This window comes from Lepidochelys olivacea (assembly GCF_965140295.1).
Source record: "Lepidochelys olivacea isolate rLepOli2 genome assembly, chromosome: 6".
NCBI classification, from domain to species: Eukaryota; Metazoa; Chordata; order Testudines; family Cheloniidae; genus Lepidochelys; species Lepidochelys olivacea.
The window spans coordinates 105,095,972-105,335,160 of NC_140416.1; the positions used below are offsets into that span (position 1 = coordinate 105,095,972).

General features: G+C 41.0%; 1 protein-coding gene across 3 annotated transcripts; it reads left to right on the forward strand.

Annotated features, from left to right (window-relative positions):
* Window positions 1–3,526: 3,526 nt before the first annotated feature.
* Window positions 3,527–201,244, forward strand: EML1 (EMAP like 1). 3 transcript variants are annotated; one of them, XM_084630680.1, is made up of 22 exons: window positions 3,527–3,678; window positions 115,500–115,682; window positions 126,462–126,594; window positions 136,281–136,415; window positions 143,278–143,306; window positions 149,581–149,710; window positions 159,719–159,868; window positions 161,389–161,458; window positions 162,833–162,943; window positions 163,229–163,324; window positions 163,957–164,091; window positions 166,377–166,476; window positions 175,993–176,147; window positions 178,620–178,745; window positions 179,054–179,185; window positions 190,269–190,336; window positions 192,760–192,848; window positions 193,335–193,432; window positions 193,555–193,642; window positions 193,827–193,922; window positions 199,214–199,344; window positions 199,639–201,244. In XM_084630680.1, exons 1-22 carry the CDS (start codon window positions 3,648–3,650, stop codon window positions 199,762–199,764), a joined length of 2,412 nt encoding a protein of 803 aa, XP_084486806.1. In that variant the 5' UTR covers window positions 3,527–3,647; the 3' UTR covers window positions 199,765–201,244. The 3 variants fall into 3 exon arrangements, with proteins under 3 accessions (XP_084486806.1, XP_084486805.1, XP_084486807.1); XM_084630679.1 differs by lacking the exon at window positions 3,527–3,678 and adding an exon at window positions 63,750–63,985; XM_084630681.1 differs by lacking the exon at window positions 3,527–3,678 and adding an exon at window positions 105,289–105,309.
* Window positions 201,245–239,189: the final 37,945 nt, after the last annotated feature.

The window sequence follows — 239,189 nt, forward strand, 5'->3', positions numbered from 1 at the left end:
CTGTCCTCTTCAGGGACAATGAAGCGTACAAAGCCCAACTTGAAGTGTGTGAGGTCTCAGGACAGAGCATGCTCAATCAAGGGAGTCTGACTGTGGAACAAACTTCCTGAAGAGAGAGCTGAATCCAGAGCCCTGATCAATGACCATCTTTAGAAAACTCTGCAAACTTTCCTCTTCTAAAAAACCTGTCCACCATAAGAATAGCAGAACTGTCTCCATAAGGCTGTGGATAAAATTTTCATAAGCGCCTATGTGATTTAGGCACCAAGGGCCAGATTTTCAAAGGTATTTAGTTGCCTAAAGATGTGGATAAGCACCTAATGGAATTTTCAAACAGATTGGGTACCTCATTCCCATTTGAAAGCATTAGGAGTGAGGTGTCTAACTCACTTAAGCACTTTTGTAAATTCTGTTAGGTGACTATCTGCACCTTTAGGTGCCTAAATCTACAAATACCTTTGTAAATTTGGCCCTTTCTCATTGAAAGTCAATGGGACTTGGGATCCTAGGTCACTTAGGTGCTTAAATTTATTTTACCCTGTATGTTTTAATGACCATGACTTTGGAATAAGACCATGAGCCAGAAGCTTGCTCATGCTCAAGACTCCATGAATTCTTACAAATGTTCTGTGAATGTCCTTTCTGGCAGAGCATAGAAGAATGATCTGAGTTTTTTAAATAGCATTAAACCACATAATGTAAGAATAGATAACATATTCTAGGGCACATAAAACATGCTTTCTAGCACTTTATCATTTTTAACACATATTCTATATGGAGTTTGGTGCTTTGTTCTCTATCTGCTTTAAGGTTGGGCTGTTCCAAGGCAGTAGAGGGAGAACCAGCTCTGGAACAACCTTCCAGAGGAGATCAGGTGAATCCGGAGTCTGATCATCTTTAGGAAATGTTACAAAACCTTCCTCTCCGAGAAAGCCTTTCCATCATAAGTGACTCTCCCAATTTGAGCAGCCCTTTTATTTTCCCCAAATCCCACCAAGAAAACTCTGACCCCAAGCAGAGCTCCAACCCTGTAAATGGGGGGGTGGCCCAGGAACTCCATTAAGGGACTTTGCTATTGCTGTAGATTTTACGTGGGAGGTGCTTAGATAATACAGTGATGTGTGCTGTAAGATAGATAGACAGACACCCAACTCCCATTGAATTTTATGGAGCCTGACTCCCTTGCAGTCCTTTGGAAATCACAGCCTAGAGCCATTATTGACACCTATTTAATAACACTTTTCTCATATTATCTTAACAATTATTCAAATGTGTGTTGTGATTTCCACTCCCTTTTATTCTTTAACTCAAATTATGGCTCTTGCACTTTTTGCCATGGTGAACACCCAGCCTTACTCATAACTTCACCTTTGCTCTCTATCAAAAGGTGATTCCTCTCTCCCCCTAGAATCCCAGAGTAAATAAGGTTCTGCTCCTTTTTGAGTACGATGAGAGTGGAGAGAATTATAGTTTTCACATGAAAAAAAATTCTTATAACCACTAAAAAAACCAAAACACCTTTATGGCCCAAATGGCTAGGAGTAGAAAGTTTAAACCAGGGAGGGCAATAGCCCTCTTTGAGGATAAGTGTCATGAGTGTAAAAATGAAAATTTGTTTTTATGTGACCAAGCTATGACCTTTTGGATAATTGTATGTCCTGCATAAGCCTCTTGCACAGAGTTCTTCACAAAGTCCCTGATCCTGCAAACACTTACTCATGTTTAGCTTTACTCAGGGGAGCAGTTCCATTGACTTCAATGGGGCTATTCACATGCATAAAGTTAAGCTTGAGTGGAAGCACTTGCAAGATCGGGACCTAACTGTGCAAAGTGCCTTGCTAAGAAGGCTGTATATGCATGTGTGGCCAATACACTTAAGTAGTGAAAAGTGCACTGAAGTTTCACAAGAAGTTGGGGAGAGCAGCTGTGCCCTTTGTAAAGTGTGCAAGACAGAGCTCTGCTCTGATGCTCAACAGCTGGAGAAAAAGCAAAGCTCCAAAAGCAGGTCCAGACTGTCCCTCCCAGATCTGTGCCTGGAAGGTTTCTTCCATGTATGGATCTTCCCCTTATCCCTTGGTGCAGAAGTGGGGCTCAGTCACTTCTGTGGAGTCATCCTTCTCCCTCCAGATCTGACAGAGGGTGCTCTGAGTTTGGGGCTTATGTGGAGGAGGGAGTAGAAGAATGGACAGGGCCCAGAGGGGGCACATAGCCTCTCTCTCCAGCCCTGTAGAGCATCCCTGGAAAACAGAATGCAGGATGCAACTTTATTATCATGTCTGCACAGCTGCCATCCATGTGAGTGTCCCCTCACTGAATAACCGTCTTGTAGCTCCACCAGGAGACCTACAGGTTGCCACAGCCTGGGACACTGCCTGGTAGAGCATCTCCAATTAAGCTTCATGCCAGTGACCAGGAATGAGAAAAGACCATCAGGGCCAGAGCCTGTGCAGAGGCACAGGACCTCTCCACTTCCCCTTAGTCTCTCAAAGTTCCGGGGCAAGTCCCTTTTCCACCCACTCCAATGAAATAACAATGACCGAATGCAGAGCAGGAATTTCCTCACCTAGCTTCCCCTCTGTAGGGTGTTTTCAGGAGAGGACAATCCAGGACAATAACTGGAGAGAGGCCTGTCCTGGGCACTTTCTGAGGTGCATGGCAAAGGGCAATCTGGTGTGTCACTGTGCACCATACTCAAGAAAAGCAAGGGCTCCTGAATCATTGACGTCACACATTTGACATGCACCTGGGAAGAGTATATATATACGTACATATATGTACATATGTATATCTATACGCTCAGCATGCACCTGGGGAGAGTATATGTGGCTTTCTGCCTCGCCTTCCAGGCAACTCCCCTACACCAGGAGCTCCCCAGAAGTGCAAAGGGGATGGATCAGGAACAGCATCTGCTCCTCTGTAGTGTTTAGAATGTTGTGAAAAGAGGCAGGACTCCTGTGGAGTCTAAGAACAGGACTGTTCAGCTCTGAGGAGCTTTCCCTCTTTGTTCAGGCCCATAGCTAGTCCATAGATCTAGATATATACCAAGGCAAAAGCTACACAGTGTATCTCAGGAATGACACTAACTCAGCAGAGAACTAGGAATGCCCTAGGACAGTGGTTTTCAACCTGTGGTCCTTTGACCCTGGGGGTCAACAGACTATGTCTAAGATTTCCAAAGGGGTCCACGCCTCCATTTGACATTTTTTAGGGGTCCGCACATGGAGAAAGGTTGAAAACTACTGTCCTAGCACTGCAGCTCCCGCCACAAGCTTCACCTCACAGCAATTAGCCAGTTTGTTCGATACAGATTTTCAGCTTAGCGCTTAAAAGCAGTTTCATAAATATTCTATGGCCTTTCAAGCCGTGTAATTTGCCTCTGTGACATTAAAGAGGAAACTCTGTGGAGGGGAGGGATGACAACAAATTTATCCACCAATAGCATGCTCTTTTGGCACAAAAGCACATTCTTATCTTTACATCCCATAATGAGAAGGCAAAGACGGGATTGTTGCTACAACTCCCTGGGTGGGTAGATGTACATTATAGGAGAAGGGTTAGATATTTTTTCCTCTGCTTACCCTAACAGAAGAAACTGAGTTTGTATTTTCCTGTGGTTTTTCTACGTACGGTTGAAGAGAACTGTTCACATGATGTCAGACTGCGAGGGACTGGTTGTGGGTAAGTGCCAGATTTATATTTACCACAGTGTCCTGCCGACTACGTATATATTTACCACAGTGTCCTTCACGTTCTCAGATTGCAAAGTCACACACAAACCCGCTCGGTTTTGAAGGGAGTCTGAGCCATTGCAGGGGAAGAAATCTCATGCATCAGCAGAGTTCTGCAAGCTCTTAGTTACAAAATGTACTCGGGTAGCTGCTATTGGGTGGCTAGCCTATGAAGTTACATTTTCTTAATAAAGGCATGAAAAATAAATGAGACTGCCTTTAGCTAATCAGGGAAGCAGTCTGATTCTGTCAAAATGACAGGATCACAATTTGTGCTCTGGAGCCTCTAAGCAAGAATTTCTGGGAACAGTTTTTGAAACAACTGCCCTGTATATGCACTATGTTAACACATCGATTAACCTTTTCAAATGGCAAGGGGCTGCAGAAAAGACAGCTGAATGTAATAAAGATGGGTCCTTTACTGAGAGAAAATACATACTCTCTGCACTTTATTTTCAAAATCAGTGCCTTGTGTATGCTGCCTATAGCTGAAAAGGTGTCGTTCCCTGACACACATAGCTAGGTCAAACTTTGCTGCACAGGAGTCTGCGGCATGTGGTAGGAAGACATTTCTTAGCCTTTTTGTTTTCTGCCTTTGTATACATAATGTAAACATTTGCTAGATTTTCTGCATGAAAGGAAATTCTTGTGGGGACATTGGAGTGATTCTGTGCCAAGGCTTTTGTTCAATAAAAGTGTTCCATTTAAAAACACTACTTGTATTTTGTCATTGCAAGTATTTGTCTTCTCATATTTATAGTGGAATAATTTAGTTTGACTGGCTTGTGATGGCAGAGAGTCAGAGACCAGGTTCTTGCTTTAAAAGTGGAGGTGAAGAGGGGGGAAAGTGGATGAACCATTTCCCCCCTCTCTCATTGTTTCCACTTCAGGGAAGGGGCAATATTAAAAAAAAAAAGGGTAAAAATATGAATATTTTAGTTCAGCATAAGCCGTACCATGGGCAATTTCCTATGCCAGCAGAAGGTCGCTATCATTGTATGAAGGCAGAGCAGAAGTCTATGAAGATGAAAATGTCTTGCTTACCTTATCAATGGGCTGATACCATACCAGAATAGCTTCCTTTCTTCAGCAAAGCTGGCCTTGACTTTAACAGCTTGAGCTATATGTGCTTATTAAGGACTCAGAGTTGAACAGGGATATTTCAGGACAACACTGACAATATTTAGCTGGCATCTGATATTAATGATGAAACTGATATCCGGCATGCAAGGCATGATGGGTGTGAAAGTTGCTTATATCTGAATTATCTTTGCAATTGCAAGGGCCCAGGATGTTTCCTTTGCAGAAAGTTGTTGACAGTGTGTAGCTTTATGGGTTTGGGGTTGTTTTTTTGAGGGGAGGGAGGATGGGAGTTGTTGGATGAAGAAGGGAATAAATATCAGAGATGGGTCGAGCTGTAAAGTTTGGATCTTGATGCAGCTCTGAAACTTTCCTGCACTTGCAGGCTGTTCAGAGCAGGAGGTTTGGTTTCCTCACCATCGTTCTCATATTCTCCCCTCCTTCTCCAGTCATCTTGGCAACGTCTCCAGTCCACTCACTACCTCCTGTACCAGACATCATGGCTGACCCATGCTCTTTTCACTCTCCCTGATACGGGGCAGAGCTAGCTGGGTGGTAGCCAAACCTGTGGACACCACATGTGATTTCCTGGATTTAGTGCTGTGCATGTGTAGAGTCATAAGTATCACTATTGCACTGTATGTGGTTATTAAACTATTTTTAATATTCTAGTTGCTGACAGTTTGTCTCATGTTAATGGATTTGGGGAAGACCAAATAATTCCCTTGATGGTAACATTTTTTTCCACCACTATTTGGAAGATTAAAACTTTATCAATAAAATCTCTGTAAATAAGGGTATAAAACATGAATAGAAAAGTCTCTGTTACAATATGATTACAACATGATGGTCCAAATACCACCCTACTGATTCCGATGAGAATTGTATGGTGTAATTGAGGCCAACATTTGACCTCGTATTTTTAAGACTCATGTTGAATGGGCCTAGACAATAGACTTGCAAAAAAGTTACAGTAATATATTTAAGATTAACATTGTAAAGTGGCTAGACAATACAGATTTATTTATAGCACAGTGTGTGTGTGTGTGTGTGTGTATGTATTTACTCTGTACTATAAATAGGTCTGTATTGTCTAGCCACATTACAACGTTAATCTTATATAAAATAATTGTAACAACCTTTTGGAACGTATACGCCTAATAAACAATCTTACAAATTAAAGTTTATAGTTACAGTAAATGAATGCCAAAATTTCTACACGACTTTCAGCCTACACAAGAATGTAGTAGGAACAGTTGCATAATTGTTCAGGTCAGATAAGCGTTACAGAGAAAATTGTTGAATATGTCCTTTTGATTTTAAGTAGCAGGATATGAACTGGCCAATGTAACTTTTTAACAATAAACTTCATTTAATAGTAAAACTTATATTTCTGAATTAGAAAGAACTAGGCAGCTTTTCAGGGTCTAAACATTGAGTTTTTACTTCTGTAACACAGAGGCTTGTGACTTATGTTAGGTTCCCATATGCCTACAGTGTTTCATTGGTTCAGAATAGAATGTTAAATGGGCAGAAGACAACAGCCTGTAGAAAGAAGTTTCATTTTGTCTTTTCAATATAGCATATGAGACACAGAAACTGTCAGAGTTGCAGAAATGTTTAAAATAATTCACTGTCAGACTGGACTGAATTCCACCCAAAATGTGCTTGTGCACTTTAAAGTGCTGAGATCAAAATGAATCAATTAGTGAACAGAATTTTTAAATTTATTCCATTAATTTTCCGAGACTATTGTGACATGAGTATATAAAGACAAAAGAAGGATCAGTCACTTCAGGACAAGTGCACTGCCTTCAGTTTCTTTCATATTAGCAATTATTGATATACCGATGCTATCCATTAGTGCGAGGTACATAGATTTACTGTCATTGCTACATGCAGATAAAAGCAAAATACATCAATTATTTAAGTGCTTCCCTGGGTGTGTACTATTTTTCTCTTGTAAGAAGACACAGTTCAGTCTCTGTACAACTGAACCACCTTTCATGCTCCCAGCATTTTGATTAGGAACAAGTGAGTCATAATGGTTCTGGTTCTTACCATAACCTCCCAGACTTCAGATAAACCTCTGAAGTCAAGGAAAGGTCCTTAAAATGTCTGTTCACTTATTTTCCCCTCAGAAACTGTTCATGAGAGAGTAACAGTACAGACTAGTTGTGAATAGCATCATTCTTTTGCTATAGTCCTGGAGAATTCAGCTGTGCTGTGATATAGATTTTTATTGCCAAGAGTGGGCACTACAGTTCAAATATAGAGAATCTCACCGATACATCTGTTATCTTTTATTTAGTAAAATGTTGCTCACATATGGAAGAAAGAGAATTGATTTCTCTAGGTCTGCCGCAGGTGTCAGGGGGCCCAGTACTTTTCCTCCCAAACTCTTATATTTGTTTGTACAGAGGAAGGGAAAAAAAACCTATGAAGTGTGTTCTTGAACACCTCATTAAATATCACCCCACATCAGATGAGAATTGTACATTTCAACATGCCCTGGAGATGTTGTGGGCACCTGGCTAAAATGTGGTGTGCTTCTCGGGAAAGGGATATCCCAGGAACCTATAGGCAGTACAGGTGTCTTACTAGACACACCATCTAGTCAGGTTATACAGGGGTACATTTGGGCCTGCACTGAGAACTTGGTTAGCAGTGCTGTTGATAATGGGTGAAAGGAAATAGAATCCAGCTCACTCTCTCATAGTCACGTTGTCTCCGCAGGACTAATGGGAATCAGAAATTATAAAAATAGATTTTTGTCACTAAAAGCAGGAGGGATGGCACAGCAGACGCACAGGGAGCAGATCTGTCCAGGGAAATTGCCCCATTTTTATGTAGTCCCTTTTTAAATTAGAACAAGGCTTTGAAATGGTTTTTAAGGAGGCACAGTGGAAAGTATTTAGCTTTTTGCTCTTTATGGCAGGAGCAGACATTTTGCAGAACAAGAGCCCAATCCTACAAATGCTTAGGCACTTGATGAGTAGTCTCATTAAATTCATGCATTTGCAGGATTGGACCCTAACAATTGGCCCCATGCTCATGTTATGTCAGCAAGGGCTATGTGCAATATAAAATTAGTGCCCCCAATTTCCTGGGGTAAGGAGGAGGCTATGAGCCTTATTTCTTGTGTTTGCCCCAACTGCCCAATACAGATCAGAGCTATTGATTAACTGGAATCAGCCAGCCCTCTCAGGATTGTTGGTCCTCTCGGGCGTAAATGTTAGCTTCCCAACTCCACTCAAAATAGGCTGCGCTTTGTGCAACACTGCCTTATGTATTGAGGTCCCTCAGCAAGTTTGGATGCTTGAAGACCTGGGCCCTGCAAACGCCCCAGACAGTAATGCTAGAGCAACCTTGTAATCAATAAAAGGAAACCACCATAAACTTTTCAGCACTGGGGAAATATGCTCTGAGGACCAAATTCTCAGCTATTGTAAATGGGTGCAACTCTGTTGAAGTCAGTGGGGCTGTGCCCCTTTACACCAACAGAAAATTTGGCCCTGAATGTTAAGTCCAGAGGAGACAGATGCCTTTGCTGGTTATCTGGAGCTTGTGTAACCCACACACCACCTGGGTGTGGTGTTCTGTCCTATCTAGTGGCACCGAGACCACTTAAAAAGAGAGATTAAGGAGTTTGCTCTACAGCCTTAGCTAACAGCCAGTTGGCTTTTAGCTCATGTGGTAGAGACTCATGCACTAAGCTCTAGAGGTCCCAGGTTCAATCCTGCCCACTGACGACCAGGGTCTATTGGCATTACAAGTGGGGGCTCGTCCGGGATTTCAACTGGGAAGACTCTGAAGCATGGGACATGCTTCCTCAGCTAGGGGAAGTATGTAACCCCCACACCTTCTGGGTGTGGTGTTCTGTCCCATGTAGTGGCACCAAGACCACTTAGAGAGAGAAAGCAATTAATGAGTCTGCGCTACGGCCTTCGCTAACAGGCAGTTGGCTTTTGGCTCATGCACTAAGCTCCAGAGGTCACTGGTTCAATCCCACCCGCGGCGACCAGCATCTGTCAGTGTTACACTTGTACAATGCTACCCTGGAAGGCCTGCAAGTTCAGCATTGCAGTTGTCTAGTACATGGAAAACCATATTTCAAATCAGTCTACAAAAACAATGGCCACAGCTTAGAAATATTCCTAAAAGGGTAAAGTTAAAAATCAGCTAATATGTATCATGAAGAAAAATGCTGAGTCCACTGATGCAAAGTTGCTCACATCAAAAAGGAACACTATCGTGTGGCAGGTGGACCAGTGGGTTCTGTTCCTGGTTCTACTATGGACTTGCTGTGTGCCTTTGGAGAAGACATTTCACCTTTCTGCACATCAGTCTCTGTAAAAGTGGATTAATGGATCCTTGCCCAGCTTTGCAAAACACTTTGAAAACTGCAAATGAAAAGCACTGTGTGAGCACTTTAGCATGTGAGAGGTGTCCACTGAGACCATTGTAGAATTATGTATGTCAGAAGAAGCACTAATGGCTGTGTCCAGCAAATTGCTCTGCACCCTCAACACCTTTCATAATTCAGTGAGAGTTGTGGATGATGAATGCACCACAGAATCATTGGGCTAGGTGCAAGAATCGTTTGGCAAAATTCTATGGCCAGTGCTATCCAGGAAATCAGATGATCATTCAAAGATTTTCCAGTGGAATGTTGTTCCATCAGACAATGCCGGTTCAGTGAAACCTGCTGTACTGCTTGGATTGTAAGTTCTTTGATGGTGTCTTTTTGTCCTGTGTTTTGTACAGTGCCTAGCACAGTGGGGCCTGGTCCATGACTAAAGCTCCTAAATGCTCACACAATACAAATAATAAATAATAATAATGATCCCTTGTGGCCTTAAAAATCTATGAATCATCATAATCAGGCCCACAGATATTGAAACATAAATGTGAATCTAGAGCCCCCAGGAGTCTGTGTTTCACAGGAATAACATCAGAGGTAGATTTGTGGTAACAAGCTAGCCCTGCTGAGACACATGAAGGAAAACATGTCAAAAACAGGCCAGAAAAGCCCTCTCTGTGCATGAAGCATTTCAAGAGCACCCCATGATCCACAATACCAAAAGGAGCCAAAGGAACATAAAGAGTTAAAATATACTGTGTGAAGAATCCACCTGCTACAGAAGGACATTAGAATATAAACCTTGGTTAAAACAACTCTTGAGTGAGGCCTGATTGGAGATTTTAAAACACTGGTTTCAGAGAGATGTGGCTGCAGTAGCCTATTCATGACTTCACCGCACTCCCACCCTCAGATCTTTTGTTGGCTAGTCCTGAAACCTGAAAGCTTCCTAATCAATGTCAAAATTGACGCAATCTTGTTAAAAGGAGAGAGCCATGGGGCTAGAATCTGCTCCCAGTTACACTTGTGTAAATCCAGACTAACGCCAGTGAAAGCAGAATCTGATCCTTCATCATCAAAGCCAAAGAAAATGAGAATGGGGAAGTGAGACCTGTACCCAGTTATGCTCTTTACCTGGGCTTTGTCTACCCTGTGGGTTTGTCCTAGTTCCAGTAATCCGTGTAGCTGCACCAGTGCAAACCTCCAGTGCGTATAGACACTAAATCACTAACAGTCACGGTTCACACTATCTCAGAGGTAAGATCACTGACTCACTTTGTAACCTTGGGCAAGTCACTTATCCAAGTTATTTGCTAAGTGCTTCAGTTTGCTCATATGCAAAGCAGTGATGATACTTAACCACCAGGTTTGTGAGGAGCTTTTATATTTAAGGATTGAAAACTAAACAAACAAAGTGTGATTATTTCAACTCATTCACATAGTTGGTGTTATGAATGTAAATCCCTCCTCTATTAACAGAGGGCGAAGGGCTGTGTGAACCATTGCAATTTGTTTGCTTTTAAAACGTTTGTGATTTTCCAGTGTGCCTAAGTTTGCAGATGCTGCAGTTTGAAAGGTTTGGATCCAAATGAATCTATTCCTTTCCACATCTGAATCTCCTTTTAAATTCATGGGTTTGATTTGGCAAGCTCTGGATTGCCCTTGTTTGTGGGATTACTGTTTATGTCAGAATTTTCCCTTTAAACCTGTAACAGTCATCTAATGAGTCTAAAACACTTCCAACTAACTAATGGGATTAACAATAATACATTAAGCCACTGTCTATGACAGGCACAGAGGTAACTCCATGTCGCTCTGATACATTACATTTATTGGTCTGTTCACACAGAAGATGTCAAAAATATTTCAAAATCTATAGGAAGAGTGACTATTATCATCCTCAGCTCCCATAGAATAATGACCTCAGGATTTGGCTCCTAGATAGGAAAAGGTTCATCCCTTGGAGGTAATCTTACTGTAGCCTGGTATGGCAGAAGGTACCATGCAAAGAGTTTTCTAGCATTGCTGGGTCTGTGCCCCTAAAGTTCATTTTGCGGATACATCAGTCTTATATCAGAGGGGTAGCTGTGTTAGTCTGTAACCACAAAAACAATGAGGAGTGCGGTAGCACCTTAAAGACTAACAGATTTATTTGGGCAGAAGTGGTTTTTTACCCTGAAAGCTTATGCCCAAATAAATCTGTTAGTCTTTAAGGTGCCACCAGACTCCTCATTGTTTTTATCAGTCGGATAGCATCTGCAAACAGAAAGAATCTTGAGTTGCAGGGACTTGAAGGTGTCTTTGAAACCAGCTATTCATGACTGTGGATCCCAGTGAAGTCAGTGTCAAGCTCCCATTGACTTAAGGAGGAACAGAGTCAGGCCCAAGGAGTGAGTTGCTGAAAAGAATGTCCACTGAACTTTAGATTTCCTTGTGATGCCCTTATCAGCTGACCAACATCAGTAGGTTTCCACCATGAATGATGGCCAGCAGTGATCACTAGATGAAAATTAGCAAAATTGCCAAGCACTGTAGCTTCCACATTAGCTTCCGTCTTCTAAGGGATAGCTCACTGAATAGCAGAGAAGTAAAATAGTTACACCTTTGCTGTTGCAACAATTGCCAGGAGCGAGGTTGTAGGAGACACCACCACAGGGCAAAGTGGATGAAAAAAAATGAAGAATCACTAGCAACCTTCGCAGGCCAGAAGCGTCAGGACCCAGCAGCAATCCATGCAGCTCCTCACCACATGCTCTGATGAGAGAGAACAGCCCTGCAGATCCTCAGCTCCACACAAGTTATTTTAAAAAAATCTGCTTCAGAACCCAACACGAGCCGATTAAAAAGCAGGTTTGCTTGCAGAGCATTTGAGCTGCTGCCTGTAGAGTTTACTGAGCGGAGTAGGTTATCCCAGCAGGAGTCTCTCCTTCCCGTCCAGCAGAGATACAGATAGAGTCACTCAAATTATAGGTTTTACCCAAAAGTTAAGCCCTTGTTAATCACGGATATGACTGAGGAAAAAATGACACCCTAGCTAATCCCCTGTTAAGCCCAGGACATCTTATGTTATGAATTTATTTGAAAACTATTTTTAGTGACCATATGCTGTTGTTTAGAACACGTTTCTCAGAATGATTTCACACTTGGGTTTTTTTATGCTTTTTCATCTTTCCTAAATCATTGTAGTGAGGCCTCCATGACAGATATCTAGCTGTAAATAGATAGATGGACTCAGATCCCTAGATAGGTCAGCTCAGTCATTCCTCTCCAGGAGGATTCACTGAGTTCCATGCAGTTCTGTGTGTGGTCTTTCTGATGGTAGTTTAACAACCAAGATTCTTTCGTGTGTGGGAACTTTAAAGTGCTTGTGGCCATAGGCGCTGACTCCAGGGCTGGAGCACCCACAGAGAAAAATTGGTGAGTGCTCTGCACCCACCGGCAGCTCCCCACCCTGCCCCCGACTCCAGCTCACCTCTGCTCTGCCTCCACCTCCTCTGTGAGGGCGCTGTGTGCCTGCTTTCCCCCCCCATCTCCCAGTGCTTGTGCCGCGAAACAGCTGTTTCACGAGGTGGGGAGGAGGGGGAATGTGGCGGGAATGTGGCTGGGGGATGTGGCGGGGTCTGGGCAGGGATTTGGGGAGGGGTCCAATAGGGGCAGTGAGGGGGCGGAGTTGGGGCGGGGCTAGGAGGGTGCGAGCACCCATTGGCACCGGGGAAAGTTGGCGCCTGGGTTTGTGGCACTTAGCCTCAATGGTCAGAGCGTATTTTATTCACATTAAGAGTGCAGGGCACCTAATTCAAACTTGGTTAATTCATATGGGCTAAAGTTTCTAGTGTAGACCTGACCTTTGATCCAAAGACCATCACAGAACTCACAAAACCAGTGGGTGTGCCTGAAAGCACCCTCCTTCAGGCTGAACAGAAGGAGCAATCAACCCCCCTCCACTTGTATAGTAAAACAGCTAGGGGTTGTAGGGTCCACCCAAGGCAAATGGCTGCATATCAGAATAGAACTAAGCTTATGGACTCAGGGATTCCCTGTGGCACAAATGGATGGAATAGAATGTTGGTTGTAGGCTATGTGCGTTGGAAGCAGAAGGCCTGAAGAAACAGCTGTGAATGTGATCCTGAGGGGAAGCAGAGGGACAGAGTTTCTTGGGTCCAGAGCTCACTGGAGTGACAGTGTTGGAAATTTCTGAGCAGTTCTTTGTTTCTGCGGGTGTTCAGGGAAATAGGACTTTGTGTACATTTTTTGTAAAATAGGCAACACTTTTACAATTATAGACTGATTCTAGGAGCATACAGTTTTCTGTCCCAGCACTCATGGCTTCACCACACAGAAACAGTAACAGGAGCAGGAAATTTCAAAGTCCCTATCATTTGTTCCAATGAAATACATGTCTTTTGTGTAGTTGGTGTGACACTGCCAATCCTGCCAGACTATAGTAGAACCTCAGAGTTACAAACACCAGAGTTATGAACTGACCGGTCAACCACACACCTCATTTGCAATAGGAAATATGCAGTTAGGCAGTAGCAGAGACAAAAAAAGGAAACACAGTACTGTGTTAAATGTAAACTCTTTTTTTTAAAAAGGGAAAGTTTAAAAAAAAGCTTTGTCAAGGCAAAGAAACTGTTTCTGTGTTTAATTTAAATTAAGATGTTAAAAGCAGAATTTTTCTTCTGCATAGCTGCATTAAGTCAATGTTCAGTTGTAAACTTTTGAAAGAACAACCATAAAGTTTTGTTCGGAGTTACGAACATTTCAGAGTTACAAACAACCTCCATTTCCGAGGTGTCTGTAACTCTGAGGTCCTACTGTATCACTAAACAACTAGTGAAGTACCAAGTTATTATTACTACAGCAAGCTAAGGAAGTGTTGTTATCAGTGATCTGGGTATGAAATAAAAAAGCAGTTTATTTTTTTTTAAACTGAAGTGCTTCCAGTGATGATATGAATGAGATGGTGTGTTCCTGCAAGACTGATCTGTCATCTTCAACAGACTTTGGTGTCTCCCAACCCTCAAGGAATTGTTTCCTGCATTTACAATCAGTCCCAAAAGGGCAATTCAGGCATAACAGTTTGTGTGAGGGTATTGAACCCATGAGATGGCGGTAATTTTCTCCAGGGAACGGCTCCTGAAATGTTGATCCATCTCAGTGTTGCCAAGTCTCGTGATTTTTGGTGTGGGTTTTTTTAAGCTCAATAGCTGGTATCATGAGACTCTCAGCTTTCATTTAACCACTCCTCCAACATTTTAGTTTACATGGGAAAAGCTGTAAAATGTGAACTGAGTGCACCCTAAGGGTTCAAACCAGAAAGAGAACAAAAAGAACTCCAACTTAGAGCTGGGCAACCTTTTTCAGCTGAAACTCTTTTTAGATTAAAAAATGCAGCTTCAGGTCAATCCAAACATTTTGGGAATTCAGATTGAATTCACCAAGTTGTTTGGCCAAAAAAAAAAGAAGAAATCTGGAAAAAAATCTAAACATTTTGTTTCAATATTTTCAACATGAAATCTTTCAGTTCTTCAATTTGAAATGGTTTTTCATTGCGAACTTCACTTCAATTTAAAAACAAAAGTATGACAAGCCCCCAGAAGCAAAATGAAACGTCAGATTTTGGGTTGAATAAATGTTTAGGTGGACCTCAAATGATTTTTTCCCTACTTTTTCAGTTAATTCAAAAATGCAAAATAATTCATGTGATTTTTTTTTTTGAATGCTTGGGATTGGCAGTACTGCTATCAAGTTGTCTGGAGTGGCTCAGGAGAATGAATACCAACCTCAGATCAGACTGTTAAGAAGCAAGGCACAATCCCCAAACTGGTTGTGAATTCTATACTCAGATTTCACTTACCAAGTATCAAGCGTAAATGCTCAGGCACTTTAACAGCTTAACCATGGTGTCACAGACAGTCCTCTTGGGTGCTCCAATCTATCTCGTTACCCAGATAAGCTTGCCTTGTGACAGATAGTCCCTTACACCAAAAATCACATCATCATTCAGATTACACTGAGTCCCAAAGGACCAGTCACTTACCCCAGGTCAATTGCACCTTTGATCCTACACCAAAGACAACTCTCATAGCCAATCCAATAATAAACTAACTGAAGATTTATTAACTAAGAAAAAGAAATGAGAGTTGTTTACAAGACTAAAGCAGGTAAACATACACACACAAATGAGTTACAGTCTTAGATTCCAAAAAGTAATGGAGGCTGCTGTAGTATGCAAGCTCTATATGTCCGCTAGGACTAACCCAGGCTAAGCAGCTGGGGATCCTTTGCTTATGCTTAGAAATTTTGCCCTTCCAAAATCCAAGCAGCATAGAGATCCAGTGTCTGCCTGTCAGGGTTTTTATTCCCTTCCCCAGAGTTCAAGCTGCTAGGATGAGTCCTCATGCACGTCACCTCTTCATGGGTGTATGGCGGGGGCGGGGGGGGGCCAGGAAGGGCAAATCAGCAAAGTCTAATGTCCTCTGATATTCCACAATAGCTTGTCTGGTGTCTGTGGGCCTTCTTTTGTCGGGCAGGAAATACCTCTTGTGGCAAACTAGTATTCCACATGTGGTAATGCTTCTCTCCTGACTGTCGGGGTTTACAGTTTCAGAGCAAATACTTAACATGGAAAACAGATATTATAAGTCAGATTAATGTATGCAGCAACTTACAGGCATTTCATAAAGTCTAAACGCATTGTTATAAATCTAATACTTGCTTCACCAATACTAACACATAGGTGAGACAGGCTGTTTTCCAGCTGTGCATTTGTCAGTGTTCAGTTGAGGCCTTGGGGCTTTCACATGAGCTGGAACCTGGTCTGCCAGCATCACAACTGCTATCTACCTTCCACACCCATCACTCTAATATCACATTTTTCCCTAGTAGGGTTTGGGAGTGAGGCTTGTCAAGAGGGTTCAGTGAGGTTTTTCGATATTTTAGTCAAAATGAGAAGAGGTATGTGAGAAAGAGGGTGAATAAGAGGTTAGGCTGGGAAAAACACACAAAGCCCAGGACTGGAGGGCAGGTGGAGATTTTTTTATCTGATGAAAACTGCCTTTTTAAACACCCAACCACACTTTTGCAACAAAAAAAAGATTAAAATAAATAAAATCCATTTTGAATCATTTTGTCAAAAAATTGGAAATTTCCAAGGAAATGTCTAACAAAATGAAATTTTCTGTTCAAAAATTTTCACAGGAGAAACAATTCCCAATTTTTTCAACCAAACTCTCAAAAATATTTGTGGGATGGGAAAACCATTTCCTGCCCAGCTCTAGTTATGAGGCAGCACAGGTTGAACAGCTAAGAGTTTATTTATTCCAGCAACCACTACAAATACTGCCTTCCAAACATCAAAAAGGACAAGAGTACTTGTGGCACCTTAGAGACTAACAAATTTATTTGAGTATAAGCTTTTGTGGGCTAAAACCCACTTCATCAGATGCATGCAGTGGAAAAAACAGTAGGAAGATAGATATATATATACACACAGAACATGAAACAATGGGTTTTATCATACACACTATAATGAGCGTGATCAGTTAAGTTGAGCTATTACCAGCAGGAGAGAGAAAAAACCTTTTGTAGTGATAATCAAGATGGGCCATTTCCAGCAGTTGACAAGAACATGTGAGGAAGAGTAGCGAGGGGAAATAAACATGGGAAAATAGTTTTACTTTGTGTAATGACACATCCACTCCCAGTCCTTATTCAAGCCTAATTTAATGGTGTCCATTTTGAAGATTAATTCCAATTCAGCAGTCTCTCATTGGAATCTGTTTCTGAAGTTTTTTTGTTGTAATATTGCGACTTTTAGGCCTGTAATCAAGTGACCAGGGAGCTTGAAGTGTTCTCCAACTGGTTTTCGAATGTTGTAATTCTTGATGTCTGATTTGTGTCCATTTATTCTTTTACGTAGAGACTGTCTGGTTTGGTCAATGTACATGGCAGAGGGGCATTGCTGGCACATGATGGAATGTATCATATTGGTAAATGTGCAGGTGAATGAGCCTTGGATAGCGTGGCTGATGTGATTAGGCCCTATGATGGTGTCCCCTGAACAGATATGTGGACACAGTTGTCAACGGGCTTTGTTGCAAGGATAGGTTCCTGGGTTAGTGTTTTTGTTGTGTGATGTGTGGTTGCTGGTGAGTATTTGCTTCAGTTTGGGGGGCTGTCTGTAAGCAAGGACTGGCCTGTCTCCCAAGATCTGTGAGACTGATGGGTCATCCTTCAGGATAGGTTGTAGATCCTTGATGATGCGCTGGAGAGGTTTTAGTTGGGGGCTGAAGGTGATGGCTAGTGGTGTTCCGTTATTTTCTTTGTTGGGCCTGTCCTGTAGTAGGTAACTTCTGGGTACTCTTCTGGCTCTGTCAATCTGTTTCTTCACTTCAGCAGGTGGGTATTGTAGTTCTAAGAATGCTTGATAGAGATCTTGTAGGTGTTTGTCTCTGTCTGAGGGGTTGGAGCAAATGCGGTTGTATCGTAGAGCTTGGCTGTAGACAATGGATCGTGTGGTGTGGTCTGGATGAAAGCTGGAGGCATGTAGGTAAGTATAGCGGTCAGTAGGTTTCCAGTATAGGGTGGTGTTTATGTGACCATTGTTTATTAGCACTGTAGTGTCCAGGAAGTGGATCTCTTGTGTGGACTGGTCCAGGCTGAGGTTGATGGTGGGATGGAAATTGCTGAAATCATGCTGGAATTCCACAAGGGCTTCTTTTCCATGGGTCCAGATGATGAAGATGTCATCAATGTAGCTCAAGTAGAGTAGAGACATTAGGGGATGCGAGCTGAGGAAGCGTTGTTCTAAGTCAGCCATAAAAATGTTGGCATACTGTGGGGCCATGCAGGTAACCATAGCAGTGCCGCTGATTTGAAGGTATATGTTGTCCCCAAATGTGAAATAGTTTAATAGATTCATAGATTCATAGATATTTAGGTCAGAAGGGACCATTATGATCATCTAGTCTGACCTCCTGCACAATGCAGGCCACAGAATTTCACCTACCACTCCTGCAAAAAACCTCTCACCTATGTCTGAGCTATTGAAGTCCTCAAATCGTGGTTTAAAGACTTCAAGGAGCAGAGAATCCTCCAGCAAGTGACCCGTGCCCCATGCTACAGAGGAAGGCGAAAAACCTCCAGGGCCTCTTCCAATCTGCCCTGGAGGAAAATTCCCTCCCAACCCCAAATATGGCGATCAGCTAAACCCTGAGCATATGGGCACGATTCACTAGTCAGACACTACAGAAAATTCTTTCCTGGGTAACTCAGATCCCACCCCATCTAATATCCCATCACAGGCCATTGGGCCTATTTACCATGAATATTTAATTACCAAAACCATGTTATCCCATCATACCATCTCCTCCATAAACTGATAGAGTTTAATCTTAAAGCCAGATAGATCTTTTGTCCCCACTGCTTCCCTTGGAAGGCTATTCCAAAACTTCACTCCTCTGATGGTTAGAAACCTTCGTCTAATTTCAAGTCTAAACTTCCTGGTGGCCAGTTTATATCCATTTGTTCTTGTGTCCACATTGGTACTGAGCTTAAATAATTCCTCTCCCTCTCCGGTATTTATCCCTCTGATATATTTATAGAGAGAAATCATATCTCCCCTCAACCTTCTTTTAGTTAGGCTAAACAAGCCAAGCTCCTTGAGTCTCCTTTCATAAGACAAGTTTTCCATTCCTCGGATCATCCTAGTAGCCCTTCTCTGTACCTGTTCCAGTTTGAATTCATCCTTCTTAAACATGGGAGATCAGAACTGCACACAGTATTCCAGGTGAGGTCTCACCAGTGCCTTGTATAACGGTACTAAAACCTCCTTATCCCTACTGGAAATACCTCTCCTGATGCATCCCAAGACCACATTAGCTTTTTTTACAGCCATATCACATTGGCGGCTCATAGTCATCCTATGATCAACCAATACTCCAAGGTCCTTCTCCTCCTCTGTTACTTCTAATTGATGCGTCCCCAGTTTATAACTAAAATTCTTGTTATTAATCCCTAACTGCATCACCTTACACTTCTCACTATTAATTTTCATCCTATTACTATTACTCCAGTTTACAAGGTCATCCAGATCCTCCTGTAGGATATCCCTGTCCTTCTCTAAATTGGCAATACCTCCCAGCTTTGTATCATCGCAAACTTTATTAGCACACTTCCACTTTTTGTGCCGAGGTCAGTAATAAAAAGATTAAATAAGATTGGTCCCAAAACCAATCCTTGAGGAACTCCACTGGTAACCTCCCTCCAGCCTGACAGTTCACCTTTCAGTAGGACCCGCTGTAGTCTCCCCTTTAACCAATTCCTTATCCACCTTTCAATTTTCATATTGATCCCCATCTGTTCCAATTTAACTAATAATTCTCCATGTGGCACGGTATCAAACGCTTACTGAAATCTAGGTAAATTAGATCCACTGCGTTTCCTTTGTCTAAAAAATCTGTTACTTTCTCAAAGAAGGAGAGTTATGGGTGAGGACAAAGTCACAAAGTTCAGCCACCAGGTTTGCTGTGACATTATTGGAGATATTGTTCCTGATGGCTTGTAGTCCATCTTTGAGTGGAATGTTGGTGTAGAGGGCTTCTACATCCATAGTGGCTAAGATGGTGTTTTATTACCCTCTGATCCTACTGACTTCCTGAGGAAACTACAATCCATCACTGGTCTTCCTGAAAACACCATCTTAGCCACTATGGATGTAGAAGCCCCCTAATAATCTCTGTAATGATGTGTTTACTTGCAGAATATTATTGAACCACTAGATGTCTCTGTGGTTTCCAGACGGGGTGTGGTCCATGGTCAACAAGAGAGATAAAATAGGAACTCAAGTTGTGAGCAAGACTGTTTGTGTCTATAATTTGTACTTGCTTTATTTTATAAATGTCTCCTGTTTAAAAAGGAATATGATTCCATATATCATGCAATCACTATGCCCTCCAGGTCCTGCTAACAACTGGCAGGATGGACCATTACTTTCTATCTTTGCTTTGCAAATCTGATTAATTGCAGCAGTATTAATTTTATGTCCAAACTCAGTTGGGCTATGAGGACTAGCTAGCTGATCACCTCTTTTTAATACAATCTTTTAGGACGGACCATGTTTTGGCTGTACAAGGGGAAGATGAAATACTTTTGGACTACTCAACACATCACAAATTTTGACTTTTGCATATTACTAGTTGGCCACACATGTCAGAATTTGCTGTAGGTGAATGTTTGAGCATTCAGGCTTAAAATTTGCTTGTCACAAGTATTTGTGATAATAAAGTTTGTGTGTCTGTTCATGGAAAGCAAACACAAAAAGTAGTTTTCAACTTTGAGTGAAGATCTGGAGAAATTTTTTGTCTTCCAGTGTTTGCTCAGCTCTAATAAGGAATAATGTTTCCTTAATTGTATATAATAAATGTATAATTCTATCAAGGGGTCTGGTGACAACCCAAAACCAAAAAAGTGAAATGTGAGCAGCTTGTTCGTGTTACTAGAAGCCCAAACAGAATTACAGCCTTTAATTATGTGCATTTGAGGTATATTATTTAATGTAATTGGGATGGACCATCTCATTACACCAAAGTTCAACCCCACTCAAACATGGGTTCAAAAGTACAGCTGGAATTGTATTGGGTTTATCTTCCTCTTAGGAGAGAGGATCTGGAAAAAGGAGCAGAAAAAAAATGAAAGAAAAAAATAAATGTAGTACGTGGAGGTCACACATTTATGCCAGGTTAGCATGGGAGAAGGAGGAAGAAGGGTGGGGAAGAGGGCAATGGGGCAAGACTTCCATCCCAAATACATAGCATAGGGTTCCTGTCCACAACAAAAACATGTTCCTGTGCGTTTTTTTTAAAGAAAAACTGAATCACACTTGGAAAAAATCCATTGCTTCTCTTCATCACCGGTGTAACTTCACTGGGTTCATTGGAATTATTTCAGACATGAATTTGGCTCTATTCATTTAAATCACAGGAACCAGATTTTTTTTTAATTAACCTGTTTTGTAATCCCCAAAAATAGTCTGAGAAGTTTGCATAATCTCCAACTCTACTGAGTTTGTCCATCCCTAACTATAAGCCATGAATACATAATTCCTCTAACATTTTATGGGCTTGCTCCTGCTTCTATTGAAGTTAGTGGTCCAGATTGTGGGCTATGTTTTGGACCATTTACTCTGCTCTGTGGTGTAAAGGGGCTGGAAAGTAGCTAGGTCTCTCCACCTGAGAATTACTTCAGCACAGGAGAGTTCCCTACTACATGGTGTACTTTTAGGGCCAGCAAAACTTCTTGATGTTGCCCCTGGCATGCCTGGGAGTCAGAAGAGATACGTAGGGGAGAACAATAAACCACCGACTGACAGCATCATTGAATCTATGGATCAGTATAACACAGAGTGCTCTCGCTATTCTTAGCTACCAGGCAATTCTTTGGAAATCACAGCAGCTTGGTTGTAAATTAGGGCAGCCTCTGAACTGTGGAGATACAAAAGCAGCACCCTTGTCCCCTCCCATAGTTTCTGTGATGCTCCTTCTGGGAGGCATAGCTTGAAACTGGGGCCAACATCCATATTTCTATTCTCTCCAGGGTCTGCTACCACCTCTGTACCTCTAGTCCTCACTCACTTCTAATATCAATATTTCCTTCTTCCTTTTTAACAACATGCGTTTCTAGTTTTTAGCTCTTCCCTTGTTCTCCCACCACCCCAACTGGAAAGTATGCATATTAAAATGATCTTCATTTCAAAAAGTGTGTAAGATGGTTATTTTTTCTCTGCCATATACATGTGATTTTATTGGCACTTTGTTATTCTGCATAATGATGCTAAACTAATACCACCGTGTAGGTTACGGTCTAAAATTTGAATTTGTGACAGAAAAGTAATGAATAATAAAGAAAGAAAAAGGGAGTTGAGATTATCTATTTCTTTATCTATCTGCATTTTCTGAAGGGTTTATCACCATAATGTTCAGACAGTATTTACAAAACATATTTTTGATAATGTCTCCACAGAATTTTTCTTTTAATTTCAGTTAAAGCTAGACTTGTTGTTTTGGATTTAAAACCTTCCTGAAATATCTGCAATCTAAATATTATGCCATTTAGTTTGTGCATCAGAACTGGAAAATAAAACTGACTCTAAACCAATTAAATTGATTGGTCAGTTTTCATTGTTTAAAGCAGTGGTTCTCAACCTTTCCAGACTACTGTACTCCTTTCAGGAGTCTGATTTGTCTTGCGTACCCCAAATTTCACCTCAGTTAAAAACTACTTGCTGACAAAATCAGACATAAAAACACAAAAATGTCACAGCACACTATTGCTGAAAAATTGCTGACTTTCTCATTTTTAGCATACAATTAAAAAATAAATTGATTTGAATATAAATATTGTACTTACATTTCAGTGTGATACTTGAGCCTGTTTTTTACTTCTGAGCCTTGGTCTGAAGCCTGAGCCTCAGGCAGCAGGATCGAAACATATAACTTAGTTTCGCAGGACACCCTATGGCATGGCCCCCCCAGGCATTTGCCCTGCTTGCCGCCCCCGAATGCCAGCCCTGCACTTGTGACCCCACCAAACCTGTCCTGTGATGACCCCCACCCCCCCGCGAGGGCTGTAACCTGCAGGTTGAGAAGCACTGATCTAGATGAGTTGAGTACCCCCTGGAAGACCTGTGAGTATCGCCAGGGGTACACATTCCCTGGTTCAGAATCACTGGTTTAAACTGAGCGAAACACAGAAAGCTAACCACCAGCATACATCACGGGAAATTAATTAATGTTCAAATTTCTTTCAGTTTTAATGTGGAGTTATTAAGGAAATTTATTTTTGAACACAATTTTTAACCTGACCGTGTCCCTTTAAAATCCCCTATGTAAGCCTATTACAAGCTTCTGTGTATTATTAGACTGATTACAATTAGCAAATATTAGTGGAGCAGCACAGTTCTAAGATATTTATTCTGTTCCATTTATCCTTCCTTTCTCAATTTCTTTCCTAACATAAACCCAGCGCAGATCAGATCCTTTCACACATCAGCCTTCCTGCTAGACAAGTGATGAAAGGGGAGAAGGACAAAAAGAAATATAAAATTAACTGTCAGGAGCAGCTGATGAGTCAAGAGGCTCTTGGGTTAAGTCCCTCACCAGTGTCATTCCTCGCAGCAGTGCCAATGGCATTAGTGGCACTAAGTCACTTATCTCCAATATAAAAATGATTCAGAATCATTTTATAGCTGTAGGCTTTAGTGACTGTAAATCCTCTTCCTTCTCCATTTCCTCCCCTGCTCTTTTGTTTGCCATCCCTTGCCGTCGCGTGCCATGTATAAATTAGATTATAAATCATGTGGAGGAGGGGGATATTTTCGTTTGTAGATCAAGTTCCATGCACAGCAGTGCTACTGTAGAAATAATAATTCCTGAAGGCCTTACTTTGGTTGTGTATTTTATTGAGTCCTTATTCAGACAAAACCCAGTAAAATCAAAGAAAGTTTTACCTAAATAAGGACTGAGGCCTAGATTTTTAAAGGTGTTTAGGCATTGCTCTGCTCAGCATTTCAAGGCCTAAGTGGCATAGCTGGGGTATGAATCTCACCACACTAGCATGCTGCACACTAATGGGTCACATGGATCCTGTGACTGTACATTAATAGTGCCATAGTGAGCTACTGCTGACCAAAGCGCGCTACGGAACACTTACTGCAGGGTAGCAGAGTCCACGTGGCCTGGTAATGCACCGTTTGCTAGATCGCTCGAGATTTACACCCCGGCTTGCCACGTGCTAACTCTCTGTAGCGACCTGCCTTAGACGCCTAAGTCGCATTGATGAGCAGGGTATAACAACCTGAACAGAATAGAATAGAAATGAAAGTCAGTGGGCCTGAGGCTTCTAAGTCACTTGAAAGTGAGATTTTGGTGTCTAAGTCACTTAGGCCTCGCAACACTGAGCAGAGCAATGCCAGTACCTTTAAAAATCTGAGTGAAAACTGAGTAAGGAGCTCATGATTTAGGTCAGCAATACTAAGAAAAAACAGGGTGGTCTTTATGGGGCAAATCCTGCTATCTCCTGTGGTTGTAGAAGGATATAAGTGCTGCAGTTCCCCTAGCTAGTGTGGGGCAGGAATTGGGAAGCCCCTCTGCCACCTCTACAATTCATTTAGCACAGAGGTTTTCAAACTGGGGGTGTGAAAAAAGTCACCTGAATCCGGTGGAGACTAGGAGCCAGTGGATCGGAATCCAGTGGGAGCCGCCCGATCCGGTTGGGCCACTGGTTCTCTGCACTGTGGGAGCTAGGGTGCTGGCTGGCAGCTCAGCATCCCTCTATGCTGTGCTCCCCGAGCTGGGCCAGGCTCTTGTCTCTCCCCCGAAGGAGCCTGGCACAAGCTAGGGACCCCCCTTAGAGCCAGCCCTGGCCTGCAGAGCCCAGTTGCCCTGAGATGCTCCCGATGCGCTCGCTTGCTGCTGCCTTGGCGCTCCTGGCTCTGCTGCTGCTCGTCAGCCCAGAGGCCATGTATAGGGGAGTCACGTGGTTCCCCTTCTCCCCCCGAGCCTTTAATTGTGCCTCCCCACCATCAAGAGTTATGCATCGTTTCTGACCACCACCACTGTATGCTGCAGAGCCTGGCTGAGCCAGGCCTCCCCACCACACATTGGGGATTAAAGAACAGGGGAAGAGATGGTGACCGGATTGGCTGATCTATCATTCCATGGATCCATAGATTGTCCTCCTGCAGTGGGGGTGTAGGCCTCCTGCAGTGGGGGTGTAGGCCTACTTGGAGGCCAGAGCAGCAGATGTGTTTATGTCCTTGAGGGCTTCTCCACCCCAAGCCCTAGGCTAGGGCTTGGAGTGAGATGATGATTTCCTTCTCTGTGAAATGCAAAAATGCTGGAGTGCTTTGTGATTTCTTGTGAAACGATGGGTGAGAGTGGCATTGGGAAGCCATATAGGAATGTAACCTCTGGCAATCTATGGTAGCCCTCAGCTTGTTCCACAAGGGTGACCCCATGGTCACGCAGGAGAAAGAATGTTGATGGTCTGCCAAGCTTCAGCCTGCTTGACTTGCTTGAGGTGGTTAAGGTTTTTATGGTCTGAGTGCCATCCACAGAAGCTGGATGTTCTGAATGCATTTGCAAGGACAGATAATAAGAGGAAACCTGCATGATTTAAAGAAGGCACTGTTTTTCTTGGTCTGGAAAGAGGTAGCTCCAGGAGGTACAATCTTTCACCTAATTAAAGTGTTTTTAAGAAATATCCAGGAAGAATGTCACATAAAATTCAAAATCAAAGTCTGTAGGGATTGTTTCTGGAACTGAGGAATGAAGATCAATGTTTAACTGAGATCTAAAGCCAATAAACAAGAGTTAGGGGTCTGAATCACTGATGTTTTCTATTCATTTTACTAGACTGTATCTTTTCCCCTGTAGTACCCCTCCTTAAGAATGCGCACCACCTTACTACTCTCTGATATGAATCCCAGGGTATGTTTCCTCCAGGGATGTTGTCTGCTAGTGATTCAGCAGTCCTAGTGTTTCTTTCAAGAGCAACTAAAATAATGAAGTGAGCTGTAGCTCACGAAAGCTCATGCTCAAATAAATTGGTTAGTCTCTAAGGTGCCACAAGTACTCCTTTTCTTTTTGCGAATACAGACTAACACGGCTGTTACTCTGAAACCTAAAATAATACAGTAAAATAAATGGTACCAAATAGTGAAAGTACCTGATGTGATGCAAAGACAAGTGGGCACTTCATTTTCAGGAATTCTCAAATCGTGAGGGGGATTCCCAGGATATTGGTGTTAATTAAATTAATTAATTAATAAGTGATCTGGTGCTTGTGGTGGGTACCAGACTGGCAATAACAGGGACTGGGCTCTTCTGTTAAATCACAAACCCGTCACTGTGCAGTGGAGCTGCATTATTTACAGCCTTCTGCAGCCACAGGTCATACAAGCTTCTACACCACCACCCATCAGTGTGCCTCCAGCTGGATCTTGAGTTATCATGTGTAGAAGTGAGCACACTTCATTCTCCATGCCCTTCAGTCTGTCAACAAGGGTGCTGATTGGAGCTGATTCAGGAGGCAGTTTCTGTGCTGTGTTAAGTGAGCTGCCCAACAAAGACTGCAATGAGACCACCAATTTATTTCAGATCGATTACCAAACAGTCACTTCCAGTCACCTTCAGTCATCACTGGACTAGTCTGGATCTGGATTGCCGATTTAGAGTCAAGACCGTAAAACATTGTGACAGTCTCACACTCTGAGGTTAAACAACCACATAATTAACTGCACAATTTACATAATTAGCTTGGCAGAATTTAATTTTGTAATATACTTTTGATGGAGAATATCAATGCTTATTTTTAAGCATTTTGAAAAATTTTATCCAATTACATTTTCACAGTTTCAGGGGTGGTCAGATAATTATGTAGTGACGGTAGGTGTTGAGATAAAGTTTTATAACTCTTAAAGCACAAGGTTTCAACAACACATGTCAAAATATGAAGTAATTTTCCTTCAGTCAGTCTCCAATGTTCTCAAGCAGCATTTTTCTTGCGTTGCTGATCTGTAAATTTCAATGATTATGAATGGACATTTTTTCATCACTTTGTGTGTGTGTGTGTTTGGTGAAATCAACGTTTACTGACAGTTACAGATAAAAACCTGTTCTTTCCAAGCCTATATATAACTCACCCCTGGCCCCACCAGATTCACTGGGCAGAGGAAGGGGAAGGAGGCACCCTAGATCCTAAGAATCACCTTCCTACACACTGTTAGCTTTGTCCATTTTGCTTCTCTCAATCTGCTGGCTCAGCCACTCACTCAGGTCATTTTATTGGATATCCAGCCACGTTTTTCTTTCTTCCTTATGATAACATTTCCCTCCAATTTAATATGTAAATCTCACAGGTTATATGTATCCAAAGTGTTTAAAATGATTATGTATAGAGATTTAGTATGTATACATTATACATACAAAAGTTGGCTTCAATTTGAATAGCCCCTCGGTACCCTCTACCTTGAGCAGGGCATATAGTACCCCTGGATACCTCTTTGTGACATCTGCTTTCCCAACTCTCTACTCCCTGCTGTTCCCCCACATCTGTTGGTTCCAGCAGCTCCCCCCCACATCACTTCCTTACTGGTGTTCCCTGCTGCATAACTTGAGTTAAATGTGCTGTACAGGACATACAGTGGTAAGAGAGTGTGTAGCCTATTATCAGATATCTCAGATTTGCTGCAGTAACAGTAAGATGATCAAAAAATGCCATCATGGCCAAATAGCAAAGTAAAAGAGGTGGTTAGGCATCCTTTAAAATATGGAAGTCAATTCCTAGTGAGGAAAATAGAAAGGAGCATATATTCTGGCAAGTCAAATGTAAAAGTATAATAAGGCAAAAAAAGAAACTATGTTCAAGCCTCACAGAGTGGAGAAATGTTCCAAGAACAACTCATCACAGAAAAAAATATTAACCCAGTAATGTCACCAGTGGCAGTGCTATGGTGCCATTACTACCACTATGTATATCTGATCCTTGTGTTGCTTGAGCAAGTCAATCAGAGCTGACTAGGGGTAGCCCATGGTGTACACTGACCAGTCTGAAAATACTCACATCGAGCCTGACCCAATAGCCATTGAAGTCACCAGGAATCTTTCTATTGGGTCCATTGTGTAGAAAAGTGCGCTAGCTGTTCATCACATGACTTTCTTTTTTATGTTGTTGTTCCTAAAAACCTCAAATTATCACCCATTGTCTCTCACATTTTTGTGTGTGACCCAGTCTTGTGTGATCCATTTGTGAAGCGAATGTTGGGCTGTCAAGTCTTTCACAAAGACAATCTCCATGACCGATCTGAAAAACTGCATTGTTACCTATTTCCATCACCTTTTCTGGAATGTATTTCAGACATAATGTATGTCTACACTAGAAGAGGTATAGCAGCATATCTACAGCACTAGGCCACTGTAGCATTGTAATGTAGACACTTACTACAGAGACAGAAGGAGTTTTTTCATCACTGTAGTAAATCCACCCTGTCGAGAGGTGATAGCTTGGACTAGCTTAGGTTGACCAAGCTGTGTCTACAGTGAGAATTAGTTCAACCTAACACGTTGCACAGGACATGAATTTTTCACAGTCCCAAGAGATGCAACTAGGTCAACCTAAGTTAGTCCAAGTCATAGCCTAGAGATGGTGCCTTGGCTATAGAAGTGTTAGTAACAGCACCAAACTAGAGTCAGGCAATACGACCAGGAAGAAACATTTGTTGCAAAAAAATAAAAAAAAAATCTTAGATAGAAGAGAGCAAAAAATATATATATCACATGTAAATTTAGCAGCATTTCAAAAATGTGTCTTTTGAAATGAATCAGCTATAATACTTAAAAATCAAATATCTTTTGAGGGATATATTCCATTCCACCTTTCATGTGATCAGTGTTAGTGGTTCACAAAAGATTTGAAAAGGAGACTAAATATTTGATTTGTCCTCAGTTGCTAAAGAAATCTGTTATTTCCTTCTGCTTACTTAGTGTATGAGAGTCAAGGCTCATGATTCTTTTTGTGCTTGCTGACTGCTGGAAGCTTTTCTCTCTAAGCTTGGAACTGTGTATGCCCAGTTCTTGAGTGGCATAAATAAATCAAAAGTTAGCTGATGTTGCCTCATTAGTGTGAGATATGTAGTCTGAGCATGTACAGTATGGATAACAAATGTGCCGTGGATCAGAAAATATTTTTGGAAACTTTCACAAATGGAAAGACAAATATATCAGTTTCTATCACCTTCCTTCAATGAGTGCATTTAAGATTACACCATACACTCACTAATGAGATCACTGCCTCTCTCTTTAATATTCAGAGGTAAAGATGGCTTTTTTGGAAGACAGATCATATCTACAGGGAAAAATCGTAAACATAATGATAAAAATAGTATTTTGTTGCAAAGCAACAACAAAAACAATCTGGTTAAGTGACCTTTCTAAAATGAAAAGCCCTGGCTGGGATGATTTAACTGGGAATTGGTCCTGCTTCGAACAGGGGGTTGGACTAGATGACCTTCTGGGGTCCCTTCCAACCCTGATATTCTATGATTCTATGAAGACACTAAATATTCTAAAACAAAATATCCCCATCATAAAGGACTTTCATTACTATTCACAAATTATCTTATATATCTTGAAAAAAATGACTTGGCAGCAGCAAATGTTAAAGGCAGCCATATTTACAGTAGTTTCTAGAGAGTATCTGCATCAAAAGATAAAATATGTCAAACATGAGATCCTATTATAAGCGATGGAAAGAGTCATTAATCACAGTATTGCAGACACATTCCCTCTGGAGACTACATTAATAGACACAATGAGTCGCTACTGATGTTTAAAATCCTGTTACCAATGTACTCTTTAGTTTGAGATCAGTCCAGAGCTCTCAATTCCCTGCATGAAGATATCTCTCAGATTTCCGCATGAGCCTGCATAAGAATGCATGCTGTAGCCAAGGCGATTCTCTACACTTTCTTCATGTTTCTTAAAGATAATGGGCCAAATTCTGCTCTCAGCTAGGAGCTGTGCAATGCCATGCCAGCCAGTGGAGTTCCCCAATGTAAGGGCCTCACCCAATGGAATGCATTAGTGTAACAAGGTTTCAATTTTGGCCCACCTGTGTTTGTACTTCATTTAGCAAAAAGGAACTTGAATATATAGAAACTGCTCTGTTTTCTCAGTTAAACAAAGTAATATGTTTTGATTTCCCCCATTGCTTGAGTTGCAATCATTATACAGAACCATTTACACAAGGTAATCAAAGTACCACTATTACCCCTCACTCTATTCTAACCATTGATAATAAATCTACAGAAATCTCTTACCAAATATAAATATATACATCAATTATGATTTCAAAAAGATGCTAATAATATGAGAGCTAATGAAAACAATAAAAAAGAATCCATTTCAGTTTCAGTCTATCTCAATGTGCATCTGTAAGCTAACGCCATTTTTTCTTATAACAACCACTTGCATGACAAGAATGTCACAGATGGGTCCAATATCATTTTCTCCCACTGCACAGTCATTTACAGAGCTGTGATTTAAGCTTTGGTCATTGCCTCTGGTGACTATGTCCGGGGGAGGGGATACTGAATCGCACATGCAGTCCTTCTCTCTTCTGTAGAAATAGCTGTACATTGAGAAGCCATGCAACACAGCTGTTTGTTGCTTGCACAAATCAGAGCAGTGAGAAAACTTTCCCCACATATTCATATTTGTTATTGTTGTGCCATATCTGGTTGTGAAAGGGCTTTTATAAAATGTTATACAGTCTTGAGGAAATAAGAGACAGTGATTTATTTGTGAAATTCCTAGTGGAGGCGGAAGCCGTATTTACGTCTTGCTGCTGTAGAGGGCTGTAAATAGAGTGTCCTAATATATTCAGCAAATGATAACATTACACATAGAAAAATACTGAGAAAAGTGGAGAGACATACACTTGCTGGCTGGGAAATTAATGAGCCAGGGAACCGATAGTTTAGAAAGTGGAACTTCATGGGCACTCCCCCACCTACAGCTTAATCACTAATCCTTAGACTAATTTGATTGTTTTCAGCAGCTAAACCTACATTTCTTTAGCTAAAGAAATCTATGGGAAGTGCTAGATAAGTGTCACTAAATAGTCACAATAGGGTGAAGCCTAACTCCCTTACCTGGGCATGCAGTGCGTAAAATGCAGCAGAAAGGCCTTATTTTTGCTGTGCAATGGGACTACAAAATGAAATGCCTAAGGGGAGGTAGTCTACATCCCCACTGCACACCATATTGGCTCTGAGCACCTGCGTGGAGGGAGACGGTGGATGGTATGGGGGTGGAGAATGGGTGTGGTCAGCTAATCTATGCTTCCCCTGGCCCCAAGCCCTACATAGGAAGAAACTGCAAGTTACATTTGCTATACCTTCCCAGCCCCTCCTGATGCATAACAGAGAGATTTCATCCCCCTGATCTCTGCACTGTTCTACTGGCAAAACCCTTTTACTTGGGCCTTTGGGATCATGGTTGGGCACAATAACAGGAATCAGTACGTGTTTATTTTTTTCATTATAGCCAATAGTCTGGAATTAATGGCCTTTGAGCCTTACATGATTCATGGCAGGGCATCACATTCATATCTCTAAAATAAAGTGAAAATGTCCCCCTTGGCAGCACTTAACAACTTTCTCTATTACTTTGATGTCTGATCACTTTGAATAGGAAGTGCTTATACACACCAGTGAAGCTTGTGTATAGCCCTCCACCACTGAAAAATGCTGAGATGGTGCAAAAAGTAGAACTTAGAATTTGTCCTCTAGGGCAAATTCTGCCCGGATTCATGCTTAGTGCAGCTCCATTGACTGCAATGGGGTTGTACCAGGTACGAATCAGGACAGAGTTGGCCTCATTGTATGATATTTACAGGGAGCAGAACAGAGCCATTTCAAGTGCATTCTGCCTTTGCATGATTACCAAGTGGATTTCACAGTAAAATTCATGTATGAAATTGATGATAAAATATATACAGGTCTAAACCTGTCTTACAGGGATGGCGTACCAGGCAAAGTATGTACCCATTCTGCAGCAGAGGAAATACATGCTATAAACTGACATACTTGCATTTCAATCCAACAGATGAGCGTATAGCCCTTGGGATGTTGTTCTTACTGTGATTACAAGTAACAACCAGTAGGAGAATGGGGTGGGATGGGGAGTGGAAAGTGGGGAGACAGAAGGAGTCGCATGAAGTGAATAGACTTTTTTCTCTTAAGTCATACATATGATGACTACAGACATGGATAAATAGTTCTTACTGTAAAGATGTCAGTGGCAAATTGATTCCCATCTATAGCTCTGCTGGCTGCCTCTAGCTTTTCCATATGTTATACTGTGTGATCATTTTATGCATGGCAAGATAAATGTTTCTGCTCTAGAGCCTGGTTGTGCAACCATTGCTCACATGTGATACTCACACAAATAGTCCCACTGATGCCAACACTAATATGCAGATTGCAGAGACAATTTCACTCTGAGGATTGGAAACTGAAGATAGAGAAACAAAGATTATTTTCTTAAAGCTTTATAGCCACGTATCATGTTCTGACTCACTTCACCACATGTGGGACTGATGGTTAGAAAAACCCCCACTGCCATCTTTTTACCACATTTACACAATTCCAGCCTTAGGTTACACAAAGCAATACTCACTCCAGCTGATTCCATTAATGCTGAAGTCACAGGCTTATCCTTAGTCAGTACTGATGGTAGAAAATGCTGCTTTTTCAGAGGATTATGTCTACAGCTCAGATGTTCAGTGTTTACTGGTGGGAATATTTCACAGTGAAATGCTATTAACATGGGGCGTTTGCTTTATTTCTTATGCAAGATTCTCTCTTAAATCAGATCTTTTCATGGAAAGGGAATAGAAAATTTCAAAAGACAATTGCTTCTACTCCTGATTTTTATTGAATATATTAGGAACATGATACAAAGTATTATGCAAACTTAAAAACCCATAACTGGAATAACATATCAGCCTATGACATTTTGTGGCATCACTGTTATATAATTAATGATGACATAGTAATAAAGCATAAACAAACCACAAAAGAACTGAACTATAAGGCATAGCATGTTTGTGAGTTTTTTAATTCACTTACCCAAGACTGTTATAGTTTCTTTTTCCGTTCACCCATTCCAAGTCCTCTTGCTTTCCTGTTGGGTACTAGGAAATCTTCTATGTTTGTACTGCAGTATTTCGTGTGTTCTCCCAACACACTGACCATCATTAAGCAGTATAAAGGTATTTCAATCGTCAGTGTTTTCTCCAAAGCAAAATCATTCCAATTCATTTCTGGCCTAACTACACTGAAATTAATAGGGCGACCCCAAAGATGAATTTGGCCTAGTGTTCCTTGGTGATGGCCAAGTGACATCTTCACAAATAAAACTATTTCACAATGGTCCTGATCTTTCTTTTTTTTTTTTCTGCATGGACTGACTCTTTTGCCAGCATGGAAACCCATGGAAATCAATGGGACTCTGAGGTCCACCCATGTGGAACAAATTCCAAAATTGAGGCCAATATTTCCAGATTGACATATACACACAAATGAAAGCACTAGAGTTTTTAGCGGTAGATTACTGAATACAATGTGCCTGCTTCACCAGAGCATTGCTCCTATTTTATGTCAGTGTAACTATGAAATCAGTGGAGTTATACTGGCATAAAACTGGAGTTATGCAGTGGTGAATCAGGCCCACTATATTGTTTGGTCCCTTTATATATCTTTGAATGGGTGGATATAATAACTGAAGCAGGTGTATGAGTTGTATTTTGCAATGCTCACCATCCCTGCATGCCATTGATTTGGATATTTGTTAGTTTATTTCAGCTGATAGAAAAAAGCCCTCCTCCGGGTTATGCCAGGCTTGGCCATTTTAGTCTATGACAAATACATGCAAGACATCCAACAAAGGTCCTTTAAACTACAAATTGGTTTATTACTGGAATTGTATTCTCCCTTTCCAGTAACCTTGCTAGCCTAAGCCAGTTCTTATGACATCACCTTAATGCTGTGGCTTAAAGGCAGCTTAATTAATTTAGTGTCTTCGTATGTTTAGTCTGCTCATTGTAACCTTTACATAAATAAAAAGAAGATAAGGGACCCAGCAGTCTCTCTCATGCAAAGCTCTTTGAATACTGGACATATTTCACCAGAAGCTTCTGAAGCATCTCTGACAAATATGAAATCCATTCCTGAAGAACCAGTTCAGACGGATCACATTGGAGCTCCAGAATTCTGTGCAGGTCACTACTTCTTAGCATTATGTTATTCTGCATCACCACTGACATGACGATTGGTCTGTACTTTATAACTTTTGCCTAAATCTACCAAGTAACTCAAAATCTTTGGTTTTATTGTAATGAAGCCTCTTTGTAAGGTGAGAGCTTGTTAGGGTTATTTTAATGATGCTTTTTTATAGCCTGGATATTATATTATAAGACAGATTCTATTACCATATTGGCATGTTTGAAATATCATATATGGAGTGGATAGGAGAGATAGAGGGAAAAGGTTTAATGACTTTTTTAAAAAAATCTTTCGGTCATTATGTTGAGCTCTGAGGCCATAAACTCATTTCTCTTAAGTATTCTCATTTCATGGTGAGCATTTTAGCTTGAACTGAAGGCAGAAGACAGCTTTCCTCTTCCTTTAGTATAATTAGAAAAGCTAGACATGTGGCAATAAGTAAAGGGTTGTAAATCTAAACCAAGCTGTAATGGCATTAACAGTTTAATTCCATTTAATAAGAAGGGATTGGTTTGGTTATTAGCTCAGTATTGAGAACAAGCAAACTTTTGGGCAGTAAGAATAAAAGAAGTCAGTCAGTCAGTCAGTCACAATATTTGATGTCAAATGTATTTGATTTTCCTGTTTAGTCAATTTGTAAATCTTCTTTTTTATTTTATTCATTGGCTAACAAAAGAAATTCCCATCCATTGATCCTGGAAGCCCAGAAGGACTGGTATTCATGCTGAGACTAATCTATGTAGATTAAATAGCTTTATGGTCTTTTCCTGCAAATTATACTTTGAGAGTTATATCCAGACAACGCACTCCAGAAACAGCAGCAGATTTAAGAAAGGAGAATGTGCAGTGTGCTGCATTTCCACCCAGCTCCCTGTAGGTATCCTGGAAATACCAGATCTACCTTACCAGCAGGTACTAATGGTGTCCAAGGCAGCTAGTCTTATATGACATTAACTGTACTGTCTATGGGCCTAATCCTGTGAGGTGCTGAGTGCCCTCATTTAACTCAATGGGAGATGAAGGGGCTCATCATCACCTGACATGATTCAGTCCCATGAAAAGAGCTCTTGTGAGACAATTAGCATCACGGTGACAAATAGCATTACCTGAATTATGCATATACTGAGTGTAGTGAGAGTAAATGAGAACACCAACAACTTTATCACAACATTACACAGTATCTGACAGTTTAAGAAAATGCAGGTAGCTGAGACAATCCAAGAAGCCACAATCCAATCCAGGTGATAAAGGTAAAATCTGGAGCTGATGGTGAGGAATTAAGTTTGTTTACAGTGAGTTTTAAAAACCTGATGCTTAAGAGGAGTGATGTCAGCATTATCGGTGCTCAAGGTCAAAATGTGTGTGGTACTTTTAGGACAGGATCATATTGTTGAAGATGGAAAAGATCTATTAGGCAATCAAAGCTCTTCCCTGACATAGTTGCCCAACAGAGGGTCATATCACATATTACACTGATGTTAGAAAAGTTAACGGTGGCAGACACAACTCTGAAGATACCTGAAACCATGCCACCCCACTTGGAATTGACAGGATCTTCCAGGTGACAGCCACAGAGCTAAGAGGTATCCTGGAAGATTTTGTCTTTAATCTCAGAGGAGTCAGTCTCAGAAGGCCCATTTCTTGGGTAGCTGTTACAGGGCAGGAGTAGGTGGAGCTCATGAGATCGTGGGGAAGTACAGCCACCAGTTCATGGGACTAAAGCAATGTGAACGGTTTTGAAAAAGCAGCCATTTTTGCTGTTTCACAAAAATCAGTGAGAAGAAACATTTTGCATTAGTGAAAACCCAGGTCCATGGATTGCCTTCAATGTGCATCAGACACATACTGTATTGCAGAGCCATTGGCCATTATCTTTGAAAACTCGTGGCGAACCGGGGAAGTCCCGGATGACAGGAAAAAGGCTAATGTAGTGCCCATCTTTAAAAAAGGGAAGAAGGAGGATCCTGGGAACTACAGGCCAGTCAGCCTCACCTCAGTCCCTGGAAAAATCATGGAGCAGGTCCTCAAAGAATCAATTCTGAAGCACTTGCATGAGAGGAAAGTGATCAGGAACAGCCAGCATGGATTCACCAAGGGAAGGTCATGCCTGACTAATCTAATCGCCTTTTATGATGAGATTACTGGTTCTGTGGATGAAGGGAAAGCAGTGGATGTATTGTTTCTTGACTTTAGCAAAGCTTTTGACACGGTCTCCCACAGTATTCTTGTCAGCAAGTTAAGGAAGTATGGGCTGGATGAATGCACTATAAGGTGGGTAGAAAGCTGGCTAGATTGTCGGGCTCAACGGGTAGTGATCAATGGCTCCATGTCTAGTTGGCAGCCGGTATCAAGTGGAGTGCCCCAAGGGTTGGTCCTGGGGCCGGTTTTGTTCAATATCTTCATAAATGATCTGGAGGATGGTGTGGATTGCACTCTCAGCAAATTTGTGGATGATACTAAACTGGGAGGAGTGGTAGATATGCTGGAGGGGAGGGATAGGATACAGAAGGACCTAGACAAATTGGAGGATTGGGCCAAAAGAAATCTGATGAGGTTCAATAAGTATAAGTGCAGGGTCCTGCACTTAGGACGGAAGAACCCAATGCACAGCTACAGACTAGGGACCGAATGGCTAGGCAGCAGTTCTGCGGAAAAGGACCTAGGGGTGACAGTGGACGAGAAGCTGGATATGAGTCAGCAGTGTGCCCTTGTTGCCAAGAAGGCCAATGGCATTTTGGAATGTATAAGTAGGGGCATAGCAAGCAGATCGAGGGACGTGATCGTTCCCCTCTATTCGACATTGGTGAGGCCTCATGTGAAGTACTGTGTCCAGTTTTGGGCCCCACACTACAAGAAGGATGTGGATAAATTGGAGAGAGTCCAGTGAAGGGCAACAAAAATGATTAGGGGTCTGGAACACATGACTTATGAGGAGAGGCTGAGGGAGCTGGGATTGTTTAGCCTGCAGAAGAGAAGAATGAGGGGGGATTTGATAGCTGCTTTCAACTACCTGAAAGGGGGTTCCAAAGAGGATGGCTCTAGACTGTTCTCAATGGTAGCAGATGACAGAACGAGGAGTAATGGTCTCAAGTTGCAGTGGGGGAGGTTTAGATTGGATATTAGGAAAAACTTTTTCACTAAGAGGGTGGTGAAACACTGGAATGCGTTACCTAGGGAGGTGGTAGAATCTCCTTCCTTAGAGGTTTTTAAGGTCAGGCTTGACAAAGCCCTGGCTGGGATGATTTAACTGGGAATTGGTCCTGCTTCGAGCAGGGGGTTGGACTAGATGACCTTCTGGGGTCCCTTCCAACCCTGATATTCTATGATTCTATGATTCTATGATTCTATTCAACAAGAAATCTATTCACAGGTCTTGGGTAACATAGGGTCCTTCCTTTGTGAAGAGCAAAGAAAAAATCAGTCACAAGCCGGGGCAAATGAAGCACAGATCCACAATCTGTTCATGAAAATTCATGGCAACAGTTCTGCCTCTAATCAGACACAGCAGGGCTAGAAGGGTAGACTACGAGACCTGAGTTTCTCAAACTTTTTCATTGTGTTGACCACATTTTAAGATAGAGATTTTTCTGGTGAACAGCTGATTCCTCTCCTCTGTGACCGAACATCTTTGTGCCAACTATAGGAGCAACTGTCTACACAGAAAAGTGATGCTGGGGGCTTGTCTACACAGGAGGTTAGTGTGCAGCAAGTGTACTAAGCTGAACCACTCAAGGGCACATTTAGCATGCAGTAAGAGTGCCCACTCAGGAGTTAGTGTGGCATAGCAAGTGCACTGTAAATTCACACCCTAGTTTTCTGTGCATTAACATCCCCATGTAGAAAAGCCCTGGAGAAGTACATAATATATTTTTAGCTGACTTTTAATGCACTGTGGCATTTGGAAATAAGGAGAAGCAGTGACCAGCCAGCTCTCTGCGAAACACCAGCGCATACTCCCCACACCATAGAGTGGGTGTATTAGTGCTCTGTGAAATGCAGCAGTTTCGCTTTTCAGTGACAAGTGTGAAACATTTTCTTTGTCTTTGGCTCCCACATGTTGAAGCCCTCAGTTGAATTCTGACAGATCCAAAATCTCAATATGAATCTCACTAGAAACTACCCAGCTTTCACTGCTTTGGCGCTGAAATCATACAAAAGTCAATTTCACATACTTCTAACTCAAAGCCATACACTGACCCAGATTGACTTGTAAGTTTTGCTAGCTTTTTGGCACACTTGGTCTGGGTTTTGAGTTTGTAACAAAATGCCAAACCAGATGGGTTTTGCCTAGTTTTATTGCATCGCAAACATTCCACACATCTCTACAGATGACCCATGTTTATAATCAATGTGTAGGCAGCACTAATAATTGGAGGGTTGCTGGTATAGCATACCTCCCACGTCTCTTTCATTCCAAGCCTGCATTCTATGTGCATCCAAAAGGACCTATTGACATCAATTGGGTGTCCCATAGATTTTAACTTTATTGTGCAAGGAACAAAGAACGCAGCCCTTTACAGAAACTCTATAAAACACTTGGGAAGAAACTGTACCAATTATACTTTGCAAACAATAATTATGCTTTTCAATGGTGAGTTGGACATGTCAGTTTAATAAGTGTTTGATTTGCTGGTAACAAGTTTGCTAAGTGGCATTGAAACTGGGCCATGAGTTCCAGAGGTACTTCTATAGGGGAACCACAGAGGGAGATACTGAGCAAAAAGAGAGGGCCTTGAGAGGGTGGAAAGAATTAAATGTAGTATATTTTCCTCTTAAGGTACAAGTGAGTTTGAAATGATTTTGAAGAATGAATGCCTTGAAAAAACACCTACAGTACAAATAACACATAGACCTGTCTATGGAAACACAAGCATTCGCTTTAAAAACTCTTTTTAGGAGGGTGAAAATATGTTACTTGTGGTAAATAAAATGGTCTATTACGTAATAAAAGATAAATCTCTGTTTAGATGTAGTATTCCTGTGAGGAATGACTGTGGGCTTACTGAGTGAATCACTCTGTGACACGTTTCATTGCTGATATTCTAATTGCAACGATGACCAACAGTTCTTACAAATTGTATTGGCTTTCTCATTGCTTAGCATGTGGAAATGTTTACTAGCTAAAAGATCATGCCAAAACATGCAGAAAATGGTGAGTATTATCTGCACACTATCCAGTGTGGGGGTGGGAGGCAAACAAATCTGGGAAGGGAGAGAGAGGGGAAGAAGAAGATTGTAAATGTGGCTCTACATTGCTAGCCAAGTGGGAAAATGATTCAACAAGCAGGGTACCTGGTCGCAACGGTTATGTTATTGCAGGCACTACCTGTCAGATGTGTATGAAGAGCAATGCAGCAGACAACGTGGGAAAGGCATTAGTGTATGGGAAAGGCGAGTCATGTTGCAAAAGAAGGCACTGCAGAAATGGACAAGCATGTAAAGGGCAGTGACATACCACAGCCAAATGACTCAGGCAAAATGCCCTGTGAGTCAGATTGACAGCTGGAATGTTGGGAAGGAGAACACACACATACTGTTGGGAAGAACTGTATTAAGTTCACCGCATGCAAACACTGTGATATTGATGGCCAGTCACTCAGCATCTGCTGGGCCCCTGCACAGTTCTATGTCTGCCTAGTACGTGCTGAGCTTCCTCCTCCTACAGTGTCATCCTGGAGCTCTTTCTGTCTCTTTTTATCTTCATTAAACAGATTAACAGACTGCTTATGTGCTAGGGGGTCACTGACTTCCTGGGTTGTACTTTACAGCTTGAACTGACTCACCTTAATGTATACTTCTATTCCCTGACAGCTACATGTATGGAATGAGGCAGATTGTGACCAGCTGGACTTGATCTCATTGCCATCATCCACATATCCCATTATCTGACAATGGTCCCCTTAAGTGCACAATCCTCTTTGAGGCTGGGCCACACTGTGCTGTGCTTCTGAGCATCATAACAGAGGGCCTGTTCTGGTTCACCTGGGGTTGTACCAGGAGAAATGATATACTGTGTACCCTTCTGATCTGTTGCACAGCACATGAATTAGGGGACCATCGATTCCTACATATTTAAGCTCTACAAAAGTCACCTATTGATGTTATCTTCCAAAAGATTTTATGAGAAGCTCGCTGATAGAAACTGGATTTTTCTGGTCCCTTGTTTTGCCTACACACATTTACATACACACACTTTTAAAGTCACAGTAAAAGAGTTGGAAAGAATTACCATACAAGAGATTTGTTTTTTTTTTTCAGACACAGATTAGAACTCACTGGCTTGGAACTTTAATAGTCCTGGATTTTCATAGCCCAGGAACAGGCCAGTCTGAATCCAGGAAAGCCTTACCCATTTGAGGGCTATTTGCATGACTGAGAACTACTATTGCCAGTAAGAGTTTGCAGGATCAGGGCCTCCTGTAATACCTGGACCACAAAGAATAAGATGTTTCCTTATATCCACACACTGGATCAAATTCATACCCTGCTGTAACTCCGCTGATTTCAATGGAGATGAATTTAGTTGGTTATGTGCACTTAATCCCAAAGGTGGTGCATTCCTAAAGTGGATAACATGATCCCTCTGTATAATTTGTGATTCTGTTTGTAATGAATGAAAGATGTTTTGTGCATACAGTATGAGATGTTATACTCATTGTATATATTCACATAAACCTTGGTCAGGTGTGTCTCTGTACTTAGCTAAGTCTATATAGTGTGATAGGGTCGGGCCAGACGGCTATAGGAGAGTAATAGAAGGCAGATATATTAGCCCCAGGCTAAGTAGGTCCCTTTTCCCTGAGTAAGGTAACAGGGAAGGTTCCAGAACAATCAGGAACCTTCTGGAGAAAATTAAGGCAGGCTAATCAGGGCACCTGGGTTTTTAAAAGGAGCTCACTTCAGTTTGTGGTGTGCGTGTGAGAAGCTGGGAGCAAGAGGCACTAGGAGCTGAGACTGAGAACGTGGGCTGTTGGAGGACTGAGGTGTACAAGCATTATCAGACACCAGGAGGAAGATCCTCTGCTGAGGATAAAGAAGGTGTTGGGAGGAGGCCATGGGGAAGTAGCCCAGGGAGTTGTAGCTGTCACACAGCTGTTCCAGGAGGCACTCTAGACAGCTGCATTCCACAGGGCCCTGGGCTGGAACCTGGAGTAGAGGGCGAGCCCGGGTTCCCCCCAAATCCTCCCAACTCCTGACCAGACACAGGAGGAGTCGACCTGGACTGTAAATTCAGAAAAACGGCCAAGCTGAGGGCTGCCGTGAAGCTCCAAGGCGAGCAAATCCGCCAATAAGCGCAAGACCCACCAAGGTAGAGCAGGAACTTTGTCACAATAGTCTCAGGGTGAAATATTGGCTCCACTGAAGCCAAAGGGGGCTTAGCCATTGAATTCAATGGGACCAGGATTTCCCCCCAAAAGTTTTGTTTCACTTGCATGTAAATAATTTGCCTTACTCCACATGTAAAAGAAACTATAAAAAAATCAGGTATCGTGTACATACTGTTTTGTTACTCTACTAGATTAGGGAAAATCCCTGTTTTAATCTGTACTTATTTTAGTTGAACAAATACAGCTATAGCAATAAGAAACCTGTTACCTATGACACTAAGATCTTATCCACTTGCATGGAGTTCTTCCTCCTCTTGGCCCTAGAGTAAGTGGGCATAATTCCAGTGACTTCAGCCTACTTACACCCCACTTGAACTTTTGAGTCCAAAATTCATATATAATACTAAAATGTAAACATAAATCAATGAATAACCGGTCTACATTTTTCTATTTTTATACTGGAACAAAGAGGCTGGGAAGTCTTTGAATAACATTGTGTGTCCAAAACTAGAATAGAAGGGGATTTTTCCATAAATGCATGAATTCCAGAAGGTTGTCATTAACTCTGGTCTTAAAACATATGGCCATAGCTCACTGTTAACAAAATAAGCAGCCATAATTGTAAGTAGATCCTTAGCAGATAACTAGCCTATTACAGTGTTAACAAGACTAAGTCAACGCCCAGTTCTGTGCCACATCATCTAGCAGTAATTTTCACTCCTTTTAATGTAAGCCTTCAACATCCTTCTGCATTACTGCAAATGGACTTGTAAAGCAATGATTATTATGCATATGCATAGTATCTTGTCTCATAGATTATTTATGACACACTGAAGTGTTTTAAGTAGGACAACACCAGAGAAATGTGAAATACAGACTGTGTATTAAATGGGGGAGGGGGGGTTACAGCTTATAAGAAGGGATTTCATTTGAATCTATCTGTGTATTTTTAATGTGCTGTTCCTTGAAGCACTTAGCTGTCAAAGTTAAAGCGCTGAATGTTTTTTTTCTCTTAAAATGATATGATTTCCAATATACTTTAATTCAGCACGTAGATAATTTTTCAGACACTATACTTTCTCACCTAGAAAATTGGTTGCTATGTTGTTTCTACAACAAACACTAATTGCAAAGGATGAGATAAATTACCTGTACAGAAGCACTACCCTTGATTACAACAGAACTGTAAGCCTGAATTGGTTTACATTAATTGGCTGCCCTGTGCCTGGAGTATTGTGAGTCAGGTATAATGGAACACTAGAGAAGGATGGGTGCCTCACACCATGATGGCCACCCATTTGCCCAGATCTCTAAAGATAAAGCTTAGCAATTTTGTTTGAAATACAAAACCAGTACTGGATCAGCTGGGTTGGCTAAAATGAAATCTGCTGTATGCAAACTACATCAGAACTTTATTTTGCCTAAATTTTGCAATGTTTAACATAGCATCAAATGATCAAAAATGGACTTAGATAGATAGATACCTCCTCCAATTAATTCACAGAAAAAGATTGCCAGAAAAGATCAGAACTTACAGAGTGTTTTACATTTTGCTAAGAAAGATTGTCCTAGTCTTGTAACAATTTGGGGGGATTTTTCAGCATATGCTGTGTTGTGTGCTCGTGTCAATGAAAGATGTCTGTGTTAAAGTGGATATGGTCTTATTTTTATTTTTATGAAAAATTGTTCAAATACAATTTACATTTATTTATGGGGGGGAGGGAATCTCTTTACATAGTATGGGATTAACTGGACAGTTCTTTCTTGAGCTTCATTGCCCAAGAAAGGACTGAAGGATTTGGTCCAATCTGAAGTATTTTTTAAAAAAACAACAGTATTCCAATATCTGAGAAAACATCATGTAAAAATCATTCCATAATATTCTGTTCATTAATTTTTTGGATGTATAATATAAAATCCTAGATGTGTGAACAGTCAGTAGTAATAAACAGTGACACTAAAGCACTCCGCTCCCACAAAAAGGGAGACCATCTTTACTCAACTCACCCTATTAGAATTCTATTTTCCATTGTAATTAATGCAGGCTTTTATATGTGCCTATCTTAGCGTCTCATTCAACAGATTGACCTTGCAGTGTGCCCTGAAGAGCATCAGATGTAACCATATCAGGCCAAGATGGGAAGTGAATCCCAGACTGATGCACACCCCATTGAAAATGCTTTGCTATGTGCCCCAAAGCATAGAGGTCTTGATCCTGCAAGGGTGCCTCTTTAGACTTCTATGCCAGCATGGCATCCCATTGGCTTCAGTGGGACTCCCTGACGATGTAAAAGTCAATACCAGCACATCTGATGTCATGGTTGGGACCTTACAGACCATCAGCTTGAGCATGTTACCTGATCTGAACTCCTGAGGTATATCAAAGGAGGAGAGGGAGGCTTTAAAATACACAGGAACTAAACCACAAAGGGAGAAGTTTTAGTTCAGCGGATTTATTTTAAAGCCCCATGCTACAGCTCTTAGTCAAACACAACTCCTGTTGACTAGAAGGTCCCTGGTCCTGTTAGAATATTTTCCAAATAACCTAGAAATATCCGGTAGATGTTGTTATTTTTGGAATGAGGTACTCTATGCAGCAGGTTTTTAAAGATCTCTCTGTTGCCAGCTTTTGCTGTCAGAATCATAATGGAACATTTTGATCAGACCTATTAGGTAATGCACAACTTCTGGCACCAAGTTCACTGTCTTCAGTTCAGTGTCCTAATGTTAGGGCTTACCAATGTTACAGATATTAGTTTTCCATAAATTCCATCAACCATAGTAAAACTGGTTTGTTTTTGTTTGTTTCAGTTAGTTTCTGCTTCATATGAATTCACCTGAACTGCCCTCGGCATTGCTGTTCTATCTGATCATTACCCTTTTTGTATTTTTGTCTAGGCTACTTTAATTCATCTTTAAAATAATTTCTGAGTCAAACGGGGAATGGTTCATTCTAATATTGGAATCAGTTTTAGTTCTTTTGCAGGATATGTGAGCATCTTCCTTACTTAAGGTGGGAAATTATTTTTATATTGTCCCAAACAAATGAATATAGAAATATTATTGTTGTGAATCTCAGAGAATCTCATTTATACAAATGTAAGTATTATTAATGAACCTTTGGAGAGGACCTAGAGATTGTAATTCAGTGCATGTAGATAGCTTATTTACAGTAGATACAAATTGCCAGGATGAATAGGTATTTCTAAGGAGGTGGCTTGCATTCTGTCAGATTGAGCATGAGAGATTTAACATGCGCACACCCCTCCAAGACTATTTTTTCCTTAATAGTATATTAATGATCTCCTATTTTCTTAAGTTTTTAGAATTCCTGTAACCATAATAAATACGTTCTACTCCAGATAATGCATTTTAGTTCCATTAAAATCCCAACGTAAAAAACACAAAAGCAAACAAATTCAGCTAAGGACCGAAATCTGTGCTGAGCCTTCATCCTCAACACATATTCTGCTGCAAAATAAATAAATAAGCAAATAAATATAAGCTACAGTGACATGAATTAATACTAAAGGTCAGCCTATATTTCTTAGGGCTAAATCCTGACCCCTGTATAAAGAAAATGGGTTTTGCACAGGGGTTATCTGTATGGTCTGGAATTAGAGTCACAGAGTTAAAGGCTAGAAGGAACCACCAAATCATCTAGCCCAGCAGTTCTCAAACTGTGGGTCAGGACCCCAAAGTGGGTCACAACCCTATTTTAATGGGGTTGTCAGGGCCAGCGTTAGACTTGCTGGGACCTGGGGCTGAAGCCGCAGCCGAAGCCTGAGCCCTGCCATCCAGGGCTGAAGCTGAAGCCCAAGAGGTTCAGCCTGCGGTGGCAGGGCTTGGGCTCAGGCCCACCCCCACCCAGGGTCATGTAGTAATTTTTGTTGGCAGAAGGGGGTTGTGGTGCAATGAAGTTTGAGAACAGCTGACTGACCTCCTGTACTTCACAGACCACCAACACCACCCAGCGTACATGGACTAAATCCAACAGCTGAAATTAAACTAAAGTATTACAGCCCCTAGGAGACCTGTTTCAGGCCTGGAGTCCCAGTGAAGTTGATTCATAGCTGCTATTGCTGCCTCATGGCTATAATATTCTCTTAGGCCTCTGTATGCTCCTCTGCTGAGGGTTTGGCCAGTTCATTCCTATTTTCATGGATCCATTGGGCACTCTCCGGCCTATGGCATCTGCTTCTCCAGCACTGCTCAGGAAATGATTCTGTATCTGCCAGGAGATTAACTACAGGATGTTAGTGTTTTGTTTTTTTTCTATCTCTAGATTCTGTGGGCCAAATTCAACACTGGGAGACCACCATTAAACTCTATGGATCATACACCAGAGATTAATTTTTCTCCATGATTCTGATCACTTACTGTGTGACCTGTTGCAAATCACTTAACTTTCTGTGCCTTGGTTTACCCATCCTTCTGTAAAATGAGGATAATTGCAGGAAGGGCGGTTTACTTTGGACATTAGGAAACATTTCCTAACTGTCAGGGAGTTAAGCACTGGAATAAATTGCCTAGGGAGGTTGTAAAATCTCCATCTATCAGGGATGGTCTAGATAATATTTAGGCCTGCCATGAGTGCAGGGAACTGGACTAGAAGACCTCCCAAGGTCCCTTCCAGTCCTATGATTCTATTAATAATGCCTAGTTCATAGGGATGAAGTGAGTTTTAATGTATTAATTAACAGTGTTAAAATGCTTTGATCTCCACAGATGAAAGGAACTTTAGAAATGCAAAGTTTTATTTTCAGTTATTATTTTCAGTTTACACATGTTCCTTGCTTCATAGTGACACTTGTGGGCCAAAGTTTTATTCCTCGATGCATGTGTGGTACTCATATCAGGTGAAATCAATGAGAGTTTTGCCACTGACTTTAATGAGGCCAGAGTTTCACCCCTGGACTTGAAAAAGATGCTCATTAAAGTCCTCAGGTTAGACAAACACCTGTCAGGGTGACCTAGTTATACGTGGTCCTGCCTCAGCATGGGGGGCTGGACTTGATGACCTTTCAAGGTCCCTTCCAGCTCTACCTTTCTATGATACTATGCAGAATTTGTCCCTTTTAATTTCTGCTCCATCAGGCCTGATTCTTACAGCCATCCCTCAGTGAAAAATAGTGAGAGTTTTTCCTCCGTTAGGGTTACAGGAATTATCCCTATTTCTTTACTCTTGTTTATAGCATACTCATAGATATTAAGGTCAGAAGGGACCATTATGATCATCTAGTCTGACCTCCTGCATAACGCAGGCCACAGAAACTCACCCACCCACTCCTGCAATAAACCTCTCACTTATGTCTGAGCTACTGAAGTCCTCAAATCATGGTTTAAAGATGTCAAGGTGCAGAGAATCCTCCAGCAAGTGACCCGTGCCCCGTGCTACAGAGGAAGGCGAAAACCCCCCAGGGCCTCTTCCAATCTGCCCTGGAGGAAAATTCCTTCCCGACCCTGAATATGGCTATCAGCTGAACCCTGAGTATGTGGGCAAGATTCACCAGCCAGAGACCCAGGAAAGAATTTTCTGTAGTAACTTCAGAGTACAAGTTCTCTAGAGCCCTCTCTTTTTCTCAGCTGTTCACTGATACACACCTGCACTAAATGCACCTTTCATGAAATAGTGGTAACTGCCCTTACAAAGAGGCTTTTATATTTGAAGGAAAAGGTTCTGGTAGTGCCATCAACCAATTAAAACTGTGACTCTGCAGGGATAATAGGGGGGAAAATGTGTTGACACTGTTTGCAATGAATTTAGCTATTACCCATATTGACATAGTAAACAAGTAATTCAACAGCAAAATTGATGAAAAGTACATTTGATTTTTACAATCCATTCTCAGGTAAAACTGCACCATAACCTGTAATTATCTGTACAGAAAAGAAGATGCAGAGTATTGTGTAAATAAATAATTATAGGCTTTTTGACATTTATTCCGTTGTTTGATACCACTTCTTTGCAAAAATTATAAACTGCTATGTAGGTATAGATATTTTCTCCGATAAGTATTGTATTTAATAGTTTGTACTGATTGTTCCTTCATCATTCCAGATATGGAATAAATAGATAAAAAAATTAATTATTGAAATTCCAATGGACATCTTACACCAAAATCATTGTCAATTATTTATTTGCGTTGGCCAGGGAAAAAGTTTAATGAAACCAGCAGTGCTACACAGTTTCATGTTGCTGAGCAACTATACTGCTGGCCAGTATTTTTAAAGTAAAAGAATACAGTATAATAATGTTTATGCCTGGGGGCTTTACCCTCTCACAGTATAACCCATGGGAGTGGGATCAGAGAGTCCAGGACACTCTCCAGGGTCCAGCTCACTGAATTTGTGATGAAGAAGAAGGAGGGGCTTGCAAGCCAGAGTAGAAGAACGGGGGATAGGTTCCAAACTCCACATAGCCAAAGGATCCACAGAAAAAGAAGCTCTAACCTCTTCCATCATGGATAGATTTGCATATAAGAAGAGAATTGAAAGATTGGAACAGTTTAGATTAAAAGGGAGACATAACCGAGGTATTGAAAATAATGAATGGTACTGTACAGCATAGAAAGCTTGGGCACATCTATTCTCAGAATACAATAACAAGAGGATATTGATTAACAGTGAAAGGCGGAATATTCAAAATTCATAAAAGAAAAATATTCTTTCACATAACACATAAATTACCTGTGGAACTCACAATTACAGAATATTGCTGAAGCCAGAAGCTTAGCATGATTCAGAAAAAGATTAGATATTTATATGGATCTGTCAAGGTTCCTTCCCCACTCTGAACTCTAGGGTACAGATGTGGGGACCTGCATGAAAACCTCCTAAGCTTACTTTTACCAGCTTAGGTTAAAACTTCCCCAAAGTACAAACTATTTTTTACCCTTTGCCCTTGGACTTCCACTGCCACCACCAAACTTTATCTGGGTTCCTGAGAAAACGTAGTTTGGACACGTCTTTCCCCCCAAAATCCTCCCAACCCTTGCACCCCACTTCCTGGGGAAGGTTTGGTAAAAATCCTCACCAATTTGCGTAGGTGACTACAGACCCAAACCCTTGGATCTTAGAACAATGAAAAAGCATTCAGTTTCCTTACAAGAAGACTTTTAATAGAAGTAAAAAAGAATCATCTCTGTAAAATCAGGATGGTAAATACCTTACAGGGTAATTAGATTCAAAACATAGAGAATCCCTCTAGGCAAAGCCTTAAGTTACAAAAAAGACACACGGACAGGAATATTCATTCTATTCAGCACAGCTATTTTCTCAGCTATTTAAAGAAATCATAATCTAACACATACCTAGCTAGATTACTTACTAAATTCTAAGACTCCATTCCTATTCTGTCCCCGGCAAAAGCATCATACAGACCCTTTGTTTTTCTCTCTCCTCCCAGATTTTGAAAGTATCTTGTCTCCTCATTGGTCATTTTGGTCAGGTGCCAGCGAGGTTACCTTTAGCTTCTTATCCCTTTACAGTTGAGAGGATTTCTCCTCTGGCCAGGAGGGATTTTAAAGGGGTTTACCCTTCCCTTTATATTTATGACAGGATCAAAAGAACATCAATAGTTACAATAGATAGGATAATTTTTCTTAAAATAAGGAATATAATTTTTCATGCTTCCAGGGATAAGCCAATTATGAATCAACAGAATTGGAGAGAAAATTAATCTGTGGGCAGGTTATTCCATAATTGTCTATTTTGGGGTTTCTTGCATCTTCCTCTGAAGCACCTAAAGACGCTAGAATATTGGGCTAGCTGGACTATTGGTATGATCCAGTATGGCAGTCCTTGTTTATATGTTCCTGTGCAGTGGGTCCGTCTGGTCGTATGGCTCCGAAAGGACTGTGCTGCCTTTGGCCACCATCCCTGCACCTGGGCCATATTCCAGTTCCATGGAAAAGGAGTCAGTGAGAAGTGAGAGTTAACATATGCTACTTCCTCCCACGAGCCTCTGAGGCTTCACAAGCAAAATTAGCAGCCTGGCGATTTGGGAGAGTGGCTGGACCCCACCTCCAATCCTGTCTGCCCAAACATGTTCCCTCCTGATTTATGCAGCCCCAATCATACAATTATCCTGAAGGGGGACACTATTCAGGCTCGAGGAGGTGCATACTGTGAATCCACTGCTGGCCTCTGCTTCCCTCTGACAGCATAAGGGAGTGGGAGTATGCAGCCCTAAATCAGGTTATGTAGCTACTTTCTCTACCAATAACCACATTGGTGTAGAGCAGTAACAGGCTCTGTAATGCCAACATTATCCACTACTTGTGCATATTTATTTTAAAAAGAGTATTATGTGTCCACTGGGAGTTAAGCTTTTCAATGTTCCTTTTTCTACACTCTCTGAGTCATTTTCCCATAATTCCGATGCTCACAATATTTTCCCATTACCATAGTGACTGCTTGTGAAGAAGGCACAGCTGAGTAACAACAGGTTTTTACTGAACCCAAATTGGCCATTGGACTGGACCTCAGCTTGTATCTGTGTTACAAAGAACAATCAGTATGAACCACATAGCCCATTATTTCATCCATCAGAACTGTTTCTCTCTTCCCACGCAGAAAAAATTTGCCACCTAGCTGTAAGAGCTAAAAAGCCACTAAACACTCCCAAATGCCTTCCTCCCGTCTCATTGAGCAGCTCTGATCAGTGACTCCATGACTGAAGATTGACAGAAGGACACCTAGTATGGATTGGAAAGTTTAAAATGCCATTTTAATGAATACAGTGTTTGCTTGGGTTTGTTTTTTCTTCAGCTGCATTCCTAAAAATTAGAGATGGACCAAATCCCTGAATCTGAACACCGCTCTATGTTGTACATGGATAGCTGTCCCATCACTACAATGTGTTGAACTAGAACTGTCGGTCCAAACAGCCTTAACTTGATAAAGGAATTAGATTTGAACTTTCTAACTCAGGTCCATGAGTACTCCAAAGATGTCTAACTTTTGTGAGGTTAAATTTAAACCTTAGGTAGGTGTAATCCAAAGAGCTCTTACCCAAACTTGATTTTGCTTTGACTACAGAGTACCAGTTCATAAAGTGGACATTTCATTGTAGCCTTGAAGGTTAATAATTATTTTAATGCAATTATTAAGGGATTGTAGCTTGATATCGCAATTGGAATAAAGTATCACTAATTTCTGGGGTTTTAGAGAAAAAAGTTTCTATGTAATGCTGTTTTCTGTACACAAAGTCTCCTTCAGAGAAATGCCTTTATGTAGCATAGAAAGTACTGTTTTCGTATGACCAGGTGATACAAATATACAAGAACATTCTACTTCCATGTGCAGTGGCACTTTGTGATATGAAGCCAAATACAGTTTGATTTCAATTAAAATAATTTTAAAATATACTGCTAATAGGGAAAACATCATAAGTGTTACAATTAAGGAGCGCTGTTGTTTCCCAAGATTTATATTTGTCTGGTAAGCAATAAGCATAGCCTTTCAAAGCAAAATATAACTGTGGGGAACCCCTCCCACTCAGATTTTGACCAGCTCTAAAATCCAGTGTGAGAAGAGAATCAGGCACAGAAACTATCATGCTTTCTTCAAGAAATAAATATAGTAAGAGTGGGCCCAGTTCTCAGCTGGTTTAAGTTGCTGTAGATCTGTTGACTTCAGCGGAGCTGCTGGTTTACACAAAATGAGGCTCTGGCCCAGTATTTGCACTTTTTACATAAGTATACTGATGAGTAGGAATTAGAACATGTTTGAACTGATAACAGATAGGTAGCCCTGCACACCTTGAGCATGCAAGGCTCCCATTCAGTTTTGACTCCATGAGTTTTGCCTGTGTGAATGTTACAGGATCAGGACCAGAAAAGAAACAACACTGCACAAAAAAAAACAGACTTTCTTGCATTATCCACCATTGTGATTAACCCTGTTTTGGAGCAACCAGTTCTGAGGGTAGTTCAGTCACCATGCCCATTCAGCCCTCAGGTTCCTAGTTATTACCATTTGTAATGGTGGATTTAGCTATGTGGTGTCCCCTCTCTGTGTATTTTTTTCTTCCTATCTACTAGTAACTAGATAAGGGGCAGTAGATCATTTTGCAAAGGCCACTAGAAAATTGCTTTTGCTTGCTACTGGTACAAAGCAAGACCAAGAGAAGAAAGGCTCTCTCTCCTCCCCAATACCAGTTTCCTGGTTGGTAAAATCATCCCTTCCATTGGACCACTAAAAAGTTATATGCAAATGTTCTGGTAGAAAAGGGTGGCCCTAAGTTTTGTATATTAGAATGTAATTGTTGGTTTCCCATATCTACATTGCTTTCTTTTAAAAATCAGTCACACTGCTATTGATGTCAATGAGGATTTTGTTATTGTCTTAAATAGCGGCAAGATTAGGCCCATTAATATTACAAGAATGGCACACTAGATGGTTCTTTTTACCTTTACCTTACTGGTTTAATTCAGCCCAGCTTAATAGTGACTGAGAATTGTTTTGTTGGTAATCCAAGTTAACTGACTTGATGGACTCAAGCCAGTTACAGAAAGAAATAATCATAGGCAAATGAAAGATAAAGGAAACAACTTTTGACAAACCAAAGGAAGAAAACATAGAAGGCTAATTTATGTCAACACCTGCCAATGATTGGGTTGCACCAATGGGGTGGAAGTCAGGGCAGAATTTAGTCCAGACAGGGAAACAGCAATTTTCAGTAAGATTCAAGTATCCCTGATTTGCTCATCCAACCTGAACGGAAACAGATATGCTTGCTCTGCTTCTTGTCTGTCTAATTGTATCATTTTCTACAAGGTCACACATTTTGACAATTATAAATTGTGACTCATATTTATTCTTTTCCAGCATAAAGCTTTATTTATTCATTATCCTTGGATGGCAGCCAAGTGTAATTTAAAACAACAGGACTGTGAGAATGTCATTTAATACAGTCTTATGGTAGATGCCAGCTTAGATACCCTTTCTGGGAGGTAAATGGGAGGTGAGGGAAAGTGGTACCATTTACTTGTTTGAAAAGGATTTATTGTTATTAATCAAGCGTGAGAAATTGATTTACACCTACATAGATATCTTTTGTTTTTCTGCTGAAATGATTGCTGAATAAGAAAATAGTTGCTTGTATCTTGTATTGTTTGAAATAAATCACACACTGAAGAACTAAGGAAGAGATAATGTTTTAGATGGGTGCAAGCAGAAAAATCTGGATCCAAATTTCAAAAATTGCCAAAGAAAGACTGGGGGGAGTTTTGGTCAGGGCCCATTTCAAAATAATATATATAACTGGTGACCATTATATAACTACCAGTGTTATTTTTAATTATTTGTTTATACAGTACCATAAATGTTCATAGCATATACAGGCACATAAAAATATGAGGTCAGATCCTCAACTGAAGTCAATGGAGCTCTGCCAATTGCCACTGAGGATGGCAAGAGCTTACAGGTTAAGTGCCCCATTCTCACTTATATGGGAATAACTTGCATACAGGGATGAGTTTATGGAGTAGGACAAGAGGATTTGGTCCTTAATTTCTCACTCCCCTATAAAAATACTACGATATATTTAAATAGTCATTCTCATGGCCAAAGTGTGTTTACTTTATTTAATAAGAACTGATATTTAAACAGGATGTTTAACAGGAAGAAAGAATCATAAGAGTAAAAGCATTAATTCAAAAAGGCTGTAGGTATTGGTAGGATACTGATAGAGCTGAATCTTAAAGCAAAATCTTAAACTGGAATGTACTGTAGTCATGCAGTGTCCCTTGGCAACCTTCAGCCCTTCATCAACTGCAGGGGGTTTATGTTCTTATTTCTTTTGGCTCATGCCTGCATCTTCTTGTTTAATTTATGACACACATTCCACAGTACTTATCTTTTGAAACTCAATCCACTGTTTTTATTGATTGATTGATTGATTGATTGATTGGGACATGGGGGGGGGGGGAGGATTGGTTCTTGCACGTCAAGGGGGATGAACATTTTTTAATCCAGTCTTTTCCTGAATTATGGGGGCACAAGTGACAAAATCCTTTGCAAATTCCCTCCATTCCGTTATCCATTGCCATGATGTTGTCTTGCTTCTTATTTTCTTGTAGTTTGATAGCGAAATGTCAAGTGATGAAACATTAGTTTATGTTTAAGAGTTAAAATTCTGCATTGGGCAATATTCTCAACAATGAAATTACTTGTTAGCTGAGGCAAATATATAATTGTTTTTGTTTTAGTGGCTGGCAGGCAGGCATCAGAGCTGAAGCAGTTTCTCAGTGCTTCATTCAGGGAGGGTCATTATTGCCCCTGTGTCCATGACTCTCGTGAGTGCCATCACTCAAGAAAAGAATGCTGTGCGTGATCTCCTCTGAGATGGATTAGTAATACCACGCCGTGGGTGGCAGAGGAGTTTTAAGGGTAGGGCAGTTGCATTCTTTCCTAAAGACAGTATATATCACCACTGTATGGCCCTGCAATCTGACCCATTATGCCCACACAATACCATGTTGAGGCCAATGGGGCCCTGCATGGATCCAGCCATTTATTTATTTATTTTATTATATTTAGGTTTATATAAAAAATAAAATAAAAAGAGGCACCTATCTAAATTCTAGGCACCTCTGCCACAAATTACAAAACCAAGAAAATTAAACAGCCTGTATTACACAGAACTGATGTGAATTAGGTTGCAGGCTCTAATGTGTCTGCTCTTCGTTGCCAACCTGTGGAACTCTGTGGATAAATTTGGCCCCAAAGTAAATACAATAGCTTAATTTAAAACAAAATGATATTTACCCACAAAAATGAAATCCATAATACTTGCTAGAATTAATTTAAGGCAATGTTAAAATCTGAAAGCATTGCTCCCCGTTGCATTTTCTGCAGCCAACCAGGTGGGAAGTTAGCAGGTAATTTATCTGCTTTCTTCCATCCCCAGGTGGCTTTGGGGAGATAGTGTTATGAAGGCAGAAGAGGGCTGGGGGTAGCAGAGGCAATGCAAAAAGGTAAGGCTTCTGTGCAGATGGCCTTGGGCTCTGGCAGATATCAAGGGAATCTGTGTGTTTAGTGGGCTAAACTCTCTGCCAGTTCCAGGGGATTCAACTTTTCAATCCCCACCTCCCTACGGAACAAACCAGATCAGATTCCATAAGTGCAAATTCATGGAATTTCTAGTTCTCTAGGTAGGTATAATCCATGTGATAATAATGTGACCCACACTCTTTCCCCCCATTTGTACATATAAATATTTATACAACATTTGACAGAAAAATACTAGAGTGTTATTGGTTACCAGCAGGAAAAATACTGAGCTAGTTTAGCATAGGCAAAATTTACAAGTTTTCAAGTGTAATGGCTGTAGTACAGACTTCAAGTAAATTATATTTTTCTATACTTTTTTTAGTCACATAATTAAGGTTTTCCTATCGATCTTTAATTAAAAGGCAAGCACAGCATGTACACATTTATCAAATGAGGTCTAGTAATTCTTCTCAGTTTGCTTCTCATAAGACATTAGCCATGATATGTGTCTATCAAATGCCATTTTCTATAGTTCCATGGGAACTAAAAAAAAATACCATATACAGGCTCCTAATTTACAGTAATACAAGTTAGTAATTTAAACTCTAAACACAAGTAGAGAAAGTAAAATAAAAGATACTGGATAATTCTTATATACAGTTGATAATAATAAGCTAACGTGGTGTTTAATCTACTGCATACACTTTTGTGTGTGTATTATTTATGTGTCTGACTGCTAATTTAACCAAATGTGCAGCAGTTCCCTTGAGATGACTCTATTTACCTTAATTGCATTGTATCCTGATGAGAAAATTATTAAACAGTGATACAGGAAGATGGAAGATTGTAGATATCAGATGGTATAATGCATAAATAAAATAATCCCTCTGCAGATTGAGTAATGTAGCAAATAGCGGTCAGGTCTTTTCTCTGTCCACGGACCCTGACATTGGTTTGGGGTGCGGGTGAGTAAGAGAAAGAGAGAGCGTACTATCTTAAAAAGCAGTTCAGATACCCTGTTTCTTCATTGTTGTCTTCTGCTTCTTCTATCTCCACATTCTTGGAAATTGTTACATTCAAATCAAAATCTCATGCTAAACACTGACAGAAAAATGTCTAGTATTAGTGCAGTATGTGTTAAATTGAGAGTTTTTATTGTTTATCATCACTGCCGCATTACGGTGACTTTATTTAAATGTCTACTATTATTTTAGGTTTGTTTATTCTAGAGTGTGTATATATGTTCTGAGATATGGATACAAAAATGATATGCAGATATGACCTACCCCACCAATTCAAGCATTTTAAAGATTACTTTCCAAATTCTTCTCTAAATTACACCAAAGAATACCATTGAGTTAAGTGGGTTTACACCAGTGTAATTGAGCAGAACACATTTATTGGCCCTACACATTTATTTGCTTGTAAAATAAAGATAAAAACATATAGAAATGGCCTGCTGATCATAACAGGCTACTTGCATGTGTTTTGTTCAATATATTAATGGGATCTTATTCGCAAATCAAGAGCGTACTATGTTTACACTGGCATGTATTGTTGCCAGTAATTCATTATGAAAGTCTGTAATAATGAGCCAGATCCTGCAACCTTTAGCAGTTCTTAATCATAACAGAAGTTGCACTATATTTAATGGGACTACAGACAAGAGGAAGAACGACACACAGGATCAGGCCCCTACTTTGTATCTTGTTACTATCACATTCTATTATCTCATTCGTCAGTGATACAATCCAAAAGTCATAAACTGTAAATGAATATAGTGTATCTGTGTATTAGCTGGATTTCAAAGTGTGATAAGATACTAATATGACTTAGTGTATCTCTAATAAATAGATTTTGTCTGTTATCAAATTATTTACAGTTGTAACTCAGATATAAAAAATGAATCCTCTCTGGATAGCTCTTCCCTTCCCTATGCAGAAGGTATGTCTATGGGGAGCCAGCTTCTTAGCACTATCCCTCTTTTTCTATCTGTGGAAGACTCTCCACAGTGACTGTGCAAGGGGCTCTGCAAGAGTTGGGTGGGTGATAGGAGAGAGGCCACCCTCTGCAGCACCATCCCCTGCTGAGCTCAGTCTGGGAGGGAATTACTACAGCTCAGATCTGTATTAACTGCCTCTAAGTCTCCTTGGTCTCTGTTAATGTGCCACCATGGGCAACCCTGACAATGGAGGACTGCTGCCATGGGGAAGAAATGGCAGTTCCATGGTATGCAATATGGTTCTTGCCTCTGTGCATAAAGGGTTCCCCTTGCCATAAAGCCTAAGGAAGCATGGGATTGGGAGGTTTCACACCCTATCTAAGGCAGGGATCACTAAAAACTGTGTTCTTGAAGGAGTGCTGAAGGGGAAACTTCTTGATGTGATCCTTGTTGAATCGTCTGTGTCTTTAGCCATGGGATGATAGGATCTGGCACAGATGGCCCAGGGTTGTGATTCTGAGAGAGAATTTTTGCACCAACACCTAATATTGTTAATGTCTCAAAGGCATCTGTTGCTGTTCCCATTAGAAAAAAATGTGTTGTTTTCCTGTTCATTTGCAGTGTGTTGCATCTCCTCAGACTAGTACAGGGTGTCAAATGTGTAGATCTAATGCTATACATGCTATATATTTTCTTTGTTACAGGTATTGAAGTGCATTGTATCTAATTTGTGTCAGGGTAGTTATGGTAATGAGAATATTATGAATCTGGCTATTGCACTTGCAAATATTTAATAATAAATTGTACAGGTACTGTCTGTAGCATTCATAGGCAGGATTGTTTAGTGGTTAAAGCACATGATTGAGAGTCAGTCTATTTTTGATTCTCCCTCTGGCCTGCTTGTGTAATGTTGGGTAAGTCTTGTGATTTTTCTATCTCATTTTCCAAATCTGGTAAAATAAGGATAATACTTAGTTCAAAATGGTGGCGTAAGTCTAAAATCACTATTCCTTGTAAAGCACTCTAAGATGTTTTAATTTAAGATGTTATCAAAATGCAAAGTATTATTCTTTTCATCTTCAAAGCACTCCATATACGTTTACAATTCAATCTATTTACAAAGTGCTATTTTTCTGAATGGATTGATTTTTCTATAGTATTTACTAATTACACAGAAAACTATACTTCATTACCACTCAAAACAACATGTTGTACACAGGCGTAATGCAACATACTTACATTTGGATTATAAAACATACAAACCTTTGATGGTTTCATTGCACATTTGTTATACTGTATTTTTAATGTACCCAGACTGTGCTTGTATAATCATGTTTCTTCCCTTGAATCCCCTCTTTGCCCATATGTATGAAGCAAGCTTTGTAGTGACATTCACAAAGACCCCTGCTGGTCTTGAAACAGTGAAACTGTGCTATTTAGAGAGAACCATTATTCTAGCAGTTGATGTGTTTGCACAAAGGTGACTAGGTGGTCACTGTTTCTTCCTTTCTTACAGGATAAATTAAAAGAAAATCTTTATTTGAGACTGTGATAGGGCCTAGTCACAGAATCCCACTCACAAATACCTGGAAATAGGTCTATACTTGGAAACCCTCTTCAGGGAAAAAAGGTCATATTCTGCAATTTTATTCTTTAACAATTATTAGTGAATTTAGTGCTTGCTAAGCGTGCTGACTTAACTGTCTTGGAGGATACAGTCCACTCACAGTGCACAGAATAGGTGCAGCATGAGCAGTCACAATGCAAGCTTCTTTGTGATGCCCTGCAAAAATGCATTACACTGACCTGAAGAAAACACCACCATGGATGAGGAAGCAATTCAGTCTTTGTGAAAAACTGAATGTTGGTCTCGGCTAAACCTACCCAAAGCGGGGCCCAACTAGTTCTAGTTGTGCTAATGTTTATTGTGATGCAGACTCTTGTTCACTACGGGGCAGATTCTGATACCTTTACTCACACTGAGTAGCAGTTTATTCTGAAAATAGGCTCATTAAGGCAATAGGATTTCTCACAGATGGAAGTGCTACTCAGTGTGAGAAAGGGTATTTGAATCTGGCTCTTTGAACTGAACTAAGATCAACCCCAAACAGCTATCAAATGGTAAAAACTTTCTGTCACTACCAAACTGGACTAGATTTTAACCAATCACCTAGCAGTTAAATACTCCATACCTTACTACTGATTCTATTAACTATGTGGAATGTGCTTGTGTTTATGGACTTCTCTCTCAACATTATTGTTAAATGTAAATAACATGATAATGGTTTTTATGTTCAGTTTCATTTATTTAGCTTTTGTACAATGATAGTATAACTTTCACTAGCCTAACTTCATTTTGACATTGTAACTGGGACTCCTTATCCTTGATCTGAAATGATATATTAATCAGAAGCTCACATGATAATGCCATACAGTTCTGTGGGATTTCCATGGATATGAATTACTCTACTTTTGATGTGAAAATGCTAAATGGTAGTGTTAATGTGAAATATATAATACTTTTGATATTCACTGCTATTGCAAAAGGCTTAGCAATAACAAAGAAAAAGGAGCAAAACAGCAATACAGTACTCTAAATATCAAAAGTCTTTGATTATTGCATTGTAAATGGGTAGTGAGAGCAAAATTCCTTTGCCCTAAAATCAAAATAAATTATGTACTTGCACTACACTTTAAGTTATAACTCTGGAAAATTCTCTGAATGATTTTCAAAAGCTCTTTCATTCTCAGTAACCAATTAATTATTTGCATTTCATTACTCAGTACAGGAAATACTTAAAGAATTAAATAGTTACAAAATTGTTTTTCCAAAAATGAGATGTTGCCCAGAAATTTTACATTTTCAACAATAAACAATCACAAACACAAACAAATCAATCCCTAATGAATTGTTCAGAATGCTCCATTCCCATTTATACAGTTTCAGATTTTCAAATGTACTAGTTTATATTTGTACAAATCAATTAAGTATACAATTTACTGAATAATGAGTTATAAACATAATTTTTTCATTGGTTAGCTGCACCACCAGAGCTCTCACAGACACATTAGTGAAAATCTTTCAAATCTATTGTTCCATTGTGCACATTGTGAGGACTTAAGTTCTTTTTCATTTTGTGGTTCTATAGTGTATTTAATAAGATTGTAACAAGTCTAGAAATCTTTAGAATTAAATTATTATGTTTTTCATTTCTAACCTTTGGCCTCAGAATATAATGGCATAACAGTGTCTAGGGACTTTAACTGAAATTATTTTATGTCACAGCATTCAGCTGATTTGCACAGCATGGATAACGGATAGGTTTCATTCAGGTGTTACCTTTATAGGAAATTTAACAGTTAGTCAACATTAAGGTTTTAGATATTTAATCTCCCTTTAATAGGGCTGCCCTTGCCTCAGTTTTGTATTTAATTTTCTAAATGGCTTTTAATTGCCCATCTCTGAACTGGAGCTGAGCAGCTCCATTTTGTCCTTTCCTCTGTTTGTCCAGATGTTGTGAAAGATATTGGCTCCCCCCTATCAAAACTTCTGGAGCCCTGGGATTTTATTGTGGGTTACCTTGCTGACAGTAGATAATTTACTACAAAGATAATACTTTTGAATGCAATTCTTAATTTAACTCCTACTGTATTGGGATCTCTACAGGCCTATGCAGAAATTTTTTGGCATCAAAATCATACATCATAATGAGGTTTTCATAGATTTATATTGAAGTTGTTTGACATCTTAATGAGGTATAGATTCCGCTTCCATTGACACCTTGCTGAGAGCACAGTAATTATGTTTAATCTGTCTGGAGCGAATGGGAAACTAGCATACCAAAAATATTTTTCAAAAAGAAAGAGAAAGAATAAACTAAAAATATGAAAAGGATGTTTTAAAAGGATCTAAATTCTCAGTTAATATTTGTATTAAACCTGAACTCTACTTTTCTATGCCTAGATGGTGTAGCAGGTATCTGTATGCTGAAAACCCCCCCACAATATTTATCTAAGGAACAACCTAGTGTTTTTGGAGTGGTTGGATGGACCATACATGCCTTAAAGAAAACACCCAGGAGAGCTGTGTTAGTTCTGCAAGAAATAATTACTGCACATTTAAAATAGCAAGCAAGCAATTGCTGGACTGAGGCTAAGAAGGGATTTAGATCAGAGGTTCTCAAACTGTGGTGGTCCGCGAGCTCCATTTAGGTGGTCCGAGGATAGTTCCCTCTCAGGTGTGCGCCTGGGCAGCTGCACATGAGAGAATGAAGGGCTACCTACCTAATTAGTGGAGCCGCTCAGGCATGGCTCCACTAATTAGATGCCCGGACCCTGGAGAAGATGCACATGTAAGGTGAGGTGGTGGCCTTGGGGAGAGTAGGGAATAGGTGGGAGGGGGCAGTGGGGTGAGAAGAAGGGGTGGAGTGAATTTGGGACATGCAGGGCTGCAGTGGCCAGAGAAAGAGGCAACTTTCCCCAGCTCCAGGACTGTGGCTGTTGGGGAGAGGCAGCCCTCCTTCCCAGCCTCAGTGCCGTGGCTGCTGCGGGGGACAGAGGGAGAGACCCCCTTCCTTCCCAGCCCCAGCTCAGGGGCTGCCGCGGCAGGGGAGAGAGGAAGAGACTCCTCTCTGCCCCAGCTCGTGGGCTGCCGTGGCGAGGGAGAGAGGGCATAGGCTCCGACTCCGTGGGTGCTCCGGGGCTGGAGCACCCATGGGGAAAAATTGGTGGGTGCTCTGCACCCACCAGCAGCTCCCCTCCCCAGCCCTCTGCCCCAGCTCACCTTCACCTCCGCTACGCCTCCTCCCCTGAGCGTGCCGCAGTGCCTTGCTTCTCCCCGCCAGTGCTTGCGCTGCGAAACACCTGTTTCACGTGGCAAGCGCTGGGAGGGAGGGGGAATGAGGGGGAACACTGCGTGCTCAGGGAAGAGGCGGGGTTGGGGTGTGGATTTGGGGAAGGGTCCAATAGGGGCAGGGATGGGGTGGAGTCGGGGCAAGACTGGGGGCGGGAGGCATGAGCACCCACCGGCACCAAGGAAAGTTGGCACCTGTGAGAGAGGGCACATCCACTGCATTAGAAAGATAAGACTACTGATATTAATATATGAGTTGTGTGCTTTTATTTGTAGAAAAAAAAAGTTAATTATTATTACAGTTTTTTTTTATGTAGCACTTTTATCCAAAGCGCTTTACAATAGTTAGCTAATGGTACATACAACATTTGGAAAGATCATTAAGTGGTCCGCCGAGACCCTCAGCAATTTTCAAGTGGTCCACAAAAAAAAGTTTGAGAACCACTTATCTAGATAAAATAGTGATAAGCATAAATATAAAGATGGATGCTGATATGGTGTATATATTATATGGTGCACTTAGGTTGACAATATGCATAATTCATCCCCAAAACTTAAATTGTTGAGATATTTAAATCTGAAAATCAAGGCTTCTAAGTTCTAAAACCTGAACAGTGATAGCAGAACTTCTCAGCAGGATGCAAGTGTATTCTGATCTGTGATCCTTAATATCAGAAACATCACTTGGGAGAGTTTTGTCCCACTAAATCTGCTCAGTCACTTTACTGGCATCTTCTTGTCTTGTGTAATTTTCTATCCCAAAATTAAGAGATTCATTCTTACTGTACCTTGCCCCCTTGCTTAAGAACATTTTCTTTTAACAATACAACCTCTTCTGCTTTTCACTTGCTTGTATGAAAGGTAATTTTTATAGCTTTCAAAGGCCTCTGCCCCAAGGTGCTTACAATATAAATGAAACCAGAGAAATAGAAAAAGATGAAATCCCTTTTTCTTCTTACTTGTGAATGGAGTGGAGCGAAATTTTAAAATCCCAAGCACCACCAAGCAGGAGTTTGCAATGGAGATGCAGCAGGCCTTTAATGAGTCACAGAGCTCACTCCCTGGACCGGAGATTGTTTTACATTAAGAGTCTTTGCAGTCTCTTCCCAACCTCCTCACCCTCCCCAGCCCACCCCGTTATGTGACTGTGTGGATGCTTCTCTACATCAGTGAATGATAAAACGCCTGGCCGCTGCCTTTTGGATAGGTCGAGTGGTTCAGTCATTTATTTCCATTAGCAAATCTGTCTCCCCGGCCCTTCTGTGTGCTGGGAGCGGTGGCTGCTTCCCCGTCTGGTGGCAAAAAGGAGCTCGGCTCGGCCCTCCCGGCAGAGTACCCAAAGCCCGTGAGCAAGGAGCGTGGGAGGTTCGAGCTGGAGCGACTGGCCAGAAATGGCTGCTTTGCTGCTCTGCCGAACATCAGACACATTCATCACCCCTCCTACTCCTCCTTCTCACCCCCCTTCCGCACCCCGCCTTCTCTTTCACTTTCTTTTTCTCCTTCCCCATCTCTCCCCCGCCTCCCCTCCCCTCCTTGCGGCCGCCCGGCAGCGCTTTCACGCCTAGCTGAGCCGCAGCATCTCTCGCCCCGAGCCAGGCTCCTGTGCTGGTATTTCGGCCTAGCTGCTCGGAGGAGCGCCGCAGGCGGAGACCGCAGAGCTGGGCATCGCCCTTCTCGTCGGGGCTGGGGCAGGGGATTCGGCTCGGCTACCCCTGCCTTGCCGGGGGGCAGCCAGACGCAGCCCGCTCCCTCCCTGCCTGCCACCCCCCAGGCGGAGAAGCAGCTCCACTGCCCCCAGCACTGCAGCGAGAATAGCCCCGCTGCCCCCCCCACCCATCCCCGCGCGGAGCCTCGACCCCCCCCATCACTCCCTTCACCCCACCCATGAGAGGGAGCCGCTAACCAACCCTCAGTGGGAGAAGTTGAACCAGCCCCCCCTCGCCAGTCACTGGGGGGGGGGAGAGAAGCAGCTCCCCAGTCACAAGTAGGGGAGAAGCAGCCCCCCCAGTTACAGCGGAGGGAGAAGCAGCCCTCCCCCCCAGTCACAGTGAGGGGAGAGCAGCCCCCCCAGTCACAGGGAGGGAGAAGCAGCCCCCCCCAGTCACAGGGAGGGGAGAAGCAGCCCCCCCCAGTCACAGGGAGGGAGAAGCAGCTCCCCCCAGTCACAGGGAGGGGAGAAGCAGCCCCCCCCCAGTCACAGGGAGGGAGAAGCAGCCCCCCCAGTCACAGGGAGGGAGAAGCAGCCCCCCCCCCAGTCACAGGGAGGGAGAAGCAGCCCCCCCAGTCACAGGGAGGGAGAAGCAGCCCCCCAGTCACAGGGAGGGGAGAAGCAGCCCCCCCCCAGTCACAGGGAGGGAGAAGCAGCCCCCCCAGTCACAGGGAGGGGAGAGCAGCCCCCCCCCAGTCACAGGGAGGGAGAAGCAGCCCCCCCAGTCACAGGGAGGGGAGAGCAGCCCCCCCAGTCACAGGGAGGGGAGAGCAGCCCCCCCAGTCACAGGGAGGGGAGAGCAGCCCCCCCCCAGTCACAGGGAGGGAGAAGCAGCCCCTACTCTCCCCCTCTCGTCAGTGGGAGAAGCAGAGCCCCCCCCGCCGCGCCACAGGCAGAGGAGAAGCGGCAGCCCGAGCCGCGGCGGAGTGAATGCGTTGTCATAGTAACTGACAGAGGCAGGCAGCAGGCCGGCCCCAGCCGCCTCAGCTCCTCGGTGTGTGGGTGAGAGCAGGGAGCCGCCGCCAGCGCCGGGCAGACAGAGGCCGGGGGAGCGGAGCGGGGAGCGCCGGGATGGAGGACGGATTCTCCAGCTACAGCAGCCTCTATGACACGTCCTCGCTGCTCCAGTTCTGCAACGGTAAGAGCGGGCTGGGCCCCGCCAGAGCCGCCCGCCCGGGTGCGGAGCTCGGTGCTCCCGCGTTGAGCGGGCCCGGGGCCGGCAGGCAGCGGGCCCCGGCGGCAGCCCGGAGTGCGGGAGCTGCCTTGGAAGTGCCGCTGCGCCCTGGCTGTCTGCAAGCGGGGGCTGAGTGCGGAGCCGGGACCGGGCTTGGCAAATCCCCCTTCCGCACCCTCTCCCGAGAGGGCTTTTCCCGGGCTCTTGTGGATCTTCGCCTCTGTTCAAACTGTGGAGCTCCTGATTTTCACTCCGGGGAAGAGGGAGGGGAAAACTTTGCCCCGCCGCCCTCCTGTCCCTCAGCGCAAAGCGGACTATGTTTGCTGCTGCTGCTGTGTGTGGAGGGTAGTAGATGGCCCCCTTGTGCTGAACTTCTTTGGCATCTGGTTCGGTCGTGTGCGTGGGTCTGTAACAACGATCTGTTTCCCCCACATAGCGAAAAAGTGGACCCCCACCCCACCACTGTGTGTCCGTAAGACCCAGCTCTGCATTTGAATCTGCACGAGCCACCACCTTGTTGGTAAAACCATGTCCAACTGACACGTGTTTATTTCACATCACCATGTCTTGTATGAAGAGGTAGTGGGGCGGGGGGGGGGAAGAGTTGAAAGTTGTAAGTACATGTGCATTAGTTAAAGATTTTCTCTCTGAGGGTTTCATGTTTTGTGTATTGCTGGAGATTTGTTACATGTGTATACTTAAGATTTATGATCCCAAGTGAGGCTATTTTTAGGATAAAATGCTGGGTTGAAACTAAACCCATCAGTTACTAAGTTCTGTAGTTTCTGACATTTCATAGGAGGGATTTGTTCAAATCGCAGTTGTGCTTGGATGACTACGTGAAAGAGATGCAGCTGAATTTGCAATAAAAGAGCATAAAAAAAAAAGGAAAGGGGAATAACCAATACCATCAGAGGAAATATTGGTATAATTGGCCTTGCAGGATGGTTGGAGGTATGTTTATTTTGATTAGCTGGTGTTTGTAGCTGCTTGGGGAAAATATTTAAGGTAACTTTAAAGTAATATAAAATTTTTAAAAATAATACTAACAATAGAATGCATCAAAAATGTAGAGTTTTTCATTGCAAATCTTAGAACCAAGACTAAAATGTTTGAAAATTTGTTTATCCTTTACCACTAAAATTGTAACTGTAAATGCAGTATTTTTTCTCAAAAGTTTTACTAAATATTGTGTGAGCACATATCTTTTATTCCTTCTTCCCCAGATTCCTTGTAATAATCAACCAGATTCTAGCTGTTCAGGTACTAGCGAGAAGGGAAAGTTAAATTATTTTAGGAGGGCAACTACTAAAACCACAGCTGCAAAACTTCTGTGGAACAAATAGTGATGATGATAAATTCTGCCTGATTTTTCTAGGGGGAAGACCTAGGCTAGCTGTGGAACATAAGAATATACTAACACTTTGCAGAATGTTGAGAATACGATGCATGATCCATGTAATAGATTATTATGTGCTGCATATACTTTATTTTCTGCATCCCTCAGAACATTAAACTTGACCTTTTTGTATTAGTATTATTAGTTTGTCTGTTAGTAGACTTATACATTATGCTTAAATTTAGAGAATAATTAATTTTGTTTCCAGGGAGGAAATACATTATAACTAATACTTTAGCCTCTATAATATATTAGTGAGTTGTTTTGCTGAGCAAAATTTCTAGATTACTTTCTTTTTAGGTCATTAGTGATATACATTTGTGAGCTGTAATAGCTGTCCCTCTGAATAGGTTAAAGAGAATATTATCTGTTGGACATAAATTTCCTATATTGACTTTGTGACTCTGGATAGATCATTGTGAATATGCTACAATACATGCTAGACAAAAGTTTAAAATCTCATTTCATCCCTTCCACATTAACTGTTTGAAGGTGGATGAATGACTTATTTACCTGTTTCTTCTGTAACATAAGACTTCTAGGTATTTTAAAAATCATATAATAGCAGATATCACAAATTGTATAATAAGTTAGTCCATTTTATGTGGCATTGTATTAGGGTGACCAGACATCCCGATTTTATAGGGACAGTCCGATATTCGGGGCTTTGTCTTATATAGGTCCTATTATCCCCCACCTCCTGTTCTGATTTTTCACAGTTGCTGTCTGGTCACCCTACATTGTGTATGTAGATTGTTCTGTATATAGGAAGAACAAATGGCTGGATCCTGCAGCTTTTCCTTACATGAGTTAGTTTTCAATGAGACTTTCAAGGTGGGTGAGGTAATATCTTTTATTGGACCAACTTCTGTTGGTGAGAGAGACAAGCTTTCCATCTGACATAGACCTCTTCAGTGAGACTAACTTACATGATGAAAGGCTAGAGAATTGGACTCATATTCTCTGCCCTGAGGAGATCAGATAATTCAAACAAACCAGTGTGGCCCATGGGAAAACAACAAAGACAGAAGATACTAGTGGAGGTGCTGTATTTGAGAGTGGAGAGGAAGATTGCTTCATGGGCATTTGAGAAGCTCTTGCATGCATAATGGGTTGGTGTGAAAGATGGTATAAGGCTGAGAGTAGGGGAGAGAGTAACAGGGAACAGTTAGAAGATTGGAGACAGCATAGATTGGAAGTGGCAGAGATCTGAGGAGCAAAGAAACGTGTTTGGCGCCTCAGAGAGGAACACAATTTCAAAACCCATATTTTGTATAGAGTGGCCTAGGGAAAAGTAATATGTGAGGAGGGCTGATAGGTAGAACTTGTAAAGACAATCATTGTGTGTTTCAAGGTTTTCTATGTTGAGAGGAAATGATTCATTTTAGTATTTTAAGAGAAGAAATAATGGGAGCTACTGGCAGCTTGGAACTGAGGGGTGTAGGGACAAAAGAAAAATCAAAGATGCATGCACTAGGCAGGGTTAAAATGTGTTTGATGGAGAGGATAGTGTAATGATCAGAGTAATTAGAGAAAAGAGGGCGAGAAGAAACAGAAGAAAAATAAGCTTTTTCATCTTCATTTTGAGTTGTTTTGTTTGTTTGGTATCCAAAAGCCTAGGGGTAAATTCTTTACACAATTAGTTGGTTACAGCAAGTGCTCCAGCCTTTTCATTTTATGGAATACCAGGAAGGGTTTAATAGACCACAGTGTGAGAACCACTAGGTTAGTGGGTGGAAATGTCAGTCACGAGTCACAGCTTCTATTTCTGGCTCTGCCACTAACTCACACTGTGGCTTTGGGAAAGTCACTTAATTTCTTTGTGCCTCAGTTTCCGTATCTATAAACTGGGAGCAAATAGTGCAACCCTAGTATAGTGGGGTTTAATAAGTTAGTTTGCAAATCACCTTGAGATCTTCAGAAGAAAGTCTCCCTAGATATGCAAAATATGTTATTGTTTTAAAGTTAGGTGGTGCTTGTGTACATATTGCTTTTTTTCAAGTAAGACACTACCAGTTTCTCCTATTGATGACTGTCTTGTGCATGTTTGACAGAAATTACATTAAGGCACCTTCTCGGCAAGCAGAGCAGTCTTTATAACAAACAGATACCCATAATTGACTTGGAATGTTAGAAATAGATCTTGGATAACATTTCTCAGGCTTGATTATGGAGAGCCTATCTAATATTAGAATAACTTTGCTATTATTCTTAGGAAGGAAGCCATTAAGTTTACCTAGCATATACAGTTAGTCATTGTAAAAAGAAAAGGAGTACTTGTGGCACTTTAGAGACTAGCAAATTTTATTTTGCATATCTAGGGAGACCACCTGATAAATTCATTTTTTTTCATCCTATCCCTGTTTAAATCAATGGGAGATATTGTACCGATAAACCATGAATATAAGAATCTTTCAATTTTGTCCCAAATTTGTACCTGATCCCTTATCTGAAATTCATGTTAGACTTTTTATGAAACCCTGATTTTGCAAAGGATGCCACGACTGTAATTAAAACTGGGTTTGCTTTTCTATCAAAAGTATAACTGCTAGCAGTAATGTCTTAAACCCTAAATTTTCCTTAAGAGGTAGACTAAGTGGTAAGATACCTTACCCGCTACATTGAATTTTTGTTTTTCATTTATGTAAATAAAGACAATAATAACGAAATACAAAGAAAACACAGATGGTCACCTGCCATGAAGATTTTTGCCATATAATAGCTCTATGTGGCCATGTTGGTAGAAGTGGTAAAGTCACAGAAATGTTGTTAGTTTCAGGGGAGAAAATAAATTAGCTTGGGCCTTGGTTCATGTGATCGTGGTCATCTTCAGTTGTTTGTTTCAATTTATATCCTTCTTTAGTGCCCATCTGAGCACTCTGACAAACATTAAAACTCAGAATAGTTAATACAATCAACAATTGCAATATAATAAAAATAGACTTCCCATACTTTAATAGTTATCCACCACTGAGTGAAACAAATACATATACTCTACTCCCTACAACCTACCTTCTCACTAGATGCCTGTATCTGGAGATGAGCCTTGTAGCAGATGGATTTGGGGAGAGCCAAATTCAGAACCAAGGGATTTTAATGGAGAATGCCCTGCCAACATCTCCCTCCCTTTAAACTTAACTGCAGCAACAATGGATGGGTGAGGGAATTAGCAATGGGATATAGAGTCTATTCCAGTGATTCTCAACCAGGGGCCCGGGCCCCACTGGGGCACTGCGAGCAGGTTTCAGGGGGTCCGCCAAGCAGGATGAGGGTTAGATTCACTGGGGCCCAAGGCAGAAAACCAAAGCCCCACTACATGGGGCTGAAGCCCAGGGCCCTGAGCCCTGCTACCTGGGGCTGAAGCAGAAGCCTGAGCAACTTAGCTTCGCGGTGCCCCCTGTGCTGTGGTGCCCCCTGTGCTGTGGTGCCCTGCTTGCCACCCCTTAATGCCAGCCCTGGCTTTTATATGCAGAAAACCAGTTGTGGCACAGGTGGGCCGTGGAGTTTTTATAGCATGTTGGGGGAGGGGGGAAGAAAGAAAAAGGTTGAGAATGCCTGGTCTATTCACCTTGTGGATTACTGGTTCAAATCTAGCAAAGGTTGGTAGTAATAGAAAGTTGTCTCTTTGTTACTTTCCAGAAATGATGTGAAATGAATCAGGTCTTAATTCAGTTCTCTGTGGACAGATGTACACATCACAATACACTATGCACAAATGCATAACTGGCACTGCTTGATGCTTTTATTGTTAGTCTTATAAGAAGTACAAAATTGAATAGGACATAGATACTAAACTATCTCACCTCTTATCCCTAGAGCCATTTCTTCCAGGAGTACATTTTGAGTTCACATGGAGAAGCTTGCAATGTTTGTATTACCTTTGTAGATCAGTGGAAGACTTCATTCAGTAGCTAGAGCTGCTAATCTTGTATCTTCAGTGAGTGTTAATTTAATACCTGATAATAAAAAATGTTAATGCATGAAACGTCATCCTTTTCTTTGGTATTTTCCTTTCATCTGTTTTATTGCCCTTTTAAATGAAAGCAACAGAGAATCTATCTTTTGATACCTCAGTGTTTGTACCACAGAATTTTGAGGATGTGTGGAATATCAGATAATTTTTAATCAAACATTTATGCTCACTTAGTGAAATTCACTGCAGTGTGGAGAGCCACACAAAGCCCTTGTGCATCACATATCTACCATGCTGAGGGCTTAATGGGGTGAAAGCAGTACAGAGAACCTCGTATGTACACTGAACTAGGGTGAATTTTACTTACAAACATTACCCAGGTTTCTTCTGAAGTAACACTGTATTAAGTGCGGCCCGATAAAACACTATCTAGCTTTAATTTCAGGAACAGACTTCTTTTCCCCCCATTTTTTGTTGCATGTAACAGTTTATTTTTTGAGGTCACAGACCACTTTGTAATTGCTGATTGATTCACAGAAGAACTGGAGAAAGTTTTAAAAATAGCATCTATGGACTATTATAAATTATGCAATTTCCCTCCCCCCAAAAAAGTATTCATAAACCCATAATATTATACATTTGTTAATGTGGTAAATGTCTGTGGAATACAGTTGTATTTATATATATATATATATATATATATACACACACATACACACACATTAGGGCTGTCAAGCAATTAAAAAAATTAATCACGATTAATCGCACTGTTAAACAATAATAGAATACCATTTATTTAAATATTTTTGGATGTTTTCTACATTTTCAAATATATTGATTTCAGTTACAACACAGAATACAAAGTATACAGTGCTCACTTTATATTTATTTTTGATTACAAATATTTGCACTGTAAAAACCAAAAGAAATAGCATTTTTCAATTCCCCCATTACAAGTACTATGGTGCAATCTCTTTATCATGAAAGTTGAACTTACAAATGTAGAATTATATATACAAAAATAACTGCATTAGAAACAAAACAATGTAAAACTGTAGAGCCTATAAGTCCACTCAGTCCTACTTCTTGTTCAGCCAATCACTCAGACAAACAAGTGTGTTCACACTTGTGGGAGATAATGCTGCCCGCTTCTTGTTTACAGTGTCACCTGAAAGTCAGAATAGGTGTTCACATGACACTTTTGTAGCTGGCATCACAAGATATTTACATGCCAGATGTGCTAAGGATTCATATGTCCCTTCATGTTTCAACCACCATTCCAGAGGACATGTGTCCATGCTGATGACAGGTTCTGCTCGATAATGATCCAGAGGAGTATGGACTGATGAATGTTCTTTTTCATCATCTGAGTCAGATTCCACCAGCAGAAGGTTGTTTTTCTTTTTTGAGGTTCAGGTTCTGTAGTTTCTGCATCAGAGTATTGCTCTTTTAAGACTTCTGAAAGCATGCGCCACACCTAGTGCCTCTCAGATTTTGGAAGGCACTTCAGATTCTTAAACCTTGGGTCGAATGCTGTATCTTTAGAAATTTCACATTGGTAATGTCTCTGCATTTTGTCAAATCTGCAATGAAAGTATTCTTAGAACAACTTGTGCTGGGTCATCATCCGAGACTGATATTACATGAAATATATGGTAGAATACGGGTAAAACAGAGCAGGAGACATACAATTCTTTCCCAAGGAATTCAGTCACAAATTTAATTAACATGTTATTTTTTCAACAAGTGTCATCAGTATGGAAGCATGTCCTCTGGAATGGTGGCCGACGCATGAAGGGGCATACGAATGTTTAGCATATCTGGCACGTAAATACCTTGCAACGCCAGCTACAAAAGTGCCATGCGAACGCCTGTTCTCACTTTCAGGTGACATTGTAATTAAGAAGCAGGCAGCATTATCTCCCATAAATGTAAACAAACTTGTTTTTCTTAGCGATTGGCTGAACAAGAAGTTGGACTTAATGGACTTGTACGCTCCAAAGTTTTACATTGTTTTGTTTTTGAGTGCAGTCATGTAACAAAAAAAAAATCTACATTTGTAAGTTGCACTTTCATGATAAAGAGAATGCACTACAATACTTGTGTGAGGTGAATTGAAAAATACTATTTCTTTTATCATTTTTACAGTGCAAACATTTGTAACAAAAATATGTAAAATGTACACTTTGTATTATGCATTGTAATTAAAATCAATACATTTGAAAATTTAGAAAAAACATCCAAAAATATTTAATAAATTTCAATTGGTATTCTATTGTTTAACAGTGCGATTAAAGCTACAATTAATCAAGATTAATTTTTTTGAGTTAATCACATGAGTTAACTGCGATTAATCAACAGCCCTAATATATATAGTGTTAATTCCAATTTGTTACAATTTAATTAAACAGAAGTTATTTTAATCCATGTTTTAATACTGTATTGGCTAAAAAAAATACAGCATAAGGGAGAATTCCGCAATAATAGACAATCATCATTAGGAAATCTTTGTCAGTGTGGATAATATGAAGTGAAACCATCAGTATTAAGTATTTTATCATAAATAAAACAACAGTCAGAATTGTAAATTAAATCATTGGGCTCTCACTAGGAAATCATGTTTTATCTGATCATCAAAGAGTTGTTTAAAAATTAGTGGTACTTTACAATGCTGATAAAATGTGTTTTAATTTCTAATTAAGTATACCAAAATTCATTTTTGTGCTGAAGTCTAAACTACATGCAGATAATTTAAAATGTATTTAAAAATTTCTTTAGAAGTAAATTATTAAACCATTAAGTCAAACAATTCTATATTATTAAGTCTTAATAAGTTTTATTATGATTTTTTTCTCCTGGAAGTTTAAGGTGAAATATGTCAAGTTGATGTTGCAGTTGCTTTTCTGTCACTGGGAACTTTGGTAGGCCATAGTGGAAAGTTTTTACTTTTCATCTTTATGGGTGTAGGATAAGGTTGGGGGGGAATAAATAGGGAACTTGTCTACAATACTCTATTTAGAGTTATTTGCAATGGACACAATAATCATGTCAATAGAAGCGACTGAAAGTTTATAGAAGGGGACAAACTTTGGCTCAGTCACCCTGTCCATCCTCCATGAAACTAAATTTAAAATGCTCATCCATTACATGATTAAAATGTGGAAGTAGCTTCCTGGGGATTTTTAGGGAGATGGGGTGGGGATAATGATACGTTAGCATGATTTCGCTGAATTAGTTATTTGGAAAGTAATTAAGTGAGATTTCCCCACACTCCATTACTTTCAATGTGTGAAATCTGACATGGTCCATCATTTTCTTGTCTTCCCTTGAAAATGACCTATGATTGAATAAATATAATCTGCTTGTACTAAAATTTGTATCAGAAATCTCTAGTAATTGCCTTATAGAGTTTTAAATCTGAAATAAACATCTGGTGTTAATGTACAATTTGCATTCATTAACAGTATAGCTACTAATAGTAAGGCACTGAGCGATGACCTCCTGAGGTCCCTTCCAACCCTGATATTCTATGATTCTGTGATTCCATGATACTCTAGTTGCTTGGAAAATTATGTAAACCTCTTGTGGGCAAGAAGGAAATCAAATATTTTTTTATTTTTAATTATACCTTTATAATCCAGCAGAATCCACTCTTTCATATTGCACATGCCATCTTACACTTAATAGTGTTAAAGCTGCCTGATAATCATATTATGCATTTGAAATATTGTCTTCAGCATTCTCTAGAGCAAAGTTCTCAGAAGCTTAGGTTTCTAAAATTGGAGCTAAATCCTGCATGGGTGAAAATAGGCACATTTGTAGGTGCAAATAGAACAAGGATGTCTATGATCACTATACCTAGAGCAGGTAAAAAAGTAAAAAAAAAAATCAGGAATATCTTTGTAAAATTATTTTATTTTATTGAAACTTGAAAAATTTCAATCAGCCTAATTTTGCCGAACCACACTGAAAAAACTTGAAATCTCCAGCTGTAGTTTTTTTAACAGGGATTAGATGACAGAAGTATGAGCAGTAAGAAGTCAAGACTGGAAATTACCTGAGGCTGTAGGAGGTTCTGCTGCTCCTGTCAAGAGCGTTATTGGAAGCATATTGTTTTTACAAACAGCAAGCAAAACTACAGTTCTAAAACTTGAGAAATGCTGATAGTTTTTGCTAAATATAGTATTAAATATAGTAGTATTACCCCTGTCCCCCCTCCCCTCCCCCGAAAATGGTTTAAACTATATAGGCCTATTATTAGCTAATGAGAAATCCTCACTGATAAACCCCCAAATTCAGATGCTACTTTGAATCTTTTCTGCAAAGCTTTTTGGATGGCACCAAAAATCTTTTTGGATGGCAGTTTTCTGAAGACTCCATTGCAGGGGCCAAAAGGTGGGTCTTCTGACTCTTCCTTCCAACCCTGAACTGGTGACACAGTTCAAAGTAAATTACGTGGCATTTCCCTATCCGTTGTAATCCAGATTACACTGAACACCAGAGAGGGAAAGTGCATGATGGCCTGTTGGAGGTAGCTGGGGTTAGGGTCTGGCTAGCTTGCTGAAGTTCAGACTAGTCTTTATTTGAAACTTGCTGAAGTTCAGACTAGTTTTTATTAGAAACAGTCTCTCCATCCCTAGTTGTTACACACTGCTGTATATCTGCATTATATTTTTCCAAAGATAGACCAAAATTATAGGTCATTGACAGCTGTGGGTGCTAAACTCATCTGAAAAATCAGACCACTTTGATTTAGGTCCCAAAACACAGATTCAGAAACCTAAATTAAGGCACCCAAGTTCATACATTTTGTTCATACCTATGTCCAACTACAGTTAAATCAACTTTAAAAAAAAGGTTTTGTGTAAGAAAAGTCTCTCTTCTGATCCAAAGGTAACATACTGAAAACATTTATATATATGTTTATATATATGGTCCTATTAAAGTCAGTGGGACTTTTGCCATTGACTTCAGTACAGTTAGGACTTCACTCTCTGAAGTCAGTTGCAAAACTCCCTCTTACTTCAATACGGCCAGGATTTCAGCCAGAACTCTGTGCTTTAACTAATGTATACTTAATATACACAAGTAATCTGGAGGAAGTATTCACTTACTCTCCTAAGCAGCTGATATGTATCATCCCAGAAGTGACTGTATTTCAATAGAGGATGTGGTAATCTTCATTGTGTGAAGTTATTTTTATAAACTGTTTTGGGATTCTTTTTGGATGAACAGTTTTATACATACTATTATTTATTATTTTTAAGTTAAATACTTATGTAAACATGTGTAGGATTGGAGACCTTACTGAGTAATGCTTGATAATGCAAGCTCCCTCAACTCACACTGAAGTTAATCTAATGAGATGGTCAGCACCTCAGAAGATTGAGCCCGAATTTTCTGATTCAGGAAAGCACTTTAGAATGTGTTTAAATGTTGTCCTGAATAGGGATACTTTCTGGAATCAGTAAATTTATGAGCAAAAAAGTTTAAAAGAAAAAACAAAGGACAGTACATCACAAAGTGTACTTGATTTTATTTTGTTAGTTGTCATTCATCTTAATTTATTTATATTTTTACATTCTTTATATTCTGCATTATATTTGTAAAAATACTAAAATCTTATTAATGAGACCCTTCTAGCCCCTACAGTAGTCTGGTTTTGTGATTCCTGTTATATCTTTAATGAGAGGTGAGGAGAGACCACCAATCTTTTTATGTAGATTATACATTTTGTGGTATTGCAGATATGGATTTTTGAGGCTGCGCTGTATATTTTTCTTGAGAAGAGACCGTTAGTAATGTTAACAAGTCAGTTAAGGACTCAGGTTGCACTTGATCAGCAGTTTTATAGTTTTATCAAAATTATTTTTCAATAATCCCACTGCAGATACTGAAGATGGAAAATTCATGATGAAAAATTGATTAGCTCTGGATTCCTTGAGAGCAAAGACCAGTGGGTTACACTGAATTAAGCCCCATTCCTGCAACATGTAGTACGTGGACACATGGCTGCATTTGTGCCTTGCCCCAGTAATTTTAATGTCCATAGCAGTCTGCCTGCCTGCTGCCCATTGCAGGATTGAGGCCTTATTATATAGCTCGTTACTATCACTGTTTCTAAGGCAGTATAAAGAAGAACATCAGAAAGTTATTTCTGTTCTTGCAATATGGTTGATTGCCATCAATGATAATGGAGTATGCTTTTACTTCACTTTATATGTCAAGGAAATGTCTAAAAGAATGTAATATATAACATTATTAGAAGAAAACTTTCTCAGGTTTCTTTCAATAAATTGCATATTTTTTTGGTGTTAGGAAAAATAGGTTAAAACACTAGATTGCTTTCTCATTTCCTTTACTAGCACACATTTTCAACTGAATATGTCAAATGTTATGTTAAAATATAACATGGGACTAAATGTTCACTTATGGATTTAAAAAATATGTCTATAGTTCATGTTACTCAAGTGCTTTATAGTTACAATTCAGTAATTTGTGTTAAAAGTAGAAGAAGAAAGTTTAATTCATCTAGGCTCTCACAAAGGATATTGTGGTATGGCGACTGTGCCTTTAAGGACTGAGCTTCCCAGATAGTCTGGGCAGGGCAGTATGAAGATCCTATTATGCACAGCCAGTTGGAACAGAACAAGCCAGATTTCCTGCAAGCTCCTTAAGCACTGAGTGATAACTGAACATCACAGATAAATATTTACATTTAATTGCTTTGTATTGTGTTCATGGCTTTAAGGATATTTTAAATCCTTAGTGATAGCCTGTTTTATCTGAATATCAACTCCAATATGTCATGCCACTAGTGAAGCAGCAGATATGACAGAGGGAATGGGAATGCCAGAGTGAACAGGAACGAGTGAATAACTGCCCATACCCTATCTGTAATTTCTGGGTAAGGACTAGAACTATGGTTAGCAACCACTTACTTTAAGAGATAGGCTTAGAATTAAGGATGTGGTTCATTCATGTTGAAGGAGTGTGGGGGAGTACATTCCACTGGCCCTATTTCATGTTTTTTGTAGGGCAAGACTGGGAAAAGAAAAATTGTTGTTTGCACATAGCTGTCTCTGGTTTGGTAAAGTTTGCCTTATCTCTGTTTAACACACATTTGAATAAAAATCAGTTTATACATTTTTGTAAAGCACTTTGAAGATGAAAAACACCACAGGAGAGAGTTTTTGTGTCTGAGTATGGATTAAATAAAACACCACCACAGATCAGGGAGGATGGCTGAAGGATATGAAAGAGGATAGACTGCCTCCTTCACATGTTAGGAGATGGGAAAGTGTGTAGGGCTGCTGAGGGTAAGGGGGTAAGCTACCTACAATTGTGGGAGCCTAAAGATTGGGTGGCAACATGGAGCTGGGGAGAATGGTTATATTGAGGGAAAAGAGAAGTTTGAGACATCCAAATGAGTGTGTGGAGCAATGGGGAAGACATGCAGCCACTATTGACTGTTTTCATGCCGTAAAAGTAGAAGAGTGGTTCAGCAGTAACCAATTCCATGGATGAGATGTGTGTGTTCTGCACTTGCAAATTCTAAACCTGGGCTTCTCTAGCTGAAGCACCCTACTGAATACAGCTGACATAGTGAGTGAGGACAGCGATATAGCTGGGTCATAGCCCATTTAGGGATTTAAAGGTGAAGACCTGCTCCTTGAAGTGGATTCTGTTTTGGTCTCAAAAATCTCTTGAGCTAGAGGGACTCAGCAAATAAGGATCCTAAGCAAGAGAAAGCACCTGTCTAGTCTAATCCTATAGAATCTAAATGAGTGGAGTGAATAAAGCCAGCTAAAGTGGCTACATTGACTCCTTCAAGGCTTTTGCAAAAAGAAAAGGAGTACTTGTGACACCTTAGAGACTAACAAATTTATTTGAGCATAAGCTTTCATGAGCTACAGCTCACTTCATCGGATGCATTCAGCTCACTTCATCGGATGCATTCAGTGGACTGAATGCATCCGATGGAGTGAGCTGTAGCTCATGAAAGTTTATGCTCAAATAAATTTGTTAGTCTTAGTCTCTAAGGTGCCACAACTACTCCTTTTCTTTTTGTGAATACAGACTAACACGGCTGCTACTCTGAAACCTTCAAGGCTTTGTAGGCTTTGTCATATTTGACAGATAAATCCAGAAACAATCTCTTTGGCTGCTAAACTGCCAACCCAGGCATTTATGGCTCAGAAGGGGGTGGGTATGTGTATATAGAGTGAGATGGGTGTACATTAGTTTTTTCCCCTTACTATATTTATTTTTGTATGAATTTAAATTTTTTAAATAAATGCTTACCCTCAGGAGCTTTTGTTGTCTGCTGAACTTGGCAGCTTCATCTTTAGCTTGAGTCTCTAGGCATGTTCAATATGAAGTCTTTGAAGTAGCTGCGGCCTGGCTGAAGCTGCTCTCAAGAAGGGGGTGGGGAAGGACAATAAAATACACACTTTTATCACTTTTTTCTCTGCAGCATGTTTTGAGCCATGCAGCTATGTCAAAGAATTCGCACAAAACACCATTTGACATTGACTATATGCCAGTTTCAGCAGACACCAAAGGTCTTAGAGTCCTAAAGAACCTGGGGCCTCAAGTGGTTTCATTTTAAGTGGATTACAGTCAACAGAAAAATAGAACCATTATAGAATTTGTCAAGTCTTAAAACATTAACCAACTGCAGTTTTAAAAGTGGAATGCCACACTCCAGAGAGAGGCAATATGGTCTAATGAATTGAACAGAGTCTAGGAGGCAGAGACTTTAGAATGCTCATCCTGACTGTTTGGCCCTGGGCAGGTTACTTAGGCTTTTTCTGTTTAGTTTTTCCCTCTGCAAAACGGGATAGTGTTACCTACATCACACGGGTGTTGTGGAGATTAATTAAATATATGTAAAGTGTAGTATGTTGTAAATATTCAATCTAATTACTACTCCATGTTACAGGGTTATGAGATTTACAATCTGCTGCTTGAGGCTCATGATTTTTGAGGTCATGTTTTACCATTTCATCTGAGGCATGTGTCTGTCTCAGCAACTGAATGTTGTTGCATGATTCCTCACAGAGAACACACATGTTGGAATTGATCGTTGGTCTTAGAATTAAATTGAATGATTTGGTTCAGCTTAGAGCTCTGAAGATCCTCTTCTTCAGAGTATAAGAGTTTGTTTCTCAGTCCTCACTTGACCTGATGTTCAACAGAGTGAAATTTTATTTAGTGAAATATAGTTGTTTTCCATTGGTTTAACCTAATTCTACAGTGTCTCCATTTTCATAACAGCACCTGTACATGATGAAAGTCTTGCCATGACTGGAACCTTAATTGCTTCTGTTACTACTATAAATTTGTTTTGGAGAACAGGGTAGTTGATCTGCTGATTCTAGTTGCAGGTTACCATAATATCTTCTAATGATCTTTTCTTCAACTTGCTAAATATTTATTCACTTCTTTTTACAAAGTATAGCATTCCTTCCTATTGAAATAAACTTGTAAACCTATACAATAAAACTTAAACCATTCTCTATATTAGAAAGTGACATTTTGCAGAAACTGAAATTCAGTAGGATCTCTTGACATGCAAATTTAGATGGTGATGTAAAGTCAAAATCATCCCAAGGAAGATTGCATCCAAGGCTGCATCCAAGGAACAGTCTTAGAGTAATTTAACTGCCTCTGGAGCTATAAAACGTGGGATGTTCTTGGACCTTTTGTAGGCTCTTACAGCCACAGATGCAAATTCACACTGAACAAAGCAGTATTCTAAAAATGACATTTTCCAGCAATGTTGAACTGCTGATTATTTTTACATGTCAAAGCTTGTGGATTATAAAAAAGTCATTGTTCGGAGGCTTCATCATGGTACGAAGTAGGTTGTAAAAAGACAACCTGTGATGGCTGCCAGGGCCCTAAATGTAGTCAATATGTAAAGTTGTGTGTAGTGTTTAATTTTCCTTATCCCAGCATTTTCTCACTCATAACCAGCCCTTACTATAATGAATGTGTGTGCACAAAATGGAGGGTATAATTTAAAAAGGAATCAGGTTTGTTTCAATCAACCCAAAAGGAGTTCTAAACAGGCCAGTAAGTGATTGGATCTTATTATAGTGATGGGGCAGTGCTACTCTAGTTAAGGTTGTGTCACAACTTCTGTTTAAGGTTGACCTCTCTACCTTTCCTCTAAAATCAATGTGATGAGATGAATTCTTACGAAATTTTGTGTGCCTTTGCCGGATGCAGGGTAGAGTCATTTGACATAGGGGTTGTGGAAATGCAAGCTCTGAAAAAATAGCAAAGTTTCAAAATTTCTAGGCGTTTTGTGCATGCGTTTATGTGTGTGTGTGTGTGTGCATGCATGCTCCCGCAAAGCTAGAGATAAAACCATTGCTGTAATGCAAGTCAAAATGCTCTTAATCTGTCAAGTTTTACTCAAGGTAGTGCATGGCACCCGCTAAATATTTGGGGGACCCAAACTGAGAACAATATGTAAGAAAAAGTATATTTTTACAGTACATGTGCCAATACAGAAAAACGGCTAAAGGATTTCCATTCTCACCACTTTATATGCTTTAATGCTCAAATATTGTAAGTCCCCTAAAATCTGACTGGTTACATGGATTGCTTTGAAATTTAGTGTGTCTCATGGAGATGTGGGGTAGTATTAATGATCCAAATTTGGGGTCCTTCACCCAAGGGGTTCTTGAGTTATAGGCCCCCCAAATCCTACTGAGGAAAATAGAAAGGAGCATAAATTCTGACAAGTGTAAAAGTATAATTTGGCAAGCCAAAAAAGACTCTGAAGCTGCTAGCAAAAGACACAGAAACTAATAGTAATTTTTTAAAAAAGCATATCAGAAGCAGGAAGCCTGCCAAACAAACACTGGCGCCACTCGGTGATCAGGGTACTAAAGGAGCACTCAAGGAAGACAAGGCTGTTGCAAAGAAGCTAAATGAATTATTTGAATTGGTCTTCACTGCAGGGGATGTGAGGGAGATTCCCACACCTGAGCCATTCTTTAAAGTGACAGAATCTGAGGAGTGGTCCCAGATTAAGGTGTCAGTAGAGGAGGTTTTGGAACAAATTGATAAAGTAAACAGTAATAAGTCACCAGCAACTGATGGTATGCACGCAAGTGTTCTGCAGGAATTCAAATATGAAATTACAGAACTACTGACTAATCAGTCTTTGTACCAGATGACTAGAAGATAGCTAATGTAACACCGATTTTTAAAAAAAGGATCCAGAGGTAATCCTGACAATTACAGGTCAGTAAACCTAATTTAAGTACCAGACAAATTGACTGAAATTTAGTAAAGAGCAGAATTATCAGACACATAGATGAACACAATATGTTGGGAAGAGTCAACATAGCTTTTGTGAAGGGAAATCATGCCTCACCAATCTATTAGAGCCAGTTGGTCTATTGTACCTGGTCTTCTAGAAAGCCTTTGACAAGGTCCCGCATTAAAGGCTAAAGTAGAGTTATCTGTCATGGGATAAGGGGAAGGTCCTCTCATAGATCAGTGACTGGCTAAAACAGAAAACAAAGAGTAGGCATAGCCGGTCAGTTTTCACAACGGAAAGAGGTAAATAGCAGGGTCCCGCAAGGTTCTGTACTGGGACCTGTGATGTTCAGCATATTCATAAATAAGACTATTATGTCATGGAAGTCACAGAATCTGTGATCTTTGTGTCATTTTCTGCTTCAGCAGCGGGCCTGAAACTTTCAGCCGGTAAGGGAACCCAGAGCAGGTAGCAGGAGGATCCAGAGCTCCGAGCCACGGTTGGGGGGGCCCCTACAGCTCCCAGCTGCCCCGGGCGGCAGGGAGACCCGGAGCTCTGAGCCAACAGCCCCAGAGCTCTGAGCTGCTGCAGTGGCGGGGGCACCCCAGAGCTATCAGCTACAGTGGCAATGGATGCTGGACACCCTCCCGCTGGAACCCGAACTCCAAAACCTCTCCCACACGCCAACCCCCTACCCCAACCCTGAGCCCCCTCCTGTACCCAAACTCCCTCCTGCACACCAACCCCCTGCCCCGAGCCTTCTCCTGCACCCAAACTCCCGCCCAGAGCCCGCACTCCCTCCCGTGCCCCAACCCCCTGTCCCCGCCCGAGCCCCCACCTGCACCTAAACTCCCTCCTGGAGCCTGCACCCCAAACCTCTTCCTGTGCCCCAACCCCCTGTCCCAGCTCAGAACTCTTCCCGCACTCCGAATGCCTCAGCCCCAGCGCAGAGCCTCCTCCTATACTCCAAACCCCTCATCCCCGGCCCCATCCCAGAGCCTGCATGCCCCGCCAGAGGCCTCACCCCCCCTTCACCCCAACTCCCTGCCCCATCCTGGATTCCCCCTCCTGCACCCTGAACCCTCATTTCTGCCCCCACCCCAGAGCCTGCACCCCAGCCCAGAGCCTGTACCCTCTATGACACTCCAACCTCCTGCCTCAGCCTGGAGCCTCCTCCCACACTCCGAATCCCCCAGCCCTGAGCCTCCTCCTGCACCTCAAACCCCTGATCCCCAACCCAGAAGCCGCACCCTCAGCCCAGAGCCCGTACTCCCTCACACATCCCAACCCCCTGCCTCATCCCAGAGCCCCCTCCCACACTCCAAAGCCCTCAGTCCCACCCCACAGCCCAGAGCTCCCTCCTGCACCCCAAACCTCTCATCCCTGGTCCCACCCCAGAGCCCGCACCCTCAGCTGACACTCTCATTCCCTCTGGCACCCCAATCCTCTGCTCGAGCCTGGTGAAAATGAGCGAGTGAATGAGGGAGAGGGAGAGTGAGCGACAGAGGGAGGGGGGATGGAGTAAGCGGGGGCTGAGTGTTGGGGAATAGGGGGGGCAAGGGTGTTCAGTTTTGTGCAATTAGAAAATTGGCACTCCTAGTTTCTGTGAATTTTTGTTTATTGCCCATGATCTGTCCGTGATTTTTACTAAAAATAAGCGTGACAAAATCTTAACTTTATTCATAAATGATCTGGAAAAGGGGGTAAACAGTGATATGGCCAAGTTTGCAGACAACACTAAATTACTCAAGATAGCTAAGTCCAAATTTGATTGAAAGAATTACAAAGGGATCTCACTAAACTTAGTTATGGGCAAAAAATGGCGAATGAAATTCAGTGTCGATAAGTGCAAAGTAATGCTGATTGGAAAAAATAATCCCAGCTATACATACAAAATGATGGGGTCTAAATTAGCTATTACCACTCAAGAAAGAGATCTTGGAGTTATCCTGGAAAATTCTCTGAAAACATCTCAGTGTGCAGCAGCAGTCAAAAACTAACAGAATGTTAGGAACCATTAGGAAAGGCATAGATAATGAAACAGAAAAAAATGTAATGTCACTATATAAATCCCTGGGACACCTCCACCTTGAATGCTGTGTGCAGTTCTGGTTGCCCCATCGCAACAAAGATGTATGAAAATTGGAAAAGGTACAGAGAAGGGCAACAAAAATGATTAGGGCTATGGAACATCTTCCATACAAGGAGAGATCAAAAAGATTGGGACTGTTCATTATAGAAAAGAGGCGACTAAGGGGGGTTATGATAGATGTCTATAAAATCATGAATGTTGAGAAAATGAATAGGGACGTGTTATTTACGCCTTCACATAATAGAAGAACCAGAGGTCACACAGTGAAATTAATAGGCAGCAAGTTTAAAACAAGCATAAGGAAGTACTTCTTGACACAACGCACAGTCAACCTGTGGAATTCGTTGCTAGGAGATGTGAAGGCCAAAAGTATAACTGGGTTCAACAGAGAATTAAGTTCTTGGAGGATAGGTCCATCAATAGCTATAAGCCAAGATGGTCAGTGATGCAACCCCATTCTCTGGGTATTCCTAAACCTCTGACTGCCAGAAGCTAGGTTTGGATGACAGGGAATGAATCACTCAATAATTGCTTTGTTCTGTTCATTCTCTCTGAAGCATCTGGCTCTGGCCACTGTCAGAAGACAGGATCCTGGGCTAGATGGACCATTGGTCTGACCCAGCATGGCCATTCTTATGTTCTTATTTTCTTATGATTTCCTTCTGCTGCCTTCTAATGTTAAATGGAGAGACACTAATGATCAGGTGAATCACACACCTCATTGAGAGTTATGGCTGTGAGCTCACCCTTCGGATAATGCAACTATGAATAAATTAATTAGAAGCCCCTAAGACAAAAGGGTTTTGGACTGAGTAGCTGGAGGTTGCTACAGTTTGTGAGTCATACGTGGCAAATTTATTTTGGGGGAATGTAATGGAAGTATTTTGGGGACTGGTAAATGCTTCTTGGGAGGGGAAGGGCATTAGGGGTGGGGGAACAGGGGAATGCCAGGAAATGGGGTTGGGGAAGAAGGCAGGGGATAAATGAGGAGGCATTGTAGGGGACAGGAAAGGTTGGGGCTCTGTGGTGCAGATGGATGTGTAGATGAGCCATTTCCCTTCATAGTCTCTCTATCCTTCCTGTCTAAGGAATGATGCTCCTAAATGTTCTAAAATTCACATGCTTATTTGGATTTTCTTGATATTTGCTATGCCTCATGGGAGTGAAGAGTAGAAGTGGTGACCCAAATATGGTGTCATTTGGAACAGGGGTTCTGGAGATATAAGGTCTGAAAAAATAGCTGTTCTCCAAAAAGTTTCTGGGTGAGGTTTCTTTTGCACAGAGCTAGAGGTGAAACTGTTGCTGTGATGGGGGTCAAAATGGTCTCAATCTGTCAAGATTTATCCAAGGTAGTGCATGGCACATACGAAGTATTTGAGGGACCCAAATTGTGAACAGTATTTAGGAACATGTGCTCTTCTTCGTTTACATAGATGTACAGTTTGGAAAGATTACTTTGGCCATGTGCCACTAAAGAAAAAAACTGTGAGACTAATTCTATGCAGCCTCTTTATGATTGTCTGATAGTTTGAGGGAATGTACCAACACCATTGCCTTGGTGAATGCCCTGCCACCAGTGCTTCTAGTCCAACCATTTGTATACTTGTGCAATAAAGATTTAATAACTCATGTTGCTTGCTACAAGTTGTCTCTGTTATATTTTGTGTTTTTATTTTATGGGGAGGTTTACTATGAACACAGCAGAATAGTGAGCAGACAGTCTAACCACAATTTTTGTTATATCAAGTGAGGAGGAGCTGGAGAGAGAGACCACTTTTTGTGTGGGTCTTGCAACTGTGGAGGCGGCAGGAAATAAGAATGGGTTGTAGGCAAGGCTTGGATTGGTTGTTTGAGAAAATCTGTATTTTACTAGCTCCTGGGGGAGATGTGGAGGGGGGGAGTGGCTACGTCCTGATCTTGGGGCAAGTTAATGTGGTGTTTCCAACGTCACACAGCATGGAGATTTGGACCTGACAGTGCAGGTACCTTGGCTGCTGAGGGAAAAGAAATATGCGCGCTTCCAGGGTTGCCAACTTGTGGATTCTGGGAAATTCCTGTGTCAGTGTTACAGAAGTTTTCAGGAGAACTTGGAGTACACCATGACATGGGGATTACTAACTATAGGCTGATTTTGGTGGAGAGAGGTAGCCTGCATAGGCATCATGTTTTGCCCACTCTGCAGGACCCAACAAGTAGCTTAAGAGGTTGTGATCTATCAGAAGTTATTCACTTGGGCAAAAATGATCTGTGCCTTTGTCAGAGTTGTACACCAGGAATATGTATGAGAGCAGATTCAAACCGCATCAGAGATTTGTGTCCAGAAACTATGTTGTTTCTCTCTGCCTTGGCTGAGCATCTGAATAATTGTTACAGGAACAATATGAAAGCTATTAATAAGTGTTGAAAAAACATGAATCAGGAAATTAGAAGGTTCATGGTCGACCAGAAAATGTGTATTGTGTGATATAGAAACATTACAAACTCTGACTCCTCACTGTTTCTTAGAGATTGGGTATATCTTTTGGACAGGGGTCAGATGATCTTTTTCTCAAACATAAAACTGTCAGTATTTTGGAACAGAAACCCTGTCTTGGATTTTTCTTGCCAGCCTGCCACAAATTACACCCTCCAACCATTCTGAAATACGACCAGCATCACCATTTCGCTGTAACACAGTAGTCCTTCACTCCAGGCACTGCGTTTGAGTCTGGCTATAGGAGGGTGAGAAATAGTGGCAACAGAAACATTTTTAAACCAGGGAATGAGGATTTTGGGAGATGCCTTCCCTGCTTGTGGTTGTGGAGAGGTCGGAGTACTAACTCCTATCAAAAATATATATTTCCTGTTCAACGAATTAGAAAATTTAATGGCAAAAAACTACGTTAACACAGAGTTAAGGTTGCTTGGAGTAAGTAATCCCCTTGCAGAATGTTGAGTTGAACAAAACTCAGACTTCTGAAAATCAGGAAACACCCAGTAAAGTTTGCTTATACAACATTAACTCTGCCCTCTTTCAGCAATGCCCCAATATGCCCCATTAACACATACACCTTTACCCTGCCAACCCCCCATTTGCTGAAATGTACAAGGTCTTCACCTTGTTTTACAACCCATTCATTCTCACCCACAGGATTCCATCTAACACTATTAAAAGACAAAAAGAAAGGAAGGGGAAAAAAGAAAATTTTCTCTGGAAGCTTGTTCTCAGGTAAAGTCAGTGGGGAGGAGATCCTTGAAGCTGATTTAGTATTCAAAGTAATCCCAGGGGAAATGGATTAATGGGTGCTGTGCAGGTGAGGCAATTGAAGGGGAATCCAATTAGTGTCAAGTCCCATCACTTAATGGAATTTTGCATGGGTTTAAGGAGCTACACTAGTACATCTGTTTGCATGATCAGTGACTATGTGTTGTGTGTGTGCATGTATGTGTGTGTTATATTACAAATGGAGTTGGTCGGACTGTGTGTTGTTAAAGTTGGCTGACACTATAAGACCCTGTTTTCAGTGGCTTATTACTTTGCCAAATTTTAAGTTTGAGCTGAAATTTTCCATGCTTGGTGTCTGCCTCAGAGAGAATTATTTTGGAAAATTTCACCCAAACTGGGTCAGCTGTTTTTGAGAACTAAGCTAGGGAAAAATACATTGTTTTGCCTATGTTAAAAAAATTCTTGAGAACTTCCTTGAAAAGTTCTGGTGCTCCTGTGCATTAGTGGATGGACTTAAAATTTGGCAGGGGTTTGAAGTTTGTGTTATGGATGTGCCTTTGCAATCCCCATGAAAGTCTGCCCAAATTTGTCCAAGTTATATAAGCCTTTGAAAAATCACAGTTTGCACATGCTCAGTAGTAACTTCTTCAATTTTAGCAGCTAAAATCTTTGAAGATTTCACCTTTAGTGAGCATTCTCAAGTATCTCTCACCAATCCTATGTGTGACCAGAGGGTGGGGCTGGACACTAGAACTGAGTGCAGGGAGTGAGAGCCTGACTCCTGTGCTCTCAGGGACTACCCCCCTTCCCCACCTCATTTGTTGCAAAAGTTGGAAGGTGTGTAGTGAGTGAGGTAGGGGATTGCATGAAGAGAAAGGATGGTTTCATCGTAAAGATGCTTGAATGCTGCTCTGGAAAATTGGATTTTACTCCATTCTGTGTCACAGAGTTCATATGTGATGCTGGGCAAATCACTTAAATCAGACTTTTCAGAAGTGGCCACTAATTGTGTGTTCCTCATTTTTTGGGCTCCTGACTTGAGACCCTGGATCTGATTTGCAGAAATATTGAGTATTCACAGCTGCAACAGAAGTCAATGCGTGCTCTGATTTGAACATGTAAAGTGTTGTAGCTATATAAAGTTAAGTACTCTGAAAAATCAGGTTCTAAGCATTTCAGTCTAGACACCCAAAATTTAGGGGGTACTTCTGAACTTAATCTCTGTGCCTTAGTTCCCCCTCTGTAAAGTGGGGATTATACCAGCCCCTCACCTCACAGAGGTGTTGTGAAAATAAATTAATACTTTTTTTTGAAGCACTCATATTCTGTATTGATGGGCACCATAGAAAAGCCCATAAGGAAACTAATAATTCTGTCTTCAGATCAGCATTTGAATAGTGTTTAGTAAATAATGCATGAGGCCATACACTGAACAATGAGCAGAAAACAAAATATTGAATAGCTGCTGTCATAAATATAAAGGGAAGGGTAAACCCCTTTGAAATCCCTCCTGGCCAGGGGAAAGCTCCTCTCACCTGTAAAGGGTTAAGAAGTTAAAGGTAACCTCGCTGGCACCTTACCAAAATGACCAATGAGGAGACAAGATACTTTCAAAAGCTGGGAGGAGGAAGAGAAACAAAGGGTCTCTCTCTGTCTATATGCTGTTTCTGCCGGGGATAGACCAGGAATGGAGTCTTAGAACTTTTAGTAAGTAATCTAGCTAGGCACGTGTTAGATTATGATTTCTTTAAATGGCTGGGAAAAGAATTGTGCTGAATAGAATAACTATTTCTGTCTGTGTATCTTTTTTGTAACTTAAGTTTTTGCCTAGAGGGATTCTCTATGTTTTGAATCTAATTACGCTGTAAGGTATCTACCATCCTGATTTTACAGAGGTGATTTCTTTACTTCTATTTCTATTAAAAGTCATCTTGTAAGAAAACTGAATGCTTTTTCATTGTTCTCAGATCTAAGGGTTTGGGTCTGTGGTCACCTATGCAAATTGGTGAGGCTTTTTATCCAACATTTCCCAGGAAAGGGGGGGTGCAAGTGTTGGGAGGATTGTTCATTGTTCTTAAGATCCAAGGGTCTGGGTCTGTAGTCACCTAGGCAAATTGGTGAGGCTTTTTACCAAACCTTGTCCAGGCAGTGGGGTGCAAGGTTTTGGGAAGTATTTTGGGGGGAAAGACGTTTCCAAACAGCTCTTCCCCAGTAACTAGTATTTGTTTGGTGGTGGTAGCGGCCAATCCAAGTACAAAGGGTGGAATATTTTGTACCTTGGGGAAGTTTTGACCTAAGCTGGTAAAGATAAGCTTAGGAGGTTTTTTCATGCAGGTCCCCACATCTGTACCCTAGAGTTCAGAGTGGGGGAGGAACCTTGACAGCTGCTCAATTAAGAAGAAAGATACTGGAATAAATTTTTAAACAATCAATTTATGAGCACATAGAGGATAATCAGGCTATAAGGACTAGCCCAGGGGTACTCAAACTGAGGGTCTGTCTTCAAAGGGTAGTTATCAATTGTTTGCTGTCAAACTGGAAGGATGTATCTAGTGGGGTGCTGCAGCGGTCAGTCCTGGGTCCAGTACCATTCAATATTTTCATTAATGACCTGGATAATGTAGTGAAGAGTATACTTATAAAAATTTGCAGATGACACCAAGCTGGGAGGTGTTGCAAGCACTTTGGAGGACAAGATTAGAATTCAAAATGACCTGGACAAATTAGAGGATTCGTCTGAAATCAATAAAATGAAATTCAATAAAGACAAATGCAAAGTATTTCACCTAGGAAGGAAAAAACAAACACACAGCCACAAAATGGGGAATAACTGGCTAGATGGTAGTACTGGTGAAAAAGACCTGGGGTTATAGTGGATCAAAAATTGAATACGAGTCAAAAGTGTGATGCAGTTGTGAAAAAAGCTAAAAACATTCTGGTGTGTATGAACCGGAGTAGCTTATTCTGTAAGATACGGGAAGTAATTGTCTTGCTCTAATCAGCACTGGTGAGGCCTCAGTTGCGGGTGCACACTTTTGGAAAGATGTGGACAAATTGGAGAGCATCCAGAGCACAGCAACAAAGATTATAAACAATTTAGAAAACCTGATCTATGGGGAAAAGCTAAAAAAAATGGGCACGTTTAGTCATGAAAAAAGATGACTGACCGAGGACTTGATGTTCTTCAAATCTGTTAAGGGACTGTTTTAAAGAGGATGGTGATCAGTTGTTCTCTATGTTCACTGAAGGTAAAACAAAAAGTAATGGGCTTAATCCACAGGAAGGGAGATTTAAGTTAGATATTAGGAAAAACTTTCTAATTGTAAAGGTAGTTGTGACCCAAGAACTCCTTCATGCCAACTGACAAAGATGTTATAGGAACATTCTGATTCTGGTATTTATGTTCTGGGTCACCAAAGAAAGTCATGCAAGGTCTTAAATGAAAGATAGGATCACATTAGCATCTTTGTGAAATGTATGTATATATAATATATGAGGAGTTATGTATAGATACTGACAATATGTTTTAAAGTCTATATCAAGCCTGAGTTGACGAACAGGTTTTCTGTCAGCCAAAGAGATGTGTATCCATCTATCTGGCTGTTGAAATGTAAGTTAAATATTGTCTCATTCACAGTGTGTCTCCCATCACTTGTCTAAGCTGAGTGCAGATGAAGGATTGTAAGAATTTCAGAAAGGAACTAACACTAATTAGCGAAACAAAATGAGGGAAGAGAACCTTATTTTGAGATATATTTCAAAGGTTTGCTGGACTATATTTGGGGAACAAAAAAGACACCCTGGCATCCTTCACCTAGGGACTAAATGGGAAGTGTGTTTAGATTCGTGAAAAGGGAATCACAACTAGCCTTGGTTGAAACGTTGCAGAGAACATTTAGGGTGAGGTAAACTTATTTAGACAGGAGGACAGCCTGTTAAAAGTATAGTCTCTGGAAAGCATGTTATGATTTTGTTTTATATGTAACCTTTTGTTTCTATTATCCTTATTCACAATCCCTTGAACCTTCAATCTTTGGTAATAAACGTATCCTTGTTTTCATTATAGATATATCTAAGTGCTGTGACATTAAGCAAGGTGCTGATCCTGAGTTGAATCATACAAGCTGGTGGGTACATTGCTCCCTTGGTGACAGCAGGTCCAATATTTCTGTGAGTCTTCAGTGGATTAGGAGACAGGGGAATGCTTCAAAGGGGCTTGAGGACTGGGGTACACCTTAAGTTGCAACCCAAAGCAAAATTAGGGGTAGCCTTGCCCAGAAGAGAGTGCTTGGGTGGCTGATAGGCTGATGGTGTCAAAGAGCAGGCACCCAGCTAAGCACAGGCAAGACTCCCTTATGCTGGAGGCAGGGGGGTAACAAGGTGACTCATGGTCCTGGGTACCCTGAGAACCATCATAGTAATTATGGTCTGGAATAGGCTTCTAAGGGAGTTTATAGAATCCTTACCATTGGAAGTTTTTAAGAACAAGGTTGGACAAACACCTTCTGGGATGGTCTAGGTTTACTTGGTCCTGCCTCAGTGCAGGGGTCTGGACCTGATGACCTCTTGAGGTCCCTTCCATCCTTACATTTCTGTGATAGTACATCTTGTGCACTGAATGAGGCTGGGATTCTGTGGGGAAAAATAGTATGTGATCATGTACTTGAAGACTGTGTCACAATTCACATACACAAGATAGCTGAATTAAAGTTGTACAAGCAACCATTTCCTAACTTTTGAGTGCTTGACTTTGCAAATTTAATACTGTTCTTTTTACTTATTTTTTTTGTTAATATGTGAATATGCTGACAACTGGCCACTATCCTTACAGATGTGGCCATAAATATCAGTGCTATAGCACACTTTCTCATTTTTGCTATATTCTTGGCTAAAAACCAATAAATAATACTGGTGATCTTAGTCAGTCAGCTCAAAAGGACTCTTGTTTCAAGATTCTAGTTCAAAAAGGCACTTGCGTAGTTGAAATCCAATAAGAAAGGCTGATGATCTTTTCGTGACCTCTGATAGGAAAGTCAAGGTTCAAATCTGGTTTTTACCTTACTCAGTAGCTCATAATAAATGAGTGAACCAATTTTCTTTATTTCAGCTTAATGAGAATGTGGAATTAATTTTCAGTCACTCATTACAAGTGTCTGTAATATCTAGTTCTTGCACATCAAACTCAGTCATTGTTGGATGTGTGGCATTCAGAGCATGCTCAGAGCTGTGTTGGTCTGGGCATCATATTTATATGTTCCACTCGAGAATACCCAATGCCATATTTTATGGTCAGCTAAAGTAAGGCACACTGTAAAGACACACTAAAGTCAAACTTCAAAAGCATGTCAGGTTGACTCCAGCAGCTGGGAAGCAACAGCTCACAACAGAGCAAGGTGGTGGCAGATTTGTCATGTCACTGTTAATCACTTTGAAGCAAGATACATTAACACCTTATGTAAAAAACATGAATAGCGCAAAGCAAGGATACAACAGCCTGCAATGATCATGGAGAGTCTTATCTGTCCTACGTGTAACGGTGTTTGAAATTCTTTCATTGATCTGGCCTCTCACATACATGTATCCCTATAGTATTTGCAGAATCCTCGTGCTTCGACAATTGACGTGAGGCTCCATCATCATCTTTATGAAGTCTTCTCTTATTACCATATTTGGTACCATTTTTGAAATATTGCTAGTCTGGAATTATTTTTGGTGTTCAGAGGCTTGATATTGGTGCTTAGATGTTCCTTATAAATGTGAGTGTAGTTAGAACTGGTTGAAAAATTATATTTTGTTCCACAGAAACTTTTGGCCAAAAATGGAAATATCTAGATTCAGAAAAGATGCTGTGGTGCCTCATGTGAGCTGTAGTTCAAGTCCCTCACACTCACCCTCTATGGATGGGGTGTCGGACATCTCACACAATGCACCTGTCTTGGTGTAGTGCCTGAAGTGTCTGGAAGAAGGCCACTCACCTTCTGGATCCTTGATCTTTCAGCGCTTCACCCCCAGAGCCCACAAAGACAGCGGGACTCATCTGCAACTCCTTCTGCTTAAGGAAGCCTTGGAGGCTAGATCCTCTGGATCTGTTCAGACCTCAGTTCCAAAGTCTAAAGAGTCAGCGTTGCCCCCATCAGTTGCCCCAGCGTTGCCTCCATCAGTTCTGATTGATGGAAGGGTTCCAAGAAGCCACAATCCCTATCGGGACCAGACTTGGTTACTGAAGGCCCTGAGGTGATATATGGCCGAATGAAGGGCCATATGGTTAGATCCCACTGTCCCAGTAACAGAATAAAGGATGAGGACCAGTTCAGTTGCCGTCACTGTGCCATACCTCATGCCCCACGGTGATCTGACCCTGACATAACCCTTGCAGCTGCAGGACGAGGGTTGGTTTTGACTGCCTCTTCCAGATCCCAGAAGACGGATGTAAGTGGCTCTCAGTGCCTTAGCTCTTAGATGCTGAAGCACCGAGGAAAAAGAAGCATAGGAGCAAGATTACCAGTGTTTAGCAGTGCTGATTTCTGCACATCAGAACTATCAGATCCACCCAGTTCTGATAGGGCTGCCATGGTTGTGAAGGGAGACCTGTTCCATCTCCAGCCTCAGTAACAAAGAAGATGAGCCCACATGTATCACTGGATCCAAGGATGTCAGAAAAGGATCTGGGGGTTATAGCAGATCACAAACTAAATGTGGGTCAACAACATAATACTGTTGAAAAAAAGCAAACATAATTCTGGGATGTATTAGCAGAAATGTTGTAAACAAGACATAAGAACTAATTTTTTCATTCTGCTCAGCACTGATAAGGCCTCAACTGGAGTATTGTGTCCAGTTCTGGGCACCACACTTCTGGAAAGATGTCGGAAAATTAGAGAAAGTCCAAAAAGGGGCAACAAAAACGTGACCTACAAGGAAAGATTGAAAAAACATTGGAAAACATAATCCCAACTCTACATATAAAATGATGGGGTCTATATTAGCTGTTACCATTCAAGGAAGAGATCTTGGAGTCACTGTGGATAGTTCTCAGAAAACATCCACTCAATGTGCATCCGCAGTCAAAAAAGCAAACAGAATGTTGGGCATCATTAAGAAACGGATAGATAATAAGACAGAAAAGGTGTTGCCTCTATATAAATGGTACGACCACATCTTGAATACTGCATGCAGATGTGGTTGCCCTATCTCAAAAAAGATATATTGGAATTGGAAAAGATTCTGAAAAGGGCAACAAAAATTATTAGGCATATGGAACAGCTTCCGTATAAAGAGTGATTAATAAGACTGGGACTTTTCAGTTTGGAAAAGAGACGACTAAGGGGGGATATAACAGAGGTCTATACAATCATGACTGGTGAGGAGAAAGTAAATAAGGAAGTGTTATTTATTCCTTTTCATAACACAAGAACCAGGGGTCACCAAATGAAATTAATAGGCAGCAGGTTTAAAACAAACAAAAGGAAGTATTTCTTCACACAACTCACAGTCAAGCTGTAGAACTCTTTGCCAGAGGATGTTGTGAAGGCCAAGACTATAACAGGGTTAAAAAAAGAACTAGATAAATTCACAGAGGATAGGTCCATCAATGGCTATTAGCCAGGATGGGCAGGGATGGTGTCCCTAGCCTGTTTGCCAGAAGCTGGGAATGAGTGATAGGGAATGGATCACTTGATGATTACCTGTTCTGTTCATTCCCTCTGGGGCACCTGGCAATGGCCACTGTTGGACGACAGCACACTAGGCTAGATGGACCTTTGGTCTGACCCAGTATGGCAGTTCTTACGTTTAGTCTGGAAAAGTGAAGACTGAATGGGGGCATAATAACCATCTTCAAATACATAAATGATTGTTATCAAGAGGAGGGTGATAAATTGTTCTCCTTTACCACTGAGGACAAAACAAGAAGTAACTGATTTAAATTGCAGCAAGGGAGATTTAGCTTAGATATTAGGAAAAACTTCCTAACTGTAAGTGTAGTTAAGCACTGGAACAAATTATCTAGGGAGGTTGTGGAATCTCTGTCATTGGAGGTTTTTAAGAATAGATTAGACAACACCTGTCAAGTATGGTCTAGATAATACTTAATCCTGCCTCAGTGCAGGGGACTGGACTAGATGACCTATCGAGGTCCTTTCCAGTCCTACATTTCTATGATTCTATGTTTAGAATTCCCTTGAATTTCCCACTGTACTGCCATATCCCCCTTCTGCTTTTATTCTCCCAATATTAAGGCAGATGTATTGCAGAAAAGTAGGATGCCCTGAGAGGCCATCAAGGAAATTTAAAAAACACCACCGCCACAAAATACTACTTTTCAATCTCCCTACTCCTCCCCGGCTCTAACAGGATTGGTCAGGTTGTCTCTGCAGTACTTCTAATGGCAGGTAGTAAGGGATCAAATATTTCCATTTGAGTCTCAAGCTACTATCCGTACATGTAACATTGTGCTACTGCTGGGCTTCTTTCTGTCCTCTTCTGTTCCCCTTCCCCCCTAATTTTTTATTCTAGGGATTCTTCCCAGAACACAGTAGAAGGAATCATAAATCGTGTTGACCACATGAACTACAAACTATAACTATTAATTGAAAGTGTTTTCTTTGACAAGCCTATTCTGAGGAAGCAGTTTCTTCAACTCAGTGATGCATACATAGAAGAAATAAACTTTTATTTAGATAATCTTTTATTATTAAAAGAAAATGTGTAACTCTATTGGGAAATAACCATTCCCACTTTCCCCTGTGGTGTAAAACGTGGGAATCTCCTAAATAGAGAGTGTTAGCTACATGCAGTTCCAGGGCACATACTCTGAATTTTGGTTTAGTGAATGCTGACTAATTAGCAAGGAGGAGATTGCTGAGAATTTACTGCTAAGTTCATTTTATTTTTTTCTCTCATTTTGTTAATGAGAATAGGGCACCGAGCTGTGAGACTCACGATTGTGATTACTATTATAGGCTGATTTTCTTTTAAACTCTGCTCCTGATTTTAGGCAGTTTATATTTTTGATTAATTTTCTATTAGCAAATCTATCAGTAAAGAGACAAGAACATTCTTCACAGAGTATTTTAAAATATAATAATTTTTGATAAGTACTGGGACTACGATTGGGAATATATTTAGTCTAAAGGCAGGAGGAAGAAACTCTTCTCATATTTAACAATTTTTTATTACATATGTAGGAGCTACACAATAATTTAGGTTACAGAAGCTATTATTATTGTTAGAGAGCTGACAGTGTGGCTCTTCATATTGCATAAGTGTTACTGTAATTATTTCTAAGTCACCTTTCCCCTTAGTCTTCCAAAAAATTGTGTAGTGTGTGGATTTAGGTGGACATGCAAATTAGTACTGTTTACTAAAAGGTGTTTTTTTGTTAATTTGTTCTTCTGAGCACATGGAAAAACTAATCTGGCCAGTTCCTATTGCACAATATGAGACAGACCTAATCATTCAGAACTAGGGCATATCCTTGCAATGCTAATCTGATTTTAAGTACATATATTAGGGTAAAGAGTGAACTGAAAAGTTGTCCTACCTGTTCAGAAGAATCCTCTGGATAGATATTGCTTTGTTCTTACTGGTGTCAGGTTAAAAATTTACGTATAATTTCTCAACCCACACAAACCTTACTTTCTATGTTCGGGGCTTTCAAATTAATCTAGCTTTCTGTGATGAGAGTATAAAGGAATAATCATTCTGCAATTAACAGAACTCAAATTACAAAGCACATTCCTTAACATTTTGCTGGCAACCAGTTTTGCTTTCTGTCTTAATGAAAAGCAAAGCAATTTCTAAATAGCTTCTAGTTACGAATTTTGTGTGTGAGTGTATGTCTAACCTCCCAGTATAACATGATTAAATAGCATCACCTTAGTCTTTAAACCCACTGCTTCTTACAGGGAAAGGTCTAATCTCGTACAATTTAGGAGCATCAGATTTGAGTAAATCAGTCAAGTACGCATCAGACGGAGAAGTTCACATGCAGTAAAAATTCAAAAAAAGAAAAGGAGTACTTGTGGCACCTTAGAGACTAACAAATTTATTTGAGCATGAGCTTTCATGAGCTACAGCTCACTTCATCGGATGCATTCAGTGGAAAATACAGTGGGGAGATTTATATACACAGAGAACACGAAACAATGGGTGTTACCATACACACTGTAAAGAGAGTGATCACTTAAGGTGAGCTATTACCAGCGGGAGGGGGGATGGTAGGGGGCTTTTTGTAGTGATAATCAAGGTGGGCCATTTCCAGCAGTTGACAAGAACGTCTGAGGAACAGTGAGGGGTGGGGGGGTGGGGTATTTATGCATCCGATGAAGTGAGCTGTAGTTCACGAAAGCTTATGCTCAAATAAATTGGTTAGTCTCTAAGGTGCCACAAGTGCTCCTTTTCTTTTTGCGAATACAGACTAACACGGCTGCTACTCTGAAACCTCTCTTTACAGTGTGTATGGTAACACCCATTGTTTCATGTTCTCTTGTCTATAAATCTCCCCATTGTATTTTCCACTGAATGCATCTGATGAAGTGAGCTGTAGCTCACGAAAGCTAATGCTCAAATAAATTTGTTAGTCTCTAAGGTGACACAAGTACTCCTTTTCTTTTTGCGAATACGGACTAACACGGCTGCTACTCTGAAACCAGTAAAAATTCAGATTTAAAGTGGTGGCAAACCTCTGCTTCATTTCAATTGTGGATTTACATTGCATCAGAAAAATACAGTTTTTTAACATTTAATCCTTCTAAACTAGTTAGTTAGTCAATACAATGTATTGTAGTCAACACTAAACTTTTTGTCATAAGTACCTCAGCATGGTGTTGTCAAAGGAAACAAAGCTGTCATCTTGTTGTCATGTTATTCTTTATTCTCTCACACAAAAAATCCTCTGGTGTGAGATCTGATCTGAGTTACCATGCTCATTTAGACCCTAGAAGCAGCCACCAGTAGAAGTCGTGGTGCCTTCTAGACTTCTCCCATGTAAACCTAGGAACTGCATCATTGCTCCAATTTACTGTTTCTGTGCCACAGCAAAAGGCTCCTCTCAACAACCCAGCACTATGTGATGGGGTTTTGAGTTGGGTTTTGGCGGCTGTCCTCCCTTCTGATTCTCCTTTTATTCCCTCCCTGCTGGCAGCCTAGACCCAGAATGTACCTATGGGGCTAGTGATGTGGGAGACCCCTGTGCCCCAGACTCAAAAAGCATTCCCCCTCAAATGATAGCGGTGCAGAGGAGGAGGGAAGACAGGGTTTTGAGAGGGCGGGAAGAGCCTTGGTACAGGTTCTGCAGTGGTAATGGGAGGCTAGGGCTGGAGAGTTGTTTGGTATACGGTTGACATGGAGTAGCCCCCCATTCTGCCTGGCCTCCAATCTGACTAGTGTAAATGGTGGAGTCTTTATAACCTGAAATCTTTAAATCAAGATTTGAGAACTTCAGTACCTCAGCCAGAGATTATGGGTCTATTATCGGAGCGGGTGGGTGAGGTTCTGTGGCCTGCAATGTGGAGGAAGTCAGACTAGATGACTGTGATAGTTTCTTCTTGCCTCAAAGTCTATGAGTCTCCCGCTCTCTTGCCTTACAACCCTGCTTCCAAACTACTCCCTCCTCCCCCAGTACCAAAGCTCCAAGCTAGAAGGGGGTAAAAAGAGACAGAAGCAGAGAGATTATCTACAAGTTGGTGCTATTGTAGCCCCACGCAGCCAGAAAAAGCAGCCCTTCCAGTTACATGAGATCTCAGCTGTGATGTGAGGAGGAGTGAGAGGGCTGCCAAATGTGTGAGCGTTACATGAGATGTGTGACACTCGACAGCTCTGCAAAATTAGTGGACACTTCAGAAAATTTAGGCCATGTTCTTACTGTCTCAGTTTCTCTGCCTGTAAACTGCAGAATCTTTATAACCACATCTGATTGACATACTTATGGCCTAACATTATTGTATGTGGGTAGCAGTGTTAACCCAGGTGTCCTGGTCAAATTCTGTCTCTGATACTTATATTATCACTCCCTAAATTCATTTTCAGCATTCTTTTGTCATATTATTCTTAAATATCTGTGCTGGTCTGTTGTATAGTATACCTTTTCAGTAGCTGTCATGTCCTCTCCAAAGGCTGGCTGCATTTCAGAGAAAGGTGAAGTGATTACTCTATTTTTTACTATACCTACTTCATAGGATTCTAGTAAGATTTACATGAGTAATTCATTTTTAGAGAGCACTTGAAATTATTAGATAAAAGCTGCTAGATAAGCGCAGAAAATTATTTATTAGTAACTCATAGTGGAGCTGACGATTATTGACTATTATGCAAAATTCAGGCCTGCTGGTGCAGCCTCTAAAACTTTTTGCCACAAAAGAGATTCACCTCTGAGGGCGTGCAGGTTATATTTTTGTTTCCAACTCTTCCCTGTAGTTTCCACCAGTTCGTGCAGCTTTAATTTCTGCCAGGGCCCACCAGTAGAGTTGTTTCATCAATGCACTGCACCAAAAGGCTTGGCCAAGGCCCTCTTCCTGGAATTTGCTCCAATTTCGGGGGCTATTTCGAGTGGTTGAAGCTAGAGCTAGGCAAAGTGTGTTTTTTTTTTTTTTTTTTTTTTGGTTCAGCCAGCAAAACAAAAAATCAAAAAAATTTCAATTTGTTTTCCAAAATGTTTTCCAATTTGCAGACAAATTCCAAAATCCATTTCGGGTCATACAAAACACTTCATTCCAGGCTAGCTTCAGAAGACCATGTGTGTGCTCTTGTTAGTCTTATAACCTTTAGTACAGTGGTCAGGGCCCTTGCTTGGGATGTGGGAGACACAAATTTTTGAATCCCTATTCTGGGGTAAAGACTTGAACTCAGCCCTGGTCTACACTACAAACTTACGTCAGTATAACTATATTGCAGAGGGGGTGCGGAAAATCCATACCCCTGAGCAACACAGTTATACCAACTGAATTCCTAGTGTAGGCAGTGCTATGTCAGGAGGGCTTCTCCCATTTACATAGCTACTGCCTCTTGCGGTAGTGTAGTACCTATGCTGACAAGAGAAGCTCTCCCGTTGGCGTAGGTAGCATCTTCACTAAGCACTACAGTGGCACAGCTGCACTGGTGGAGCTGCAGCATCGGAAGTGTGGACAAGCCCTCAGTCTAAGCACTTGCCTGGAGGGTAGGAAATGTGAATTCAAATATCTCCTCTGAATCTGTCAGAGAGATTTGGATCCAAATCTCATGCCTCCCAGGTAAGGGCCTTCATCAGCAGGCTACAGAGTCATTCTCGCTCTTTGGCCCAGTCAGCAGTTAAGCAGTCATATAAAATGGAACAGCTTCAAGAGGAGAGATTGAGAGCAATTTACTGTAGAATAGCCTATAGCCTGGTGGCTAGGCTGCTCATCTCTAAGTGGGGGAGATTTGAGTTTAAGATTAAACTCGATAAGTTTATGCAGGAGATGGTATGATGGGATAACATGGTTTTGGTAATTAAATATTCATGGTAAATAGGCCCAATGGCCTGTGATGGGATATTAGATGGGGTGGGATCTGAGTTACCCAGGAAAGAATTTTCTTTAGTATCTGGCTGGTGAATCTTGCCCATATGTTCAGGGTTTAGCTGATCGCCATATTTGGGGTCGGGAAAGAATTTTCCTCCTTCCAAACGCTCGCAGATTGGAAGAGGCCCTGGAGGTTTTTCGCCTTCCTCTGTAGCATGGGGCACGGGTCGCTTGCTGGAGGATTCTCTGCTCCGTGAAGTCTTTAAACCACGATTTGAGGACTTCAGTAGCTCAGACAGTGAGAGGTTTTTTGCAGGAGTGGTGGGTGAAATTCTGTGGCCTGCATTGTGCAGGAGGTCAGACTAGATGATCAGAATGGTCCCTTCTGACCTAAATATCTATGAATCTATGAGTTCAAGTCCCTACTGCAGAGCAGGGATTCAAACATGGGTCTCCCACATCTAAAGATTATAACTCACTCACCCTTCTGAAGCTGGTCCTGCAAAACTTTTTTCCAGTTTACACTAACGAGTCAAATTTACGATTAGTTTTGGGTTGACAAAAACTGCATTTTTCAGCAAATAAATTATTTCCTTGAAAAATTTTACCCTTGCAGTACCACAACCCTCTTTTATGACAATTAATTAATTAATTTGTATTGTGGTAATGACTAGAGGCCAGGGCTCCATTCTGCTACACCCTGTACAAACGTATGACATAGAGTCTATGTCCCAGAGAATTTACAGTCTAGAGCTCTGATCCTTCAGAGCTTAATCATGTGGCTAACTTTACTCTCTTTAACTTCAGCAGAACTATACAGTGTGTAAAGTTAAGTCTTTGCAGGATCAGGGCCTCATGTTGGATTTTTATACTGCTGGATTCCTTCTGCAGTGATCATGATTAATCCATCACTGGGCCCTACACTTCTGAGCCCCTACCTTTTAATCTAAATAACAATAAACGGTTGTATGTTGCAATGACCACAGCTGGGCTGGCCATGCTGTGGATCCACCAGGAATGGATGCTCATCCTGCTGCTGCGTGGGGCACTGCTCACTGTGATGGAGAAGTGGCAGGTCAAACCTGAGTGGCACTGCAATCCTGTGTGTCAGGTCATAATGCCACTCACTTGTACTTGGTCCAGCCGCCCCTCCATCATGGTAAGAACAGCATCCTGAGCAGCAGCTGGATGAGCAGCCAGTCCTGGCAGATCCACAACGTGGCTATCTGGCTGAGGTGAGTGTGCTGTATGGCTGTTTGGCCCAAGCCACCAATGGATTTGGGCTGTAGGCCTGTGCCTACTTTGCCTATCCATAATCCAGCCCTGGCTGGGGTCTGTGATGGGCTGTGTTAATAGGCAACAGGTTTAACACAAAAAAATGTGAGGTTTCAGAGTAGCAGCCATGTTAGTCTATATCCGCAAAAAGTAGAGGAGTACTTGTGGCACCTTAGAGACTAACAAATTTGTATGAGCATAAGCTTTCGTGAGCTACGTCCAATGAAGTGAGCTGTAGCTCACGAAAGCTTATGCTCAAATAAATTTGTTAGTCTCTAAGGTGCCACAAGTACTCCTTTTCTTTTTACAAAAGAATGTATTTGTCGCACAATGCACAGTCAACCTGTGGAACTCGTTGCCATGGGATGTTATGAAGGTCAAAAGTACAACTGAGTTCAAAAAAGAATTAGATAAGTTCATGAAGGATAAGTCCACCAGTGGCTCTTAACTGAGATGGTCAAAGTAATGCAACCCCATGTGCTGGGTGTTCATAAGCCTCCGACTGCCAGAAAGTGGGACTGGATAGAGGATGGATCACTCGAAATTGCCTGTTCTGTTCATTTAGTTTAATGAGGTAATTCTTTCTGAAAAAACTACTGCTAAGATGTGACAGTTTGGGGAATCTATGTACAATTTACAAATTACAGTTTGATTTTTGTGAACTGTCTTATGACTCTTTTTCTGTGTACTGCCTCATGCTCCTTGTGCTAAGGAGCAGGGGAGTGGCACCCACAAGTCTGACTTTGAAAGACACAGTCATTAAGGGCAATATCAACCAGTGAATTGACCTGGTCACAACAGAATAATAGGATGGCTGAAGTCTGGGGGAGGCCAGTTTTCTCCAACTTCTCTGCAGGGGACTTAGGGTTTGGAGCAGAGGAATTTCACAAGCAGCAGAACAAAGAAACCAGGTGTTAGTGGTAGAGCTTAAAAACACAAGAATTCACACAGCAAGAGGCAGGGGAGAGGAACAAAGGGGGCATGCTTTTATAGCATAGGAGAGTGTTTCTGATTTTGTGACCAGCCAAGGGCAAAGAAAGCTGATCTAGAACAGAGGTGGTGTGGAGCGGGAGAGACTCCATGATTGAGAGGAGAAGCCATGAGCTGCATTAGTAGGTTTCTGCACACCCGAGAGGATTCTGAGCTAAGCCAAGAGAATATTGTAATGGTGCAGAAACTGAAGCAAAGAAGTGTGTGTAGGGGTTTACTGTTTTTTGTCTAGATCTGTATATCGTTTGTACTATCTAAAGCAGTGGTTTTCAAACTTCTTTTTCTCACAACCTAATGGAAGAAATACACTTATCCCACAACCCAAACAATAATACCTTCTGACTAGAGTCAAACAATAATACCTTCTGACTAGAGTTTTCTTAAAATCACAAGAAAGGGCAATACTAGCTTTAACCACTTCACTTCAAGTAATAAATAAAATTAGACATTGATGTTACTTGTAAAACATTTTAAAATACAGCATAAATACAGTAAAGAAGACTAACAAGTTGAATTTCACTTTCTTAATGTGATGGGACGGCCTGCCTTTTGTTCATGATCTCTTTCCAATGTGGATCACAAGGTGAAAGTGCTACCCACATATCAGATGTGCTGTTGAGTCAGTTTCTTTCTTTTGTTTTTAACCATGTCAAAGTCAAAAATCCCAGTTCGCACATGTAGGTGTTGTGAACTGTAGCAACAACAGAACACTTATCTTACTTAATAGTGGATATATTGTTTGAAAATACTTATCCAAAAGGATGACAAATTTAATGACTTGTGGTGTGTTTTGAGTGTGCTATCACTGGTGAGTGGCAGCAGCTCTTGTTCTTGCTCAGGCATCAAGTTTTACTCCATTATTGATTCAGGATTTTTGAAAGCAAAAGGATTTTTCACCCCAACATTTTTCCTTCAGATTTTCAAATCCCTCTGCAGGGAAGTAGCAACTAAAATTGTTACACAGCGCAGTCAGATGTAACTATGACACTTAATTTCATTTTTTCTTCACTGATGCTATTCTCTTCAGAGCATTGTAACAGTGTTGGGAACATGTAGTAGCTCAGACAATTACTTTTCAGTCATGCTTGTGCTAATGAATTTTGGAATGCTTTTATCTGTTCGCAGTGTCTAAACAAACCATTGCCTCTTCTTTGTAACTTCAAATTCAGTTCATTTAAAACTGAGAAAATGTCAGCTAGATATGACAACTTTATTTAACCAACTGTCATCGTCAAACAAATTTGCCAAGTTAGACGGTTTCTCTAGAAGAAAAATGTGAATCTCATTCCTGAGCTCAAAGAACGAGTACTTGTGGCACCTTAGAGACTAACAAATTTATTTGGGCATAAGCTTTCGTGGGCTAAAACCCACTTCATCGGATGCATGCAGTGGAAAATACAGTAGGAAGATATTTATACACAGAGAACATGAAAAAATGGGTGTTGCCATACCAACTCTAACGAGACTTATCAATTGCTATGGCAATACCCATTGTATTTTTGTTGTATGTAAATTTTCTTACAATACAATACAAGTAAATACAGACTAACACAGCTACCACTCTGGTTCTTGAGTTTGTACACCCTTGTAAGCACTCTGCCCTGTGGCAGCCACCATACTTCAGTGTGAAACAGTCAATGAATATGCTCTTGTCAGGGTTCCTCCCCCCTCTGAACTCTAGGGTACAGATGTGGGGACCCGCATGAAAGACTCCCTAAGCTTATTCTTACCAGCTTAGGTTAAAAAGTTCCCCAAGGTACAAACTTTGCCTTGTCCTTGAACAGTATGCTACCCCCACCAAGCGTTTTAAACAAAGAACAGGGAAAGAGACCACTTGGAGACGTCTTCGCCCCAAAATATCCCCCCCCAAGCCCTACACACCCCCTTTCCTGGGGAGGCTTGAGAATAATATCCTAACCAATTGGTTACAACTCATCAAAGACCCAAACCCCTGGATCTTGGAACAATGGAAAAATCAGTCAGGTTCTTAAAAGAAGGATTTTATTATCTCTGTAAAATCAGGATGGAAAATACTTTACAGAATTATTCAGATTCAGAACACAGAGAAACAGGAATAAACCTCCCTCTTAACACAGGGAAAATTCACATAAAACAAAAGATAAAGTAATCTGCCTTGCCTGGCTTACCTATACTGGTTGCAATATTGGAGACTTGGATTAGGATGGGTTGGAGAAGCTGGATTTCTGTCTGGCCTCTCTCAGTCCCAAGAGAGAACAACCACGTAAACAAAGAGCACAAACAAAAGCCCCCCCCCCCCAGATTTGAAAGTATCTTGTCCCCTTATTGGTCTTTTTGGTCAGGTGCCAGCCAGGTTAGCTGAGCTTCTTAACCCTTTGCAGGTAACAGGATGTTGCTTCTGGCCAGGAGGGATTTTATAGCATTGTATGCAGAAAGGTGGTTACCCTTGCCTTTATATTTATGACGGCTGTGCTCTGATTTCTGATCATAACGCTTCAAAAAGCCTGTTGTTCAGTGAGCTCCTGTTAATGAAATTAACAATTTTCATTACTTCCTTCAGTACTGCCTTAAGATTGGGTAAATATCTGGGATGCCAAAGCTTTGTGGTGAATGAAACAGTGATTCCAAACAACATTACTAGTTGTCTCAGATATTGTTTTCACAACTCCGCTATTTCTAGCTGTCCTATTTGCTGCACCACCACTTGTAATTCCTTTGCAATTAGTCTAGTTCAATTTGTATTTTCCAAATACGCAGCCATGCAGTGCTTCATGTATCTGTACTCCTGTTGTATATTTTGGTAAAATCAGACAATACAGCAAATCTTCCATAAATTCATCTTGCCAAACATGTCTCACATAAACTAACAATGTTGCAATTTGAAATGTCAGTACTCTTGTCAAATTGGATAGCAAAATCCCTGGCTGACTATAACCGAGTAATAAGTTGGGCTTCCAAATGCTCTGCAATATCACACATTCGAGACATTATGTTATTACTGGGAGGAATAGTTCTCAATTTTTTGGCAGATTTCTCAGTAAGAATTGTACACACCATATTCAGAGATGCTGGAAGAATAAGCTTCTTGACAACTGTAGGGGGCATTTTCTCTTTTGCCATATTTATACACCCAAATATGATGCCAGTTGTGCCTTATCATTCAAAATAGTTGACCGACCAAGAACTTGCGCTGATAACTTTAATTCCCATTGCTTCCTCTGAAAATATTCAAGAGGCTTATCAACGAGTTCGCCATGTTTTGTTTCTAAATGTCTTTTTAACTTTGATGGTTGTAAACTCTCATTTGCAAGCACCTCGCTGCAAATAACACACTGGGGCTTTGGATCTTGGTTTGTGTTAGCACAAGTGATGAAACCATATTTCAAAAAAGCATCACTATGCTGTCTCATTCACACTTTGGTTTTCTTTTTAGTAGATGGTTCAGATGAGGTTGACGTGGCAGAAGTATTGTAGAATTTTCTGTTGCCTACTATGTACTTACACTTGCATTTTCATTTTCAGATGTAGATGGATTTGATGACTGTGTTCCAAACTTCTTTTTCTTATTACAAAATGGTCCATTTTTCAGCACGAAAGTTTGTTGATCAAGCCTCGCAACTTGAGTCTCCACAACGTTAACAAAACCGACAGTATGCGGAAAGCAGTCTTGTTAGATTAGGTGATTACATTCAAAATGGCTACGTTGTGTATGCATGTAGTGCATAATGCATCAGAAACTCTCTGCAAACAAATAAGTCTTACTGGAAATAAGTAAAATGTCCAACATTTAAATGATTATAATGCTATTTTAAAATGGTAATGAAAGACACTTTAAGAGATCATGACATTTTAAATTTGCAAGTGACCCAGTGCCTAATATTCCATGACCTAGTACTGGGTCATGACTGATCTAAAATAAAAAGTGGTCCTCATAGACACCTTTGCAAAATCTATGTGTCTGTTTGCTTTCACTATCACATTCTACTGAGGTAACTGTAAATCCAGAGCGCCCTTAAGGTTGGAGCATCAAGAAAGGATGTCCTTCAGCTATGGAGGAATTTGGGGTATCAGCACTGGTCCTTGAGGCCTATGGTAGCTGGGCCCCGAGGACACAGTTCTATGAAGGGGTTACAGAAAGAGAGCCTGTGGGTTGGATCTGTGCCTTCCAGGCCAAGGAAATCAGACAGTGCTTCAGCCTACTCAGACTATGGAAATTTAAGATCACATGGGCCCACTGTAGTGGGACATAAACACAGCAGCCTTGTGAGTGTCCTTTATACTGAGCTTTCCCAGAGCTGTATGTAACCTAAATATTATTATTTTGACATGTCTAAATTTACTTGTAATACTATTGGGGAAATAAGTGGTTAATCTGCTGTCTTTTTGCTCATCTTGAAATATTACACAGAATTTTGGCATCTGCCCATGCAAAAAAATTAATAGTATAGTTAAATAGGTTACTAATGTCACCTATAGATTCTTCCACATAATCAGTGCATAATCAAGCTCAAACATGGCATACAACCTATTTCTACCGATTTGTTAAATTTTCAAAGAAATACAAATATTAAATAATACATTTTGAAACTCCTTAATCTCCCAAACCATCAGCCAGCCCATAATGCGGATTTAGGCTTTCTGGCAATGGCATATAAGATTTGCCATTAATGTGTGAAAATTGATCTTTACAAATTCTCAGTAACTTTATTGACTGATTTTAACATGCCCAACTGAATAACATTGCAAGCATATCTTCTTTTAACACTTTCCTTTGACAGTCTGGGATTCCAGAATTTACCTTTTGTTATTTGTAGGCTGAACCACTTCAACCATGCTTACTTGTAAATTGCATATCCTTCTATTGGCTCTGTTTCAGACATTTCTTCACATTTGGCTAAGTTCAGTAATAAGATGCTCCAAACTGGTAGATACTTTGAAAGCAGATTTATCATCTGACTCAATCTAGTTGAATAATTTGCTATAAGGAATCTTTCCAATCTATGAGATCATGGATTAGTTAATAAGAAAATAAAGGGACGAGCATGAGGAATGTTCTCTTTTATGCAGAGTTTTTTTTGAATCCTACAGAATCTCAGCTAAGAAGTAAAAGTAAATGCTAAGAGTTATTGCTTCCAAGTAACACAAATGAAATGAGAAGACCACTACGTTGGGCCTGAAAAAGATTCCTCCTTGATCAAAGATCACCTGAATTAGAAAGCATTTCTCAGAAGATTAACTATCAGTTAATCAAACAGCTGTCAGAGTAACAGCCGTGTTAGTCTGTATTCGCAAAAAGAAAAGGAGTATTTGTGGCACCTTAGAGATTAACCAATTTATTTGAGCATAAGCTTTCGCATCCGATGAAGTGAGCTGTAGCTCACGAAAGCTTATGCTCAAACAAATTGGTTAGTCTCTAAGGTGCCACAAGTACTCCTTTTCTTCAAACAGTTGTGTATTCCTCATCTGTATCAAGAGTTGCTCAATGATATAGACGCTACAGAACTTGTCCATCCAGTCATTATGGAAGCTCAAGGCTCCATAGTTTAGGTTAAGTTGAGTTGGTTGGTTGTTTTTTCAATTAAAGCAGAGATTCAACCCACATTGTTACGTATGAAAAATGCAGACTTACCAAAATGACAATATTTACCCTTTAAGTACAGAATACATTTTCTGAGAATTTTCAAGTTAATACATTAATTAGTTTGGATTCAAATTTAGCACTTTGTCACATTTTTGTGTGTGTCTTCATGATCTCAGCTCAGACATGGTATACACAAAAAAATGATAGAGAGGTGAATCTTGAGTAGTTTCAGTGAAGTGGGTAGTATTTTAAAAGAAATTTTAGAATCAGTGGTTATTTTTACACATTATCTTTCAAAACTGGAAGTTTCTTATTTAGCAGAGGCTGAAAAATCTCCTTCAGAGAGAATCTCAAGAATTACCCTCTTTCAAAATGGTTAACATCTCCTATTGTTTTCATTGGGAATGAGGCCACAGGCTTCTCTCAGCTAAGATGCCCTTCTCAAAAAGGTCACCATCTCTTTGTAGTGACGGCATGACAGGGGAAAATATGAAAACATCTAGCATGGTTTCAAAATCTGGGAACACAGACACAAACAGGCATTAGTCATAATGATCATAATTAATCATAATGATATGTTTACTGCATGGCAAAACTACAGAGTAAAACTTGTATGGGTGTCTTAAATATGCATTTCCTTGTATTATCATGTTTGGCTTTCTTTCAGGGTGGATTTGATTTAAATCAAATTAATTTAAATCATGATTTAAATCACTGGTCAGGAAGACTCTATTTAATCATGGTTTTCTACATAAAAGTGCATTCTTGTTGGTTATTATAACCTTAATACATGTACTTCACAACTATGAGATAGATGTAGGTTTCATTTTTAGAAGGTACACACTATACATTTTTAAACAGTGATTTATTTTGAAAACTTTTCAGGTTAGTTTTACAGCTATATCAGAAAATGAATGATTGTGTGGTTATTTCGTTTACCAAAGGTAACTGAAGCAGATATTTCTGAAGTTATTGGGAGGTAACTATCTCCAGTTCAACAGCTTACTCATTAGTATTTGGAGGATTTTCTTGCCATGCTGTATTGGGAGGACAACATCGCCAGACAGACATTTAAATTGTTTTATTTAATTAAAACAACAAAGTTAAGTATTGTGGATTCAACAGCAAACACATAACATTTTAACAAAACAAGCATATGTCCCTCCCTTCTCACATTTAGCTCCAGACTTCTTCTCCTTGTCCAGATCTATTCCACCCCCAACAATCTTCTATTCATTGAACTTTTTGAAACTTTGCAATTTTAGAGAGAGGATAGGGATTGACTCTGTATGCACTAATTTGCAGAGAGACAATAGAGTTGAGGTCTGTTATTTCTCACTTCTCTATATTATTTTTTATTTAAAACATTTTTGCTGTTAACAAGCATGTTGCCTCTGGAGACACAAATCCACAGTTGGAGAACTGCAAAACTAAGCATCTCTGGTGGTATCTTAGAGACTGAGTACTGAATACTATTGGGTAGATAGAAAGATTAACCTAAATAATCTATACAGAAGCCTGTGGAACCCCATAAAATTGGGTCCATAATCCATGAACTATTGGAACTCATTTACAAAACTTTTCTTAAACATTACATGACTATATTGTCTCATACTATAGAATTAGAATATAATCCCTTTTCCGTGGTGATATCTTTGAGCTATAATGTATCTTAATTAAAACTGTCTTTAGATAGGTTTTTCTTCAAAAAGCATTTTATCAAAAAAATCCAATTTAAATTAAAAAAATCCTATGCTTTCTTTTGTGTTTAATCTCATCTCTGTATTTCCTGGGTTTATAATGCTTGTTTTGGGGACAAGTACAAAATTGCTGTAAAATATTTTACTTTACATTACTGATATGTATTGTCAAACTTAACTCCATTTTATTTAGTTTTTGTCTAAATAAGAGGCTGTTTTTTTACTGTGGACTTAGATTTTCTTACAAATTGCTCTGTTGATATGAAGTTGGTGATCGTAATACAAAGAGAGGGTACTAAAAACTAGACTATCAATATGGCATAAGCTTTTTTTAAACAAATATTACAGCTACTACAGAACAGATAACTGAATTTTGTGGCTTTTTGTGGCTCTCTCTTTTTAATACAAGTTATGCTTATTGTATTAGTTTCATTCTTAATGTGTATATGAGTTCTGAAAAATGGAATTAAAAATATCTCTTATAGCTCACTTATATTTGTATATGCATTCATGAGCAAAGCAGATTTATCCTAACTGGACTCTAATGCATCTCATCTCTGATCTTAACCTTTTACTAGCACTTGGTGAATGCTCATTTTGTTCTGTACTCATACTTAATAGAGAACTAGATCCTAGAGGGATGTCAGCAAGAAGGAGAGAGTCGCAGGTGGCCTATGTTGAGAGGAAATGCAGCAACAAGGAGAGGTTGGAAGCTAAATACATAAGAAGCAGGAGGGATAGCAACAGTAGAAGAGACAAGAATTATATGTCTTTTTGTTATTCAACAAGTGTGTGTGTGTGTGGCAGGGGGGTGGGGTGATGGGAAATAATAAAAGGGTATATATTGCACACACTTTGTTACTGGGTTGGTTGCATTACAGATCTTCACCATATAGGTCACTACTAGTGTCAGTAATCAACAAACAGCTCATCCTGTTGCCAAGATGTCTGCTAATTTATTTTTTATTGGACCAACTTCTGTTGGTGAGAGAGACAAGTTTTCAAGCCACATAGAGCTCTTCTTCGGGTCTGGGAAAGATATATTCCCAGCATCACAGCAAAATGCAAGATGGAACAGATTGTTTAGTTTGTGTCTCTCACCAACAGAAGTTGGTCCAGTGAAAGGTATGATCTTACCCACATTGTCTCTGTAATATCCTGGGATCAACACCGCTACAACTACACTGCATACAATCTTATTTTGGGGATTAATTAGCTGTAATAGCTTCAATAGAAATATCTGTTGCTCTACACAATAGTGATTATGACACAGTTTGAAAAAACATTTGGTGTGTGTTATGGGGAAACAATTTCCACATATTTGAGAAATTTGAGTTCTGTTTTAGTCAAACCAAGAGGTCTGAAATATAGCTTTGTTCAGTAATTTAAACATAAATTACATATAATGTTTTTAACATTGACATTTTCAATGTATCTTATTCTAAAAAGCCCAGTTAACATAAACTGGTTACAAACTATTCTTGCAGCAGGGCCACTACTGCTTATGCAAAAAGAAAAGGAGTACTTGTGGCACCGTAGAGGCTAATAAATTTATTTGAGCATAAGCTTTCGTGACCTACAGCTCACTTCATTTGTTAGTCTCCAAGGTGCCACAAGTACTCCTTTTCTTTTTGCGGATACAGACTAACACGTCTGCTACTCTGACATCTGTTTATGCTCAGTCAGTATTACCATTTCAATTTTTGAGTTGTTATAAACCAGCTGTTTAAAAAATGCTGTCACCTGGATTTTGGTATACCAAAAGCAGCCTGTGAACAAACTTTGTAAACAAAAATTATTTGAATGGATTTGGCGGTAAATAAAACATACTAATTTTATGTGCTTTTTTGAAATTCTCTAACAAAAAACCAATAGTTTTAGTGATATTTTGGGCATATCACATGACATTTTGAAAACGTATATTTAAATATTGTAATTATTGTTTGCCTGTGCATACATAATATTTTGTTTTTGTTGTATGTAAATTCAATACTAATGATCATAAACCATGCAATTTTAGTTTCCTATCCTCTGACATCTGCGGAAGACATTGGTTTGAAGTATATAGGAATTAAATGCATAGGAGAAAACAGTGGCTCCTTTGAAAAAGGAAAGTGTGATTCATATAGAGTCAGAAGAAACAACATATGCAGTGGATGTGCATTAAGAATCGTCCACAAAACTAGGACATCCTAATATGTCTACCGGCATGATAAATATCCATTTCTACCAACAAAAGAGTAGGCTAATTTTTTAAATTTTACTATTGAGGCTTTTGGTGAAATCTGCTAAAGCAGAACTCAGTTCTTGGCTCATTCTGGTTTGCCAAGAGCTTTGCAAGAAGCTTCCCAAATTAATGACTTTTTAGATTGAGTTTAATGAGGGTTTTTAAAGAGTTTACTCTTTGTGTGGAATATTTAAATAAATAAGGCTGTACTTCAGTTATCACTGGATGATTTTACTTGAAGTGACTCACTGATGATATTTGTAACAGGTTGGCTTTTTCTTCAAAGGCTGGTAGGCACAGGTGAGTTGAATCAGGTAATTCCCTATAACGGGTAGCAGGTGGCTGTAGCAAAGTGGGGAAGTTCAGGAAACTGCAGGAAGTTAGAGAGCCTTTTGCAGGGAAGACCCTGATCCCAGGTGGTTTGGAAGCAAGAGGTTTCAGCCAGGTAAGGCCTGGGAGTGGCCTGCCAAAGCGGGAAAGGCCCCAGACAGGAAGGCCTGAGCAAAGGCTAAATTGGAGCCTCCTGGGAGTGAACAGACTCCACCAGAAAGTGATGTGGGGTTTCCCTACTGAGACCACAGGCAATAAAAGCCTGGGAGTGACTTAGGGTGACCAGACAGCAAGTGTGAAAAATCGGGATGGGGGCAGGGAGTAATAGGCGCCTATATAAGACAAAGCCCCAAATATCGGGACATCTGTTCACCCTAGAGTGACTCGACCACAGGGTAAAACCGACATACTGTGTTTTGGGACTTAGAGTTTTATTCTGGAGTTTTATTTATGTGAATAAACTTAGGCCTCTGAGAAGGGGTGGTGAATGGACAAGAAAAGCCTCTGTGGAGCTTGTTTAAGAAACTCTTTGAGGGAGAAATTGTTACCAGGGCACTGCAGAGGTACTTTTGGGAGGCAGCTGACCCCGCTACAGTATTAACAGCAATCTTTTCATAGAATTGTAAAAGCAAATATTTTTGTTATAATTCTGTTTAAAAATCATTAGCTTTTTTGCTTTATCTTTTGTATATTTCTGAACATATCCAGATATTACTTTTTGTATTTGTTTTTTCTTATGTAAATCAGAAAAGTCAAGAATTTGTAACAGGAAGTATGAAGTTCTTCTTTGATTGCACGCCATTTCAGTGGTGTGTGTGCCCTCGCACATTCCAATTCAGATGTGTGCGTGCCCAGTTCAGCAGAATTGGAGACTTTTTCCTTAGTGGTACCCATTGGGCGGTGCATGTGCCCTCTGCTGCCTTGTGTTGCTGCATAATGGTATAGAGGGCGGCACTGCCCTAGCCCATCCTCAGTTCCTTCTTACCATGATCACTTACTGTGATCAGTAGTGGGAACCCGTCGGCTTGCTCCTGCAAGTTTCTCCCCTCACAGGGAATTTATCTTATCTTTCTGTAAACAGCTGGGACTTGTTAGTTAGTTCTTTATATTCATATACGTTTCACTTGTTATTTTTGTTGTTTTATTGGTGCATTGGTTCCCTTTTGTTATGGGGTGCTGACTCTGGGTACTTGGGAATGCCTCAGTCTGTGGAGTTTAAGCCTTGTGCTGGCTACAAAAGATCTATGGCAGTAAGTGACCCTCATTCCACCTACCTAAAATTTCTCGGCAAGGGTCACATTAGAGATGCTGCCAAATTTTCAGGGACTTTAAGCTGTGAAAGAAGAAAGAGAGGCAAGGCTGCGCCACACCCTTAGTGAAGCTGTTCTGCGTCCACCTGATGAGCCCTGCTTGGGGAGTGCACCAACTGCTTTGGTATCGGTGCAGAGTGCTCCCCTGGACACTGGCACTTCCCCAGTGCTGAGGAAGAAGGATAAAAGGTTGAATTCATCCAAGGAGCCGAGGCTTGGGTGTGCTAGAAAATCTAGGTCCCTGGTTCCATCCACCAGTAAGCACTTGCAAGGACAGAGGAAGGTGTCCTCTGGCAAGAGATGCTCGTTGATACCAACCACTTCACATCCAAGATTGTTAACTGTGACACCGGTACCAGGGCCATCAAGACTGAACCCATAATGATACTGACTATTTCTATGCAACATGAAAGGATCTCAGTATCAGCAAGGCTGGAGGTATATGTGACAGCACAAAACATACTCTCCCTTTTGGTGCTGGACTCCCAAGATTACAGGAGACAGCTCACCCAGTGCAAGTGTATCCTCAGGACTCAGCTATAGACTTGCCTGAGGGTAGTGGCTTTGGTACTATGAGTGGATAAAGCATCAGTCTGTCTCTCGACCAGTGCAGTCTAGGAGGTCTCGACTGTTTCTCGACCAGTGCCGTCTAGGAGGGGTAAACCTACCTTGATATCCCTGGTATCAGTACGTCTGGAGCTGCACACTTTAATCTCGGCATTGCCTGGTATGGCATCACCATGATCAGCTGACTCAGGGTCTTCCTCAGAGTCTGAGGTAGGCTCTTATGCCTCTCGCTCCTGAGGCAGACAACGACTCTCCTTTTCCTTCATCAAGAGAGCTGTGTTGCTGATGCCCACCGGAGGTACGAAGATGCTCCAGAGAAAGAGAACCTTAAATCAGTCATAGCTGGAATCATATGCCATGTACCCATGGCTCCAATGAAACCTGCTTCTAAATCCTCCCCAGTTCCTCTCTTTAAAATCTGCCACCAGGTGCCATGAGGAGTTCTAGGAGGATGTCTTCACGACTGAGCAAAATCCTCAACCTTCGGAATATCCACCCACTATGTTGCAGGTGAATCAGTCTCAGCCTCCTTTATATTTGTCCTCATCATTGCCTGATGAGACTGTAGTGCCACAAAACACTTCACCAGCCCAAGATGACTACAGGGCTTACCAAGACATTTTCAAACAAGTAGCTACCTCTCATGATACCCCTTTTGAGGGAGTGTTTGATTAGCCTTGTAAACATTCTGGTTTCAATAGGGCCATCTAGAGTGGCTGTCCCTATCAACAAGGCCTTCCTGGAGTCTGGAAGATCCTTGTGGCAAATGCCATCTTCTCTGTCTCAAACAGCCAAGGGAACCAAAAAAGGTACTATGTGCCTGCTCAAGGCTATGAGCCTTTTTATACCCATTCATTGCCAGGTTCCTTAGTTGTCTTAGCAGTGAGTGAAGGAACACATCTGGGATGGCCTTCTTCTTCCCCAAGGACAAGCATGTAAAGAGACTAGACCTTTTTGATAGAAAGGTTTACTCCACAGCTGGCCTACAATTTCATCTCTCTAACCAGCAAGGCTTCTCCCTCTGGGACTATGTAGTTTTCAGAGAAGTTGCCAGAGTATGCCAGGCAGGAACTCCAGGCCATCTTAGCAGTAGGCAAACTGATGGTTAGGATTCTTTGCAAACTTCTTTAGATGGGGCAGATTGCAGCCAGCACTATGGCATCTGCAAATGCTCATGGAACGGAGGGGAGTCTGGGGCAGCTCCGCCTTTATACCATCACGCAGTAGCATGAGGCAGCAGAGGGCCCATGTGCTGCCCCAATGGGTACTACTAAAGGAAAAATCTCTAACTCTGGTACACCGGGCACACATACATCTGAAGTGAAATGGACATGTGCAACACATCTTGAAGAAAAAAAGTTACAGAATTGGCTAGTAACTTTTTTCTATTTAATAAGAAATGGAGTGGGATACACAAATAAGATTGCAGTCCAAAATAACTCCATTTACATTTGAGGTGAAAAGAGTGCACACTTTCTGTCAGGTTCTAAGTATCTACCAGATTCAGTTATTTCTAAATATAGGATGAATTGTAAAGAAATGTGAAGACCAACTGTAAATTTACAGAGTAAGGGCCAGTCCTTCAAATACTTATACATGTACTTAATTTTTAATATTTAAATCAATGAGACTACTTTCATATATTGTTACTTATGTGCATAAGTGCTTGCAAGATTGGACCAATATTGCATCCTTTTACAAGCGTCTCAGCAAACCAAAAACGTGTATGGGCAATATTTGAGAAATTTCAATCAAGTGAGAAATGACCAGTTTTATTAGATACACATATAGATGCAAAACAGTTTCTTGGTGTTCTGGTATTTTGAGCACGGATAATATTGGCATTTCTTTATAAAGGCAGGAGCTTAGGAGATGTGGGGATAAATAGATTACACTGATACAGAATACAGTACATGCACTGTGGGTGTTTAAGAAAATGGATGTATAACAAGAATGAATCTTGAAAGTAAAGCTATGATTTTAGGGGGCTGGATTTTTCTCAGAAGCCTTTGTTTTCTCACATCTCAAAACATTCCTTTTCGTTATAATTCCACAGGTCTGAAAAAATAAATTATGCTTCCAGATAACGTAGATACATTCTGTATTTCTTGATAACACATTGAGATTACATTGTTTTCACACCATTTTGTTTAGATGACAGTGCCTCTGCTGCAAGCAGTATGGAGGTAACAGACCGCATTGCTTCTCTGGAGCAGCGTGTCCAGATGCAGGAAGATGACATCCAGCTGCTCAAATCAGCCCTGGCTGATGTGGTTCGACGTTTGAATATTACAGAGGAACAGCAGGCCATGCAGAACAAGAAAGGACCTACCAAAGGTTTGCATTTCAAATATATGTAAACAAATTTATTTAAAATTAGTCAAACATTTATCTGTGTTAAAGTTTGTCATTATTTCAGTCTTTTAAAACACTCGGGATGAACAACTAAATTTAAATTTAAAAACAAAATTCATCACCTACTAAATAGAATACATAAAAAAACAAAAGTAAGTGTAGCAGTCTTTCAGAAGCTCACACAACCTATTAAAGCATCTGCATTTTCTTACTGTTTTAATCCACATTTTTAATTTTCCCACAATTCCTATTTGCTGCCTCTTGACCGAAATTAGATCATAAACTCTTCAAGGAGTGGGTCATCTTCTGTGGACTGAAACCCCTATTTTATCTTGGCAATACAGATGAAGCTGATCAGCCAGTGAAGATGGCTAAGCTGTCTTTGAGTATCTCGTACTAACCTAGCTTGATTCATGTTGTGAAGAATAATGTCAATTTATACAAAGGTAATAAAAAAATTAAGTTGAGCATCCAGTGTTACATAGATAGCTAAGGGTTGCTGCAACCGGAATGACATGGTGTAAGTCGTAGTAGTCTGATGTAGTCAGATTTGCTTGCTGTAAAAGTGTGGTGAGTTTGTTGCCATTTGAAAGTTAGTCCAAAATGCATGGTTTTTTTTGTTTTTCCTCTTTTGTTCTATAATCTTAATAGAAGTAATTGTGGCAAGCTAGATGTGAAAACTATGGCTAGGTTCACAAGCTCTGAATTATGAAAGTACTTTCATTACAAGTGGGATATATTTTCACTTAAAATAAACTTTTTAAATTTATATTTGAAGGAAAATATGCATTTTATGGTCTTGTAAGTAAGTTACAGGGCTGAGAATCAGGGATTTGGACTTTTCTCCCAGATCTACCACAGACCTTCTGTGTGACCTTGTGCCATCAATTACTTTTTAGGCCCTGATGCAGCAAAACAGTTGAGCACATGCTGTGGTGAATTAGGGTCTTTGTATGTTTTGGAGGGGGAGGCCAGCAGCTCACTGTGGAACTAAATTAATGGGTTTTTAAACACACTAGTTCTTGGCTGGAACATGCTGAAGGAGTCCACACTATTATTGTTTTGTCTCTCCTATTGTTGTTAGGGTTGCCAGGTTTTTGACTGGAACACCTGGTCGAAAAGGCACCCTGGTGGCTCTGGTCAGCACCGTCAGCATCACTGACCGGACCGTTTAAAGTATGGTCGGCAGCACAACAGGGCTAAGGCAGGCTCCCTGGCTCCGCGTGGCTCCTGGAAGCAGCTGGCATGTACTTGCAGTCCCTAGGCATAGGTGTGACCAGGGAAGCTCTGTGCATGTCCCCATCCCAAGTGCCAGCTCCGCAGCTCCCATTGGCCAGGAACTGCGGCCAATGAGAGCTGCAGGGCCGGCACCTGTGGGTGCAGGCAGCGCGCACTGCACAGAGCTGCCTGGCTGCTCCTCTGCTTAGAAGCCAGACATGTGGCCGCTTCTGGGAGCCGCAAGGAGCCAGGGCAGGCAGGTAGCCTGCCTTAGCCCCGCTGCGCTGCTGACTGGGAGCCCTGAGGTAAGCGCTCCCAGCAGGAGCCTGAACCCCCACCCACACCCCAACTCCCTGAGCTCCCTCCCAGAGCTCGCACCCCACACCCCCTCCCTCACCCAACCCCCTGCTTTAGCCCTGAGCCTGCTCCCGTACTCCAAACCTCTCAGCCCCAGCCTGGAGCCCCCTCCTACACTCCAAACCCCTCATCCCCAGCCCCACCCCAGAGCCCGCACCCCCAGCTGGAGCCTGCACCTGCTTCCTGAGCCACTTGAGATAAGCGTGTCCAGCTGGAGCCCGAACCCCCACCCACACCCCAACCCCCTGCCTGAACCCTGAGCCCCCACCCGCACTCCAAATCCCTCTGCAGCAGCCCGGAGCCCCCTCCCATATCCTGAACCCCTCATGTATGGCTCCACCTTGGAGTCCACACCCCCAGCCAGAACCCTCACCCCCTTTCGCACCCTAACCACCTGCCCCAGCCCAGTGAAAGTGAGTGAGGGTGGGAGAGAGTGAGCAATGGAAGGAGGGGATGGAGTGAGTGGGGGCAGGGCCTCAGAGTAGGAGCGGAGCAAGGGGACCTTAGGGAAGGGGTGAGGCAGGGCAAGGGTGTTCAGTTTTGTGCAATTAGAAAGTTGGCAGCCCTAATTATTGTCCTTGCTTCTTTTGCTGCCAGAAACTGTTTAAGGTCTGATAAAGTAAATACTACTATAAGTAGCTTCAGAAAAAAAAAAGCTCCATTCCAACATAATTTTTGAGGGGCTAAGAAGCCCTATGTTACATTTACATTCAGAGTTCTTTGAGCTGAGAAAACAAAGGCCAGTAACTATTGTCAAATTGCAGCCAGATCAGTTCTTATTCTTAGGCTTCATGCCAGTGTAAGAAGTACAACTACAGGGCCAATCCTGCTTGCATTGAAGTTAATGGTGCATTGACTTCGGTAGGAGCCGAACTGGATGCTAATATAGCAGATACTTTCTTTATGATGGCAACTTTCTAGGGAGTTTGTACCACATACTGCAGAGGAAGAGCGTCAACTGACATGAGCTGTTCGGCCATCACAAACTACTGAAATAAGTATTGATAACATTTGTGATTTGCTCTAGGGCAATTTCCTGCTAATTTCCAGAAATAGGTGCAACTATAAATATTAATATAAAATTTATTTTTATCATGATATTTCACCTTCATCATCACTGTCTGCTTCCCCCATACCTCTGCGGGGCTATAAAGTAGAATCAGAAGCATCTTAATAATTTGTTCCTTTTAGCAGTTTTGACAAAATGCTAAACTTCAGAGGTGGACATTTTTCTCATGAATTATAGGTAAAACTATTTTTGAACAAACTGCATATCTCAAACAACTTAAAACCAAACCAATAAAAACGCTTAACAATTTCCTGTATGTTAAAATTGCAGTATACCTCACTTTTAGGAATAATAAAAAACTTCAGAGTGATAGTTTAGAGCAGCAGTGACTAACAATGACCGTTATGGGAGGGATTTGACTAGAGGGGGCCAAAGCTGGAACTGCAGACATCTTGTCATGGGAAGTTGATTGAGACTCAAACTTTTTCCCATCGATTGCACCTTTAACCCCCAGTGCGACAATTATTAAACAAAAAATTGAACTTGGATCTCAAACACTCTCATGCAAAAGACTGACATATAATAGTCAGGATTTAAAGTGCAGTTATATCTTGTTTGATGCAGATATTCAACAATTCAAATCAGAGGTGCCATGTTGGGGCCAACCTGAGAGAAAAGTAAATTCCCAGCTCAACTTTTAAGACCTGGCACTGGGTATTGCAGTGGACTGTAGATTCTAGAACCACTGCAGACTGCTCAAATTTTCCCATGGCACAATAGTTAACGTTGCTTGGTTTAAAGCCTAATGAATTCCAATTTTAGACAGCATAATGAAGCTAAGCTCAGGATAAAATCAGTTATTGTTTGTGCAGTGTTGTATGAGCACTTGTGTGAGCTTTCAGTCATGTAGTTAAAAAATACGTACAATGAAACTTCAGTTGCTTACCTAGTCCAGTTAGGAGTTAATTTACTAATGGCTTTTAAAAAATTTAATTAGCCTATTATGTAGAGTTTTTATGACTTCCTGCCTTTCTTTTATTTTTGTTTGTTATTCTTTCCTTTTTTCAATTATTGGTTTGTTTGTAATCTTAATAGCCCTATTAATCCATAGATCAGAGTATGACTAAAAAAGCAGCTGATGCTGAGCCTGATAAACATGTCAGTGCTGCTACAACAGGTAAGACTGAAGCAACAGAACTTGCAAAATCAGTATGTAACAACTGACAAAACTATAATATGAATGACTGAGTTATTAGCAAGCTAACAGTACTGACATGTTTGGAGCTATTTGACAGCTGTAGCTATTTAGGATAACTGTAATAAATACAACTAAAAAGCCACAGCGTATGTAACTGATTAATTAAAGAATTTAAAAAGAGTTAATAATGTAACACTTAAGAATTCCAGGTTATTGCTGTATTGCATGCCTTTTTCACTCTAACTTTGTAGTAGTAATAGGGATAGAACATGGATCCTTGTGCTCCCGAAGCACAGGTGCTTACCACTTGATTAGAAGGTGAATCTCTATTAGCTGGTAGCAGTATAGCATTTGTGACATACTGTGGAATAATTCTGATTCTATCCAGGTAAGAAGGTAGGTACACACTTAGCCAGCTCATTCCAACACTTCAATAGGTTTGGGTGTTCATACATGTATCCAATTATGAAAAGCAAGATATGAAGAAAAGCACATCTAGCCAACTGCAACGGGAACTTACTTTGGCAAAACAGAATCATCTGAGTGTTTATATGGCCATGACATTGGTGTTATGAAAAGACCATTGGATGGTTAATGACCACAAGTTTTCAGGACATTGGTTTCATATGTCAACCACAAGGTAGCACCTCTATATTAAAAAAAATGAATACATGAAGAGCAGATTTATATTTTAATGTTATTAGAAAACTTTGTTTTGGTGACTAATTTGCATTGCAAAATGCATGAATCCAATTTTTGTTAGTATCTGTAATACTTTCTGTTCTGGTATTCACATAATTTAGCGCTCCTTCTTGTAAAATGTGCTGCAAGCTTTCATGCTCAAAATGGACTTCAGTGCTCAGACATGTTGGCTAAAGTCAGTTAACATGCACAAACATACGAAAGCTTGTTTTGTTCAGAGTTTGAAAACCTGAGGTCTGCAAGGCAGTCAGGGGTGGCCAACCTGTGGCCCCGGAGCCCCATGTGGCTCTTCAGAAGTTAATACGCGGCTCCTTGTCTAGGCACCGACTCCGGGGCTGGAGCTACAGGTGCCAACTTTCCAAAGTGCCAGGGGGTGCCCACTGCTCAACCCCTGGCTCTGCCATGGGCCCTGCCCCCACTCCACCCTTTCCCTTCCCCTCCCCTGAGCCAGCCTTTCCCTCACTCCTCCCCAGAGCCTCCTGCATGTCACGAAACAGCTGATCCGGAGGTCCGGTGAGGGAGGGGGAGGCGCTGATTGGCAGGACTGCTGGTGGGCAGGAGGCGCTGGAAGTGAGCGGAGGGAGCCGATGGTGGGGCTGTTGATGTATTACTGTGGCTCTTTGGCAATGTACCTTGGTAAATTCTGGCTCCTTCTCAGGCTCAGGTTGGCCACTCCTGAAGGCAGTAATGACTGAGAAGCTTACAACAGTCACATTCCAATGTTCTAGAAGCTAGAAAGAGTTAACATAGTATAATCGGGAATCATGTGCAGTTTTTTTCTTAGTGCTTTTTCAAGAGTGATTTTTTTTCTTTGTATCAGTCTATTAGGACTCTTCCTCATTTCAGTGTTCCCTTGGAGCATCCTCTGTCCTGTTAGATGTAATCTATGGACCCAATAGGAGCATGAGAAAAGAACTAACTTCTTTCCTCAACGAATAAAGTTTAATGGCAAAACTGAGTTACCAAGTTCAGTGGGGCAATGATTGACAGCTTTTAGTTTGTAGAAATAAAACCAGGGTAGTCTGTTAAAGCTCAGGGCCCCATTATTCTAGGCATTGTACAGACACATAGGAAAACATGGTCCCTGGCCAGCATTTACAAACTAAGACCCCAGTCCTGCTATTTACTGCATGTCTGCTCTTTGACTTCAGTGGGCCTTCATGCTGGCACAGTGATTCACCCATGTGCAGTGAACTGGAGGATCGAAGCCTAAGAAGGCTGGTTCTGCCCTATGACAAGACCTAGCAATAGGGCAAAATTGTCAAAAGCACTAAATCCCATTTTCAAAAGTGACTTAAGGTCCTAAATCTCTTTTGCTTTCAATTAGATGTAGGATCCTAACAATCTAAGTCAGTTTGAAAATGAGATTTAGGCTCTTAAGTCACATTTTGAAATTTTTACCCATAATCTTATAGTGAAATATGCATCTCATTCTAAACACCCATTCAGAGCATTTGCTCTTCTATGCCTTAGTACCTACAGCAGAAACTGAATGGACATCTATGATGGAGTAGTCTGCCCACATAAGGGTGCTGTTCAGCCCATCCCGGTCACGTGAAATGGCCCTTTAAAACAATGGGAACTTTCTTGTGTATGCAAAGGCCTAGGAAATAAGGCTGTACTGGTGGAGAGGAATTGGTCCCAGGAATAAGTGTTTATATGGAGAAAGTCACTGACAGTTTCTTTAAAGGCCAGGACCAGAAGCCTTGCAGAGTGGTCAGAGCAAGAATCCCCTCTCACCCAATCAGTTGGGAATGATCTGGGAGAAGGGGACTAGCATATTTGCCACCTCCTCTCTCATAGCAGGGCAGAGATCAGCAGGAAAAGGCTGTCCTGAGGAATCCTCCAAGATAGAGGACTAATTGGGAAAAGGCACCCACCTGAGGGTGAAGCTGGCTAAAGCCTTGTAACTTAGAATCATAGAAGATTAGGGTTGGAAGAGACTTCAGGAGGTCATCTTGTCCAACCCCTGCTCAAAGCAGTACCAACACCAACTAAATCATCCCAGCCATGGCTTTGTCAAGCCAGGCCTTAAAAACCTCTAAGGATGGAGATTCCACCACCTAACTAGGAAACCCATTCCAGTGCTTCACCATCTTCCCAGTGTAATAGTGTTTTCTAATATCCAACCTAGACCTCCCTCACGGCAACTTGAGACCATGGCTCCTTGTTCTGTCAACTTGCCCAAACCATTACCCCAGCTCCATAGAAGAGAGCTGGGGGAGACTCCTGTCTGGAGTAGGGAGATCTGATTGCCTGAACCACAACCCCAGCTCCAGGAGGAAGGCCGAGGTGAGCTCCTTCCTGAAAAAGATAGCGCATGGCCTAACTTCATGGCTCATAACCCCCGCTCCAAGAAGAGAGCTGGGGATGGTTGGGGGTGGAATCCTGCTTTAAGAGAGGAAACAATACGGATGGTTTGAAACACAACCTGGTGAGTGCCAGAGAGGCTGAGAAGCCCCTGGAAATGGAGCAGGGGCTCACAATACAGGTGGAGGAGAAGCCACCCACAGAATCTCGGGAGGAGAGTACCTTAGGGTTGAACCAGGGGAACAGTATACAGGAGGAGTTCAATAGAAAGCAGGCCAGGGAAACAGTAAAGGGTTGGGGAGAGATTGGTGTAACCGCTTTATACTGGGCCTTGGCCTGGAACGTAGGGAAGAGGTAGGACTGGGTTTCCCTACTAAACTCAGCAAGAGGGTTTATTAAGGACTGGAGCAAGTGGGCCAAACTCAAAGAGACCAGGGACTGCATGCCCCAATTAGGAAGACTGGCCTCTTGAAGCACTGGACTTTTCAGCACCCTGAAAGGGGACAGCACTACCAACAACCAGCTGAAGGGCTGAGGTCATGACAAAGGACCAACAAGTGAGCTAGATAGCTAAAGCTCCATCTGAATGCTGACTTCTCATAGGATGGTGAAGAACAGTTGGGGGAGGGGAGGCAGACCTCAAGTGGAGTCATAAGGGGAGGGATGTGTGAAAGAGCAGAGAAACTGCTGCCTTGCACAGCAGGGGTTAAAGAAAACCTGTGGGCTCAGCTAGCCATGCCCTGCTATACTTGCAGCCAATGCTGGGCCTGGAGCGGGGAGAAAAGGAAGGATCCTGGCTCAGTTGTGGGCTGTCTATCAAGATCTTCTGAGGCACCTCGACTTGAGCGAAGATCCTCGTAAGCTCCGTAGTCACTCTTTTGGAATTCATGGAGCATAATGGCGTGGCTTCTGCGTCTAAAGCACGATATGTGGTCTGTGCTACCCCAATTAAGTACGGGGTCAGCACTGCAACCCATTGGTCTTGGGGCTACCGTGGCTACCTGCTCAAAAGTTTCTAAGAAAGCCTCAGGATCATCCTCAGGCCCTGTTTTGGTAAACCGGATAGGGGTGGGGTTAGTTGTCTCTGCTGGAGCACTGAGTCGCAGTATGGAGGCCACCTGCTGGACTGCCAGTTCACCAATTAACTGCTGCAGCTGCGTGGCCATCTGCTGCAAGAGTTGTTGCTGTTCATGGTGGGTGTTTTGCTCAGCTATCTATTTCAGCAGCTGTTCCATCTCCATTCAAGGTCTTCCCTTTTGATTGGGCTTTTGTTTTGTTTTTTAAGTTCCCTTCGGCAGGGACTAGGGCGATACCCATGTTCTCCACCACTTGTGATAGAGCCTTCGGTGGCCAAGCAGCCTAGTGGCTAGATCATTGGTCAGCTGCGTTGGAGGGGGACCCAGACTCTCCCCAGGGCCTTGTGTAGTTCAAACCCCTAAATGGGTTGATGGGTCTGTTTTTCTGCCTGGGGGGTGGTCAAGACCCGCTTCTCTGGGCTGCTACTTATTAGAGTCTCTTTAGTTTGGGGCATGACTCTGTTAGTTCAGTTACCCCACAGTTGGGGCTTGGCTGCAGGCTCTCCTTGCCAGGGGAAGGTTTACTTGCCTCTAGTGATTGTGCTGGCTGACCAGTCACTGATCCATCCCTTCAGACAGGCAAACAGAGAGCTCCTGCTTCCTCCCCAAACAGCCTGCAACTGAGCCAGGCTCCCTCCTTTTCTCCCCCCTCCAGGCCTGGTATTGGCTGCAGGTATAGTGAGGCGGGGTTAGCTGAGCCCACAGGTTTTCTTTAACCCCGGCTGTGCCAGGCAGCAGTTTCCCTGCTCCTTCACAGGAGCAAAGCTCATGAAGTCGTATGGGCTTCCCGGACATGTGTACTTTGGGATGCAGGAGAGGGGTGCCAGTTGTGAAAGAGCCCAGCAGCCGAGACTTGCTACCTGACTAGCTGCTTCCAGCATTTTAATGATAGTTTACATTTTATATAGCCTCTTTTAGTATCGATGGATTCTAAAGTTCTTTACAAACTGATATATCAACTATTTACCGAAACCATTTGATGGGCATCAAGCACAGCAGCTGTTTAAAACAGCCGAGCTCTACTACATTGTAGGGCAGGATTTAAAATGGAAGGAGAATTTAAATAGGCAGAATATGATTTTCAGAACTAGAATTTTGCAAGGAGATTGAAGTTACATTTCTGGTCTTGTAACAATAATAATTAATAATTGGATCTTTTAATGATAACAGTTGATTAGAACCTGGGTTTTATAGCTTCACTGAGAGATGGTACCTCCAATAGTAATGCACCTTTTAATATCAGACTGAGGTATTGGTTAAATACTAATTTAGAGGGAAGAGAATGCCTCCTGAATCACACTTCTCCTGATGATGCCTTCTTTTGGTTAGTGTCTTCCTCGAAACCCAAAGACTTTGTCACCTTTAGAAAGGTGAATGGAGGATGACCTAGCCCAGCCAGTAGCTCCTACTCTCCTCACAGTTAGGAATACCCCAAGTAAGCAAGAATTTGAAATAATTTATAGCAGAAGTTATGAGAAGTAAAGTTCCATCAAAGTTCAGATAGCTCTATGAACATTGCAGTTCTTTGGTTTTTTTTCTGTAGGTAGAGAAAACTAGCCATGTTGAAAGCAGCTGATATAAATACATGAAGAAAGTTACTAAGTTCATATTTGCTAATTATCTCCGTAAATTAAGAGAAGCCATTTAAAATCCAGCTGTAGAATTTAAAGATCCTGTTTCAAAACACTTTCTATAACTGTATTTACTTATCTTTATATTTTCCATTGTTTCTATTGTTAACAAACAATGGTTAAGGCTGTGAACTACTATATGGTTGATTTGAATGAAAATCTTTGATAAAAACAGTTCAAAAATTAATTATGCATATGGTGTGTACATAATTTATTTTTCTATATTGTGGGTTTTTTGATCAAGATGACATGAGTAGAGCATCTCAGTTAATAATATCCATGGTTCTATTGATTCCAATGGCATTTTCTCACTTTAAAAATATATGCTGGGTTCTCAATCATGAAACCAAATACTTAAAAGCAAGTTTTTAACGCAGTGTATATAGACCAGTGGTTCTCAGACTTTTGTACTGGTGACCCCTTTCACACAGCAAACCTATGAGTGCAACCCCCCCCCTTACAAATTAAAAACACATTTTTTATATTTAACGCTATTATAAATGCTGGAGGCGAAGCGGGTTTTGGGGTGGAGACTGCCAGTTTGTGACCCCCACATAATAATCTTGTGACCCTCTGAGGGGTCATGACCCACAGTTTGAGAACCCCTGACATAGACCTTGGGAAAGCTTGTTGCATAAGCAACAGTGTATAGCTTCTTTATTGAAGAACACAGGCCTCTCAGAAGGCTATTCACCATCCTTTCTGGTGCTACGTTGAACATGCTCTAGAAGGGAAGTGGATTTATTTTTTTGGAGAGTGGAGTGATTTAGGGTTGCTTGTGTAAGCAGTCCCATTGTACTCCAGTAGCTCCCAACATGAGTAAGAGTTGCAGAATTAGGCCCTTAAGCAGTACAAAGGATATTTCACTTATGTCATTATGAATATGTTTAACAATAAAAATGATTCACCCCTTGTAGCTGAGATTTAGCAAGTAAAATTTCAGAAATGTGACTACAGGGTTATTGTAATGAGAGATTTCTGAATGCAATAAATTATTCAGCTGTAACTTGTTACTAGTTTAATATTCAGTTTAAATTCTTATAAGAAGCCTATTCCAAATGAGTTCCTTATAATAAATAGGACTATGGCTGAAGTTTAGTTAATTTGTTCCTGTTTAATTTTTAATCCCTACTTTATTGAAACAAAGTTAACACTTCAAAAGCATCTGTCAAATGCGTGTAACCCTTTTTTGTTATCTGCAGAAATAAAAAGTGACCTTTTCAGTGCAAGCTGTGGTTTTACCATCTGTTTGTCTTACAGCTAGACCCTTGGTACAAACACTGCCTTTAAGGACAACTGTTAATAATGGAACCGTGTTACCAAAGAAACCAAGTGGCTCTCTACCTTCCCCATCAGGAACCAGGAAGGAAACTGTGGCACCAGCCACAAAGAGGTATGGAGAAACTTGAAACTATTAAACTAATTGAGAAAGTAGTAAATGTCGTTGTAACGCTTTTATGAGTGTGTATGTGCAGTTTTTCGCTCTTTAGATAACACTTTCAAAGCAATGGTCTAGATAATTGAAAAAGTGATTTACAGTTAAAATCTTGTAAAAATACTTACAACATCTTTCTATTCATACCAAGTTAATTAATCAGGCCAAATGTTATTGCAGTAAATACCCTGGAAATATACAATGATTAGTCTATTATTTATGTGTTTCTTTCTTGATTCTGCAGTCTAGTAGATTAAGAGTAGGAAATTTCTGCTTTGGATTTCAGAACATGTTCTGAAAAGTAATGCCAGGGTTCTTTGTTTTAGAAAATAGAAGAAACAAAATTTGGGGAAGGCATGTAGTCCTGTGACAAAGTCATATAATGCTATTGGTCACTTTTTCTCAGTAAAATTATTTTATGTAGAAATCTAATTTTCTGTGTTGTACAAGGAAATTCACTTATTTCAAACCATATTTAGCAAACACTTATGCCAGTGAAAACAACCCTGCTCTGACTTATTATTATTAACATGTATTTAAGTCCCTTTAAAAATTGCTTAAATGTCTTGGGTGTGGTTTAAAAATTAGTATGCTTCATATTTGTGTATTCCTTTACATATTCAAGCTCTGGAAAAAGTGGGATTGGTGGAGCAGGTTCAATTTGGACAAACCAGAGTCGCACTACAGAGCCAGTCTGTTATGCCCCATGGTGCAAAAGATAAGATTCTGTGTACGATTGATTTCTCCTTCTACATTCCCCTACCTTGAATGCCAAACCAGCTTTGAGTGGTGGTAATACTATCAGTCCATGGAAGGCAGATTGTAGAGATAAGAATAGCAACGTGTCCAGAAATTACTTGTGTTTGTAGAAGGAGCTAGGGATACAGAGGATACAGATTTTACATTATACATGAGGTAGAAACATATGATGTGCTATGAAGGAAACCAGCCATTGACATGATGAAAGGGGAGTGTTGCTGATTACCCAGGTTGTTCAAGTTATTGTCACCACAAAGCTCTCAGCACAAAGCAGTTTATACTCTACACCACACAGTGATAGAATCAGGAAACATCACACTGTTGTTTCTGCCTACCTGAGATGGAGTTGGGCCTCTATGACCTGGGGGCTCAGTGCAGTTGCAGGTACCTTGACACAGGTTCAGCAGTATTGTTTGAACTAGCCCTGCTGATGGGAAGGAAAGATAAATTTAAATGGGTTAAATGTCATCAGAATGTTCAAAAGCAGGTGAGAACCTATTTTAAAAAAGAAAAACTGTTTTTAGTATTTCAGAAGTAAAGTAACACTGATTTGTATATACTACACGTTTAGGGTGTTTAATTTTATTCATCATAATTCCTTTCCCTAGCACTAGCAAAGAAGAGTTGTTGCACATAGTAATTGCAAAATAAAATGCAGCATATGAGTATTAACATACTTCAGATGTACACATAGGGTGTTATTCCATACCCTGTCACTAAGAGGTGCAGAACAGAAAGAACTTGCAGCCCAGGACTGGGGGTACCTAAAATGGGTTTTAAATCATCCTGGCACTTCCCTGATTCTGGATTAATTTAGACAGCCCCACAGGCTAACCCCTGCAGCCTATATGCCTCATCATTGCCTGGCATCCCTGCTGTGCTAGCTATGTGCTGCAGCCTTACCCTTCTGTAGCCTTTCCCCCAGCATTTCGCCTGTGCTAGGTAGGGCTTGTTGGAGGACAGCCTGTGGCTGTCTTCCTTAGTTCCTGTTCTGTGAAAATTCTTCACTGACCTTTCTACCCAGCGTCAGGGGACCAGAGGGGGGACGAGAGTCTCACCCATAGATTTTAAATAAACAGTGAGAAAATAACCTGAGACACCTCCTTATGGGAGAAAAAACAGTAGACATAGGCAATCTTGCCTGTTAACTAGATGCTTATTAAGACATAAATAAATAAATAAATAAATTTGTTAGCCTCTAAGGTGCCACAAGTACTCCTTTTCTTATTAAGACAGTGTTATTTCTCTCATTCTCACAGAAATGTAATTTATAAATTCAGGTACTATAGTACGTAAGATAATTGTTTCTTTAAAAAAATCTTTTTTTTAAATGAACTGGTACAATTACAAATGTACTTATACGAAATTTTCACTTTATAGATTCTAAAATGTAGGTTTTAATATAGAATTTGCTACTTTCAAATTTATTTAAGTCTGTCTTTCAGAAATCTATATTGTACACTGTTACAGTTCATCACATAACTAAACTTCAGGAGGAACAGAGATTTTAAAAAGCACACTTGGGTATGAGCTACTTCTTCAATGAATTACTGTGAAAGGAAGACTATTTTTACTTTGCAGATTATTGTCCACTGCTGAAAGCTTTTGATATTGACCCCTAAACTAACTGATAGGATTCCCAGTTTTTATGTTAAATTATGCTCCAGATATTCCATATTTGGGGTAGCTTTATTCTGAATAAGTATTTTATGCTTACAAATGGTGAGAAAAATGAATTCATTAACTGTTTTGTATTTATATTGGGCCCTTCCATATTAAAATACTGTGGAAGAGCATGTGTGTGATACAAATGAAAATGTGTCAGCAAGAAGGAACTTTTTTTTACATAACTCTTTATTTGCATTTAGAAGCTTAAGTTGTTGCTTCGTTTACATAATATGTGTAATTTTAAAGAAACCATTCTATGCTGACTTCAGTTAGTAAAAACAAAAACAAAAGATCATTGTTCTTTTTACACTGAAGGATTTGAAAACATTCAGCCGCTTGTAAACTTAGATATTCCAGAAGCAATCCACCGCATAGTGGTAATGCTTTGTATTCCCAATTAAAACCTAGATTTTGGAGCTGATTTGATATAGCTTTGTTGCCATTAGACAAAAGTATAAGAGGAGAAAATGTAGGGGAAAAGAATACAGGCCGTATCTTGCTCAGTAGGGATTCTGGTGCAGTCTATAGACTAGCATATAGCTTAGCTTTCAAAAGGAAATAATCACTCATTCTCTCTGCTTGAAGAGATTGTAAGAGATCACAGTGGAGCAAAACGGTGAGGACTGAAGATGAAAATAAACAAACTGGTACAAAAAGAACACTATAAAAAGCATGGTTTTGTACAGAGTATAAAATACTTTAATAAGATAAATTCCTGTTGCTTCCAAACTAGCAACATATGCCCTCTGAGAAATTGCTCTCCCTCTTGGAATTAATGTACGACATTCTGTACTGGAGCAACAATGATTTTTAACTGGCATAAATACAAAATCACTATGCAGTTTCAATTAATTCTTCTGTTTTAATACCCTCAACTATTAAGAAAAAAGTTTTTAAATAAATGGAATATAAACACAAATATTCTCTTTAGAGTGAACTTTGAGTGGCAAAACTAATCTATTACATTACGTTACTAACAATAGAAGATATTAATGTATCACACTCAAAGGCATAATGCAATTAAAGCCATAAAAGAGTTCTTGAATTTATTCTAATTAATTTAAATGAAGGTGAGGGAGCATGTTAGACAAAAATTGTTAAACCAAATTGTGCACCATTTACAATTACCTTAATTGGGGCTGGCAAATTTTCTGATTCAAATTTTGACTTCACTTCAACATTGTGGGTCTGAAAGCTCAGCTTGAACTTGAATATTATTAGATTCCTGTTTCATTTAGGAGAAAAAGAGAGAGAGAGTGTGTGTATGTGAACGAGAGAGAGCGGGAGAGAGAGGAGAGAGAAAATTCCAATGGAAATATAGATGCAGCAGGCCTGGTATTTATGCCTGCTACTGTATTTTCCACTCCATGCATCTGATGAAGTGGGTTCTAGCCCACGAAAGCTTATGCCCAAATAAATTTATTAGTCTCTAAGGTGCCATAAGGACTCCTCGTTGTTTTTGCTGATACAGACTAACACGGTTACCACTCTGAAACTTCTCTGATGTTTGTACATCAGGGTAGCTTCATTAAAGTCAATGGAACTACACTAGTATAAACTTTGGAAATTTCAGTAAGCCAACTAGGATATTTTCTTCTGGGGTTACTCCCATTAGCCAGGCTAACACAGCACAGTTTTCCCCTTTAGTTAGCAAAACCCTTCACTTTTGTTGATATAGATATCTATATACCATACAGTCATAGTATGTTTAACATATTCATTAATACATATATGATTAATTAATTCGTCAGATACCTTTTGACCACTGCACCTCCGCTCTCTCCACTTAGCCATCTCCACCCAGACTTATTCTAATATTGCAAACCTCTGAGCAACTTCAAATATCTTGCACTCTTTAAATACCCAGTTACACAAGTTACCTAATTCTGCCCCTAACCTGCCCTGTTAGACTGGTCTTTGATTCAGGATGGGCTGCTATCAGCCCTGGATAGGGCTTAAGCTCCAATATTTTGGGACTGTGTATATCTAGAATTAGGCTCTTTATGCTTTTTGGGAAAAACTATTTGCAGCCAGGGTGGAGCAACACTTGTTCTAGTCCTGGAAAGGCCCATTATATTAAATTTTAAAGCTGTGACCTTTGTAATAGAAAAGCTGTTTCAGGTTACATTTAGATGTTGTCTTCTCCCTCTGAGTTCTATGAAGTTTCTCAATAATGTAAGAACATAAGAACGGCCATACTGGGTCAGATCAAACGTCCGTCTAGCCTAGTATCCTGTCTTCCGACAGTGGCCAATGCCAGGTGCACCAGAGGGAATGAACAGAACAGGTAACCATCAAGTGATCGATTGCCTGTCTCCCATTCCCAGCTTCTGGCAAATGGAGGCTAGGGACACCATCCCTGCTCATCCTGGAATGGACCTATCCTCCATGAATTTATCTAGTTCTCTTTTGACCTTCATAAAGGCCTCTGGCAAGGAGTTCCACAGGTTGACTGTGTGTTGTGTGAAAAAATACTTCCTTTTATTTGTTTTAAACCTGCTGCCTATTAATTTCATTTAGTGACCCCTAGTTCTTGCGTTATGGGAAGGAGTAAATAATATTTCCTTATTTACTTTCTCCTCACCAGTCATGATTTTATAGACCTCTATCATATCCCCGCTTAGTCGTCTCTTTTCCAAACTGAAAAGTCCCAGTCTTATTAATCTCTCCTCGTATGGAAGCCTTTCTCTACCCTAATAATTTTTGTTGTCCTTTTCTGAACCTTTTCCAATTCCAATATATCTTTTTTGAGATGGGTTGACCACATCTGCACGCAATATTCAAGATGTGGGCATACCATGGATTTATATAGAGGCAATATGATATTTTCTGTTTTATTATCTATCCGTTTCTTAATGATGCCCAACATTCTGTTTGCTTTTTTGACTGCCGCTGCACATTGAGTGGATTTTTTCAGAGAACTATCCACAGTGACTCCAAGATCTCTTTCTTGAGTGGTAACAGCTAATTTAGACCCCATCATTTTATATGTATAGTTGAGATTATGTTTTCAATGTGCATTACTTTGCATTTATCATCATTGAATTTCACCTGCCATTTTGTTGCCCAGTCACTGAGTTTTGTGAGATCCTTTTGTAACTCTTCACAGTCTGCCAGGGATTTAACTATCTTGAGTAGTTTTGTATCATCTGCAAATTTTTCCTCCTTACTGTTTACCCCCTTTTCCAGATTATTTATGAATATGTTGAGTAGGACTGTTCCCACTACCCTGGGGTATTGGTATTACTTAAGGTAAATATACAATACCTTGTTTTCCTAGTATAAGGATACCAAAAATTACTTCAGTGTTTTTAAACCCTCTCAAATATCTGTAAAATAGTTTTATATAAGATAATATGCTGTAAAGGCTTTACTGCCATAGGCTTTCATTGCCTTGTTTATCACTGATCAATGCAACCATCCTAAATATTTATACCATTACTGCACAACTGCATTGTATGTGTGTATATATGTGTGACGATTTATATTCTAATGCTTATCCTTGTAGTAATAGTGCTTGTTCTCTAGCTTGATATTATCCATTTGTTGATGATATCCTCTGATTTTTAAGAGAATTTAGGCTGCTTGTTGAAGCTCCGGAGATGGTCAGCATATACAGAGTATTGCTAAACATTCTTGTCATACATAGATATATTGTTGGACTGTAAATACGTATTTTGAACTGACCACACATCTGACTGAGGAGCCATAAAATCCACGGTACTTCACTCTTGCATGTAATTTCATATCTTGAATGTGCAGTTATGTGTGTCTTTAATTGTAAGTTTGTTTTAAATGTGTCTTGTTCCACACTTGTTGTATTCACTTTTATTCTGCTTTGTTTATGCACCTCTCAGTCATGGATTAAACAGGTCTGTGAGTCTTCTCAATGCATGCAAACTGAAAAAAACCACTGTAAGGTGAGGGATTCTTGGTAGTATTGTAGTGTCATAGTTCAGTAGGTTTTCCCTGCTGTCATAGCTCAGTCTGTGCAGGGGGGTTATTTTAGTGATGGTGTTTCTATCATAATACATAATTGTAGTAACTGTTACAACCTTCAGTATTTTCAGAAATAAATTTTGCAACATATACTCATAACCAATGTGTTTAAATGGACCAGAACTTTTATAAAGTAATTAACTCAGTAATGGTACCTCTACTTTTTGTGCTAACGTTCTCTCCATTATAGTGATGATTTTTCATAATGCAAATTCCTTCAAACATATTTGCTTATTTCATCTTGTTTCCTAAGTATTGTAAGTCAAACATTTTGTCCTGGTGTTGCACCATTAAAAACTACCTTTCCTTAAATTAATTAAGAAGGCCAAATTCTGGACTCAATATTCTTGTACACCCCTATAAATCAGTGTTCTAGTTTCTGTGATCCTTATGCTTCTCATTTAAATTCCAGTTGAAGTATCAGTATGTCTGCTGTGTCCAGAATAAGCATGTCAATAGTGTTCACTGTAGCATCTTAGTTTTTAATTATATAAAAATATGGTATTAGACATACCAAAATATGTGCATGCTTAAATTGATTTAACAGTATGATGGTGTTGCCGTAACCCTTATCTTTTCTTGCCTCGTCACTTCCCTACTGCCTGTCACTATTGCTCATTATGTCAAGGCTAAAATCCAAATTGTAAAATCAGTGAGCCAGGGACCATGTTCTTCTGTGAAATGTCTAGCTCTCTCTTGGGTCCTATAAAATAATAGAGTTTTCATAGGTAGGGTGACCACTGGTCTCTTATTTTAAGGGACCATCCTTTATTTAATTGATTTATCCCTTTTGGTTACCACTCATCCCTTATTTTAAAATGTATTTAAATGTATTAAAACTGTTAAGTAATATTTTAAACATTAAATTGAAGCTTATGATAATTGCATTGTATATTTGAGGCAATAGAAATATCCACTTGAGAGAGAAAAATACATGATATGCTAAAGGAAATGGTGTTTCCCTGAAATATCCCTTAAAATAGAGCGTTCTCTCTTATTTTTCTTGTGGTTTTCCCTTATTTTCTATTCAGAGGTGTAATTGAGGTTAGAATTTGGCACATAATCATAATTAAGGATGCACAAGGGATGTATTAGCAGGCATGTGTTAGTATCAGTGTCTAACGTACTGTGTCATTATTGATGAAGTAGTGCTAGTCAATAGCAGTGTCATACTTAGCCACCAGTTTTATATGGAACTTTTCTGAGAGTAAGGTTCAAACTTCTCAAGTTGCCACACATTTTTTAACTGAAGACAATGCTTTAGTTAAAAAGAAAGCATTCTTAATTTCAGTTCTCTTGTCCTTGTAATTTTTTGTTTTCAGGCTGAGCTTAAGAACTTTACAAGTGAAATTGAAATTATTCATATATTTAAAGGCAAAACATTAATGGTAAAACATGAATTGTAAAATATTTTTATTTAAGAAAATTTGTTTTGTCCTTCCATGTTAATATACTTTTAAAATGAAATTTCTTTCTCCAGAAAGAAGACAGCATTTTGTGTTGGGGACAGTAATGAAGTTATTTAATATTTGTTGCTAAATTTTTGACATTTAAAGTGAGATTAAAATGTGCTCTGTAACTTACAAATTATCTAACATAGATGCAACAAGTTGCATCTTTAAAGGCATAATTTAGTGCCATTAAGCGATGTTACCTTTTCATTCCATAGGTAGTGAACATAATACAAAATATAGGCCCTGATCCTACAAACATAGGCTTAATTTTATGCACTGGTGTGATGGAGTTCAGTGGGCAATTCATGCAAGTAAAGGCACTCATAAGAGTAAGTGTTTTGAGGACCAGTTTTTAATTGGAGAAACATTAAAATAGACTACATTATAAATTAAAATGTTTTCATTATGTCCTTTATCCCTTTCACCCAGGGCCAGCCTAAAATATACTGATTTTTGAACTGAAAGCAAGATTTGATCCTTTACTACCATCACTTCCTTGTTGTCAATTTATTTTTCCCAACTACCTATGCAGCTTAGCAACCCACATATTCTCTGTGTTATTTCATCACCCAAAAGAATATTCTTATTTCAACTTAATAATTTACATTTTGGTTGGGTTTTGTATCAGAATGCATCCAAAACAATTTGTACCACCATCAGGTGCTCCAAAAGAGAGAATATGGTAGCTGACATAAAGCTTTCCAGGATGCATCTGATGTTTCTGACCGTGTAGAACTTAAAATGGAGACATCCTTTCAGAGTAGTGCTTGGTTAGGTAGCACCTTAGCAGCTAAATAATAGTGGTTTAGGTCTGGCAAGTTGGTGAAGTGACCACAGTAATCTCTCTCCCCCTTTAAATATAAAGTCTTAAGCGGCCATCTATTTTGCTAGTTACTAAAACTGATTATGGTTGAGTCTTCTGTCTAACTAAAGAGAGCTGGATGCTGAGGGCACACTAAAGAGTGATGCAAAACCCTCCTGGTAGAGACATTCGGAGGAAGGAAAGTTGGAAGAGCAAATTAGCCCTCTGAGAATTCCCTCACAGAGGAAAAGGGGAAAAGATCTTTTTAGGATCTATGTTTTTTTTTCATAAATGTAAGTAGGAGTGTCACATGTTGACAAGATAATGACTGAAACTGCCGAAATATTTAAGAAGTCTCAGTTTACTCATCACCTTTGGGTATATTAAAACTGGGTTGAAAGTACAGTATAGAGTAGTTGATACTGAATTAAAGACTGAATGGATATGAAGAGACATGGTCAGCTTATTAGTGCTCAAAATTTGACCTACTTTGAGAATTATGTGTAATATGGCTAGGAATGTCAAATGTTATACTTTCTTTTTAAATCTATCACTCCATTCTCTAAATTTAGTTTGGACTGATGTACAAAAATTGTAAGTGTGACCTCTCTGATATTCTGCTTCAGAAGTCTATGTATCGCGTATACCTGAGCAGTGGATATTCCAACTGGCATCAGTGATGCTAGTATAGCACCTCTTGTAGACTGAAAAATAAGCAAAAAGGCAGTCATGTTAACCTCCATTGCAGTAGATACCCAGCAAAATAGTCTGACGGCTGCAGTTCAGTTCTTAGTAACCTAAATCATTATCTGTTCTAGAAAGTAATTTGTTAAATAGGTATGTTAATGCTCTTAGAAATAAAAGTGCAATTAAACTTTCTGAGGTATAGTTTATCAAAATCAATTTGTAATAAAATACTCTTTTATATGTACTGCTATATAACTTACTCCCTTTTTTGTTAGTACTGTCAAAAGAACCAGCTCAGCTGAACGTGTATCCCCAGGAGGTCGAAGGGAAAGCTATGGAGATTCCAAAGGCAGCCGCAATCGCACTGGATCCACCAGCAGTTCTTCTAGTGGTAAAAAGAACAATGAGAAGTATGTGATATTTTTAATGTTTCCCTCTTTCCCACACTGACTGCCCTAATAATGAAGTTACTAATTTTAAATAAGCAACTATTGAAAGTTTGGATTTTCTAATGAGACAGCAATCAGACATGAGATGTCTCTGCTCCTGGACTTCAGGAAAGCACACTTAGACTCCCTCAGGGAGCTGATGGGTAGGATCCCCTGGGGGACTAACATGAAGGGGAAAGGAGTCCAGGAGAGCTGGCTGTATTTCAAGGAATCCCTATTGAGGTTACAGGGACGAACCATCCCGATGTGTCGAAAGAATAGTAAATATGGCAGGCGACCAGCTTGGCTTAACGGTGAAATCCTTGCGGATCTTAAACATAAAAAAGAAGCTTACAAGAAGTGGAAGATAGGACAACTGACCAGGGAAGAGTATAATATTATTGCTCGGGCATGTAGGAATGAAATCAGGAAGGCCAAATCACACCTGGAGTTGCAGCTAGCAAGAGATATTAAGAGTAACAAGAAGGGTTTCTTCAGGTATGTTGGCAACAAGAAGAAAGCCAAGGAAAGTGTGGGCCCCTTACTGAATGAGGGAGGCAACCTAGTGACAGAGGATGTGGAAAAAGCTAATGTACTCAATGCTTTTTTTGCCTGTCTTCACGAACAAGGTCAGCTCCCAGACTGCTACACTGGGCATCACAGCATGGGGAGTAGGTGGCCAGCCCTCTGTGGAGAAAGAGGTGGTTAGGGACTATTTAGAAAAGCTGGACGTGCTCAAGTCCATGGGGCCGGACGCATTGCATCCGAGAGTGCTAAAGGAATTGGCGGCTGTGATTGCAGAGCCATTGGCCATTATCTTTGAAAACTCGTGGCGAACGGGGGAAGTCCCAGATGACTGGAAAAAGGTTAATGTAGTGCCAATCTTTAAAAAAGGGAAGAAGGAGGATCCTGGGAACTACAGGCCAGTCAGCCTCACCTCAGTCCCCGGAAAAATCATGGAGCAGGTCCTCAAGGAATCAATTCTGAAGCACTTACACGAGAGGAAAGTGATCAGGAACAGTCAGCATGGATTCACCAAGGGAAGGTCATGCCTGACTAATATAATCGCCTTCTATGATGAGATTACTGGTTCTGTGGATGAAGGGAAAGCAGTGGATATATTGTTTCTTGACTTTAACAAAGCTTTTGACATGGTCTCCCACAGTATTCTTGTCAGCAAGTTAAAGAAGTATGGGCTGGATGAATGCACTATAAGGTGGGTAGAAAGTTGGCTAGATTGTCGGGCTCAATGGGTAGTGATCAATGGCTCCATGTTTAGTTGGCAGCCAGTATCAAGTGGAATGCCCCAAGGGTCGGTCCTGGGGCCGGTTTTGTTCAATATCTTCATAAATGATCTAGAGGATGGTGTGGATTGCACTCTCTGCAAATTTGCGGATGATACTAAACTAGGAGGAGTGGTAGATACGCTGGAGGGCGGGGATAGGATACGGAGGGGCCTAGACAAATTGGAGGATTGGGCCAAAAGAAATCTGATGAGGTTCAACAAGGATAAGTGCAGGGTCCTGCACTTAGGACGGAAGAACCCAATGCACCGTTACAGACTAGGGACCGAATGGCTAGGCAGCAGTTCTGCGGAAAAGGACCTAGGGGTGACAGTGGACGAGAAGCTGGATATGAGTCAACAGTGTGCCCTTGTTGCCAAGAAAGCCAGTGGTATTTTGGGTTGTATAATTAGGGGCATAGCCAGCAGATCGAGGGATGTGATCATTCCCCCCTATTCAACATTGGTGAGGCCTCATCTGGAGTACTGTGTCCAGTTTTGGGCCCCACACTACAAGAAGGATGTGGATAAATTGGAGAGAGTCCAGCGAAGGGCAACAAAAATGATTAGGGGTCTGGAACACATGACTTATGAGGAGAGGCTGAGGGAACTGGGATTGTTTAGTCTGCAGAAGAGAAGAATGAGGGGGGATTTGATAGCTGCTTTCAACTACCTGAGAGGTGGTTCCAAAGAGGATGGTTCTAGACTATTCTCAGTGGTAGAAGAGGACAGGACAAGGAGTAATGGTCTCAAGTTGCAGTGGGGGAGGTTTAGGTTGGATATTAGGAAAAACTTTTTCACTAGGAGGGTGGTGAAACACTGGAATGCGTTACCGAGGGAGGTGGTAGAATCTCCTTCCTTAGAAGTTTTTAAGGTCAGGCTTGACAAAGCCCTGGCTGGGATGATTTAACTGGGGATTGGTCCTGCTTTGAGCAGGGGGTTGGATTAGATGACCTCCTGAGGTCCCTTCCAACCCTGATATTCTATGATTCTATGATTCTTCTGTATTAAACAGAGGATAGTTTTAAAGTACTCCGTCATGTAAACACTTTTTCAAGTTGAGATTACACATTTTGTTTGCCTTATTGTATTCTAAGCTATGAGCAATGTGAAAATTTTGAGTTGCATACAGTAATACCAAAAAAGCTTAGAGTTATTAATCCTTCTTTCCAGTATGTTGTTGGACTCCTTCATGTTACTTCTTGTGATATTTTTCTTTGGAGAATGCAGTCATTTGTCTAGGGCATCATGTCTTCCCTCTGCTGATATGTTAGCAGATTTTTAAAGTGACTGTTCATATTCATGGAGACATTTGGTAATGTCTCCATAGTCAAGGTTATGTTGAGATTTGCATGTAAAGCAGGACTACAATCTCTGTTTCATACTTTAAAATCTGATTTTAGTTTCCAGGTTTGGCACAAAACTTTTTATAGCACAACTGAAGTTTCTATATTTATTTTAGGGAAATATTTACTAATTTTTGCAGAGGAAGCATGGAAATGTTGTTGTCCTATTTTCCTTATTTCTTCGATTCCTTCCAGATAGCTCATAAACTCTGTGCACACACATGGTAATAACCTCTTGGACATAGGCCATTTTTAAAATTAAACAAACAAAAATTTATTTTTCTTATTCAGTATTCACAGTTTTGAGCTACACAAAGTTTAGGTGACAGAATAGCTCAGGTCCTTCTGCTACTTACATTCGCTGATAGTGCTCTGCAGGTATCCATGATGAAGCAGGTCTAGGCTGGGCTTTGGGAGAGAGAGTTGGGGCTTTAGGTAGTATGATGTGTAAGGGAAGCAGGCAGACTAAGTGAGGCTTTGCAGGAACACGAGGGGTTGAGTGGGGCTTTGGAGAACAGGTTTTCCAGGAGGCTGGATAGAGAGAAGAAGCTTATGTGCAGGTGCTTTACAGAGGGCTTGGGATGAAGGGAAGCCCATTGTCTTTACACCATGGCATAGAAACTCTCTCTTCTTCTGATGCTGCTGCCTTGGCTTTCCAATGCAGCATCCCTGGGGAAGACAAACTGCTGAGTTGTTTACACATCTAGGATGGTCTTGGGAGGCTAAGTCACTGGAATGGCAGTCAGGAGAGCTAGGTTCATTTCCTGCCTTTGTCTCAAGGTTTGTGTGTGGTTTTGGCCAAACCATGATCTCTCTGTGTCTCCATCCCCACCTGTAAAATGGGGAGGATAATAATACTACTCTACCTCATAGGATGTTGTGATCATAAAAACATTAATGTTAATGAGGATCATACAACGACATAGTGCTGCTGTTCTTTATGAAGTTCTTTCCAACCACGACCAGTTGACTGGTTAGGGACCATTCCAGGCTTTCCCCAGATCCGTCCTTAGTGCCTAGATTAGATAATTAGTTAAAGGTTTTAGCGTAGATTAGATAGTTTTTAATCATTAATTGTTAAGGATAACATTTATAGTTAATTTTAGTCAAGTTTTCTTTGGCTCTGGGATGGCGTCTCCGAAGATCAAGAAACCTGGCTTCAAGAGATCTGTTTCCTGCCCTCAGTACCTCCAACATCTACACATACACTGGATGTCTTGTGTGCCTAGGGGAGGTTCATTCTCTGTTTGATTGCTCTAGTGGTTCTACATTTACTCAGGGCTCTAGAAAGGGACTGCAGGTGATACTGCTCCAGGAGGCATTGGCAGCACAGCTCACCAGATCCAAACATTCACAAAGATCTGAAAGATTCCATAGACGGGCATCAGCCCCTAATACACTGAGAGCAAAGAAACTTAACACTAGACAAAAATTGTCTACATCACCACTAAGTATTAAGAGATCTGCAGCTCCAAGAAAGAATTCAAAATCTAAAAGCAGAGTCCTTGTCAATGTCATTGTCTTTGTCCAAAGCCAGTCTATGAGAGAGAGAGTGTCTGGATCCCTCTGATCTGATTACACCTAACGAACTGGAGATCAGAAAAGACTCTGTGACAAGACTTGCTGGTTTGAACTAGAGTAAATGGTGGATTCTCTGTAACTTGAAGTCTTTAAATCAAGATTTCAGCCCTTCAGTAACTCAGCCAGAGGTTATGGGCCTATTACAGGAGTACCTGGATGAGGTTCTGTGGCCTGCGATGTGTAGGAGGTCGGACTAGATGATCAGGATGATCCCTTCTGCAGGGCTGTCCCTAGGGGAGTGAGGGGCCCAGGACAAATCAACCTCCCTGCTAGTCTCCTCACCTACTGCCCGGCATGCCCACCCAGCTGCCGCTCGTCTCCTCACTCCCTGCCTACCCGCCCGCCCGCTGTTCTCTTCCTCACTCTGTCCTCCTGCCTGCCTGACACTCGCCTCCTTACCTGCCTGCCCACCACTCGCCTCCCTGCTAGTCTCCTCGCTGTCCATCCGGTGTGCCCTCCCACCTGTCTGCCCGACTGCCACTCTCCTCCTCGCCATCCACCCACCCGCCTGCTGCTCGCCTCCTCACCTCCCTGCCGGCCACTCGCCTCCCCGCTAGTCTCCTCGTCGTCCATCTGGCACACCCCCCTGCCTCTCTTCCTGGCAGCCACTCACCTCCTCACCCCTGTCCGCCTGCCTCCTCACCCCCCGCCATGCCTGCCCACCCGCCGCTCTCGTCACCACATGCCTGCCTGACACTCGCCTCCTCATCTGCCTGTCCACCACTCGCCTCCCTGCTAGTCTCCTTGCTGTTGGTCCAGCGTGCTTCCCCGCCTGTCTGCCCAACTGCCACTCTCCTCCTCGCCATTCGCCTGCCTGCCTACCGCTCACTGCTCACCCGCCTGCCCTCTGCTTGCCTCCCTGCTAGGATCCTCGCCGTCCATCCGGCACACACACCCCCATCCACCCGACCGCCGCTCTTCTCCTCACCGCCCACCCGCCTGCCTCCTCAGCCCCCTCCCACCTGCCTGCCTGTCGCTTGCTTCCCCGTTCACCTCCTCACCTCGCCCGCCCGCCTCACCTCCCTGACCACCTCCTCACCTGAATATCAGGACATATGGTGTCCGATTGTACATTGGTCGGGACACAGGACAAAGGGCTAAATATCGGGACAGCCCCAATTTTATCAAAGCGAGGGGGCCCCCAAAGCGTGGGGCCCAGGGTGGTCGCCCCAAGTCACCCCCTGCCCAAAGGATGGCTCTGCCTTTCTGACCTTAAGATCTATGAGTCTATGAAACACTGAGAGAGGGGTATTAATTCCATAAATTCTTTATTCATCGGCACCTTTCCTTAGAGACGTCTGTGTTCTCTTGTCTTTTGGGGTCATCTGTATGAAACATACCACAGTAATCTTTAAAAGGGTTATTAAATATAGAGAAAATGGAATTAAAACAAAAGAAAACATTTGCGTGACACATCTAGATTTACACTTCTCAGAAGTGACACTAGACTAGGTGTTCTCAGCTTAGTTACAGAAGGGACGGGGGGAGAAGAAAACAAAAGAGCTTACATCTCTTGAAAGCAATCCCCTCTCTCTGACCACTTTGGTCCCTTTGTCATCATTGCACTTAGTGTCTAGATAGCAACTCCTTTCTTGTCCCCCTCAGACATGCTTATTAAATCCCCTCTTGAATTTTTCCCAAATAGTTTGCTGAACATGCGCACACACACACACACACACACACTAGGGTTTGTCAACAGCTTTAATCTCCACCTTCCAGGAGATGTCCACTGAAGAAGACGATACACTTAACCATGATTGGTAGTTGCCTTTCAAAGGCTTACCGACCTAGTTCAGATACCAGCTTTCACAGATGACTTTGGCTGGTTGTACCCCTTATGGACAGGGTACATAAATACTTAAATACTCCCCCAATTATGTTTTTTCTGTTGTCAATGAACTGTGAATTATGGACAGAGGCCCAGGCCCTCTGTCACACTGATATACAAAGGGCCGGCTCCAGGCACCAGCGTTCCAAGCAGGTGCTTCGGGTGGCAGTCAGAAAGGGGCGGCAGTGTTCCTGCGGTGCTGGCAATTTGGCAGCAGCTTCTGCCTTTTGCCGTCCTGGGCGGCAATTCGGCAGCAGCTTCTCTCTTCTGCTGTCCGTGGCGGCAATTCAGTGGGAGTTTCTCCCTTCTGCCGTCTGTGGTGGCAATTCAGCAGCGACAGTTTTTTTTGCTGCTTGGGGTGGCAAAAACGGTAGAGCCAGCCCTGGATATACAGATACTCTTTAAAAAATATAACATCATTCTTTTTTGGTGTAGTTGTACACTGTTTTTGGACTGACAAGCATAGGTGGCCGATGGACAAAATTAATGATGGGATACTGTAGGTGCCAGAGATTTTTAATGTCTGCCGTGGTTGGACTAGATTTTCAAAGGAAAAAACTTGACATCTTGTGGGAGAGAGGCTGGGATCCCAGGGTTGTGAAAATAGTTGTATGAGAAATGTGAAAAAAGTTTTGGCATCTGTGAGCAGGGTACCACAAGGAAAATATTATTTTTACCATGTCCTCATGTTGTATGTGGTTTTTAATTAATTGATTTTATAAAATTATATGAACTATTACTATGGCATATGAAAAGTGTTGTATGCATGGCAAACTTTAAAAGAAAACTCCTTGATTATTTTCACAGCAAACCCAAGGAACCAATGTTCAGTGCAGGTAGGTTCTGTTTTATTTTTTTCCATTTCTAAAGAGATAACTTGCATGCTGATGCATTTTTTTATTGTACAGTGATTTATCAGGGAAATCGGCTTTCGGATTCAGAGCCTTTCACTTACAGGCCACTGGTGGCCTACTTCCTAGTGGCCAATGGGTCTGCATTGTGACTGGAATCCTTTTTGGCAAGAAGGCCAAGAACAAAAAGCTATGAAAATGGAAACTACCTTCTTACCAAATAGAGATATTCCTGTTCAAAACAGGATTAAGGTTTTTGTGGGTCGAAGTATATTTGAAGCTCAGACTATGGCTCTCTGCACTATACAATATTTTAAGTGTGATTCTACTCATAAAAATGAGCAAATGCAATTAAGAGATTTCATATTTATGTCTCAGTTCTTTCCTGAGCAAAATTGCCAAGTTACAAATAAAAATACTGTTTTTCTAACTGAAGCTCTGGAAGCTCATCTTTTGACTTGAAAGTCAGTGTTCTTTTCTTTCCTGCTCATGCATCATCACCATCAACAAGATTCTGCAGGCTACATTCTAAATTTAAATAAGGACAGAGTTTATTTGCCTCTGCCATTAAAACTTTACGAACAATCCTGTTGATGGCATGTGACACAAAATAGAGTACAGCTTGCTTCCCTGTTGGCTCTGCAGAGCCAAGCAAAAGTAAAAAGTAGTAAAAACTTACTTTGTCATTGGAATAAGCAAATGTGATGGAATGCACACTGAAAACAAATCTGCTGGTTCAGCACGTGGTGTTTTTATAGTTACCTTTCAGACTATAATCATAATTTAAGTTAAAGATGGAGGATTTCTGTTTCTTGGGCTGATAATCAAGACCCCCCAGCAAAGCACATGGTAACTTCCAACTTATATGTATGTATATATATATATATATATATATATATATTCTTACTATATGTTCCATTCTATGCATCCGATGAAGTGGGCCATAGCCCATGAAAGCTTATGCTATAATAAATTTGTTAGTCTATAAGGTGCCACAAGTACTCCTGTGTTCTTCTAAGTAGTCCTGTTGACTTCATTGGGAATACTCATGTACTTATTGCTTCTCTGGATCACAGCCCATGTCCCTCTCATGGATACAAGTTCAAGAACAAGAAAATAGCTTCTGATATGCTACATTTATACTTTTGTCTCATAGTAACTTTTTTTCTTTTTCACTTTCCTGGAAAAGGGCACATTTGGCTTTAATAGTTTTTTGTTTCAAAATTTGCTATTGAGATTCATAGATTAAATTATTCATTTAAGTTATGTGAGTTTGATCTTACCCTTCTGATTCAGGCAAAATTACCACTGAAATCAGTTAGAGGTTTTTTTTTCTAGGCAAAGTATATCCCAAATTCCTAAATATTTAATTATTTTTAGCATAAAGTTACATAATGGAGCTTAAACCAATCTTTTAATGATAAAATAGCTCTAAATGTATTACTCTTGGCTAGAAAAACAGAGTTTTGAATGCAGTAACACACAATCCATTGAATGGACTATGGGTCAATGTTTTGTCAAGCAGCAGATTAGCCTCTAAGAGAATACAGCTGGACAACCAATAGAGCAGGGGTGTAGGTGAGCCTGACTGTACTCAAACCCATCTTTATCTAGCACTTCTGTCTCTGTCTCTGTAATCACAAGGGAAGCGCCGTGTGACACACTGCAAAGGTAGGCATCACTTCCAAAACCTCATAGCTCTCTATGCAAAACTGTTACCAGGGTGACAGAAGCTGTATTTTTATACAGCCAATATACATTTTTATTGGAAAGTTAAAACTCTTCAATTTATTTGAGTAAGGTTAAAAATATTCATGTAAAAGTGTCTGAATTATAACCCTTGATGCACTATAATGATAACAATGGGTTATAATTTAGATTTTGGTTGACTTTGGTAAATGACTTTTTTAAAAATTCAGTGTTGAGAGAGCTATATGGCAGCACCTGGATGTCTCACTGTGTTTGAAATGCTGTTTTGCACTTCTGCTAACATGCCCTGTGATATAGAACCTGCCCTGTTTTTGCTGTTTTGCTGCAAATCTAATGTATGCTTATAGAAACATTGTTTTTTTCCCCTGCTTATATCTTCCTTGGTAGATTGTAGATTTGTCTGAATTATCAGTAAGCAGAAGTAGGTGTAAAATTAATTTTAAATGTTTTTTGCACAGTGTAGTAATACAGAATTATGTTTATTAAATGGATAGTATTGATTTCTGAAACATAATTTAATTGGACATTAAATATGCACATATGGTACATATCTGTAACTTGTCTCTTTGATATAACCAGAGATCTTGTCTTGGATTTTAGAAGTTGCTTATTCTTAACCAGTTTTTCACTAACCTGCATCTTTTAGCTTTCCATCAATTAAGTTTAAGCCTTTATAAAGGAATGACTGTTTTACTCTCAAGACTAAATTTTGGAAGGGGCTTCAACCCCACCACTGTATATTCATAGTGCAGTTTTATGTCTGAAACTAATAGTGGGTTCAATTGCAGATCTAATTAGCATTAAGACATCTTACTACTAAGGCTGTCGATTAATCACAGTTAACTCACGTGATTAATTAAAAAAATTAATCATGATTAAAAAAGTTAATCGTGATTAATCACAGTTTTAATCACACTGTTAAACAGTAGAATACCAATTGAAATTTATTAAATATTTTGGATGTTTTTCTATATTTTTAAATATATTGATTTCAGTTACAACACAGAATACAAAGTGTGCAGTGCTCACTTTATATTATTATTTTTTATTACAAATATTTGCACGGTAAAAATGATAAACAAAAGAAATACTATTTTTCAATTCACTTCATACAAGTATTGTAGTGCAATCTCTTTATCGTGAAAGTGCAACTTACAGATGTAGATTTTTTTTGTTACATAACTGAACTCAAAACCAAAACAATGTAAAACTTTAGAACCTACAAGTCCACTCAGTCCTACTTGTTCAGCGAATTGCTAAGAGAAACAAGTTTGTTTACATTTACAGGAGATAATGCTGCCTGCTTCTTATTTACAATGTCACCTGAAAGTGAGAACAGGCGTTCACCTGGCACTTTTGTAGCCAGCATTGCAAGGTATTTAAGTGTCTGATATGTTAAACATTCGTATGCCCCTTCATGCTTTGGCCACCATTCCAGAGGACATGCTTCCATGCTGATGATGCTTGTTAAAAAAATAATGCATTAATTACTTAGTGACTGAACTCTTTGGGGGAGAATTGTATGTCTCCTGCTCTGTTTTACTTGCATTCTGCCATATATTTCATGTTTTAGCTGTCTCGGATGATAACCCAGCACATGTTGTTCGTTTTAAGAACACTTTCACTGCAGATTTGACAAAACACAAAGAAGGTACCAATGTGAGATTTCTCAAGGTAGCTACAGCACTCAACCCAAGGTTTAAGAATCTGAAATCCCTTCCAAAATCTGAGAGGGACAAGGTGTGGAGCATGCTTTCAAAAGTCTTAAAAGAGCAACACTCTGATGCAGAAACTACAGAACCCAAACCACCAAAAAAGAAAATCAGCCTTTTATAGGTGGCATCCAACTCAGCTGATGAAAATGAACATGCATCAGTCTGCACTGCTTTGGATCGTTATCAAGCAGAACCCATCATCAGCATGGACACGTCCTCTGTTGAACCATGAAGACGTGAATCTTTAGTGCATCTGACACGTACATATCTTGCGACGCCAGCTACAACAGTGCCATGCGAACGCCTATTCTCATTTTCAGTGACATTGTAAACAAGAAGCGGGCATCATTATCTCCTGCAAATGTAACCAAACTTGTTTGTCTAAGTGATTGGCTGAAGTAGGACTGAGTGGACTTGTAAGCTCTACAGTTTTCATTGTTTTGTTTTTGAATGCAGTTTTTATGTACATAATTCTACATTTGTAAGTTCAACTTTCATGATAGAGATTGCACTACAGTACTTGTATTAGGTGAATTGAAAAATACTATTTCTTTTGCTTTTTACAATACAAATATTTGTAATACAAATAAATATAAAGTGAGCACTGTATACTTTGTATTCTGTGTTGCAATTGAAATCAATATATTTGAAAATGTATAAAAGATCCAAAAAATTTTAAACAAATGGTATTCTATTATTGTTTAACAGTGCGACTAATTGCGATTAATTTTTTTGATAGTTTGTCAGCCCCATTGACTACCTAAAAGGAGAAAATGGACCTGCATTTGCTTCAGCTCATAAAATTTGTGGGTGCAGAAATACAGGCTATGTAAAAATTTGGTCCTTGGGTTCTTGTTTCTAGTTCTCTGATTCCTCTCTCTCTTTACATTTATAGTTATATAGTGATCTGATATTTAATGACCTTTGCTAAGGAAAGTAGGGATAAGGAGTGTGCAGTATTGTATGTGTATTTTTCATGCTTCAGTAGTCAAAATTGCAAAAGTCACTATGGTTCAAGTGACCAAATAATGAGAGACCTAATGATCTCCTCCCTTACCTGCCTTTTAATAATCATGATTAGAGTTGACATCACTAAAATCTGTTAACTTTCCAAATGTACAGTCTCATAATGCCTTAATAACTTTAGTGCTGGTAATATATTCTCAGCCTAATCACAGGGGTATCACATGCAAATATGAACAGTGATGTAGTTATCTATCTTGTGCAGTGCAAGAGCATATTTTGTTTCTTGGTAGAGAACTACAAATGTAATTATTTATAAATATCCAAACATGTCTTCAGTGTTATCAGTCATCTTGAACTCCACACATCTGTTAACATTTTAGTTGTGTCCACTTTTAATATTGTTTGTTTTCCATTCTTTCACTAGAAATCTCAATTAAAAAACTATTAGTTTTTTTTACTATCATGCCATAATTATACAGGACACCGTGCAAAAGCAGCGCTGTGACAGAACAACTAGGTTTCCTGAGCACATACATTTCTGCAGTACAATAGGAAAATATAGTTTAAACATATGACATTTCTTTACTGAATGAATTCTCTCTATAGATGAGACAATAATGAATGCATGTACTCCCATTAAAACACAGCTTTTAGTTTTTAAAATTAAAATAATACTGGCATGTGTGTTAATGATGATTGAAAATCCTTAGCATAACTTTAACAGACCTAAATTGTATACGTTTTATTTACATAATTTTTTTACTTCTGCCCTTCCATTTCCTCTGTGCACATGATTATTCTGTCTAGTAACTCTACAGATGTCACTGACTCCAAAAGTTCTTGATTCACATGAGAGCAAGGCTGAATCCTTTGATCTGCTGATGGAGCAGCAGAAGTCAGCACGTTTTGAATCTGGACAAACTTCACCAGAAGTTCACAAGACACCCTGTTTGGCCCTGCCAATTTCTAAAAGTCCTAGTCAGACCTTCATGCCATTTCCTAGATCTCCTAGTTTTATAAGCCCCATGAAATCCCCGAGTCAGTACTTTCAGATCTGTTATTAATTCATGCTTCTGTTCTCAGACATATTTCTTATAAGACCCCCAACTACAGTATTTCTAGTGTTTTCTCCTATAAATGTTTACTTTCTATCAGCAAAGTTCAGTTTTGTAGCTTCTTTCTTACATCATTTTTCTTTCTATAATGTGTTGTCAGTTTGTCATTTCTGTTTCAATGTTTAGCTATGCTTCAAACACTTAACTGTTTTTGCATGTACGTCAGCATGATTCTTTTTACTATTTGTTTGTGTTTATACGTGATGTACCTTTCACATTATGTATCAAGTGCAAAGTACATTTTTACACTGAGATGCAAAGAATGCAACTAAGTGTTTAAGTATTTTTAGATGCTGATGCTCAGAACTGTAAATATCCATCAAAAACTAAATAAAAGAATTTTAAGTGGCATTCCTGCGTTAATCGTAATTTTTACTTTGGTGTTTTTCCTCAGTTCTGGTATAAAAAGGAAATATGTACATATGGTATTGATTTTCCCTGAAAGTAATGGTTTGGTCTTAATCTTTTCATTTCTATAGTTCTTTGTTGCATAGTCTGGTTGAAGAGTTTGCTTCTAGTCTCAAAATATTTAGACCAAAAGGGGACTTTATACCCTTAGTTTGATAACCCCTATCTAGTGTTAGTTTGTGACTAAAACTAAAACAAAAGCTACATGTCCTATAATAGAAGTTTGAAACGCCATGTTATGCAAAAATATTATTCACTGAGATGATAGGTGGGAGCAGTTGGAGGAGAAATCTTTGCTGATGTGTTTATGTGTAACTCTCTGAACATTTCTGACCCTTTTTGTAGAAGAAGGATATGTAAAAATGTTTCTGCGTGGACGTCCTGTTACCATGTACATGCCCAAAGATCAAGTGGAATCTTACAATTTGGAAGCAAAAGTAGAACTACCAGCCAAGAGGCTTAAACTGGAATGGGTGTATCCTTTTTATGCTAGAGTATTACTGGTAACTACTAATTTCTTAGCAATTGTCTTAAAATTTTGTTATAAAAATTATTTAGCAAAATTGAGGTCTTTGAATTATTTTCTTTAATGAACTATTAGGCCACATTCACTTTTCAATAGGTGATAATTTCTTGAGGCTGCTGCTCCAGATTTTATGCAAAATAGTCAAGCAGCTCGAGGATGGTTTCACTTAAATGTTGCCTGAAGGTTATGTTTAAAACATGTTAACTATCACAAATTAAAATTAGTCATATTGCAAGAATTTAGTGAACTGTAATTACTAATTATAGTGTACATAAAACAAGTTTGCTTCTTTTCCGATACACATCAGTACTTTATTACGCTATATATATATTTTTAAATTGCACCCTTGTCTTTTTTAAGAGGTGCTATAATTGCAGTACACGGATAACAAAAGGGGTCTTATAGAACATTCTTGTACATGACAAATTCTCTTCACTGTAGTTAGAAATAAAGATTTTTTTTTTAAATGGAGCCTAAAGTTAGACTCAGAAATCCACATTTAGAAGCTAGTCACCTATTATCAAGTTTTGTTGTAAGTGTCATGATAGAAGTGAGACTTGAGCTGGGATTTGATGGAGGATAATGTGATCACTTTACACATTTTTATTGGGTGCTCCTTCTTAGCATAAGGGCAAGCATTGGAGAATGCATGAAGATACTTGCTAGAAAATTTGACAGATGGGCAATGAAGGCTGCATTGGCATAGACCCCAGCCTCCACTCCCTCTACTCCGCCAACAATGTTTCAGTATCTTATACAAAATGATAGTTGTGATGGGGATAGGCCATGACTTCAGTGTGAGTATTCCCATGCTTTGTTTTTTAAAGTGTGATATCTATAGTATAACCTATTAGAAAGCTAAAGTTTTCAATCCATGGAAATATATCAAAGGTTAACAGCCTCAAGCCAGTGCTGGGTAGCTGGAAGGTTAGAAGGTAGAGGAGGAAACATATTTCCAAAGAATACCATGCTGAATTTTCCTTTCAGACTTTTTTTCCTTTGGATGTAGTCACTGGGACTGTTTCCAGGCTTAGAAGTTAAACTCATGTCTAAGTCTTTTCAGAATACGGGCACAAAGATGTTACTATTTTTTATTGTTATTTGTATTACCATAACACTTAGGAGCCCTAGGTATGGACCAGGACACCATTGTGCTAGATGTTGTACAAACACAGAACAAGACAATGGTCCATGCCCCAAAGAGATTACAACCTAAGTATGATGATAATGGAGTCTCACGTCAGTGTCAATATACAAGGATTCAGCAAACATTATAGGTGAACATGTATATGTGAGGTCAGACCAATGAGAGAAATGCAAAAATGGTTATATGTGGGACGGGCAAGGTTGTCCATGACCATTGCAGGCTGTTGTATCCTTGCTTTGTGGTGTTCATGTTTTTCACATAAGGTGTTAATCCGCCTTGCTTCAAAGCAGTTAATGGCAACATGACAAATATTCAGCCATCTTGCTCAGTTATGGGATCAACATGACATATTTTCAAGTTTGACTTCAGTGTGTCTGTATATTGTTTGTAGTGGCCTCCAGGAAAAGAAGCGTATTGCTTTAGATGACCATAAAGTATGGCCTCTGGTAGTTTCAATTTGGCCATACAAATGAGATGCTCCGACCAATGCAGCTGAGCTTTTATGAGCATGCTTTGAATGCCAGACATCCAAAAACAATCAAGGATATCAGTATTGGGAATCTTGTCCTACCATTTGATTCTGCAAACAGACTGAAGACAGCACATATGGAACTGATCAAATTTCCTAATGTGGCAGTGATATGTTGTCCAAGTCTCAAAACCATATAGAAGCATTGTAAGCATGACTCTCCAATAGACATTTAGCTTAGTGCTTATTTTGATGTCCCTATTGTTTCATAGGTGTTGTGTGAGCATTCCACATGCAGAACTGGCCTTGGCTATGTGATGGGTAATCTTGTCATCAGTTATGGCATTCTGTGACAGCATACTCTCTATATAGCAAAACTTCTCTATTGTATCAAGAGGAGTGTTGTTGATCTTAATAAGTGATAGACAAATGTATCACTGGACACAGGTTGGGTACATTACTTCAGTTTTCTTTCAGCTGATTTTGAAACCAAAGTGATTGACTGCCCTAGCAAAGTGATCTCGTATAAATTGAATGTCATCAACAGAGTCAGCAACCAGTACAGTCATCAGCAAATGAAATCTTAATGAGTTAACCCGCCACTTTTGTGTGAACACAGAAGCATTGCAGATTTCACAACTTCCCATCAGTACAGAACTGGATAAATACTCTTCTGTCAATGTCATGAAATGCATCCATAAGCATAGCCAAAAAACGATGGAAAAGAGTTAGAGAGCCAGCAGGCAACATTGTTTAGTGCCATTGATGACTGGAAAGAGGTCCAGTATCTCACCATTTTCCACCACTCTGGCCATCATCCCATCATGGAAGGAACGAATGACAAATAAATTTTGCAGGGAATCCAGATATAAACAAAGATTTCCAGAGTCCCTCATGATTTAGAGTCCAGAGTTTTAACTAATTTGGTAAACACTGTATAAAGACCACAGTTTTTCTCCCGGCACTCTTCCTGAAGCTGACGGGCTGTAAAGATCATGTCTGTAGTAGCCCATCCAGACCAGAATCCACATTGGGACTCGGAAAAGTTGATTTCCACAAGATAGGTGGTAAGTCTTCAGTATGACCCAGGCAAGAATTTTCCCAGCAACAGAGTAGGGAAATATCATAATGATTATCAGTTTGCCATATCACCCTAATGTTTATAGAGGTGGACAATGCTGGCATCCTTCAAATCCTGTGGCACCTACTCCTGCTTCCAAATAATGTGGAAGAGCCATGTGAGGTGCCTTCCAGTGTGGTAGCCACCCTACTTATAGATATCTGCTAGCATGCCATCCAGTCTGAGTGCTTTGCTTTGTGACATCTGCTTGATTGCTGTTGTGTTCTCAGAAGGTGGGAGCTTGTATGAGTTCTCCTTTTAATGGATGTTGTGGAAGAGCATTAGTTGCGTCCTTGGAAATTTTGAAAGGATGATTAAGAAGTGAGCTGAAATGTTCTCTCCGTTGAGCATGTATTTCTTTTTTCTCAGTTGAGTCAATTGCTGTCCAGTGTGCATACAGGGGTTATCTTGTTGCACCAGGGGCTACCACACCGCATGCAGGGTCAGATAAGTATAAAACAAAAAATAACAGATGGATACAGACAGGGAGAGCGAGGAAACAGTATGAGAGTATTGGTCAGCGTGATAGACAGTGGTCTCAGCACATCAGAGGCCTAACCAGTCTCGAGGCTTTTGTTTGCCTCTTGGCAAAGGAAAGTTTTGAGGAGGACAGTGAAGTAGCTTTGCAGATGTTTATGGGGTGCTCTTTCCAATCAGGAGGAGCAGCACAGGAGAAAGCACAAAGGTGCTTGTTTAAAATTTACCAAGTGGACAATGGAAGCTGGCATTGTAAGAACCTGTAGGGTTGGGATTCTGGGGGTTGTGGTCTGCTGACACCCCCACATCACCACAGGAGGCTTAGGCTGTGCTCCCCTGGGAGGACCCTGTGAGGCTAGGCTCATCAGCAAGTATTGTCCAGCAGGACCTGAGTCGCAGCTCCTCACAGCCTGCTGACTGGCTGGCACCAGTACAAAAGCCAGGAAGCTATGACAGGGAGTTGTCTGAGCAACAGCACAGTCTCCCTGCCTGTCTCTGCTTCAGACCCCGCATGTAAGAGCCCAGATTCTGACTCTGCCTGTCTCCTTACGCCTGACTCTTGGTTTGCCCTCTGGCCTTCTGGTACCTGACCCAGCCTGACTCCTGCTCTGACCACTAGGTCTGACCGCCCATGTCCCTGTCATGACAGGCATTCTCTGATTGGAGGTGGGAATCAACATCTCAATAGGTAGGGTGGGGAATAGGCCTTCAAGGTAAAATGAAGACAACTAGCATATGTTTAATGCTTCTGCCATGTGGTGTAGGCAGCAACAAGGGCTGGGATCAATACCTCAGGGCTCCTCTTAACAATACAAAACAGAAACAGCTTGAGCCACCACCCAGTAATCTTGAAAAATTAAATACCACTTCTGGGTGTCTTCAGAGACCGCATTTCTCCTCTCACAGGCACTGAATCTATGTATAACAAAATAAAACTTATTAAAAGAAGAAAACCCAGCATTAATTTGGGAAAACACTGCAACAATGACTTGAATGTACACAACCAATGAGTAAAACACCTGCCCCACAGTATCTTGGGCAGTGTCCTTTTTCTCAGTTTCCCACCTTGCAGCATGAAAGTCCAAGGGAGGAATGTCTTTTTAACATGCCACTCCCCTTTTTCCTCTGCTGTGCTCCACTCAGTTTGATGTCCAAGGTCAGCAACATCCCCAGAGTCTGGGGATGTGTTTGGGTGAGTCACCTCCCGCCTCTGAGGGGAGAGGATGGTTGAGTGATGCCTCTGCATCTGCCCATCTGTGTCTCTGCAGTCTCTGCCGCTGTTTATCTCTGTCAATGTCTCTGCATGTCACTGCTGCTGCTGGCAGCTGCCATCATCACTGCTGCCTGTACCTGCAATGCTGTGTTCTGAGGTTCCACCACTTAGTCCCTTTCTCAGTGATTTCAGCTCTGTAGTGATTTCACTGGATAGTGGGGAACCTCTCTGCTGCTGCCCCTTCTGCATTGTCTTTTCACCTCAACACTGTCTCTGTACCAGGTCTAAGGTTCCGCTCCCTTAGATCAGCTTATCAGTGAGCTCAGTTCCAGTAATCACTGAGAAAGAACCAGGACCTTCAAAATCAGTCTAGTCAGCTCTGTCTTTTCAAACACTTGAGGGAGGAGGGTCAAATGGTTTCGGGGACACTTTAAACAGGGTCCACACCGCCAGGTAGGAACATCTGTCCCTACCCCCTCTGACTCTTACTTGGATACGGCATCACAACCGTACACTTAGTGAGTGAGGTTAACATTAGGGTGACCCCGTTAATTAGGGCAGGTTAATTACAGCCCTTCTGCCCCTTTACTCATACAATGAGGAGAACATTTCATTTCCCCTGCATTCAATACTAAAGTGAATTTTAACCCCAAATAGGCAAAACTGATCATTTTGTCAATGTAGGTCTGACTGCTGATACCCTAGGTAGAAAAAGTGTGTGTATGCAAACAGTCTGCTCCTGAGCTCTTTTCCCCCCAGTTTATCACTAGATGTCAGGGGAGAGCTCATTTTGACCCTGCTTACATATGTTCGATGCAATAAAGAAGCAGGAGCCAGTGGAGAGATGTGAAGAGAGGGGTGATATGGTCAAGTAATAGGCTAGGAGATCCTTGCATCAGCATCGTGACTGGATACAATCAGGGCAAGATTGCATTTGTCAAGGCCAGAGAGAAGGATGTTGCAGTGATCTAGATACAAGATGATGAGAACCTGGACGAGAACGATTGCCTTGTCGGTAGTTAGGAAAGGCTGTATCTTAGAGATATTATGCAGAAAGAATTGGCAAGCTTTAGACGTAGCCTGGATGCAAGGACCTAGAGAAAGATCTGAGTCAAAGATGACACCCAGATTATGGGCCTGAATGACAGGGAGAATGGTGATGGAGGTAGGGTTTGTGGGAGACTAAGAGCACGGTTTTAGCCAGGTTGAACTTGATCTGACAACTAGACATCCATGAGGAGATATCAGAGAGACAGGCCAAGATTTTGGTTTGGACAGAAGGAAACAGGTCTGGAGTAAAGAGGTAGATCTGTGAGCTGTCATCATAGAGATGGGAGTTGAATTTGTGTTTGCAGATTGTAGGTGAGATTATCCAGAAAGGGAGAACAAAAGTGAAACAAATATGAAGTTCTGTAGAGTCCTACACAAAACTGGAGGGAGAATGAGGTGGATCCTCTGGAGGACATGCTGAAGGAGGGATTAAAGAGGAGGAGGAGGAAGACCAGGAAAGGACAGAGTTACAGAAGCCAAGGGGAGGACAAGATTTCACAAAGAAGAGGATGGTCAACTGTGTCAAAAGCAACGGATAGGTCAAATAGGACGAGGATGGAGTACTAGTTCTGACCTTAAGCTAGGAAAAGATCATTAGAGACTTCGGCAAGAGTTGATTCAGTGGAATGCAAGGGGTGGAAGCCAGACTGAAGAGGGTTTAGGATGGAACTGGAGGAGAGGACCTTCAGACAATGACTCAGAACAGCTTATTCTTATCTTAGAGATAACTGGAAGGAGTGGCAGTAGTAGAAGAAGCAGGGGTGGGGTTTTTTTTAAGATTGGAGAGACTAAAGCATGTGTGTATTGTGAACCAGAGGAAAGTGAGAGGTGAAGGAGAAGAGATGGGGAGGGTGAGAATGGGCATGAGGGAGCTCAGTTGATGGGATGCGGTCACTGAGGCAAGTAGCTGGGTTAGAGGAGGAGAGCAGATGAGGAAGCATCTGCAATTGTGATGGGAGAGAGTTGTAAGAGGGGAGGGAAGAAGATCACTTTGAATTTTGTTCAGTTTTGTCTTGGAAGAAATCAGTAAGCTATGTGGAGAAAGTAGTAGAGGCAGGAGGAGGGTTTGAGGAGTGACTGAAAGGTGTCAAAAAGGCAGCTGGGATTGAGGACCTGAGATTCAATTAAGTTAGCAAAAAGTTGTTTAACTAGGAAGATGGCAGAACTGAAAGAGGAGAAAACAAATTTGTAGGGGAGGAAGTCACCTTGTTCCTGAGATTTCTGCAGCGCGAGAACAGGAGCAAAGGAAGCAGGTGTTGGGGGTGAGCCAGGACTAGGGGTTGGCAGGTTCGACCTTGTGATGAAAGAGTGGGACAAAAGAGTGAAGGGTGGAGGACAGTGAAATATGGAGAGAATTAACAACCATATAAATGAAAGAAAGTGAAGAGAGGGCTGAGAGCAGACGAGAAGTCACAATGATGGATTGGAAGTTATGTAAATGCCAAGTGACAGGGCATGAGGGAGGGGGCTAATGGGTGATCTAAAAGAGACCAGGTGATGGTCAGAGGGGGGTGGGAATTCAACAACAGAGAAAGAGAGAGTGGTGCCCCTTTTTAATGAGATTTGAGCCATGGTGCAGATCAAATGAAGGGGTGTGGGTGAGGTAACACGCAGCTAAGGGGTTGGATGGGTCATCAACATGGAAGTTGAAGTCACAGAGGACGAGGGTGGGAGACTGTGAGGAGAAGAAAAGAAACAGCAAGGAGCTGAAATCAGAGAAGGCTGATGGGGAGGAGTTGGGTGGATGGTAAATGACAACATGAAGGGGTATGGAAAATTGGCTGCGGTGCTGCTCAAAAGAGAAGAGAGTGGGAAGTGCGGGGAGGAAAGAGGGTATTTTTTTCCAAATAGATAATTATTTTATATATAATAGTTATTTACTCAAGGATTTCCTCCATGTAAATAAAGTTATATGCCAAAATACTACTTAACTTCTTGACTTTCAAACCCTCTGACTTCTAACCTCTATGGGCTTGACTCTACAATGTATTGAAGTCTAAGGAAGTTTTGATATTGACTTCATTGGGAATAGGATCAGACTTTATACAGACAAATAGGAAGACTGAGCCAATAAAGTGGTGTCCTGTAATCCAATGATAAAGTTTTCATAAAAATAGGAAGCTTTTAGTTTTCCTCTTAATTACCAATAAGTTATCCTTAAGAGAGACAATTGCTATTTTCATTCACGCATGCTTCTTTATTACTGAACAGTTAGGAGACCGGTGGCCCTTAAAGACTAACAGATTTATTTGGGCATAAGCTTTCGTGGGTAAGGGATATTTTACCCATGAAAGCTTGTGCCCAAATAAATCTGTTAGTCTTTAAGGTGACACCGGACTCCTCATTGTTTTTGCGGATACAGACTAACATGGCTACCTCTCTGATACTTGTACAGTTAGGGTATCTCAAAAAACTTAACAGAGTATTGGTTGAAACTTTCAAATCTAGTAGCCTAAAATTGGGTTCCTGAATACATATTTAGGTGCTCAAATACAAGTGGCTGTATTTTCAGAAATGCTGAGCAATGACTCACTAGTCCTGTTGAAGTCAGTGGGAGGAGCAAGAGTTCAGCACCTTTGAAAAGTCAGGAAACCTTTATTTAATTGCCTAATTTTAGGCACCCAGGTTTGAAAATTTTGGCCTTACTTTCTGCATCATATCAACTCATGACTGAACAGCAGGGTCAAACCATCCTTGCCCATAATGAATGAAGGACAAAATATGTATTCATTTCTATATTATTTTTTTATTAAAAATCACTTCTAAACCACAGTAGATTTATACTGCACTGTATAAACATTATCTCTGCCTCAAAAAGCTTACAATCTAATTGTATGTACTAAAAGCCCTGGGGAAAAATAAAGCATTGTGTTTTATTAATATTGTATGTCAGTGGTTGTCAACCTTTTCCATAACACAACCCCTTTCTTCCATACTAGATGAACTGGGAATATCCTCCCATTTAGTCAGGACCTAGGTGAGCCCACACTCTCCCATATTAGCAGGGTCGCCATTTCCCAGGTGCCTGTTTATTACATACTTGAGTAAGACAACTTAATTTGGCCAAATTGTGATCTCATTTACACAGGTTTAAACCTGTATTAACTCCAGTTATTTCACTGGACTTAGTTTGGTTTATCACTGGTGTGACTGGCATCAGGATCTGGCCCATTGCCTTTTCAATACTGTACCCGTTAATTGAAATGTATGATGCAATCATTTACCATCCAGATGGATATGAAACTGTAAATGACGAGGCTAATGAATCAATCACCCTGAACAAAGGATAAGGCAATCAATTCTAATATGATGCAGAGAGTGGTACTGGATAACCTACTAGAGTTCTCTTCCAGCCCAAATGATTCTTTCATAGAATCATAGAATATCAGGGTTGGAAGGGACCTCAGGAGGTCATCTAGTCCAATCCCCTGCTCAAAGCAGGACCAATCCCCAACTAAATCATCCCAGCCAGGGCTTTGTCAAGCCTGACCTTAAAAATATCTAAGGAAGGAGATTCTACCACCTCCCTTGGTAACGCATTCCAGTGTTTCACCACCCTCCTAGTGAAAAAGTTTTTCCTACTATCCAACCTAAACCTCCCCCACTGCAACCTAAGACCATTTACTCCTTGTTCTGTCATCAGCTACCACTGAGAACAGTCTAGATCCATCCTCTTTGGAACCCCCTTTCAGGTAGTTGAAAGCAGCTATCAAATCCCCCCTCATTCTTCTCTTCCGCAGACTAAACAATCCCAGTTCCCTCAGCCTCTCCTCATAAGTCATGCTTTCCAGCCCCTAATCATTTTTGTTGCCCTCCGCTGGACTCTTTCCAATTTTTCCACATCCTTCTTGTAGTGTGGGGCCCAAAACTGTACTCCAGATGAGGCCTCACCAATGTTGAATAGAGGGGAATGATCATGTCCCTCGATCTGCTGGCAATGCCCCTACATATACATCCCAAAATGCCATTGGTCTTCTTGGCAACAAGGGCACACTGTTGACTCATATCCAGCTTCTCGTCCACTGTAACCCCTAGGTCCTTTTCTGCAGAACTGCTGCCTAGCCATTCGGTCCCTAGTCTGTAGCGGTGCATGGGATTCTTCTGTCCTAAGTGCAAGACTCTGCACTTGTCCTTGTTGAACCTCATCAGATTTCTTTTGGCCCAATCCTCTAATTTGTCTAGGGCCTTCTGTATCCTATCCCTACCCTCCAGCGTATCTACCACTCCTCCCAGTTTAGTGAGGAATATAACCAATCAATTTAAATAATAAGTGTACTTGAAACAAAGCAGGTAGTTTGCACAAATGTCAAAGGATAGTAAAAACACCAGGAATTGCCATGAAAGTATATTGCCTGCACTGCAAGTTTTCAGGGATTTGGTATATTTTCACTGTACAGAAGGGGCTACAATATGTTATTTTCCATGTGTCAGTCTCTTAATTCATAAGAAGTAGTGTTATTTCTTCTTAACAAGAATGCTAGCTATGGGTATAGGGGTCGGGACTGTCGCAGTAACCTATACCTACTTCCAACGGGTGAAACTGTGTATTTCATTGCATCAGTAGTTGTGTTATACAATGTTGAAGAACAACTTCAGAGACATTACACTGGTCACAATGATGATGTGAAGTGGTAAGTCTCCAAAACATTCTTATTTTTTATAGAAATGGGGTTCTGGGAAATGCTAATGTTCCTTTAAAAAAAATTAATTAATGTTCTTTCCTCTCTGAAAAGAGAATTCTCGTAATTTAACCTCTAAATCTTCATGTGTTAGGTGTTTGTTATCTAAGAGCCTGCCTATTCTCTTGGCTCATCTGATAACTCTGCATTTTCTTCCAGAAGATCTACTTCTATAAACATTAGTTTATAGAAGTCCATCTATCACCATAGTATTTATGTGCTTTTTATTCTAGGTCTGAACAAAGTGCTGGCACAGAGTGGTTATAAAGTGCAGTTTCAGTTTCCTGTGTTTGGTTCCCATAACTAGTCTCTCTTTACATACTTAGAGAAGGCGGAAAATCTAGATGTTTGAGTTTGGTGTTAGACCTGCTTACCTTCAGGTTCTGTGGTCTATTTGTCTATATTCCCCTCCCTTATGTCTTTGTTGTTAAGATAATTTGGTCATGACCTTTGTTTATTCTTAAGGCTCCTCTTGGCATTTATACAGTCATGCTGAAAAGTGTTTCTAGCTTTCTTTATCTACATTTCTCTAGGTTAAGCATTATGAAACACCTGTTTGCATCTATAAGATGCTAACAATAGTACTGATAATGGAATCTGGTTGCAACCTTAACTATATAGGGCCATGAACATGCTCCATAAAATGAATTCATCGCATAGCCTCGTGGTTTTACTGTGAGATTTTTAACTTGGATTTTGATTAACTGTTCTATCTCATCTGTCTTTTTCAAACTCTCCTGCTCCTTTGATTTTTTCAAAGCATTCAGGGTTTTAGAGAGTGGGTAATATTCTGTATTGAAAGTAGAGTGAATTCCTTATCCCCTAGCTGTCAAAGTTCATTTTGCTTGGCATTCTGTCTCCAGGACTAAATGAGAAGCAGCTGCAATGAAAGAAGAATTAAATTATTTGCAGTATTGCTTGCTCTCATCTTAAACAATACATTGACAATTTTCTCTTGGGTACAGTGGTAATTGCTGAGTACATTTTGTTTATCCGAACAGCTGATTCTATGGGTCAAATGGTTTAATTTCTTAGTTCTGGAATTCTATTTCTGAGACTTACATTCACTGACCTAAAATTTGTTCCCTTGTAGAATTTTGAAGCGGATAACAATAGTATTTTTCCAGAGCAAGGGGAAGGATAATCAAAGCCTAAACTCGATAAAAAGAACTGAGTAGTACTGTACTGTATATTAAGATACTGGAAGGGCACAAACAAATCACTCCCTGGTTCTAGTGTCTGAGTTGTAGTGACAGAAGAGTTTGGGGAATAAAAAGTCATGAAAGTAGTTTTGTCTCTATTTTGGGGATACATTTTTTAGATGATACATTCCTATTATGCATTTATATAACTGAAGTAATAAAACTAACTCCATAGACTCTTGTTTTAGTCTGCATGGAATTTGGCATTTGTATGTTACAATATATCATCAATGCTTTAAACATGAAGGTTGACAACTTTTTCTTTTCCAGCCTAGCTGTCCATCCTGACCGGATCACCATAGCAACAGGTCAGGTTGCAGGTACCTCTAAGGATGGAAAAGTGAGCAAACCTTTTGTTTACAGTAACATATTCATATTTCACAAGAGTGTATTTATTCTAGACATATTACTGTATTGTAGTTAGTGGTATGTTACCTCTGTGCAGTAGTTAAATCACCCTTAAATTTTAAAAATTAAAAATGCAAAGCATTATACTCTTAATTTAACAGAAGCTAATTGAATGATGCCAGGGTAGCCAATGGAATTGTCACGTTCCATCAGCTAGTTCCATTTCTTGATGCTGTCTGTCTGTCTCTGACTCTCCAGCTCCATTCCTTACAGAGACCATGAGGAGGTTTGGAGGTGGGCTCCAGACGAGAGATGGGACCAGGAGATCCAAACTTTTGATAGCTGTGTTTGTCTTGTTTTTAAAAATAATCCACACTGTTATTTGAAAGAAGCTGAATTTTCTTTAAGAGATAGTTTTATTACTTAATGATCAATAAGAGATCAAGAGTAATAATTGGGCCTGACACAGCATTAAAATGTCAATTGACTTAAAAGTTTTATACACACACACACACACACAAACACACACACACACACATATACATTTTAGAATTTGGCCTTCATTTATTAGTCTATTGTATAGGTAGAATAAATTCCATGCAGTTCTTCCTACTTGCTTTGAGGTAATATTTTTAATCAACACATATTTACAGGGACTGCCCTCTAGTGGATTTAAGAAGCATTTAAGTCTCCATCATATTGAGCCATGTGCTCTATTATCTTTGTATTACTGTAAGTGATTGTTAGGAGAGAACTTTAAACATGTACATTGGACATGCAAATAATTTTAATTATTCATATATTGAATTGATTTTAAGCTAAACAAAGATGGTTTTGACCAATGTTATAAAAAGGGAGACTAATAATAAAGTCCTTTTCTATGGCCAACTTTCCACTGTAGTTGAAAGTAATTACGAAGTTGTTTACACACATAACTGATTTTCTTGTTTTTGCTTATTGTTCATTGGTCATTTGATACCAGCTAGAAACAGTATAATGTTTGCTGCCGTTAAGACTCTGTGACCTTGGAGCAGGACTTGGAATGGGCTAATTGTAGATCTGATCTTGCAAGTGGGAGGTGTTAAGGTGCTTAACACCTCCCACTTAGCACTGGACACCTGGGATTTGAGGATGCTCTTTGCCGTGCCGCATTAATCCCAATGACTAGGCATATGTCTGGATATTACTGGGTCATTTGCTAGCCCATCTGTCATTATACAGCAGAAGAACTATATTGGTGTTACCAGCAATAATGATATTAAATGTTGCTAACATGGGTTTTCACGTATTTTAAAATTTTAAGAAATGCTGATACTCTTTCCCAACATTTTTTTTCAGTTGTTGTTTCTGTTTTAATTTTTTACAGCAATTACCACCCCATGTACGTGTTTGGGACTCTGTTACTTTGAATACACTGCATATCATTGGGATGGGCTTTTTTGACCGTGCTGTCACCTGCATTGCTTTTTCTAAGTCTGTAAGTAAATGCATGCATAAAGTGTTTGTGTTCTGTGTGTATAGTTAAATTATTTAAAGTTTCATATACACAGCATTCTGAAATAATTGAGGGCTAAATCTTGTACTACTCAAGCAAAACTCCACAGTTTACTTCAATCTGTAGGATTTGGATCTAAAGATTTTAATTGGAAGTAGAATAACATTTTTCACTTTCAGTTAGGCAGTAGTGTTTAATGACTTATCGATTTGTACCTACCCATTTCTGAATTCTTTTATAAATGACTTTTTAAATGTTTTGCTTCAGAATGGAGGAAGTAACCTTTGTTCGGTGGATGATTCAAATGACCATGTGCTTTCTGTATGGGACTGGCAGAAGGAAGAGAGGCTGGCAGATGTCAAGGTGTTGCAATAAGATATTTTGTGCAGTAAAATGCTTGCTTGTATGTAGATTTGAATTTTTGTCATGAAATGTCTTTCTGTACCTTTTAATTCTTATTAGTGCTTTCATTTATAAAGGACAAAGAATATAAAGTATACCTATCTGAAATATTTCTTCTCATGGTTAAAAATAATGTGGGGGGCTTTTGGGAGCGACGGGAGGAAAGGGGTCTTGTTTTTTGCTTTGCTGTCATAATCATGTTAGAGTTTATTAGGAAATTTTAAAAAGCAAGTGTAGGGATGTATTAGAGGGCATATAGAAAAATGCTGTAAACACATTTTAATTTGAGGGCTTCCTCTTAAGACTATCAGAAACAGTTTTGAAGACATGCGTCAACTTACAATACTAACAGAATTAGAAAATGTTTTCACTTCAGCTCTTTCCTTCAAGAAATTTTATCCAAAGTGCTTGTTATATCAGTCTGTTGTTACTTAAATTAAAAAAATGAGTAAAAACTTTTCAATCCAAATATGGTACATAATTACGTATCATAAGTTGACTAATTTGTTTAACAAGAAAACACTTGTAAATTAATCATTTTGTTTTATCTGTATATTAAATTTTGATACATTGTTTCTTTCTTTCTTATCAAGTGTTCTAATGAGGCGGTATTTGCAGCAGATTTTCATCCTACAGACACAAATATAATAGTTACTTGTGGAAAATCACACCTTTACTTTTGGACATTAGACGGGAACTCCCTTATTAAAAAGCAAGGATTATTTGAGGTAAAGTAGTGTATGCTCTTAACTTTTTCTTTTACAGCAATGCTATATGCATACAGCAATAAAGTTTATTTAAGGCTGAAATGAATCAAAACAACATGTTAATTAAACCTGCTATTTTATCATATTGTATTTTGTACAGCATTTGTAGTATATTAGTACATTAGCATAGCATGTGGCAATCATAGGCGGTTATCACTACAGTGAAGGTCAAAATCTGGTTTCCATTCTACCTTCTATGTTCTTGTTTTTACTTTCTCTTAATTTTCTCAAATTCCTTTTGGGTTGAAAGTTTCCATGTTTGGCCATAGCCCAAAGGTAAGGTTATTTTTTTTTTCCCCAAGGGTAATTTGAGAAATTGAGTTGCACATTTATGTGAACATGAATTTTCTTTCCCATATGTTCTTTTCAGATCTAAAGTTCTGCACATACATATTTCAAAAAGAGACAAAGCTAGAAATTCCACTCAGTCTATTTTGTAAATATCATTTTTACTTTAAAGTCTTGCTTTTTAAAAAGTAGGTCTGAACTCCACTTTCACTTTTGCAGTTCTGTTTGCATGCATAGGTACTACAGTTGCAAGCACAAATAAAATGTTTCTGCAATGGGAGGTTTCAGAGTAGCAGCCGTGTTAGTCTGTGTCCGCAAAAAGAAAAGGAGGACTAGTGGCACCTTAGAGACTAACCAATTTATTTGAGCATGAGCTTTCACTTTTGCATCCAATGAAGTGAGCTGTAGCTCACGAAAGCTTATGCTCAAATAAATTGGTTAGTCTCTAAGGTGCCACTAGCACTCCTTTTCTTTTTGTTTCTGCAATGTGTACAGATGGCTACTATGGTGTCTAGTTAACCATTGGTTGTTTAAATTATCTCACTTGCATGTGCAGTCAAAGTAACTGCATTGAGAAATGTCAGCATGCATAATGTGTAACGTGTGTAATGGGGATGGATTATTAAAATTGTATTATGTTTAACTGTATTACATTCCCCTTTTTTCTGCACTTCAGCTTAACTCCTTGATGAAGCACAGGCCAGAGTTCTCTGTTTTCAGGACTTTTCAGAAAGCGTTACAGAGTTAAATCTCAGGGCTGAGCATAAAGGGGCATACAAATGTTTAGCATATCTGACACATAAATACCTTGCAATGCCAGCTTCAGCAGTGCCATGTGAACACCTGTTCTCACTTTCAGGTGATGTAAATAAGAAGTGGGCTGCATTATCTCCTGTAAATGTAAAGCACTTATTTTGTCTTAGTGATTGGCTGAAAAAGAAGTAGGACTGAGTGGACTTGTAGGCTCTGAAGTTTTACTTTTTTTTTTTTTGAGTGCGGTTATTTAAAAAAAATTCTACATTTCATTAGAAAGAGATTGCCCTACAGTACTGGTAAGAGAAATTGAAAATTACTGTTTCTTTTATTTCTCTTTCTTACAGTGCAGATATTTGTAATAAAAAATAATATAAAGTCAGCGGTGTACACTTTGTATTCAGTGTTGTTGATTAACAGTGCAATTAAAACTGCGATTAATCATGGCTTTTTTTAATCTTGTGAATAACTAAACTTTTTTAACCATTTGAGAACCTTACATTAAGTAAGTTTACTTGAGTAATTTTCTTCAACTTGGCTTGCTCAAGGAGACAGATTTTAAAAAATAGAAACCAACTGGAACACATATAGCCCACATGCTTTATACTGCAGCATTTGAAATTTTTTTTAGCCCAAAGAAAGGGAGAGAAGCAGTGGAGAGGCGACATGGATTTTTTTTACTGAATATGCTATGTTTTGTGCACAGGTCCAGAGAAACTTAGCTAGAGGGCACAGAAACATCCAAAAGTAGGGCATGGCAGTTACTAAGCATGCTCAGTAACTGTTTGTGAAGCTGTATAAGAAGTTTTAATTTAGGGCAAGTTATAAACATTTTAAAGTTGGAGTTCTTAAATATGTGCCTTGACATTTTCTGTTTTTATTTTTAAATGCATTTTTAAGGATAGCCTCAGTTAAGCAGAGAAAGTATTACAGATGCATTTGTTACCTCCAGAACAAATATACCTAGAGCATCTAAGCCTCACAGAACTGCCTTATTGTTCTTCAAAGAAATCTCAAGTGTTTCTGACAGTGTTTGCAGAACTTAATTTCTGAAAGCGATAGTAGCTCCTGATCTTTTTTCAGATGAATAAAAAGAAAATATTACAGTATTAATATTAGGACTAAGTCTAAATTGAATTAAATATATACAGCTAAAAGGAATGGATTGTGTGTTGCTGTAAATGTACTAATTCTCTACCATACAGAAACAAGAGAAGCCAAAGTTTGTCCTGTGTGTGACCTTTTCTGAAAATGGTGATACAATTACAGGAGACTCAAGTGGAAACATCTTAGTCTGGGGGAAAGGTAAGACCACACAGATTATAACAGTGCATTGTATACTGCATTGAAATAGGACAATTGTTTATTTTCCTTTGAGTGATTGTGCACGTATACGTTCCATTGTAGGTGTATGTGTGCCCAGTGCATTCGAGTCAGATAATTTTGACAGCAGTACCACTAGGCAGCACATGCGACCCTGCCCTCCTTGTGGTTAGAGCCAAGGGCATAAAAGAGGTGTGACCGCTGCCCCCTTTTCAGTTCCTTCTTATGGCAAGAATTGGATCTCTCCATCACTCTTGAGCCTCGGTTAGCCAGCTTAGAAAGAGAATTTCTCCCTTTGTATATAATTATAATTCATTTAGTATCATTATAGTTTAGTAGGCAATTAGCTGACAGTGATTTTAGGGATTTTTGCAATGCAGAAATCCCCCGGATTTAAACAATGTGCCACATGCAGGGCTGTTATCCCTGTCACTGATAAACTTAAAGCTGCCTAATTTGTTAGGGAATTTGTCCTCCACATGTCTCGCCTAATCAGTTCCCTGTTCTCCATGAGATTTCTGTCTGAAGGTTCATCTCCTCTACAAGGTGATGTGTCCCTCTTCAGAGCCTGACCCTGACCACAAGAAAGTAGAGAGGTCCTCCCCTTGGAGTGCGCCTCTGGCTGCCACAGCTCCAAAGCTTAGATCTTCCTGTCTTGCGGCTTCATCAAAGCTTTCTGAGGCTGATAGGCCACACTCCTAATGTCACAAAAAGTCCTGTGGAGCCAAGGTGTCAGCACAAGCACCAACACTCATTAGTGCCATCTGAGGCGGAATTATTGACTCCAGCAGGGCCGCTGGGACTGGTGCCATCTCTGTTACCAGAGAGATCTTCAACCCTGGCACTGTCGGATCCAGTACTAGCTCCCGTGGCTGCAAACTTACTTCTTTTGTTGGTGCTGTCAACGCTGCAGCCTTTCATGTGGCAAGAGACTTACTGTACCTCCTTTTGCTGTTCTCACCTCTGCTGCATCAGCCAACTCTGCCTGCACCTACTTCAGCTCTGACTGCTCCTACCTCTCAGTTCCATCAGCTCTTCCAGCACCTGCCACGACAGCTTCTGCATCTTCAGTCCAGTACACATCAGCACTGTCGACATCGACTCATCTTTCAACATTCTGTTCACCTTGTCTGCCTCCTCCGGCACTGTTGGATATTTCTTAAATGTCCGTATTTTGGGGGCAACATCATGTATTTCCAGGGGGTGTTGGAGATCTGGGCATAAGACTGACTAAGGAGAGTTATATTTCCTCCTTGTTGGACTCTGACCATGATAGACCTTTACTTCTGTCTGACCATGATAGACCTTTATTTCTTTCAGATCTCCATGCAGGTCTTATTCTAGGGATGCACGGCCCAGGGATTAAGATCACTACACTTATAAAGATGTCCAAGTATGGTGCCCTCCACCATGAGCACTACAAAAACTTGGGCCTTGTGGACTTCTCTAAGGCTCTCTGGATCTCCACCAACTACACAATCCAGGAGGAGTCACCTTCTCCAGCTCTTGTAGCTACTTGTGAAGCTCGATGAAATCACAAGGTCACCCCTTGACAGAATCCACAGACCAAGAGGTATCAACGGAGGACCCCCTGCATATTCCTCCTTGCATTTCTTCCTTTTCTCCAGATGAGGCAATCACACTGGAGTCAGCTTCACCTCCACCTGAAGACTTCAAGGTCTTTCAAGACCTCATGAGGAGAGTGGCTGCTTCTTTAGGAGTGCAGGCAGAACTTGTGCAAAATAGCTTGCACAACCTGTTAAATATCCTGCAGACTCCAATCCCCCCAGGAAGAGTTGTCCTTCCCATTAACCAATCCCTACTGGAACCAAGCCCTTTGGCAGACACCAGCTTCAATTTGTGGGTGGATAGATGATATCAGGTTCCCCAGCAAGAATATGATTATTTTTTCATTCACCCTACAACAAGTTATAACAAGATTCCTTAGTTATTACTGTGGCAAATGAACTATTGAGGCAGTCACTCCCCAAGGCTACCCCAAAGACAGTTTGAGAGATTGGATTTACATGGTTGAAAGGCTGTACCACTGTGCATCTTCAAATGAGAATCCCAAATTATCAAGCTTTATTGGCCAAGTATTCCTTTATTATTTGGTCTGCAATTTCTAAATATGCAAACAAGTTACCAGGGGATTATAAAGAGCAATTCTTAAAAACCTCCAGTGACAGGGATTTGACCATCTCCCTTGGAAGCATGTTCCAGTGCTTAACTGTCCTTATAGTTGGAAAGTTTTTTCCTAATAGCTAACTTAAATTTCCTTTGCTGCAGATTAAACTGATTACTTTTTGTCCTACCTTCAGTGGACATGGAGAACAATTGATGACTGTTCTCTTTATGACAGCTCTCAATATATTTGAAGACCGTTTTGAAGACAGCTCTTAATATATTTGAAGGGCTGTGTATGTTCTGCCCCCTCAATCCCATGCCCCAGTCTTCTTTTCTCAAGACTAAACATGCCAAGATTTTTCTAACCTTTCCTCATAGGTCAGGTTTACCAAACCTATTATAACTTTTGTAGGGCTATTCTGGACTTTCTCGAGTTTATCCACATCTTTCCTAAAGTGTGCCGCCCAGAACTGGACACTGTGCTCCAGCTGTGGCCTTATTAGTGCCAAATAGAGCGGGACAGTTACCTCCCATGTCTCACAGATGACATTCTTGTTAATACACCTCAGAATATTATTAACCTTTTTTGCAGTTGCAACAGATAGTTGACTCTTATTCAATTTGTGACCCACTATAACCCCCAGATCCTTTTCCGCAGTACTACTGCTTAGCCACTTATTCTCCATTTTGTATTAGTATATTTGATTTTTTCCTCTGAAGTATAGTACTTTGCCCTTGTCTTTATTGCATTTCATCTTGTTGATTCAGACCAATTCTCCAATTTGTCAAGGTCATTTTGAATTCTAATCCTGTCCTCCAAAGTGCTTGCAACCCCTCTCAGCTAAATGTCATCACAGATTTTATAAGCATACGCAGCACTCCATTGTCCAAGTCATTTAAGCAAATATTGAATAGTATCGAATTCAGGACAGATCTCTGTGGGACCCACTAGATACATTCTCTCAGTTTTACAGTGAACCATTAATAATTACTAAGGCTACGTTTTAGTCACAGGTATTTTTAGTAAACGCCATGGACAGGTCACGGGCCATAAACAAAAATTCACGGGCCTGTCCATGACTTTTACTAAAAATACCCACTGTGACTAAAATTTGGGCAGGAGGGCTGCGGGTGCTCTGGGGGGGCCGGGCCGGGGCCACCGCAGGTGCTGGTGGGGGGCAGGCCACTGTATGCAGCGTGGGACCCCACTGATGCTAGGGTAAGGAGGGTTGGCGGGGCTGTCAGGTGCTTCCTATCTGGCTCCGAGTCCCTGCAGTTCCTAGGCGGTGGAGGGTTCCAGGGCAGGGGCTCCACTGCTCCCACCACAAGCACCAGCTGCTGAAGCTCCCATTGGCCAGGAACCACAGCCAATAGGAGCTGCAGGGGCAGGGCCTGTAGGGGCGGGCAGTGTGCGGGACAGAGACCTCCCCGGCCCCTCCGCCACCTAGGAGCTGCCAGGGGACCTTGCCAGTGGGAGCTGGGGAGTTCCCCACCCCAAGGTGAGTGCCCCCCCTGCATTCTCCAACCCCCTGCCCCTAACCCTGAGCCCCATCCCACACACCCAAACTGCTGCTGCTGCAGAAGTCACAGAAAGTCACAGAATCCATGACTTTCCATGACCTCTGTGACACACTTGCAACCTTAATAATTACTCTTTGAGTATGGTCTTGCAATCAGTTATGCACCAAAATTATAGTAATTTCATCTAGATCACATTTCCGTAGTTTTGTTATGAGAAGGTCATGTGGGATTATGTCAAGGGCCTTACTAAAATCAAAAAATATCATGTCTATGGCTTCAATCCATTCTACAGTTGCCCTGTCAAAGAAGTAAATTAGATTAGTTTAGCATGATTTTCTTCTTGGCAATCCATGTTGGTTATTACATATTAACCTGTTATACTCTAGGTCAGGGGTTCTCAACCATTTTCCTTCCGAGGCCTTCCTTCAGATGCTGGTTCCAGGCAGGCAGTGCACATCCTGAGACATCTGGTCAGATTGGCAGATGGACACCTCCATCCCCCTCAAAAGGAAGCCCACGATCATCACCACTCTACGCCTCCTCATGTTGGGTGTGGTGGCTGTGAGGCTCTGAGCACTGGTGCAGGTGTCTCCTATTCTTCAGCCCTTGGAATCTGCTCCTTTCCTCCTGTTGCCAGTACAGCATACCAGTTCTTGACCTCGATGGACTGGGGATCTGTGTAGGAGGTGGGACACTGTCTGCTGCCAAGGTGGCCAGCAATTAGTCTCCTCTCTGCAGAACAGCCAGTTCTCCTTCCTTCTCTGGTGCTGCTGTAGTCTTTTCTACTTAGGTAGCATACTCCATCCCAGATGTCTCCATGTGCATCCTGCTGATGAAGTCCTTGTGCGCCCTGATGCGACGCAGACACACATCCTCCTGGAACTCTCCTACCTGCTTTCTGAGGGACTCTACCACCAGACATCTCTCAACTGAGTGGTTCCACCCTGCCTGGCTTTCTTCAGCAGGCACATGGAGGCCACATTCCCCGAAAATCAAGACCAGGACCTGGGTAGCAGCTTCAAGGATCAGGATGCCTATCTGGCCAGGTGCAGGCAGAGGAAAGCTAGAAGTGGTGTTGGCAATGATTTATTTTCCTCCCATTAGGGGTTATTCCTGGTAGATTGCCCTCAAGTTAAGGGGAACCCCCCAAAAACCCTACCTCCGTGCCTTGCTCCACTGGAGAACTCAGCTGGCTAACTGTCTTAGTCTCCCAGCTGTCTTCATCTCACACACAGCTGGAATGGGTGACTCATGCCTCTCTCACTTAGGTGCCCCTAATCAATGGCCTATTCAAAAAAAACTACACTGCTTTCATTTCAAAGAGCCCTGCTAGAAACCAGGCGTTAACCCACCTCGCTGCACAGCAATCTAGCCCAGACAATCAGTGGTATTCCATCTTGACCACAGAAGGTATCTTTGATTCATGGTAGGCATAATGCACTGCAAGTAAAAGGTACTGCTTTTTGACCTATCCTAAGCCCCAACAGTGGGTATCAAATGCATTGCAGTAGTTGCAGCTCATTTGCACCATTCAGGCATCCAAGTATTTCCTTACTTGAATGACTGGCTGGTCTGGGGAAGAACAAGGTCTCATGTTCAAGATAGGATCCTAATCATCAGACATCAAATACTCACTGACAACACCATTGTTATGTTTTATCTGAACAGAGGTCTGGTCTACACTTAGATTCTACATCTCTCAGAGGTGTGAAAAATCCACACCCTTGAGAGATGTAGTTATACCAACCTAACCCACAGTTTAGATAGTGCTAGGTCAACAGAAGAATTCTCCTGTCAACCTAGCTACTGCCTCTTTGGGAGGTGGATTACTATGTCGATGGGAGAATCGCTCCTGTCAGCGTAGGTAGTATCTACACTGAAGTGCAGTGCGGTGGTGCTGCTGTCGCATTTTAAGTGTAGGCAAGCCCAGAGAAGGATGAATTAATTGTGCCAAGAAACAATCCATCTGTGGAACCTTTACATAAAGAACAATATCTTATTAAAGACCTTTCACCTCCCAGGGGTGAGGAATACTATTGCAGATTCCCTCAGCAGGAACTTGGTAGACCATCACAAGTGGTCAATACACAAGGACATTCTGTATCAGATTATCCATCAGTGGTGTTATCTGGTAGTAGACCTCTTTGTGACCAACCTGAACAAGTGCAGTACATTCTGCTCCAGAGCAGTCACAGTCCACGTTCTTTGACAGACTCCTTCCTTTTCTATTGGTCAGGTCTTCTAATGTACATATTTCCTCCTGTCTCTGTCACCCTGGGTGGGGAACCGGAAGCTAAAAAGAGACAAAGTGACTTTAATCCTTAATCCTTAGAGCTGCAGACTGACCAAGACACTATTTGTGCACTGTCCTATATCAACTATCAGTTCAGCCTGCCATATTTCTACCTCTGGTCAAGGACCTTCTGTTTAAGGAATCAAGGCAACTTGCTGCACTCCAACCTATAGTCACTTCACCTCATTTGCATGAATGATCTTTGGTTGAGCAAGGAGGAGAGAGTTGGCTCCCAAAATGTCCAAGCCATTTTGGTGTGCAGCAGAATGAAAAAGGTTCTCAGCCTGGGCTGAGTACCACCAATTGTCACCAAGTAGAGTGAAAATTAGACATATTTTAGACTACCTGCTGCAGTTGAAATTGTGTGGTCTCTCCTTCAGCTCTGTAAGGGTATATTTAGCCTCCATCTCCACATTCACCAGTAGAAGGGCTTTCTGGTTTTTTGCATCCCTTGGAGTCTGGATTTTTAAAAGGCCTCATTCATATGTACCCTCCTCTTTTGATCCTGTATTCTCTTGGGACCTGAATTTTGATTTGTCCTGTTTAATGATATCCCCCTTCAAGCCCTTAGCACCAACTTTGTTATCTTTGTTACTAATAAAGACAGTGTTTCTAGGAGCAATTAGATCTGCAAGAAGGGTATCAGAGCTCCAGGCATTATTAGTTTATGCCTAATATAGTATCCACCTTTATTGGACCTTTCATCTTCAAGGATTTTTGCCAAAACTTCGGTCTAGCAAAGCTGAAGAAAGGCTTCATACTTTGGATGTACGGAGGACTCTACCCTTTTATGTGGACTGCACAAAGTCTTTTAGGTTGTCTCCTAGATTCTTTGTAACCTTCACTGAAAGGATTATGGGCATCCAGTTACAGATCAGTGCATATTTCTCTGGATTTCTGACTGTATCAAAATCTGTTATAATCCAGCAAAGGTTGCTCCTCCTCTGAGAATAACAGCCCATTCCACTAGGGCTCACTTCACTTCATCAGCCTTTCTGGGTAACATCCTGATAACGGACATCAGCAAGGCAGCAATGTGATTGTCAGTAAATACCTTTTCTAGACACTATGCTATCACTCAAGCTTCCTGGAATTATGTCAGTTTCGGCAAGTCAGTGTTGAAGTCTCTTTTCAAATTTCTGAAGTTACACCACCTATAAAGGAACTGCTGGTGAGTCACCTATAGTAGAAAATATACATACACAATCACTCAAAAGAGGGGAAAACGGTTACTTATCTGTACAGTAACTGTTGTTGTTCTTCGAGATGTTTTGTGCACATATGCATTCCACAGCCCTCCCATCATCCCTGCTACTTTGGGCATTAGTTAGATGGTGGGTGTGAAGGAATGTAGAGGAAGGCAGCAGCTACACTTCTTTTATGCTTTCGACTTTGAGCATCAAGGGAGCAGGGGCACATGCGCCCCCTTGTGTTACTGCTGGCAAAAGTCTCTGATGTGCGTGCATTGGGCGCACATACACCTCTGGTGCACAACACATCTCAAAGAACAATAGTTACTGTAAGGTAAGTAACAGTTTTTTAAAGGTGTTGCTGTGAAATTTTAGGCAAAAATTACTACATTTTTAACAAGGATAAACTTGACTTCTCTGGGGGCCTCTGCCAAAGTCTAATCACACAGAATTTGATTTTCTGTTCCCAGGTTTTAGCAACTGTATGTTTGGCAGTCGTAGCACCCAACTGAAATGTAATGTGCTTTCTGTAGTCAAGTGTTAAATTGCAGAGCCCTAGATGAAAACAAAAACAAACTTCTATGCAGAGTGTTATGGATACTACTGACAAATAGGAGAAGTGGCAGAAAAAGTTATTTTATTTAATCAAAATAACTGCAAGCTACAGTATGAACACTATAGGTCTAGTTTCCTTATGGTGATCACATGTACTACTGAAGTTATGCCTGTGTATTGATAGGAGAGCAGGTCCCTTAAAAATTAACAAAAAACCTTTGACAGATTATTTGAAGTGTCACAATAACAGTCGGCTTGAAAAAGTTCCAGTGCTTTTATAATAGAACTGTTAGAACAACTAAAAATGACAATATGCTGCTGCTCTATTTATTAATTTGAATCTACAGTTTTAACAAAAAAACACCACCTCCATCAATTTCATTCTCTAATAAAATGTGAGAGTTAAACGGAGTGGCTCAGATTTTTAAGAAAACAATTGTGGATAGCTTCATGGTCCCTCACTAATTCTCTGTTTTTGTGATTTCTATAAAGAAAAGCCATTGTCTTAGGCTTCAGGCAGCAGCATTTACATGAAGACAAACAGCAAAAATACCCTAAGGATATTTACTGTTGGGGGGTAATGGGGTTAGGAGACTCCCCCAAAAGGGTCTACCGGCAAAGGGAGATGGGATATGGTCATAGGCACCTCTGTTCCATCTCCCAAGATACTGAAAATCAGCTCTGTAGGGGAGGAAGTGTTGGTGAAATCCTCAGGCAAGGTAGTATGAACTGAAATCCCAATGATCTACTCTTGTAGAGCGTTGCCCACCTGAGTGCTGTTGGTCATCCCATCTCTGCTTCTACTTCTGTTCCTCACAGGCAGTTTGTACTGCTGTTGGGGAAGACAGAGGAAATAGTATTGTAGGTCAGCTCCTTTCTCTCTCTTCTCTTTCCTCAGATCCCCACCAATCATACCACAAAGCAAGAGATTTGACACCCATCCACTCCAAATGGAGTTAGACGGTCTGGGCTAGGAACTACACAGCTGTTTCCTCTCCCTTCCTCCCAGCTATCTTTTTGTGTGGTTGGAAAGGGAGCAGGGGTAAACAGGTCGGTGGGCAGCAGCCAGTGGCTTTGCAGAGCAGTGCAGTGCTCAGGAGATCAGTTTTAGTTCATGTTTGTTGGCCCACTAGTTTCTCCTATGGCCGGCAGTATTCTTCTTCCCCCACAGACAATTTTAAATCTTTTTTGGGTGGTGGGAGGAGATGGTAGTAGCAGGGGGAATACTTGCCCTTGGAAAGACTGCCTCACCTGGCCAATTCTTTTGGAGACAGGCACAGGTGTTCTTTTCTTCCCCATCTCTGTGCTGAAGATTTTCTGACTTTTGCTGCTGTTTGAAGGCAAGTATTGCTTCCACCTGCTTGTAATATCCTAAGTTGAAGGCTTTCCCCCCCCTAGAAACAGGAAACAGAAAAGAATGTTGTGATCCAAACAAATTCAATTTATCTGCAGTTAAAATAAAAATGATTAAAAAACAAACAAACAATATCAGTTTCTTAACTTATATTGGCCTCTCACTTTTTTAAGAAGTAAGGATTGCTTAAAAAAAAGTTGGTTGGAAAATGCAAGTTTCAATAATGGAATTGTTAATATTTTCTCCTTGTTGTTCACAATCATTGTGATTCTCAGTTGCAAGTAAAACCTGTAAGTCAATGTAGTTGGGTTTATGCCACTAAGAGATTTACTCTTCGAGCTATGACACATATAACCATTGACTATAACTCCAGACTTGAGGGTGCAGTGAAAAATAAAGTAAAAATGATCCAATGAAATAAATATTTCAGTAATAACCTCTTTTCTCCATATGTCTAGGTACAAATAGAATAAGCTATGCACTTCAAGGAGCCCATGAGGGTGGTATTTTTGCACTTTGTATGCTGCGAGATGGTACACTGGTATCAGGAGGTGGAAAAGACAGAAAATTAATATCTTGGAATGGGAATTATCAAAAACTTCACAAGACTGAGGTGATATTACTGATCTTTAAATTTTACTTATTACTTTAAGTGGAAAATTAAAAAGAACTTTCTTATGAACGGTGGTCCCTAAATCAGTACTCTTGTTTAGGATTCCTCATTCTGTGGCAGTCCCAGTCAAATCAATAAACAGAATATGATTCTTACCATTAAAATGATACATTAACTGATTTGTTAAAGAACCTTTTTTAATTTAATACATCCATTAGTTGGTAGGAAAGCTCCTAATGAAATTTTGCTTATATTAATTCTGCCCTTCTTTGTCAAATTATTAATAGTGACAGGCATTTTTTAATTTCAGGTTATTACAGTGCTTGGCAATAGTAAATACTACACTACTTTCACACTTTTTATTTTCCAAAACCATGATGGTGGTGATGATGGTTTTTATCACTTTCCTTGCTTGGTCTTAGTCCAGCGGTGAATTTTAACATTGTTTAACAAAAATTTCTTCAGCCATCATGTAGGAATTTGCAAATTCAAACTTTATATGGGAATAGTCCCAGTGAGTACATTTGTTACATCTGAAAAAGCAAACAAAGTTATGTGACCCTTTAGACATTGTGTAGAAAGCATGATCAAAGGAAAACTGTATATTCTGGTGGGTGAACTATACAGTAACGCCTCACTTAACATTGTAGTTATGTTCCTGAAAAATGAGATTTTAAGCGAAATGATGTTAAGCAAATCCAATTTCCCCATAAGAATTAATGTAAATGGGGGGGTTAGGTTCCAGGGAAATTTTTTTTCACCAGACAAAAGACTATATTATATATATATATATACACACACACACACACAGAGTATAAGTTTTAAACAAACAATTTAATACTGGTACACAGTGATGACGATTGTGAATTTTGGTTGAGGTGGTGAAGTTGAGGTGGGATATTTCGCAGGGGATGCCTTACTGCTAAATGATGAACCAGCAATTGGCTGAGCCCTCAAGCCCTCATTGTTGTTAATGTAGCCTCACACTCTACAAGGCAGCGTGAATGGAGGGAGGGGAGACAGCATGGCAGACAGAGACACACACTGTGTGTATGAGAGAGAGATGCACATTGCCCCTTTAAGTTCGCTGACCTCACTCTTAAGTACACTGCCTTTTTAAGTTAATCAGCAAGCTGGGATGGCAGCTGCTGCCAGGAAGCTCCCTCCATCCTGAGCCCTGTCGTGTGTCCCCCCTACTCTATGGAAGGTGGGGTAAGCGAGGTGCAGGAGCAGGGGGGAGGGGGCCACCCTGACATTAGCCCTCCCCCCCAGCTCAGCAATCAGGAGGCTCTGGAGAGCAGCTCCAAGGCAGAGGGCAAGAGCAGCACATGGCAGTGGGGGGAGGGACAGCTGAACTGCTGGCAATTGATAGCCTGCTGGGCGGCTGCCACACAGGGAACTTAGGGGAACGGGGAGCTGATGGGGGGGCTGCCAGTCCAAGCTTTGTTCCAAGTCCCCACCAGCTAGGTGCAATGGGCTGCTCTTTTTGCAAGCAGTGGACAAAGCAGGCGGCTGCCAAATGACGTTATAAGGGAGCATTGCACAACTTTAAACAAGCATGTTCCCTAATTGATCAGCAACGTAACAACGAAACAACGTTAACCGGGACGACTTTAAGTGAGGAGTTACTGTACTAGATACTGTAGAGGCATTGCACATGCATTGGCAACTTGGGTAGTGTGTCAGTTTTCTAAATCAAGTAAGAACACCAGCTGTTGGGCTTTCCCTGTCTTTGACCACTGAAAATGGTCAGACTTCCTGCTCAGTTATTCTCAGTCAGTCCCCCCCATAATGTTTTTTTTTATAATGACTTATTATTAAATCACTTATTCTATTCACATTTTCCACACTGTTGAGTTCTACGCACCTGATTGCACTGGCGTCTTCTAGGAAGCTGAAAGTTGGGTGCAATTAAAGGAGTGTACACTTACAGAAGCAATAGATGCTATACAGAACTTATGCAGAACCTGTCAGTACCTCCAAGAACAGCTTAGTGATTTTTAATTTCTTTAAAAAAGAAAAGGATTTTGTATACAAAAAGACTTGATCCAATATTAATATTTCATAGTTTATAAAATGTGGCTGAATTAACTGCTATAAGAAACATAACGTTTTCATTTGCTGACTTACTTGGTTTTAGTTGTGCAGATTTTTTGTCCCATTAGTGTAGATGCCTTTTTGTGTAGTGTTATATAAATTACCATAGCTTTGTTGAAGTCAGTGGAGCTATGACAATTTGCACCAGCTGAGTATCTGCCCTATGGTGTCCTATATTATTTTATATTAAATTGTATAGCCCTGTATTTGACAACACTCAGAGCTGTGTGACTGCTTTAAAAAAATCTATTTGTAAGGCTATATATCTTGAAATAAATACTTTAAAAAAAAAAAAAATTAACACTTGAGAAACCATTTTGTACCATCTGAGTCCATTTATCCATTTACCAGTCCATTTATCTATTATGATCACAGATTCCAGAGCAGTTTGGTCCGATAAGAACAGTAGCAGAAGGGAAAGGTGATGTTGTATTGATAGGCACTACTAGGAACTTTGTTCTGCAAGGCACTCTATCAGGAGACTTTTTTCCAATTACCCAGGTGAGCTGTTTCCTTGCAAACTAATAAAAAGCATTAATGTTTTAAAAGTTGTAAGTGCAATAACAGAACTTGTCTAATGTTAGGAAAATACAGAACTATTTAATTAATTTACTAGCACAGTGACTTCAGCAATAAAGAATCTGATAAAATTAGTACATATCCAAACTGAGCAGAATTTCTGAAGGCTTATTTATACAGTAAGCTAATTTTAATCATGTTAATTGGGAAAGAATTAAACTTCATTAAAGGTTCATTAACTTGGATGTTATTGTCCATCATCTGAAGAAACTTTGTTTGTATTTGTATAGGGTCACACTGATGAGCTATGGGGACTAGCTATCCATCCCTCTAAACCTCAGTTTTTCACTTGTGGACATGACAAACACATTACCCTCTGGGATGCTACCAGTCATCGTCCTGTCTGGAACAAAATTATAGAGGTATATACTATTAAGCTCACACTCTTCTCTTTCATGGAATAAAGGTTTTCAAATAAGTTAATTTTTTTAAAAATGTTTTTGTTAGATTATAATGGGAGGGGAAGAATCAGTGAGATAGTATATAATTTAACTTTTTGAAAATGTTTGTATAATTCTAAAACCTGTAGCAGTGTTAAGCCAAATATTCTAAACCACTGACCCTTTCTCTAACCCAAAGCTAACTTGGCTGCTGTATAATACAAAAAGTATACTGTGCTTTAGGCACTTATTTTATTCAGAAGAAAGTCACAAAACTGAAACTGGCAGACATTTGGCCTTTTATCATTTTTGAGAAGTGGCAGATGTACACAGCCTAAATAATTACTTGTCTATATGGAGCAGCAATGCACACTATGGGGGTGTGATTTCTAAAGCTCACTGACGTGTTGCACATTACTTGGTCTGTGTAGACCCTGCTACGTAATGCTAAGTGCACTAAAGAATGTTTAGTACACAGCAGCAGGACCTACACAGATCAGTTAATGCCACAACATGTTAGTGCACTTTAGAAATCACACCCCTATAGCACACATTACCCCATTGTGTAGACAAGCCCTAAGTCTTCAGGCTCATTTCTACCCTCCTCCCCTCTCTGGTATGCAACTTTTGTTGTATGGATATTGAGGGAGTATATTAATGCAAGGTCTAAATTTCTTACTTGTACATATAAGTTAGGTCACCTAATTCTGCATTTGGGAACTCATATTAGTTATGTTATAATGTATCTGTTTTTGAGCACTTAAAAGAAGAAATAGGTACTGATTTAGTCCTTTTTTAATGCCTGGTATAGCTTGTTTCCTTTTCAACTATCTAGATAGATATCACTAAAGGGAGGTTAGTGCTGTTTATAGGACACAAGCTAAAGATTCTGCTCCTCAGCTATGGAAACCCACCAGTAGTCTGTATTTATAATCCTCTTTTTACAGTAAACAGTGAGTAGATTCTTCATATGAGCCATATAATGTCATGTGGTGACTTAAGCTACTTCTCAATTTTCTCTGCTTGCCCTCTTTCACAGGTCAGGGCAACTACACTTGCATTCCCCCTCCACGATCCACCTAGGGCACCCACTTAAAGATTACTGGATCCCAGCTGTCACCTCTCTTGGGCAGAGACCCATGTCTCTCTGCATTCTGACCGGGGTGGTAAGGCTGCACAGCTTTCTGATTTACACTGTGATATTCCCAGCAAGCCAGACGGCCTAAAAGGCCAGCATCTGCTCTTTGCTTTCTCTCCGAAGACTATGAACAAAGCAATTGCCAGCAGTTATAAATTACCACACAGTCCTTTATAAATGAGCACATTTATTCTTAAGGTGAAAGCATTACAGAAAAAAACATGTTAAAAACAATAAAAGAACCTACACACATGCTAAAAAGCTTACCAGAGATTACTCCAACTCCAGCCTTGGGCTCTGGGAGTTGTCAGTCCCTCAAAACCTACAACTGGGTTTTCCCTGTGATTACAAGTTCATAACTGTCTTAGATTCAGAACTATAACGAAGGCAGGTAAAGAAGCTGTTTCTTTATACAGCTTGGAGCCTTTGATCTTGGTCTTTGATGACCAGTAAACAGCAGACAAAGACCCTCCCCTCAGAGTGTAGCTTCAATGTGCTAGGTGTTTGCATAAATGGAGTTGGGTAATTTGCATTAACCTCTCCCTAGGGTATCCCAGGAAATCCACTTAACAGTTATTGTCCCAAAAGTCCATTTTGGCTGCAAAATTTTCAGTATGTCCTTTGAACTCCCAGCCCTCACATCACATCTTCCCCCAAAGGTTATATACTATCCCATTCCAGGACCACATGAATACGTAACCTTAAGACACTAAGGTTTTTTAGTGACATGGCAGGAAATGGCCATATCTGTAACACCTTCCATAAAGGGGAAAAGTTCAACAGTAACATATAAAGTACATTAAAAAAATCTGGCATGGATTCTCCATCAGCCACCCAAGCTCTCAAGTGAAAACTACCCCATTAACAAAGAGCTGGTCTACACTACACAGGTCAATATACGGCAGCTTATGGTGACTTAATTACGTCAGTGTCTACACTACAGCCTTCCTCACACCGATGTAAGGCCTGGTCTACACTGGGGGGGAGATTGATCTAAGTTACACAACTTCAGTTATTCACGTAGCTGAAGTCGACATATTTACATCTACTTACCGTGGTGTCTTCACTGCGGTTAGTCTAGCGCTGGTGCTCTCCCGTCGACTCTGCCTGCTCCTCTTGCCCTGGTGGAGTACCGGAGTTGACAGGAGAGCGCTCGGCGGATGCGATAAATCGACCCCTGCTGGATTGATTGTGGTCCCTCGATCCAGCAGGTAATGTAGACAAGCCCTAAGAGCCCTACTTCACCGACATAATAACTCCACCTCCATGAGAGACATAAGGCTTATGTTGTGTAGTTAGGGCAATGCAGTATCCCTTACATCATCAGGATGTAAAATTGACAAGAAAGCCAGGCAGCTAGAGCCCAGCTGCCCCCAGCTCTCCTGGCTATCTGGGCGGCTGGACCCCCCCTCCCAGCTGGGAACTGTGGCAAGAAGCCCCAGTGGCTTCAGAGATCGCTCCCGGGGGCAAGAAGCCCCAGGCTGCTTCCCCCGGCTCCCAAAGAGGTACGGGGAGGGGAGAAGCCCTGAGTGGCTTCCCTTGCTCCCGACGGAAAATGGGGAGCAGAGGGGAGGGTCAGCCCACCAGGAGCCTGCAAGCCTGTGGGGCAGCTGGGTTCCTGGCAGGGAGCTGCCAGTGGAGCTGAGAGACTGGGCTTTCAGCTCCCCACACTGGCCTTCTTAGATCGGTGGAAGCGCTCCTGGTAAGGGCGCACACCACTGACTCTAAGAGGGTAGTGTGGACATGCACAACTGCAGTAATTACTGCGGTGGCTGTAAGCTGACTTAATAACAGCTCGACTTACATTTCTGGTATAGACATACCCAAAAGCCCTTGAACATCTGTAACAAGTGTTAAAAGTGGTACTTTGAATACAGATTCTGTGCTTCCCTGGACCTGCAGCCTACATGTATTGGCTCTAGTCATCCTGTCCATGTACTTACTTTAGATTCAGAGCCTTTGCTTCCTTAATTATGATGAATTAGTGATTTCTGTCTGTTGCTTCTGTACTGCATCAGCCATTCTTCAATTACACTGCACTAGATCTGTTCAAGTTTGCTAATGTGCTTTAGAATCATAGAATCATAGAATATCAGGGTTGGAAGGGACCCCAGAAGGTCATCTAGTCCAACCCCCTGCTTGAAGCAGGACCAATTCCCAGTTAAATCATCCCAGCCAGGGCTTTGTCAAGCCTGACCTTAAAAACCTCTAAGGAAGGAGATTCTACCACCTCCCTAGGTAACGCATTCCAGTGTTTCACCACCCTCTTAGTGAAAAAGTTTTTCCTAATATCCAATCTAAACCTCCCCCACTGCAACTTGAGACCATTACTCCTCGTTCTGTCATCTGCAACCATTGAGAACAGTCTAGAGCCATCCTCTTTGGAACCCCCTTTCAGGTAGTTGAAAGCAGCTATCAAATCCCCCCTCATTCTTCTCTTCTGCAGGCTAAACAATCCCAGCTCCCTCAGCCTCTCCTCATAACTCATGTGTTCCAGTCCCCTAATCATTTTTGTTGCCCTTCGCTGGACTCTCTCCAATTTATCCACATCCTTCTTGAAGTGTGGGGCCCAAAACTGGACACAGTACTCCAGATGAGGCCTCACCAATGTCGAATAGAGGGGAACGATCACGTCCCTCGATCTGCTCGCTATGCCCCTACTTATACATCCCAAAATGCCATTGGCCTTCTTGGCAACAAGGGCACACTGCTGACTCATATCCAGCTTCTCGTCCACTGTCACCCCTAGGTCCTTTTCCGCAGAACTGCTGCCTAGCCATTCGGTCCCTAGTCTGTAGCTGTGCATTGGGTTCTTCCGTCCTAAGTGCAGGACCCTGCACTTATCCTTATTGAACCTCATCAGATTCCTTTTGGCCCAATCTTCCAATTTGTCTAGATCCTTCTGTATCCTATCCCTCCCCTCCAGCGTATCTACCACTCCTCCCAGTTTAGTATCATCCGCAAATTTGCTGAGAGTGCAATCCACACCATCCTCCAGATCATTTATGAAGATATTGAATAAAACCGGCCCCAGGACCGACCCTTGGGGCACTCCACTTGATACCGGCTGCCAACTAGACATGGAGCCATTGATCACTACCCGTTGAGCCCGACAATCTAGCCAGCTTTCTACCCACCTTATAGTGCATTCATCCAGCCCATACTTCCTTAACTTGCTGACAAGAATACTATGGGAGACCGTGTCAAAAGCTTTGCTAAAGTCAAGAAACAATACATCCACTGCTTTCCCTTCATCCACAGAACCAGTAATCTCATCATAAAAGGCGATTAGATTAGTCAGGCATGACCTTCCCTTGGTGAATCCATGCTGGCTGTTCCTGATCACTTTCCTCTCATGCAAGTGCTTCAGGATTGATTCTTTGAGGACCTGCTCCTTGATTTTTCCAGGGACTGAGGTGAGGCTGACTGGCCTGTAGTTCCCAGGATCCTCCTTCTTCCCTTTTTTAAAGATTGGCATTACATTAGCCTTTTTCCAGTCATCCGGGACTTCCCCGGTTCGCCACGAGTTTTCAAAGATAATGGCCAATGGCTCTGCAATCACAGCCGCCAATTCCTTCAGCACTCTCGGATGCAACTCGTCCGGCCCCATGGACTTGTGCACGTCCAGCTTTTCTAAATAGTCCCTAACCACCTCTATCTCCACAGAGGGCTGGCCATCTCTTCCCCATTTTGTGATGCCCAGCGCAGCAGTCTGGGAGCTGACCTTGTTAGTGAAAACAGAGGCAAAAAAAGCATTGAGTACATTAGCTTTTTCCACATCCTCTGTCACTAGGTTGCCTCCCTCATTCAGTAAGGGGCCCACACATTCCTTGGCTTTCTTCTTGTTGCCAACATACCTGAAGAAACCCTTCTTGTTACTCTTGACATCTCTGGCTAGCTGCAGCTCCAGGTGCGATTTGGCCCTCCTGATAACATTCCTACATGCCCGAGCAATATTTTTATACTCTTCCCTGGTCATATGTCCAACCTTCCACTTCTTGTAAGCTTCTTTTTTATGTTTAAGATCTGCTAGGATTTCACCATTAAGCCAAGCTGGTCGCCTGCCATATTTACTATTCTTTCGACTCATTGGGATGGTTTGTCCCTGTAACCTCAACAGGGATTCCTTGAAATACAGCCAGCTCTCCTGGACTCCTTTCCCCTTCAAGTTAGTCCCCCAGGGGATCCTGGCCATCCGTTCCCTGAGGGAATCGAAGTCTGCTTTCCTGAAGTCCAGGGTCCGTATCCTGCTGCTTACCTTTCTTCCCTGCGTCAGGATCCTGAACTCAACCAACTCATGGTCACTGCCTCCCAGATTCCCATCCACTTTTGCTTCCCCCACTAATTCTACCCGGTTTGTGAGCAGCAGGTCAAGAAAAGCGCCCCCCCTAGTTGGCTCCTCTAGCACTTGCGCCAGGAAATTGTCCCCTACGCTTTCCAAAAACTTCCTGGATTGTCTATGCACCGCTGTATTGCTCTCCCAGCAGATATCAGGAAAATTAAAGTCACCCATGAGAATCAGGGCATGCGATCTAGTAGCTTCCGTGAGCTGCCAGAAGAAAGCCTCATCCACCTCATCCCCCTGGTCCGGTGGTCTATAGCAGACTCCCACCACTACATCACTCTTGTTGCACACACTTCTAAACTTAATCCAGAGACACTCAGGTTTTTCTGCAGTTTCGTACCGGAGCTCTGAGCAGTCATACTGCTCCCTTACATACAGTGCTACTCCCCCACCTTTTCTGCCCTGCCTGTCCTTCCTGAACAGTTTATAACCATCCATGACAGTACTCCAGTCATGTGAGTTATCCCACGAAGTCTCTGTTATTCCGATCACGTCATAGTTCCTTGCTTTCTAGCTCCTAGTTCTTTTTAAGGCTCAGGACTGTTGTAATACATGGTCAACATCTAGTAATCCAGCAATACATTTTAGTAATTTCTAACTCTTTGGGAGACTTTAAGAGATATAGATCCTTCAGACCACCACTTCAAGCTATAACTATCACTTACTTGGCAAAAATAACTGGTCAGTATGTACCTTTGATGATTATCTGTACTGAGAAATTGATCTGTCAAAAAACTGTAACACATCAACTGGCTGGAATGAAAGACCATATGTCTGGCTCCGGTGGTTCTGGAATTGAGCCCAAAAGGGAAACACGTATTTGTATGTTGCCAGTTGTGCTGTAGTTCCATAATGTTCCTAGACTAGTACTAAACAGTATCTACTGTAGACCTTTGTTACCAGTGTGATCTGATAGGGCCCTACACATCTGTCCCACCCTCCAAACAGCTGACAGCTTGAGTTTTAGAGTGGACTGTCTATAGATTCTCTGGGGTGGGGAGGGGGTAGGCAGCTGGTCTCCTTCCTCACTTTTCTCACTTTATCTGTTCCTATCCCATCCTCCTGTAATATGGAGTCACAGACTAGAAAGCAAGTGCTGAAGATCTTTTCTTATTGGCTGCTTTCCCCTTTTCATTTGTTTAACTCCTGGTATACTGGTCAGCAATCTCGATGGATTCATGTGACTAGGGAGAAAACTGAATGAGGATCTGAATAATGTACTTCACATAAGACCCTGCATAACCTAGGACTGGCTCTACTACCAATGCCATCTCCATGATGTGTTACTTTTTAGTCACTTAACAATTCTACAAATAGTTGGTCTAAAGACTCTGAGATAAATTCAGACCTGTTGTTAACAGGTTTAACCCTACTGAAGCCAAAGCAGTTATACACATGTACACCAGATCTGAATTTGGCCCTCTGACTCAACTAAATCACTTTCCTACAAATGGAGCATTTATAAATTTCTTAGAGTAAATATCCCTTCAGACATACAGGAGTGCAGGAACATGTGTGGAAGCATGAACACTGACTTCCTGGCTCTTTGTGGGAAAGGATCTGCTCCCTTTTCCTTCACAATGGAATCTATTTTTCCTCGACTGATGAGGAAAAACTAACAGAAGAGGCATTGCTGCTTGATAAGTTCCTATTTCATAAGCAATAATTTTTCATTAGTTCAGAAAAATGGCTTTTGTCTCTAGGTGGCTGCTGCAGAATGGCTTTGTTTTTCTGATTTTTTTTTTTTTTTTTACAGTAGTATACCTTGTAAGAGATGCTACAGATGCATCCTTCTCACACTCATAAATTGTGTGGTTTTAGTTTGGTCTTCAAAAAGTCAATTTTATTACTACATGCAACTTCTCAGAGACATTGCCTGGAGACATGAAGACTTGGTTGAACAGGTGTTTTCACTTGTTGTTTCAAGGTAGCAGTTCAGTATCCAGATAGTCCCTTCATAAAGTATATGTACATTGCTGATCATGTCTGCAGTGAGGTTCTGGCCTATCCAATACTGTGATGCCAGTTTCCGGGCATGTCTTTCCCTTTGTCTAGGGTACCAGGTGCTTCACCGTGACATATTTATTTTCTTTCAAATGTTTTCTATACAACATATTAAATAATATTACTTGAATTTTGCAGATTTTCATAATGTATTGGAACTCTTCATTATACAATTGTGCATGATAACATTTGTGTATCTTTCTAGACTACATAACACAGTTTAAGCTAATGAGAGTATTGACAAACATCATTTTGCATATGTTGGATCTGGTCTGATGACATGAAGAGTGTTTATTACAGCTGTGGTATGCCTCAGTTTAAAGAACATTTAACACTGAAATCTCAGCCACAGCACATCACACAGGATCCCATTCAAGTAACATACACTTGCTGAGTCACATTCACTTGGTGGAAGTTAGAATTTAGTCTGACCAAGGTCATAAGTTTTCAGATTCTCAAACCTAAATTTATGTTGGCAGGGGAAGCTTCCGCCTTGATTGGAGAGACCATATCAGCTGTTTTTACACTTGTGAGAACTAGGACACTGCAGAAAGTTTACAGTTCAGTGCCTGGGAGATAAAGACAAATTGGCCTGTACTAGATAAGCTTAGAAACAAGCCATTTAAAAAGGAGAGTGGCAGTCCAGATTTTAAAAATCAAAAGCTAATCATTGTGAGAGATAGGATGGAGACCTTCTAGGTATGACAGTGGCATTACATGTTCCCTACCTTTCTGATTATTGTACTGTTTAATGTACTTGTCATGGAAAGAGAATTTCCAAAGATTAAAAATAAGCTTCTCTGGAGGTGGCCCTTGGAGTGGCCAAATCAAAATGACAGATACAGTACAGTTATTCTTGAGAGAGACAAAATTCTTATTGCTCACATGAAATTGTGTTGGGTTGTAACCTAGAGGCAAAAAATTAATCAATATACTTTAGGTAAAAACTTACTTACTGTGATAACGTATTTTTAAAAAGTCACGACCAATTACAAATCAAACTACCAAAACAGAGGATCCTGGAAAACCTGTTCTAAGGAAATATATGCTACAACTGGCACCTAAGCCTTTGATTTTGCATTTTGAAGAAGAATAAACTTCGGAAACAAGCTTCCTGTTGTAGTGGAGTGTGCAGGAATGTGAAGAAATAGATTTTAGTAGTCCCTTAAGAGAAGTTAAAGTTGATTTGTACTATGACCTGGGCTATTAAGATATTAACATATACCCCTCTCTGGTCTTATCAGACTTCAAACCAGACTTAAATTGATATAGAAATGGCACATAGTAATAATTTAAAAACTCTTTACATTGTGGTATAACACTAGTTAGACTTGTATACGTATAATGAAGTGGAGAGTGGATCCATGAGGTCTCTCTACATATGTATTTTTAATGTATGTCAGCATTGTATCAGTAAGTCACTGCATGTATTCAGTTGAATATATTGATGTGTGCCTCATACCTCACTCTGTGTGCCTCATACCTCACTCTGTTGAGTATAAAAATATACTTGTATTTTTTATATATATATCAGTAAAAGGTTGGTGATTACTGTTAGTATATTTGAGCTGCTTGTTCTTGTTTTGAGAAAAAGATCAAATGAGAATATTAAATAGGTCTAACGTGGTGAAACGACTTAAAATTTTACTTAATATCCTTTTTTAGGACCCATTTTGAGAAAGGGGGCATTTAGAAGTCATTGTATTGATGGCGAAGGACAATAGAATATTATAACGTACCACCATAATAATCTATTGAGTAGTCTGTTAGCAAGATGAAGTTCTTCCTCAGAGCTCTCTGAAGCGCAGCAAGTTCCACTAGCTATCAAACCAGGTCCTTAACCTTCTAACCTTGTTCTGAAAAGAGACGAGTGAGGATCAATCCATGGTACAGCTTAGTTTATTTTTTGCTCTCATCTCAAAAGTAGGATTAAGGGTTTGGCTAATTATGAGTAAATGCTAGAATTAATTTAATAGTCAGACAGTCCTTTGAGGGTATAAAGCACTAAATAAATAAGTATTATTTTTCTTATTACTGGGGAGATGAAAATCCATGCTAGTCATTTTGATTTTTGAGAGAGAGGTACATTTTAACTATAACAGCAACTTAGTCTATTGAAATCAAGAACTCATAAAAATAAATCCATCTAGCCAAATTTTTATAAAGATAAGGCAATCATCCCAATACTCTTTGCTTGATTAAAGCAGAATTTCAGCTTCTTACCTGGAGTGGATAAATCTTTCATTTGATACTATTGCCTGTTTGTGTTAGAAAGAACTATATAACAATGACTGTCTTAATACTCTTGTTACTATGGTTCACCAGCAGTGTGTTGTTGAGATTAAAATCTTTATTTAAACTCATGTTTTTTGTAAGGGAGAATTTAATACCACAGAATTTGCTCATTTGTTTGGGTCATAGGAACCTTGAAAAATTGAGCACACTTGGGCTACTATAATGATTTGACTACATAAATATAGAAACAACAGATATTAGCTACTAATATCCATATGATTTTGTTTGTAAGTTGCAAAAACATAGGTCTCTCTGCCTCTTAAAAGTAAAGAGAATCTCTTTAGAACCAGCCACCACAGGCAAGGCAATTACAAACTGATAAACCTGTTAGCAGGTCTGCCATACTCACTCCAGTATGAGCAATGACTAGAATATAAAAATATGAATAAATTATTTGGGTTTTTTGAGGTACTATTATTTTATTCCCTGTTTAGCTCTTTCATATACATGTTAATTTTGACATGATATGACAAAAATCTGCCAAAACATTTAACCACTATATGCTTCAGTTTTCTTCTCTAATCTGTAGAATTCTACAGCTCATTCTTTGTAGATTGTGACATAAAGCTAGTAAGCCACTACTTACTTTTCATATTTTTCAGATATTATAATGGCAGGTGAAACATTGTGGTTCTCCAGATACATAATAACAACATAGTATCAAATATGCTTAAACATTTATGCAAATGAAAACGTTGTAATATCAGACATCAAAGTGAGAGACCCAGGTTCATTATTTAACTCAAACTTCCACTGACTTGTAACTGGCAGGGTATTGCAAAGATACCTTCTGCGTTGTTAGAGGTAAAGTCAGGACTTGCCACTGCAGCACTCCATGCCATGTGATATATGCAGCAGTAAAATAAACTGCTTGCTCAACCCTCAGGTAGTAAACAACTACCATCTACTGATTAGACATTTATATAACTAAATTAGAACTGGGTGGATAATTTATTAAGTTAATTTTACCTCTTTCCCCTTTGGGGATTTGTCGAGAAGCAACTTTTTCTCAATTTTTTTTATCTGAAATTATTTGCCAAATAGATCTTAGGTTAGACTGTGCACAAAGGAAAACAGTGTGGAATTGAATATAGGAAACACTGCATTAGGTAATTTTTAGCGGATTTCCAAATGTACTAGTTTTTTACTCAAATATAAAAAGAGGAGTTTACTCTACACAAAGACTGCGGGGGCTTAGTTTGTTACTGAGTAAGCAATTTTAATTGTGTTTTTACTATTACTGTCTCTTGCTATAAATGTATACTTCCTTTGAAATCTTATAGGATCCAGCACAGTCTTCTGGTTTTCATCCTTCAGGGTCTGTTGTTGCAATAGGAACACTAACTGGAAGGTAAGAAGAACAAAAGCGCGGGTATCCATCAACAGTGGGTATCTGTCCATCTCACCAAATCAAAGTTGATATTCTTGTTTCTCCAACGAATCGTACCAAATTCTGCGCTCTGATGCCTATGCTCACCTCCTGTTGAATTCAACAGGAGCTGAAGGTATTGTTGGTGGTGTTTATTATTATTGTATTGCTATAGTGCCTAACAACCTTAGTCCAGCACCCCATTGTGTTTGACACTATACACATACAGATCAAGAAAGCCTATCTCTGCCCCAAAGAGCTTACAGTCTAAGCGTAAGACATGAGGCAGCTGATGGATGCAGTCAGACGGATGGGGGAGAACAAGGAAACAATGAGGCAGCACTGGTAGGCATGAAAAGCGGTGGTGGCAATGCACCAGCCACCTAACCATTCTCAGGAGTTGTTGTTGTTGTTGTTTGTTGTTAGCATAACAGCTAATGAGAGTTTGCAGGAGGGTTCTGAAGGATGATAATGAGGTAGCTCTGTGGATGTATATGGGGAGCTCTTCCCCTCAGACGTGAGGGACAGCACAGGAGAAGACAAAAGGTGTTTGCTTGAAAATTTAACATGCTGTTTTATTATTTTTACCATAGTAATGTCCAGAGCCCCCAACCAAATTTTGGTGCAGGCCGCATTGTGCTAGGCACTGGACAAGCACATAGATAGTAAAGAGACAGTGTCTGCCAGGAGAGCTTAAAACTTAAATAGACGAGACAGGTGAGGGAGAAAAGAAGTATTACCCCCATTGTATATAGGGAACTGTGACGCAAAATCGCATAGGGAATCAGTGGCGGAGCCTTGATATGAACCCAGAACTCTGAAGTGCCTTAAGTACAAAACCCTCCTTTCCTTCAAGGGTACCTGAGGGCAGAATTTTGCTCCTAATATTTAAAATATTTGCACTTCATTCTAAAATACTTTTTATTTGATGACACGTGGTTTTAGTAAGTATTGAAGCAAAATTTATTTGGTTCTATGTTTCCCTTAATACAGGGGTGGGCAAACTTTTTGGGCTGAGGGCCACATCTGGGTGGGGAAATTGTATGCAGGGCCGGGGCAGCGGGTTGGGGTGCAGGAGGCAGTGCAGGGTGTGGGAGGGGGTGCAGTGTGCAGGAACGGGCTCAGGGCAAGGGATTGGGACAGAGGAGAGGTGCGGGGTATATGAGGGGGCTCAGGGAAGGGGCTTGGGGTGCAGGAGGGGTGCGGACTTCGGGAGGGAGCTCAAGGCAGGGAGTTGGGGTGCAGCAGGGGTGCAGGGTGCAGCAGGGGCCTTAGGGCAGGGAGTTGGGGGGTGAGGTGCAGGAGGGGTTCAGGCTCCAGCCCGGCGCTGCTTACCTAAAGTGGCTCCAGAGTGGCAGGCTGCATGCCCGCCCTGGCCCCACGTGGCGCCGCTCTGGGAAGTGGCCGGAACCAAGTCCCTGCACAGCCCCTGGGGTGGGGGGGAGGTACAGGGCTCCACGTGCTGCCCTTGCCATGCCTCCAGGTACCTTCCCTGAAGCTCCCATTGGCCGCGGTTCCCCTTTCCCAGCCAATGGGAGCTGCAGGGGGCGGTGCCTGGAGGCGAGGGCAATGCACAGAGCCCTCTTTTCCTCCCCAGCCCCGCCACAGGGACGTGGTGCCGGCCACTTCTGAGAGCAGCACGGGGCCTGCGGCACCACAGGGGGCAATCCCGCAGGCCGGTTCCAAAGACCTGATGGGCCGGATTCGGCCCGCGGGCCGTAGTTTGCCCACCCCTGCCTTAATATCTAAATAAAAGTGAGATGTTTTGGGAGCAGTCTTTATTTTTGATACTTAATAAACTGAAATCAGCATTGAAATGCAGATTTTCAAAGTGAAATAGTTGTAAGTATTTGTAGAAACATGTCCAGAGAACAATGTATAACAAAGCCCCAATCCACCTCATAGGAGATTTATTATGATCTAATTTTTATTTATTTAATATATAGTGGTCCTGATTCTCAGTAACACTAAGACACCTTTACACTTTTCTGGCCTTTAAAGTAGATATAAATGTAATTAAATTACATTTAATTAAATTAAATGTCCAAATACTGTAAAAGGGCCTTAAAGAATGTGGTCCAAGATACACAAGATACACGAAAGTATACATCAATCATACTTGCATATAACCAGTGACAATTTGTAAAATGATAATAAAATCTGAATGTAGACATCTGCCTCAATAGTTCATTGATATTCTGTTTATCTACTGTTGAAAATGTTACTTTCAGTTGTTTTCAGTTGGCTACAAATAACGCAGAAAATGTCCCCTTCCTATTCTTTTCCTTTTAGTGCAAAACATATGGAAGACTGTTCATTTGACATAATGAACAGTTGATTAAAACTACTGTAGATTTGCATTCCTTACTGAGCAATTTATTGGCCTTTTTCTGTGTTTACAACAGGTGGTTTGTGTTTGACACAGAAACAAAAGATTTGGTCACTGTACACACAGATGGAAATGAACAGCTGTCTGTAATGCGTTATTCACCAGGTTTGACACACTCTACTTACTTGTTAAAAAAAGAAGTGATTGTATGCAATATAGGGTTCATTTTTAAAATTCCTCACATCTATTTAAATTGGGTATAGATACATAAGTTGAAATCCAGCCTCCCGAGTCGATGGAGCCAGGATTTTACCCAGAGGCTTTAACTCTAATTTCCTGTTGTTTGCCCCTTCAGATCTTGGTGTTTAGAAGAAATCGGCTCTCCCACTTAGATGTGCATGTAGTACCATGTTCAGGGTGGCTTTTTTCTCAGTTTCCTTATGAGAGCTAACTTCAATATTTGCTATATAAAGCTGCTGTTTTATTTGCCGTGAATCGTATTCCATCAAACAAGGAGAAGAAGAAAATTGCTTTTTTTAAATTTATTAATAGAAGTTTTATGAACAATGACCATTGTCCATGACACACTAGAACTTCATAGATTAGTTTAATTCTTTATTGTGGGTATAATTATAATTCACTTTTTTATAGATGGAAACTTCTTGGCGATAGGTTCCCATGACAACTGTATCTATATATATGGTGTTAATGAAAATGGGAGAAAATATAGTAGAATTGGCAAATGCTCAGTAAGTGACCTCCTTACTATTTATTCACGAATAACAAATAAGCATGTATACTTTATAGTACATATTGATATACTGGGATATGCTATGTTACTGGAATTAATACAATACACTTCTCTTCATAGGGTCATTCCAGCTTCATTACTCACTTGGACTGGTCTGTTAATTCACAGTACCTTGTGTCCAATTCAGGGGACTATGAAATCTTATACTGTGAGTAACAATGGTTTTCTGTGCTTTGTGCAGAGTTGATTGTACGATAGCTAATGAATTTTTAATTGATCATATAATCACTAGGCTGGAACATATATTTTAATTAGTTGCTACTTTTTAGCTTAAATCAACTCCCATGCAGCTTAAAAACTGAAAATGTCATCATTTGTTTCTCTTTCTGTAGGGATCCCCTCTACTTGTAAACAAGTAGTGAGTGTTGAGGCAACTAGAGATATAGAATGGGTTACTTACACCTGTACTTTAGGATTCCATGTTTTTGGTAAGTTGTTTTTTTCTCCCTCTCACAAAGTTATGATTCTTTGCTTTTCCAATTAGCTAACATTCAGACTGTCATCTTTATTTGAAACATTACTATTCAGATTTCAAAGTGCAAATATAAAACTTCTGTTGCACAATTTTTATCACCATCCGTCCTCCTATTTTGATCCAGGAGACCTCTGATTTAATATTCTTGGTAGCTTTAGATACAATTATTAATTTGCAACACAAGTGAAAACCAATCACAAGCTACCTGCTATGACAAATTACAATTGTTTTTAGAAGCCATGTTTTACAATTAGAGAATTTTCATTTATGTATTTGTATTCCTACAGCACCAAAGACCCCATTCAGGATCAAGTTCCATTGAGTTAAGTGCTGTATAAACAGTGTACAATCCAGTCCCATTGTACACGGTTCTTTACAAACAGTGACAGTCCCTGCCCCAAAGAGCTGATAGTGTAAATTGAGACATTCATAAGAAGTGAGTGAAATGAACAAAAAGAGAAAGGAAAAGGAGGACAAATTCAACAAAAATAAGGTGTTCCAGTTCCAGACGGTTTTGGCTTGTTTCATTGATTTGGGGGTTGTAATTTTTTTTTTTTACATATAAACAAAATAAACCCCTATGATCAACCATCATTGGTGGTTGACTGCTTTTTTGTAGGCCTCAAAGAACAGGTTTGTTTTGAGGAGGGATTTGAAGGAGAAGAAGGTACTTGCCTCACAGATTAATTCAGGGAGGGCATTCTGCATGTAAGGGGCAGAGTGGAAGAAGTCATTGAGACGGTTGTTGGAGAATTCGATAAATCAGGACAGTTATCATTGGAGCTGAGGAAGTGGTAGTATAACACAATAAGAGATAAGTGTGTACAAACAGGAGGGGTAAAGTTGTGAAGGGTCTTAAAAGGTGAGGACAAGATACTGAACTTGGTATGATGAAACAGGAAACCAGTGCAAAGATTTAAAAAAAAAGTGATGTGATCAGAGCAACAGGCAAGAAAGATTATGCTAGCAGCCAAGTTTTGAATGGAACAGAGTGGGTAACATGCTGGAGAGAGACCCAGAAAAGGGAAGAGATTGCAGCCAAGAGCCTGAACTAGAGTTTTAGAACAGTGACAGAAAGAAAATGTTGAATTTTGGAAACATCATGGAAGAAGTGGCTAGATTTGGATATGCATTTGACATGCAGGTCTAGAGAGAAGACCGAGTCAAAGATGACTGGCTGTGTATTATTCTGAGATGACAAAATTATTCGCTCTGCATGGACAGCCACCACATATATTTCAGCTTCTTAGGGCTAAGGTTTGAGAGTCCCTGACACTGTTAGGGTATGTCTACACTACGAAATTACTCCGATTTTACAGAAGTTGATTTTTGGGAACAGATTGTATAAAGTCGAGTGCATGTGTCCACACTAAGCACATTAATTCGGCGGTGTGCATGGCAAGCGTCGACATTCCGAGCGGTGCACTGTGGGTAGCTATCCAAAATGGGGCCAAAAATTTGTCGCAGGTTATGGGTAAATGTCATCAGTCAACCCTCCCTCTGTGAAAGCAATGGCAGACAATCATTTCACACCCTTTTCCTTGGATTGCCCAAGCAGACGCCATAGCACGGCAAGCATGGAGCCCGTTCAGCTCACCGCAGCTGTTATGACCATTGTAAACACCTTGTGCATTATCATGCACTTTATGCAGAACCAGAACCTGAAAAACCAGGCAAGGAAGCAATGGCAGCGCGGTGACAAGAGTGATGAGGACATGGACACAGATTTCTCTAAAACCGCGGTCCCCGGCAATTTGGAGATCCTGGTGTTAATGGGGCAGGCTTATGCCATGGAATGCCAATTCTGGGCCCGGGAAACAAGCACAGACTGGTGGGACCGCATAGTGTTGCAGGTTTTGGATGATTCCCAGTGGCTCCGAAACTTTCGCATGCGTAAGGGCACTTTCATGGAACTTTGTGACTTTCATTCCCCTGCCCTGAAGCGCAAGAATACCAAGATGAGAGCAGCCCTCACAGTTGAGAAGCAAGTGGTAATAGCCCTGGGGAAGTTTGCAACGCCAGACAGCTACCAGTCAGTCGGTAATCAATTTGGAGTGGGCAAAGCTACTGTGGGGGTTGCTGTGATGCAAGTAGCCAACACAATCATTGAGCTGCTGCTATCAAAGATAGTGACTCTGGGAAATGTGCAGGTCATACTAGATGGCTTTGCTGCAATGAGATTCCTTAACTGTGGTTGGGCTATAGACGGAACGCATATCCCTATCTTGGGACCGGACCACAAGGGCAGCCAGTACATAAGCCACAAAGGGTACTTTTCAATGGTGCTGCAAGCACTGGTGGATCACAAGGGACATTTCACCAACATCAACTTGGGATGGCCAGGAACGGTTCATGACACTCGCATCTTCAGGAACTCTGGTCTGTTTAAAAGGCTGCAGGAAGGGATTTACTTCCCAGACCAGAAAATAACTGTTGGGAATGTTGAAATGCCTGTAGTTATCCTTGGGGACCCAGCTTACCCCTTCATGCCCTAGCTCATGAAGCCGTACACAGGCACCCTGGACCATAGTAAGGAGCTGTTCAACTATAGGCTGAGCAAGTGCAGAATGGTGGAAGAATGTGCATTTGGACGTTTAAAGGGTCGCTGGCACAGTTTACTGACTTGCTCAGACCTCAGCAAAACCAGTATTCCCATTGTTATTGCTGCTTGCTGTGTGCCCCACGATCTCTGTGAGAGTAAGGGGGAGACGTTTATGGCGGGGTGGGAGGTTGAGGCAAATTGCCCGGCTGCTGAATACGCGCAGCCAGACACCAGGGCGATTAGAAGAGCACAGCAGGAAGTGCTGTGCATCAGAGAAGCTTTGAAAACCAGTTTCATGACTGGCCAGTGTACCGTGTGACACTTCTGTTTGTTTCTCCTTGATGAAAACACGCCCCCTTGGTTGACTCTAATTCCCTGTAAGCCACCCACCCTCCCTGCTTCGATCACAGCTTGCTTGCAAAGGAAATAAAGTCACTATCATTTAAAAACAATGTATTCTTTATTAATTGATTATAAAAATAGGGAGATAACTCACAAGGTATGCCACGTGGGGTGTGCGAGGAAGGTAGGAGGGAAGGAAAAGGCCACTTCAAAACTTGTTGAATGACAGCCTTTTGTTGCTTGGGCTGTCCACTGGGGTGGAATGGTTGCGTGCCCGGAGCCTCCCCCCACCACATTTTTGGGCATCTGGGTGAGGAGGCTATTGGGAGGAGGGAGGGCAGTTAAACAGCGGCGATTTTAAGAGACCTTTATGTCGACCGAAATGGCTTCGTTATGTGGATGGGTGCAGGGTTAATTCAGTTTAACGCTGCTAAATTCGACATAAACCTGTAGTGTAGACCAGGCCTTAGTGTTTTAGGTCCAGATTTTTAAAGCTATTTAGGTGTTGCTGCGCTCAGCATTGCAGCAGCTAACTGATTTAGGAGCCTCAACTGTTGATGAAATGTAGGCTAAGTGCCTAAATCCTTTTTGAAAATGAGATTGAGGCTCCTATATCAGTTAGGTGTTACGATGCTGAGTGCAACAATGGCTAAATAGCTTTAAAAATCTGAGCCTTGGTGCTTAGCTTCAAAGGCTCGTATATTCCGAAATGATGCATATTTTAAAATGAGGATTCTCTAAGTAATATTTGTATATATCAGCTTTGTAGAAATCATCTGCTGCCTTTTTCATGTATCTCAACAAATGATAACTGTGTTCCCCCCCACCCCCCACTTAACTCCATTGGTTTCCAGTTCACTTCAGGATTTGATTCAAAACTGCCATCTATGGTTTTTATACTATAGTTCCTCCATTAACTCTATCCAGCCTGTCTTACAGACTCTCCTCCCCTTAGCTAGCTCTCTATCTTAATATAGTTTTGACTCTGTTGGTGCAAAAGCTTTCTCTCTGTCAGTACTAGCATCTAGAACAGCTTTTCTATACTTCTTAACTTAATTTCTTTAACCTCGGTCATAATTTTATCCCAGAAGAAAGTACATTTGTTTTTCCTTTGCATATGTCTCTTTATTTATTTTTTACATCGTGATCATGCAAAGGGATATTCCTGTACAGAGTCTCATTGAAGTCAATTGAATTTGGGGGATCAGTATTTTCCTTTGTTATTATATTGTTTACATTAATCCTTTCAACTGTTCTGGGAGAGTTTGTGTAAAAGATGCTATACAGAATAAAATGTATATCAGTGATTAAAAACATGAAACCACTTCCTTTCCGTATATCTGAAGTCATTGCAGATTTATAAGTGGGGGGGGGGAAGGAATTGCTCTTAAACACTGAATGTCATAATAATTTAATGCTCAACAAAACAAAAAACCACCCCTGACTACAACATTGGACTCTCTCAAATGATTAAGCAACCTCTGTGCTGAGTAGGGGAGTAGATCAAATCTAAAGTACAAAAAAACATTAAAAAACTTAAGCAGCAAATAGCTATACACAATGCTGTATAAAAAGAAAATTTAATTTTCCATAACCTGTTTTATTATATTTTTACAGCACACAAAAGCATGCAAGTGTTTTACAGACCAAACACAAAAACCTTATCCTTCCCCTGAAGAACTTACAATCTAATTTTAGAGGTGACATAATATGTGAGACCAACAAGCAATAGGGGACTGGGATGAGGAAGAAGGGTTATCGTAACAAAAGCATGTGATAATTCAGTTATAACAAGCTCAAATCTTCTTGATCGTTCATTAGTCACTTTATTATTATTTTTAATGGTATAATTCTTGTAAACACCACAGGTGGGGTTTTAGGATGAATTTGAGTGAGGAGAACCTGGTGGCTGTACCTTTTTAAAAAGCCTCCTATCTGTGAACTATATAAGAAGTCATTCATTATCTGTAAATTGTGGAGAAGGGAAGGGGAAAAGCAGTAGTTTAAAATTGTACCTCCTGTTGTTGTCTCTTATGTATACATATATTATGATATAATACCTGAAGGCTCACAGCTGAGGCCCCAGTTCGGCAAAACACTGCTTACATCCTCCTTGTTCAGCACAGGACTAATGCATGTGCTTCATTGCCATTCAGATTTTGGGTCTTATGCGCATGTTTAAAGTTAAGTATTTGGTCTTCTGAGTCAGAGCCTGAATCACTAGTAATTTTGAGGGATTTGGAGGTTGGTTGATTTTAAACAGGTGGCCTCTTCATGAATGTCATAACAAAAAAATTTAGCTAACATTTCTGTTCTGTATGTGTAGCAGAAATATTAAATTAGTCACTACATGTTTTCAGGTGTATGGCCAGAAGGTTCAGATGGAACAGACATCAATGCTGTCTGTCGATCACATGAGAGAAAACTGCTATCAACAGGGGATGATTTTGGCAAAGTACATCTCTTCTCTTATCCGTGTTCACAATTTAGGGTAAGATATTTACTTTAATAGAGTACAATCTTGCAAACCTTTACAAACATGGGAAATTTTGTTCCTTTGCTGTCAAAAAACCCAACGTTAAATCAACGGGACTACTTATATGTGTAAGTGTGGATTGGCACTTTAATATAGAAGTCTGAATTTTAAAATAATCTGACTTCATTGATAGAAATAAGGTGACAATTTTATTTAATTGTAGTTTGAATGCTATACATAATTAAATATTTGTTACAGTAATGTTATTATTTATCTGCAGTAATAACATCCTGTATTGATATTTTCCAGGCTCCAAGCCATGTGTATGGTGGACATAGTAGTCATGTAACTAATGTAGATTTTCTGTGTGAAGACACCCATCTCATCTCCACAGGTGGAAAAGATACAAGTATTATGCAGTGGCGAGTCATTTAGAGGAAACATCGGTGTGAACACACACAGTCATGAGATGACCATGCACAGAAGTTCTGTACAAACTGTATATTTAAAACTTAAACAGTACATTTGCAGTTTAGCCTGGTCACTGTGATTCTGTTTAAAAATTCTTACAGACCTCAGGAAAATTAAGCCCTGTGCTGGTTATCTTACTCAGTTTAGTGATTCATTAGGTATCACTCCTAAAGAATGAGCTATATTTTTCTTTTGTTGTACAATATATGCAGCAGTACAAGTTTAATATAAAAAAATGTGGCTTGAAAGTTTTCAATACAGTGATATCAGCGGAACTGGTGACTATCTTAACTGTTTTCTACAAACTCTACTAAAATGGTCATAAAAATGCCTTTCAGAATACTGTATATACATGCTTAATTGTCTCACTGTCTACACTTTGTACTGTATATCTACCTATTTAGAAAAATCTATGGCAACATTGAGGTTTCTGATGGATGGTGATGAATTCATACTAAAGGAATAACCCAAGCTAGAAGACACAGAATAATTAACATGTTACATATGAAAATGTGAATGTTAGAATTCAGTAATTTGCATTTTCTTGAGAATAACAAATCTTTAAATTCCACCACTGAGGAACTGCATTCTCTTTCAAATCAGCAGGTTATACTCCAGTTTAACTTGAATATCTCAAAAGGGTTTAAAGATGTTTATCTAGTTCAGGTATTCAGTGTAAGCTTAAATTAAAAAAATCTTTTTGACTTGTACATGAACAACTGCTTATCAAAAACAAAAAGCAAAACTTGACCACATCTCCACTATTGGTTAATATATTTAACTAATATGTATATTAATCAGCATGATGCTATATTGTACATGTATAAGATTTTAGCAGTTCATTATAAATGGTAAGGCAATCTAGGCTTTACTTTTTTATGCTTATGGATATTGTATATTTGTATTTTAAGACCAAGTAGACCAAGTCTAAAGATATCTTTTAATATGTACCATAAACCTGCAGAGGGAAAAGGAAGCATTGGAAGCCTACATGAAATATTAATGTGTAACTTCTGGCCCCTGTGTTTTGTGCATGGATGGATATTTATAGTATGACATAAGATTGTGTTTTGCAATGAAGTAATAGTGGAGGTGGTATAAAATGGTTAAGAAGGCCTTATCAATTTTGATTGTGAAACAGATTGAAATTTATTGTTTACCTTGAGGAATGTATCTAAAGAATTTAAAAGAGCAGAATAATAAGCAGACTCTGAAAAGTTAATATTAAAGTTTTGATTGTAATGGACAGTAAACATTTTAATTCTCTGAACTCTAAAACACTGGTTGTTTGTTTAGAGTGGTTAAATGAAATGGAATCAATGAATTTTGAAACCTTTTTTATTACATTGCCGCCTGCTATACTGAAAGTGCAGGACAATAATAAATCATGTATTAAAGTGCTTTGTTTTGATGTATCCTTCCTGTGCAATTTAACATAAATTCATTTCTATATTAAAGCTTTACTGTGATCTGCTTTCACTTAATGGGATACATTTTTAAATTCCAAACCAGATGTGAAAAGATTGTTGGGGAATGAAATCTGAGTTTTTGTATATGTAATTATTTGCATACCTATAGAGGATGCTTTTGAAGATTTGACCAATACTGTGTTCATATAGGGTGAAAGTCAAGAGGACCAGGATTTCAACCTACAAGTTTATTTATTGATTCTAACTGCTTAATACAACAAAACATTTCAAAGTTCTGCTGTTCATTTCTGTACTTTCCTTATATTGTGGAAGAGAGATGTTTTTCATACAGTAAATTATGAATTTAAAGATATGAACTTAAAAGGAATATCATCCCACAGTGGGGAAGATGGTCTTTATATGCAAACTTTACAGATGATCCATATACATGCTTAAGTTCTGTACTCTAATTATTATCACTACTTTCCTCCAAATTGATGAAGAGGTATATTCAGCTTGTTTTCTGGGGCCACAAAATTTCCAAACTGTTTGTTTTAACCAAACCTAGCAACTAAACTCCATATGTCTGAAACTTCTCAGATGACAACATATTAAATCTCAAAATCATACCTGTTTTAGAATACTGTTTTCCAAAACTCTATGAATAAAGAAATGACAAAGATAAGTTGGCAAATATCCACTGCTTTCAGGAATATGTCTTTTTTTTCCTGTTTGCTTCTGATTATAAAAACAAAAGAAAAAATAAGCCAGAACTTTAAAACATAGCCTATTTTTAAATGAATATTTTGCTTGGCTTCATTTTCCCCTCCAGTTCGTTTTTACATATTCTTATTTGTAAAGCTTCTTTTCTCCTTTCCAGCTGGTGCTAGCAAGTATCTGTCAGAATGAGAAACATCTCATCCTGTTTGGAGGACTTGACTTGTTTATACTGCTGCTAGGAAAAGACACGCTGCTGTAATGGGAGAAAAGAACTGACTCAAAAGTATAGTTTCCTTTGAAATGATTGATGGCAAGGAACATAAGGCATGAAAGATCAGGCTTAGGATAATTGGATTGCAGTTACCTAAATTCTCTGGATGAAATCTTGCTCCATTGCAGTTGATGGGAGTTTTTCCTTCAACTTCAATGTGACCAGGTTTTCATTCCTTAGAAGATATACAGATTTGTATGTTAATGTATTTTATGGTCTGTATTATATAGGAGGTCAGATGAGATGATCACGGTCATCCCTTCTAGCCTTATCTATGAAAAGTACAATACTGTTCAATTTAATAAGCTACTTTTTACTTAAACCATTGCTCAAATCTGTTTATTATGTATTTGTTTATGGTAGTGCCCGTTTTGTGTTAGGTGCTTTGCAGACATTCAAGAACTGTCCTGACCCCAAGAAGCTTACAGTTTAAGGACAGACAGACAAGTAGGTAGAGGTTGGGGAAAGGAAATAATAAAAGGATGATATTTTTTTAATTCATACCAACAAGATTGACTAAAGGCAATATGTTGTACACAGTGTTGTTATAGCCATGTCGGTTCAAAGATATTAGAGAGACAACATGAGTGAAGTGATATCTTTTATTGGACCAACTTCTGTTGGTGAGAAAGACAAACTTTTGAGCTTACACAGAGCTCCGTGTTTCTCTCACCAATAGAGGTTGGTCCAGAAAACTATTATGTCACCCACCTTGTCTCTCTAAACGCAACATGGCACATCGAGTTTTAACTGGGAGTTAAAACTTGAGAGGTTATCCTAGCAGATGTTCCCTAGAAAATCAGTCTCTAACATGAAGTTTCAGGGAGGGAGGGAGGGAGGGTGTGTGTGTGTGTGTGTGTGTGTGTGTGTAAACACATTCCATAATTTCCCTGAGGTTACTGCACACTGCAATAGTCACAAAATGTCAAACAACTTCAGATGACACTTTCTTTTTTATATTTTCTTAACTCGAAAGGCCAAAGTCTCATCTGTTACAGTGTAATAGCTTTATTGAGACCAAGTCATTTTTAAAAAAAGTGGGGTGGGGAGGAAGGAGGAGAATGCTTTTTCCAGTTTCATTCAACCTGCATAAAAAAAATTGGTTCAAATTGTTAAAAAAAATGGAAAACTTCAACCAATATGACAATGTTCACACAAAAATTCTTATAATTCTAAAAGCCATTTTTAATCAAATCATATTTGACCAATCCTAATTAATACAATTTCCCATGTGATCTCAGGAAAGCATGGCTGATATTCATCAGTTCTCCAAAACACATTAATGTAGAAAATATAGTGGCTTTTTCTTAACATCTGTTTGCACCATGTGATACCAATTCATTGGGAAAATAACCGACCTTTCTAAAATGTTAGATTCCATTTTATCTAGTACTGCTTTGAGATGTAAAATTTTTGCCTAGAACTGGAGCCCTTCAGAGAGGACTAGATCAAATCCTTGAACATACCACAGCTAGTGGGAAAAATCCCTTAACTGCCTCTGAAAAGGCCCAGTACTTCTAACAAATAGATATCGATATCCCTCTTTCATACCTTGGTGGAGCTGCATTTGTGGCTGGATCATGTGAATGGCAGCTCTCCATGCCATCATCCCCCGTCAAACCTCTGGGGGCTTCCCCATATAAGATAATGGCATCCATACTGGCAATTTCTTTCATGGGCTCCCCCTCTGGAAGGTCAGTCTGGCAGAGCTCGGGGGCATGCATGGATGGGAAAGCAACTCCCTCCCATGAGTTTAAGGAGGAAGGTAGCAGAGTCCAGGCATAATTGTTCCAGTCCTCTGGAGTCTTAGCAAAATCTGAATAGTGCCCTCACCAATCTCAGGGTCTCCCCTGGTCTGGCAGGCTGTGTTACAGCTCTCCAGTCGAAATGGGCTGACATGGAGTTTCCTACAAGAATTGAAACATGAAGTGTCCTAGCCTGTAGACAGACTCTCCTCCTATGGGACGCAAGCTAGCTCAGGGTTCTGAATTCCATTCTCACCTTAACTGCTGAAATTTTATTTTCACAGACGTCCAACTACAGAACAGTAGTAACTTGTTGAAAGAAGGAACTCCTGCTACTCCTCATTAAAATAGAGGCCCCCTCAGACCTCTGTATTGATGTATCCCTCCATCCTCCTTTACTTGATCTCCGCTGGTCCCTTAGGGAGAGAGTTCTGGTTCAGAAACCAGATGAACCTGATTCACTTACACGTGTCTAACCCTCTCTGGCTAGGTTTGGGAGACACTTGCATTTGTGTAAATCAGGTGTAACAACAGGATCAGATCAATCCCTCAGTGACTAAACTCTATGTTAGCTCATTTCTTGCTAAGATTTTTCTATCCTTTCAGGTATAATTAAAGCTGTGTTAAAAGCTTTATAATCTATTTCACAAAATGCAGTTTGGCAAGTTGGAAACTGTGTTCTGCTCCATAAATATTTGTAGACACTAACAGTTCATAATAGGATACTTACCTTGGATAAAAGAAAAGGAGTACTTGTGGCACTTTAGAGACTAACCAATTTATTTGAGCATAAGCTTTCGTGAGCTACAGCGCTTATGCTCAAATAAATTGGTTAGTCTCTAAGGTGCCACAAGTACTCCTTTTCTTTTTGTGAATACAGACTAACATGGCTGTTACTCTGAAACTTACCTTGGATAAAAAGCCATTTCATATATCAGCACTGGAGATGGGAGTTCTTAAGCAAAGAATATGCTTACAGAGCTAATTTGCATGCTAACTCCCAGAATGCTTTTGTAGCTCACAGCAATGCTGCCATGTGGGAATTGAGAGGTCTAATTGTGCTTGAATATGCACTGACATTCCAAATCTACAGTACACTGTGTCAGAGATTTTCAATGCTCCCAATTCCCATTGAAGTACAAGGGAGCCAAGTATGGTTGAGGCATGCATCAGCTTGCAGGATTGGACCCTGGATTCATGTCTGCCATGAGCTTTGTATGTGAATATCTGATATATGTGAAAAGCAGACATGTTCTGGCAAAATGGCTTTTTGCTTAAAGCAAATGCCTTGTCTGTTATAACAGAAGGCTGCAGGTCCAAAAGAAAATTCTGCTTGACCTAATGTATTTTTAGTTTCATCTTCTCTGTGTGATGTTCTCAGACAAGGGAGAGCTTGTCATAGAATCATAGAAGAGTAGGACTGGAAGGGACCTCAATAGGTCATCCAGTCCAGTTCCCTGCACTCAAGGCAGGACTAAGTAATAACTAGACCATTCCTGACAGGTATTTGTCTAACCTGTTCTCAAAAACCTCCAATGAAGGAGATTCCACAACCTCCCTAGGTAATTTGTTCCAGTGCTTAACTACCCTTATAGGAAGGTTTTCCTAATGTCCAACCTAAACCTCCCTTGCTGCAATTTAAGCCGCCCTCCTTGTAACAGCCTTTTATGCACTTGAAAGCTGTTACGTCCCCCCACAGTCTTCTCTTCTCCAGACTAAACAAACCAGTTTTTTCAATCTTTCTTCACAGATCTTGTTGTCAAGGCCTTTAATCATTTTTGTTGCTCTCCTGTTGACTTTCTCCAGTTTGTCCATATCTTTCCTGAAATGTGACATCCAGAACTGGACACAATACTCCAGTTGAGGCCTTATCAGTGCTCAGTAGAACAGAATAATTACTTCTCATGTCTTGCTTACAGCGCTCTTACTGATACATCCCAGAATGATGGTCGCTTTTTTTTGCGAAAGTGTTACACTGTTGATTCATATTTATTTTGTGATCCACAAGGACCTCCAGATACCTTTTTGCAGTATTCCTTTCTAGGCAGTCATTTCCCATTTTATATGTGTGCAGCTGAGTGCTCCTTCCTAATTGGAGCATTTGTCCTTATTTAAGTTCATCCTATTTACTTCAGACCATTTCTCCAGTTTGTCCAGATCATTTTGAATTCTAATCCTATCCTCCAAAGCAGTTGCACCCTCCCAGCTTGGTATTGTCCACAAACTTTATAAGTGTACTCTCTATGCCATTATCTAAATAATTTATAAAGATATTGAAGAGAACTGGACCCAGAACTGATCCCTGTGGCACCTCACTTGATATGCCCTTCCAGCTTGACTGTGAACCACTGATTACTCTCTGGGAATGGTTTTCCAACCAGTTATGCACCCGCCATACAGTAGCTCCAGCTAGGCTATATTTTCCTAGTTTGTTTATGAGAAGACCATGTGAGACAATAGCAAAAGCTTTACTATAGTCAAGATATACCACATCTACTATTTCCCCACAGCCACAAGACTTGTTACCCTGTCAAAGAAAGCTATTAGGTTAGTTTGACATGATTTGTTCTTGACAAATCCATGCTGACTGTTACTTATCACCTTATTTTCTAGGTGTTTGCAAATTAATTGATTATTTACTCCATTATCTTTGGGAGTACTGAAGTTAAGATGACTGGACTGTAATTCCTTGAATTGTCCTTGTTTCTCTGTTCATAGATTAGCACAATACGTTTTTGCCCTCTTCCAGTCCTCTGGAATTTCTGTCTTCCATGACTTTTCAAAGATCATCTCTTATGGCTCAGATATCTCCTCAGTCAGTTCCTTGAATATTCTAGGATGTATTTCATCCAGGCCTGGCAACTTGAAGACATCTAATTTGTTTAAGTAAATTTTTAACTTGTTCTCTAGTCTCAGATCCTACTTCATTTTGACTGGTGTTCACTTTGTTAGACGTCCAATTGCTACTAAATTATTTTGGTGAAAACTGGCACAAAAAAAGGCATTTAGCATATCCACCATTTCCTGTAATTGTCTCCACCCCAACCCACTCCACCCCCATTGGGTAATGGGCCTACCCCGTCTGTCCTGGGTCTTCCTTTTGCTTCTAATATATTTGTAGAATGTTTTCTTGTTATTCTTTATGCCTCTAGCTAGTTTAATCTCATTTTGTGCCTTGGCCTTTCTAATTTTGTCCCTACATGCTTGTGTTGTTTTTTTATATTCATCCTTTGTAATTTGACCTAGTTTCCACTTTTTGTAGGACTCTTTTTTTGAGTTTCAGATCATTGAAAAGCTCCTGGTTAAGCCAGGGTGGTTTCTTGCCGTACTTCCTATCTTTCCTATGCATATATTGTATAGTGTGCTCTTGTGCCCTTAATAAAGTCTATTTGAAAAACTGCCACCTTTTTCAAACTATTTTTCCCTTTAGACTTGCTTCCCATGGGATCTTACCTACCAACTCCCTAAGTTTGCTAAAGTCTGTCTTCTTGAAATCCATTATATTTATTCTGCTGTTTTTCTCTCCTACCATTCCTTGGAATCATGAACTCTTATCATTTCATGATCACTTTCTCCCAAGCTACCTTCTACTTTCAAATTATCAAATAGTTTCTCCCTATTTGTCTAAATCAAAACTAGAACAGCCTCTCCCCTAGTAGGTTTCTCTACCTTCTAAAAAAAAAAAAATGGTCTCAGATGCATTTCAGGAATTTGGACAATCTGTGCCCTGCTGTATTATTTTCCCAACAGATGACTGGGTAATTGATGTTCCCCATCATCACTAAATCCTGCGCTTTGGATGATTTTTTTCGTCGTTTAAAAAAAGCCTCATTCACCCCTTCTTCCTGGTTAGGTGATCTGATTAGGTTAGGATGCCCCTGGTTAGGAGGCCCCTACTATGACATTACCCTGGGTTTTTACCCCTTTTCTCCTTACCCAGAGACTTTCAACACATCTGTCTCCTATTTGCCTCTCAATTTCAGTGCATGTGAATACATCTCTGATATATAAGGCCACACCACCTCCCTTTTTTCTCTGCCTGTCCTCAGGGCCAGATTAAGAGAGGGGCTTTAGGAGCAGCAGCCCATGACCCCGGCTCAAGGGGGGCCTCACAAAAATAAATCACAGGCAGCGATCTCCAACTCCGGGCCCCTGAAACTCCCACGGTGGAGCAGGGCGCTCAGGCAAGCTGCCTGTCTGCCATGACCCCACGCTGCTCCCAGAAGCGGCCAGCTGCTAACACATCTCTGCAGCCCCTGGCTGGGGAGGTGGCTCCGTGCACTGCCCCGCCCCCAGAACCATCCTCGCAGCTCCCATTGGCCAGGAACTGGCCAATAGGAGCTACAGAAGTGGTGCTTGTGGACAGCACATGGAGACATGCTGTCCCTCTCCCCCCAGGGACCACAGAGACGTGCTATCAGCCAGCCGCTTCCGGGGGCAGCGTGGGGCCATGGCATGCAACAGTTGGGAGCCATCTGTGGTAAGCGCCTCCCAGCCAGAGCCTACACCTCACACCCACTCCTTCACCCCACCCCCCTGCCCCAGATCAGAATCCCCCTCCTGCACCCAAACTCCCTCCCAGACCCTGTACCCCCTCCTGCACCCCAATCCCCTGCTCCAGCCCCCTCCTACGCCAAACTTCCTCTCAGGAAAAAAACTTGTATACAGGGACCCCACAAAATCTAATAGGCCCGGGCACACAGGAGAGTTAATCTGGCTCTGCCTGTCTTTCTTGAGCAACACTTCCATACCAATATTCTAGTCGTATGTATTATCTCTGTGATGCCAACTATGTCATAGTTGTGACTATTCAGTAGTATTTCTAGTTCTTCCTGTTTATTCCCATGTAGGGAGGTTGCCTACGTGTAAAGATATCATGGGGATTCTCAAACTGGGGGTCATGACCCCTCAGGGGGTCACAAGGTTATTACGTGAGGGTTGTGAGCTGTCAGACTCCACCTCGAAACTCCCCTTCACCTTCAGCATTTATAATAGTGTTAACTATAAAAAAAAGTGTTTTTAATTTATAAGGGGGATTGCACACAGAGGCTTGCTGTGTGAAAGGGGTCACCAATACAAAACTTTGAGAACTACTATATTATCAGGACATTATGGGGGGGTGGGGGGAAGAGTGCTAGTAAGTTGCTAAAATTTTCTCAAGTAAATTTGTCTTAATTTGATCTTAAAGAAAAAAGTTTAGCGAAAGCATTAAGGAGGCAGTTTTACAGTGGAGTTAGTGATGGCACATGACAGGAAGGGGGACTTTTTGTTGTTTTAGAGACAGGGATCCTTCCAAACCCTAAGAACAGGGCATAGAAAAGTGTGTATCTTCCAGTTAGAGAGAAGGAGAGAACTTCCATCCAGTAGGCCTCAAGCTTAGAGCCTCATATTCTGCCATTTAAATCAACAGAGGGGGATTGAACTTGGTTTCTTAATAAAACAACAAAAAGGCAAGTGATGGAGGCTAAATTTTGACTACACACATCACAGGAAAAAGTGGAGTTTTGGGCCCTGGATATTTTAAGTATAGAAGACCAAGAGCCACTGAAGAATGTCCAGGACAAACTTGGCACTTAGCACTGAGTCCAATAGTGCTGCTCTACTCATTTGAAACCCTGATTGTATCGAGAGGGTGAGTTATAATTTACTATAAAAATTGGCCTCAGGAGCCTTGACAGTCAGAGGACGATTCATAGCAACATAGAAGTTTTCCCCGGCATCATGATTGTGATGTGGGTGCAAGAGTGTACAATCTCCCTTGTTGTAAATGGATGAGGATTATGTATTGTATTCGTTTCAGTGTGGTCTCCTTTTGGCTCCTATATTTCATGTCTTTTTGATGTCTTGTGGGAAGTGGGTTCTTCACCTCTAGGTTGCTGGTGCTAGTCCACCCCATGTCAGTTGTTACCACACTGTAGGTAACCTGTATGAAATGAGGTTAGGGACCCCAGTTGAATTCTCTATGGATGTGTGTCTACAACACAAAAACTGCCATCTAATTGTGAGTCTTGTCGGCAGTCTTGACATAATGGTCAGTGATGGAGTAGGTCATGAAGACTCCCCCATGGGATGATCAGGGTTGAAGCACATGCCAGCAGGCAAAGTAGAATGAAAACTGGTAGAACATTGTGTGCTGCTCACTATGCTGACCCTGCTCTGAACAAACAGCAGAGTTCTTTCAACTCAGTGCATTTCATGAGCACTAAAGACAAAGAGAAGAAAATATCAAAAAAGAAAATTCCAGTAAGCAGGCTCTTTCTTCTAGCAGGGTCTCTGTTTTCACTGTGTACTCTTTACAGAGATTTGTATATTATTAATAACTACAGCCCCTCAATTCAGGCTATTAATCAGAGCAGAGTTTTGAAGAACAAACTGGGCATTCCTGCTCATACTGGGATCCTATTTGCACTGTCGTAGAGAGAGATTTTCAACAGTTAGCTGTCCAATTCCTATTGTATTTCAATGGGACATGGGTGCCTAACTCTTAGGGCATGTCTACACTGCAATTAGACACCTGCGGCTGACCCGTGCCAGCTGACTTAGGCTTGCGGGGCTATTTAATTGCGAGGTGGGAGGGTCTGAGAGCTCGGGCTGCAGCCTGAGCCGGAATGTCTACACTGCAGTTGAACAGCCCCTTAGCCTGAGCTCTGCAAGAATCAGCTGGCACAGGCCAGATGCAGGTGTCTAATTGAAGTGTAGACATATCCTTAGAGTCCACTGAAAATCTCAACTCTAGATGTCAGTTTTCAGCAGAAGTTTTTGTTAGCCTGAAGCACTTAGGGTCTGATTTTCAGAAGAGCTCCATCACATTCAGACACCATTAGAAGTAGCCAGATTTTCAGTGGGAACTGCTGAGTGCTGTGCAATTTTGAAAATCTAGCCACTGATCTAGGTACCTAACAGGGAGCTGAACTTTTTTTGAAAATCTGTCTTTTACAGGTTTATCTAGAAAAAAATATATAGTCATTCCAGGAGGAAACAAACCCTATTGTTCTGTGGAGTTTAACTGTCAGGACTACACAAGCTGCATTGTTCCAGGTTTCAGACTGTTGGCTGAAGGAGTTGCCTCCAGGCTGTTGGACATTATTGTTAGATGGCAGAATTAAAATGTTGGATCTGTTTCCCAGCTGTGTTAGATTACTGTAATCTATCTGTCCTTCGCATTGCTCTTTCACTGCTCAGACATCTTAAACACTTTTATTCTGGCAGTAACCTGAAGAGAGGGCAAGAGCAATTTACTTGGCTGTTCGCTCAGTGTTCCCTTGTCAATGTTTTTAATAAGGACTCTTTCCTTCCCTGTCCAGCCTCTCCTCCAGCTACAGCTTTTGGTGAAATCTTAATCCTGTATTTATAATGTCAGTGTGTTGCCATAGAAATGATTGTTATGTCACACATTCAAGCACTGTGGCCTCACAGTGGTATCTAAAAAGAACAGAAGGTGTGTGCTAAGAGACTCTGGCTGAGCCACAGTCTGAGTAGTCGGAGAGAAAGTGACAGGAGGCTCAGTTTAAGCTACAAACTTGCTCTGCTATTTCCAGTTCATTTCCAGTGCCTGTTTAGCAAAGGATCTGGCCACATACAGTTTAACAGTCTGTACGTTCCAAACTCTCTGCAACCAAACAAGCACAGCACCTCCTCTGTATCCAACACAGTCTTAGACTGGCTTCTGATTGAAAAACCTGTTTTCCCACATGATTAGCCACATCCCCAGCCAGGTTCAGCTGCGCTTCACCTTCTAGCTGGGATTTTGAAAAGCACTCCTAGGATTTAATTTAAAAAACCTAACAAACCAGGACACTATTTGGCTCAATTGTTGACTTCTCCTTAGGAAACAGCAGACATGCAGGTCCCTGCCAAAGGGCCCCCAATCATCTATACACCCCATCACAGAAATCAAGCCTTGTTTGAAATGCACACTTCCATTTTTCTCTCCTGCTACAGCTCCTGCCCATCCCATCTTGCTCCAGCACTGGCCTATCTGTGGGTCTGCACTATGCTTAGTGTGTTGCCAACTCTAGCACTAGCCTGTAGGCCCCCCATTTCTCATCATTTCTGGACTATCATAAAAAGGCCAGGGCACGACCTAGGCTATTGCCACACAATAGTACTACAGATATCAGTGAGGATGCAGCTGCTGTTGGTGGTACAGCAAGTCCAGCATAAATTTATGGTGATGGATGGACCCAAACCCAATCCCCACATCTAAACACTATTGCATTTGGGGGAAGCTTGGAGATGACTTTGCATCTAAACTTCGTGGCTATCCCACTCTCTACAATGAGCCAAAGCAAAAACCCTACACTTTATATCCTCCCTCAGCTTTGGGGAAGTTTAGAGTCAAACTTTGCCCTTCAGTAGACCATCTCTTAGAAAGAAAGATATTAAAATGACTTGGGGCACTGCCACATCTTCCCAGCATACGCTAAGCCAACTCCTTGCTGTAAGAAGTTCTTCTGAAGAGGTACTTTAATGAAGGAATGTCCTACACACTTTGGCAAAATCCTTCAGAGGAAGTACATAAATCCAGGTGATGGGAAAATCCGACATCTCTGAATAGCATCAGGCTTTGTACAAGAGTATGAACCTCAGGAAAGCATGGAAGCTTCATGTCACAGGGTTTACTCACTGCTGGGACACCCTTTGTGGCTGTCTCTGGGGATTAGCTCTGCCACAACCCCACTTGCTCACTAGGAGTCACAGTGCTTCCTGGCTTGGCCCTCTGGCCAGATCCTATGCAGATTCCCCTTCTGGGGTAGCCAAGTCATACTGGCCAACTTGCCCACATGCCATCTCAGGCAGTCTTCTGTAAGTGGTGGGCTGTGCCACTTTCCCAGTGGCTGGTAGGGAAACCAAGGTCCACCCTCTACTCTGGGTTCGAGCCCAGGGACTTTGTCAGCAGCAGCCAAGGTCTACACATTCTCAACACTCAAAGCTCTTTCCCTGGGCTTCTTACTACACTGATTTCCACAGACTTTCTTCCCTGCAACTCCTCTGGATAAACCCTTTCTGCAGGACTAGGATCCCAGGGCTTCCCTCCCCCCGGGTTTCCTCCTACCCACCTCTCTGTGCCCAGAGAGTGACTGCAGACTCTCTGCCTGCAGCCCCCTTCTTCTTCAGTTTGGTGGTGTAGCAGACTTGCTTCCTCAGCCTATGACCGCCATGAATTGTATCTTGTACCTTTGTCATGACTTAGAGTCTCACACCTTCCCCAGTATTCTTAAAGAAATACAGAAGGGGGTTGTTTGTTTGTTTTTTTTTTTTAAATTGGACCCCATTTTCCTTGTATTCTTGTTAGAAGTTGCAAAGAAAGTTTTGTTATTCTGAGTTTCCAATATAAACCTCTCCTTTCACAGGTATAGCCTTTGCAATCCCAAAGGATATGATTTATCATTTTCTGGACCTTAACTGTTAGACATAATCCATCTATGTTAATCAGAAATAAATTACTATTTAATCCACAATGCCCTCTTAGAATTCTAAATAGAGTCATTTCATTCTTCCTCTCGGGGCCTTGGATTACATCAGCATTGTCAACTGTAGGGCATACTTAGCCCCCAACTGCTCTAACTTGCTGGCTTTTTACAAGCCCACCCAACTCCTACCCAACAGGGCTTTGTCTTCAATTAGTGCTTATCATTCAAGCCTGACTCTCCCCCAGGTGAAGCCTATAAGATTGATTGGACCCTTCTGAGCCACCTTAGCCACTTCAGGGGTGGTGTGGAGTAAACATTCTTCAGGAGAAAATTATGAGAAGATGGGCAAATCAAGTAGCAAAAATCTCTTCATAGGACACTTCCTACAGCCAAGTGTAGTTTCCAAAGTGACATTGTCTCTCTGATGGGAACAGCTCAGTGATCACCATCTGACCAGCTATTGATGTGACATCTCAGGCAATGGAGGGTTTGCCCAGAAGGACTGCATGCAGTTTTTCACTGACACTCCCATTCCAGAGAAGGAGCAGGTGAATGGCTAATTCTGCACTCTAAGGATAGAGTAGCAGTGGTGGAAAGGGTCGCTGGTGCTCTGCACTTATGAGAGTAGATTCCATCCAATCCACAGGGCTTCTAAGAGAAAACCCTGCACCAAGCCCTTTCATGTAGGCTGGGCCCAAAATACAAGATTGAACCCCTTGAAAAAGGTACTCTGCATGTGGTGGATCTAAGTGAAGACAGCTGAGGGGTGATGTCATTATGATCAAATGCTAGGACCAGTGCAGTCAAGAGAGAAGCTTTGTGGTTTCCAGTGGGACCAGGATTTGACTTGTAATGCAAGATGCTAATTTGTAGTCTACAGCCTGAGAAGTCTAAAGGGTAGGTTGTGCATTTATGGCAATACATGAAATGCCCTCTCCCTTTTTTTTTACTATGGAGGCATCTTCTGTAGCATACTCTATTTATAAAGAGCCACAACAATTCTGTATAATATCTAAAAGAAAAGGAGTACTTGTGGCACCTTAGAGACTAACAAATGTATTTGAGCATAAGCTTTCGTGAGCTACAGCTCACTTCAGCGGATGCATTCAGTGACCCTGTGTATTGTGAAGCTGAGGCCTAAGCTATCTGAATAAATGCTTTGTTGCAGGCTTACATCAGATTTTCTTGCCTACTCTGGTTTTAGATCTTAACCATATTTACACATTCTGTCCCCTGATCTTTTTCTCTCTCCCCTCCCCCCATTTCATACTGTAATTTGTCATCATAGACTTTAGTTTTAAGAAATGATTTTATTTAAAAATAAAAATCAACATTCTCACTTTTATTCATAGTTCAGATGCAATTAAAATTGCTATAAAACTCCATAGGTTAATAAAATACAAGCGAACAAGGGCAATCTGCCATATGGCACATGGGCTGGTTTGAAGGGTTCTCACAGAAAAGCCAAAGAAAATAGGTTTTATTTTTTTCCTCATCATTTCTAGATAAGCTTATTACATTCACCTGCATAAACTCATCCAAATCCCCTCTGATGGGGTTACTGGGAGGTAATTGATGGGACACCTTGAGTATCACGCCCGCTTTCTGACAGACTCTTCTGTTTCTTCGTGCAAGTAAATGTGTTGTGCCTTCTTTGGACTCTCCCCGGGCCAGATGTATGTAAACAATCAAGAGAAGATAATTCTCACTTTCCAAGCATTACCAAATAAAGTTAATCATATTTATGAAAAATGTGTGTGAATGTAAAGTTTACTTTGGAGCAAATAAATAGGACCATTGGTCATTTCTAATGGTTTCCTATCTATTAAAAAACTGGTCCACAGGCCCTTACTAACTCATACTAACTGTTTGTTCACAAGGTGCCTTATTAACCTCTGAGCACCGGAATGAAAACTGAAAATAGCAATTACCAGCAAGGCATCACTGCCCAATGAGTGCATAAAGCCCCAGAACCCGTGTAAAATGTACACAGCATTATTAGGATGTATTATTTCTATAGCAGTGGGGGTGCGCTAGGTGTGCATATGCAGTACTGCTTGTAGGTATAGATTGCTGTTTGTTCTGGGGGTGCATATGCTGTGCTCAGTATCGTCCGATGTGTGTGTTTATGGATGGTGTGTGTGCGCTGTGCTTGTATGCATGTCTGTGCAGGTGCTCCGCGGGCACTGTAGTCTCTGCATTATGTGGGAGGTGCATAAACACCGCACGAGTGTGTGCATGTCTCCCGGGTGCAGGACTGCGCGCGTTACCTGCGTGTGTGCCTGGGTCCGCGGGTGGCGCATGCAGTGGGCTGGCTGCCGTGGGAAAAGCCGAGCTCCCGGCGGCGGCGGCAGGAGTGGGGCTGGTTGCAGGCTGGCGGAAGTGTTTGTCGGCAGCAGTGGGCAGCAGAGCTCCGCCGGCTTTGTGTTTGGTTCCTCTCTCTCACGCGCCCAGGGAGCGGGGAAGATGGCAGGGCCCCGGGAACAGCTGTCAGCCGCCGAGGACCAGCTCCACAGCTAGCGCCCTCGACGCCGGAAGATGCGATTGCAAGGGCCGCGGGGTGAGAGCAGCCCCGGAGCAGCAGGGAGCCCCAGCCCCGCTTCGTGCAGCCGATGCGGCAGCCTCCGCGCCTCCCTGGCGTTCACCGCGTTCGGGGGGGTCCGACATTAATCACCCGGCCGCAGCTCGCCGAGCCGGACTCGCAGGCCAACTTCCCCGGGGACGCACCGAGCGAGTCCCCTGAACTGCGGGGAAGATGAGGTGAGGGCGGCCGGGGCCGGGACCGGGGCCGGGGGGAGGCGACGGACCCGCCCAGCGGGACCCAGCAGCAGCCGGCTGGTTTGGGGAAGCCGCTCGGGGGCGGCTGATCGACATGGCAGGAGCGTCCCACCTGGCGTCCGGTCCTCCCACGGGCGGCCGGGGGGAGAACCCGTGCGCCCGGCTGCAGCGCCGCCTCTCCCCGGCCGGGAGCCCCGGGGGCGGGCCGGCTGCTCGGGTAGCCCCCCCGCCCGGTGGCCAGGCGTGTGTTTCCCAGGGGCCGCGTGTCCCCGGCCCCCTCCTCGCGGCGGCGCCCCGCTGCCATGGCCGTGGCCGGCGGGTGCCGCCCACCTGGCTGCGCGCGTATCGCCGGGGGCGGCCCCTTGCCTTGCCCGGGCAGGCCGGGCTGCGAGCTTCGTTCCCCGCCCCCGGACACGCACCTGGCTCGCGGCGCGGGAGGGGAGCCCCGAGGGCAGGGCGGAGGCTGTGGGCTCGGGGGTGGGGGCAGACGTGCTGCCGGACCCACGCGGCTCATTCATTGGCCTGTGGTTTTATGAAGGCGGGTGACTGGCCGGGTTGCTGAGGCTCCCGGCGAAGTGTGGCCGGGGGGGAGCGCTGGATGTCTGGGCTGGGGCGATTGGAGCCGGGCAAGAATAATGGGGCGGGGGTCCCCTGGATCCTCCCCATCCTCACTCCCAGACAGCCCCTCCCCAGGGTAACACAGTTGCTCTCACTCGCGCTGCACTTGCTCGGCTCGGTGTTTGTGCAGGGGGAGGGGACCCCCTCAGCCCCCCCCCTCCCCGCCGAGTTTGGGGGTGGATTTCCCGTGGGCGATTTTGGGTGAGCTGTCTGTCTTTCAAGGACTGGTGTAATTTGCTGCCCTTTGGAGGGAACGGGGGGATTCCTGCACAGGGGGAGGAGGTTAAGCAGCGCTGCGCCTCCTTGTCCTTCCCCGGATGGATAATACTAGTGGGTGGTGACATCTTTGGCAGGTTTGACTGTCATTACTTTAAATCCGTGGGACAGATTATGTCCGTGGTTATAAAAGGCTGCAGGCGGGTTTGAAAATAGTGCAGCAGCACAGAGCCGGGAATCTCCAACGCTGAGGTTGTTTGGGTAGCACACTCCAGCTTCTGCCCAGGCTCATCTTCCCTTGCCCTCTGGCCTGCAAACCAGCATGTAAGATTGTAAAAGCGCTTCAGGGGAGCAGAGAAAGTGTACCCTTGAAAGATTTCAGTGTAGATCCTTCCTGATCATGTAAAGATCTTCCTCTAACAGGGGGAGCTGGCCAGATTGCTGTAGGTTTTTCCAGGGCAGTTTGGCTATCATGACTCTTAGGAGCAGAGAACATAGATTTCATGTAATCAGAACAGAGCTGGAAGGAAGAGGTCATCTATTTCTAGACCGTAATTCCCTTCCCCCCAAGCAGTGCAGGAGTTCAGTCTGGTTGTAAGTGTCTCAAAGCAATGTGGCTTCCACTGTTTCCCCATCCCACTGTATAATACTGTTGATTCCTTCTGCTTCACCATCTCCTTTATTTATTAAAGCACTATGGCTTGTCTCAGGAATGGGAATCACAATCAAAGACCAAATTGTCTTCTGTGTCTTTGGTGACTTGGAAGACTTTTGTTTTGTATTGCTCATAAGAAAGACAATAGAATTTTAAAAACTTTTTTTCCCCATAGGGCACTCATTATATGCAGCTATATCATGCTTCAAATAGTCTCTTTAAAACTTTTTTTTCTTTTGGGGAGAAATTTGTTTTGCCGCCTTAAGTGGGTAATTTGATTTTGTATTTTTAAAGGTGTCCATTGTTGATACATTGGTGTCTTTTGGATACAGTCATATTTGGACACTGATACATACCATGGATATTAGTATAAATACTGAATTGGTTAAATCCACTATATACACATTTACTGGCAGGTTCTATCTAACTTACTTCATTCTTCCCTCCTCAGAAGGGAAAGAAAACCCACTTAAAATGTATTTAGGTGTAAAATTCTCCTCTAATAAATGTAGGTTGTATTACTCCAAGAGATCCTGACAGACTGCAATCATTTAATAAAAACCTTCAAGAATCTTTCTATATGTGTGTTTTTATTTATATTGCTTTTCAATGGTGAATAGATTACAGTACCTTTCTTTTCACTGAAATGAAATGTTTCTCAGTTTGAAGTAAAAAATTTGCCTGTATATTTTAATTTTTCCTGTGTCCTCAGTTTTGTTTCTTCCAAAGAGATAATCTAGAACATAATGTATGAATAGAGAACATGCCATATATTATGGCTGACCTATTATAACTTATTTTCTCACTGTCTTATAAGAGTGCTTTGAGATCCTCCAAAGATAGATGCTATATAAGTGCAATGTATTATTACTTATTCAGTACTTAAACGTGCAGAAATATTACCTCCCACTGTACAATGAATATTGCTAGTTTTTTTAGTAGCAGATTTTATTTATTTTTGCAAGCATCATGCAGTTCTATCATTTTACAGAAATACATCTATAAACACAATCTCTTCATGTTCTGGCAGTCTTTGTATAGTTTCCTGCCGATTTGTTAATCTTCATTATGTCTTATAAAACACCTCCTTTTGTTTGAGAGGCATCCACAAGAAATACATGGAGCTGGCCATAGTATTTTGGGGTGGGTCTGTGGAGCAGTTTTTCACCTTTACCCTCCCAAGTAGCTAACTTATGTCCACCTCGATCATACCACTGTACACACGGCTACGAGCTATACACCAGTTGAGAGGGCTCGCCCTCAACCTATGTAATTCGTTTTATCGAAAAATGGGTACCGAGAAGCTGCATCTCCTTTTTAACTGTGAGGGTGATCTAGCCATTGGAACAAATTACTGAGGGAAGTGGTAAACTCTACACCTCTTGAAGTCCTCAAAACAAGACTGGATGCCTTTCTGGAAGACAACGTGTGCTTGACTAAAGTACGATCGCTTCAGTGCAGAGGTAACTGGGTGAAATTCTATGGCCTGTATTAGACAGGAGGTCAGACTAGATGATCTAATGGGTCTCTTCTAGCCTTAAAAAATCTATGAATCTCTCCAGACTTCTGTTGCAGAAGTGGTGCCGGCTTGTGCTGAGTCGCCTACTTTAAAAAAAAAAAAAAAAAGAAAATCCCAGGAAGATGCCATATCTAGGTATAGAGCTTTGTGTTTGTCACCAAAGTGAAAGAACACAAAATAAAACAAACTGATGTACAAAACAAAAACTCACCCTGCAGTGATGGCTCCTGGTTACAGGGCCATTCACTTGTGTCCTGGCCATCCCCTTGTCATGTTGGAGGGGCAGCGGGGCCAAATTTGAGTGAGCGGCATTGCAACCTGGTGACTGAAGTCTCACTCCCTCCCCACCCCTGGTTCTCCCACCCCTGCCAGGGGCAGGATCCAACCCTTCCCTCTTCCTCTCCCCCTCCCCCAGGGCATCCTGTGCTCCAGGGTAGAACCCAGCCCCCAACGTCACCCGCATTAAAAAAGATAAAACAACATGAAATTCCTAAAAATAAAACAAAAAAATTACAACACAAAAATCTCACAGGGCTCTATCTGTGTGCATCCCTAATCTGAAGGGATGAAACCAACCCACTGCCGTGAGACAAACCGAACCAAATATGCATACAGTAACCATGTACAGTAGTAACAGTGTGCATCATGAGCTTTTTAATCCAATAGTTTTGATTGAAGATTTACCTGAGCAAAGTCTTGACAGTGTTGCAATAAACCCAGCATTTCAATTACCTTATTGCCCTCTCATTTCTACTCATTTAGCAGTTCATGTGGCAGCATATATATAGTGGCCAGCACTTTTGGTTTGATGTAAAGAGAGCTGTATCTGCAGCTTAGTTTTAGTGTTTCCTTTATTTATTTGCTCTAAATTCCTTTCTGTTTTGCTTACATAACAATCAGGATTATAATCACAGAAAAGGAGAATATGCTGGTTTTTGTATATCACCTCATTTTTAATTGCCTTATTTGATCAGACCAACAGGTCCATCTAGTCCAGTATCTTGTCTCTGTCAGTGGCTAGTACCCTGTGCTTCAGAGGAAGGAGCAAAAAAACCCCCAAGTGGGTAATCATGTAACAACCTGCCTGTAGAGGAAGTTTTTTCTATCCCTATCAGTTAGTAATTGACTTAACCCCTGAAGCATGAAGCTTGTAGCCTTTCCAAACTTTGTTTTAATCCTATATACTGTAACTGTGTTGTTCTCATTGTCTATATAAACATCCCTTTGTTTTTTTGAGTTCTACTGAGGTTTTTGCTTTAATGATGTCTTGTGGTAAATGAGTTCCACAGACTAATTAAGAGGGTGGGTGGGTGGTAAGCAGTAGTATTTCCTTTTTATTAGTTTTAGATTTGCTGCCTTACAGTTTAATAGAATGTTCTCTTATTAAGAGTAAGGATGAGCAAAAGAGTCTGTTATGTCTTTTCTGTGATGATTCTTCTTTTTCATCTCTTCTCTAAACTGAAAAGACTGGAAGTATTTAATCTCTCTTCACATGGAGGTTCCTCCCCCCCATATTACTAATTATTTACATCAATTGTCTCTGAATTCCTATTTCTGCTATATCCTTTTTTGAGATAGCATGTCCAGAACTGAACACTGCTCTAAGTGAGGGTATACCACTGATATACATGCTGCCATTGTCATATTTCATTACATTCCTTACACATTGTAACATTTTGTTTGTTTTTTTTGACTGCTGTTGCTTACTGTGCAGTGGTTTTAGTAGAGCTGCCCGTGGCTTATTTGGAGTTGTTAGTTAATGTAGATTATGTATCAATGGTTAAAATTATTCCTTCTATTTGTTCATTGCTTTGCATTTATTAATATTGAATTTCATGTGCCATCATGTTACCTGTTGACTTGGCTTTATTTAGTCCCTCTGGAGTTCATCACAGTTTTCTCTAGTTCTGACTAACTTAAATAATGTTATCAAAAAGAAAAGGAGTACTTGTGGCACCTTAGAGTACACAAGTCCTCCTTTTCTTTTTGCGAATACAGACTAACACGGCTGCTACTCTGAAACCTTAAATAATGTTATGTCAGTTGTGCAGAATTTGCCACTTCCCTGCTATAACCTTTTCCAGATCATGAATGAACTTGTTAAACATCACTGGTCCTGGCACAGAACCTTGGCACACCTCACAGTTAATACTGTGCCACAATGAAAGTTGACTATTTACTCCTCTTCTGTGGTTTTCTGCCTCTTAGTTTTTGTTCCATGACATTACAAGTACCTCTCTACCTTTGTGATATTTAATTTTCCTTAATAGCCTCCTGTGAGGGATCTTATCAAGGGGAAGTACATTTTATCAACCTGCTCTCCATTATTCCCTACTTAGCTGACATGTTCAAAGAATTCTAGTAGGCTAGAAGACCTGGTTTTCCTTTGCAGACACTCTGCTGATTAGTCCAAATCAAGTCAGGATCACCTAGGTGTTATATAATTCTATATTTAGTTTATTGCTTCAGCTGGTTTCCTTGCTAGTGAAATAGGTCTCACTGGTTTTGTCATTCCTAGAATCACTCCCTGGTGGTCCAGCAGACTGCCTGATTCTCTTGCAGGTTTCCTGCTTCTGATATATTTAAGGGATTTCTCATTGTTCGTTGTTATATCTTTGACTATTTGTTCTTTAATTTCTATCTTGGCCCTCCTAATTTTCATCATAGCTTGCCCATCATGCTCCTTTCTATTCCCTTCACTAGGGTTAGATTTCCATTTTTGAAAGGATACTTTTTTGGCTCAAAAAAACCTCTTGAACCTTGCCATTTAGCTATTTTGCCATTTCTTGCCTTCATGCTTGCTGCTCTCAGTACTCTTTCTGTGTGCTGGCCATTGCATGTGATAAACAGTATTGAGCCTCCTTTTTGTCTTAGATTTGAAGTATTGAGGGAATTTATTAAACTTTCAAATTAAATGGATTTTTCTTAATGTTGAGCCCACAAATTAAATTAATTAACTCAAGTATGGATTTCTTGTATCCGAGGAGATCCTAGTAACAACCTCATGTTTCCTGCCTGAATCTGGACCTGAAGATAAATATTCAGCTCTCCAATCTGCTGTTTTATTTCCTTTGATCAGAGCTTTAGAAAATGTAGAAAACTGTGGTGTCAGTCTTCATCAATCAGATTTCCCTGGTCTCCACTCATTTAAGCATTGGCTTTATTCCTGTAGAAGTAGTTTGAGTTTTAAAAGATGTCCTATATTTTCTTTTCACTCATTTCAGAGCTGCCAGTGATCCATAAATCTTCTCTTATTCACCCCAAACCTTGGATCTCAAGGGTACTGAGGTAAAGTTGAAGTAACTGTCATAATTTCTTTGCCTGGGCTGACACAGTTGGGTCAATAAATACTTCTTATCTTTACTCTTACCCCAGGCAGATTTCATCAGCGGTAATCCAAGGCTTCCATTTCATCTGCTCTTCTGATTTAATGCGTAATAATGAGGGCAGTTGCTATCTCCACTCTAACTCAGAGCTCCACAGAGATGTGTCTAAGCTATTCATTGACAAAGCTCCCCTCCTCCATTCCCCTGCTGAAGTTTTAGAGTTGCATACTAAGAAAAGCACAGTTCTCATAGGAACAGAGGCATGACCTAGTAAACTGAGTCAGGCTGTGTGAAATTGCAAACATTTAAGTTTTTGATGAGAGACAATTTTGCCACCACCAGATTTTTCACAATGGAGTGTTCACATCAAAATGCAAACATTCAGATTTTTATAGATTGAGTCTCAAAAATCGATCTTAACCCATATGAAATTCTGAAATTCAAAATTATGAAAACAGTAAAGTTTTTCCAAAGAGGGATTAAGAGGCAAATCCTCCCTCAAAATACCCATGTAAACCTCCTGCCAGCAAAATGACCCCTCAAGCAAAAAACTTCAACGTTTCAGTGTTCTGCTACAGCTGATTGAAATCGTAACAAATTGCAAAGCTTTCAAATTTCACTGAATATTTCATGCAACCCTGATTTGAGAAGAGGCCGGGGAGCCAGGAACTCATGAGTGCTGACACTGACTGTATGCGTTCACTACAGAGTATGTCTTCACTTCTGTTGCTTGGATGCTGGCCCAAACCCTTCTCTTGTCCACTCACCCAGCCCTCTACCCTAAGTGTAGTGGTGCTTTACGCCAGGGCTAACTGGCCCAGCTGGGAGTATGCTGCTTCAGATGCTGCTTTCGTGCAGTGAAGACGTAAGCTACATCACTTGAATGTTGATAGACTTCCAGTACCTTCCCACAGTTTCCCCTTTATGATCAGAAGGGCAGACTCATTCACCCACTGTTTACTTGGAAATAATGCTGCTCAGCTTACTGCAGCACCCAGAACCATGGGATACGCACCCAGAAATCCTAGCAACCCACCCAGGGGAGTGCAGCACCTGTGAGGACACCGTAACTTGGGTATGGCTTTCCATTGTGGCTGTTCAGACCCCGGCTAGGCTACCCCAGGCTTTGAGACCTGGGTGCTGATCACTTAGATTAACTCTGTAGTGAACACATACAGACTCATGGTGGTCTGTAGCAATTTAATCATTTAACTACTTTGGCTCCACTACCCTGTTTGCAGAATGAGGATGATAGTACCTACCCGATGAGGTGTTAAGATGTATTAGTTAGGTCCTAGTCCAGCAAAGGATTTAAGCACGTGCTTAATTTCAAGCACACGAGTAATCCCATTGAAGTGCTTATTTGCTTTGCTAGAGTGGAAGCACTTTGAGGATGAAAAGATACAAATGCTAAGTATTACAATATGTATTCCCTGTACTCCATGCACCTCTCTCTATGTATCCTTCCTTCTCCCATGTGCTCTTCCCTCCCTCCTCATCAGTGCCTCTATTCCTTTCTTTCCCTGACTCTCACGCATCTGTTAACTACCCCACCACGGCTCCAATAATGAACAGACATAAAAGAGAATGAAGTGGAACTCCGGGTATGTCTGCACTTGAGCTGGGAGACGTGATTCCCAGTTCACACAGACGTACCTGTGTCAGCTCTGCTTTTATTAGCCTGCTAAAAATAGTAGTTTAACCAGAGTTGGTGAAGGTACTAGTGCACTACAAATAGTAAGGTAGCCAGGGTAGCCCGGGTGGTAGCTCAGGCTAGCCCCTCCCCCCGAGTAAGTACCCACCCGGACCCCTGAATACATAGTCAGGTGGTTAGTCCAAGCTGCCGCTCAGGCTACCTCAGCTACCGTACTATTTTTATTCCACTAATAAGAGCAGAGCTAGTACAGGTTGTCTTAAATACCTTTTAATGGCATGCTCTCTCCTTTTCCCTCTTACCTTTTTTTAAATTGTTGGGCAATAACAGCGCTCCCTGTGTGTGCATGTGTGTATAGCAACTGGGACAATTGGGTCCCGATCCTGACTGGGACCTTTGGGAGTTGTCACAATATACAGTATAAATAAATAAAAGTGCAAATATTGTGTCTGATACAGAAATAAGTGGTTTTTTTGTTCAGTCATTTTTGGTTAATATCTGTTTCAGTAAGTAGGAGCTTTAGCACAGACTAAAATTATCTCATAACGTAATGGCATAATTTTAGTAACCTATTGTAATTTTACTGTATTATGAAAGTTGAAAGTTGCAATTTGTTTATATGCTAATCTCTGCCAATTGATGGCATCTTCTTGGGTTGATTCAGATGAACTTCTGATCTCAGCAATCATTTTCTTAAGAAACAAAAGTTGATGGGCCACTAAATAAGTCAGGCTTGCTTTCCTCATTCAGCTAATCTCATTGTAGCGCCTGTAACCCAGCCAAGTAAGTAAAGCAAACAGGATTTGGCCTGTCACAAATGCACCAAATGGTATAGATTTACTTTTTCTTTAGCGTTTTATACAGTGGCCTGGATACAGAGTCACTTTCTTTTTGCCATATTTGTTGCTGTTACATTTTCCCCAAAATAAGAACTGTCCATTTTTTCAAGCACAGACAGAAGGGTTGGGTAGCTTCTTTTAAGTATAGAACTTCAGGATCATTACTGCATCTGAAATGCTGTTTTGTAGGCTGTTACAGAAATAGCCCTAACTCTGCCTCAGTAACCTTGTATAGCAGTAAGTATTTTCCCTTTCTCTCCTCTTGCAATGGACTGAAAGCAAACTTTTAAACCAGCGCACTGGCTGTTTTCAAACTAATGGCTTTGCATTCAGGCTGAGGAAAGCAAGGTACAAAAATCAGCTGTTGTCCTAAGTCGAATGGTTCATTCCTTTTTGGTTCACGGCTTGAAACTTTTTTCTTGATCACACCTGTTTGTGAGTGGAAGATTATCAACATGCCAAACTTCCCTTGCTTCCCAGATAAAACTTTTTCATATGGACTAAACATCTTAAGGCAGCATTAAAACAATTCTTTTAATTAAAAAGGAAGAGGGGGAAAAAAAAGAGAGAGAGCTTGGAGAGCAGAGATGTGTGCAGGCAGCTATAACAGAGTGGAGATGAGTGTCAGATACAGATTAAGAGCCAAGCTGTGCCCTAGGATACGTGTATAAAACTCCCATTGAAGTCAAAAGGGATTAAGCATATGTACTGGATTCAAGAGCAATATGTATTCAGCCAAATGGGAGAGCGAAGAGGCTTTCTGGAGTCTGAGCTGCTTGCTGGACTTGAGCAGCATCTGTCCCCCTGACCAGAGTGCTGGGATGTAGAATATTAAACCTACCATTACGGCAAAAGTACCTATGAGAGGTGGTACAGAGATACCATGATAGTATATAAGACATCGAATCACCAGCAGCCAAGCCAAACCACATCTTTCTCTCTTTTCAAGACCTTGCCAGATTTGGGCTCTGCTGGAGTCTGGATCCTGGAGCCTGCAACTCCTGACCATCCTTGCTGATCTTAACAGCTGCCCCAACAAAGTAAAAGATTGGAGGCAGAAATGAGGCTGGCTGATGCCAGGCATTAAGACCCTTACACACATGCTTAAGCTTACTAGTGTGGGAAGTTTAATTGATGTCAATGAGTTCAGTGCAAGATTGGGGCCTAATACAGGAGATGAAAATACTGTCCTGATCTTAATGTACCTGGATTAAAAAACAAAACAGCAACAAATATTTTCCTCTCTGAATTTTAAAGAACATGACACTAAGGGAAATCCTATACTCTACAGAGAAGAAGACTATGTTTATCCTATTCCTTCTTTGTGTGCAGCAGTTATCTCTCAGCTAATATACAGGAGTCACTCTGAATTGTATTTTCATGTTGTCCATAGGTCCTGGCCATTTGCCGGTATCTGAACTAATTCCACAATGAGATAAACATATACCCCGGATGTACACCTTGTTTCTTGTACATCCAGGACATTGTTGCCCAAAGTCAACCTCGTGGGTATATGTGACTACTCCTGCTCCACGGTCCTTGGAATGTGTTAGTTGTTTGTTATTTATACTGCATCTTGGGTATGTATGGTGCTTTACAAGGTGTTCTGAGAGGATTACAATCTGGAATTAGAGCAAAATCATAACAAATGGAGAAAAGATCAGAAGCAATAAATGAAAGGAGCTGGATATCTCCCTTGCGAGATGTTGTTTCTTGCAGTGAATAAGAAACAAAAGGTTGCATCATGGATTTCTAATTAGTTGCTTTTAAAATATATAATATAATAGATTTGAGGAAGGGACTAGTTGTGGTACAGTGGAGACTGAGAGTCTCTAGGCCTGACAGAAGTGAACGAGGAGGGGTGTCAGGACTGGGCAATGGGCAATCTGACCTAGTGGTCACAGCAGGAGTCAGGCGTCAGGCCAGGTCCGATAGCAAAAGGTCAGAGTCCAAGACAGGCCAGAGGGTAAACAAGGGAAGGTGTCAGGAGCAGGCAGGGTTAGGTTACCAGGAGATCAGAAGCAGGCAGTAGGTGCTGGTATCTCAGGGGAAGTAGCCCAAAGCAGGGAGAACCCAATTGCATGGACAGCTTCCTGTTCCTGTGCTTGGCTCACAGCTTCTAAACCCATCAGGATGCCCAGCATTCTGCCAATCAGTTTCTAGGACTGGGGTCCTCTGTCAGAGTTCAGCGCCTATTCTGATGACCATTAGCAGGTCACTGGGTGGCAAGTTGGAGCTTACTAGCTCCAAAGAACCCTGAGCAAAGCCAGACCAACACATCTGAGGAGGAGTAAGGTGGGGCCGGGGAAATGGCCTGATTCTGGGCCAGCTTCAAAACTGCTCTAAGTTACCCAGCTACAGGGGAGCTGCTTCACTGGCTGAGGATGAGAAGCACAGTTGGGGTCATGGATCTCTCCTAAGTTCAAGTCCCCTAGATTTGTTTCTTGACAAAGAAGTGCTTGAAATGTGTCATAAAAAACAAGAAGGTGGAATTAAGAGACACCAAAATAGGTTGCTTGTGTTGAGCCAGGTGGTCTTTCCCTTGTCCTAAAGCAGGGGTAGTCAATTCTTTTTTATCAAGGTTGAAATTTCTTAATCAAAGCATAGTCAAGGTCCAGACTCCAGAGAAAATAAAACAAAAAATAAGTAAATAAAAAGATTTTTAAGGATCCATTCAAAAGCCTCTGGTGTTTTTGACTCTGCTGTATTTCTCTTCACACTGACTCTCTTAAGATACTAAAAGGGCAAAAGGCAAAGGGATTGGATTTCTCCCAATTAATGGTCTTCCAGCCTAACCACAGAAAGTCAGTGCTTCTCTGAATGATATGGGAGGGTACAGAGGACCATTTTCTGCCCTTACACCCTATGAAATCCCATCGACTTCAGGATATAAGTCAGGGCAAAACTTGACCCATTGTCTCTGAATTTGGTGGAGTGATACACCAGTAATTTCAAAGAAGGCAGTTAAGTAGCTGAGGACCCTGCCTCGTTCTTGTCAAAAGTTTAAACTTTGTTTTTGATTTAATTAAAAGTTCAGATCTAAACTTTACAATTTCCATCCATCCAGTGTAAATAAGATTTGCTTGTTTTGCTGTCCTGAGCTGATAAACAAAAACTATTGGCAAAATTGTATAACCAAATGTAATTACAAATCTTTGCTGGAAACAGAAAAAAAAAAAAAAAACCCCAACAACCCATTGTTTTAAAATTATATAGTGTGAAAGCTTGTGAGCATTACAGAAATAGCACAGGAGAAAGTTTCAGAACTAGACACTGAACTGGAGAAGATGGAAACAAGTTCACAAAGGGAAAAATGCATATTGTGACTTACTTCAAACGATGAAGCACCTGTGTTGAAAGATCTGCAATATGAATACTATTTTTCGGTTTAGCTTCATGCAGTTAGTCAGTCAGTACCTCAAAGTATGAAATCTGTGTTGAATACTGGTTGCGTTACTGATGGATTTTTAACACTGCTTTCATTCTGTAAGGAGGGTACATGGAAAGAATTGTTCCTACTGCTTAGGGCTCAAGGCCTACATCTTCAAAAGGAGCTAGTGATTTTTGGGTAACATCAATTTTTAGATGCCTACTTGAGACACTGCCAGGTCACAGATTGTTTTGAGTAAATAAAATCCTTTGTAACAATTGCTGCAAAGCCACAGATCTTGGCTCCATTCCCAGGCAATGTATTCTGCTGACGTTTCATCAGGTGATGGAAACCTTTCTGCCACTGCTTGTATGGGCACCAGTGAGAAAAGCCAGTCATTGTAGATTCTATATACAGATATGTCCCAAATGCTTTATTGAAACACTCTAGCAGTAAGGTCAAACTCTGGCATGTGTAGTCAATGAATATTTATTTAATTACTAATTTAATTCAGAGGTCAGATTGATTAACCAATATGAAAGGCATCAGATGTATAGACATATACGAGACTTCTAAGCTCAGATGCTAAAACAATGCCTTCTTTTTTTCTTTTTTTTAATATACACCCTCCATATCCGCTTGGGCATCTTGTCCATGATATGAGTCTGTTCTTTCAGTCTCCATCTCTTGTTGGCCAAAGTGTGTGGCCACAGATCCAATTTAGGCCTGATCCTGTGAACTTTCTGTGAGCAGAACTTCCATTCACTGCCGTAGTCATTCCTCACATGGGGATGGTATGGGAAGAGCCCAGTCCTGCTAACTCAGAGTGCGAGGATCCTGCTTTGACTATACAAGCAAATGAGAGCAGAAGATTCCCTGAAAAAGCTTATTAGAAATGTCATTAGCTACTAGAGGTCATAGTCCAAATGTGATTCTCTCTTGGAAGCATGGCGTACACCTCCATGTCAGTGAGGTAGGGTTGGAGTGTTGGGTCAAATTTGAATACCCTGAGGCCAGAGCGAAGAAATGTGATGGATTTGAATTGCAGTTCGACTCCACAGATGGCACCTGCATAGGAAGGAAGTTTTAGAGATTCATGCCCTAAATATGATGTAGTGCATATATTTTGTGTCCATATTTTTGCGTGCAGGACAAAATCTCAATGAAATTGAGTACTATAGGACAAACGTGTAAAGTACATTAGGAGGACCCACTTCTGAACTTGCACCACTGAGAATCGGCAGTGATGATATGAAAGTCAGTAGAGTGTAAATAAGGTGAAAATTAGGTTAGAGACTGAATATATATGAAAAGTGACTTTCACACTTCACTGTAGGAAGTGAATCCTTTATGGTTACTTTTTTTTTCCCCCCCTATTAAAAACCCTAGACAGGTACATTGTATTTTTGTTGTTTGTTTTGTTAATGTGCAGGATGTTTTCAAATATGGATTAGTAATCTGTTAATTTTTAAAATAGACATAAATTCATCCTTTTCTAAGATTTTTTTTCAGGACATCATTATAATGTCCCATTAATATCAGCCAGGATATTGCAAATATTGAAAGACTGAGAAATGAAGATTTGCGGTTGCCAGGTCTCTCATTTCTTCAGTAGACTCAAGATGAGTTTTAACAAAGCTAAAAAGCAAGAGGAAAAATCATGAGACAGGGAATTGGCTGAGCCCATAACCTGAACTCAGCAGAGCACACTGACCCTGAGTTAGTGTCCAAACCCTACCCTGGCCTGGGGAATGAATTCTTTTGTATCTCAAAACCACTGTCAACAAACGTGGCTGTTCCTGGGGGTTTCTCCAGGATTTCCTTTGTCCTAGTTTCCTGTAGTCCAGTGGTGTCCAATATCTGTCCTGCATGTAGCTCACCTGGGCTACACAGAGTCAATAGAATCTAAGTTTTCATTTGGAAAAAAAATAAAGTTTCTGACCCTGATGGTGGGAAAGATACCCTTCCAAATTTAAAGGCTGTATAATTCAGTGTAGTGATGTCTTCCTCAGTGTGCAGAGAGCCTGAAACAATGGAAGTGTATTGCAGCTAATTGCTGTCCCAGACCTATAGGCAACAAAATATAAGACAGCAGGGACTCCGGGTACCATGTTGGTTCCAGACAATTCCAAACCTGTCACCTACAGAAATAATTGTGACTGAAAATTGGAAAAGGTTCAGAGAAGAACTACAAGAATGAGTCAAGGTCTGGAAAACATGCCTTATAATGAGAGCTCAATCTGTTTATCTAAACAATGGCTACATTTAGAGTACTAAACTGTACCGATATAAGCACTTATATCAACACATGCTAGAGATCCATGGTAAGGCATTGTGCTATTTGAACTATATCTGTTTCTAACAGGTCTAATTAAAACCATGTAAGCCAAGCCAAAGAGAAGGTTTAGAGGTGACTTCATGGTCCATAAGTACCTATACAGGAAGATGATGTCTGATACTCAAGGGCTTTTCTGTCTAACAGAAAAACGTGTAACCAGATCCAATGTCTGGAAGTTGGAGTTAGATGAATTCAAACTGGAAATAAAGTGCAATATTTAACCACGAGGGTAGTTAACAATTGAAACACTTTACCAGGGCACGTGGTGGATTCTCCGTCACTTGAAATCTTTAAAACAAGACTGGATAGCTTTCTAAAAGATATGAACTAGTTCAGACACGAGTTATGGGCTTGATGCAGGAATTACTGGGTGAAATTCTATATTCCCTGTTGTGCAGGAGGTCAGACCAGGTAGATGAACATAATGATTCCTTCTGCCCTTTTAAAATCAATGCATCAATTAATAATTCTAATTAACTTAGTTTAATATATTTAATGAATTAATTACATTAATTTACTCTTAGATGTGATTTCCATGCATTACTCATGGCCTGATTCTATACTGTATTGCTTTCCCTTGATGTATAATCCCCAGCCATGGAATTTAAGTGCATATACCTTCTGACTAGCCACCAGCAGCACTCTCTTTTGGTCCACTCCACCCAATACCATAGGCTCCCTTACCTAGTTTTCATGTTGCTTTTCCTACCTTTTCCCCTTTAGCTTCCTTTTATCCTCTGTGATGAACTGGTGATTTGGCCTTATGTATACTATATGGATGAGTGCAACAGAAATGGGGAAGAGATGGCCAGCCCTCTGTGGAGATAGAGGTGGTTAGGGACTATTTAGAAAAGCTGGACGTGCACAAGTCCATGGGGCCGGACGAGTTGCATCCGAGAGTGCTGAAGGAATTGGCGGCTGTGATTGCAGAGCCATTGGCCATTATCTTTGAAAACTCGTGGCGAACCGGGGAAGTCCCGGATGACTGGAAAAAGGCTAATGTAGTGCCAATCTTTAAAAAAGGGAAGAAGGAGGATCCTGGGAACTACAGGCCAGTCAGCCTCACCTCAGTCCCTGGAAAAATCATGGAGCAGGTCCTCAAAGAATCAATCCTGAAGCACTTGCATGAGAGGAAAGTGATCAGGAACAGCCAGCATGGATTCACCAAGGGAAGGTCATGCCTGACTAATCTAATCGCCTTTTATGATGAGATTACTGGTTCTGTGGATGAAGGGAAAGCAGTGGATGTATTGTTTCTTGACTTTAGCAAAGCTTTTGACACGGTCTCCCAAAGTATTCTTGTCAGCAAGTTAAGGAAGTATGGGCTGGATGAATGCACTATAAGGTGGGTAGAAAGCTGGCTAGATTGTCGGGCTCAACGGGTAGTGATCAATGGCTCCATGTCTAGTTGGCAGCCGGTATCAAGTGGAGTGCCCCAAGGGTCGGTCCTGGGGCCGGTTTTATTCAATATCTTCATAAATGATCTGGAGGATGGTGTGGATTGCACTCTCAGCAAATTTGCGGATGATACTAAACTGGGAGGAGTGGTAGATACGCTGGAGGGGAGGGATAGGATACAGAAGGACCTAGACAAATTGAAGGATTGGGCCAAAAGAAATCTGATGAGGTTCAATAAGGATAAGTGCAGGGTCCTGCACTTAGGACGGAAGAACCCAATGCACAGCTACAGACTAGGGACCGAATGGCTAGGCAGCAGTTCTGCGGAAAAGGACCTAGGGGTGACAGTGGACGAGAAGCTGGATATGAGTCAGCAGTGTGCCCTTGTTGCCAAGAAGGCCAATGGCATTTTGGGATGTATAAGTAGGGGCATAGCGAGCAGATCGAGGGACGTGATCGTTCCCCTCTATTCGACATTGGTGAGGCCTCATCTGGAGTACTGTGTCCAGTTTTGGGCCCCACACTTCAAGAAGGATGTGGATAAATTGGAGAGAGTCCAGCGAAGGGCAACAAAAATGATTAGGGGACTGGAACACATGAGTTATGAGGAGAGGCTGAGGGAGCTGGGATTGTTTAGCCTGCAGAAGAGAAGAATGAGGGGGGATTTGATAGCTGCTTTCAACTACCTGAAAGGGGGTTCCAAAGAGGATGGCTCTAGACTGTTCTCAATGGTAGCAGATGACAGAACGAGGAGTAATGGTCTCAAGTTGCAGTGGGGGAGGTTTAGATTGGATATTAGGAAAAACTTTTTCACTAAGAGGGTGGTGAAACACTGGAATGCGTTACCTAGGGAGGTGGTAGAATCTCCTTCCTTAGAGGTTTTTAAGGTCAGGCTTGACAAAGCCCTGGCTGGGATGATTTAACTGGGAATTGGTCCTGCTTCGAGCAGGGGGTTGGACTAGATGACCTTCTGGGGTCCCTTCCAACCCTGATATTCTATGATTCTAAATGCAAAGATAAATCTGAAAATGGCAGAGATGTTTTCCCCCCAAGAGTGGTTACTTATTGAACATGGATAATTTTGAAGTCTAAAAATGAAAGAATTTCTAATCAAATAGCACCAAGAAAATGCAGTGCCATTTATTTTCCCCTTTAGGATTTTATCAATATTAAGGAAAATTGCTATTTTTAAAAAAAATCATATGTATACATTTTATAAGTAGAACATGCAAATGTGAGAAATTACAGCAAATTTTATTACAATATTTAATAATATTTTAATAGGAAAATGTTTAAATGATAGAATTAGGATTATATTAATTTTTATCCAAAAGTATCATTTGAAAGACTCAATATGTACAATTGTGGTAATATAAATTGTATATATGATTTTAGTTAACGCTTTTACAAATATGAAGAAAATTATAGAAACTTTAGCCTGACCCTGTAAATATTTATGCACATGCATAATTTTAAATGAGTAGTCCAGTTGGCACTACTCACCTGAGTAAAATTGCATATGTGATGAAGTTTTTGCAAGATCAGGGCCATAGACAAGGGGCTTGATTTTGATCTCACACTGGTGTAATTGAGGAGTAAATGAGTAAATCAGTGGAGCTTCACCTTTTTAAAATCAGGGATGAGTCATTTGTTAAAATCAAACTCTGCATATCTTTAAAGTATAGTTATCATAGGTTGTGTGTGACGCTGGGACAGAGTATGTGTTTGTTATGTAGAAAGCAGCTCTGTACTTTTGCATATGAGGGACTTCTCAATAACACCTTAAAGATAAGTTTAAATTGTATTTATAAATTAGCAAAATGACACAGCAGTCATGGTGTTATTAGAGATGGGTGAGCCAGTGTTGAGTAAATAAAGAACTTACCTGAAATTTAGCCCAAAATTTAACATGAATCAAAACTCGGATACGAAAATGATGGGGCTTGTAAGCACACAGTGTGAAGATTTTTAAAGGGATTTAGGAGCATTGTATTTCTAAATCCCTTTGAAAATCTCTCCCTAGAGCAGTGGTGTCCAAACTTTTCCTGTTCTGCCCAACCCTTACCAGTAATGAAATCTGCTGAACACCCCTCCCCCGATCCCCATTACTACAGAGTTGTCTCAGCAGAGCAGCTTGGGCTGAAGTGGGCAGAACTGGGTATACGGGAAGAGCTAGGACTAGAGGCAGAGTTGACCTGGGAGCGGAGAGGGAATGAGGGCAGAGCTGGGCTTGGGGTAGAGCAGGGGGCGGAGTGGAGCTGGGCTGGGTGGCGCTCCCTTCCTTCTCCCCATGGGGACTGACACGAGCCCTACTGCATGCCCCCTCAAATATTCTAGGGAGTTCTAGGGCATGCCCAATAGTTTGGAGACCAGTGCTCTAGAGAGAGGAAATGGTTATCTTTTGGTTTTAATTTTGTATACCTATACACTTCCTGGTATCCACTCGGGCTGGAAAAAATGCCAAAATACTGCATGAAAGGCTGGTCTCACCAGCTAGGAGGTTCCAGAAATCTTATGGGATTCCAGCCCAATTTGATTTGAAACCAGCCTTTGAACTCTGCCCATTTCACCCCTATTGTAATATCAGCAAACCAGACGTTTATAAACAATATGATTCTTCATTAGGTGATGACGATTAGTAAGACTTTGAAAAGATGTACTGTTTAAAGTTATCGCCTTATATGGAGAGTTGCTCCAAACTTGGCTGTCACCAGCGAATATTTTTGGCTCTGGGACAATTTCCTTTACATGGCTCTTCAGTAAAGAATCTCCAGTGTTTGGATAGTGATGGTTAACAAGAGATGGGACTGTTGTATAGGATTATTTTTGTATGAAGAAGAGAGGATGGAATGCAATAAGCAGGTCAAAAATAGAAATAAATTTTATTTGGCCAGAAATTATATGTATAAATCTTAACTGACTTTTAAAAGTGGCCCGTTTTCAAGGCAGATTTTTTTAGCACGTTGAGTTTTGTAGATCTGTTTGCTCATTGTTTTGTTGTTGAGTGCTTCTAGATTTGTAGCTGTTTAGTGGGATTCTGTAGATGCCACTCTAGAAGTATATATGGTCAGATCTCTGTCCCCATCCCAATTCCCACCATTGAAAACTGGCTTCTTGGGAAAAGTTTCAGTGGAGAAGGGGGTGGGAGGAAAAATAAGAGAGGCAACTATAATAGGGCATGTCTTCATTGCACAGTTAACCTGGGTTTTAGCCCCAACTTTACTATCATCCACAAAGCCAAATATCTGGTTTGGAGGAGCTGTGAGCCTGGAAGTATGGATTACAACCATATCTGTCCTTCACTGGGCCTAGAACAGTGGTCCCCAAACTGTGGGGTGAATCCCTCTCGGGGGCTTCAGAGAAATGTGCAGCGGGGGCATGATGAGGCATGGGCCAGATCCCACGGTGGGCCGGGAGTGAGTGCCACCAATCCTGCTCTGCCCCCAGCTCTGTTCCAGCCCTGCCTGCAGTCGAGGCCCCAGCCTTGTATGCTGACCGCTGCCCCACTCCTGGCCCCGGCTCCCGAGGTGGGGCAAGGGGCTTGGACAGATTACATTACAGGTAAGAGAGGGCGTGTCATAAACATACAGCTAAGGGGGTCATAAACATACAGTTGGGGATTGGTCCTGCTTTGAGCAGGGGGTTGGACTAGATGACCTCCTGGGGTCCCTTCCAACCCTGATATTCTATGATTCTATGATAAGGGTAGCATAAAATCCGTCCTTTACCTATAAGGGATTAAGAAGCTCAAATAACCTGGTTGGCACCTGACCAAAAGGACCAATAAGGAAAGAAGATACTTTCAAATCTGGGTGGGGGAGGTTTGTTTGTGCTCTCTTTGTTGTGCTCTCTTGGGACAGAGAGTGAGACCAGGCAGGAAAAAAAATCTCCTAAAACCCTACCTGAAATAAGCATCTAAGATTACAAAAATTGTAAGTAAAGCAAGGAAATGCGTTAGATTATCTTTTGTTTTAGCTTGTGAATTTTCCCTACGCTAGGAGGGAGGTTTATTCCTGGTTTTGGAACTTTGAAGTTGAGCCTAGAGGGGAATCCTCTATGTTTTCGATCTTATTACCCTGTAAAATTACCTTCCATCCTGATTTTACAGAGGTGCTTCTTTTACCTTTTTTCTTTATAATAAAGTTCTTCTTTTAAGAACCTGATTGATTTTAGTGTCCTAAAGATAAAGGGTCTGGTCTGTACTTTTATTAAAGGCAATTGGTTAGTATATTATTCTCAAGCCTCCCCAGGAAAGGGGGTGAAGAGACTTGGGGGAATATATGGGGGAAACAGGGACTCCAAGTGGCCCTTTCCCCTGGATGTTTGTCTAAATCACTAGGTGGTGGCAGCAATACTGTCCAAGGACAAAGAAAGGATTTGTGCCTTGGGGAAGTTTTAACCGAAGCTGGTAGAAATAAGTTTAGGGGGTCTTTCATGCGGGTCCCCACATCTGTACCCCAGAGTTCAGAGTGGGGAGGGAACCCTAACAGGGCGTGGCATAAAAAGTTTGGGGACCACTGGCCTAGAACCAGCTCGCTTTGCAGTGAGCATGCAGGCTAAATCATTCAAGTGCTGACAGTCCATCAATGCCTTCCCACAATTCCCCTCCCCCCCCAAGTTATCCCGCAAATGACTGGGCAAGAATCTTAGAGCGTCTCAGTACAAAGAATTAGGGGAGATGCCCCCAGACACACATGAGTGCATGCAGAAACAGTGAGGATTCAGTAACTTCGGTAGGGCTTTGCCATGGGAATGCTTGCTAGGGAACACTGGTCTAGGCTAATCCAGGTGTTCAGACCCAGGTGCTGATCACCCAGCTTAATTGCACAGTGAAGAGACAGCCTTAGAGGCCCGTAGCAGGCTAGAGAGCGTGATAGGAATGGAAGGACTGAGAGAGGAGCGTGGTCAGTGTGAGAGAGGACGATGGCATTGGCAGCAGCATTTTAGAGTGACTTGAGTAGAGATAGTTGAGAAACAGTGAGGCTAGACTAATCTGAGTGCAGAGCTCCCGGTCATTTCCTCTCCCACCCCTAGCATGCCCTCATGCTGGATGGTGCCCAAGACAAAGGGGGCCTGTGCTGCCCCATACATGGCAAAATTCTCTAGTGGTTTATTGTACCCTCTCTATGCTGCTCCAGGGTGGATAGAAAGTATCCCATTGTACTATGCCAACGGGGAGACCCTTGAGGTGTTCCAGGCAGATTGCTTAGGAAGTCTAGTTTAAGTGATGGAGATGACATGGTCAACTTAATGTGGAAAGCATTAGCTGTACTGAGCCTAAGTTATGGTACTGTGTGGAAACCGACTCCACAGCCCCTTACTCAGATGTGAGAGTGCTATACATGGACAATCCCAACAGTAGAACCTCGGTAGATGTGCTTTAGATAGTGTGTGAGAGAATGGTAACCTGTGGTTGAGAAATGACATCACTGGCAGTTATAGTTACCTGTCTCTGCTGGCTTTAGTCCATCATTCTGCATCATTGACCGTCCATTTCTATGGCTGCTAAAGCAATTTGTTTGTCATTGGTCTAATGATTAACCCTGGGGTCAGGTAGAAGATAAAATAAATGAATAACAGCGAAAACATGTGCCAGTGGTACCCAGGGAAAATTGTTACATGTTGGAAAGTTACGATACCAGTTCCACTTAAAGCCTCAAAATAGGGCTTACCTGGGACGTAATTGGCACATAGGCTATGTGGTAGACAAACTTCACCTAACAGATCAAATTGCACTGTCATTTACACCTGTGCAATCTCATTGACTGTAGTGGGATTGCAGTGGTGTAAATGAAAGCAGAATTAGGCCCTCAGAAGATATTACTTTGTAGTTGAAAAGTGAGCTTTTAAGTCTTAATTCTCTATGCTGCATCCTGCCATGTCATTAAGGAGTTCACTACTAAATGTTAGGAAGGTTTGTTCTTCTTCCTGTGTTTATTCAGGTAGATGCCAAGGCATACATGGTAATATTTTCACAGGGTAAGACTTACCCGTGTCCTGACAACACGCTTGATAATGACACCAAGATTTAATAGGCATTAATATGCTCAGCTGTGTGTGGGAAGTTGCTTAGTTCATGTTGGCTGCAACTTTTGACTGCAAACACTCCACCATGTAATTAAATGCTGTAGAAGATCCTCTGGGCCATTTGGTTACTTGAAAACTACTGCAGATATCCAGAGTATTTTTGGTGGCTTGTGAATATTCTTCTTTGTATTCATATAACAGCATTCAAATATATATATGATATTTATCCACCTTTACAGGGCACGTTTTCAACATATGAAAGCCAAAAGGTCCACTGAAATTGCATGGCTACTGGAGGTATCTATTCATATATTATTTTAATTTTTGCTGAATATTCATTTGGTAGTGATTATATTGTAATACCAACATACCCTCCTGCCCAAAAAAGCTGGCTTATCTAATTATGGCCAGTTTGAGGGACATTTCCATGGAAAATTGACGTCTGTAGTGCATTTTATTTACTCACGTAGTGCCTTCCCTGTCTGCTGTTCAATTTTCAAATAGGTTATTAGGATACTAATCAGAAGAGGTGTAACTACTATAAGATGTTATGGGTGTTTTCTTGTGAATATTGATGTGGTATAATTCTTAATTGCTAGGGCAATTTTTATGCTGTATGAGTCAAATTAAACTTTGTTGTATTAAAAAAGTTGTGGTTTACCATTTTTTATCTAGGAACAAATAATACCTTGACTGCCTTTGATTTCAAATTCATGCTGTCCTGTACCTTTCCTTGGTATGGATGTTATAGTACATTAAATAATTTTCTGTACATCGGCAAAAATCCAGGTCAGGCATATATTTTGAAGGTTTTGATCATATATAGTAGTGTTTCAAACAACGTGTCTGAAAACAGTGAATCTTGTTAATTTTTGGTTAGGCAATAATGTGAATGCATTGGTTTCTGATGAAGTGAGCTGTAGGTCACGAAAACTTATGCTCAGATAAATTTGTTAGTCTCTAAGGTGCCACAAGTACTCCTTTTCTTTTTGTGACTACAGACTAACACGGCTGCTACTCTGAAACCTCTCATTACTTTTGACATTCAGAGCAAGTGCTTTTTCTCTATTACTGTTTTGCCATGTCTTGTCTA

What these genes read in the sequence shown, in the direction of transcription:
- EML1 (XM_084630679.1), top strand. Translation starts at nt 63,919, where the DNA reads ATGGAGGACGGATTCTCCAGCTACAGCAGCCTCTATGACACGTCCTCG. An exon ending in AAAAACTTCACAAGACTGAG is followed by an intron (nt 176,148 to 178,619) that starts GTGATATTACTG and finishes TTATGATCACAG; the next exon opens with ATTCCAGAGCAGTTTGGTCC. An exon ending in GGACTATGAAATCTTATACT is followed by an intron (nt 193,643 to 193,826) that starts GTGAGTAACAAT and finishes CTCTTTCTGTAG; the next exon opens with GGATCCCCTCTACTTGTAAA.